At 42.0% G+C, this 288,358-nt stretch overlaps 5 protein-coding genes and 1 long non-coding RNA gene across 16 annotated transcripts; 3 read left to right on the forward strand and 3 right to left on the reverse strand.

Moving 5' to 3' along the window:
* Window positions 1-16,600: 16,600 nt before the first annotated feature.
* On the reverse strand, window positions 16,601-25,286 carry MEIG1 (meiosis/spermiogenesis associated 1). The gene is made up of 3 exons (NM_001435267.1): window positions 25,062-25,286; window positions 21,408-21,574; window positions 16,601-16,924 (listed from the first exon to the last, which is right to left on the reverse strand). The coding sequence occupies exons 2-3, from the start codon at window positions 21,543-21,545 to the stop codon at window positions 16,796-16,798; spliced, it is 267 nt and encodes an 88-aa protein (NP_001422196.1). The 5' UTR covers window positions 21,546-21,574; window positions 25,062-25,286; the 3' UTR covers window positions 16,601-16,795.
* A 19,727-nt stretch (window positions 25,287-45,013) lies between these two features.
* On the forward strand, window positions 45,014-91,336 carry DCLRE1C (DNA cross-link repair 1C). Of its 5 annotated transcripts, NM_001258445.1 has the most exon segments (15): window positions 45,053-45,207; window positions 46,744-46,893; window positions 56,894-56,945; window positions 59,998-60,082; window positions 64,993-65,052; window positions 68,578-68,633; window positions 69,176-69,277; window positions 70,178-70,250; window positions 70,396-70,536; window positions 74,389-74,490; window positions 76,245-76,381; window positions 76,910-76,964; window positions 78,544-78,632; window positions 79,548-79,642; window positions 87,502-88,537. In NM_001258445.1, coding segments are annotated over 15 exon segments (2,289 nt in total). In that variant the 5' UTR covers window positions 45,053-45,098; the 3' UTR covers window positions 88,485-88,537.
* An 8,272-nt stretch (window positions 91,337-99,608) lies between these two features.
* SUV39H2 (SUV39H2 histone lysine methyltransferase) lies at window positions 99,609-124,912 on the reverse strand. 5 transcript variants are annotated; one of them, XM_005668113.4, is made up of 6 exons: window positions 124,859-124,912; window positions 121,795-121,940; window positions 107,527-108,198; window positions 104,735-104,881; window positions 102,915-103,044; window positions 99,609-102,140 (listed from the first exon to the last, which is right to left on the reverse strand). In XM_005668113.4, the coding sequence occupies exons 1-6, from the start codon at window positions 124,887-124,889 to the stop codon at window positions 102,034-102,036; spliced, it is 1,233 nt and encodes a 410-aa protein (XP_005668170.1). In that variant the 5' UTR covers window positions 124,890-124,912; the 3' UTR covers window positions 99,609-102,033.
* An 8,253-nt stretch (window positions 124,913-133,165) lies between these two features.
* Window positions 133,166-160,311, reverse strand: HSPA14 (heat shock protein family A (Hsp70) member 14). 3 transcript variants are annotated; one of them, XM_084978723.1, is made up of 16 exons: window positions 160,160-160,293; window positions 158,920-159,000; window positions 158,762-158,844; window positions 155,933-156,660; window positions 154,407-154,905; window positions 149,922-149,970; window positions 149,685-149,790; window positions 147,897-147,987; window positions 146,651-146,755; window positions 144,943-145,104; window positions 142,210-142,365; window positions 139,902-140,004; window positions 137,847-138,059; window positions 136,908-137,081; window positions 134,203-134,273; window positions 133,208-133,384 (listed from the first exon to the last, which is right to left on the reverse strand). In XM_084978723.1, the coding sequence occupies exons 4-16, from the start codon at window positions 156,492-156,494 to the stop codon at window positions 133,306-133,308; spliced, it is 2,370 nt and encodes a 789-aa protein (XP_084834849.1). In that variant the 5' UTR covers window positions 156,495-156,660; window positions 158,762-158,844; window positions 158,920-159,000; window positions 160,160-160,293; the 3' UTR covers window positions 133,208-133,305. The 3 variants fall into 3 exon arrangements, with proteins under 3 accessions (NP_001230322.1, XP_084834849.1, XP_084834848.1); NM_001243393.1 differs by lacking the exons at window positions 154,407-154,905; window positions 155,933-156,660 and having other exon boundaries at window positions 133,166-133,384; window positions 160,160-160,307; XM_084978722.1 differs by lacking the exons at window positions 133,208-133,384; window positions 134,203-134,273; window positions 136,908-137,081; ... (6 more) ...; window positions 149,685-149,790; window positions 149,922-149,970 and having other exon boundaries at window positions 151,664-154,905; window positions 155,933-156,917; window positions 160,160-160,311.
* A 302-nt stretch (window positions 160,312-160,613) lies between these two features.
* On the forward strand, window positions 160,614-181,750 carry CDNF (cerebral dopamine neurotrophic factor). The gene is made up of 4 exons (XM_003130739.5): window positions 160,614-160,820; window positions 174,198-174,325; window positions 175,876-176,017; window positions 179,508-181,750. The coding sequence occupies exons 1-4, from the start codon at window positions 160,706-160,708 to the stop codon at window positions 179,684-179,686; spliced, it is 564 nt and encodes a 187-aa protein (XP_003130787.1). The 5' UTR covers window positions 160,614-160,705; the 3' UTR covers window positions 179,687-181,750.
* A 22,510-nt stretch (window positions 181,751-204,260) lies between these two features.
* On the forward strand, window positions 204,261-208,845 carry LOC146399516 (uncharacterized). Its single transcript, XR_014817987.1, has 4 exons — window positions 204,261-204,374; window positions 205,015-205,139; window positions 206,038-206,082; window positions 208,714-208,845. It is a non-coding gene; the product is annotated as an uncharacterized LOC146399516 (long non-coding RNA).
* The last annotated feature ends 79,513 nt before the right edge of the window (window positions 208,846-288,358 follow it).

Below are 288,358 nucleotides of genomic sequence, written 5' to 3' on the forward strand. Positions count from 1 at the left end.
GGAGAGGACCTCAGTTGCAAGAGGAAGATAAAACCCTGCAAAAATTAAATAAAGACACGAATAATTTACCATATGAAGAATTTGAAACACCAGTTTAAAAAAAAATTAACTGAATTAGAGACAAAAATTGACTCTATTGATTACCAGAAACCACACTATCAGTACAGCAGAAAGACAAATGGGGAAAAAAAGCAATATATAAGATCTCTGGGATAACATTAAATGTGACGACATTTGCATTGTAAGTTCCCCAGAAGAAGAAGGAAAAAGGAGATTGAAAATGTATTTGAAGAGATTATGTCTGAAAATTTTCCAAACTCGAAGAAGGAAACTGATATCCAGGTATAGGAAGTACAGAAGGTCCCAAACAAGATGAACCCAGGAGGACCAACACCAAAGATAAGATCATTAAAATGGCAAAGGTTAAAATGAGAATTCTAAAGGTATTAAAAAACAAAAGAGTATTTACATGGGACTCCCCATAAGCCATCAGCTGATTTATCTGTAGAAGCTTTGTAGGCCAGAAGGGAGTGGCATGATACATTCAAGTGCTGAAAAAGGGAAAAACCTTCAACCTAGGATGCTCTTGCAGTAAGATTATCATTTAGAATAGAAGGAAACATAAATAACTTCTTAGTTGAGCAAAAAATAAAAGAATTCATCAATACTACACCTACCCTAAAATAAATGTTGAAAGGTCTTCTCTAAATGGAAAAGAAATTAAGAATCTATATGAAAGGGAAAAATCCACTAGGAAAGGCAGATATAGAGCATGGATTGAAGATTACTTAAATAAGAGAGTATGAAGATTAAAAGACAGAAATTTTAAAAGCAGGAAGTTCCCATTGTGGCTCAGTGGTAACAGTCCTCACTTGTAGCCATGAGGATGCAGGTTTGATCCCTGGCCTCCCTCAGTGGGTTAAGGATCCAGCATTGCTCTGAGCTGTGGTGTAGGTTGCAGGCATGCCTTGGATCCCACATTGCTGTGGCTGTGGCATAGGCTGGCAGCTGCAGCTCTGATTTGAGCCCTAGCCTGGGAACTTCCACATGCTGCAGGCGTGCCACTAAAAAAAAAAAAAAAAAAAAAAAAAAAAAAGGCAGCTATAACTACAGTAAAGTTAAGGGATAAGCATGAAGATGTAAAATATGACATCAAAAACATAAAAGGGAAGGGAGAAAAAATGTAGATCTTTTACAATGTGTTAAAGCTTAAGTTTCTACGAGTTTAAAATGAGTAGATACAATTATGGGTCAACATGTATGAACCCTAAGATAACCACAAATCAAAAACCTAAAATATATACACAAAACAAACAAAAAGAACCCCAGCATACTACTAAAGAAAATCATCAAACCACATGGTAGAAACAAAAAGGAAAAGAAATGAACAGAGAGGAACTACAAAACAACAGAAAAATAAGTAATAAAATGGCAATAAGTATATCCCTATCAAGAATTACACACTCCAATCAAAACACATAGGGTAGCTGATTATATGGAAAAAACCCTTCAATATGCTGCCTATAAGAGGCTCATTTCAGGGCTAAAGACTTGCAGACTGAAAGTAAGAAGAAGATATTTCATGTAAATGGAAGTGACAAGAAGACGAGGTAACAATACTCATATCAGGTAAAACAGACTTTAAAACAAAATCTATAACAAAAGACAAAGGCATTACATAATGGTAAAGGAATCAATATGAGAAGAGAATATTACATTCATTTACATATACATGCCCAATGCAGGAGCACCTAAATATATAAAGCAAATACTAATAGACATAAAGGGAGAAATGAACAATAATACAATAATAGTAGGGGACCTTAATACCCTCTGACATCAATACCCAGATCTTCCACACAGAAAGTCAATGTGGCAACAGTAGTCTTAAATGACACAATAGACCAGTTGGACTTAATAGATGTCTACAGGAAATTATATCCCAAAGCAGCATAAAATATATTCTTTCCAAGTGCACATGGAAAGTTCTCCAGGATAAATCACATACTAGGCCACAAAATAAGCCTCAACAAATTTAAGAGGATAAAATTATATCAAGCATTTTTTTCCAACCACATAGTACAAAACTAGAAATCAACTACAAAAGAAAAATGAGAAAAGAACAAACACATGGAGACTAAACAACATGCTACTGAAGAACCAATGGTCAATGAGGAAATAAGAAAATGTCTTAAGGTAAATGAAAATGGAAACACAGTGTTCCAAAATTTATGGGATGCAGCAAAAGCAGTTCTAAGAGGGGAGTTTATAGTGATAGAGGCATTCCTCAAGAAGCAAGAAAAATTTCAAGTAAACAACAACCTACAACCTTAAAAGTATTAGGAAAAGAAGAACAAAGCCCAAAGTCAGCAGAGAGGAGGAAATAATAGAGATCAGAGAGAAAAATAAATAGAGATTTTAAAATAGAAAAGATCAATGAAACAAAGAACTGTTTTTTGGTTTTTTTTAAAGACAAAGTTGATAAAACTTTAGCCAGGCTCACCAAGAAGAAAAGAGAGAGGACCTAAATCAATAAAATAATGAACAAAAGAGGATAAATAACAATCAATACCACATGTACACAAAAAATTATAAGAGAATACTGTGAATACTATGAATATGCCAACAAATTGTATAACCTAGAAGAAATGGACAAATTTCTGGAAACATGCAACATGTCAAGACTGATAAAAAATAAACAATTTGAACAGACCAAGCATTAGAAGTGAAATTGAATTTGTAATTTAAAACACTTCTAGCAAACAAAAGTTCAGACCCGACAACTTCACAAGGGAATTCAACCAAACTTATAAAGAAGAACTCCTTCTAGAACTATTTCAAAAAACTGAAGAGGAGGTGATTCTCCCAAATTCATCTGATGAGTCCCTCATTACTCTGATACCAAAGCCAGATGAAGACACTACAAATAAGAAAATTATAATAGGCTAATATCATTGCTGGATGTAGATGCAGAAATCCTCAACAAAGTATTAGCCAACTGAATCCAACAATATATTAAAAAGATCACACACCATGATCAAGTTGAATTAATTCCAGCATAACAAGGATGGCTCAACATTCCCAAATAAATCAATATGATATACCATATTAACAAAAGGAAGGATAAAAAGCACATGAGCCTCACAATAGATGCAGAAAAAGCATTTGATAAAATTCAACATCCATTTATGATAAAAACTCTCATCAAAGTGGGTATAGAGGGAAGATATCTCAACATAATAAAGACAATTTACAAAAAACCCACAGTCAATACATACTCAATGGTAAAAAGCTGAAAACTTTCACACTAAATTCAGGAACAAGACAGATGCTCCTTCTTGCCACTTCTGTTTAATATAGTATTGAGAGTCTTAAGCCACAGCAATCAAACCAAAAAAAAAAAAAAAAGAAAGAAAAAAGAAAAAGTATTTAAATTGGAAGAGAAGAGGTAAAACTGTCATTATTTGTAGATGACATGATACTTTATGTAGAAAACCCTAAAGTGGAGTTCCATTGAGGCTGAGAGTGTTAAGGACCTGATGTTGTCTCTGTGAAGATGCAGGTTTGGCCCCTGGTCTCTCTCAGTGTGTTAAAGACATGAAGTTGCTATAAGCTGAGGTCACAAATGTGGCTTGGATCATGTGTGGCTGTGGCATAGGCCCCAGCTGTAGCTCTGATTCAGCCCTTGGGCAGGAACTTCCATATGCCACAAGCATGTCCATAAAAAGAAAAAAGAAAACCCTAAAGTCTTCACCCCAAAATTATTAGAATAAATGAATTCAGCAAGATTGCAGGGTATAAGATTAATACGCAGAACTCTGTTACACTAATAATGAAATATCAGAAAGATATTTAAAATAATCCCACTTAAAATCACATAAAAAAATACCTAGGAGTGAAATTAACCAAAGAGTGAAAGAACTATACTCTGAAAACTATAAAACATTGATGAAAGAAACTGAAAATGATACAAAGAAATAGAAAAATGTCCCATGCTCTTGGTCTAGAAGAATTAAAATGCTCAAACTACCCAAAGCAGTCTACAGATTTAATCCAATCCCTATCAAAATACCTATGACATTTTACACAGAACTAGAACAAATAATCCTAAAATTCATACGGGATCACAAAAGAGTTTGAATTGCCAAAGTAATCTTGAGAGAAAGGAACAAAGTTGGAGGCATCACCCCCCAACCCCAGACTTTAGACTGTACTGCAAAGCTGCAGTAATCAAAACAGCATGCTATTGACATAAAAATAGACACACAGATCAATGGAACAGAATAAAGAGCCCATAAATAAATTCATACAGCTATGTCAATCAATCTACAACAAAATAGGCAAGAATATACAATGGAGAAAAGACAGTTTCTTCAATAAGTGGGGTTGAGAAAACTGGATAGGTACAATCAATAAAAATCAGTAAGACAATGAGATCAGAACAGTCCCTCACACCACATCCAAAAATAAATTCAAAATGGTTTAAAGACCTAAGATCTGACCAAAAATCCTAAAAGGCAACTCAAGTGGAACACTCTGACATAAATCACAGCAATAATTTTTGGATCTGTTTCCTAAGGCCAAATAAATAAAAGCAAAAACAAACACATGAGATCTAATTAAAATCTTTTGCACAGCGGAAGAAACCACTGACAAAATGAAAAGACAGTCTATGGAATGGGAGAAAATATTTGCAGATGATGTGACTGATGAGGGGTTAATATCCAAAGTATATAAACAGCTTATACAACTCAGAGGTAAAACAAACAACCCAATTTAAAAAATGGACAGAAGATCTGAATAGATATTTCCAAAGAAGACATATAGTGGAGTTTCCTTTTAGTGCAGCAGGTTAAGGATCTGGCATTGTCACTGCAGCAGTCGTGTGAGCTACTGTGGTGCAGGTTTGATCCCTGGCCCACAAACTTCCATATGCTGTAGGTGTGGGAAAAAAAAAAAAAAAAAGACGAACAGATAGTTAACAGGCATATGGAAAGATGCTTAACATTACTAATTATTAGAAAAATGCAAATCAAAACAACAAGATATCACCTCATACTTGTCAGAATGGCCATCATCAAAAAATCTGCAAGGGAGTTCCTATTGTGGCTCAAAGGGTTGAAAACCCAGCTAGAGTCCATGAGCATGTGGATTTGATCCCTGGCCTCGCTCAGTGGGTTAAAGTATCTTGCATTGCTGCAGACTGCGGTGTAGGTCACAGACGTGGCTCGGATGTGGTGTGGCTGTGGCTATGGCTGTGGCATAGGCCAGCGGCTACAGCTCTGATTTGACCCTGGCCTGGGAACTTCCATGTGCTGCAGGTGTGGCTAAAAAAAAAAGCAAAAAAAAAAAAAAAAAAAAAAAGCAAAAGAAATGGGTGAGGACAGAGGCCTGGGATTCACTGGTTGGTATTTATTGGTATTTATTTATTAAATTATAGTTGATTTACAATGTCATGCCAATTTCTGCTACAAAGCAAAATGTACAGTCATATATATATACATTCCCTTTTTTATATTATCTTCAATTCATTGCTATTTATTTATTTATTTATTTATTTATTTATGTATTATGGCTGCACCTGCAGCATATGGAGGTTCCCAGGCTAGAGACTGAATTGGAGTTGCAGCTGCCGGCCTATGCTACAGCCACACCAGATCCAAGCCATAGCAGTGACCTATGCTGCAATTTGCAGCAACGCCAGATCCTTAACCCACTGAGTGAGGCCTGGCGTTGGACCCACATCTTCATGGATACTAGTCAGATTCTTAACCTGCTGAACCACAACAGGAACTCCTCACTTCATAATTATTATGGGGATCTGACACCCCAGGAAATAGCTGTAACCATAGCTAAGCACAAAGACAGGGATGTGACTTAAATGTACAGTTCATCAGCTTCTGGACCACGGCCTCTTGTGTTGTCTCTGGGTGGTGTGGGTTTGATGCCCAGCCTGGCACAGTGGGTTAAGGATCCAGCATTGCCGCAGCTGTCACATAGGTCACTGCCGTGGCTCAAATTTGGGCCCCGGCCTGGGAACTTCCGTATGCTGCAGGGGCTGCTGAAAAAGGGGGGAAAATAAAAGTGTGGTGTCTGCCATCTCCTCCTCAAAGATTCCTTGCTTGGCTCATGTAAAAATGTCTCCACCTCTTTCTCTATTAGCCAGGCTTCCTTGAGTTAGGAAAGTTCTGTAGACTCTTTGGGGCCATGGGTAACTATCCGTCTGCAATTGGCTTAACTAATGGGGGGGTCGAGGTTGGGCATCATAGTTGGGTTCATAACCCTCTGAGCCACAGTGGGAACTTTCCATTTACCAGTATTTAAAGGATATGATAAAGAATACAGGAGAACAGCCAGATGAAAAGATACATGAGTTGAGGTCTGGGGAAGACCCCCAGCTCAGGAGCTTCTGTTTCTTGGGAGTGGAGGTACATCAACCTCTCAGTAAGTATGTATTTGCCTCCCATCCCTGGAAGTTCTCCAAACCCTCTACTCTTGGGATTTTCTGGAAGCTTCCTCACATAGGCATGATGGATCACTAGCTCATTTCCAGCTCCTTTCCCATCTCTGGAGGAGTTGGAAGGAGGGCTGAAAATTCCAAGCAGTCTTTCAAGAGACTAGCCCCCATCCAAGAACCCCCCCAGGAACCCATGTCAATTGGACAAAAGGTGATTCCAGTCCTTTTATCACTTAGGAATTTACAAGGATTTTAGGAGCTCTGTGTCAGGGATGGGGTCAGAGGTAAATATTAGAACAAGACATGCTTTGGTGGGGGGTGGTCTCACACTTAGGAAGTTGCAAGGGTTTCAGGAACTCTGTGTAGCAATTGAGGACAGAGACACATATATATGAGATACACACACACACACACACATATATATATATATATTTTTTTTTCCTAGCATCTCACATCCAGAGATCTGGGTGGGGTGGGGCCCAGGGATCAGTATCATTTTAAAACTTCCTTGTGATAGTCCATTGTGCAACCAGGCTTGAGAACCCCCGAACGTGGAGGGATCCATGGGTAGTGAGTAATTTGCAGCTTTTGGCAAGCATCACCAAGTGCAGTTGAGTGGTAGAAACAAGATGAGTTTCTGATGCCCAGGAGAGAGGGGTCCTGGATCAGGGTTCATTCACCCTGCAGACACTGGACCAAATCTGGACAGCCTGGCCCTCTTGCAGCTTCATTTGGCAGTCTGAAACTGGCAACTCTGTGCTGCAGTGTTAGAACAGCTGTTCCTGAAGCTGAGCCCCGGTGCCTAGCGTGGAACAGCACTGGTGCTGTCTTGGCTGGGAGGCTCTTGCCATCATTGTAAGCAGCCCTTTTGCCCCTTTCCTGTCTATCCACTTCTGTTTTCCTCAAACCCGAATTATAGAAATGAGAAATAACATTTAACCTACCTCCTAACTTCTGCTCTACTGAATGTACGCAATGCCTTGTCTAACCTGTTGATTTCTTTCCTGGATTAGAAGGCATAAGAGTGAAGAATTAAGTGATTAAAGAATGATGTACTCTTTACCCCTAGGCTCCCCTTAGTTAATGTGCAGGCAGATGGTGCACATGCAGGAGGCCAGTGTAAAGTGGTACTTTATAGTAGTTTTGATTTGCACTTCTCTAACAATTAATGATGTTGAACATCTTTTCATGTGCTTTTTGCTATCTGTATGTCTTCTTTGGAGAATTGTCTGTTTAGATCTTCTGCCCATTTTTGATGGGTGGGGTTGTTTATTTTTTTGGTGTTGAGCTGCAGGAGGTGTTTATAAATTTTGGAGATTAATCCCTTGTCAGTTGCTTCATTTGCAAATATTTCCTCTCATTCTGTGGGTAGTCTTTTTGTTTTGTTTAGGATTTCCTTTGCTGTGCAGAAACTTTTAAGTTTAATTAGGTCCCACTTGTTTATTTTTGTTTTTCTTGTCATTACTCTAGGAGGTAGATCTGAGATGATATTGTTGGTTTATGTTGGACAGTGTTTGGCCTATGTTTTCCTCTAAGAGTTTTATAGTATCCAGTCTTACATCTTTAGGTCTTTAATCCATTTTGAATTTATTTTTGTGTATGGTGTTAGGAAGTGTTCTAATTTCATTCTTCTACATGTGGCTGTCCAGTTTTCCAAGCACCACTTATTAAAGGGGCTGTCTTTTCTCCATTGTATACTCTTGCCTCCCTTGTCATAGATTAGTTGACTGTAGGTGCGTGAGTTTAATTCTGGGCTCTCTATCCTGTTCCACTGATCTATATTTCTTGTTTTGTGCCAGTATCATGTGGTTTTTGATGACGGTAGCTTTGTAGTACAGTCAGAAGTCAGAAAGCCTGATTCCACCAGCTCCATTTTTCTTTCTAGGGATGGCTTCGGCTATTCTGGGCCTTTTGTGCTTTCGAACAAATTTTGAGGTGTTTTGTCCAGTTCTGTGAAAAGTGTCCTTGGTACTTTGATATGGATTGCATTGAAACTGTAGATTGCTTTGTGTCGTATAGTCATGTTGATAATATTGATTCTTCCAATCCAAGAGCATGGTATGTATTTCCATCTGTTTGTGTCAATTTTTATTTCTTTCATCAGCATCTTATAGTTTTCAGAATACAGGTCTTTTGTCTCTTTAGGTACATTTATTCTTAAGTATTTTATTCTCTTTGATGCAATGATAAATGGGACTGTTTCCCTAATTTCTCTTTCTGATCTTTCATTGTTGGTATATAGAAGTACAGTCGATTTCTGTGTATTAATTTTGTATCCTGCAACTTTGCCAAATTCATTGATGAGCTCTAACAGTTTTCTGGTAGCATCTTTAAGATTTTCTAGATAGAGTATCATGTCATCTGAAAACAGTGATAGTTTTACTTTTCCCTTCCAATTTGGATTCCTTTTACTTCTTTCTCTTCTCTAATTGCCATGGCTAGGAGTACCAAAACTATGTTGAGGAGTAGTGGTGAGAGCAGACATCCTTGTCTTGTTCCTGACCTCAGTGGGAATTCTTTCAGCTTTTCAGCATTGAGAATGATGTTTGCTGTGGGCTTGTCCTATGTGGCCTTTATCAAGTTGAGGTATATTCCTTCTACACCCACTTTTTAGAGCATCTGGATCAGAAATGGGTGTTGGATTTTGTCAAAAGTTTTTGCTGCATCTATTGAGAGGATCATGTGGTTTTTATACTTTGGTTTGTTAATGTGGTATATTACATTGATTGATTTGCAGATATTGAAAAATCCTTGCATCCCTGGGACAAATCCCACTTGACTATGGTGTACAATCCTTTTAGTTTATTGTTGGATTCAGTTTGCTAGTATTTTGTTGAGGATTTTTGCATCTATTTTCATCAGTGGTACTGGCCTGTAATTTTCTTTTTTGTGGTATCTTTGTCTGGTTTTGGTATCAGGGCAATAATGGCCTCATAGAATGCCTTTTGGAGTGTTCCTTAATCTGCAGTTTTGGAATAGTTTCAGAAGGGTAGATAATAGCTCTTCACCAAATGTTTGGTAGAATTGGCCTGTAAAGCCATTTTGTCCTAGACTTTTGTTTGTTGCATGGGTTTTTTTTGTTGTTGTTTTTTTGTTTGTTTGTTTGTTTTTAGGGTCACACCTGAGCCTTATGGAAGTTCCCAGGTTAGGGATTGAATCAAGAGCTAGAGCTGCTGGCCTACACCACAGCCACAGTAATGCAGGATCCAAGCCACATCTATGACCTACACTACAGCTCACTGCAAAGCTAGATCCTTAACCCACTGAGTGAGGCCAGGGATAGAACCTGCATCCTCATGGATCCTAGCCAGGTTCGTTAACTGCTGAGCCACAAAGAGAACTCCTATTGGAAGTTTTCTAATCACAGTTTCAAATTCAGTATTTGTTTTTGGTCCTTTCACGTTTTCTGTTCAGTCTTGGAAAATTGTACTAAGAATTTCTCCATTTTTTCTAGGTTTTCCATTTTATCAGCATATAGTTGCATTTGGTAGTCTCTTAGGATCCTTTTGCTTCTGTTGTGTCTTTTGTAACTTCTCCTTTTTCATTTCTAATTTTATTGATTTGAGTCCTCTCTCTTTTCTTGATAGGTCTGGCTAAGCGTTTATCAATCTTGTTGATCTTTTCAAAGAACCAGCTTTTCGTTTCATTGATCTTTTCTGTGGTTTTCTTTGTTTCTATTGCATTGATTTCTGCTCTGGTCTTTATGATTTCTTTCCTTCTGCTAACTTAGGTCTTGTCTGTTCTTCTCTCTCTAGCTGCTTTAGATGTAAAGTTAGGTTGTTTATTTCAGCTTTTTCTTGTTTCCTGAGGTGGGCTTGTATTGCTATGAACTTCCCTCTCAGAACTGCTTTTGCTGCATCCCTAGGTTTTGGATTGTTGTGTCTTTGTTGTTATTTGCCTCTAGGTATTTTCTAATTCCCTTTTTGATTTCTCCAGTGATCCAGTGGTTGTTTAGTAGCATGTTGTTTAGTCTCCATGTGTTTGTGTTTTTTGCAGTTTTTTCCTTGTGGTTGATTTCCAGTCGGAAAAGAGGCTTGATAGGATTTCAATTTTCTTAAAGTTACCAAGGCTTGATTTGTGGCCCATGATGTGATGAATCCTAGAGAATGTTCTGTGTGCACTTGAGAAAAACATGTGTTCTGCTGCTTTTGGATGGAATGTCCTATAAATATCTATTAGGTCCATCTGGTCTAATGCTTCATTTAGAGCCTGTGTTTCCTTGTTGATTTTCTGTCTGGATGATCTGTCTGTTACTGTAAGTGGGGTGTTAAAGTCCCCCACTATTACTGTGTTATGGTCAGTTTTTCCTTTTAAGGTTGTTAGCAGTTGCCTTATATATTCAGGTGATCCTATGTTGGGTGTGTATATATTTAGAATTGTTCTGTCTTCTTGGATTGATCCTTTGATCATTATGTAATGCCCTTCTTTGTCTCTTACAACATTCTTTATTTTAAGGTCTATTTTGTCTGATATGAGTATTGCTATACCAGCTTTCTTTTGATTCCCATTTTCATGGAATATTTTCTTCTGTCTGCTCCCTTTCAATTTGTATGTGTCCTTAGAAGTGAAGTGAGTCTCTCGAAGACAGCATATATATGGGTCTTGTTTTTGTATCCATGGAGCCAGTCTATGCCTTTTGGTTGGGGCATTTAGTCCATTTACATTTAAGATATGTGATGATAAGTATGTTCTCATTGCCATTTTATTAACTGTGTTGGATGTGTTTTTGTTGGTCTTTTATCTTCCCTTCTTTTGCTCTCTTCTCTTGTGGTTTGATGGCTATCTTTAGTGTTGTATTTGAGTTGATTTTTCTTATTTGTGTGTGTATCTATTACAGATTTTTGGTTTGCAGTTACCATGAGGTTTTGATATAGGAGTCTATATATATATATGAGATTGTTTTAAGTTGTTGGTCTCTTAATTGCAAGTGCATCTCCGGTGTCCTGCATTTGTATCCTCCTCCTCATGATTTCTGGTTTTTGTAGCATATTTTTGTGCAGATGATTTCCTACCTTCACTATCTGTATGCCTTTACTGGTGAGCCTTGTCATTTTTGTTTCAAGTCATGGCCTTTTCCACCTAGAGAAGTTCCTTTAGTATTTGTTATAAAGTTGGTTTAGTGGTGCTGAATTCTCTTAGCTTTTGCTTGTCTGTAAAGCTTTTGATTTCTCCTTTAAATCTGAATGAGAGCCTTGCTGGGTAGAGTAATACTTGTGTAGGTTTTTTCCTTTCATCGCTTCAAATATATCATGCCACTCCCTTCTGGCCTGCAGAGTTTCTGCTGAAAACCTGCCAATAACCTTATTGGGGTTCCCATGTATGTTATTTTTTTTTCTTTTCCCTAGTGCTTTCAATATTTTCTCTTTATCTTTAATTTTGGTCAGTTTGATGAATATGTGTCTTGGGGTGTTCCTCCTTGGGTTTATTTTATATGGTACTCACTGTGCTTCCTGGATTTGAGTGAATGATTCCTTTCCTATGTTAGGGAAATTTTTTGCTGTTATCTCTTCGAATATTTTTTATGTCCGTTTCTCTGTCTCTTCTCCTTCTGGCATCCCTATAATATGGATTATGGTGCATTTAACTTGTCCTAGAGTTCTCTTAGACTCTCTTCATTTCTTTTCAATCTTTATTCTCTTTTCTGTTCTGCATCAGTAATTTCAACTAGTCCATCCTTCACCCTGCTTATTCATTCTTCTGCCTCCTGTATTCTGCTGTTGGTTGCCTCTAGTGAATTTTTTATTTAGTTGTTGTATTTTACATCTCTTCTTGCTTAGTCCTTAAATCTTCTATTTCTTTGTTCATTGTTTCCTGTAATTTTTTTTTCCTTTTTTAGGGCCCCTCCCATGGCATATGGAGGTTCCCAGGCTAGGGATCCAATCAGAGCTGTAGCCACCGGCCTACAGCAGAGCCACAGCAATGCCAGATCCAAGCTGCGTCTGCCACCTACACCACAGCTCATGGCAATGCCAGATCCTTAACCCACTAAGCGAGGCCAGGGACCAAACCTGCAACCTCCTGGTTCCTAGTCGTATTCATTAACCACTGTGCCACAACAGGAATGCCATTGTTTCTTGTAATTTATGAATCTTTGCCTCCAGTTTATTTCCAAGATCTTGAATCACCTTTACTATTATCATTCTAAAGTCTTTTTCTTGGAGGTTGTTAATCTCCATATCACTTAGCTTTTTTCTTGTTCCCTTATCTGAGTCATAATTCTCTGTCTTTTCATTTTGTGTTGATTTTTGGTGGTCTCCTTTTTGCAGACATAGGGTCATTGCCTCTCTTGCTTCTGATGTCTGCTCCCCTTTTGGGTGAAGTTGGTACACGGGCTTCCTCCAGGCTTCCTGATGGTACTGGTACCTGCCCACTGGTAGGTAGAGCTGATTCTTATCCCTCTGCTGCGTGGGGCTTTGTCTCTAGGTGATATTAGAGGCAGCTCTGTGCCTGGAGGGTCTTTAGGCAGTCTGTTTGCTGATGGGTGGGACTGTGCCCCCAAGCAGATGTTGTTTGGCCTGGGGCTTTTCAGTGCTGATGAGTGGGGCCAGAGTTTTCCAAAATGGCCACCTCTAGAGGAGCACATGCTGATTATTCCTGAGATTTGCCTCCAATGTCCTTCCCCCACAATGAGCCACAGTCACCCCCTGTTTTCCCAGGAGATCCCCCAAGAACTGCAGTCAGGTCTGACCCAGATTCCTTTGGAGTCTCTGCTTTGCCCTGAGACTCAGCGCACATGGAAGCCTGTGTATGCCTTTCACGGAAGGAGTCCACTTCCCCCAGTCTCATGGAGCTTCTGAGCACAAGCCCTGTTGGCTCTCAATGCCAAATTCTCTGGAGGCTCCTCCTCCCAATGCCTGATTCCCAGGAATGGGAACCTGACATAGGGCTCAGAACTCTCACTCCCATGGGTGAGCCTCTGTGATGGTTACTTTCCAGTTTGTGGGCTGCCCACCCAGTGGGTATGGGATTGCTTATATCACATAATCACCCTTCCTACATCTTGATGTGGCCTCCTCTTTGTCTTCTGGAGTAAGATATCCTTTTTTGATAGTTTTCAGTCTATTTGGCTGAAGGTTGTTCAGCAGTTGGTTGTAATTTTGTTGCTTTTATGACAGAAGGTGAGTTCCAGTCCTTCTCTGCCATCTTAATCCCTGTCTCCCTCATATGGTAGTTCTATGTTTAGTTTTTTAAGGAACCTCCATACTACTCTCCATAGTGGTTGCACCAATTTACATTCCCACCAACAGTGGAGGAGGGTTCTATTTTCTCCACACTCTTTCCAGCATTTATTGTTTGTAGACTTTTTGATGATGGCCATTCTGACTGGTATGAGGTGATACCTCATTGTCGTTTAACTTTCACTTCTATAATAATTAGTCGTGTTAAGCATCTTTTCATGTGTTTTTTGGCCATCTGTCTGTCTGCCTCGGAGAAATGTCTTTTTAGATCTTCTGCCCATTTTTTGATTGGGTTTTTTATTTTTTGATATAAAGCTCTGTGAGATGTTTGTATATTTTGTAGATTAATCCCTTGTTGGTTGTTTTGTTTGCAAATATTTTCTCCTATTCTGTGGGTTGTCTTTTCTTTTCTTTTTTTAATGGTTTCCTTTGCTGAGCAAAACTTTTAAGTTTAACTAGGTCCCATTGGTTGATTATTGGCCTTTGAGTGGCAAGCAGCCAGAGTTTGGTAACACCATAGACCAAGGCCTGTGGGTCAAGTCCCACCACAGAACAGACACTCAACTGACTGTGGACACTGTTCTCAGCAGGAGCATGGTGGTCAGCAGGCACAGGCATTTATGAAAAGTGGTCAAAAAGAGCCAAGAAAGTTGTTGGCCCATTTTTAAAGAAAGGTTGGCACGAGTTATGCCCACCATAAGGCACATTGGGAAAAGACTAGACACATGGACTGAGTAAACCAAAATTGTGTCCCATGGTCCCAAAGGCCATGTTTCTGAAGTTAATCTTGTTGCAGACAGACACAGTGGCCTTTAGAACATTGGAGCTAATTACTGAGAGCGTTCCAGGCAAACCCTACCTGACCAACTTCTTTGGATTGAATCAACCTGTAACGAAATATTACAAAAAGTAGGCTGTGGCTGATGCTCATGTTGACTTCGAGACTAGATGTGATAGTGACGGAGTAGGCACATGTACTTGCAGAAGTCACAATAGGGGATCATAGATAGAGATGGAAAGCTAGGGGACTTTGGAAGATCACTGTAAGTTAATAACTGCTCAAGAGGGCCATCAGAACAAGGCAGGCTTGCTTGACTAGTGAAGGTGTGAGATATGGCTCAGATCATTGGGCAGGGGATGGGGTAAGGTCTGGATTCAGATTCAAACCAAGGGCAGGAATTTAAGGACCACACTTCTGCTGATTTGAATAAGCACCATTACAGTCCTAGTTTGACCTCATAGGGTCAAATACTCTTTTATGGGTTAAGAAGAGGTGCTACTACTTGAAGAAAGAGGAAGAGGTGGTCCTTTCCCACTACCCCAGGGTTATAAGACTGTACCCCAACTGATCCTTGAGGCAGAGCCTCCCTGCCTGCCTGCTTGCATCTCTCACAAGTGTCTTACCTTAATAATTCTATTTCTTGCCTATCACTTTGTCTCTCACTGAATTCCTTCTGTGCAGATGCATAAAGAACCCAAACCTCAGTAAGTCCATACACCGGATGAGTGATTCTAATTTATAAACTATGGGTTCGGGGTTCCCGTTGTGGCTTAGTGGTTAACGAATCCGACTAGGAATCATGAGGTTGCGGGTTCGATCCTTGGCCTTGCTCAGTGGGTTAAGTCGAGTGGCGTTGCCGTGAGCTGTGGTGTGGGTTGCAGACGCGGCTCAGATCTCGCGTTGCTGTGGCTTGGTGTTGGCCTGTGGCTACAGCTCCGATTATACCCCTAGCCTGGGAACCTTCATATGCCGAGGGAGCAGCCCTAGGAAAGGCAAAAAGACAAAAAATAAAATTAAAAAAAATAAAATAAAAACTATGGGTTCAAGTCCCAATCTGGGTTCTGGCTAGGTTCAGGCTATTAGTGCTGTCAGTTTCACATGGTTACTGACTTCATCTATTCTCTGCAGCTGTCTGTTTCCTACTGCCATTCTGACAAATCACCACAGACCAAGGAGTTTCAAACAGCATTGAGTTTATTCTCTTACAGTTCTGGAAGCCAGAAGTCTGAAATGGGTCTTATTTGGTAAAACCAAGTGTTGGCAGGGCTGTGTTTAATTCTGGAGACTCTGCCTCTCTCTCCTTTCCACAATGTGTCTGTTCTGAATAAGGCACAATTTTGAATTGGGAAAAACTAACAGAGCTTCATGGGGCAGATACCTCTGGAAAAGGGGAACTGAATTTGAATGAATGGATAGATATGAGCTTCTACCCCCAAATCTATGTGAAGGTCAGAACTTATCAATGGGAACAAATCAAAAGTCTTATCAGTGACAAAAATAAAAATAAAGAGAGAAGTTATAATAAAAATGATACCTTTCATGTATTTAATTTCAAAGCCCTCAAGACTCACTATTGGAGGGATTTCTGAAGTCTTACGGGTTAATTATTGCCTTACTTGCCCGTCGGCACTTAGGCTGTTTCTGCAGTGATTCCAGGAAGCACTGGAACAAGTTTTCTATTGGGGTGGGGGGTGGGGGACCAGAAGCCAAACCCTGGACAAGGCTTCAGGCCCAAGGAAGTGGTTCAGGAGGGAAAGGACCACTGGCAGGGGAGTGGGGTAAGGGGCAAGGAAGGGAGGTAACCAGTATCTCTCCTACTCAGGCTGGTGTTCAATGAGATCCTGCTGCACCCAACTAAAGATTAACCTCAGGCTGATTTCTCCAAGGGAGCCGCATGGCTGGGCCTTTGATAATCCTCTGCCTCAAGCACTGTCACTTCTTGGCATTTCCAGTCAACTAGGCAATGGGCAAAGGACTCTCTAGGCCAGAGAAGCCCTTGGGCTGCACAATGCACAATGCGGTTCAAAGTGATGGTCCAGAAACGTGATAAAAGTTGGGGTGGGGGTGGGGCACTAACATCTACATAACCTTACCTGGAAGGACTGCAGTGAGGGCTCTTGGATCCCCTGCATAGAAGTTACGCTGCCACAGTTAAAACAGGAAGAAGCAGACCAAGGCGGGTACCAGTGGAAAGCTACTGCAGTTATATTTTAGAACAGAACAGGATGATTAGTAGAGACCAAGCTTCATGGCTTTGGTGTTTCAAAACATGCCATCAGAGTCTGCATTTTGGGGAATTTTGTACAATGACAGTCACTTACATGATGCAGAATGAAACAATGGATTTTTAAAAGATAATGACAGGAAATATCAGGAAGGCTAGTAAGCATAAATTTTCACTTTGTGGACTTCCTTGTCATCACATTCCCTCTGTTTGTTGTAGTAATAGAAAGTATTGTCCCTTCTCTGAAGTTTCTTCACATATCCTGTCTCTGGCCAACGATCTACCTGTATAGCAAAAACCGGAATACAAATACTGAAATCCCACTGTTGTTTTTATATAATATTTTACCATCAAAAAGTTAAAAGAACAAGTCACATCAAACAATTGAAGCACAAAATTAAATTTAAAGGTATTTAGCTTTTAGTGATACTTACACACACACACACACACACACACACACACACACACTTTTCTTTTTTTTTGCTTTCTAGGGTTGCACCCTATTTAAAAGCCACAGGTGATACGGTAATGAAAATTCTCTTTTATTTGTTTGTTTAGGGCCACACTCGTGACATACACAAGTTCCCAGGCTAGGGGTCGAGTTGGAGTCATAGCTGCCAAGCTACGCCACAGCCACAGCCATGCAGGTTCCAAGCCACATCTGCAACCTACACCGAAGCTCATGGCAATGCCAGAGCCTTAACCCACTGAGCAAGGCCAGGGATGGCACCCCGCATCCTCATGGATACTAGTTGGGTTCATGACTGCTGTGCCACATCAGGAAATCCCATACAACACATCTTAAGTTGCAACCTTATCCTGTAGAACACTTAATTCAGGGCTTCTCCCTTGATCCCAATTTCTAGATCTAAATTTCTACTCTGCGGACAAGATAGAACATTCAAAATAATCTAAACTTCCTTCTTATGTATACCAAGGATTTCAGGCAGTATTGGTAACTTCTAAAAATAATAGCTGGAGTTCCCAGGTGGCCCAGCAAGTTAAGGATCTGGCGTTTTCACTGCTATGGTTCAGGTCTCTGCAGTGACATTTTGGATCGTTGGTTCTGGGAACTTCCACAAGCCATGGGAGTGGCCAACAAATAAATAAATACATTAAAAAAATACCAAGGAGGAAATTAGGGCTATGCTTGGGCCGCATTCAGACAGCACCCACTGCGGATGGCTGATGCCACAGGGGTGACTGAAGGAGCAGCTAGACCAGCGATAGATCAAAAGATGCATATGTATTTTCTCATGTCTATGTTTCAAGTTCACACCTTGACACTGAATTTTTCATAGAAATTGGAGGTTATGACCGCAGTCCTCAGCAATCTCTTCTGACCTCCTCCCCACCAATCTTTCTCGTTCTCCCTACTGACTGGCTCACTTGATGGCTTGGCTCGATCTAGTTTGGACATTTTTCTCCCCTTCCTCTTCAGATTCATGTTACACCTTCTCGCTTAGGTCAAGGCATGTCCGCTGTGGTTGGATGTGTTGCTTCCGGACTGTGTCAGACCTATTCGATCACTGTCAACACCCTTTCACTCGAATTTCGTATCGACGGTGTAAAAACCAAGTCCTCTTCGCCACCAGCTCGACAGGCAGCTCTTTTGTACTCCAATCCCACACTTAAAAATCCATCACTTCCCAACTGGGATGGCGAAACGGCTCGACTACAAAAGAGCACACATCCTTTATTTTCTCCTGACGTAGTTTCGCTTTCTTCTGTCTTCTCGTTTATTTAGGAGTTGGCAAAAACGGGTGGCAGCCTGTCTGGTAAACCCTGGCAGGCTCTCTGTCAGGTACAGCATAGAAAAAAGCAAGGCTTTCCATCATGTAGGTCAAGCCTGCCTTTCGTTGCTTCTGTTACCCTTGGCAGAGAAAAAGGGACAATGTTCTTAAGACATCATTTCTGCTCTCTTCTTCTTGGGGCCAAGAGCAGGCTCTTTCCTTTACTGGGGGGTCCCCCAACCAGCTCATTCCATGAAGAAACAGGACACTGCTGCTTCTTCAGAACACCCACCACCACTTTCTGCTATCTCTGTCTGATTCATTTCTAGACTGTTTTCTTTGTATACCTCTTTGCTGTTTGATAATGTTTTCTTCTCTGCTTTCCACTCCATCCCTCCCATTCAACCTTGGAAACCTTTATTCCTTAGAGAATGGTGGAGGCGGAGGTGAGGTTCTTACGCCAGCTCTTGGCGAAGAGGATATCAGCAAGCACGAATAGTGTCCATAAGCACACAGGCATCAGTTGAGGGCAAGGATGTTGAACCAACCCTTCAGACCACTGCCAGGCAAGGCAAGCTTTTAGCCTCCATCCTTGCACTTTGAGGCCCACTGCAAATGCCTTGTTTGCGGGAATGGGTGAAGCTTTTTTGGAAGATTATACCTGAATGATGTTTGTCTACCTCTATTTTTTTTTTTTTGGCATATATCTTCACTTGCATAAGGCTTTATTGTTCTGCTCGTTCTTAATCTTCCACTCCAAGTCAGAAGAATAATAAAAGCTATCATTCCCCAAACACCAGGCTTTCACTCAGCAAATTACTACAATGTCTGGCTCTTCCAACACACGATTTCATTTAATTCCGGAGAAAATTTTCTAGAGCTGGCACTGCCATCACCATTGTACAGTTGAGTTCAGTGAGGGTTACAAAGCTCGGTCAGGGTTACTCAGCCAAAGAGCAGAGCAAGGATGCAAAGCCTGAGCAGAAGGAATGCAACTCCTGTGGGCTTCCCACTGGCTCACTAAAGTTCTTGAGGTCTGGCACTTGCTATATATTTACCATTTTAAAGCACTTGGCACAGAAATTTGCACATGGTAGGTACCCAATAATTACACACTGAAGTGAAATGCAAAACCTCTCTGTAATGGTTCAGTCATACAGGGGATGAGGTCTTCCCTTCAACACACACAAACACACACAAACATACGCCTCAGGTAATTCTGGGACTTCCCCTTGAAGGATGTTCTTTGTGTTTCCTTAAATCTCACCTTATCTCAGTCACACTAATATACAGACAGGGGTGTAGGTGCAGCAGTGCCTATACAGTTACTCTGCCTACATGATTCTGGTTTTTTATACAACTTTTAGGGGCCTTCCAATCTTAAGGCAAGGTGCATGCCACTTATTTTTGAACAGCATCAAAATGCTAATGTTTGTGTTTTCCCTATTTAAAAGCCACAGATGATACAATAACAAAAGCTGGCTTTTTAAAAATGTATTTATTGTTGGTCTTTTTAGGGCCACACTTGTGGCATGTGGAAGTTCCCAGGCTTAGGGTGGAATCAGAGCTGTAGCTGCCAGCCACAGCAACGCGGGATCCATGCTGCAACTGTGAACAACACCACAGCTCATGGCAACCCGGGATCCTTAACCAATGAGTGAGGCCAGGGAATGAACCTGTGTCCTCATGGATGCCAGATGGGTTTGTTACCACTGAGCAACAATGGGGACTCCTGAAAACTCCCTTTTAGTAATTTAGTAATGAGGACCAAAAAGTAAAATGCGAGTAGATATGCGAAAAATGGCTATATGGAAGTCACAGTCGTCACACACTTTCTCATTTGGTCCATATTTTTCATTCCTCACCAACCCTACTAACCTCTATTAAATTGAAATCTGGTAAATGAAAGCATGTCTTACATTTTAGCTCTGTATTGCCTCCATCTTTTTTCCTATCTACTTTTTTTTTTTTTTAATGGCTGCACCTGCAGCATATGGAAGAAGTTTCTGGGCTAGGGGTCAAATGGGAGCTGCAGCTGTGACCTACGCCATGGCCACAGCGACACCAGATCAGAGCTGCATCTGCAGTCTACCCTGCAGCTACAGCAACACAGATCCTTAACCCACTGAGTGAGGCCAGGGATCGAACCCAAATCCTCACAGAGACAAAGTTGGGTTCTTAACCTGCTCAGACAAAACAGGAACTCCCTATATACTTTTTAAGGAAGTCTTAAATAAAGATTTAAGAGTAGAATGAAGGTGAGAAAGCATATTGGGATATGAAAAACCCACACATGAATTAGTCCCTGAAAAATAGTGAGTTAATGATAAAAAATAATTCAATACTAAGCACCTGGTTGTAACCTCAAGTCTAAATATTAAAACACGTGAATACTCTGTCATATTCTATAATGTTCTTTAAAATTCAGTCTCCTAGTATTCAGTAGAATAAATGAATTTTAAAAATCGCATTATAAACTGGGGCCATGTCTAGATTTTGGTCTAGTCTTTGAAAAGAAAACTGTGTCTCTAATTTCTCAAGAAAGCTGGGAATACATGACCAAAATCAGGAGTTTTTTGTCACCTAAAGCAGAATTTATAATTTGTGGTTAAGCCCCTTTATAATTGGTGGTTAAAATAAAGAATCAGGAAAGAAAGAATTCAGTTCTACAGCAAACCGAGTAGCTGATAAAAGAAGTACCTTAGTGAGGGAAAAAGACTCTGCTTTTATGGTCTACTCTATGAATAAAAGATTTATTCTACCATATGAATAAAAGATTCATTTAGCATAACACAGTTGCTCAGTAAAAGCTAGAAAATACTTAATGTTTCTGTGCTGCGAAACTACCTTTTGCCCCAGTCTGCCTGAAAATCATTCTTCTGGGCTTTAGTCTCCTATCAATAAAATGAGAGGGGTGGAGTGAATTCCAGTATTCTCTGGCTCTTTCTTGTGGGTGGTTTTTTGCTGGTTTGAATGCTTTTCACCATCTAACAAACTCATTTTGAATTCAGGTGTGTGGAGGCATAAATCTTACCACAGAAACTTGTTTCACTTGTTTATATTCAATTTCATCTCGATATCCTGCTTGTTGAAATCTGTACAGATTTTCTATCTCTTCTGACCATTTTTTGGCACGACTTATGGATTTTGGTTTCACGTCAGAACTAGCCATGGCTACGGAGGTCTTGTTACCAATTATTTCTGAAAGATGTCAAAACAACATTAATAGGTAACGTCATACTGACAGTTTTGAAAGTCCCTTTAAGAATGAACAAAACTAGCATTTAAAAAAATTAGAGCGTTAAGGATCCCATTAACTGTATTAGGTTTTATTTTTTTAATTATTTTTTATTATTTTTTTCCACTGTACAGCATGGGGACCAAGTTACACTTACATGTATACATTTTTTTCCTCCCTTTGTTCTGTTGTGCTTTAAGTATCTAGACATAGTTCTCAATGCTACAGAGCAGGATCTCATTGTAAATCCATTATATTAGGTTTTAAACACTCAATGTCAAGAGTAAGAAGGACTCATGCACTCTTTTGGAAATAAAATAATTCTCTGAAAGATCCATAAAGAACTGGGGTTTTTGTCTTCATCAAATAAAATTGCCTTTGGAGTTATGATGTCCTAAAGGCTGTGTATTGATTCTAGTATTTCAGGCAATAGTTTGCACATTTCTTAAATCACACTCTTGTTCTTCTTTACTCAGGAGCTTGTCAAAATATCCCATTGGCATTTCATTTAATCATACTGAAAACTTTATCTCTCCTGTTTCTCCCCACCCCCCAAAAAGGGGTGTAAGATCAGTCTTCTCACTCTCTTTTCTTCTTGCTGGGAAGGGATGTTTCCCCCCTTTTCCTTTTCTTAACTGCTGGGGAAACACCAGTCACTGCAGTCTATTAACTCAGGTCACCGTATCCCAATGTGAGAAGATGGGCTAAGGACACAGTCAACAAAAGCTGTCTGGCTGTCCTCATCAATGATACTAAGATCAATGGTTTTAAAACACTGTAGCCTTTGAAATTAAATTTTTAGCTCCCTTTCATGTACTGTCTAGTCACTAAACTCTTACAGCCAGTTTTGCAAAGATAATCTTGTACTTGTTTGTTTGGCTACCTCTTATTTCACTGCCAAAATAAATCATTCATTTAACACTTATTATTTATAATATTATATAGTACATATTGTAGATCATATATGATTATATTTTAATATATAATCATTACATACTAATATATGTTAGAGTCATTTATTAAAATAAAGTGCCCAGAATTTTCACCACGATTTCTTGAATTCATCCTTATATTTAAAGATGTTTCTATTGGCTGGACTACATTAAAACCAGACCTAATAAAGTATACCCTGTAAAAGAATTCATATTTTTGGACATTGTCCCCTTATAACAGCAAATGCTTTTATGTCAAAGAAGTCAAGCAAAACATTAAAGCACAAAACAAAAGGCAAAATAATCACCACTTAACAAGGGGTGAGTATCATTCCAACCAAATGATGAGTTGGACAGGTTTCAAAGGTTTGATGAAAAGGCATTTTATAATATATGCTTTTACAAGTACAATCAATTTAGCTTCACCTACTATTTACCAGAAAGGAAAACATGAAATGGAAATAAAATTGACAGGAATTGCTGAATTTCAGATAAAGGCTTCTTTGATACTAAAATTGTAGGGTTCAAGTTCTCTAAGTGGTTAATAAAAAAAGATAATGGAAACGGTTAGGAAGCTAAGAGTCATTTGTTTCCAGTCCATGTATAAATCACACACAAGTACTCATTACTTCATCGCTGTGGGAAGATAAGTTGGTCACATGCTTCCTCCTATATTCTCTAGATTTAGATTACGTTACTAAGGTACCATTCTAAAAGCCACTGCATTGATGTTCTATTTCAAAACCATAATTCTCTCAGTGGTATGTACATAGCTCCATATATATTTTGTTCTGTCTTTTTAGGGCTGCACCTGAGGCACATGGAGATTCCCAGGCTAGGGGTCAAGTCTGAACTGTAGCTGCCAGCCTACACCACAGCCACAGCCACACCGGATCCCCAACCCACTAAGCAAGGCCAAGCATCGAACCTGCATCCTCATGGATACTAGTTGCATTCTTTTCTGATGAGCCATGACAGGAACTCCCCATAATAAAATACTTTTCTTTACCCATATTGATTCAAAAAGTATTTTTCTGAATGTTATCTATGTAACCTTTTGTCACTTCTAAACAAAACAATCATGTCAACTATAAATATAAAAATGCTACATTTAATAGAGCAGAAAATACACTGCATACAGCTGAACCACTAGGAGAAATATGTATCCTCTAAACATTATCAGGCATTTCAAAACTCTGCTTTCCCAAAATATGTAAAGGGAATATAAATGCATTTTCACTGTAATAGGAACCCTAGTGGCTATAGGATATTATATGGTGGTTGGTTCTGGTGCAAATTCCCTTTTTTTTTTTTTTTTTTTTTTTTGGTTTCTCTTACAACTTACTATTTAGGAAAGAGCAACTAAATATTCCTTAAAACATTTCAGTGGGTCTCAGAAATTATGTGGCAGCACTAATTCTGCTAGTAACCTTCATCACTTTGAAATTTAGTGGTTTCTTTATTGACAGTTGTGGCAAAAAAAATGATTGTTACAAAGTACATTTGACCTCTGTAATACTAAACTGTATCTGTAGCAACAGGAAATGGCAATGCCTGACTTTCTAGTTCGCAAACATCAAATTTTATTCAACAGTACTAGGGTGTATATGGGTATTTTAAAAAAATCCCACCAGTGTTAAACCCTGACAGTCTGCGGTTCTAGAAGCCTTTGGTGTATCCAGCCATCTCAAACTCCCTTCGATGTAACAGTCCGTCACCTTCTTGCGCTGCAAAGTGCTTTTACATCAATGGTGATAATAAAACCCCAAGAGCACCGGTATCGCTAATCTTTCATTTCTTACCTCGTTTTATTTTTTTCTGTTCCTAGACATAGCAAGATACAGTAAAGGAACCCTTCCACTGGCACATAACCTTGGCCAAGTCAGTTCACACCCCCCCCCCAACCCCCTCAGGCCTCTGCTTCCTGAACTGTGAAAAGGTCTCCACTCATCTCTAAAGTTCTCACACTTCCACTCCTACAGTTTTTGGGTTTTCAGTTAAGAAACAAAACTGGTTCCCAAAATAGGCCTTCCTGGCCCACGATCCAGGTGTGCAGCACAAATCCACTCCTTTCGGGGACCCCCACGAGCTGACTAATGTGACTTCTCTGGCCCCTCCAACTTTTTTTTTTCCTGCCAGAAATCAACAATCGCGTCTGTAAGGTAAAATCTCCCTAGAGAAGACTGAGTTGGAGAAAGTGTCTTTAAAACTGGGGATCAAAAGATTGCCCGGAAAGAGGAACTCAGAAAGGAGCCCCGGAATTGCGACCCCTAAAGACAAAGGGGACGCGAGGCTGCCCGGAAACTATGCAGAATCGAAATGCAAAGTCCCTTCCTGAAAAAGAGGAAAGGAGAAAGAAAAAAAAGGAGCGAGGCAGAGGACAAAGCTCCAGCACCCCTAGGAGTCGCGGAGCAAAAGGGGCGGAGCAGAGTGGGCGGAGCCTGGGATTCGGGGCGGGGCCCAGCAGGCGCAGGGGCGGGGCGGCAGGGCCAGATCCCTTGGCGACGCGCCCACTCACCTGCGGGGCCAGCTGTCCCGGCGACGCTTGCTCGGCGGTCCTTGACAGGCCTGGGTGCCCTACCCTGGAGCTTGCAAGCGAGCCGAGCGGTGCTCGTGTTCTCCACCGCGGATCCGTGGGCTGGACTGGGCCAGGAGAGACCAACTGTCACGGCCTCTGCGACTGTTGTTTCACCTCGCAACGCCCACCGCAGCTCGAGCGCCCGGCTCCTTCCTTGAGTCTCTCCTTCCCTCGCTCGGGCCCCACCCCCTGCGAACCGGCATTTGTGCGCTAAAGCTCGTGGGCGGGGCCCCCTTTGGAGAGTCGAAGTTGATCCCAGAGGGGAGCCTGGCCACGTCTTTACCCCACTCGGAGGTGGAGAGAGAGCTGTGTTTCTTGTTGCTGCATCAGGCATGGATGGGATTCCCTACAAAACCTATCAGAGAACTCAGAGACCATTGGCGCTTCCGGTACCTGACAGTACATACCCCCCTCTTATTTTGTCCCACCCGTTCTTATTTTGTTGGAATTAAATGAACCAATCCATAAAGTCCAGCATTGTTCCTGACAATTAGTAAACATATGATAAATGACATCTGTAGCTTTCACTATTTTTTCCAATATTCCCTTCAGTGTTATATTTAAAATACTGCCTATTTATTTACAACTCCCAAATTTATTTCCTCAGCCCAGATGGCTCTCTGAACTCTAGACTTACGTAACCGACACATATTTGTGTTTTTAACCAACATCCATCTAGTTGTCCAAGCAGCCCCCCTCCAAAGGGCCACCCTCAAATCTGCTCCTTCCATAGTCTCCCCCTTTCAGTAGGTGGTCCCTAGGGTCCACTTTCTCTTGCCCTCCATATCCATCCATCAACAAAACCTGTTGGCTTGTCTGTTCCCATCAAGCCCAAGCCACCATCACCCCCTCACACCCCAACCCCCCAGCTCTGGTTATCGCAGTAGTTCCCAAAAGGCTTCTCTTGTCCCCTGTAGTCTCTTCTTAACAATAGTTTCGATCTGATTAAAGTCTAAGTCAGTTTATGTCATTTCTCTGCTCTCAATCCTGCAATGGCTCCACATTTTACAGAGTAAAACCCAGCAAAGCCCTACCGGCACGTAATCCCGCTTCCCTTGCTCTCTAGCCCTGAGGCTGCTGGCTGTTGCTCGCTAGCTCTCACGCTCTTTCGTTGTAGCTGCTCCTTCTGCCATGGAATGATCTTTCCTCCATTTACTCCCTTGGCTAACTTTCTTGCCTTCAAGTCTTTGATTTTATCTCAACTCTCCTGTCCGCATCTCTAGCTTCTCCTCTTGTCCTATTCGTCAGGTGATAAAAGTACGAAATGAAACACAAAACTGCAAGACAAGAATAGCTAGAGAAACTGAAATTTTAACAACATAACTTGTATCTTCCCTGTTTCTTATTCCACCAGCGAACCTGTGCTAAAAATAGATTGTGCTAAAAATGGAAACTACCCTTTCCCTAGAAAACTAGCAGCTCCCTAAGCTGAGGGGAGCCTGAGTTCTCTCTGCACAGTGCTCCCGCCACTCTGTTGGTGGATAAAGTGCTTGAGATCTCATTGCTCCCATCTCTGCCTCTTTCCTCGCCATTGCTAACACCATTCTCTATCCCTCTTTTTTCCCATAGGACTTAGAACGTTCTAAAATACTGTTTATAGTGCTTGTTTCTTAATTTTATTATTTATCTTTCACCAAAATGTATTTTCCATTGAGAGAGATCTTGTTAACTAAATTCCTAGGACAGTGCTTTGTACTCAGGTGCCAAAACCTACTTAAAAAAATATGTGTATATATATATATATATACACACATATAATATATATATACTTTTTTTTTTTCTGCATACGTGGTATCTGGAAATTCCCAGGCCAGGGATCAAATCTGAACCAAAGCTGCAATCTGTGCCACAGCTGTGGCAACACCAGATCCTTATCCCACTGCCCTAGGCTGGGGATTGAACCCACATTGCCACAGAGACAATGTCTGATCCTTAACCTGCGTCACCACAGCGGGAACTCCTAAAACAATGTATTTTGATCAAATATATTTCACCACCACTGCCACTATGATATGGTAGAAGCAGTGTAGTATGGTGGCTAGGACAATGGTGCCTAGGGCATGACCTTAGATTTGAATCTTGGTTCTACTACTTATTCATTCTACTGCTTAAACTTAGTTTCCCTACCTGTAAAATGAAGACAAAAACTGTACCTATCTGATGGGGTGGTTGTGAGGATGAAGAAATAAATATAAACCATTTAGGACAGCATCTGGAACCACATAAAGGACAGATATTATTTCCACTAGAATGTTCGCTCTCTTACCACAGGGGTTTTTCCTCTACTTTGCTCACTGCTGAATCTTCAGTGTTTAGAATGGAGTCTGGCACATAGTAGATGGTCAACAAGTACTTATTAAATGAGTCCTCACCGTCACATTTCCTGGAGTGTTGCAGTAGCTTCCTACCCAGATGCCCAGCCCTGGATTCTCTGAGTGGGCTTTCTAAACTCAAATCCAGGGATTCTCAAACTTGAGCATCTAGCAGCATCCTTTGGAGGGAGGGTGTGTTAGACAGCTGGGCCCACCCCCAGAGTTTCTGATGCAGTAGGTCTTGGCTAGGGTAGAGAATTCTATCTCTTACCAGTTTCCAAACACTGTTTGGTGAAGCTCTCCCAGGTTCCACATTTTGAGAAATATTGCTCTAACCATTGTCTTGTTTCAAACCACTCAGGCTTACCACTGTCACTCAAGTTAAAGTTTAAACTCCTTGGCTTGTTGTACAAGGCCCTTGGAGTCTGGTCCTTTTTTTTTTTTTTTTTTTTTTTTTTATGGTCACACCTGCGGTGTATGGACGTTCCTGGGCTGAGGAACCACACCACAGCCACAGCAACACTGGATCCAAGCTACGTCTGCAACCTACACTGAAGCTTGCAGCAATGCTGAATCCTTAACCCCCTGAGTGAGGCCAGGGATGGAACCTGTATCCTCGTGGACACTATGTGGGGTTCTTAACCCACTGAGCCACAATAGGAACTCCTGGGTCCTTCTTTTATAAAAAAATGTATGGAAGTATAGTTAATGTACAATATTATATAAATTGTAGGTCTCCAGCATAGTGATTCACAATACTCTAAGGTTATACATCATTTATGGTTATTATAAAATATTGGCTGTATTTCCTTTGTTGTGTAATATATCCTTGTGGCTTCTTTGTTTTTATACATAGTAGTTTGTAATTCTTAATCCCCTGACACTATCTTGCCACTCCCTGCTTCCCTCTCCCTGTGGATAACCACTAGTTTGTTCTCTGTATCTGCGAGTTTGTTTCTTTTTGTTATATTCACTAGTTTGTTTTATTTTTTTAGATTCTACATGTACGTATTTGTCTCTCTGTCTGACTTATTTTGCTTAGCATAATACCCTACAAGTCCATCCATGTTGTTGCAAATGGCAAAACTTCATTCTTTTTCATGGATGAGTAGTAGTTCACTGTATGTGTGTGATAGGTATGTGTATACACACATGCGTGCGCACGCGCACACACACACATATGTCTTTGGGACATCTGTATGTCTTCTTTGGAAAAATGTCTTTTCAGGTATTCTGCCCATTTTTTAATTGGGTTGTTTGGTTTTTTGCTGTTGAGTTGTATGAGCTATTTATATATTTTGGATATTAACTCCTTACTGTTCATATCATTTGCAAATATTTTCTCCCTTTCAGTAAGATGTCTCTTTGTTTTGTCAATGGTTTCCTTTGCTGTGCAAAAGCTTTTAAGTTTAATTAGGTCTCATTTGTTTATTTTTGCTTTTATTTCCTTTGCTTTAGGAGAGAGACCCCCCAAAATATTGTGACAGTTTATGTCTGAGTATTACAATTCTGTTTTATTCTAGGAGTGTCATTGTTTCTGATCTTACATTTAGGTGTTTAATCCATTTTGAGTTATTTTGTGTATGGTATTAGAGAATGTTCTGATTTTATGCTTTTACATGCAGCTGTCCTGTTTTCCCAACATCACCTATTGAAGAGACTGTCTTTTCTCCATTGTATATACTTGTCTTCTTTTTCATAGATTAATTGACCATAAGTGCAGGGTTTATTTCTGGACTCTCTATCTTGTTCCATTGATCTTTGTGTCTGTTTTTGTGCCAGTATCTTACTGTTTTGACTATGTAGTTTTGTAGTAGAGCCTGAAATCAGGGAGTGTGATTCCTCCAGATCTGTTCTTCTTTGTCAAGGTTGTTTTGGTAATTCAAGGTCTTTTGTGTTTCCATACAAATTTTAAAATTATTTGTTATAGTTCTGTGAAAAATGCCATGAGTATTTTGATAGGGACCGTATTGAATCTGTATATTTCCTTGGGTAGTATTTTGAGAATATTAATTCTTCCAATCCACAAACACAGTATATCTTTCCATCTGTTTGTGTGATCTTTGATTTCTTTTATCAGTGTCTTATAGTTTTCCAAATACAGGTCTTTTACCTCCTTTGATAGGTATTCCCAGGTATTTTATTCTTTTTGATGTAATTGTAAATGGGATTCTGTCCTTAATTTCTCTTTCTGATAGTGCATTGTTAGTGTACAGAAATGCAGCCGATTTCTGTATATTAATTTTATGTCCTATAACTGCTAGACGAACATTAGTAGTTTTCTGGTGGCATCTTTAGGATTTTTTAGGTATAATCATCTACAAACAGTGGCAGTTTAACTTCTTCCTTTCCAATTTTAATTCTCTTTTTTTTCCTTATCCGATAGCTAAGGTTAGAACCCCCAATGTGACGTCAAGTAAAAGTGGCAAGATGGAGCATCCTTGTCTTGTTTCTGATCTTAGAGGAAATGCTTTCAGCTTTTCACCATTGAGTATGATGTTAGCTGTGGGCTTGTCATATACGGCCTTCATTATGTTGAGGTTTGTTCTCTCTATGCCCACTTTCTGGAGAGGGTTTTTTTTTTTAATATCATAAATGGATGCTAAATTTTGTCAACATCTTTTTATTGAGATAATACAGTTTTTATTCTTCAGTTTGTTAATGTGGTATATCACACTGGTTGATTTGCAGGGATAGAAAACTCCTTGCATCCCTCGGAAAAATCCATTTGATCATGCTATATGATACTTTTAACATAATGTTGGGTTCTATTTGCTCCTATTTTGTTGGAAATTTTTGCATCTATGTTCCCCAGTGATACCTGTCTGTAATTTTCTTTTTTGTGACATTTTTGGCTTTAGCATCAGGGCAATGCCAGCCTTGTAGAATGAGTTTGAAAGCATTCCTTCCTTTGCAATTTTTGTCAAAATCTTCAGAGGGATAAGTATTAACTCTTCTCTAAATGTTTGGTAGAATTCACCTGTGAAGTCGTCTGGTCCTTGACTTTCCCTTGTTGGGAGTTTAAAAAATTACTGATTCAATTTCATTACTGGTAATTGGTCTGTTCATACTTTCTATTTCTTCCTGGTTCAGTCATGGGAGAATGTACACTTCTAGGAATTTGTTGATTTCTTCTAAATTTTTCATTTTATGGCATATGGTTATTCATAGTGGTCTCTCTCTTAAAAAAATTTTTTTTCCACACCCATGACATATGGAAGTTCCTGCTGCCACAGCTGCAGCAAAGCTGGATCCTTAACCCACCACGCAGGGCTAGGAACTGAACCCGTGATGTCTCAGAGACAGCACCAGATCCTTAACACACTGCACTACAGTAGAAATTCACATAGTAGTCTCTTACGATCCTTTGTATTTCTATAGTGTTGGTTGTAACTTCTCTTTTTTCTTTTCTGATTTTATTGATTTAATACCTCTTTTTTTTTCTAGATGAATCTGGCTAAAGATTTTTCAATTTTGCTTATATTTTCAAAGCATCTGATCTTAGCTTCATTGATATTTTCTGCTGTTTCTTTAGTCTCAATTTCACTTATTTCTACTCGGATCTTCATGATTTTTTTCCTCGTACTAACTGGGTTTTACCTGATATTTTTCTAGTTTTTAAAATGTAAGCTTAGGTTGTTTATTTGAGATTTTAATTATTTCCAGAGGTGAGCTTGTATTGCTACAAAGTTGCTTCTTAGAACTGCCTTCACTGCATTTCATAGATTTTGGATTATTGTGTTTTTGTTTTCATTGTCCCCAGGTATTTTTTTTAATTTCCTCTTTGACTTTTTCAGTGATTCATTGGTTGTTTACTAGCATATTATTTAGCCTCAAGTGTTGGTATTTTTATTTTCTCGTAGTCGATTTCTAGTCTTATAGCATGGTTGTCAAAAAAATTTGATACAATTTCACACCTGATATGATCTCAATTTTCTTAAATTTACAGAGGCTTTCATTTGTGGCCTAGCCTGTGATCTACCCTAGAGAATGTTCCATATGAACTTGAAAAGAATGTGTATTCTACTGCTTTTAGATGGAATGTTCTATATACATCCATTGAGTTCATCTGACATTTAAGTCCAGTATTTACTTATTGATTTTCTGTTTGAATGATCGGTTTATCGATATAACTTCGGTGTTAAAAAATCCCCTACTATTGTTGTGTTACTGTCTTTTCTCTCTTTATATCTCTTAAGATTTATATGTTTAGGTGCTCCTGTGTTGGGTGCATAAGAATTTATAATCATTATAACTTCTTCTGGATAGATCTCTTGATCATTATGTAATGTCCTTTGTCTCTTATAAGAGCATTTATTTTAAAGTCTATTTTGTCTGATATAACTACTGCTACTCTAGCTTTCTTTTGATTTCCATTGGATGACATACTTTTTTCCATTCCTTTACTTTTTTTTTTTTTTTTGTCTTTTTTTGCCATTTCTTGGGCTGCTCCTGCAGCATGTGGAGGTTCCCAGGCTAGGGGTCTAATCTGAGCTGTAGCTGCCAGCCTACGCCAGAGCCACAGCAACGCAGGATCCAAGCCGCAACCTACACCACAACTCACGGCAACACTGGATCGTTAACCCACTGAGCAAGGCTAGGGATCGAACCCGCAACCTCATGATTCCTAGTCGGATTCGTTAACCACTGCGCCACAACGGGAACTCCCATTCCTTTGCTTCTAATCAGTGTGTGCTTTTATATTTGAAATGAACCTCTTAGAGGCAGCATATATATAAATCTTGTTTTTGTATCCAATCAGCCAATCAAAATCAGTGTTTTGATTGGAACATTTCGTCTATTTGCATTTAAGGTAAAATTTTTTAAAAAATTAATGGCTGCACTTATGGCATATGGAAGTTCCTAGGCCAGGTATTGAATCTGAGCCACAGCTTCAAACTATGCTGCAGTTGTGACAACAGTGGGTCCTTTAACCCACTGCTCTGGGCAGGAGATCAAAGCCATGCCTCTGCAGTGACCCAAGCCTCTCCAGTTGGATTCTTAACCCACTGTGCTACAGGGGGAGTGCCCTTTTAAGGTAATTATTGATATATATTTTCTTATTGCCATTTTGTTCGTTATTTGGGAGTTGTTTTTGGAGATCTTTTTTGTTCCTTTCTTCTTCTTTTATTCTCTTGGGATTTGATGACTATCTTTAGTGTTATGTTTGGGTTCCTTTTTCCTTTCTTTCTTTTCTTTTCTTTTCTTTTCTTTTTTTCACAGCTACACCTGCCACATATGAAGGTTCCTGGACTAGGGGTTGAATTGGAGCTGCAGCTGCAAGCCTATGCCACAGCCATGGCAACACCAGATCCCAGCTGCATCTGTGACCTATGCCACAGCTTGTGGCAGTGCTGGATTCTTAACTTGCTAAGTGAGGCCAGGGCTCAAACAAACCTGTATCTTGGGTCCTTAACATGCTGAGCCATAATGAGAACTCTTTCTTTTTCTTTCTTTCTTTCTTTTTTTAATCTGTATCTATCATAGATTTTTTGGTTTCTGGTTACTATGAGATTTTTTAAAGAACAATCTCTATGTTTGTGTAATTGTTGTAAGTTGCTGCTCTCTTAATTTCAAATACAATTTAGCAACTCTGCATTTGTACTTTCCTCCCCTCATGATCATGATTTTTGATATCACATTTTACTTCTAATTGTCTTGTGTATTACTCTCTCTTTCTCTGTTTCTTTTTTTTTTTTTTTTTTCGTTTTTTGATTTTTTGGGGTTTTTTTTTTTTTTTGGTCTTTTTAGGGCTGCACCCATGGCATATGGAGGTTCCCAGGCTAGGGGCTGAATCCTAGCTATAGGCCCTGGCCTACACCACAGCCAAACCAGATCCAAGCTGTGTCTGCAGCCTACACCACAGCTCACAGCAATACTGGATCCTTAACCCACTGAGGACAGGGGTTGAACCTACATCCTCATGGATACTAGTCAGATTCGTTTCTGCTGAGTCACGGTGGGAACTCCTGTTTTGTGTATCTCTTAACTGCTTATTATGGATGTCCATAATTTTCCTTTTGTCTTTTAACCTTCCTACTATCTTTGTGAATGGACGATTTACTACCTTTACCTTATGTTTGCATTTACCAATGAGCTTTTTCCTTATGTAGTTTTCATATTTCTAGATGCAGTCTTTTCTTTTTCATTTAAAGAAGTTCCTTTAACATTTTTCATAAACCTGATTTGGGAGTGCTCAACTCTTAGCTTTTGCTTGTCTGTAAAGCTTTTAATATCTTCACCAAATCTGAATGAAAGCCTTGCCATAGAGCACTCTTGGTTATGGATTTTTCCCTTTTACCACTTTAAATATATTTTACCACTCTCTTCTGGCCTGCATAGTTTCTGCTGAAAAGTCCTCTGATAGCCATATGGAAATGGTACATTATTTGTTGTTTTCCCTCGCTGCTTTTTAATATTCCCTCTTTAGCTTTAATTCTTGCCATTTTAATTACTGTGTGTGGTTTTTTTTGTTTTTTTTTTTTTTTATTTTCCCACTTTACAGCAAGGGGGTCAGGTTATCCTTACATGTATACATTACAATTACATTTTTTCCCCCACCCTTTTTTCTGTTGCAACATGAGTATCTAGACAAAGTTCTCAATGCTATTCAGCAGGATCTCCTTGTATATCTATTCTAAGTTGTATCTGATAAGCCCAAGCTCCCAATCCCTCCCACTACCTCCCTCTCCCATCAGGCAACCACAAGTCTCTTCTCCAAGTCCATGATTGTCTTTTCTGAGGAGATGTTCATTTGTGCTGGATATTAGATTCCAGTTATAAGTGATATCATATGGTATTTGTCTTTGTCTTTCTGGCTCATTTCACTCAGGATGAGATTCTCTAGTTCCATCCATGTTGCTGCAAATGGCATTATGTCATTCTTTTTTATGGCTGAGTAGTATTCCCTTGTGTATATATACACCACATCTTCCTAATCCAATCATCTGTTGATGGATATTAGGGTTGTTTCCATGTCCTGGCTATTGTGAATAGTGCTGCAATGAACATGCGGGTGCACGTGTCTCTTTTAAGTAGAGTTTTGTCCAGAGATATGCCCAAGAGTGGGATTGTGGGGTCATGTGGAACTTCTCTGTATAGATTTCTAAGGTATCTCCAAACTGTTCTCCATAGTGGCTGTACCAGTTTACATTCCCACCAACAGTGCAGGAGGGTTCCCTTTTCTCCACAGCCCCTCCAGCACTTGTTATTTGTGGATTTATTAATGATGGCCATTCTGACTGGTGTGAGGTGGTATCTCATGGTAGTTTTGATTTGCATTTCTCTTATAATCAGCGATGTTGAGCATTTTCTCATGTGTTTGCTGGCCATCTGTATATCTTCCTTGGAGAAATGTCTATTCAGGTCTTTTGCCCATTTTTCCATTCATTGATTGGTTTTTTGGTTGTTGGGTTGTATGAGTTGCTTATATATTCTAGAGATTAAGCCCTTGTCGGTTGCATCATTTGAAACTATTTTCTCCCATTCTGTAAGTTGTCTTTTTGTTTTCTTTTGGGTTTCCTTTGCTGTGCAAAAGCTTTTCAGTTTGATGAGGTCCCATGGGTTTATTTTTGCTTTTATTTCTATCGCTTTGGGAGACTGACCTGAGAAAATATTCATGATGTTGATGTCAGAGAGTGTTTTGCCTATGTTTTCTTCTAGGAGTTTGATGGTGTCCTGTCGTATATTTAAGTCTTTTAGCCATTTGGAGTTTATTTGTGTGCATGGTGTGAGGGTGTGTTCTAGTTTCATTGCTTTGCATGCAGCTGTCCAGGTTTCCCAGCAATGCTTGCTGAATAGACTTTCTTTTTCCCATCTTATGTTCTTGCCTCCCTTGTCAAAGATTAATTGACCATAGGTGTCAGGGTTTATTTCCGGATTCTCTATTCTGTTCCATTGGTCTGTCTGTCTGTTTTGATACCAGTACCACACTGTTTTGATGACTGTGGCTTTGTGGTATTTCTTGAAGCCTGGGAGAGTTATGCCTCCTGCTTGGTTTTTGTTTCTCAGGATTGCTTTGGCGATTCTGGGTCTTTTGTGGTTCCATATAAATGTTTGGATTGTTTGTTCTAGTTCTGTGAAAAATGTCATGGGTATTTTGATAGGGATTGCATTGAATCTGTAGATTGCTTTGGGTAATATGGCCATTTTTACAATATTGATTTTTCCAATCCAGGAACATGGAATATCTTTCCATTTCTTTACATCTTCTTTGATTTCTTTGATTAAAGTTTTATAGTTCTCGGCATATAGGTCCTTTACCTCCTTGGTCAGGTGTATTCTGAGGTATTTGATTTTGTGAGGTACAATTTTAAAAGGTATCGTATTTTTGTATTCCTTTTCTAATATTTCATTGCTGGTATACAGAAATGCAACTGACTTCTGAATGTTGATCTTATATCCTGCTAATTTGCTGAATTGATTAATCAGTTCAAGTAGTTTTGGGGTTGAGTCCTTAGGGTTTTCTATGTATAGTATCGTGTCATCTGCATACAGTGACAGTTTGATCTCTTCTCTTCCTATAAGGATGCCTTTTATTTCTTTTGTTTGTCTAAGTGCTGTGGCTAGGACTTCCAAAACGATGTTGAAGAGCAGTGTTGAGAGTGGGCATCCCTGTCTTGTTCCAGATTTGAGTGAGAAGGCTTTCAGTTTTTCCCCATTGAGTATGATATTTGCTGTGGGTTTATCATAAATGGCTTTGATTATATTCAGGAATGTTCCCTCTATACCCACTTTGGCGAGGGTCTTGATCATGAATGGATGTTGGACTTTGTCAAATGCTTTTTCTGTGTCTATTGAGATGATCATATGATTTTTGACCTTTTTTTTTGTTAATGTGGTGTATGATGCTGATTGATTTGCGTATGTTGAACCATCCTTGTGAACCTGGGATGAACCCAACCTGGTCATGGTGTATAATTTTTTTGATATGTTGTTGGATTCTGTTGGCTAAGATTTTGTTGAGAATTTTCGCATCTATATTCATCAGTGATATTGGCCGATAGTTTTCTTTTTTGGTGGTATCTCTGTCTGGTTTTGGAATGAGGGTGATGGTGGCATCATAGAATGTCTTTGGGAGTATTCCTTCTTCTTCAACCTTTTGAAAGAGTTTAAGGAGGATGGGCACCAATTCCTCTTTATATGTTTGATAGAATTCACCTGTGAAGCCATCTGGTCCTGGACTTTTATTTGTAGGGAGTGATTTTATGACCTCTTCATTTTCATTTGTAGTGATCGGTCTGTTCAGTTGGTCTGTTTCTTCTTGATTCAGTTTTGGCAGGCTGTAAGATTCTAGAAAATTGTCCATTTCTTCCAGATTGTCAAACTTGTTGCCGTATAGTTGTTCATAGTATTCTCTTATGGTTTTTTGTATTTCTGCTGTATCCGTTGTGATTTCTCCTTTTTCATTTATAATTTTGGTGATTTGGGTTCTTTCTCTCCTCTTTTTAGTGAGTCTGGCCAGGGGTTTGTCAATTTGGTTCACCTTTTCAAAGAACCAGCTCTTGGTTTTATTAATTTTCTCTATTGTTTTTTGAGTCTCTATTTTATTGATTTCTTCTTTGATCTTTATAATTTCCTTCCTTCTGCTAACTTTAGGACTTTTTTGTTCTTCTTTTTCTAATTCATTTAGGTGGAGGGTTAAGTTGTCAATTTGGGATCTTTCTTCTTTTTTGAGAAAGGCCTGTATTGCTATAGATTTCCCTCTGAGCACTGCTTTCGCAGCATCCCATAGATTTTGAGAGGTTGTGTCTTCAGTATCATTTGTTTCAAGGTAGTTTTTAATTTCCTTCTTGATTTCCTCATTGACCCATTGGTTTTTTAGTAGCATGTTGTTTAGTCTCCAGTAGTAGGTTTTTTCTCTTTCCTTTTCCCATGGTTGATTTCTAATTTCATGGCATTGTGGTCAGAGAAGATACTTGATACTGTGTGTTTTAATGTGTTCTTCCTTGAGATAATCCTGTGCAGGACTCTCTGTGGTTCCTGGACTTGGATATTTGTTTCCCTTCCCAGGGAGGTTTTCAGCTATTACGTCTTCAAAGATGTTCAGGCCCCTGCTTTTTTCTTTCTTCTCCTTCTGGGACCCCAATAATACAAATATTAGTTTTCTTGGTGTTTTCTCAGAGATCTCTTAAACTGTCCTCATTTCTTTTTATTCTTTTTTCTTTCTTCTGTTCATCGTCAGTGATTTCCACTACTCTGTCTTCCAGCTTGCTGATCCATTCCTCTGTATCACTCGTTCTATTTTGATGCCTTTAAGTGTAATTTTCATTTAAGTTTCTGTATCCTTCATCTCTGGTTTTTCTTTATATTTCCTAACTCTCTATTAAAAACTTCTAACTTCTCATTCTGTGCATCCATTCTTTTTCTGTGTTTTTTTTTAAATCATCTTAACTACCACTACCCTGAAACCCTGAAACGTTTCTTGAGTAATTGCTTATCTCCAGTTCATTTAGTTCTTCTAGGGTTTTATCTTCTTCCTTCATTTGGGACATATTCCTCTGCCACCTCCTCTGAGTTGCTATTTGTATTTTTAGGTATATGGCAAATTATTTATTTTTCTCAAGCTTGGAGAAGTGGACCTCTCTAGATGTCTTATGCTTACTTGTTGTCCACTCCCTTCTTTTCATTCAAGTAATATGTTCTAGGTGTTTCCCCTATGGGGCTATGTGGGTCCTTCTGTTATGGCAGGCTGGCTGTGTTCGCAGTCTGATCCCTGGTCTAGTTGGTTGCCAGGCCCTGCCTAGGGTAGAGGTTGCCAGCCACTGGTTAATGGGACAAGGTCATGAGGTGGCTGACTGAAAAACCTGGGGGCTTCTTAGGGTTAGTGCTGCTCATTGGTGGGAGGAGTCAGAATCCAGAAAACTCTGGGGCTACTGCCACTCACTGGTGGGTGAAGCTAGGTCCTGAGGCTAGTGCCAGACTACTGGTTGGCAGAGCTGGTTCCTGGCATCTGGTTGTATGGCCCGGGGGTTTCAGAGCTGGTGTCAGATTGCTGGTGAATGGGCCTGGTTCCTGACACAGCTGGACCACATTTGGGATCTGGGACATCCTGAAGCTTTATCGGCCCATTAGAGGGTAAGGCCAGGGCTCAGCTGAGTCTGGCTTCCTACTGGGGAGGTCAGGTGCACAGGCTGTGGAGCTGTGGTTTTCTTGTGGCTGTTGTTTGCCTCCTGCTGGGTGAGGCTGATCTGGAGGCTACAGCAGTCTCCCTGGAGACTGGAGGCAGGGCCCAGTGGATTACGGGGCTAGTGCCTGCCCACTGGTGGGTGGGGCTGAGTCCTGAGCCCTCTGGTGTGCAGGGCTGTGTCCAGTAGTACCTTTAGGCTAAGGAGGAAACCTGTCTGCAAGTAGGTGGAACTGTGCCCCCAAGCATTTAGTCACTTGGCCTGAGACATCTCAGCACTGGCACCTATAGGGGTAATAAGCTAGAGGAAAGATTCCTTAATGGTGCTTGCCAGCACCAGTGTCCGTGTGGTAGAATGAGCGCCCCACAATGGCTTCTGCCAGTCTCTATGTCCCCAGGGTGACCTGCAGTTGCCTCCTGCCTTTCTGGGTGACTGTCTAAGATCAACAGGTTGGTCTGACCCAGGCTCCTATCAAATGACAGCTTCTGCCTGGGGTCCTGGTATGTGTGAGATTTTGTGTGCAGCCTTTAATATTGAAGTCTCTATTCCCCCCCATTCTCTGGGACTCCCAGAAGTAAGTGCAGCCAGATATCAGAGCCAAATGATCTGGGAGACTTTTCACTCCTTTCAGAAAACCTCTGCAATTGTGATTATTCTCTCATTTGTGGGTCACCCACCCTGGGGTATGGGACTTGGCTGTATCATGACCTGCCCCTGCTACTCGTCTTGTTGTGGTTCCCTCTTTATGTCTTTAGTTGTAAAAGATCTTTTTGGGTAGGCTCCAGTCTTTTTCATTGATGGTTGTTCTATAAATAGTTATGATTTTGGGGTGCCCATGAGAGGAGGTGAGCTCAGGGTCTTTCTATTCTGCCATCTCGGCCCAATCTTCTTGGTCTCATCCTTTCTTAGCTGGTTGAGCCTTGACTTACACTGTTAACCGCCTATTATTTCACTGCTTTTGATTCCACTCCTTTGGTTAAAAAGAACTATTTTCAGTGCCCAGACTGAATAAAAGTTCACTTCGGACATGTTCTTGGGCCTGGAAGCTGAGCTCAAGTTCACCTTCTCTGCTAAGTTTTCCTGATGGCTTTTTTTTTTTTTTTTTTTCCTGCAGAAATGAGCTCTCTCTTTGGCCTCCGTTACAACACCCCGAGAACACTTCTATCACAAACACACTGTGAAACCTCTTGTGTTTATTTCTTTCTATGATTTTCTCCTTTTCCAGACTGTAAGCTCTTGGTAGACCATGGCTGATTGCTTCATGTAAGTCCAGGTTCAAGCACAGTGCCTGGCACTTAGTAAACACCCTGTAAAAAGTAATAGCTAATATATATTGAGCACTTAGCATTTTCCAGAACCTTGGGTAGCCTTTTTTAAGTGTTCCCCTCCCCAGATGAACAATAACACTTTTAAATCAATCATTGGATTGGGGGTAGGAAGTGAGAAGAAGAAGTACAGGTGGTGGAGTGATACATGCTGCTAAAACAAACTAAACATATATAGTGACTTTTTAAAAAACCACCTTCTATTATGTGAATTAGCCAAGCAGTAATCAGTCAACTACAGAGAAGGGATATCCTCACCAATCTGGTTTACTTTGTTCACATTCTCCTAAATCCTCTCTGGTTATTTTAAACAAGTCTATTGAGCTATAATTGGAGTGCAATAAATAGCACATATTTAACAGCATAAAGTTTGATAAGCTTTGGCATTTTCATAGACCTGTGAAACCACGACCACAATCACATTAATGAACCTGTTTCCTTGGGTGCCCAGGCAATTATTGGCTTGCTTTCTGTCACTTTAAATCAGTTCACATTTTCTATAATTTTATATAATTGGAATAATACAGTATGTACCCCTCTTTTTCTGGCTTGTTTTGCTCCGTTTGATTATTTTTAGCCTCATCCATGTTGTTTTGTTGTATTAATAGTTCATTCCCTTTTCCTCCCAATGTTATGGTGATGCAATTGATATATAAAGAATTGTAGGAGTTCCCATCGTGGCACAGTGGTTAACGAATCTGACTAGGAACCATGAGGTTGCGGTTCAATCCCTGGCCTTGCTCCGTGGGTTGAGGATCCGGTGTTGCCGTGAGCTGTGGTGTAGGTTGCAGATGCAGCTCAGATCCCGCGTTGCTGTGGCTGTGGTGTAGGCTGGCATCTACAGGTCAGATTTGACCCCTAGCCTGGGTACCTCCATATGCTGCAGAGCGGCCCTAGAAAAGACAAAAAAAAAAAAAAAAAGAATTGTGAAGTTTAAGGCGTACACCATGTTTTGACACATGTATACATTGCACCAACATGAATACCACAATAAGTCTAGCTAACATCTATCACCTCATATAGTTACAACTTTTTTCCTGTGATGAGAACTTTTAATGTCCATTTCTCAGCCACTCTCAGGTATACGATAGAGTATTGTCCACTGCAGTCACCACGCTGTGTCTTACATCCCCGTGGCTTTTTCATTTTGTAACTGGAAGTCCGTATCTTTTGATCACCTTCGCTGGTCTCTGCATACCCCACCCCCACCTCTAGCGACCACTGATCTATTCTTTGTTTCTATGAGTTTGATTTCTTTACAGTTCACATATCAGTGAAAGCCTGTAATCGTAGATGCCCAATAAATAATAGCTAACGTGTATTGAAGGCTTACCATTTTCCAGAGCTTAGTGTGGACTTTCTTGTTACCTCCATCCTAAGAGGAAAAAACTGTGTTACAGAGAAGTTAACCTTAGCCAAGATCACATAAATACTAGTGACTCAGATAAAGCGCTAACGAGGGCCTTTATTTCTCCTAAAAGAATGGCCTAGAATACAGTCAATTTATAGTGCAAGTTATTTATATTGTCAACTGAAAAAAGGCATAAAAGTTGAGAATTGCGTTTTATTTAGCAGACTGACTGAGGACTTATGCCTGGGTTACAGCTTCTCAGATATCTCTGGGGATCTGTTCCAAAGAGGGAGGCGCTAGAATATAGAGGAACTTTTACAAACAAACAAACAAACAAAAAAAAAACAAATGAACAACAACAACAGCAATAACAATAACAAAACAACCCAACAAACCTATGTAGTCAAACATCAGGAGTTCCCGTCGTGGCGCAGTGGTTAACGAATCCGACTAGGAACCATGAGGTTGCGGGTTCGGTCCCTGCCCTTGCTCAGTGGGTTAACGATCCGGCGTTGCCGTGAGCTGTGGTGTAGGTTGCAGACGTGGCTCGGATCCCACGTTGCTGTGGCTCTGGTGTAGGCCAGTGGCTACAGCTCCGATTCAACCCCTAGCCTGGGAACCTCCATATGCCGCAGGAGCGGCCCAAGAAATAGCAACAACAACAGCAACAACAACAAAAAGACAAAAGACAAAAGAAAAAAAAAAAAACATCAAATGATGACTATTAATTAAAGAAAAACCAAACATCTCAAGTAAATGAATTGAGTGCTTTGCTATGTATGTGAAGATACAAGGGTCTGGCCTTAGTGAAGTTATTTCTTCGGGTTGGTATCCTGTTTTTCTCCATCCTGAACACCCTCAGGGTGCAGGTTGGGGTGGGGGTGGAGGCTGCAGTGGCTGCTGGCTTGATGGCTGCAATGCAACCTTCTTTGTTTATCTTTGTCCAAAATATGGCCAGCAATTTATAAGCAGACCAAATTAAGAACAGGATATCCTGGAGTGATTTCCTAACAAAAACTTAAATCCACTCCGATAAGTCATTTTTAGGTAGTTAACGTAAACTTATTAGCAGTTGTCTAACCTTCTGGGACAGAATAAATCGACAACTTGAAAGTCTAAATAGCTTTGTGACTGTGGGAGGATAGAAATTCCCAGCTGGGGAATGAGGACATAGCAATGACCAGATCACATTTCACTGTTTTCTTTATCAGGATCCACAAGAGGCATTCCTCCTGGGACTCAGTTACCAGGTAATTGAGCTTCTCCTGAAAACCCAATTCATTTGTATCTTGAGGATGCCAACGTCTAGTAAGTGATTTCATCTTCCTCTACAAGAGCCTGACCTCATCCCTCCTAAGAGTACACATTGCTTGTCTCTGGGATGTGCTGACCCATCTTCACTATTTTCTATCCTATCTTCTTTTTTTTTTTTTTTGCTTTTTAGGGCCACACTCTTGGCATATAGAGGTCCCCAGGCTAGGGGTCCAGTCAGAGCTGTAGCCGCTGGCCTACACCACAGCCACAGCCACACCAGATACGATCCGCATCTGTGACCTACACCACAGCTCATGACAATGCCGGATCCTTAACCTATTGAGCGAGGCCAGGGATCGAACCCACAACTTTATGGTTCCTAGTGGGATTTGTTTCCTCTGTGCCACGATGGGAACTCCTGTACCCTATCTTTTTAGCCTCTCTATTTACCTTTATGCTTTTGGACTGTGTCCACTGTGATAGGAGGAGAGGATAAACATATGGGCAAACAAATAATATTAGCCTTATCTTGACCTGTGAGGCTACGAGCTTCATTGTCAGAGGTAGACACACTGGATTCTGCTGACCCCAGGCTTAGTGCAAGGTTTGGTTTTAGGTATAGACAGCCTAGCCATAGCTACAGCCCTTCTTTATCCTATGACAGACTATTTTATACCAAATCAAAGATGATGGTAATACACACCAGCAGAGTATTTTATTCAGGTTCCCGATAGTGGTGTCTCTATCACCCCCTCCATCCATCTCCCCCCTTTTCCTCTTCCTCGTCTCCTCCTTCTTAACATTTCATCAGAATCTGTATTTGAATAGAACTGACTGCCAGGGTTGCAGCAACATACTGATCTTTTCTGAGGGTGCCATTCTGACTCCTGATTCCCTCGGCTAGTACTCATTGTTACTAGATTTATTCCTACCTTACCTTGTGTCTCTATGGAAGCATTTATTTACCATGGTCTCCAAAGCTCTTGTCTCCCAGTAAATGAAAATGACTTGCAGGCACATCTTAGTCATCTCTGTCCCCACCACAAGGCTTGTAATGCATGGTGCTGTGTACAAAGTAGGACCTCACAAGTGTTGAAGTTGTTTGTGATTAATGATATTGTGGTGTCTAAGGAGGCCTGCTACAAAAGTGTGCAGGTAGTGTCATTGTGACTATTTGGTGAATGTTAATACTTTAGCACACCTTTTCATAATGTTGCGTTGGCGGTTAAAAAATTCCAGAGCTTTCCCCCATCACCCTATCGTCCCCCTGTATATCTTTCTGTCTTCTTAAAAATAAAGGCTCAAGGAGTTCCCGTGGTAGCTCAGTGGTTAACGAATCTGACTAGGAACCATGAGGTTGCAGGTTCAATCCCTGGCCTTGCTCAGTGGGTTAAGGATCCGGCATTGCCGTGAGCTGTGGTGTAGGTCGCAGATGCCACTGGGATCCTGAGCTGCTGTGGCTCTGGTGTAGGCTGGTGGCTACAGCTCCAATTAGACCCCTAGCCTGGGAACCTCCATATGCTGCAGGAGCAGCCCTAGAAAAGGCAAACACACACACACACACCACACACAAAAGCTCAAAAGGGGCAGAGGTGGGGGAGGCTAGCAGCTAAGCTTTCCTTGAGATTTTTACTTATCTACCCTAATATTAAGTGTTTGAGCTGTGGTAATCAGGAGTTGTGTATTTACTCAGTTTGTTGATTATACATGAAAATGGGGACTAACAGTTTTTGAATTTATTGCAAGACAGATACAATTTTCTCACACAATTCTCAGGTTATCCTGTAAGGTAGACATTGGGAAGGGACGAAAAAGAAGAGAACTAGCAAACATAGAAAACAGACTGGTAGTTGCCAAGAGGGTGGGGGGAGGGAGTGGGATAGACTGGGAGTTTGGGGTTAGTACATGCAAACAGTTTAGGATAAGCAATGAGGTCCTGCTGTATAGCACAGGAAACTAGATCCAACCTCTTGGAATAGACCATAATGGAAGATAATATAAGAAAGGGAATGTATACATACGTATGACTGGGTCACTGTGCTGTACGGCAGAAATTGGCACAACATTGTTATCAACTATATTTAATAATTTTTTTTTAAAAGAAGGGAAGCAAAATAAGGCTTTCAGTATCTCAGTGGACAAGCATAAAGAAGGCAGTGTGATTTCAAATTCAAGCTCCGCTTCCCGCTTCTCCTTGGGTGGAGCCGCCTGCTCTGGGTGTTCAGTCTCCCTTCTCGTTTTAGTTCCTGCACAGCCACGGGCAACGCTTCACCACAGCGACACCGTGTTGTGCCAGGGTGTTTGGGAGGGGCCTCATTCCTCTCGCTACACCCCTGATTCCACCTGGCATCGCAGCTGTGGGCCCAGTAGCGACCTCAGCAGAGCGCAGCTGGGTTAGAGGGTTTCAACCCACAAGTGGCTGCGGCCGGAACTGACAGGAAGTTCATTGGCATCGCCCTCAGGGCCGTTGGGCTCCTCTGATTGGACGTGGCTGCGCCTGGCTGGCCAATGGGGAGATGGCGGCAGGTTCCCGGAAGTGGTGGCGCGGTCAGCTGCAGCTTGCATAACCGCGGAGGGCTGGCGCCCAGTCGGCTGTGTTCGCCAACGCTATGAGTTCCTTCGAGGGCCAGATGGCGGAGTACCCAACTATCTCCATAGACCGTTTCGACCGGGAGAATCTGAGGGCTCGCGCTTATTTCCTGTCCCACTGCCACAAGGGTGAGTGAGCGCGGCGCGCCGACCCCCTCCCGGGGACCAGGGCTGCGGCGGGTCTGGCCCCGCGGGGAGGTAGCCCAGGGGCTGGAGAGGAGGAAGTTGGGGTGGGGGTCCTGCAGGAGGAGTGCAGGCTTTGGGAGGTCTGGGGAGAGACTAGCGACTGCATCCTGTCGCAGGCGTGCTCTTCAGCCTGTTTGAGGCTTTATCGCCTCATAGGTCCCGCGGGGCGGGACAGAGCAGCGACTGCCAGTTACTCACTGACCCAGGCCAGTTTGATCAGGCACAGCTATTCGGTTTTTTTGGAAGCTCTCCCAGGGCCCAATAGTCAAGGTTGTCGAGGATTACTTATTTCTTCCCCCAAATCCTCGCGATTTTGTTACAAAGACAGGTTTAAATGAAATTCTGCCATACCTCCAACCATTTATTAGCAAGCACGCACGCATTCAAATTAAACGTCCTGCCTGTGAGCTTGACAACGTGCAAGCTCCCCCTCTTTTTAGATGTTCTGTTCACATTCAGTATGAAAGGTTCCTTTTGTCCTAGAGGTGGGATGAGGTTTACCTTACAGATGCCCAGGTCAGGCAACCAGAATGTTATTTCACAGCTGCACATGGTTAGGAATTAAGCCTGGAATGTCGCCCCCTAACGATATGGTCCCCAGGCCAGTTACTCCAGGCAAGTCTGGAGCATCTCTACATTTTAGCCAGTCTCCAGAGCTAGAGTACCACCAATTTCACTACCATTGTCCATTCTTTTTTTTTTTTTTTTTTCTTTTTGCCATTTCTTGGGCCGCTCCGGCGGCATATGGAGGTTCCCAGGCTAGGGGTCCAATCGGAGCTGTAGCTGCCGGCCTACACCATAGCCACAGCAACTCAGGATCCAAGCCGCGTCTGCAACCTACACCACAGCTCACGGCAACGCCAGATCGTTAACCCACTGAGCAAGGCCAGGGATCGAACCCGCAACCTCATGGTTCCTAGTCGGATTCATTAACCACTGAGCCATGACGGGAAATCCCCATTGTCCATTCTTAACATCTGGTATGCTGATGGATAGGTCAGTAACTTTTACCCATGAAAACAGGTTTAATATTCAGCATGCTAATTAGCACATCCTTGGGCCTTGACCAGAGATGAAGGTTAATTGAAGCATTCTAGAAGCTACCTCTTGGAGTGCTGATTTCCAGCGTAGCTTAAGTAGGAGACCCCCGACCGCTCTTTTGAGGAGTGACTCAGATATATTTGCACAAACATACCACACTGTGTGATTTTAAAGTAAATCAGTGATATGAAAACAGACCCTTGGGCAGGCAGTGGGTGTGAAGACTAGCTGCTGTGTGTGTGTGAAATCTTTGAAGTTACTGCTTTGGGGAAATGCGTCTGCTTTCTGGCTCTAAGCTCTTTTAATTTATCACTCTTTAATGAGGAAATGCTGGACCTCCTCTCTAGCTGTGCTAAAAACACGTGAGTCCCAGTGAAGGCCTTTCTGTTGCTTCGGGAGAATAATATTTTTGGTTTTGTCTTGTTTTTCATTGAGAAGTCATTCCTGGAAGATGGTGTTTGTACCTCAAAGGCCCTCTGGCGTCTCTGAACTCATCGAGGATGGTGGACGGGATTAAAGAATGGCTTCTTGGGAGTTCCCATTGTGGCGCAGTGGAAATGAACCCGACTAGGAACCATGAGGTGGCAGGTTCGATCCCTGGCTTCACTCAGTGGGTTAAGGATCTGGTGTTGCCGTGAGCTGTGGTGTAGGTCACAGACATTGTTGTGCCTGTGGCATAGGCCAGGAGCTACAGCTCTGATTAGACCCCATAGCTTGGGAACCTCTGTATGCTGCTGGTGCGGCCCTAAAAAGACAAAAAGACCAAAAAGAAAAAAGAAAAAAGGAAAAAAAACAAAGAATGGCTTCTTCGGGGCTCAGCCTTCATGCATCAGAGTAGTGGCTTTGGAGAAAGAGTTTGCCTAAAGGAGTTCGTATTTATATTTTTTATTGAATTTATTCTTTTATTATTTAGTAATTGTAGTTGTGAAATTGTCATTAGTTTGTATATTAAGGAATACTCTCTCCTGCTGAGCAGTTTATAACTTTTCCTGTCCTCTGTTCCCATGTGGGCCTGTCTTCCCAGTGAGGATGTACACTCAACAAGGTCAGGAACTCAGCTTCTGTTCTCCAGGGTTGCCACATTGTCTCTTCGTGGTTTTTAACTTTTTGGGGAAGCTGACGTCCTTGGATGTGCTGTGGGCTGGCTTGTGTCCTCTCCCTACCCCCATTCATCTTTTGAATCCCTAATCTCCGATGTGGCTGTATTTGGAGAAAGGGCTTTTAGGAGGTGATGGAGGTTAAATGAGGTCATAAGGGTGGAGTCCTAATTTTATAGGAGTGGTGGCCTTCTCTACACACACACACACACACACACACACACACACACACACACACACACACTGAGGAATGCCGTGTAGGCACGCGGCATGAAAGTGGCTGCTGGTAAGGAGAGGCCTCCCCAGAAACCAGCTTTGGTACCTTGATCTTGGACTTGAGCTTCCAGAACCGTTAGAAATACATTTCTGGGTGTTTGCACTGTGGCACAGTGGGTTAAAAACCTGACTGCAGTGGCTCAGATCTCCTGTAGCCGTGTGGGTTCCGTCCCTGGCCCAGTGCAGTGGGTTAAGGATCCAGCCTTGCCACAGCTGTGGTGTAGGTTGCAGCTGCAGCTTGGAGTCAATCCCTGCCCTGGGAACTTCCATATGCTGCAGGGACAGCGGTAGGAAAAAACAAATAAACAAATAAATAAATAAATAAGGAGTTCCCATTGTGGTACAACAGGGATGAATCCAACTAGGAACCATGAGGTTGCAGGTTCGATCCCTGGCCTCGCTCAGTGGGTTAAGGATCCGACATTGCCATGAGCTGTGGTGTGGGTCGAAGATGAGGCTCAGATCTGGTGTTGCTATGGCTGTGGTGTAGGCTGGCAGCTGTATCTCAGATTCTACTCCTAGCCTGGGAATCTCCATGTACTGCACAGGTGCAGCACTGAAAAGCAAAAAAAAAAAAAAAAAAAAAAAAAAAAAAAAAAAATTTAATTACTTAATTTCTCATTAAAGCCATCCAGGCTGATATTTTGTTATTGAAGCCTGAGCAGAATAATACAGTATATCTGATAAGATCTATAGTCTCCTGTGAAAAAAATGCACATAAACATGTTAACATCACATTTTGATAAAAGTTGAGGTAGGGAGTTCCCGTTGTGGCTCAGAGGGTTAAGAACCTGACTAGTATCCATGAAGATGTGGGTTTCATCGCTGGTCTTGCTCAATGGGTTAAGGATCCAGCATTGCTGTGAGCTGTGAGCTGTGGTATAGGTTGCAAATGTGGCTCGAATCTGACATGACTGTGTTATAGGCCTGCAGCTGCAGCTCTGATTTGACCACTACCCCACGAATGTCCATATGCTGCAGGTGTGGTCCTAAAAAAAAAAAAAAGGTGAGGTGGGCCATGGACCTGCTTGATGCCTGTTCATGGTCCATCTGGGATCCAGTGCTGTGTTCAGGGCAGGCTTTAAAGCATCTGTAAGGCCCAGAGGACAAGATGGGACCCATGGCCTGAGATTGCAGCCCAGGGAGGGGTAGGACCCCTTCAGGAGGCAGCTTAATTTGATGTATTTTGGTCAAAGGAAAAGCCAAAGGCCCTGGAAAGGAGGCTTGGGGTGCATCCTGGTGGCAAATAGGGAACTCACCCAGGTTCCCTCCACTGGTGGGATGGGGTGTCTTGATGGAACAGGATGCTGCCCAGAGGCTTAGTTTGGGAGCAAGGAGCAGAGTCCAGGATCAGCCTCCTTATTGCTCTGACTCAAACTCTCTGGAAGACTTGATTAAGGAGAGTCCTGCCTGGGGACATACTCATTCTTTGGCCCTAAAGCCTGCCTCAGGAGTGCCCTGAGGAGAGGCACCTTCTGAGGGCACATGGTCTGTCCGTGTGTGGTCTGGTGACTGCCTTGTTTTTGAGAAATGAGGACCGCCATGTATACATCGAGGGCATGCGTGTTGGTTGTAATTAGGATAATTCAATTTCTTTTTTTCTTTTTTATGAGAGTGGTAATGTTTATTTCAGGTTCTCTCTCTCTTTTTGTCTTTTTTAAAAAAAATTTTTTTTTCTTTTTTTGCCACACCCGCAGCATGTGGAAGTTCCAGGGCCAGGGATTGAACCTGCGCCACACAGCAGTGATCAGAACCACAGTGGGGAAAATGCAGAAGCCGAGTTCCCATTGTGACACATCGGAAATGAATCTGACTAGTAACCATGAGGTTCCGGGTTCGATCCCTGGCCTTGCTCCGTGGGTTAAGGATCCGGCATTGCCATGGGCTGTGGTGTAGGTCACAGACGCGGCTCGGATCTTTCGTTGCCGTGGCTGTGGTGTAGGCTGGCAGTTGCAGCTCTGATTAGATCCCTAGCCTGAGAACCTCCATATACTGTGGGTGTGGCTCTAAAAAGCAAAAAACCAAAAACAAAAACAAAAAGAAGATGCAGGAGCCTTAACCCACTAGGCTATCAGAGAACTCCCTCGATTTTTTTCTGATGGGTGATTGTTTAACATCATCTCCCTCACAGCCCAGCTTGACTGCCTTTGCCTTCTGCCTTCATCAAGGGCGGTCATGGGCAGTGTTTACATATATTCATCAAAAATGCACATGAAAGTCATTTTTGGTACATGATTTGACTTTTTTTTTTTGGTCTTTTTTAGGGCTGTACCCATGGCATGCGAAGGTTCCCAGGCTAGGGGCTAATTGGAGCTGCAGCTGCCAGCCTACACCACAGCTCACGGCAACGCCGGATCCTTAACCCACTGAGTAAGGCCAGGGATCGAACCCACAACCCCTGGTTCCTAGTCGGATTCATTTTCACCACGATGGGAACTCCCATTTTTGGTGTATGATTTGAAAAGACTTTCAAAATAACCTGCTTGTTTATGGGTTTGTTTTTGTTTTTTTAAGTAAAATGAACTTTCCAACAGCATTCATGTATTAACCGCAAAAGAGCTGGAAAAGCATTATGTAGAAGAATAATTTCGTTTTAATTAGCTTTAAGCTTATTAAACTTATGATCAGTGTTTAGAAATCTTATAATGAAGATGGTTATTCATGGTTAGACAGCAATGCATTTTTTTTTTTTTTTTTTTGTCTTTTTGCCTTTTTCTAGGGCTGCTCCCGTGGCATGTGGAGGCTCCCAGGCTAGGGGTCGAATCAGAGCTGTAGCTGTCGGCCTACACCATAGCCACAGCAATGCCAGATCCGAGCCATGTCTGCGACCTACACCACAGCTCATGGCAACGCCAGAACCTTAACCCACGGAGCAAGGCCAGGGATTGAACCCGCAACCTCATGGTTCCTAGTCGGATTCATTAACCACTGAGCCACGATGGGAACTCCAACAATGCATTTTTTTTTTAATTTAGTTTTTAAATTTTTTGGTTGCACCCAAGGCCTTGGAAGTTCCCAGGCCAGAGACTGAATCCGAGCTGTAGGTACGGCAACACCGGATCCTTTAACCCACTGTGTCAGGTCAGGGATGGAACCTGTGCCAATGCAGGGGTCCAAGACACTGCAGTTGGATTCTGAACCCACTGTGCCACAGCGAGAGTCCAAGCAATTCATTTTTTAAAAAATTCTTTTTTTTCCTTTTTCTTTTGGACCCCCTTCACCTGATTCTCCCACCTCCTACCCCCCGACCTTTGTTAATCAGCAATATGTTCTCAGTATCCGTGAGGTTGAATTTTTGCTTTTTCACATTTCATAGAAAAGTGAGATCATGCAGTATTTGTCTGTGTCTGACTATTTCACTTAGCTATGCCTTTGGGCTCCGTTCATGTCACAAATGGCAAGAGTTCATTCTTTTTTACAGCTGACTAATATTCCATTGTGCATATGTATACCACAATGTCTTTATCCATTTATCTCTTGATAGACACTGAGGTTGTTTCCATGTCTTGGCTCTTATAAATAATGCTGCAGCAAACACGAGGGCACAGATACCTTTTCCAGTGAGTGTTTTTGTTTTCTTCAGGTAAATAGCCAGAAGTGAAATTGTTGGATCTTGTAGTTCTGTTTTTAATGTTTTGAGGAACCTCAGCCTCCTGTACTGTCTTCCATAGTGGCTGCACCAATTTACATTCCCACCAACAGTGCACAAGCGTTCCCATTTCTCCACATTCTTTTCAACATTTGTTCTTTGCTTTCTTGTTGATCATAGCCGTAATGGGCATGATATCTCAATGTGGTTTTGACTTGCATGTCCCTGATGATTAGTGATGTGGAGCATTTTTTCGTGTACCTTTTGGCCATACAATATGTCTTGGGGAAAAAAGTCTATTCAGATCTGCCCATTAAAAAAAAAAAATCTCTTTTTTTTTTTTTTTTTTTTTGCTGTTAAATTTGTATGAGTTCTTCCCCACCCCTTTCATTTTATGCCCAGACTTGCAGCATGTGGAAGGTCTCATGCTTGGGTCAAATTGGGACTGCAGCTATGGCCTATGCAACACCAACACCAGATCAGAGCCACAACTGAGACCTATGCCAAAGCTTGCGGCAACTCTGGATCGGTAACCCACTGATGCAGGCCAGGGATTGAATGTACATCTTCTCAAACATTATGTTAGGTTCTTTATATATTTTAGATATTAGCCATGCATCAGATACATGATTTGCAAATATTTTCTCCTCTTAGTAGGTTTTTTCATTTTGTTAATGTTTCCTTTGCTATGAAGAGCTTTTTAGTTTGATGTAGTCCCACTGTTTATTTTTGCTTTTGCTTTTGGTGCCATATTCAAAATAGCATCACCAAGACCTGCATCAGAGAGATTACTGCCTATGTTTTCTTATAGAAATTTTATGGTTTCAGGTCTTACATTTAAGGCTTTAATCTGTTTTGAGTTATTTTTTGTATGCAGTGTGGTGTGGTAAGACAGTGCTCAGGTTTCATTGTTTTGCATGTGGTTGTCCAGTTTTCCCAACACAATTTATTGAAGAGACTTTCTTCATTGTATAGTCTTGACTTCTTTACCATAAATTGATTGATGCTATATGTGTGGGTTTATTTCTGGGCCTTGTATTTTTTTCTATTGATCTATCTATGTTTTTATGCCAGTGCCTTAATGTTTTTTTTGCTTTTTCTTTAGGGCCACACCATGACACATGGAAGGAAGTTCCCAGGCTAAGGGTTGAATTGGAGCTTCAGCTGCCGGCCTACACCACAGCCACAACACAGGATCTGAGCTGCATCTGCGACTTGCACCACAGCTCACAGTAATGCCAGATCCCCAACCCACTGAGTGAGGCCACAGATTGAACCCGAGTCCTCATGGATGCTAGTCAGATTCATTATTGCTGCACCACAATGGGAACTCCCATAATGTTTTAATTACTTTAGCTTTGTAATACATTTTGTAATCAGGGAGCATGATGTTTCCAATTCTTTTCTTTTTCAAGGTTGCTTAAAAAGAAATCTTTTGTGGTTCTATACTAATTTTAGGATTATTTGTTCTATTTTTATGAAAAATGTCATTGGAATTTTGATATGGTTTGCATTGAACCTGTTGATTGCTTTGGGTAATATGGACATTTAATAATATTGATTCTTTCAACTCATGAGCTTGGATTAGCTTTCCATAACTTTCCATTTATTCGTGTGATGGTAGTTTTTCTGTTAACGTCTTGTATTTTTCAATATGCAAGTCTTTCACGTCTTTGGTTAAACTTATTTATAGATATTCTTTTTGATGCAGTTGTGAATGGGATTGTTTCTAAATTTCTCTTTCTGATGGTTTGTTTTAAGAATGTAGAAATGGGAGTTCCCATCGTGGCACAGTGGTTAACGAATCCGACTAGGAACCATGAGGTTGTGGGTTCAATCCCTGGCCTTGCTCAGTGGGTTAAGGATCTGGCGTTGTCGTGAGCTGTGGTGTAGGTTGCAGATGCAGCTCGGATCCCATGTTGCTGTGGCTCTGGCGTAGGCCAGTGGCTACAGCTCCGATTGGACCCCTAGCCTGGGAATCTCCATATGCCGTGGAAGCAGCCCTAGAAGAGGCAAAAAGACAAAAAAAAAAAAAAAAAAAAAAAAAAGAATGTAGAAATGCAATGGACTTTTTGTGTTTATGTATCCTGCAACTTTACTGAATTCTTGTATTAGTTCTAACAGGTTTTGATGGAGTCTTTAGAGTTTTCTCTGTATGGTGTCATGTTGTGTTTGTAAATAGTGTCAGTTTTATTTCCTCCTTTCTACTTTGGATGCCTATTATTTCTTTTTCTTGCCTAATTGCTCTGGCTAGGACTTATAGTACTATGTTGAATAAAAGGGCAAGAGTGGGCAGTCTTGTCTTGTTCCTGATATTAGAGGAAGTCTTCATCTTTTGATCATTGATTATGATGTTTGCTGAGGGCTCACATATGCCCTTTATTATGTTGAGGTATGTTCCCTCTATACCTGATTTGTTGAGAGTTTTGTTTTTTTTTTTTTTTAATCATAAATGGATGTTGAGTTTTGTTCAATGCTTTTTATGCATTTCTTGAGATGATTATATCATTTTTTATTCTTCATTTTGTTTATGTGATATATCACATTGGCTGATTTGTGGATTTTGAACCATCTTTATGTCTCCAGAATAATAAATCCCACTTGATCATGATGTATGATCTTTTTAATGTATTGTTGAATTCTGTTTGCTGGTATTTAGTTGAAGAGTTTTGCATCTATGTTCATCAGGGATATTGACCTGTAGTTTTATTTATTCTTTTTTATGGTGTCCTTGTCTGGTTTTGGTACCAGGGTATTGCTAGCCTCATAAAATGAGTTTTTTGAATGTTTGTAGAATTCACTAGCAAAGCCATCTGGTCCAAGACTGTTTGTTGGGGTTTTTTAATTACTGATAGTAGAAAGGATATTCAATATCCTTACTAGTTATCAGTCTGTTCAGGTATTCTGTTTCATCATGGTTCAATCATGGTAGGTTGTATGTTTCTAAGAACTTACCCATTTCTTCTAGGTTGTCCAGTTTGTCGATTTATAAATGTTCACAGAAGTTTCTTACCTTTCTTTTCTGTTGTAATGGTTGTAATAAATCTTCTTCAATTTCTGATTTTATTTATTTGAGTCCTATCTCTCTCTCTATTTTTATTTTTTTGGTGAGTCTAGCAAAGGCTTGTCAATTTTGCTTACCTTTTCAAAGAATAAGTTCTTAGTTTCATTGATTTTCTCTGTTATCTTTTTAGGTTCTAGTTCACTTATTTCTTCCCTAATCTTAGTTATTTTCTTCCTTCTACTAATTTTGGGCTTTGTATGTTCTTCTTTTTCTAGTTTCTTTCTTTCTTTCTTTTTCTTTTTAGAGCTGCACCTGCGAAAGTTGCTGGGCTAGGGGTTGAATTGGAGCTGCAGCTGTTGGCCTGCGACACAGCCACAGCAACACCAGATTTGAGCTGCATCTGTGACCTACACCACTGGATCCCGCTGAGCAAGGCCAGGGGTCGAACCCACCTCCTCACGGACACTATTGTCGGGTTCTTAACCTGCTGTGCCACAACAGGAATTCCTTTATCTCAGTTACTGAAGTGTAAAGTTAGGTTGATTATTTGAGATTTTTCTTATTTCTTGAGGTAAGCACTGAACCCTTGAATTTCCCCTTTAGAACTGATCTTGCTGCATCCTGAAAATTTTGGTATGTTTTTCTTTTGTCTCAAGGTATTCTTAAATTTCTTTTTGATTTTTTCTTTGACCCATTGGTTGTTTAATAGCCTGTAACTTAATTTTCACATTTGTGAATTTTCTAGTTTTCTTCCTGTAATTAATTTTTAGCTTCATACCATTGCAATTGGAAAAGATGCTTTATATGATTTCAGTCTTCTTAAATGCGTTAAACCTTGCTTTGTGGCTTAATATGTGGTCTATCTTGGAAATTGTTCTATGTGCACTTGAGAAGAATATGTATTCTGTTGCCATTGCATGGAATGTTCTGCATATATTTGTGAAGTTCATCTGGTCTAATATGTCATTTAAGTCCAATATTTCCATACTGATATTCTATCTGAAATGTTCTATCCATGATGTAAGTAGAATATTAAAGTCCCCTGCTTTTGCTATCTGTTTCTCCTTTTAAGTCTGTTAATATTTGCTTTATATATTTAGATGTTTCTGTGTTGGGTGTATAAATATTTACAAATGTTGTATCTTCTTATTGGATAGATCCCTTCATCATTGTATAATATGGTAAGGTCTCTCTCTCTCTCTCTTTTTTTTTTTTTTCTTTTTAGGGCTGTACCTGCAGCATGTGGAGGTTCCTAGGCTAGGGGTCAGTGTGGAATTGTAGCTGCCAGCCTATACCACAGCCACAGCAATGCGGAATCCAAGCTGCATTTGTGACCTATACCATAGTTCACAGGAGTGCTGGATCCTTAACCCTCTGAACGAGGCCAGGGATCGAACCTGTGTCCTCATGGATGCTATTCAGATTTGTTTCCGCTGAGCCATGATGGGAACCCCATGGTAATGTCTCTTATTACTGTCTTTGTTGTTGTTTTTACTTTTTTATGGGCTGCACACGTGGCATATGAAAGTTCCTAGGCTAGCAATTGAAAGTGAGCTGAGGCTGAGGCCTATGCCACAGCCATGGCAACACTGGATCCAAGCTGCATCTGTGACCTACTCTGCAGCTTGTGGCAATGCCGGATCCTTAACCTACTGAGTGAGGCCAGGGATCAAACCTGCATCCTCACAGAGACTGTTGGGTCCTTAACCTGCTGAGCCACAGTGGGAACTCCCAGTCTTTGTTTTAAAGTCTATTTTGTCTAAGTATAGCTACTCTAGCTTTTTTTTTTGGTTTCCATTTAGAATTAGGGTAATTAGAAGTTCCCATTGTGGCTCAGCAGATTACAAACACAACTAGGATCCTTGAGGATGTGGGTTTGATCCTTGCCCTCCCTCAGTGGACCTGGCATTTTCGTGAGCTATGGTGTAGGTCACAGATGTGACTTGGATCCTGTGTTGCTGTGGCTGTGGCTGTCTGGTTTGCTTTAAATGTCACCTTTCTCTTTAAGTTGCCTTTCTGTGTTTGTTAATTTGGAAAGCTGTGGAGCAAGCCTCTGTGGGTGGTAATAACCCACCTTTCAACCCAGCAGTTATAGTAGGTTGAGAAGTAATGAAACTTTTTTTTTCCCCTGGCCTAAGCTTGAATGGTTTCCTCAAGGATTCCATGGAAGCAAACTTGAATATCTAGGTGGACTAACTTAAGTGATTGGAATTGAATGGGTCACTGAGAGCCTGGACCAAAGGGTAGTTGGATTGCAATGAAAGAAGAGAGTAAGGGAAAATGATGGAAGCATTTCCCAAGGAGACCCGGTCACCTACTCTTCTTTGGCTACTCTGAGTCATTTAGACTCTTCCCCCAGGGGTAGGACATCATTCTCCTTTTAAATGGCTTCTGATGGCTTGGAGATGGTCCATTTTTTAGTGGTTCTTATCCTGTTTTCAGTGGATGCCTCACTTGCAGAAGCAAAAGCCAGTAGCTCATGAATCAATTCTCTTCTAAAAGTGAAACTCTCATTTATTTTCTCTTAAAAGGAAGCCTAAAATGATCAGATAACTCAGCTTCCTTGGGGCAAGGAATACTCTGAAAAAATAATATATTTCTGATTTTTTTTTTTTTTGGCAGATCACATGAAAGGATTAAGAGCCTCTACCTTGAAAAGAAGGTTGGAGTGCAGGTAATACATGTTGCTACTTATTTGTGCGTGTGTTTTTGTCTTTTTAGGGCCACACCTACGGCGTATGGAAGTTCCCAGGCTAGGAGTCAAATCAGAATTGTAGCTGCTGGCCAATGCCACAGCCGTGCCTACCTGGGATCCGAGCCATGTCTGCGACCTACACCACAGCTCACCGCAATGCTGGGTCTTTAACCCACTGAGCGAGGCCAGGGATCAAACCCACATCCTCGTGGATACTAGTCGGGTTCGTTACTGCTGAGCCACCAGGAGAACTCCTATGTGTGCGTTTTTAAGTAAAATTTTACTTGAGCTGTAACTTCTACACAGAAATGTACAGACATCATAAGGGAACAGTCTGACAAACATTTGTAAGTGAACAGATCTGTGTAACTTCTGCCCAGCTCAAGACGTAGGACAGAACCAAAATCCTGGAACAGACCCCGTCCCTCCCCCAGTCAGTCTTCCCTGCCCACGGGCAACCTCTTTTCTGACGTCTGTTGTCATGTTTAACTTGGGCTGTTTTTGAACGCTATTTAAATTGTTTCATACTGAATAGACTCTCCTACTTTTTTTCTTTTACTTAGCAGTATATGTGAATGATTCATCTGTGCTATTGGGCACAGCAATGGTCTGTCCATTCTGTCCATTTTCTTTCTTTCTTTCTTTTTCCTTTTCTTTTCTTTTCAGGGCCACTTCCATGGCATATGGAAGTTCCCAGGCTAGGGGTCGAATCGGGGCCGCAGCTGCCAGCCTATGCCACAGCCACAGCACTGTGGGATCTCAGCCATGTCCAAGACCTACACCACAGCTCACAGCAATGCCGGATCCTCAACCCACTGAGGGAGGCCCGGGATTGAACCTCCATCCTCATGGATTCTAGTCAGGTTCATAAGCTGGTGAGCCACAGTGGGAACTCCCACGTTTGTTTCTGAAAGGGTGTGTATGTGTGTAAAGGGTTGTTTCCTTATAAAGAATTAAATAGCGTTGTTGGTTCTCTTCTTAAAGCTGAGCCTTCGCATTCTTTTCCTTCAGCCATTGCTTAGATTCAAAATTATCAAGATATATCCAGTTGCCTCTTGAACCATGTGAGGGTTCGGGGTGCTGACTTTCGTCGTGGTTGAAAATTGATGTGTAACATTACAGTCGGCCCTCCCTATCCCCGGGTCTGCATCCATGGATTCAACCAACCGTGGACTGTGTCGTGCCATAGCACTCATTTAGTGAAAACAATTTCTCACATAAGTGGATTGTTGCTGTCGAATCCTGTGTTGTTCAGGGATCAGCTGGGTGTGGAAAGGAGTGTCTTGGCGTTTTGACTCTTTCACCTTTGACTTAGCAGCAGGCTTCTTTGCTAAGTGATATCAGCAGTCTGTGTTTATGATAATGGTAACAAATACACACATGCACACACACACACACACACACACACACACACACACTAGATGTTGATGATATGGTAATGAGTAAAACAAAAATCCCTCTCTTCTTGGAGCTGACAGTCTCTTTAGAGCCTCTTTTGGAAAGACACTACTATTGCTTCTATTTTACAGATGAGGAAACTCAGGAACCAGAGAGGTTAAATTAGTTGCCCAAGGTCACACAGCTAGTGGCAGGACCAGGATTCCCACCAGGTCTGTCTGATTTTAGAGCCTATGTATTAGTTGTCCATTGCTGCGTAACAAATTATCCCCTGAAGTGACTTAAAAACAACACTCGTCATGTATTGTTATCTGTTGCTGTGCCTCAGGGATTCTGACAGGGCACAGTGGGAGCGGCTGGTTTCTGCCTGACTGGGTATCATTTGGGGGCGACCTTACCTAAAGGCTCGTTCATTCAATGTCTGATGCCTGGACTGGGGACACTTAAGTAGTTGGGACATTTTGGGTATCTCTGTCTCTAAACAAATCTTTGCAGCATGGTGGTTTCAGGATAGCTAGCGTCCAAAGTCCTGCAGTGCTATGTCCGTCCCAGTCTGTTGACCAAGGCAGTTACAAGGGTCTGTCCAGGTTCAAGGGAGGTGAATGGAGACGCCTCCCGTCAAGGGAAAATGTCCATTCCCATGTGGTTGGAGTGCACGTCAGCGTGGCCAGCTTTGGAAAGTATAATCTGCCGTAGATTGTACCCCTAACCTTTCAGCTCTAGGGGTGAATTTTTCAAGCTTGTCATGAAATTGATTTCTGCCCAAAAGACACAGACAGAAGCGACTTGCACGAAGTAAATCTCAAGCAGACTTTGGCTCCCCCTTCCTGTTTAGCAGAGGTAGTTTATCATTTGGTGGTGTCTTTCCAGGCATAGCTGATCCTGTAACAACCATGTCTTTAAGATGAAAATAAACAATGAGGTCCTGCTGTACAGCACAGGGAACTATATTCAGTCTCCTGGGATAGACCACGATGGAAAAGAATATTTTTAAAAAGTGTGTGTGTATGTATGACCGAGTCACTTTGCTGTCCAGCAGAATTGGCATAACAGTGTAAACCAACTATGCTTTAATACTAATAATAACAAAAGATGAGAATGGTGAAGACCAAGCTTTGAGGAGGTCAGAGAACATAATATTCATTCTCATCTGCTTCTTCCCCTTCACTTTATTTTATTTTTTTAATTTATTTTTTTAGGGCCACACCTGAGGCATTTAGAAATTCCCAGGCTAGGGGTCGAATCAGAGCCTCAGCTGCCGGCCCACAGCACAGCCACAGCAACGCCAGATCTGAGCCGCATCTGTGACCTGCACCACAGGTCACGGCAATGCCGAATCCCTAACCCACTGAGCGAGGCCAGGGTTTGAACCTGCATCCTCATGGATCCTAGTCGGGCGCGTTACTGCTGAGCCACGATGGGAACTCCCCTTCCCTTTACAGTGATGGGGCGGAGGTGGTCATTGGAGGTTAGGCCTATTGGGAACCATTCTAACACTTTTGGTGCCAGCTCCGTTTCTGAATTATTCAGGGTATCTGATACATGTTGAAACAGGAGATTTCCTAGTCACCCAGATGACTCATTTTGGATGGTACTAAAATGACTTTTTTTTTTTTTTAATCTCTCTTTTCAGCTTGAAGGTCTCCTTATACTGTTCACCTGTTACTAGAGAATTGTTATTAACCAACCCGAGGTACAGATTTTGGGAGAAACGAATTGTAAGTTTTATTTTTTTCGAATGCCACTAATTCTTTTTTTCAAGTGGGAACTACTTTTCGAGGGAGATGGAACAAATGTATAAATATATTTATCTGCAGTATTTATGGTGTCGCTATTCACTCTTTTGTCATTCCTTAATTGTGGAAGAGCTTGGCTTTTTATTGTTGTCACTTTGTCTTTCTTGTCCTTGAACACGTTGACCTAGATTCTTAGTTTTGTCTCGTCTCAAAGACCCTCTTGCCCAGCTGCATTTTAATAGTTTAAAGCATAAAATGTTCAGTGACATAATCGATAGATCCTTTTATTTAGACCATGGGTTAGGTGAGGAAAAATGAAGAGGACTTAGGAGTTATAATAAGAAAGGAATAATAAGCTGAATAAAAACAGGATGGATAATTTGAATCTGACAGAATAAAGTGGATCTCTGCAGTGGGAGGCGGATAGTAGAGGAGAGAAGACCATATGGCAGGTAGAAAATGTGAAGATGGCAGAAAAATTTCTGTTGCAACAGTAGTTGCTATCCACATGAATGGATTTCATTCAATTTGTGATCCAAAGACGAAGTCGTAGTTTAGGTTTAAAAAAAAAAAACAACCCAGCCTGGAGTTCCCGTCGTGGCTCAGTGGTTAACAAATCCGACTAGGAACCGTGAGGTTGCGGGTTCGACCCCTGGCCTTGCTCAGTGGGTTAAGGATCCGGCGTTGCCGTGAACTGTGGTGTAGGTTGCAGATGCGGCTTGGACCTGGCATGGATGTGGCTGTGGTGTAGGCTGGTGGCTACAGCTCCAATTTGACCCCTAGCCTGGGAACCTCCATATGCCGCGGGAGTGGCCCTAGAAAAAGGCAAAAAGACAAAAGCAAACAAACAAAAAACCTAGCCTTAGTCTATAAGAGACGTAGATGACATTAAAGGAAAAACACAGGTCGAAATTGGGGGAAAAAAAAAAGAGAAAAGATATACTGAACAATTAGAAGCTAAAAATGCCAAAGTGGCAACTTTTATATCATGTAAAGAGCTGAAGGAAAAAAAGAAAATCTAAATTTTCAAGAGGGTAAAAGAAGATCAAGAAGATGTGAACACACACACACGTACTCACAACTGACAAAATAACCTCAAACTGGACTCTGTCGTAGTTGGTCATCTAGTGCTTGATGGGAGAAAGAGAACCGTCATTCGTAGGTAGAATTCTGCTTCATTATGTGGCTTAAACTGCCAGTAATTGGGGCAGCTGGCAGAGAAGTCTGAACAAGCATCTCAAAGAGTCTTTTTGATGTCTGACTGCCAATAACTTACAGCTCCCACCTCCAGCTTCCCTTTCTGCCCCACATCTGGGCAAACTGATTAAAAAAAAAAAAAAAAAAAAAAAAAAGCCTGTCCTTTCCTGGGTGCCTACATGGAGTTCAAACATGAAAGCTCAGGGCCACCTGTAACCACAGTGAAAACCAGGGCCCCTTGTTCCTATTTTCTCAAGCTACCTGGGCCACTTCCTCCCAGCCTGGGTACCAGCCTCCGCTCCCCAGAACGTCCCAGGATATGGGTAGTGCAGTGTTTTCATACCCTCTTGGGTCATGTTTGGTGGAATTTTCAGTCTCAGCTTCTGATCTGTCCCTTAGGTGGGACCCGACAGAGGCCATCCCTATGGAGAGGGACCCAACAGCAAGGCTGCTAAGTAACCTTGGCCTTGGTGTTAGGCCTGCAGTTGCTGTGGGTCATTCCGGCCAGCAGTCAGGAAGGGAAGCTGAGGAAGAAGGGGAGAAGAGCAGGGATAGGCTGGAATCCACGGGGACAAGTGGGGACCCATGCCTGCCTCTCACTCCTCCCAACCTTGGTAATGCTAACGCTGCTGTTCCCTTGGCCACTGAGTCACACATACGAGCCCTAGGGCTCCGAGAAGCTGAGCGGGAATATCCCGCAGAAGATGGAGCTGCGCTGTCCTGCCCGTGTCAGTGAACTGAGCCTGCAGATCAGCAACACAGGAGTTGTTGTCATTCCTGGTGCCTTGCAGAGCATTGAAAAATGCTGCTGGCTGACGTCTGCCATCCGAGTCTTACCCAGGTGTTTCTTGGGGCTACTGCTGACCCAGACGTATACACAGCAGGAGCTTACAGGATAGTCCAGGCTCCGCTGAGTTGATGTAATTCAAGGCCACCTCGCAATCTAAGGGGGAAGGGGGCAGCTTGATAGAAGCAGGTGGAGAGCTTACCAGACACTCTCAGAAACTGAACACGAGGGACGTGGGAAGTAAGTAAATAGCCAGAAGGCTTAAATGACGTAATGAATGCATGTGAACTGATTGAAACACAGAGCTTTAAACCCAGCGAAGGAAGGAAGATCTTTGGGTGCACGTGGAACATTGACCAAAATCAGCAAGTGCTTTGTCACTGACGCCTTTCAAGAAATCCTAGTGATTTGTTCTTTGACCGTAATGCAGTGATATTGGAAATCAGAAATAAAAGGAGAGTTAAATTCATGAATGGGAACCTTTAGTTCCCATTCATGTGGGAACTAAAGGTTCACCACAAACAACTCTCAGGTTAAAGAGGAAGTTGTAAAGAAAAATATACAATACTTAGGACTGAGGAACAATAAAAAGAGGACATTCAAAATGTGTGGAGCACAGCTCAATTAATACTTAAAAGGATGGAGTTCCCATCGTGGCACAGTGGAAATGAATCCAACTAGGGACCATGAGGTTGCGTGTTCGATCCCCGGCCTAGCTCTGTGGGTTGGTGATCCGGCATTGCTGTGAGCTGTGGTGTAGGTTGCAGATGCAGCTCGGATCTGGCATTGCTGTGGCTGTGGCGTAGGCCGGCAACAACAACTCTGATTAGAACCCTAGCCTGGGAACCTCCATATGCTGCAGGTGCAGCCCTAAAAAGACAAAACACCAAAAAAAAAAAAAAAAATTAAAGGGAAATTGACAGCATTAAATGCATTTCTTAAAAAGCAAAGACGAATTAAATGGAAGAATTCTTTGACTTATTAACAAGGAAAAGAAGCAACAAAGCAAATCTAAGGACATGTAAAAGAAGGAAATAATAAAGAGAAAATGACAGATTAGTGATATAGAGACTAACTATCACAGAAAATTAACAAAAGTAAAAACTGGCCTTTAGAGAAATAGAGATAATTTTCTGCCAAGATTGGTGAAAAAAGATGTATATAAAAATACAGAATGATAGGTGTTCCCATTGTGGCACAGCGGAAACGAAGCCAACTAGGAACCATGGGGTTGTGGGTTTGATCCCTGGCCTTGCTCAGTGGGTTAAGGATCTGGCATTGCCATGAGCTGTGGTATAGGTCACAGATGCAGCTCGGATCCTGTGTTGCTGTGGTGTAGGCTGCCAGCTGTAGCTCCGATTTGACCCCTAGCCTGGGAACCTCCATATACTGCAGGTATGGCCCTCAAAAGCAAAACAAACAAACAAACCCAAAACAGAATGATAAAAAGGAAAATAACTATTAATAAGAGCAATGCACAATGCCTTATTTTCAAAATTAATGTGGTAGTGTATTTGATAATTTAGACACAGTGGATAAATACCTGGGAAAGTAGGAAAATACCAAATTAAGGCAAGAAAAGTAGGAAACTTGAATAAAGAAATAGCCATCAGGCATTCCCATTATGACTCAGTGGGTTTAAGAACCCAATATAGTCCCTGTGAGGCCTTGTTTAGTGGGTTAAGAATCTGGCATGGCTGTACACTAGCATAGGTTGTAGATGCAGCTCGGATCCAGCATTGCTGTGGCTGTGGCTGTGGCCTGCAGCTGCAGCTCTGATTTGACCCCTATCCTGGGAACTTCTATATGCCACAGGTGGAGCTGCAAAAATGAAAAAAAAATTTTTTTTAATTTAAAAATTTTAAAACAGTTTTGAAAGATCTCTTCTTCAAAAAAGCCCCAGGTCCAGATGGTTTTATGGGCACTTTGGCCACATGTTCAGAGAACAAGTAATTCTTGTTTTAGGAGAGAATAAAAAGATAAGCCAGTCAACCTCACTGGCAAACCGGATAATGGTAGCACATGGGGAAGAAAGTCCATTTCATTCATGAGCATGTGTGAACATCCAAATTAGGGTAATAGCTAACTGAACCTAACAGTGTTAAAAAAAAGTGCATCACAAATAGAGTGTTTATTCTAGAAATGCATGAACATTTTTATACCTGAACCACAGTCACTGTGAGTTTTATGGTATCAGTGGACTAAAGAGATGAACAATTATGTTCATTCATCAGCTACTTACTGAATGCCTCTTTGTGCTGGTGACTGTTCCAGTAAATTGTCCAAGGACCCTTGGACCGTTCTGCAGCAGCTTGAATCTGTAAATTTGGCCAGTGTGTCAGGACTGATGGCAGACTGTTCTGCTGCAGAAAACCTAAACACATAGAACACCTGACTACCTGTCGTACAAAGACTAAGGTCAAAAGGAAAATGGGATGGGAGCAGGAGGGATGGGGAGGTGAAGGGAGGGAGATTGAATTCATAGAACTGCTGTGTCAAAGGATGTATAAGTATATATAATGTATTGCCACCTCCAGAAAGGTATTTTATTTATTTATTTATTTATTTATTTTGTTTGTTTGTTTGTTTGTTTGGAGCAGAGAAAGGTTTATTGCAGGGCCCAGCAATGAAAACGGGTGGCTTATGCTCAAAAACTTTGAACACCCTGACGGTACCTGGGAAAAGTTTTTATAGGTAGAATTTGGAGTGAGGGCTGCAGAGGGTGTGCCCAGAAAGGTATTTTTTTAGCTTTATTATTTTTTCAAGCTGTTAAGCCATTACTGTCGTGAAGTCAGAAATGGTTCCACGGAGTCTATAACTTCTCTTGGTCCCCTTTCTGTGTTTGAGATGGCAAAGGCACATAAAGTCATGGAAAAACTGAAAATGTATACTTCTCTTCTTTTAATAGGTGTCAATTGAAGTTGAAACTCCTACCCAGATATCTTTAATTGATGAAGCATCAGGCGAGGTAACTAAGTACTAAATACTGTGTTTTTAAAAAAATCATTACTTAGCATTAAATGATTGTGTACCTTTCTCCTTGCTTGTGAATGCTCATTTAACCATAAATAAAATTTATAGTAAATGAGTGGGTTTGTAGGGAAAAAAAAAACCATCTGTGATATATTTTCTATGTCCGAAGGATTAGTCTATGTCAGAGCTGCTTCTTTTTAGTATTACGTGCTAATTATAGGCGCTCCGTAATCATGATATTACTAAAGAATTCTAATTCTAATTCTAATTCTAATTATAATTCTACTAAAGAATGTGATTGTCACATTTATTAAGTTTATTATAATGTTCAAGATGTAAAATGGTGCTCAGTGTTTTTGCAGCGTATTTAGGTATATTTTGATTTATTTCCCCCCCCCGAATCATTTTTTTATTCAAGAAGACATTATCCAGGTGGATCCATTTTATTTTTTGTCCTTAAATTTAGAAGCAGGTCCTTTTGTGTGGCAGTTATCTTTTTTAATAGTAAATAGGACTAAGGACCTACCTTTTATGTATTTATATATTTATAGCTCAAATCATAGGTAGGGCTAGAAAGTGTTTTCCTCTTTTATGGCAAATCTAGTTAAAATTTATTCTGTAGTCTGATTAGAACCTGCTTAATTGACACGTTTAATCTGGAGGGTGTCCTTGGTGATGTGACTATAATGGGACAGGGGTCACTTTTTTTTTTTTTTTGTCTTTTTGCTATTTCTTGGGCTGCTCCTGCGGCATATGGAGGTTCCCAAGCTAGGGATCTAATCGGAGCTGTAGCTGCTGGCTTACGCCAGAGCCACAGCAACCCAGGATCCGAGCCACGTCTGCAACCTACACCACAGCTCATGGCAACGCCGGATCCTTAACCCACTGAGCAAGGCCAGGGATCGAACCCGCACCTTCATGGTTCCTAGTCGGATTCGTTAACCACTGCGCCACGACGGGAACTCCAGGGGGGTCACTTTTTACATTTCCTCCCTGGAGATTAGGCATTGAAGTCCTTTTTTTTTTTTTTTTTTTTTTTTTTTTCTGTTTTTCTTTTGCTTTTTTTTCTTTTCTTTCTTGTCTTTTTTCTTTATCTTTCCTTTCTTTTTTTTCAGTTTTTTATTTTGACTGCCTCACAGCACAGGGAGTTTCTGGGCCAGGGATTAGATCTGAGCTGCAGTTTCAACCTTTGCACCATGGCAGGGTCTCCTGAAGTCCTTCTAGAGCTACTGTCCCGAGGGAGGGGAGGCGGGATGCCCTGAACCTTGCTAAGTGCCATCCTGAGCTCGGGTTGTGCACACGTTCGGGAGATGCTCTTGGTGACTGGCAGCCTGTGACATGTGCTGGTGAAAGGCTTTCTCAGAATTGGGCTCCAGACAGCAGGTGGCTCTTAAAGAGCAGGGTCCTGGTGCCCCACTCTCGTCCTTTCCTTTTCTTGTCCTGCACTGAGGCTTGCATGTGTGTGTCTCCAGCTCCAACCTGGGGGAGAGCCCATTTTATATTTATTTTTATTTTATTTTAATTTTTTTTTATGGCTAAGCGTGCAACATATGGAGATTGCCAGGCTAGTAATCAAATCTGAGCCATGACTGAGACCTATGCCAAAGTTGCCCCAATGCTGGATCCTTTAACCCAATGTACCAGCCTGGGGGTCAAACCCAGGCCTCCTTAGCGACCTGAGCCACTGCAGTTAGATTCTTAACCCGTTGCACCACAGCAGGAACTTTTTATTTTTATTTTATTTTTTTAATAAATTTTATTGGAGTATAGTTGACTTAGTTGTATTTCAGGTATTCAGCAAAGTACATCGGTTATACAAATACATACCTTTTTGGATTCTTTTCCCATATAGGTTATAGCAGAGTTTTGAGCATAGTTCCCTCTGCCACACTGTGGGTCCTTGTTACGCAACTCTTTTATACGTAGTAATGTGTATTTGTCAGTCCCAGCCCCCTAATTTATCCCTCCCACCCCACATGGTAACCCTAAATTTGGTTTCAAAAGGGAGAGTCTAGAGTTCCCATCGTGGCTCAGTGGTTAACGAATCCGACTGGGAACCATGAGGATGTGGGTTCGATCCCTGGCCTTGCTCAGTGGGTTAAGGATCTGGTGTTGTGGTGAGCTGTGGTGTAGGTTGCAGACATGGCTCAGATCCCGCATTGCTGTGGCTGTGGTGTAGGCCGGCAGCTCCAGCTCCGATTAGACCCCTAGCCTGGGAACCTCCATATGCTGCGGGAGCAGCCTTAGAAATGGAAAAAAAAAAAAAAAAAAAAAGGAGAGTCTGTCTAAAGGGGCCTTTGGAATAAACGATGTCAGACACACCTTATGACTAGAGAGCTGGAGTGTCCAGAGCTCTGCCCCACCATGTATCAGACCTTCAGAGGCTATGCGTGGTGCCCATGAGGATGTGCCTAGTGGGGCAGTACAGCATGCTGTGTGGTGACTTGGGACCAGGCTACATCAGAGTTTTAAAAAATGTTTTAAAATAACTTTATTGAGACATCATCCACGTACCATCCCACTCACCCCATTCAAGTTCACAGTTCAGGAGTTTCCATTGTGGTGCAGCGGAAACATACCCAACTAGTATCCATTAGGATGCTAGTTTGATCCCTGGCCTCACTCCGTGGGTCAGGGATCCGGCATTGCTCTGAGCTGTGGTGTAGTTCCCAGATGCACCTGGGGCCTGGTGTGCCTGTGGCTGTGGTGTAGGCCAGCAGGTGCAGCTCCGATTTGATCCCTAGCCTGGGAACTTCCATGTGCCGTGGGTGTGGCCCTAAAAAGTGAAAATAAAAATAAAAGAAATAGGCAGTTCAGTGGCTTTTTGTATATTCACAGAGTTGTATATCCACCATCACAAGCAATTTCAGAATATTTTCATCACCCAGAAGACCACTTGGTACCCATTAGCAGTCACCCTCTATTTCTCCCTCCCTCTGGCTTCTAGTAACTACTAGTCTAGTTTAAGGCTCTATGGTTTGCCCATTCTGGACATTTCATAAAAATGGACTCATATAACACGTGGTCTTTTGTGAGTGCTTTCAGTTTGCATAACTTATCCATGCTGTGGTGGTTGTCAGTACTTCATGTCTTTTTATGGCCGAATAACATCCCACTGTATGGCTAGACCACCTGTTGCGTATTCAGTCATCAGTTGATGGACATTCGGGCTGTTTCTACTCTTTGGCTGGCATGAAGGATGCTGCTCTGAATATTCATATATAGGTTTTTGTGTGTGGACCTGTTTTAGTTTCTCAAGTGCAAGAGTGAAATTGCACTCTTGCACTTGAGTTTCTCACAGCAAGAGTGAAATTGCTGTGTCATGTTGCAACTCTGCATGTAACCATTTGTTTTGTGGGTGAGGATTCCACTTGTTTCCAGAATCTGGAGAGTGGGGAAATGAGGAGAAAAGGCATACGTCCTTGGGACGTACTTGCATCTGTTCTGTTAAGGAGGGCTTTGTTTAACTGGGTCCTAATGATAAATTTCTATTATTTTTTTTTCTTTATTTTCTTTTTAGAAGGAAGAAATTGTTGTGACTCTCTTACCAGCTGGTCATTGCCCAGGATCAGTTATGTAAGGGGGTTCATCTCTTTCGCCCATTTATTCTGCGTAGAAACGTATTGTATTTGTAGAAATAAACATTGAGGGTCTAGAAAACAATATGTGTAGGGAGATTTGATTCTCTTGATGGCAGTTCGTTTAATCTTTGTTTCCAAATTGAATTTGGGGGACTGTGGTGCAGATCAAGTTTGAAACGTGGCTTTCTGACAATGCAAGACTTCAGTAGCCATTTCTCCACTGGCTTTGCATTTTCCTGTCGTGTGGATTTTTCTCTCCACAAACAGGAATGATTTCATTGTACAGTTGAGGGAGCTCACGTATTTTGGGGCCATCGCTTGCAAACTCAGTGGCATCTCCATCATGTTATTTTTTCCAACCTCCCGGGAAGAGGTGGCAGCTGAGTGTCTGGTGTGGTTAAGCAGTACGGAAATTCTGTTCATGCCATGTCAGGGTGGCTGTGTTTGGCAGGCAGCGTGGGCTGTGGCTTTAATATATATTTGCTTTACTGGGATTTTGTATGAGACCTAAGTCACTGAGATATATTTCGTTTTCAGGTTCTTATTTCAGGGCAACAATGGAACTGTCTTGTATACAGGAGACTTCCGATTGGCAAAAGGAGAAGCTGCCAGAATGGAGCTTCTGCACTCGGGGGGCAGGTACCGGGCTTTATATAATACTCGAATGTTAAGACTATGTTGTTGTAAAGATTTTACTGCTCTTCCCCCCTACACATGTATGAGGCTTTGTTGCTTTTATTTTTTATTTTTTTTGCTTTTTAGGGCCACACCCGCAGCATATTGAGGTTCTCAGGCTAGGGGTCGAATCAGAGCTGCAGCTGCCAACGAACACCACAGCCACAGCAACGCGGGATCCGAGCCCCACATGTGACCTACACCGCAGCTCACAGCAATGCCGGATCCTTAACCCATTGAGCGAGGCCAGGAATCGAACTCGTGTCCTCATGGTTCCTAGTCAGATTTGTTTCCAGCTGTACCACAACGGAAACTCCTGCCTTTGTTTCTATTAGAAGTCTAACTCAATTATAATATTTGCAACAGCAAAGCAAATTTTTCCTCTTGAAATGAGGGGATGATGACATTCTGTGTGTGAATTGGGGTAGTAGTTACATGAACTGATCGAAATTCACTGAACCAGGAGTTCCCTGGTGACTCAGTGGGTTAGGGACCTGGCATTGTCGCTGCTGCAGTTTGGGTCGCTGCTGTGGTGGGGGTTCAGTCCTTAGCCCAAGAATTTCCATATGCCCTGGGTGCAGCCAAAAAAGGTAAAAAAAAAAAAAAAAATCCCTCACCCATCTGTCTTATATATTATCCTATGGAAATCACTTCCTAACCATGTCGATACAGTAAAAAATTCCAGGGAGCTCTCTTGTGGCCCAGTGGATTAAGGATCTGGCTGTTGTCACTGCAGCGGCATGGGAGTGGCCAAAAAAGAAAACCCAAGTGGACTGAAACCTCCTGTAAAATAACTGAGAGTTTCGACTTCACGCGTGTTGTATTTCACGTGATTAACAGCTCTTGTGTTCTGTTTATCTTCAGTGTGAAAGACATCCAGAGTGTGTACTTAGACACCACTTTCTGCCATCCAAAGTATTACCAAATTCCCAGTCGGGTACGTCTCTCTGGACGGGTGGCTGTATTTCTCAGGGGGCGGGCCGCAGGCTAACAGGTCGGGTGGTAACGGGCCCCCTGGCCTTAATGTCTGGGGACGCTGGGAACGGACAAGGCCTCAACTGCCTCTTCAAACCCCTGCCCAGGAGGAGTGTCTGAGAGGGATCTTGGAGCTGGTCCGCAGCTGGATCACACGGAGCCCCTACCACGTGGTGTGGCTGAACTGCAAAGCGGCCTATGGGTACGAGTACCTGTTCACCAACCTCAGCGAGGAGTTCGGAGTCCAGGTACCTGAGGGCTCTTTCTCCCACCCCCACCCCCAAAGTCCCCTCTCACTGGAAACCCTATCAGATGGCCCAGCCTTCCTCACCTTGGTTTACTCACTTCCGCTTGGGAGGACTTGACAGGTGGAAAGAGCCCTTCGGTGAAAAGTCCCACAAAGGAAGTGTGTTTTGTTCAAAATACTGGGTCATGAAATAAACGTAGTGTTTGTCACGAGCATTGAAAATAAATGTGAACTAGGAAGTATCCGAGAGTATGGCTTGCAGTCAGAGTGGTTATTGTGTGAATATTTACATGGGGAGTCAGATATATCAACAGATCTTTCTCGACTTAACCAAAGGGCTGTGTCCCAATAAAGCCATAAATCTGTCTGGCTCGAGTTCCCTGTAGAGGCTCAGTGGTTAACGAACCACACTAGCATCCATGAGGGCGCAGGTTCGATCCCTGGCCTCGCTCAGTGGGTTAAGGCTCCGCAGCATTGCCATGAACTGTGATGTAGGTGGCAGACGCGGCTCGTATCTGGTGTTGCTGTGGCTGTGGTGTAGGCGAGGGGATGCAGCTCTGATTGGACCCCTAGCCTGGGAACCAACATATGCCACAGGTGTGGCCCTAAAAAGACATTAAAAACAAACAAAAAATCTGTCAGGCTCCTCCCCTGGCAGAGGAAGAGCCTCCTCCACTCTCCCTCTCCCTCGGGTTCTCACTTGCACACAACAAGGATCTGGAGATGCAGGCTGGCAGGTCCTGTAGCCGAGCCGGGATAGAGCCTGCGGGCTTGTCGTACAAGGATGGAGTCCGGTGGTCTGGCAGGAGGTTGTTCCTGCCGGGAGGTGCTGCAGCAGCGCCAGGGTAGAGTCAGGGGTCTGGCGGCACAGGGATGGAGACAGGCCCTCTCTCCAGGCAAGAGCGATCGGCTCAGGACGGGAGCGGTTCTGAGTGGAAGGGAATTTCCCTTCAAAGGGACACCACCTTCTGACCTGGGCTCTTTTAACGACCCTTTCAGATCCATGGCCTCAGAGATCACAGTCTTGATCACAGTTGAAATCAGGTCACCATGAACCAGTTTTATGGACGCCTTCAGAGGGTGGGCCACCCTGGGCTGGGGAATGGTCCTGGCTGCCACTGGGTGTGGGTGTTTCCTTAGGTCCCTACATCATGGACCTGTTTGGGGACCCACATTCTCTTGCCCCAGGCCCACTAATTTCCTGTCCCAGCCCCCGCCCCCGCCCCCGTGCTGTGTGTAAGGGCTGAGTGTTGTTTTGCTCTCTGCATGGGGGTGGGTTTGGATCCTCTGGTCGGTCCCACCTTAGTCACGTGGGGAAAGGTTATGGGGAGGCGCTCCAAGCGCACGCCCCTGGTGCCTGCGTGTGTGTTCATTGTTTACGCAGGCCTCCTGTTTTTGGCAACAGCAAATGGCCTGTTTTGAATCACCCAGGTCCCCGTCCCTGTCCTCTCCTAACAGAGCCATTGCAAATAGCACGTATAAGTTAAACATGCATTTAAATAAGTTCCTTTGTATCATTTTTAAAAATTAAATCCCACACGCAAAGGGACTTATTTAAAAAACATTCTGAGATTGTTGTTGCTGTGTTTTTTGGTGTTAAAATGTCTTTTCAATTAAACCACAGCGATAATAGACTGTGTGTGTGCGCATGTATACACACGCACACGTACACACATCTTTATATATGCTCTGCTGGGTGCTGGGTTTTTTTGTTTTTATTTCATGGCTTCTTGACAAAATATAGAGGTACCAGCCACTTACCCGTCCCAAATTTGCTGTGTAAATTTTCTCGATGTGCGAAATGGAAAAGACCCGGAAGCTCCCGCTCTGAGACCTTGGGGGAGAAACCCCGGGCTGAGGAGGGGGTGGGGAGGGAGGCAGGATTTCAGTGTGTGGCTCCCTCAAGTCTCTTAATCCCGCTGTAGGGATACAATGCTTGTAGACAACAGTGAGGTTTTTTTGGACAAAGAGACCTGAGAGGTGATTTATGACAGCCTTTTCAAGCATCTTCATTTTCACGAGGATGAGCGTTTGTGTCTCTCTGGTGCATCTCCGAGTTTACCTCTTTTTCTCTCCTTCCTAGGCCGGAAAAGTCAATTCATTGTTCCTGTTAGTCGTTAGTAAACAGGTAGTGAGAGGACTAGGCTACTGGATAAGTAAGCAGTCATGCCTGGCTGCTGTGTGACAACAGTCCTGGTAGTAATTACCCCAGCAGTTAACATCCTCCTGGAGTTCCCGTTGTGGCTCAGTGGTTAACGATTCCGACTAGGAACCTTGAGGTTGCGGGTTTGATCCCTGGCCTCGTTCAGTGGGTTGAGGATCCAGCGTTGCCGTGAGCTGTGGTGTAGGTCGAAGACGTGGCTCGGATCCCGCGTTGCTGTGGCTCTGGCGTAGGCCGGCGGCTACAGCTCCGATTCGACCCCTAGCCTGGGAACCTCCATATGCTGAGGGTGCCACCGTAGAAAAGACAAAAAGATAAAACAAAACAAAAAACTTCCTAATCTGTTTTGTTGCTCAGACTTCAAAATGACAATACTGTTTCTTTTTTTTTTCTTTTTCTTTTTCTTTTTTTTGGTGCCATTTCATTATCTCTGTGTTCATTTAGGTACTTGTTGTTTATTCTGAAATACCCAGAAAAGATTTAAGCAAAACTGACATGTTGGTTTTAAGTTTTAAGCAGTATTAGCTTTAGGAGTTCCCTGGTGGCCCAGTAGGTTAAGGAACCAGCATTGTCACTGGAATGGCTTTGGTTGCTGCTGTGGCACAGGTTCGATCCCTGGCTGGGGAACTTCTGCATGCCACAGGTGTGGCCAAAAAAAACTCCAAACAAACAAAAACAAAAATTAAAAATGAAATCATTAGCTTTAAGATTCTAATGGTGGCTGAGATCTTTTTTTTTGGTCTTTTTTCGTCTTTTTAGGGCTACCACACCTGCGGCATGCGGAGGTTCCCAGGCTAGGGGTTTAATCAGAGCTGTAGCCGCAGGCCTACACCGCAGCCACAGCAATGCCAGATCCGAGCCGCATCTGCGACTGACACCACAGCTCACAGTAATACTGGATCCTTAACCCGCTGAGCGAGGCCAGGGATCAAACCTGCAACCTCATGGTTACTAGTCTGATTCGTTTCCGCTGCACCAAGACAGGAACTCCTGAGATTTTTTTGTTGTGTTTTTCTGCATCTGCCCCCTCCCCCTCTGGCCAATCCACTGTGGCATAGGAGGATCCAGATCTCGGCTTCCTTGTTACGCTGGCTGCCCACCACCAGCTGCCCTTAAGTAGCATGTTGTATGTGTCTTCGAGAGCAACCTTCTTGATTATTTTTGTCTGCTGTATTTACTGCAATACTCCCAATATTTAGAATAAAGCTTTTTTTATTGATGATTTTTATTTTTATTTTTCTAGCACAGCTGGTTTACAGTGTTCTGTCCATTTTCTACTGCACAGCAAGGTGACCCAGTCGTACATACATATATACCTTCTTTTTTCTCACATCATCACGCTCCATGATAAGTGACTAGATAGAGTTCCCAGTGCTACACAGCAGGATAGAATAAAGCTTGATGTAGAGCAGGTGCACAGTAAATTTTGGTCGAGTGCCTCTTGCTAGACTGAGGGACGGATTTACCTGATCCAGTGAAAGCCACCTACAGGAGGCGCTAAATGCCGGGACCATGATCTCAGCGTCCTGGTGCAGTACTAATGTGCGTGGAAAGAGAGGAAAACTAGGTCTCAAGGCAGAAGAGAGAGTTCATTCTAACTGGATGATTTGCCCCGGCCTAGTTACCCTTGAAACACTTTGTTTACAGGAAATACAATTCCAGTCATGTGCTTATTTGTGTTGTTTTCCTCAGGTTCACGTGAATAAACTGGACATGTTTCGAAACATGCCTGACATCCTTCATCATCTCACAACAGACCGTGGCACTCAGATCCATGCCTGTCGGCATCCAAAGGTACACAGTAAACTGCTCTGTTTGCGAGATCCATGCAAGAATTTCAGGTCCAGGAGGAACCGGCGAAATTCCATTTTCTAGGCCCTTCAGGTCGCAAATGTGAAAACTGAGGCTTAAGGTGTTAACCCAAGGTCATTACTGTATTGCAGTACCCTGAACTTCATAATGAGTTAACAGACACAGACACGCCATAGTTTTGTTTTGTTTTGTTTTGCTTTTTAGGGCTGCACTAGTGGCATGTGGAAGTTCCCAGGCTCTTGAATCGGAGCTGCAGCTGCTGGGCCCACACCACAGCCACAGCAACGCCAGATCTGAGCCTCATCTGAGACCTACACCGTAGGTCACAGCAACGCCGGATCCTTTACCCACTGAGCGAGGCCAGGGATCAAACCCACATCCTCAAGTGGCGGATACTAGTTGGTTTAGTTCCCGCTGAGCCACAATGGGAACTCTGGTTTTCAACCTTTTAAAAATACTTGTCACTTTTTCTCCAACTTTATTTTGAAAAATTTTAAAGCAGTATAGTAGTTAGACTAGTACCAAGACCTCTGTGTACTCTATTTTTTCTAACTGGCGTATAGTTGCTATGTACTGTTACGTAATTTACAGGTGTACAGTGTAGTGATTCACAATTTTTAAAGGTTGTAATCCATTTATAGTTACTATAAAATATTAGCTATATTCCCCCTATTGTATGATATACTCTTGTAGCTTCTTTATTTTTTAGGTAGTAGTTTGTACCCCTCAACCCCCCACCCTGTCTTGCCCCTCCCCACTTCCCTCTCCCCACTGGTAACCACTGATTTGTTCTCTATAGCTGTGAGTCTGCTTCTTTTTTTTTGTTATATTCACTAATTTGCTATATTTTTTAGATTCCACATGTAAGTGATATCACACAGTATTTGTCTTTCTCTGACTTATTTCATTGAGTGTAATGTTCTCCAAGTCCATCCGTGTTGCTGCAAATGGCATTATTTCATTCTTTTTATGGCTGACATTCCATTGTGTGTGTGTGTGTTCCACATCTTCTTTGTCCATTTATCTACTGATTGACACTTAGGTTGCTTCCATGTCTTGGCTCTTGTAAACAGTGCTGCTGTGGACATGGGGATGCAGTATCTCTTTTAATTAGTGTTTTTGGTTTTTGTGGGTATATACCCAGGAGTGGAATTGCTGGCTCCTATGAACACCGTGTCCTCTTCTTCTGGATTCCGCAGCTGCCCAGGTGTTAACAGTTTGCTTTCTGGCACCCTCTGTGTCTGTCTGTCTGTCTCTCTGTGTAAGCAGCACCCCACCGTGCAGCCCACTTGAGAGTCAGATGCAAACGTCATGACACGTCACCCTAAACAAAGTCGTATAACCACAGTACACTTCCCACACTCAGGGAATTTAACATGAATGTGATACGACTGGGTATGATATGGTCCATATTCAGATTTCCTCAGTTGTCTCAATCCCTTATGGCTTGGTGGAGTGGGGAGCAGGGCCATCCAGAATTTAATTTAAAAACATGTGTTGCATTCACTCAGGCTGCTTTAGTCTTTTGATGTAGATCAAGTCTCCAGCTAAAGTCCAGGCCAGTTGTTTTCTAGAATATTCCTCAATTCGAACTTACCTATTTCTTCATGTCTATATATGTATATATATATTTTTTTTTTCATGCTAAAAAGTCATCTGCATTTTTTTGAGACCCTGGTACAAATATATTTGTTGAAAATGTTAAACCATTTTTCTTATTTTAAAATCTTTTTTAGGCAGAGGAATATTTTCATTGGAATAAATTACCCTGTGGAATAACATCCAAAAATAGAATTCCACTCCACATAATCAGTATTAAGCCCTCCACTATGTGGTTTGGAGAAAGAACTAGAAAAACCAATGTTATTGTGAGGTAAGCAAGCAGCGTCTTTTGAGAGGAACCTTGCTTTGAGGTAAATCGATAGTTTAAAGGCAGTCTAGCCTAACCTCAAGAGGGGGGCATATCATGATTGTGGAAAATAACTTTTGAAAGTTAAACTCTGTTTAAATTAAAGAGAAGCGGCTTCCAAAAGCTATCAATTGCTTACTACCATGAGCCAGTATTTCCTGGGGTCTACTGAGTTTGACTGAGAAGATGGTTAGAGGCAGGCTGTCTTGCTTGGCCGGAAGTTGGGAATTGACCTTGAAGGGGTTGGAAGCCCTTAGTGGAGCAGAGGAGGCCCATACTGATCCTCATGTTTTAGCTCATGTCCTGAAACATTGGCCGTTTGGAATGTTCACAGATATTTACATTTATGGAAAGAGTTCCCTCCTGGCCCAGGAAAAAAATCCTTGATGGCAGGGTGATTTCATCCTGCAGTAGCCTAAAATGAGAAGACTCGGAGTTTGGAACTTAGTTTTGATGAGTGACCCTTAATTTTGGGTTTTCCTTTCCCTTTAGAACTGGAGAGAGTTCGTACAGAGCCTGCTTTTCTTTTCACTCCTCCTACAGTGAGGTAAGAGGATCCCATACTCAGAACCTCGGCTGCTGAGGCATCTCTCTTCCTCCTGCTTAAGACTGGTGGGGACTCTTGCTCAGGAAACACAGGCGAAGACATCTCGGTGGATGAGCTACGTTGCTTAAGTAGAAAGGAAATGATCACCCCTTGTATCTAGCCTAAACTTTGAAGAAAATGTATGAATAAGGTTTTATTCCCAACCTGCTTTCTAAATGTATTTTAAACCCCTCACTTCAGTTCTGTTCACCCGTCGTAAAAAAATTGTCAGTATTACTATACAGCAGATGGAAATGTGGTCAGTAGCTTGTGATTACCCATACTGGAAAAGAATCTGAAGCTCTATGCCCGAAACTCACACAGTATTGTAAATCAACTATAGTTTAATTAAAAACCCCAAACAAAACCCCAAAAACTTCTTCAAGAAAGTAATAGTTAAGAATATAAATGAAAAGACTCCCAGAGTTGGTGCAATGGATTAAGGATCCAGCATTGTCTCTGCAGTGGCTTGGGACGCTGCTGAGGTGCCAGTTCGATCCCCGGCCCAGGAATTTCCACATGCCACAGGTCCAGCCAAAAATTAAAAAAGCATTTAAGACTTAGAGACTTGAAATAATTTGACACAAGCCCACCAAGATCTAAAAATGACAAAGCTGAAGCTCGTCTGGGTTATAGAGATGTTTTGAGGAAGAGTGACAGAGTTCCTTTGTTTAACATGCTGAGCTTTGCAGAAAATCAAGGTATTCGTGAAATTTTTGCATGTAGTTGTCCTTGTTTGGATTAGAATAAACCATGAAGATGAATCGAGCAGTCTCAAAGATGTACTTCCCCTTGGTATTGCTAACAATTATATGTGGGAAGAAAGAAATGCAATTCTAAGTTCTTTCCCTGTGCATATTAAATACTTGGCTAAATTCTAACTTCCTTAAAGGGAATTTGTTAAATATAGGGTGAGTGACTTTAGATAAGGAAACTAGGAGTTCCCGTCGTGGTTCAGTGGTTAACGAATCCGACTAGGAACCATGAGGTTGTGGGTTCAGTCCCTGCCCTTGCTCAGTGGGTTATCGATCCGGCGTTGCCATGAGCTGTGGTGTAGGTTGCAGTCACGGCTCGGATCTGGCATAGCTGTGGCTCTGGCTCTCAGCTTTGGCTCCCCTAGACTGGGAACCTCCATATGCCTTGGATGTGGACCTAGAAAAAGACAAAATAAAAATAAAAAATTAAAAAAATAAAAATAGATAAGGAAACTACTGTCCTATAAAGAAATAGAGAATCTTTGAATCCCATTAACAAGTGAGACTCATTCCTTACTGGGGAACAGAATCACCTGAAGAACATTTAAATATATTGATTCCAGGTCCCGCTGTAGCTCAGTGTTAGAGGCTCTTTGGGGCTGGGGCATGTGTGTTGGGTATTTCTTTTTGAGAGCCCCGCTGGGTGCTCCCGTGCACCTGGCATTAGGAACCACAGCCTTGAGCGACCTCTGCTCTCTTTCCCCTGGTATCCCTTTATCTGTTGCTCTTACACCCAGTTTTTTCACCATAGAGATAACTGATGCATTTTATTTTCCTTCTTCCAGATTAAAGATTTCTTGAGCTACATTAGTCCTGTGAATGTATATCCAAATGTCATTCCACTGGGCACAACTCTGGAGAAAGTTAAAGAAATGTGAGTCATTAGTACTTGCGGAACTTCTGTGGTCCAATGGGATGGATCCAGAGGATAATTTCAGGCCTGAAAATGGGGACAAGGCTGTAAAATGGACGTGGCTGTCAGTAGGGTTCTGGTTGGGAGCATCTGGGCTTTTTCAAGTGAGTGCGTTTTATATAATCTTAAAAGCTTCTGGGCATCTAGCATAATGGACTGGTTGGCAATGAAGACCTTGAAAAGGGCGGGACACCTTCAAATCTTATTTCTGTGCCCTTTTGTATTTTATTTTCACTATATCTTAGCTTTCAACCTCTAGAATGAAGAGATCAAATTTGTGAGATTCTTGCAAGAGATAACCCCATTAAATAGCGAACAGGAGGCAGTTTGCTGTACTGAATTCCCTGAATGCCAGAAGGTGTTACCCTATTATTTAACAGTTCATCAGAATAGGGACATGCTTTTCTGCAGTGCAAGAGCAAAGATAAAAGTTTTGCTTTCCGTCAGTCCTACAATTAGATGGGTTGTTTTAAATGCTTATATTTACTACTTTATTATATTGAAGTAATTTTAAATTATTAAACATTGCTGAAAAGTTTGTTTTTTTTTTTTTTTTTTTTTCTTTTTTGGCCTCTCTGTGGCAGATGAAGCTCCTGGGTCAGGGATCAGATCTAGCTGTTGTTGTGACTTAAGCCACAGTTGCGGCAATGCTGGATCCTTAACCCTCTGTGCCAGGGTGGGGATTGAACCCACGTCCCAGTGCTCCCAAGACGCCACTGATCCCATTGCGCCACAGAGGGAACTCCAAACATTGCTGAAAAGTTTTTAAAAGCAGTGGTATGATTTCCTCCATAGTCAAATTTTTATAATCTCTATAAATGATGCTTCTATTCCCAGCTTTCCCAACAGGAAAAATAATATCTGTATTCATTTCAGCTTAAAGCCTTTATGCCGATCTTCGCAAAATATCGAGCCAAAGTATAAACCACTTGGAAAATTGAAGAGAGCTAGAATAATCCATCTAGACTCAGGTAAGATGAATGACCCTGGGGTCAGAGGTGTGGGTTTCTCTGCAGGAGCACTTTGCAGAGTTCTCTGGCCTGGTGAAAGCTGCCCTGGGCAGAGTTGGACCCAGGATCCACTGTCGCTCAGACTTGTCATGTGGTCTTGTAACGTGCTCTGCCCCCCTACCTTCAACCTATAAATGTAGGAGTCAGATTCCCTTCACAGGTTTAGAAAAAGTGATAAAGAGAACTTAGTCTGTATTGAATGTTGTCTTCAGCTTTCTGGGAATGTGCCCTGCAGCTTGTATTGGCCATAAGGAGAGGCTCTGCTGTTACCCTTGAACATTTCCTTCAAGATACTAGTCAGTGCAGATAATGAGAACTTTGTCTCCCATCATTTCCCATCACATTGATGTGTAGTGTTTATACGAATGGATTCTCTATACCTTCCTGCCTTCTTTCATTTTCTGATTGATTTTTTAAAATGAAGTATATTTGATTTACAATGTTGTGTTAATTTCTGCTGTACAGCAGAGTGGTGTAGATATATATATATTCTTTTTAAAAGTATTCTTTTCTGTTATGGCTTGTCCTAGGATATTGAATATAGTTCCCTGTGCTGTGGAGTAAGATCTTGTAGTTGATCCATCCTCTCTCTATATATATAATAGCTAACATCTGATAACCCCAGCCTCCCACTCCATCCCTCTCTCAATGCCCTCCCCACTGGTAACCATAAATCTTCTCTATATCCGTGAATCTGTTCACCTATTTGGCTTGTTTGCATTTTTGGTTATTACATATAAAGCTGCTTTCATCTGCTTACTTTGGGTTTATTTTCCTCTTCATTTAAAATTTCTTAATGTGGGAGATGAGGTCATTGATTTGAGCCCTTTCGCCCTTAATACAAGCATCTAGTGCTATAAATTTCCCTCTTTGACTTGTGTTGTCATTTTCCTCCAGTTCAAAATAGTTTCTAATTTTTCTTTTCCTCCCTCCCTCTCTCCCTTCTTTCTTTTCTTCATTTTTGGCTGCCCTGAGGCATATGGAATTCCCAGGCCAGGGGTCAGATCCAAGCTGCAGTTGTGACTTATGCTGCAGGTGCAGCAATGCCAGTGTGCTGGGCCAGGGATCGAACCTGCGTCCCAGAGCTCCAGAGATGCCACTATTCCCTTTGCGCCACAGCAGGAACTCCTCTAATTTTTCTTCCTTGAGGCGCGGGTTTATTTACAGGTACATTATTTCGTTTCTGAATTCTGGAGGAATTTACAAAGATAATTGTGTCATATAATTTTATTGTGGTCAGAAAAAATACAGTGCATGGATTTTACTGAGATTCATGGTCCAGAATAATGGTCCATCTTGGTAAATGTTTCATGTGTACATGAAGAAAATATGTATACTGCTGTTGGGTGGAGTGTTATATAAATGTCTAGTTAATAATGTTCAAGTCTTCTGCATCTTTGCTGATTAACTTGTTCTACTTGCTCTATCAATTATTGAACGTTTTTGAAATGGTGAATTTGTCAAAATTTGTTCTTCCACTTTTTGTGTCATCGATTTGAATAATCTTTAAAACTCCTATGTCCTCTAGAGGAACTGACCCTTTCACCTTTGGGAAATAACTCCCTTTATCCTTCTTTTTATTAGCTTTGAAATCTACCTCACTGGATAATAATACATCCATTCCATTTTCTTCTGATGTGTGTTGGCATAGTATATCTTTTTCCATCTCTTTATTTCTCACCTAATTGTCTTTATATTTAAAGTGGGTTTCCTGTAGGCAGTGTATTGATGGATCTTGTTTCTTTTTACATCCATCTGATAAATTCTGCTTTTCAGTTGGAGTGTTTTCAGGCTACTTAGGTTAATGTGATTACTGACCTTGTTAGGTTTACCATCTTGCTATTTGTTCCATCTGTTCTTTCTTCTTTCTCTTCTACCTTCTTTTGGATTGAGAACGGATAGAGATTCCATTTAATGTCTTATTTGTTTTATTAGCTGTAACTCTTTTATTCTTTTAGTGGTTTACAGTTTTCATCTGTAACCTATCAGAGTGAAAATTTCAAGATATATATTCTACTTGAAGTATGGTATAGGAAGGTGACAACAGTATATTCCATTTCTCCCCTCCCAGTCTTTGTGCTATTATTGTCATACACTTTATTTCTCTGTTATAAACTCCACAATACATTACTGTTTTTTTTTTTTTTTTAACAAAGCTTTAAAAATTGATCGCTTATAGGATAATTTGGGAGTTCCTTTTGTGGCTCAGCAGTAACGAATCCATGAGGATTCAGGTTCGATTCCTCGCCTTGCCAGTGCGTTAGGAGTTGGCATTGCTGTGAGCTGCAGTGTATGTCGCAGTTGTGGCTCGGATCCTACACTGCTGTGACTGTGGTGTAGTCTGGCACCTGCAGCTCCAATTCGACCCCTAGCTTGGGAACTTCCATATGCCCTGTGGGCCTGAAAAGCAAACAAACAAACAAAAAACCAACTATAATTTATATGCCATAAATTTCATCCTTTTAAGGTGAACAATTCCATGATTGTTACTGTAACGAAGTAGGTTACGTGCTAAGGCCTCTTCTCTTGGCTTGTGGATGGGTGCCATGCTGATGTGTGCTCACATGGCCTTTCCTGGGTGCTTGTGCCTGGTTGGGAGGGGTGAGTAAAGGAGGGGCTGGGGGATATTTGCTCTCTAATGTCAGTTCCTTCTTTGGAGGCCCCATTTCCACTTTGGGGATTAGGACTTCGACAGGAATTTGTGTGGGAAGGAACACACACTCAGTCTAAAACATACAATAAAATTTACGCTGTAACATGGTAAGAAACTGACAACTGTTCTTCAGACAGAACACATTTTCATTCTCACCAGCAATATATACGGATTCCAATCTCTCCACATCCTAGCTCACACTTTTTAGTGTCTTTGATTTGTAGTTATTTAATGATGTCAAATAATATATCTCATTGTAGTTTCACTTCCTTTCTCTATTGATGTTGATCTTTTTCCATGTTCTTATTGGGCATTTATTTATCTTTTCTGGTGAAATGTCTATTCAGACCTTTTTGCCTGTTTTTAAATTGGCAAACTCATTCCTGAGTTGTTAAGAGTTCTCTCTATAGGCTGGGTATGTCTAGTATTATTTGCAAATATCTTTTTCCAGTCTATAGCTTGTCTTTTCACTCTCTTCATGGTGTCTTTTGAAGTGTAAAATTTTAAATTCATCTAATTTCTTTTATAGCTTGTGCTTTTGGTGTCATATCGAAGAAGCTATTGCTTAATCCAAGATCATAAAGATTTATTTTCATACTTTATCATTTCTGGGTCAGTTTTGACTTTTCCCCTTATTTATAGGCCATTTTCCCACCTTTCTACACATTTGGTAATTTTTTATTGGATGCCACGCTTCTTGAACTTTATGTTGTTAGGCATAGCATACCTTTGGATTTCTGAAAACATTCCTAAACTTTATTCTGGCACGTGGTTAAGTGACTTGGAAAGAGTTTGGTTGTGTCTGGCTTCTGTGCAAGCCTCTTAGGCAAAAGCAGGGCAGCATTTAGTTTAGAATCCACTTTCCCCACTGCTGAGGCTAGGCGCTTCTTCACACTCGTAGGAATAGCCCGAGTTATGAGGCGTTACTGGCTCTTGGGGGCAGGTACTGTTTCCGTCACCGTGTGCATCCTCAGCACGCTTTCCTTTTATTCCTCGGAGTGATTCTCTCCCTGGCCTCACAGCCAGGCGCTGACTATTCGAGGGGCCCCTTGTGCAGCTCATCAGAGCTCCTCAGTACTGCTCTCTCCTCTCTGGCCTCAGCTCTGTAAACTCCAGCCAACCTGGCTTCCTTGGACTCCCAGTTATATCTCAACTCAGGGATGCCAGTGGGCTCTCCTTGCCAGGAAACTGTCACAAACCCATACGCTGAGGCAATCTTAGGTATCACTTGTCTTTGTCTGATGTTTAATTCCTTGAGAGACTTTGTTTCTCATATTTTATCTGGTTTTTAGTTGACATGGGAGGTTAAATTTAGTCCCTGTTAACTCTTTCTTGGCTGGAAGCATAAGTTCTTTTTTTTTTTTTTTAATACTTAAAATTTTGTACCTTTTATCTATCCAAATGATCCTCGTTTTTAATGACGGTTTTATTTTTTTGGTTGGGCCACTAGTTTAAGAGTTCTTGAGGTTATGTTCATTTCCACTTCTTCCTGCTTTTTCTTTATTAGCTTCAATTTTGATCCTTCTAGATTCCTTTGGTTCCTTATTCCTTATCATAGCAACTTTCATACCTTTTATTTGTACAGGTGTAGATCTTTCAACGACTCTTCAGTGTCCTTCTGTATTTTGTAAGTCACAGATATTATCAGGTTTACTTTAGTTGCATGTATGGTACTGACTTTAAAATTCCTACCCTGTCCCATGCATGTACTTTAAGGTCTCCATGATGATCTCTGCCACTACGTTGACCAGTCTTTCACCTGTTCTAGTTCTTCTTTTTTAATGACCACATCGGTGGCATATGGAAGTTTCCCGGCCAGAGACTGAATCTGAGCTACAAGCTATGCTGTTGCTTGAGGCAGTGTTGCATCTTTTAACCCACTGTGCCGTGCTGGGGATCGAACCTGAGTCTCCACAGTGACCTGACCACTGCATTTGGAACCTTTTCTAGTTCTTAACATGCTCTGTTGATGCAAATTAGTGGTTACTATTACACATGCAGTGTTAAATCAGTTGCTCTGTGTTATTCTTTTCTCAGAATCTGAAGGGTACATGTAGAAGTCGCTTGTCTCTTAGCATCTTTAAAAATATTTTAATTAGGAGTTCCCGTCGTGGCGCAGTAGTTAACGAATCCGACTAGGAACCATGAGGTTGCAGGTTTGATCCCTGGCCTTGCTCAGTGGGTTAAGGATCCAGGTTGCCGTGAGCTGTGGTGTAGGTTGCAGACGCGGCTCAGATCCTGTGTTGCTGGGGCTCTGGCGTAGGCCGGTGGCTACAGCTCCAATTAGACCCCTAGCCTGGGAACCTCCATATGCCATGGGAGCGGCCCTAGAAAAGGCAAAAAGACCAAAAATATATATATATATATTTTAATAAAACTGTGCTCTTTATATAAGTTTAATCTTTATCTAATTTATATAATTTAATAGTTAACCATTATTATAATTATCTCAAGACCAATTTTATAAAATTACTGTTCCTTTACTGTAGATAATTTAGAAAATAGTTATGTAGAACCTTACAACTATATCTTTATTAGCATTTTCATGTATTTCCTTTCCATCCTGAATCATTTATATAAATACCTACACAAATCACGGGGGTGATATTGAAAATATTCAACCTTGGTCTCATTGGTACCTACAATGAGACCAGCAGTAGCCGTAGTGCAAGACCATAGTGCAAGACCAATTTCTTCATTTGTGCAGCTCTTAGTTCCTGGACTGTGAAGAGGTGGGCAAGGGTCCTTAGGTGTAGGGTCCAGGGCAGTGGGGGACAGGAAGGACATCTGGAGCTGAAGGGAAGAGCCGTTACTAATTAGCCTGGAAGTGTTTACATAACAACTGTAAGACTGAATAGGTGTATACAGACTGAAAGGCAGCTTGGATCACTTTGTGTGTATGTGTGTGTATATATACACATATACATATACTTAACCTCTTTACTGGAAAATTTTTATTCTTCAAAAGCACCCGTTCAAGGGCTGCATATTTTAAATTGCATTATAACTATATAATTTTTGTCATGTACTTTGTCATATAGATTATGAACTTCAGTTTTATAAACATTGTGGTAAACATTGTACAGAAGTCTGTGTCATAGCTCTCATTACTGGGTTCGATTATAGAAATTATGGTGCTTGATATATACATATTGCCAAACTGTTTCCCAAAATGGTTATACCAGTTTATATAGACATCAGCAGTATATGATGGTTGAAAGTATCTATGAAGTATGACATTTGTCCTTTTTAATTGAGTTTGGGTATGTTATCAGTTTGTGTAAATGTTAAGGATTTCAACACTTCTGTAAGTACTGTGATTTTTCTGTGTCTATTTTCATAGAGAAATTTAGTTTTTATATTCTAAAAAGAATACATGTCAGAATAAACTTCTAATAGTATAAAAACTTTGTTTTTCAGATACATAGAGGTGAGGTAATGTGAAAATGTTTTATTTTTACAGTTGAAACATACTGTAATGTTGGTATAGTCACTGATGCGAAACAGGAAGCTGTCCACCTTAGCGATGATACAAAAACATTCCATTAAAAGATAATTTTGGCACATCAGTGGAGGAGCTATAACAAATGTATTAATCCATGGCTTAAAATGAAGCCATAACTTGGAAACTAGGATGATTCCAAATATAGTGGCTAGACATCTTAGTCACCTTAAGTCCTTTAGAAAAGACGTAAGATGAAATAATTGCTTGTTGAAACAATTATAAATTGTAAGAGAACACTAAGAACTGGCTCTCATCCTTAGCTCCCCCTGTCTGGTTGCAGACCTTCTCTGGGCCTGTCTCCTTGGTAAAATGGGAGCTAGATGGTGGTTTCTACGGACTCCTTTCTTTAAGAGTCCTGAAAAATGAAGTTTTTAGCTGTGTCTTTGATTGCTGGGAAAAGTTAACTTATAATTTACTTGCTTTTAGCACTAGAACAGTAAGTTGCCCTACACAGTAATCCTGTAAGCATTTAACTTCCTTCTCTGGGGGTAAGTGGTATTAGAGGGCAGGAAAATGTTTGTTTTCCCCCAATGCCACGACATGTCATTTTAGCTTATGTAAATTTCATGTATTGAATGATAAGAATTTCATTCTTGAAGATTTCCTCATTTTAAGGACACAGGTGGATATAAACATGCTCATGCAGCATGCTTAACACAGTAATATGACACTAAAATGTGGCTTGTCTAACATTTTGGTTCAAGTTGATATAATCTTTCTGTGTTTCCCCCAGTCTCATGGCCTTGTGCACTTAGCATAGCCTGCGTAACAATTACCAGAGACTGGGCAACAACTTCTCTCAGTTCTGGATACCACTGGGATGTCCAGAATCAAAGTGCTGGCAGATGTGGTTCCCAGTAGGGGCCATTTCAGCCACCTTCTCACCTTCAGTGCACTCGCATGGCCTTTCCTTTGTGCATGGGCATGGAAAAGTGAGAAATCTGCTTCCTTTTCTCATAAGAACACTAACCCCGTCGCATAGGTGCCCCCCCATGAGTTAATTATCTTCTAAAGGTCTTACCTCCAAATACCATCACGTTGCACTTAGGGCTTCAAATTATGAATTTTGGCAAGACGTGGACATTCAGCCTATAACATGCACTAAGTGGGTATCAAAAAATGTTCATGAGGGCAAACTTTAAAAAACAATTCTTTTTATTGTATCAGCCAACTTGCTGAGCATCTACTATCTGCAAAGCATACACAGTCTGCAAACCTTGCTTCTAGTCTAGGTGGTTTGAAAACCTGGCTGACGAACAGAATCAGCTGTAGAACTTATAAAATAAGGCAAAATCAAATTATTGGATCCTACTTTGAGAGACTGAGTAGGTCTGAAACAAAGCATAGAAAGCTGTTTTAGTTTAAAAAAAAAAAACAAAACTTATCAGATGAGGACCCATGATTAAGAATTTGTAGCCTTATGGGGAACACAGATCTCTAGTCTCAATTCACAACCTAGTGTTGTGACAAGTTGAAGGCTGGTAGTTAAATTGTTGAGAATATCTCAGAGGGGCCTTTTAGTTTCTCTTGGAAGAAGAGTGAACTCCCAATTCCACAAATTAAAAAATGCAGCTAAATGCTACAAATTGGATTTTTACTAAAAGCACCAATAGGTTCCGTTTGCATTCTGTTACCTACACACCTGTTCTGTTTGTCCCACAGAGGAGGAGGAGGAGGACGATGACGATCTCTTTGATGATCCTCTGCCAGTACCTTTAAGGCACAAGGTTCCAAATCAGCAGACTCTTCACTCTGAGGTACTTCCCATGACTGCTCTACCACAAGACCAGCCTGAAAAACAGACAGAAAGCACAGAATGCTTCAAAGCAGAGAGTATGCCAACATGTCTCTGGGCAAACTTCGTAGATTGTGAAGAATCCAATAGTGAAAGTGAAGAATTAGAAATCACGGCTCCAGCTCAAGGAGACACGAGTCCTGTCCCCCATCACCAGCAGAAGGCTGAAGGGGAAGTACCACAGTGGGAAGTGTTCTTTAAAAGAAATGATGAAATCACAGATGACTGTTTGGAAAACCTTCCGTCCTCCACAGAGGCAGGGGGCTCTCAGTCCCCAAAGCTTTTCAGTGACTCTGATGGGGAATCAACTCACATTTCTTCCCAGACTTCTTCTCAGTCAACACACATATCAGAACAAGGAAGTCAAGGCTGGGACAGCCAATCAGACACTGTTTTGTTATCTTCCCAAGAGAGAAAAAGTGGGGATATTACCTCCTTGAACAAAGGTGGCTCTAGACCAGAAATCAAAGAGAATATTCCCATCCTTCAGATGGAACAAAATGTATTTTGCCCGAAGGATACTTACTCTGATTTGAAAGGCAGAGATCAAGATATAAACACACTTCCCAGTGCTAGAGAAACAACTACTCTGAGCAGTGGGAAACACATGCCTCAGGAGAAAAGGCCGCTAAACTGTAACAGTAACACAGATTCACAAGGCTCCTCTGACTTTGAAATTCCCTCCACTCCAGAAGCTGAGCTACCTCAACAAGAGCATCTGCAATATTTATACAAGAAGTTGGCAGGAGGAGAGGGTATAGTAATTGAAAAAAGGAAAAGCGCACGTCATTCTAGAGCAACCACTAAAAAACCTACACAAACAGGTAATAGTCAGACTCCTAATAGATGAGTTCAAATGGAGTACTTAAAAATGTTCATATAACCTAAAAGGCAGCTCTAAAAGGGGAAACAATAGGACCAAAAAATACAAAGAAAACAAGAATGGGAGAACTCAGTACAAACATATCAGTAATTACATCAAATGAAAATAGGGGAAAAACCATAAGCCAACTATATATTGTCTATAGGAAACTGGCTTCAAGACTTGGGCAGGTTTACTGGTGAAAGGATGGAAACCTTCACCACATAATAAACATGAAAGATGGAGGGGCTATATTACTAGTGATAAAAGGTCCAGTTCACTGAGACATAAACCCAAATGAGTATGTACTGGACAACAGCCACACATACAGAGCAAAAACAACTGAAAGGAGAAAGATAAACTAAAGCACAATTACAGCTGCAACAGAATTAGTCTACAGGAAATCAGCAAGGAGACGGAAGAACTGAACAGCACTATCAACCAACCAGATCTTCACAGAAGACACCATCTAGCACAGAATACACACTTTTCAAGTTCACAGAATACAACATTCACCAAGATAGACCATATCCTGGTTCATAAAAACTTGGATCTATGGCTGTAAACCAATGCTACAGAAGAAGGTCAGCTTCCACTCATTTATCTCAGGTGTTCCATTCACTTAGGAACGTTGTGTGTCTCACTCAGACGGCCCAGACCCAGGCCCTGGAAGCTGGCTGGGTCCTGTGCATGTGTGGCTCCCTCTCCCAGGAGCACCTGTGGGAGATCATGCCTGGTCTCTCAGCAAAGACCTGAAGAGCCCAGAAAGGGAGAGCACCTGCAGCTGAAAAGCCTGTAATAGAGGAGGAGGGATTCACAGAAAAAGGAATTCTGCCGCTCCTGACTTTACTGCTTTTCAACCTGAGGTGGGAGACCGGTCTGAAGGCATTAGATGCCCTCTGTGCTAATCCATGGTTCCCTTCGGAAGATCAGAGCCCTCAGCCACCACTGAAGACAGGTCCACGTCCTCCACTGCTCAAGCCACCATAGCCAATAAGAATACTTTGTCCATCCCACTTCTGGGCATCTGTCCAAAGAAATCCATGACTCGAATAGACACATGTACTCCAATGTTCATTGCAGCACTATTTGCAATAGCCAAGATATGGAAAAAACCTAAATGTCCATCGACAGGAGTGGATAAAGAAGATGCAGTACATATACACAATGGAACATTACTCAGCCATTAAAAGGAAAGAAATAACGGCATTTGTAACAACACGGATGGACCTAGAAATTATCATGCTAAGTGAAGTCAGTCAATGAGACACCAGCATCAAATGCTATCACTGATATGTGGAATCTGAAAAAAGGACACAATGAACTTCTTTGCAGAACAGATACTGAGACTTTGCAAAACTTATGGTTTAAAAATGAGACAGGGTGGGGGGTAGGGAGATGCACTGAAGGTTTGTGATGACTGTTGTACACCTATAAATGTAATAAAATTCATTAAGTATAAAAAAGCATACTATGTCCATCAGAATAAACTGGGTTTACATCCTGTCACACAGAGGAATATTAGCTTGACAGCATTGTTGAGATGGGATGAAGATGGTGGAATAGAAGGACTGAAGCTCACCTTCTCTGATAAAAACAATAAAATTACAACCAGCTGCTGAACAACCTTCAATCAAATGGGCTGGAAACTTTTAAAAAGATATCCTAACTCCAGAAGACAAAGAGGCGGCCACAGAAAGATGGTAGGAGGGGCAATTATGTGATATAAGCAAACTCATACCCACTGCATGGGCAACCCACAAACTGGAAAGTAACTGTCACAGAGACTCACCTGTGTGTAAGAGATCTGAGTTGCATATCAGGTTCCCACACCTGGGGATTTGACATTTGGAGAAAGCCCCCGGAGCATCTGGCATTGAAGGCCAGTGGGGCTTGTGCACAGGAGCTTCATGGGACTGGGGAAAATGGAGACCCCCTTTCTTGAAAGGTGCACATAGGCTTCCATGTACACTGGGTCCATGGCAAAGCAGAGACTCCATAGGAATCTGGTTCAGACCTAACTAGTGCTTGGAGGATCTCCTGGGAAAACGGGGTGACTTTGGCTCATTGCAGGGGAAGGACATTGGGGGTACAGCTCTTGGGAATATTCATCAGCGTGTGTTCCTCTAGAGGTGGCCATTTTGGGAAAATCTGGCCCCACCCATCAGCACTGAGAATCCCCAGGCCAAACAGTAAGCCAGGTGGGATCACAGCCCCAACCATCAGTAAAAAGGCTGTCTAAAGACCCACCAGGCACAGAGTCATCTCTAATCTCATCCAGGGACAAAGCCCCACCCATCAGATAAGAATCAGCCTCACCTACCAGTGGGCAGGCACCAGTCCCTCCCATCAAGAAGCATACAGTAAGCCCCTGTACCAACCTCAGCCACAAGGGGGGCAGACATCAGGAGTAAGAGAGACTATAACTCTATTGTCTGGAAAAAGGAGACCACACCAAAAACTTATATAAATGAAAAGGCAGAGAACTAGAACTCAGATAAGGGAGCAGGTAAAAAGCCCAGAAAAATAGCTAATTGACCTGGAGATCATCAGACTCCAGGAAAAAGACTTTAGACAGATGATGCAAGACACTGGAAATAAATTGGAGGAAGAGGCTGATACAGCAAGACATTGGAAATAAACTGGAGGAAAAGGCTGATACAGCAAACACTGAGCAAAGAAATACAAGATTTAAAACTTAAGCAAGCAGAGATGCAAAATACAATAACTGAAATAAAAAACTCATTAGAAGCAACCAACAGCAGAATACAGGAGTCAGAACAAATAAGGTGGAGGACAGACTAGTGGAAATCACTGATGCGGAACAGAAAAGAGAAAAAGAGATTGAAAAGCAATGCAGTCTCAGAGAACTCTGGGACAAAATTACACGCACCAACATCCATATTATGGGGGAGCCAGAAGGAGAAGAGAGACAAAGGGAAAGAAAAAATATTCCAAGGAATAACAGCCAAAAACTTCTCTAACATGGGAAAGGAACCACTCACTCATATTCAGGAAGCACAAGTACCATATAATATAAATCCAAGGAGGAACCCCCCAAGACACATATTAATCAAACTGACCAAAATTAAAGTCAAAGAGAAAATACTGAAAGCAGTTAGGGAAAAGAAACAACATAAAAGGGAATCCCAATAAGGTTACCAGCAGATTTTTCAGCAGAAACTCTGAAGGCCAGAAGGTAGTGGCATAATACACTTAAAATGATGAAAGGGAAAAACCTCCAACCAAGATTACTCTACACAGCAAGGTTTTCATTCAGATTTGAAGGAGAAATCAAAAGCTTTACAAACAAGCAAAAACTAAGGGAATTCAGCAACATTAAACCAGCTTTACAACAAATACTAAAGGAACTTCGTTAGGCAGAAAAGGTCACAAATAGAAACAAAAATACCACAAATGACAAAGCTCACCAGTAAAGGCATACAGATTTAGTGAAGGTAGGAAATCATCCATGCACAAATATGCTACCAAAATCAGAAATCATAAAAAGAGGGTACAAATGCAGGACACTGGAGATGCACTTGCAATTAAGAGACCAACAACTTAAAACAATACTCCTGCATCAAAACCTCATGGTAACTGCAAACCAAAAACCTAAAACTGATACACACAAAAATAAGAAAAATAAACTCAACCACAACACTAAAGATAGTCATCAAACCACAAGAGGACAGAACAAAAGAAGGGAAGATAAAAGACCCAACAAAAACACATCCAAAACAGTTAATAAAATGGCAATGAGAACGTACTTATCAACACATACCTTAAATGTAAATGGACTAAATGCCCCAACCAAAGACATAGACGGGCTAAATAAATACAAAAACAAGACCCATATATATGCTGTCTTCGAGAGACCCACTTCATTTCTAGGGACACACGCAAGTTGAAAGTTAGCAGATGGAAGAAAATATTCCAGGCAAACAGTAATCAAAAGAAAGCTGGTATAGCAATACTATTATTAGACAAAATAGACCTTAAAATAAAGAATAACACTGTAAGAGACAAAGAAGGACATTACATAATAATCAAAGGATCAATCCAAGAAGAAGACAGAACAATTATAAATATATATGCACCCCAAATAGTATCACCTGAATATATAAGGCAACTGCTAACAACCTTAAAAAGAGAAACTGACAATAACACAATAATAGTGGGCAACTTGAACACCCCACTTACAGTAACAGACAGATCATCCAGACAGAAAATCAACAAGGAAACACAGGCCCTAAATGAAGCATTAGACCAGATGGACCTAATAGATATTTATAGGACATTCCATCCAAAAGCAGCAGAACACATGTTTTTCTCAAGTGCATACAGAACATTCTCTAGGATTCATCACATTATGGGCCACAAATCAAGCCTTGGTAACTTTAAGAAAACTGAAATCCTATCAAGCATCTTTTCCGACCACAACGCTATACAGCTAGAAATCAACCACAAGAAAAAATTGCAAAAAATACAAACACGTGGAGACTAAACATGCTACTAAACAACCACTGGATCACTGGAGAAATCAAAAAGGAAATTAAAAAATACCTAGAAGCAAATAACAACAAAGACACAACAATCCAAAACCTAGGGATGCAGCAAAAGCAGTTCTGAGAGGGAGGTTTATAGCAATACAAGCCCACCTCAGGAAACAAGGAAAAACTCACATAAACAACCTAACTTGGAGTTCCTATCATGGCACAGTGGTTAACGAATCTGACTAGGAACCATGAGGTTGCAGGTTCAATCTTTGGCCTTCCTCAGTGGGTTAAGGATCTGGTGTTGCCATGAACTGTGTGGTGTAGGTTGCAGACGCGGCTCGGATCCCTCATTGCTGTGGATCTGGCATAGGCTGGTGGCTGCAGCTCTGACTCGACCCCTAGCCTGGGAACCTCCATATGCCATGGGAAGTGGCCCTAGAAAAGGCAAAAAGACAAAAACAAAACAAAACAAAAAACCCCAAAAACCTAAATTTACATCTAAAGCAGCTAGAGAAAGAACAGACAAGATCTAAAATTAGTGGAAGGAAAGAAATCATAAAGATCAGAGCAGAAATCAATGCGATAGAAACGAAGAAAACCATAGCAAGGATCAATGAAACTAAAAGGTGTTTCTTTGAAAAGATCTACAAAATTGATAAACCCTTAGCCAGACTTATCAAGAAGAAAAGAGAGAAGACTCAAATCAATAAAATTAGAAATGAAAAAGGAGAAATGACAAAGGACACCACAGAAACACAAAAGGATCCTACAAGACTACTGCATACAACTATATGCCAATAAAATGGAAAACTTAGAAGAAATGGAGAAATTCTTAGTACAATCTTCCAAGACTAAACCAAGATAAAATAGAAAAGATGAAGGGACCAAACACAAGTACAGAAATTGAAACTGTGATTTAAAAACTTCCAACAAACAAAAGTCCAAGACCAGATGGCCTCATAGGTGAATTCTATCAAATATTTAGAGAAGAGAGAACACCTATTCTTCTGAAACTATTTCAAAAAAATTTCAGAGGAAAGGACACTCCCAAACTCATTCTGTGAGGCCACCATCACCCTGATACCAAAACCAGACAAAGATACCACAAAAAAGAAAATTACAGGGCAATTTCACTGATGAACATAGATGCAAAAATCCTCAAAATACTAGTAAACCGAATCCAACAATACATTAAAAGGATTGTATACCATAATCAAATGGGATTTACCTCAGGGATGCAAGGATTCTTCAATATCCACAATTCCATCAGATTAAGAAACTGAAGATTAAGAACCGTATGAGCCTCTCAATAGATGCAGAAAAAGCCTCTGACAAAATCCAACACCCATTTCTGATTAAAAAACAAACAAACAAAAAACAAACAAAAACCCTTCAGAAAGTGGGCACAGAGGGAACCTGCCTCAACATGATAACGGCCACAAAGGACAAACCCAGAGCTACCATCATTCTCAATGGTGAAAAGCTGAAAGAATTCCCACTGAGATCAGGAACAAGACAAGGATGTCTGCTCTCGCCACTACTATTCAACATAGTTTTGGAAGTCCTAGCCATGGCAATCAGGGAAGAAAAATAAATAAAAGGAATCCAAACTGGATAGGAAGAAGTAAAACTATCACTATTTGCAGATGACATGATACTCTATCTAGAAAATCCTAAAGACTCTACCAGAAAACTGTTAGAGGTCATCAATGAGTTTGGCTAAGTTGCAGGATACAACATTAATACACATAAATCGACTTCACTTCTGTATACTAACAACAAAAGATCAGAAAGCGAAATTAGGGAAACAGTCCCATTTACCACTGCATCAAAAAGAATAAAATACTTTGGAATAAACCTACATAAAGAGACAAAAGACCTGTACTCTGAAAACTATAAAACACTGGTGAAAGAAATCAAAGATGACACAAACAGATGGAAAGACATACCATGCTCTCGGAGTAGAAGAATCAATGTTATCAAAATGACTGTGCTACACAAAACACCTATAGATTCAATGCAATCTCTATCAAAGTACCAAGGACATTTTTCACAGAACTAGAACGAAATATCTTAAAATTTGTTTGGAAGCACAAAAGACCCAGAATAGCTAAAGCCATTCTGAGAAAGAAAAATGGAGCTGAAGGAATCAGGCTCCCTGACTTCAGACTATATTACAAAGCTACACTCATCAAAAACAGAAATACAGATCAGTGGAACAGGATAGAAAGCCTGGAATTAAACCCACACACCCACCGTCTACTAATCTATGACAAAGGAGGCAAGAATAAACAGTGGAGAAAAGACAGTCCCTTCAATAAGTGGTGCTGGGACAACTGGACAGCCACATGTAAAAGAGTGAAACTAGAACACTTCTAACACCATACACAACCACAGCAATATCGTCTGAGATCCTAGAGTAGTGACAATAAAAACAAAAATAAACAAATGGGACTTAATTAAACTTAAAAGTTTCTGCACAGCAAAGAAAACCCTAAAAACAAAAAGCTCATGAAATGGGAGAAAATATTTGCAAATGAAGTGAATGACAAGGGATTACTCTTCAAAATTTATAAATACCTCCTACTGCTCAATACCAAAAAAACAAACAACCCCATCAAAAATGAGCAGAAGATCTAAACAGACAGTTCTCCAAAGAAGACATACAGATGGCCAAAAAGCACATGAAAAGATGTTCAACATCACTAATTATTAGAGAAATGCAAATTAAAACCACTATGAGGTACCATCTTACACCAGCTAGAATGGCCATCATCAAAAAGTCTACAAACAATAAATGCTAGAGAAAAGGGAACTGTATTACACTGTTGGTGGGAATGTAAATTGGTGCTACCACTGTGGAAAAAAGTATGGAGATTCTTCAGAAATGTAAAAATAGAATAACCTTTTGATCCAGCAGTCCCACTCCTGGGCATCTATCCAGAGAAAACCATGACTTGAAAAGACACATGTACTCCAATGTTCATTGCAGCACTATATACAATAGCCAAGACATGTAAATGACCTAAATGTCCATCCACAGAGGAGTGCATCAAGAGGATGTGGTATATATACAGAATGGAATATTAAAAGGAAAGAAATAAGGGGATTTGCATTAATGTGGATGGACCTAGAAATTTTCATGCTAAATGAATTTAGACAGTGAGACACCAACATTAAAAGGAAAGAAATAAGGGCATTTGCATTAATGTGGATGGACCTAGAAGTTTTTATGCTAAATGAAGTTAGTGAGACACCAACATCAAATGCTATCATTACATGTGGAATCTAAAAAAAGGACACAATGAACTTCTTTGCAGAACAGATACTGATTCACAGACGTTGAAAAACTTAGGGTTTCCAAATGAGACGGGTTGAGGGGTGGGGAGATGCACTGGAGATTTGGGATGGAAATGCTATAACATTGGGTTTTGATGATTGCTGAACAACTACAAATGTAATAAAGTTCATTAAAAAAAAAAGAATGTTGTGTGAACATATTGGCAAAGTTAGAACTAGAAAATTAGGACCTAAAAGAACATAACTAAAACACATTCAACTTCTTTAAAGTCCATTGATAGGTTATGCTTTTGCATAGTTATTTATATATGTGGATTTAATAAACTTATTAATATTCATAATGCTTTGGTTTGCTGATATTTCATAGATTAAGAAAGTAAAATCAGACATTTCACTGAGAACAAATTGAAGCAGTCTCAAACAATTTGTAGATCAATTAAACTAACAATGAAATGCATTATTGCCATGCTGCACTGTAATTAACCCAAAAGTCAGTACTGCATCCACAAAACTAATTAAGGTTACACGACTTAAGACAAAAGTGTTCAGAAGAACCAACGCCCAGGAAGCCAGCCCTCTCAGTTGTCCATAAGGGAAATTTCCATTCCCAAATGTTGGGAGAAGGCTAAATTAGCCCTTCTCCCTTTATTTGGAAGAAACTGGATGATGACACCTATATCTAGTTCTGCATTAGAACTGGGTAGGAGAGGAGTGATGAAAAGTAACCAACAGAGTTATTAAGGGACAGGTGAGAGTAAGAGGCCTGGTTCAACTTCCGTTTTTTGAGGAATATGAGTCACAATTTACAGGAAGTGTCTTTGCCCTTAATTACAAATTTATTAATATATACACCAACAGACTGGTCTGAGCATAGTAAGGTAGCTTAGGGCAAAGGAGTGTAAGGAAGAATACAAAAAGTTTAAAGGGAACACTGACCCCTTTGATAGCTCAGATGCTACCCTGAGCTTCTGATGAGATACACTCTACAGACTCAGCATGAGTGGGGCAGGGTTATAGTTCTATTTACTCCATTTTTGCCAGCTCCACTATGAGAACTGTTATCCAAGTTCTGGGTGAATATAAAGTCACTGGAGAGAACCAGTGGGGATTACAAAACACTGAATACTGAGGAAACAGGCCTATTATAGGAACCCAGAAACTTCTTTTTAAATTTTTCGCTCTAAAAGTTATACTTCATTATCTTACATAATCAGATGTAACTTACCATATACACTTATATATATTCACTGATATTTAAGACTTAATAGTATAGCTTATGACCTAAAGTGGGTATTCAAAACATGCCTGTCAATATTCTTCTGAATATATTCTTAGCATTTTATAATCATACCATCAATTTACTATTCCATACTGCCCCATTGTTTTACATGTGAGCCTAGCATAATAAATGCTGGCTGGCTGAATTTCAGGGCTAAGACCACTAGAGACAGACTGGAATCAAAAAAACTGTAGTGATCACCAAAGATTTTAAAGTACAGGTTCAGGAGTTCCTGTCGTGGCTCAGGGGAAACGAATCTGATTAGCATCCATGAGGACGCAGGTTCGACACCTGGTCTCATTCAGTGGGTTAGGGATTCAGAATTGCTGTGAGCTGTGGTGTAGGTCACAGATATGTAGGTCACAGATATGGTGTGGCTGTGGCATAGGCCAGTGGCTATAGCTCAGACTCAACCTCTGGCTTGGGAACCTCCATATGCTGTGGGTGCAGCCCTAAATAGGCAAAAAAAAAAAAAAAAAAAAAAAAAAAAAAAAAAATTACAGGTGTAGAGTACAGAATAATTATAGCTAATACTTTTTTTTTTTTTTTTTGTCTTTTTGCCATTTCTTTGCTCCCTTGGCATATGGAGGTTCCCAGGCTAGGGGTCGAATCAGAGCTGTAGCTGCCAGCCTATGCCAGAGCCACAGCAATGCGGGATCCGAGCCACATGTGCAACCTACACCACAGCTCACGGCAACGCTGGATCATTAACCCACTGAGCAAGGGCAGGGATCGAACCTGCAACCTCATGGTTCCTAGTCGGATTCGTTAACCACTGCGCCATGACGGGAACTCCGCAGCTGATACTTATATATAGTGTTTACTCTATAACAATGCCAGATTCTTTTACACACTGTAATATTAACTCCTCTATCCTTAGAGGTAGGCACATTTACTATCCCCCTTCACAGATGGGGTGAGGAGGCTAAGGCACGGAGAGCTTAACTCAAGTAGATAGTAAGGAGTGAAGCCAGCACTGAGACAAGGCACTTTACGCCCCCAAGGCCATGCTCTTAACCACTATGCACCAATGCCTCTCAAAAAGAGTCTAAGAGTGGGCAGGATGAATTATAGTGGCTACTCGATTTTTACTTCAAAAACTGTGACATATCAAAGAAATGGGAAAAAAAAAAGTTTCAAAATGCCAAGATATATCCAAAAGAAACCCAGGGGCTAGCGACATTTACCTTAGAGATGAATCCAAGACTTAGAGGTTTGTTTAAACAGGAGAAACTGATTTTTCAAAAGTCTACCTTAGTTAACCAAATATGTTAAAAACAGGTATAGTTTATGATCTTGGCAGTCTTAATGTTACCTAGCCAGTCTAAGCCTATTTCTTCAGTGTGCTATAGGGAAGACAGCTCCAACCTCACAGACTTATGAGAAGCACATGAGTACATATAAATGGCCTAAGCCTTGCTCAAAGATTAGCTCTAATTCTAAAATTCCCTTGTACTTTCAGGCAGTACTTAGCACAATATGTTGAAGTATATGGTGACCAATAATGCTAATATTATCATTATTATTATTATCATTATTTGTCTTTCTTCTAGGGCCGCTTCCCACAGCATATGGAGGTTCCCAGGCTAGGGGTCTAATTGGAGCAGTAGCTGCTGGCCTACGCCAGAGCCACAGCAACGTAGGATCCGAGCCATGTCTGCGACCTACACCACAGCTCATGGCAACACTGGATCCTTAACCCACTGAGCAAGGCCAGGGATCAAACCCGCAACCTCACAGTTCCTAGTTGGATTCATTAACCACTGTGCCACAATAGGAACTCCCTACTATTTTTAAAAGTAGCCATCTACATTATGCTAAGTGCAAGATTCTACTTTATATATTCAAATGCATGAACCATGACAATGGTAAACTTTCTTAAAAGTAACATTTAAAGAAAGGGTATTTAAACTTTTGGTTAATCTCAATAACAGGTAGTCTGAAATACATCCATATTTTTTTCTGTAGCCTTTTGTAGCCTTACTGGAAATGACAGTAAAATATTTAGAATAAAGCTAAGCCAGGATAAATAAATCAAATGCCAAACTAAATTTATTTTGCTAAAGAGAAATTGTTCAACTGTAAGAAAAATAAGTGCAGTCTAGATTTTGTGCATATGTGGGGGAAAAAACCCTGAGATTACCAATTGTATATTACAATCCTCTCCTGCAGGTAATGAAAACAATGGGGTACCAATACAACTTGTACAGTGAATTACTTTACAGTTTAAACTTGATCTATTACCCTTGAATAGTTGCATTATACTGAGAACAAATTCTGACAACTTAGAAAACTAATTTAGAGAAGCTAAACGTTGACTTAAAACAGTTAAAGTTCCTAAACACTTCATTTAAATAGTTTCTATCATTTTACTTCTTAAGTTCAACTTTTTAACAACTTAAGGTAATGCAGATATTTAAAACTGCAAAGGCTCATTACATTTCTATTAATAAGAACAAGACAAAACGAATTTACCCAAAATAGTCATTTTCCCCTTGCCCTCCAGTTTTACTTTTTTTTTTTTTTTTTTTTTTTTTTTTGGCTGCATCTGCAGCATTTGGAAGTTCCCAGGCCAGGGATCAAAAACCCTTGCCATAGCAGAGACCTGAGCTGCTGCAAGGACAATGCCAGATCCTTAACCCACTGAACCAACAGAGAACTCCCAGTATTACATTTTTTAACACCATGTGTAGACTACATCAAATAACTAGACATTAAAACACTGACTTTTTAACAACAATGTTACATCTTTGAACCCATCAAAATGATAATTCAAAGTAAGTTTGGCCACTGGGAGAAGCCTGTAATATCTGACGCTTTTTTAAACTACTGACATCTCATGACTATTTTTTCATAAAGAAAAACAAATGGCACTAAAAAATATTTTTTTTCCCTTGACATCTGCAAATTTTGGTAAGCAGATATACTCTGAAGTTCCAAACATGTGAACAGTGTACCCTATATTATGAAACAGCAAAGTCCTCTCTGATAGCAATATAACAAAGTGGAGCTTCTCCCAAAATAAGAGTTAGGGATTATGAAGATGTGAAGTGCTGCATTCTTGAGGTCAGTTCAGTTTTACCCAAGCTTACTGTAGGTCATTAAAGCCCTGGTCAGTGAGCTTAGGCACATCTTTTATTAGGAATAACATAAGCTAGACTTATCTGCTACATTCACCTTCATTTTGGACACCATGATTAGAAATCCCAGGATCAGAAAGAGATGAAAATGCAGTTTTATCCGGCTGAGGTTTCACTACGTAGGGAAAAAAAAAAAAAAAAGAACAAAACAACAGGAAACTCACAAAAATGAAAATATTTCATTTCAGTCTTAAAAGTTCAAGTAATAAATGGTCTTATAATTCAGACACACACTTTGGCCAAGCCAAGTTTAGCTTTATCACACTGAAAAAATTCATATATAAAGGAAGTATCAGTTCAAAATATAGATTACTTCTTAAGAAGGGCTTGTAGGAAATATAAAAATAATTACATCTGGTGGAAGGGAAATGTTAAAACTGCCTGAAATTCAGATGTTAATTATCATGAAAAACATTACCACTAGATGCAGCTGCTCTCAGGGACAATCCTATTTTACTGTGGAGACCAGAGGTACTCAGCATGGACCTCCTAATTCATCTTATCAAGAGGGCCCTTCAAGTGCTCCATTTCCCCTGCCTGGCACTCCAAAAAAACCCTCCTGGTCCCACCGCCTCATCCTTTCAAAGAAGCGTAATAGCCAGGTGTCCCAGAATTTTAGGGAGGACATTTTGGATATTTTTCTTATACAGGATTAAAAAATCTTTAAGAATTACTGGTTCAGACAACCATCCCTCCTAGTGGTCTTGAGTCTTTCAAAATATGAAATCAAGCTGTAATTAAAATTTTTTTACATTTAATTATAGAACTTAAATTTCTGTATATTAAGATCCCAATGTTTTAATGAAAGTAGAAAATAGAGTATAATTCAGTATAACTTATTTGTCTCAAATACAAGAACAATGAGTAGTAAGTAGATAAACAGGAATGACAACATAATAACAAAAATAGAGCTTGTATATTTGCCCAAAATGAATTAACTCTATTTCTCTAAATTCAAGATGTATGGCAAGTTCGATGTTTCATCTTAGTGACTCTTACATTATCAGTTTAACACTTAAACATTGAAGGAGGCATTTGCTATTCACACAGACCTTTTAAGTGTATATATGCTAATCTATAATCCTTTCATATTTGGCATCTAACCACTGAATATGTATATTTCAAATTAGTCTATGTGACCTTGTGTTCCTCTCTTCAGAAACATCAGTAATGCATTTGGCCAATCGTGTGAAACATGAATTGTAAATTAACATAGTGTATAATCTTGATAATGTGAAAAAAGTCCCAAATACTTATTTTTTAAAATGTTAACATTAGAAAAAAAACTACAATCATCTTCAGCTCTATTTCCTGAAAATTCAGTTGAGGTAACCTCTGCAAGTCACAGCTCCACATTTGCACACAGTTCTGGCCCTCTTTTTGGCTGGGCTGTGGTCAATAGAATCTGAAGATATATCTCCAGAACCTGAATACATAGAAAAAGAAATAGAGAAGAAAGAGTTAAGATAATTCAGAATGAGTTTCAAATTTTTTATCAGTTGTTAAGTAAGTGTGAATATTCAGAGACAAATCACTGTGAACTGGACAGGATGGCGTGGGCTAGTAAGAGGTACAGTGTATGTTATTAGCCCATATTTGTGAGAGTAGGTTTGCAAAACTATAAAACTTACACGTTAAATCCAAAATACAAGCGTTCATTTCATAAATTACTTAGGAGCCATAAAGCAAGGTCAGGTAGTAACAATATCTAAAGGGCATCACACTTAGAAAAACAAAGGAAAGAAAACATGTATTGCCACAGTAAAGCAGAGAGAATTAAATGTTCTTATAAAAGCCAAATTCAAGTAGGAATGGAGTAAGTTCATACATGATTTAAATCACATTTTCAATCTTTTGAATATATATCGGTAAACATTCAGAAATGTAGATTTAAAAATTTTTAAATACAAGTAATATTGAGAAAAGATGCTGTAATAAAGAAGCTTCTGTACAGAAGTTCTGAAAAAAGCAGGCAGCAATGCGATGCAGAAGAGCAGCACTCAGCCCAGCATCAGGCAGTCCTGGATTCTAGCGTTAGCCCCGTCAGATTAGCTTTGTGCCCTTGAGCGAAGGCAAACTCTCATAGCCTCATTTTTTTCATTCTTAGTATTAGTTTGGTTCAGATACTTTCAGGTCTTCTATTCTGATTAGACTCTTCACACTGAAACACCACCTAAGAAACTGTACTTGAAAACCATACCTTTCATTTGATAATCAAAAGTGAGCTCTTCTCCAGCATTTATGGTTCTTGTGGAAAATAATGCTATTCGGGGAAGACGGGTATCGAGGTTATCAATGAAAACATTGAACACCTGAAGATTTGGGTCACACTAAAAAGCAACATGAGAACCCATGTAAGTAAAAATAACATAAACGAGCTCTTCTACATGCCATATAAAACCTTTTAATTTCCCAGAGCATTAGTTTAAATTCTACTCAAAAGTAAGTTACTTGTTGTTTAGAGGTCTCTTGGGTATGCACATTTAAAAATACTGTGATCCTTTATAGAAAATTTCAAACATATATAAGACTAGAGAAAATAATATAATAAGTCCACATATATCTCACTATGAAGCTTCAACTGTTACTAACATTTTTGTCAATCTTGATTCACCAGTCCCAACTTTTTTTTTTGAAGCATTTAAATGCAAATATCAGGTAACATTATCACTTCACCTGTAAATATTTTAGTAAGGCATATCTAAGGAACCTAAGTAACTTTTTTTTTTTTTTTAAATCAAATCAGCACTATAGACCTCAAATTGCATACTGCACGGGGGAGTTTCATTTCTTTCTTTCTTTTTTTGGTCTTTCTGTCTTTTTAGGGCTGCACCCACAGCATATGGAGGGTCCCAGGCTAGGGGTCCAATCGCGGTCAGATCTGAGTCGTGCCTGTGACCCACGCCAGAGCTCACAGCAACGCCGGATTCCCAACCCACCAAGCAAGGCCAGGGATGGAACCCGCAACCCCATGGTTCCTAGTTGGATTCCTTTCCACTGCGCCATGACAAGAACTCCTTATTTCTTAAACTTTTGTTTGGAATTACTCTCTATGCTAAGCTCTGGCATATGCAAGAAAGATCCAGTGAATCATGCTAAGAAACCAAAATAATTGTTTAACTGTCCTTGAATAGAATAAATCTATTTTGAGAGAATCTCAATTTTATCATTAAGGAAAAATTAAATGTTTAAGTAAACCAAAAAACAAAGGAGTCAGAAGGTCTCTGACATTTTACTGCTAATCATCAACTAGTTTCTTGTTAAAAAATCCACCAAAAGATTAACATGGTCTACTTCCTTATATGGTCAGCTCTAGAACTTACTAAGACACGTTTTCCCTGTAATCTATGAAATGGAGATAATGTTCTTCTCACAAGCCTAATATATTATCCATCTAGCAAGTAGTAGGTGTCTGGTAACTCCTAACCTCCCTTATTTTTGGAAATAACTTTTATAGAGTATAAGATTCTGGAGTTAAGGATCCAACTGTACTCTAAGTTCTTTTCAAACAGGAATTAAGAAAACTAATTAATAATTTAGAAAAAGAGCCCTAAATACTTCAAAACTCTACAAATGCTTTAATAAAAATGTTAACATTTTTAAAAAAATGTTAACATTTACATTTTAAGAGAATACAAGCAATCTTTAGTTATATATCCTAAAATTTAGCTGTGTTTTCTCCTGTAAGAAACAGAGTTGTGTGTTAATACTTGAACTTTTTGCCTAACTCTTCTGCTTATTAATTTCCTCCTCTATTTGAGGATAATACCTATTTTATTAAGTTGTTAGAAAGTTTAAATGAAGTAACACATGTACAGATTCTTGCAGCAGGCACAGTATTTGGTAGTTACCTTGAATTTTCCTAACACAGCAATAATACTAGGAATTAAAAGAGTCCCTTATATTAAAATACTTTGGAAATAATGAAAGAATATACAATTAAAATTATTCCTCAAGTATGGAAAGCCTTTTAGGACAGTACAAATCAGTCCAATCTATACTTTAAGAAGCATCTCTTACACTGTGATTGACAAAATGAGACACATTTCCATATCGAGCTGCATCCACTGTGAATTCATCAGACTCATAATCCAGATCAAAGAGGTATGTGATTCCTTTGTTGTCATATAACTGCCCCCGTCTTTCAGCTTCTTCACTTGTGATTACCTATGAAGAAAAAACTATAGTATATTATATAGCTATTGCTGAACTAAAGAAACACTCATCCATAAATCTATTAATTTACTATCAAACGCATAAAAGGAAATAAAGGTATCATCAAAATAAAGTCACATGAACTACTCTATAAGAGCTAGATGAGATGGGGTGGGAAAGCAAAGAAGAGAAATGAAATAAAGAGGTGAAATGATGGTGCAAAAATATGTGTTTAAAGGAGAATTAGGACAACCCAACAATTAACAAGTTGAAACACTGTACTACTTTATTCTAATTCTCATTTACTCATATGTTCACAATGCCACACAACTAGAGCTCTCTGTAAGACATAATGGAATGTAATGGACTAAATTTACAAGTATATACGCTCTAAAGGCGTATTTTTCCTATAGTTAATCAGTTTGCACTCACGAGAGGAGAGAATTTATAGTCAACAGAATGGAAAGTTTAGGTTTGTAGGATAGGTGGTTTCCACGGAATTGTGTAGCTTACAACCATCTCTATGCAGTTCTGCTCTGAAGAACACAGCTTTACTACATACTCAGCTGAAGAAACCAAAAATGTCTCAAGTGATTCATGATGTCAACTATATTTAGCTGCCACATTCATTAAGCCAAAAAAGAGAACATTTTGATTATACAAATCTACTATCTTGAGTAATTATTTATAATAATCTGCCATTGTCTAAAAATGTAAGGATCAGAGTTCCCTTGTGGTGTAGCAGGTTAAGGATCCAGTGTTGTCACTGCAGCAGCTTGGGTCACTGCTGTGGTGTGTGTTCAATCCCAGGAACTTTCATAAGCTGTGGGTACAGCCAAAATTTTTTTTGAAATAAATAAAAATTAAAAAAATTAAAATACAAGGATTAAAACAGGGTTCCAATTTAAACTCAGAATTCTGGATGGGAGTTCTCATTGTGGTGCAATGGAAACAAATCTGACCAGTAACCATGAGGGTTCAGTCCCTTGTCTTGCTCAGTGGGTTAAGGATCTGGTGTTGCTGTGAGCAGTGGTGTAGGTCACAGATGCGGCTTGGATCCTGTGCTGCTGTGGTATAGGCTGAGAGCTCTAGCTCCTATGTGACCCCTAGCCTGGGAACCTCCATATGCCAAAGGTGAGGCCCTTGAAAGCAAAAAAAAAAAAAAAAAAAAAAGAATTCTTGATGAATTCCAAACAACTTTGAGAATATCCAATTTAACAACCCCAGACATGCAGTCACATTCCTACTTTCTTTCTTTCTTTTTATGGCTGCACCTACAGCATATGGAAGTTCCTGGACCAGGGACTGAATTCAAACCACAGATGCAGCAATGCTGGATACTTTAACCCACTGTACTGGGCAGGGGATCAAACCTGCAACTTGCAGCATCCTGAGCCACTGCAGTCAGTCTTAACCCACTGTGCCATAGCTTAACCCACGATCCAGTTTGAGGAAGCGTGGTGCAGGGGGTGAAGAGCTCTGGTTTTGGAGCCTTGGTTTTGAATCCTGGTTCCTCTTTACTATTAAGTGACCTTGGGCAAGTTGCTCAATTTCTCTGTGCCTCAGTTTCCTCCTGTATGATAATGCATAGAATACTACTACCTTGCAGAGCTGTTGAGAGAATTCATGAATTAAAACATAAGGTGCTAGGTGCCTTGTTAATGCAGCAGGTAGCATGTCAGTCTCATAAAACTAAGGTATAGAATAGTATGTGGCACATGGTAAATACTATTTTTTGTATATAGAAATTATATGCATAAAAAGAAATTTGCTTCGCATTTGGAACTCTAGAGAATAGTCTTTGTAGCTGAGCTTCAGATATAGAGTTTGGATTTTTCCTACTGGTGGATGCAGTAAATGTTTTTATGTATATAATACTTGCTCATAAAGCACTGATCTACTCTACAGTAGCTTTCATGTTGATTACAAATCTGAGTTCTGCCAACTAGACTTAACATATTTGATCAATTGGATGAAGTAAATTACAACTGAAAAGATTCCATCAGGATATATGTAGATTTGGCTTTCTTCTTAGGACTTTTGTGTAAAAATAACTGTCATATTTTAAAATTTACAAACCGGGAGTTCCCATTGTGGTTCAGTGGTTAACGAATCCGACTAGGAACCATGAGGTTGTGGGTTTGATCCCTGGCCTTTCTCAGTGGGTTAAGGATCCGGCGTTGCCGTGAGCTGTGGTATATAGGTTGCAAACGCGGCTCGGATCCCGTGTTGCTGGGGCTCTGTTGTAGGCTGGCGGCTACAGCTCCGATTTGACCCCTAGCCTGGGAACCTCCATATGCCGCAGGAGCGGCCCAAGAAATGGCAAAAAGACAAAAAATAAAATAAAATAACATAAAATACTCTCTTTAAAAAAAAATTTAAAAAAATAAAAAAAATAAAATTTACAAACCAGTGACTATGAATGGGTGTTTACTGAAGGATGAATAATTCATTTGTCATTATATGTAATTTTTCTGTTCATATTCAAGTTTACATTTCTAATGATGCCAGTAAACCCTTCTCTCAAACCTGAAATTTGCACCTATCTGCAAATGAAAATATCAAAATGTACCACATATTTGTGAGGTAAAAAGGCAACTTTTCAAAAGCATAAACCTCCCATGCATGTTATGTGCTATGAGATAAAGTGAACATACCTCTCCAACATATTCCATAACGAAACTCATTCTTTTAATCTTCACGAGGGTTTTCACACCCCAGCCACAGCCATTGCTAGTTCGAAAGATGCACAGTGAATACTGTGTGCCTTTTTGTACAATCCTATTGGGACAATCAGGTCCACACTGACACCTCGAGTTGCATTCATATATGGGGGTACCTGGTGGAATTTTAATTTGTTGGTTTTTATTATATGCCAAAAGAACTCCAGCTTCAGCAGGACAACATTTCTCATGGAAGCAATCTGTGCATGAACAACCAAAGGTGGCTTCATTGACTAAGCTGATTCCCGGAGCTGGTTTGTACTCATTAATGTAGTAGAAGTCTGAAGGTGGGCCCTCTAAGTCCACAGTATTTTCAACAAAAATCATTCCTTTGTGATTCTTCCTTCTGTTGAGTTCGTCCTGCCACCTCTGCAGAGCTATCCTTTGTTTAGCCTTCTTTACAATGTACTCAGCAATGGCAGGTTTCAAAGCTCTGTGATTTTCCTTTAGAGTTATTGCTTTGCCTTTCTTTACCTGAGATAAATAATTATGCTTGTCATTACAGAATTGTTGAAGTAGTAATGGGCACTTGAGATTTTGCAAAGGTTCCCAAGTATTTGTAGAATCTGGCCATCCTTTCCATTTTACAAGATAATATTCCATATCCTTAAAATATAAAAGAAAATGCAAATCAGATTATGACAGCCCCGATTACTGAAAATAATTCAATATTTTAGAGTAAGGTATTCATTATCATTTTTCTTAATAAAGTTCAGAATACACAGTGGCAGACTACTAGCAGATGAAGTACAAATCATAAAATATTTCTCTTTACATAAAATATGTATAGAATTTAGATGAAGTGTAACGTTTGACCACAGGCAAAAGAGACACACCTGGAGAAAGACAAAAGTACTGAAATTCATGAAGATTTTAACCAAACAGTGATCGAGTTAAACACAAAAGTATTTATCCTGATCAGCCACTGATCACCTAGGTCAGTGGCTAACTTGGTCAGCCCAGATGTAGGCATTCGCTAAGGCCTGTAATTTAATATTTTACACTGGATACGAGAGACATTCTTTTTCTCAATGCCCTGGGCACACATCCCCTAGATTTTCTAGAGATACGCTGTCCCATACGGTCATTCTACTTGCATGCAGCTATTGAGCACCTGAAACGTGGCTAGTCCGAATTGAGATGGGCTTTAGGTCTAATACACACTGAATTTCAAAGACTCAGCACAAAAAATAATGTAAAATATTTCTTAATTTTTAAAAATATTGATTACACGTTGAAATAATATTTTGGATTTATTGGGTTAGATTAAATAGATTACTGAAAGCAATTTCACCTGTTTCTTTCCATTTTGTTTAATGTGCTTACGAGAAAACTCAAAATTACAGTCGTCCTTCGGGATCCACCAGAGGAGTGGTTCCAGGATCCCTCTTGGATACCAAAGCCCATGGATGTTCAAGTCCCATATGTGAGTGGTACAGCATTTGCACATAACCCATTTGTATGCTTTAAACCATCTCTAGATTACTTACGATACCTAATATAATATGAATACTGTATACATAATTGCCAGCACACGGCAAATTCAAGTTTTGTTTTTGAACTCCCTGGAATTATTTTCTTTTTCAACTATTTTCTATCTGGGATTGGCTGAACCCTGGGGTGCAGAACTTGTGGATATAGAGGGCTGACTGCATACATACGTAGCTTGTATTGTATTTCTATTGAAGAACACAATTCCAGAGAGTTCTTACCTTAGACTCGCCTGTGGTTTTGATTAAATGGTAGCAGGTCTTCAAGGCACTAAAGATCAGATATATTGATTTATCCCTCAGACTGCTGTTAGCCACATGGGACATGAAATCTTGCCCCCCCCCCCTCGCCCCAGTAATTGGCTGCTCTCTTCTTTCAATGCCAGGCAATGCTAAATTTCTCTTTTAAAAGGTAGTCTAGGATATGTAATAAAAATTCTTTTCAAATAAAGTGTTTCAATTTGGTCTTTTTTCTCTGAAATAATGAAGACACGACCACAAGCACTAGGGTAAAATGCCTTCTGAATTATGAAAGCGATTAAACTGCAATCTGTAGTTTTTAGCTATCCTTTTAATTCATAGATATTAATGAAATCTTAATTGGGATACATTTGCTTTTCCCTGAAATTTTTAATAAAAGTTTTATTATAAAGTAAATGTGTTTCACTAGGCATAATTGACTAATGCCAAGTAACCTGGAGGTCTAGGAAGTATGGCATTAGACACACTGCTGAGGCACAAACTGAGGAGCACTGAGGCGGCTCCACAGGTCACCCAGCTAGTGAGCGAGCTTATCTTCTCCCCAGTGTCTTCAATAAGCAGCGATGCTTGTTCATTAAAAGAACTCTGCCTCTTTGTGAACATGGTCAAAATATCTTTTTTTGTTATGGTGTGAGCATATGCACAAAAACTGTACTTCTATGAAAATATATACTATGATTCGGGGTGGCGGGGGGGAAGCCTAGACGTGTATTCAAGTGTTAGACTGGCTCACTAAAACATAACATGGATTTTTCCCTCCTGTCAGGTGACTACTACAGCTTGGGGTTCTTGTTAGCAGATATATGCTTGCTAATAATGAGATCCACTTGGCAGTATCTAACATTATCTATTCCCCATAATTATAAAAGTTAAAAAACTTTGACTCCAAAATAAAGCAACGCAACCCTGGTCTTCTCTTTTTTTCTCTGCTATAGTTTTTCCTACCACAGCCCTGGGTTATACCAAAAATTACCAGCAAAACTGAAAAAATAGAAATACTGACTTCAAGTCAGATGACTAAGCTAAATTACCATTCAGCAAAACTAAAAACACTCTGCCACTGAAGTCTGCTTCCAAAATAGTATGTTATATATTGTTTAATAATGAGTCACTTGCATTTTTAGTAAGTTTTGTATGTCAATAACACTGTACCTACTTAATTTATGGATAGTAAAGATGCTTCTAAAACATGAGAGCTATATAAATACTAGTAACATTTCTACTTTGTAGACTCTTGTCTTTTATTTCATAAGCATTATTTTACTTTTAAAATCCAAAAAATTTTCATTTTGAAAAATAAGATAATCTATAAAGAAAAATCCATTTGACTCAACAAATTCAATTACTTCAATACCCTAAAATTTCAAATAAAAGCCAAAACCTAAGTCTCATTTTCCATCAGTATCTTAGATATGCAATCAACTCTTGATTACCTATAGAAATGGTGTGCAGTTGTAAAAAGGATCCATTAATCACTCCTGTATAATTTGGAATGCATTGTATGAAAATTTTCTTCAAGACATTTTCCTCCACTGTGTTTGGCTTAGGTTAAATTCATTAAAATATTTCAGTATCTATAATGTGCATATCAGAGTTCAGCCACTAGGGGGTGTGATGAAATGTAAGGTAATACTAGACTTTAATAAGAGTAAAATCTCATTGGGAAAAGAAGGCAATAGTATGTAAAATAATTAGTAATGCAAGGCAGTACAATTTTAAATGTCCAAACAAATAAGATAATAAATATCACTAAAATATAAAGAGGGAAATCAATATAGGTCAATGAGGAAAAGGCACAGAGGAGGTAGAACAAATTATACTGTGAAAGACAGGATTTGTTGGGTAGGGAACAGGGCAGGCAGAATGAAAAACACAAGCAAAAGCTTGGAACTAAGATTTGCATGAAGTATCCAGAAAACAGTGAAGAGACAGATTTAGCTAGTTTTAAAGTTCAGAATATTGAAGCAAAAGATAAAACTGTAACTGCAAGGCAAGAGCAAATTCTGGACAGCCTTGAACATACTGACTGAAGCATTGGGGCTTTATTGTAGGCCCAATGGTTTTTCACAATTTTTGGAAACCCATGGTACTTCTCTGGGAAACTGCATTCAATATAAATGCATTTAATTCCATCTTGCCTACTAGGAACACTTCACCAATCTTCTAATTATCAAGCCAACCCAGTCCTCATCTGACCACTGCTCAGGCCCTGATATCATGATTCTCTCTTCACTTTTCTTCCTTATCTGCCTTCTCTGCTGAGACCCTTGCCCATCACTTAAACAATGCAGACACTCGGGTCTCTGTCCTTGGCCCTCTTTCACACTAAACAAGTGTTTCTCTCTTTGGAGCATCTGGAGAGAGCTACAGACCCTTCCCTAACAAAAGTCAGATATATAATACAACCAGTAATTTCAGGGTATTTGGATTCCACGTTAAGAATTCTTGCTCTAAATGTTCTCTCTGGGCAACCTCATCACCTCAATGATTTTTAACTGTATCCTGATACTCCCAAAATTTTAGCTGCAACCCCATATAGTCAATAGTCTACTGGATGTCCAACAGGTTCTTAAATCAATCTGTCTACACGGAACTCACCACTGTTGTTCCTAAATGGACTCTGTATCCCCATCAATAGCCATCTTACCTTCATCTACCTCGTCACACAAGTCACTAACCAGGAGGTCAATCTCAAATCTTACTTCTCACCCAACTCATCACCAGGTTTCTTTAGATACTCCTTCTGATCCATCTCTTTTATCATAACTCTAGTTACTTTAAACCTTCAGTCTTGCCTGGATTACTACACTCATTTCCTACTGGTTTCCCTGCCTCTAGACAGACAACACTCTAACCTGTCCTTTGCCACTAAAGTAGTTTTCTTATAAAAACAAAAAAATCCACAGTACCAGTCATTCTTTTAGTTTCCTGCTTAAAAATTTTAATGCTCCCCACACTGCCTAAAGAATTAAACTCAAACTTCCTATCTCAAATTTCCTATCCTAACGAAGATCATTCTGGACTGGGTCCCTGAGGGCTCTGTGTTTCAACAGGGCCCCATTCACACACCACCCACTAGCCACACTGAACTGCTTAGTACTTCACATGCCAGGCCTTTTCACACTTGCTATTGCTTTGTTCACAGAGTTATTTCTAATAAACATGGACTCTTCCACTTGTCTACTGTACACTTATTTCAGTCTCATCTTCTATGTGTAGAAAAACCTCCTCATCTTTAAAACTCAGCTCAAATGGCATCTCTTCTGTGAAGTCCTTCCTTGCCCAAGGAGGACTGATCATTGCCAACACATGTTCCCATTTCTAATCTGAACGGTAAGCCATTTGCGGGGAGGGAATCTTATTTTTTGTATTCCAGAAGCAAGCACAACCCCCTACTCTTAGACTTTGACTAAATGTTTCTGAATGTATAACAAAAAATGATTACGAGTATATCTGAAAATCACAATAGTAATTCTACGAATCCTTAAAAGAAATACAAGCTGTTTAACTTAAACAGGAGATAGCAATTCATGGTTTTTCAAGATCTGTTCTGTCATCTGTCTGTACTAATAAATGGTAGTAAGCATACTTTAATATATTTATGTATTGTATACATATAATATATATACAGGACAAAAAAGAACAACAAAAAACTATCTTCCAACTAGCTAATTTTCCCCTGTAAGTTTTGAAATAATCATCATATTCAATAGTGGTGGCAGAATAGCCTGAATCTGATTATGAAAATCCCACTGTTCCATGGGAACACAGTTTGAGAACTACTGTGGTCAATGGAAAGTCACTGGATTGTCATACCAGTAACTGAGAGAGTAAGAACTGTGGTTAGAGGCCTAAGACTGACACAAGTAACAGCAAGAGCTTGGAAAAGTCCTTGGAGCTTGGATTTCCTGATCTCTAAAATTCAGGTTTTAGTCTAATGATGTGTGTGATTTCCAGTTCTTAACAAACCACTCTAACTGCAATAAGTCTTCAGGAATATTGCTCTATCATTAAATGTGGACATTTTGACAGTATTTGCCATGCAGTACAGTGGTAGTTTTAGAGACACAGTTATCTGGATCCTTTAAGAAGTCAAAGCTTCGGGGATATTCAATATTTGCTTCCTATGGGAGAAGCCCCACCAACGTGCGGCGGGGGGTAGGCAGGGGGGGTTGTTCAGGGATGAGCTGAGTATGTTAATAAAGACCACCCACAGTTTTGTCAGACATTTTTCTGTGTGAAAGGGTGATGTGGCAAGAACATGGCACAGAAGAATCACACAGCACCAAGACTACCACAGTTCACATCCTTCAAGTTCCAATGGACCGCGACATGAGCCCTAATGGTAACTGCCCTGTTGTTCCCCCAGTTAGCATTCTTCCCACTTCACAAGACAGCTATTTCAGACCTCCTCCACTCTCCTAGGGTCCCTATACCACCACTTCCCCTGTTGTTTTCAGTAGCACATGACCTTTGATCCTGATGCAGAACAGAAACCACCAGGCATAAATGCTGCCCTGCACATCCACCCTTCCGTGGACAGGGAACTAGAGAACGTGACCGCAGGTACAACACAAGAGATGCGCTTCCTCCCTCAACCGCTCCCTCCTGTCTCCTCAGTTTCTCCCTCTCTACTCATTCTCACTATCACTTCCATCTCTCTTACTTTTTAAAAGCAAAATTAAACTAAACTTCCTTTGAGACACAAATGTTTGTATAAATAAGGAATCTCCAAAAGATATGGTAAATCACCAGAATTTGAGAAATTGGAGACTAAGGTCTCAGATGGAAGATTTCTTTTCAGTACAAGACATAACATTTAATTTTTAAAATCACGTGCTCATGTTATCTACTTGGGTTTTTTTTTCTGGTGCATGGGGGCAGGGGTTGGGGGCGTTGTGCCCACAGTATGAGAAAGTTCCTGGGCCAGGGACTGAACCTAGGCCCCAGCAGTGACAATGCCAGATCCTTAACCACTAGGCCATCAGGGAACTCCATTTGGATTTTTTTTAAATGAAATATTTAAAACTGTAAATACTTTTACATTCTACATAGCCCTTCCTTTCTTATGACTGCACCCACGGAATATGGAAATTCCCAGGCTAGGGACAGATGCCAGCTACAGCCATGCCGGATCTGAGCCATGTCTGTGACCTACACCACAGCTCATGGCAATGCCGGATCCTTAACCCACTGAGCGAGGCCAAGGATAGAACCTGCATCCTTATGGACACTAGCTGGGTTCATTTCTGCTGAGCCACAATGGGAATTCCTACACAGCCTTCTCTTCAAAGCTGGAATGCTTGAAAGAGTTGTCCATACTACTTGACTTGACTTTACCATCTCCAACTTATTCTTTAATTCATTCCATTTTGGCGTTTCTATCCAAACTGTGGAAATGCTTCAAGGGCATCAAGGACCTGTCCACTGCCCTACCCAGAGGGTGCATTACACTTCCTTGACTCACCAGTCACAACTGTTTTGCTGACATTATCTCCTTAGGCTTCCATAATTTACTCTCCTGATTTTCTTCCTACCTTTCTCACCAGTTGGGTCTCAGTCACTTCAACAGTTCTTCCTGTGAGCACCCCTTTACCATGCCTCAGTCCTGGTTCTCCGCTCGTTTGCTTCGCTTGAATTACTGCAATAGTCTCATACCACTTCAATCCACTCACGGCACAGCAGCCAGAGTAATGGTTTCAACACATCCCTCTCATCTTGTCACACCCCTGGGTCAGAACTACAAAATATTTCCCTATTGCCTTAACGGCAAAGTCCAAAATTCCTTTCTTGGCCTACAAGGAGTTGCACTTTCTGGGCCCTGCCCCATCTGTACGGCCTCATTTCAGTCCCTCTTGCTGCCTATGATCCACTCAACTTCAAATTCCTTGAGGGAGTCAGGCTCTCTTCTGACTCTAGACCCTTCCCCACTTATCTTTTCATCCTCTAGTACTAAGTTTAAACATCAGTTCCTCATGGACACCAGCCCACTCTCTACAGGATGAGTCAGAGCCCGCTGTTACATTGGCCTTACCTCAGCTCTGAGTCTTTGTACAATTATATGTAAGGTTTTCCTACTCTCACTGAAAGATAAACCCCATGGTATCGGGGACCACATTGCTGCGTCATTCACTGCTGGGACTGCCAGTGCCCAGCACGTGACACGTAGATGGTAGAGGACTGGAGAAATACCTGAGATTAGGAATGGGGAACTGTATCCAGTCCTGGACCTTCTATCCTATCTTTTGGCCAATCACCTTCGAGAGCTATGTTTCCAGTTGGTTCTCCCTCTTGATTTAGAGCCACATTTCCAACTCTCTACTGGTTACCTCACACTTAAGTGTTCTCAACCTTCTTGTCCAAACCCAGGCTAATTCTCCTCACCCAGTCCTCCTCACACCTCACGTGCCAATACTCCTGGGCCCTGGTGAACAGTATTATACCTACCCCAGTGCAAGGCAGAGCCCAGGCTTTCCCACATGTGGATCCCTCACTGCTAGGTCCCCAGGCAAGCCCGACCACCAAACCTCAGACCTAAATTTCACATCCCCGATAACTAAAGTCACCTACTTCTCTACCTCTCTATTAGTTACTACTTTAGTCCAAGCACCATCGTTTCTTGCCAAGATTACTGCAACAGTCTTTCAGAATGTCTAAGCTGTACACATGTCACTCCCCTCCTTGCCAACCTGTGTTCCTCACTGCAGAGAGAAAATGCTCTGAATTGCACATCTGACAGTGTCAGTCGTTTTAGAACTGTTCAGATGACCCTGCATTGCTGCATAATGGCTGCAAGTTCCTTCCTTGTCTCTGTCTCCCACTCCCAGATCCTACCACTCCATTCTCCATACTGAAGCCATAAGGAATTACTATACTTGTCTTTTTAGGCCCTGGCTGGATAGCATCTCTTCTGGGAAGCGTTCTGGTACCCAGTTTAGGGGCACCTCCCACAGCAATCGCTATACTATACTGCATCGGGTAACGTACTTGTCAATCTTTTTCACTGGGCTGTGAAGTTCCTTAAGGTGAGGGACAGTTTCTCATTAATCCTTCTCTTCCCCCTGCCTGATGCAGTACCTGACACACAGAAGAAACTCAAATGTTTACTCCAGCTATGGAAAGATGAAACAAGAGATATTAGCTAATAAACTGCTGCTATAATTCACATAAAGCCATGAAAGTCTAGTCTAACAGTGACTGTGAGGACCACAGAAATCACTGACATAAAAGCCAATTTGATTCTTTAGCCATGAACTAAATACCCATTATGTACTAGGGACGATATTAAGACATAGTCCTGACCCTCTAATGGTTGACGATTCAGCAGGGAAAGTATGAAGCAAAGCTACAAAATACGAAAAATTCTAAAATAATGACAAGTACAATGCTTTATAAGTCAATGCTGGAGGTGGAGGAGGGAAGAAGACTCTGGAGAAGGCTCTGTTATCGGTAGTTATTTTTCAGCTGAACGTTGAGGCCATGCAGGTTTTGCTAAGGAGAGAAAGGCAACAATATTTCAAAGAGGGAACTGGAGGAGAAAGGCAAAAGGGCACAAAGGTGAATGACGTGTTGAGGAATTAGAATATAAACTATGTCTGTTTTTAGGCTGAGTTCTCAATGCTTAGAAGAGTGCCCAGCTCATAGTACATACTCAGCAAACCTCAAGCACATGCAAGAATGTACAGATGTATCAATGTGGATGGGAAGTAGCACATGTCAGAAGAGATGAAGCTGGAAAGAGGGCTTGTGGCCAGATGATAAAGAACCTCAGCAGCTTAGACTGGCAGACACCAGGGAGCCACTGAAAAGGCTAAAGCAAGGCCCTTATGCAATCTGAGTGGTGTTTCTGAAACAGCTGTGATGGCTTTGAAGAATATGGTACCGAGACAGTGTCTTTTATGTGCTAAATGGAGATGGAAGGGAACACATAAGAAAAGGACAAGGTCATATAACATCTTTCACCTGCCTTGAATATGAAGGAAGGAGGGAGAAAAGGTAAAGATAAGTTGAAGTAACACTGGCTTACAATTCAACAACCAGTGTAAGGGAGAAGAAGTGGGAAAATAAGTGGGTAGTTAAGGACGTAAGTGAACAAAGGTTGCTTATTCCAAAGCAAGAAACCACAAGAAGGATGAAGGAGAAACTAACAGTAAAAGTTAACCCACACTGAACTATAACAGTCAGAATTCTATATAAAAAAGAAAACTGGCAGTTTCTTCAATGTAACACCGACTCCTTGGTAACTAACTCTGTCAAAGTACAACAAGAATGAACAAGAAAAAGAGTTAGAGATCATATAATCTGATGACCCATTAGATTTAGAGGGTAGGGAGGAAGGAAGAGTAAAACATGTACGAAATTGTAAGGTTAGGTGAACTGGGAGTACTATGATTCTGTCAACCTAGAGAGGGAACACCAGATCAGGACACAGATTTGAGGGAGGAAGAAAGTTACACTCTTGAATATGTTGAGTGTGGGGACCTGTAGAGTGTCCAGTTTGAAATGAAGCTCAAAGAAGTCAATGCCTCACAAAGATTACAAAGATTTGAAAGTCATAAGCCAAACAGATATAAGTAAAAACCACTGGGAAAGAGGTACCTACAGAGCAGCTTCAAGGTGAGAAGGCCAAGGATAGAGCCTTGGAGATTATGTATGAACATAATTGGCGATTCAGAAAGAATAATAAGAAAAATTGGTGGCAGGAGTTCCCATCGTGGCTCAGTGGTTAATGAATCTGACTAGGAACCAACCATGAAGTTGCGGGTTCGATCCCCTGGCCTTGCTCAGTGCGTTAAGGATCTGGTGTTGCCGTGAGCTGTGGTGTAGTTTGCAGACGTGGCTTGGATCCCGTGTTGCTGTGGCTCTGGCGTGGGCCGGTGGCTACAGCTTCGATTAGACCCCTAGCCTGGGAACCTCCATATACCAGAGCAGCCCCAGAAATGGCAAAAAGACAAAAAAAAAAACAAAACAAAACAACAACAACAACAAAAATTAAAGAAAGAAAAATTGGTGGCAAAAAGGAGTGCAGATAGAGGTAGCAATGACACGACACAGATCCACCAGTGTGACAACCACAGGTCAGTCTCTGCTAATAGTAACCCCATGAGATGGTTTCTAACTGTCCTCAGCTCAGAGGAGAAGAGAATGAAGGAAAAGAGAACCTACACGATGTGCCAAAGGTCACTCAGCAGATAAATGGTACAGCCAGAATCTGAACTTGGGCAGTCTCTTCACAAAGAAGAGTTTCAAAGAAGAAAGAGTAGCCGACAGTGTTAGATGCTGCAAAGAAGTATGGTTAGAAAGAAAAAAAAGAAGACAAAGTACGGGTTAGATTCAAGGTCCCAAATTTGGCAATCAGGAGGTCACTGATAGGGGCATAAATCCGAGTGGGTTAAAAAGTAAGAAATGAAAAGGCAACCCACAGGAGAAATCTATTGCAAACTGTGTATCTGAAAAGGGCCCATCTAGAAGATGTAAAAAACAATTACAAACCAATAATAAAAAAAAACCAACCTAATTTTGAAAAATAAGTGAAGGATCAGAATAGAGAGTTCTCCAGAGAAAATACACAAATATCTATAAGCACTTGAGAAGATGTTCGGCATCATTTGCCATCAGAGAACTGCAAATCAAAACCATGAGATATTCCACACGCACTAGGACAGCTATAATCAAAAAGTCAGATAATAACAAGTGTTGGGGAAGATGCAGAGAAACTGAAACACTCATACATTGCTGGTGGGAATGTAAAACGGTGCGGTTGTTTGGAAAACAGTTTGGCACTTTCTCAAACATTTAAACATAGAGGTACCATATGACCCAGCAATTCAACTCCTAGGAATATACCTTCCCAAAATGAAAACATGCCCACACAAAGATTTGCGCATGAATGTTCTTGACATCATTATTTATAACAGTCCCCATACAGAATCAACTCCAAATGTCCACCAAATGATGAATGGATAAATTAAATGTGACATACCCATACAATGGAATCTATGGCATAAAAAGGAATGAAGTATTGACACATGCTATAGCATGAATGAACTGTGAGAATGATATGCTCAGTGAAAGAAGCCAATCATAATGGATCACATACTTCTTGTTTTTTTTCTCCTAGTTGCAACTGCCGCATATGGAAGTTCCCAGGCCAGGAATCGAACCTGCTCCATAGTTGCAGCCTGTGCCACAGCTGCAGCAACACTGGATCCTTAACCTGCTGTGCCACACGGGAACTTCCAGGACCACATACATATTGAATGATTCCATTTAAGTGAAATGTCCAAACAAGCAACTCTATCAAGACAGGAAGTAGATTAGTGGTTGCCTAGAGTTGGGGGCGGGAGAGAGATTGGGGAGGTTTGGGGAGGGATGGCTAAGCAGCATGGAGTTTTTTTTAGGGTAATGAAAATGTGCAACCATCCCCGCAATCAACTTTAGAATAATTCTGAGTGTACAAAAAACTTTGAATGATACACTTTAAATTGGTGAATTGCAGGATGTATGACTTGTATGTCAATAAAGCTGTTTTATTTTTATTTACTTATTTATTTTTCTGGCCACATCTGCAGCATGTGGAAGTTGCCCTGCCAGGGACTGAATCTGTGCCACAGCTGCAATCTGTACCACAGGTGCAGCAATGCCACATCCTTAACTATTGCACCACAAGGGAACTTATGCTGTTCTTCAAAAAAGTTAACGGGAAATGGTGTAGAAGGAAAATATAGGAAATGGCTGAGTGGGGGAGGCAAGATCAAACATTTCTGAAGGCTGAGGAAGAACTGAAAGGCTTATTGATTAAGATAACTCAGTGGAAAAGAGTACTGGAAAACAAAAAGACACTATAGGAGTTCCAGTGTGGCTCAATAGGTTAAGACCTTACACAGCATCTGTGAGGATGCAGGTACAATCCCTGGCCTCGCTCAATGGGTTAAGGATCCAGCATAACCATGAGCTGTGGTGTAGGTCATGGATGCGGCTTAGAACTGGAGTTGCTGTGACTATGGTGTAGGCCAGCAGCTGCAGCTCCGATTTGACCCCTAGCCTGGCATGGGAACTTCTATATGCCACAGGTGCAGCCCTAAAAAGAAAAAGACAGAAAGAAAAGAAAGACAAAAACAAACAAACAAAAAACAACCAACCAACCAAAAAGACAGATTAAGTCAAGTCCACAGACTAAGCAAAGTCCTAAAGGGGATGGGTAGGAAGAGAAATGAAAAATGGTGACACTTCTGAAAGGATGAACAAAGATACAGATAACTGGTGTGAGGGTAAGTTGAGAGTTCACACTTGAAGGATCCTATTTTTCACTGAGGTAAAAGTCTGCAGCTGAATATGAGAGGGTGAGGGACAAGCAAGTCCAGAAAGGTAATAAAAACTGGGAAAACTGCTGACAAGGATGGAAAAAAGAGAGCAAAAGATAAAAAGCTTGCTAAATAGAACGGAGCAGTGTGAGCACAGAAATAATATGTAATGGAGCCAAGAAGTGTGATATGACACCCGCAGCTAGAATGCTCAGGCCAGAGTTTTATTATAAACTGAAGTGGCAGATGACTAGGCTGTTTGGGGCCTGAAGTCCGCTGAGAGTGTAGGTGAAATGCTTCCTCAGGAAATCCCACCACGTGGGGCAGGCAGTGATAAAGTAGATGAGCCTTTCAAAGGAAGAACTGGATTTAATGACTGAATCCATATGGAAGATAAAAGAGAAGGAAAACAAAAGAATGTAACAGGATTCCTGATTCATTCATCTGAAAGAACTGACAGATTAATGACCAAAACAGAGTTCTTGTAGAGGAACAGGCTGTAGAGAGATGAATTACACAAAAATATATTGCAAGGTTTGGACTGACAAAGTTTCCTGAAGAACAACCCTGTCATTTTTAAGAGGAACAGAAATAAACTGAGGCCCAAAGAAGTTAAATGATTTTGCTGAGGTCACAAGGTACTGAACAAAGGCTAGAAATGAATGAATTCCAGGCCATTCTACCGCACAACAGAATCTCACTGCTACCTGGAGTTTGACAGGATGGTGGAAATACAAATGGTGATGTTACCTGAGGAGATTCAGAAACACTAAAATTGGCTTGAATTTCCAGGTTCGTTTCAGGTGATAGTGGGGAAATATGATTCAGGGACAAAATGAATGACACGAGAAGCCAATCTGAGATAAAACATTTGCTCTTGTAATCCGCATAGAGATAATCAAGACTTCGATGTGGAAAGATATAAGCACCTTGAAATATTCTAATGTAAGAACATTATATGCTTCGAAATCCTCTCAATGTTATTTGGCAAAACAGATGATAGGACATAAAAATTTATAATGGCTAAGAATTTTAACCGTTAAGAAGAGCTTTGCTTACTTTTAAGGTTCTTTTTATGTTACAGAAATATGAAATACTGAATTGAAGTCTGATTAGGTCTTTTTTAAGGGTCTAGATATTTGCCTTACCTTTACTACCTTGTAGTCACACAAGTATTCCACCTCATAATTGTTTAGATTCCTTTTGGTGATTCCAATCGATTTACATGTGAGCTTTTCTTTTCTACATAATTCCTGAAGAGTATCAAGTGAAACTAGGCAAGGCACACACCAAGCTACAATAAGAAAATAGAATTCTTTACTAATGAAATAGCTACTCAGTTAAAACAAAACAAAACAAAAAAACTTAAAAAAAAGAAAAACTTAAGACCTCTATATCCCCACCCTTCAACTGGCAATTTTATAAGACTAAAAATTCATATGACAAGAAATCATTTACATGTCTTTAAGAAAAAGTTAACCATTAAAGAACTATTTTGGTAAATCGGTCTTCTTGGATTTTCTCATGGGTCTCTACCCTAACATGTTTAGTTGATGTCAATTAGTTTCTACTAGGCCACCTGAACAAAATGTTTCATGTCTGTAAGCTTTCATAAAATTACATGCATTATATGTGGAATCTAATTAAAAAATGACACAAAAGAACTTAATTTATAAAACAGAAACAAACTCACAGATTTCAAAACCAATCTTAAGGTTACTATAGGTGAAACCATTGGGGGGAAGGGAAGAATTGGGAGGGTGGGAGTAACATACACACACTACTGTAGAAAACAGATGATTAATGAGAATCTACTGTATAGCACAGGAAAATCTACTCAATGGTTTGTAATAACCTTAATGGGAAAAAAGAATGGCTCTATTTATGACTGATTCACTTGCTGTACACCTGAAACTAACACAACATTGTAAGTCAACTAAGCACCAATAAATTTTTTTTAAATTACATATAAATGCAAAGGTAGAGATATTTTTTACTTTTCCATTGTATTCTACAGAGAAGTGCTGTTTTAATAAAAATGTAGATCTCAAGGACATACTAATCATCACTATAAATACATCTTAAATATATTTTAAAATTATCGTCTATTGTTAAAAGTAACGTTCCCCCTTTCTCCTAGCTGAACAATAAGAAATAAAACCTAATTGAAATATAATTCTTTAGTTACTCATACATCATATGGCCTACTTTCCCCACTTTGGAAGGCTGCATGAAGTTTTAACTCCAGTTTTGCCCAGGCTGCAATATATTATTATCAAGGTAAATAAGCCCAAGAATTATAATAAAATAATGGACAGTATATTGAGTTTTCTAATATTCAATTCCTGTATTGTTTTTAAAGCCGAGAATGACAATACAGAGTATCAATTTAAATAATCCATACACCAAGCTTGAAGAAAAGCAGACATACTCATAATCAAGAGTATGCTAGAAACGAATGGAAGCTAGAAACTAACTGTGCTGAGGAAGATTTTACCCTCAAATTCCTGTAAATAGCATGCTACCCACTGCACCTAAAATGTTAACACAAATTGATGTCATAAACTTGGTTTTATGGCTATGAGACTATGAGAAGCACTAGGGAGGATCAGGGGGTTTTGCCCCAGATTCCCTGAGGCTGGCTTTAGAGAAGTTTCTCTGTTTCTAGGTTTCAGATTCACTGCGGGGGGGGGGGGGGAAGAAAGGAGTGAGGGTTGGAGTAAACTGGGATTACCAAACAAAATCCATCAGTAAACGCAAGCTTTACTTGGTAGCTCTCCAAGGTAGTTGTGATAACCTTTTGTTTTGAAGTAATTTCCAGGGAAGAGAGAACACAGCTGTTCTTACTACGTCCTCACCCTCCCCAACTCACACAGGCACCTCACCGTCAGGAACCGTGAAGTAGGGTTCGTAATTCCAGACCAAGAAAGTGAAAGGAATTGTTCTCTTCAAAATTTAGGGCTAAGAGTGTGCTTGTTTTGGAGTGTTGGCTTGGACGTAGGGGAATTTGGCAGAACAGAAACGACCCTTTAAATCCTTTCACTGAAAAAGCTTCAGGAAGTTTTGCGTCAAGATAACCTCCTTATGCTGATGGCATGCAAAGGACCTTCCTCTGGATTATCTACCCAAGGTATGTTTGTCTGCTGTTCCTACCATTGTTATCTAGTCGGAGTACTATGCAGATTCAAGACACAAGCCTCGACAGAAATGCTATGTTTGAGAACGACTGGAACCTAAAAAACCTGCAAACTCCTGGTAACAATTCGGATCGCCTCTAATAAGATAGGGAAAGAACTCCTTTATAAGATTAAACGTTTCGCGACCACCCCCAAAACTTGAGTTCACACTAACCCCTAGTGGCAGACACGCTGGGGGGCAGTGAGTCCACGATCTATGCCGAGAAGCGCAGTGCTGGAAACACCTTTCAGGTTCCAGAAGGCATTGAAAGTTCCAGTCTTTCAGCGCGCGCACAAATACACGTTCAGCACCGAGCTCCTTGGCGTCCACCTCATTAATTCCCACGCAAGCTCCCGCCGGGGAGAACTCTTCCCCATGAGCCGGAGGCCACAACCTCCGAGACCCACTTCCTGGGATGTTCCCAACTGGGAGCGGAAGCCCCCCAGTAAGTCCAAAATGGGGTGTACCCTCACTTCTTTCCTTTCTCAGCCTCCACACCTCCGCCCCGACTACTCCTCTCCTCGGATACTGAGGTCACACCTACACCACCGGAGGCCTCCCGCTCCCCAGTTCAAAAACCGGCCCGGACCGCGAACCGTCCCGCTCAAAGCAGCACAAAGGAGTCGAGCCCCCCGTGTGCCCACGGACCTCGAGCCGCGCAGGGATCCGCCGGAGCCGTTCGAACGCCTCCGCACCGCGGCCGGGCCGGGGCCCATCTCGGGCCCGAACGGCAGCGGGACCCAGACCGCCGAGTCCGCGAGCCGGCAGCGGGGCGTGCGGGCCTGGCCTCGCGGGGGCCGGGCGCGGGAGGAGACTGCGGGCCGCGGGCGGGCCGAGCCGCGAGGAGGGTCAGGGGCCCGGGGCAGGGAGGGGCCCGCGGCGCGCGTGTAGGGGCCGCCGCGTCAGCCGCGCGGCAGGAGGCTTCCTGTCCCGTCGCGCTCCGGCCCGCCCGCGCGTCCCGGCCCCGCTTCCCCGGCCTCGGGAGTTTGCCTGGAGGACGGGGGACAGTGCGGGGCGCCGCTCTCCAGCCCTCACCTCCTCGCGCCTCGGCCCCGGCCGCCGCCATCTTGAGGAGCTTTCATTCAAACTGGCGCGGTCGGACGGGATAGCTCAGCTGGCCGACGCCCCGCCCCCGCCCGGCCCGCGCGGGACTCGGGGGCCGGGGCGGGGGGCTAGAACCCGCGAGGCGTCCTGACGTCAGCCGAGGCCGACTTGTCTGGGACAGCCAGCGCGCCTGCGCCCCACGTTGTCTCCCCGTGTGCGGAGGGGCGGGGCAAACTGGCCGGAGAGCAGCCCGTGGCCGGAATACCGGAGTGTAGGGCTGGGTCAGCGGCCACCTGCCCTGATCTGCCTAGTTTAGCGCCTAATTCAAGGCACTTACCACAGGCTTTCCTACAGTTGTTAGTTCTTTTCCATGGTGCTACTGATACACACCGTGCAAAATTTCAAACGCAGAGCGGAGCTACAAAGTGCAGAGTACGTTTCCTTCCCGTACCTGTTCCTTAGCCACCTGAGCCCTACTAGCCACTGTTACGTTTCCTTCCAGGCTACTCCTCCAGATCACAGTTTCTCAAAATTGGCTGCACGTTGGGATTCCTTGGAGGTTTGGGGTTTTTTTGGTTCCATTCGCAGAAATTTAATAGGCAAAAGGTGTACCCGGAACATTGGAGTTTTTAGAGGTCCCCAGGTGATTCTAAATGTGGAATTTGAAACCTCTGGTCTAGAACAGTGCTTCTCACACTCGAATGGGTACAGGAATCATCTGAACATCCTGGTGTTTTTGTTTGTTTTGCCTTTTTTTAGGGCCACACCTGGGGCATATGGAAGTTCCCAGGCTAGGGCTCAAGTCGGAGCTCCAGCTACAGCACATTTCGCAGCAACAGGGATCCTTTACTCACTGAGCAGGCCAGGGATTGAACCACATCCTCATGAATACTGGTTGGGTTAGTAACCCGCTGAGCCGTAATGGGAATTCCCTGGGCATCTCGTTAAAATGCAGATTCGAATCAGGTATGTCTGGGTTGGAACCTGAGGTTCCGCGTTTATGACGAGCCCCCAGGCTACGCCCCATGCCTGTGGGTAGGCTGTAAGATGCCAAGTCCTACAGGTCCTTTGCTAGGACCTAACTGGTCTCCACTCCCACCCCGCCCCCGTCCATTCTACACACTGCGTCCATGGTAATTGTACTGCACGATCTGATGCGGAAATCTGAGACTAGTAAATTGCGAAAGTTCCGCAGAAAGCTGTTTAATGTCTACCAACGATTTTTAAAAGAAATTTAAGTAAAACACAAAATTAGTTCAAAGCAGCCTTTATGTTTGAAATGTTGGAAATAAACGCAGAACATTAAAGGAATTAATTTGTTTGATTATGTTATTAAATACTATCTAGTCAATAAAACATGTTTATGAGGACTTTGCTATCATGGTGAAGTGTTTAATATATCAAGCAAAAGAAAGAGCTATAAAATACAGTTTCAACTGCGTAAGAAAATGTGTAGGAAGATACATATAAAATCTCTGGGAAGTGGTTTCCTCTTTGAGTTCTTGTTTTTACATACTTTCTATAAGCACCTTGACAATAAGGAATAAAAGGTCCTACTCAATCCTATTAGATGGAAGGCCCTTTGTGATATGGTGGTTCCTGCCCTCTTCTCAAGCCTCATTGCTCATTTCCTCCTGTTCTAATCCGTAACTTCCTCGAATATTCATTCCTCTGCTCCTGTCTGCAGGATTTTGGTCAATCCTGCTCTCTGCCTAGAAAACTCCTACTTTCCCTATATCTGCTAGGATTACTCCTACACACCCTTTAAGACTTGGATAGAGCCTGACCTTTCCCATCCTGAGCAGAGCACTTTGCTCCTAGCATACTTACAGGACCTCTACGGGCAGCCATCCTCACTTAACTTCTCTCTTGTTTTGCCTTCCATCTAACTGGCCACTCTTCATTCCACTTCTTGGCTCCTTTTTCCATCTAACCTAAATGCTGGAGTTCCTCAAGACTTGGCCTTGAGACATCTCTTATGCTCTCTTCCTAAATGACTGCCTCAATTGTCATGGATTTAAATATCTTTATGATTCCCAACTTCTGGTCTCCAACCCTAACCTCTGTGCCAAATTCCAGACTTGAATATCCAGTGCTGAGCAGACATATCCACTTAGGTGTTAAACATCTCAAACTGGACATATTCCTTATTTGCCTGGGATATGTTCCAAGACTCCCGGTGGCTGCTTGAAACCACAGATAGTAACTAAACCCAATATCTACTATGGTTTTTCCTATATATACACACCTATGATAAAAACAATTTCCACACTGGGCCCAGTAAGAGAATAAAATAACAATAAAGTAGAACAATTATACTGTAATGAAAGTTATGTGAATATGGGCTCTCTCAAATATCTTACACAAATTGGATGTCTTTTCCTTTTTTTTTTTTTTTTTTTTGCCACACCTGCAGCATATGGAAGTTCCCCGGCTAGGGAAACAATCTGAGCGGGAGTTGTGACCTATGCCACAGTGGCAGCAATGCCGGATCCTTAACCCACTGCACCGGGCCAGGGATCAAACTGGTGCCTCCACAAAGATAAGCTGGATCATTAACCCACTGCGCGGTTGCGCCACAGCAGGAATTCCACTCCATTTTAATTAAACACTTATCATGCACTGTGGCTATAATTTTTGCAGTGTGAGGTACAAGAGCAAAACTAGCATGAATTTCTTTTTCCTTCTTCATAATTTCACATATAGAACATTTGTTCTTACTGAAGATCTTGCCAACCTCGGCGTATGACTTTTTCCCTTTTTTTTTTTTTTTTTTTTTCTTTTTAGGGCCACACCTGCGGCATATGGAAGTTCCCAGCCTAGGGGTCGAATAGAGCTGTAGCTGCCAGCCTACGCCACAGCCACTGCAACACAGGATCTGAGCCGTGTCTGTGAACTACACCACAGCTCTCAGCAACATAGGATCCTTAACCCACCCTGCAAGGCCAGAGATCAAACCTGCGTCCTATAGGATACTAGTTGGGTTTGTTATGGCTGAGCCACAATGGGAACTCCCCCTTTGCTTCTTGAGGAAAGAACTCATCCTTTCAATTAAAAGAAAGTACTTTACAGCTTCTCCCTGGCAATTCTGAATTGTCAGCATCACTCCTCTTGTGGTTTGGAATCACTTAAATAAGATAAGGGTGACTTGAACACAAGCGCCGTAATAACAAGACAGTCAATCTCATACCCTGATACCTACTAAAGTGACTAAGGGGAGAGATGTGTTGGACAACGGGACGATGAGTCAGGTCTTAGGCTGGCTGAAATTTCATCAAGCTACTCAGAACAGTGTATAATTTAAAACATATTGTTTATTTCATTTTCCACTTAACATTTACAGACTGAGGCTGACCAAGGGTCACCGAAACCTTGAAAATCAAAACCTTGGTAAGGAGGAGCTTACTGTACTCACAGAGGTACCCTTGATTTTTGCCTCCTGACCATGTCTTCTCCACTGCAGGCCCCATGAACTTTCTCATTTCCATACACTGACACCACCATCTGCTCAAGTGTCCAAGAAGTAAATCTAGTTGTCATCTTGATTCACTTTATCCTCATTCTGCAACTTAATTCCATTAGCAAGTTGTATCAATAACTAACGAATACCTTCATGTGTCTCTTCTCCATCGCTGTTGTTACCTCTATTAGCATAGGCCACCATTGCTCAACTGGAGTCCTGCAAAAGCCTACCTGGTGTCACTCCACCGTCGTTCCCGTCCAAGCCGTCTTCCCTACAACTGAAAAAGTGGCTTTAAATATAAGTGTCCTGTTTTAAGTACTTCCCTGATATGCCTGGAATAAAATCCTAATCTTCTGACGGCCTACCTAGGCTTGTGTGACTGGAACCCTGCCCCCCTGCCGCAACCTTAATTTGTGCCACTCTTCCTTTTTCACTGTTCCCTAGAACTCGTTTCACTCATTCAGAAATCTGTTACTGTGCACCTATGCCAGGCACTGTGTGAGATACTGGGCATATAACAATGGACAATCATGAGTATACAGTGAGGTTTTCCTGAAGTTACACATAAGAAGCAGATACCAGATTAGACCTCCCCACCCCACCCCCGCTTTTTAGGGCCTTACCGGTGGCATATCGAGGTTCCCAGGCTAGGGGTTGAACTGGAGCTATAGCTGTTGGCCTGTGCCACAGCCAACATCAGATCCTAGCTGCGTCTGTGACCTACAACCACAGCTCACAGCAACACCGGATCCTTAACCCACTGAGCGAGGCCAGGGATCGAACCCGAAACCTCATGGTTCCTAGTGAGATTCGTTTGCACCGTGCCGCGACAGGAACTCCAAACTATCTTCTTAAACCAGACATTCAAGAGATTTGAAAAATATAAAATGATGCCACTCCTGCTACTAAATTTTTTGGAAGAAGTTATTTTTCATAAAAATGTTACTTATATTAACATGTAACTTTTTTTTTTTTTTTTTGGTCTTTTTGTCTTTTTAGGGCTACACTGGTGGCATATGGAAGTTCCCAGGCTAGGGGTCCAATCAGAGCTGTAGCCACTGGCCTACACCACAGCCACAATGCAGTATCTGAGTTGTGTCTGCGACCTACACCAGAGCTCATAGCAATGTCAGATCCTTAACCCACTGAGAGAGGCCAGGGATCAAACCCTTGACCTCATGGATGCTAGTCGGGTTCACTAACTGCTAAGCCACAACAGGAACTCCAACATGTAAATTTTTTATTTAAAAATGAATGATTAAAAAAATCTCTTAGTATTAATTTCTATATGCTAAATATATATATATATATATATATACATATAAAACAAACACTCTTTAAGAGTCTCAATAATTTCTAAAAGTGAAAAGGAGTCTTAAGACTATAAAGTTTGAGGATTTGGGTAAATACTGGCAATAAATGAAGAGGGAAATAAAAGAGCACTGAGAGACATGCATCCATGTCCTCATGAAAGAAAATATAGAATTATGTTTCCATCTCCCAATTTTTTTTTTCCATAAAGACCACTGAAAACATATTTCTGGAGGTCCATGGAATATCTCCTTTTCCACTTAAATAAATTTTCTTCTTCGAGAGGCAGAAAAGAATAGCAGAAAGGACAGCAGAAAATGTGAATTTAAATGAAAAAAATGCACATAATATGCTTAGGATAGTAAGCAATCAAGAAAAATTAAGTTTACCAAAAAAGCACCTATTAGTTCAAAGTCCACCATTATCTGCTGAGAGATCTTGAGAAATTATTTAACTTCTCTGAATTTATTCCCACATCTACCACACATGCCATTATCACTCTCTACATATTGCAACTACTCATGTGGCAAGATCACAATTTAGAAAAGAAATAATGAGTTAAAGCAAATAAATAGCAGTATTACTAGAAATGTTACATGGCCATCTGTTATTCTAAAATCCTGGCATCTTCCTATAGGAATTTTCTGCTCCGATACTTTTTTCCGATCTTTTTATTTTGGCTACACCCACGGCATATGAAAATTCCTGAAACAGGGATGGAATCCACACTGCAACTTGGGCAATGGGGGATCATTAACCCACTTAACTGGGCTGTGGAGCCACTGCAGAGAGAGCAATGCCAGATCCTTAACCCACTGTGCCACAGTGGGAACTCCTTTTTTTCCAATCTTTAAAAACTCTCAAACATATAAAAGCTTTCAGTTTGTGATGAAATATTTTGTGGCCTCCCAAGACTTACAGTATTATAAATACTGTGACTATATAATATATATTATTAAATATATTGTATACAGGTTATTTCTTTCTATATTTATACTTGGCTCTGTCCTTTAGACAATATCAGATACGAAATAGGCAAAATTACTATTTGACAAAACCTTCTGGTCATAAAAGTGCTCAAATTTTTAACCATACATGAGGCACTGCAAAGACAATTGACAAGTAAATGAAAAGATCAGCAAGACATTCACCAAAAATATCTTAACAGTTGTTCCTCTAGGTAGTAGATATAGGATGTTTTATATTTTCCTCCTCTTTAATTTTAATTTTATAATGCATATGTATCACTTTATATCAGAAAAATATTAAAGGTATTTTTACCTTGAAAAAAAAACACAGTAGAAAATTTAATTGGCAAATTTACTACAAAATATACTTGCTATTTGCAGATGCAAGAAAATATGGGAGTATAGCTGACCATTGCATAACACAGGTGGCAATGTGCAGGTCCACTAACAGGTAGATTTTTTTTTAATAAATAGGTACTAGAAGATCCTATTTGGCTGACTCTAGGGATGTGGAAACACAAATGGAGGGCCAACTAAAGTTAGGTGTGGATTTTCAAGTGTGTGGAGGGTTGGTGCCTTTAACCCTCAGGTTGTTCAAGGATCGACTATATTTCATGGAGCAACCGAGAATTTTTTTGGGGGGAGGGGGGCATGCCTGTGGCATGAGGAAGTTCCAGGTTCAGGGATCAAACCACACCACAGCTGTGACCCAAGCCACAGCATTGACAATGCTGGATCTTTAACCCGCTGTGCCACCAGGGAACTCTGCAAAGGAGCACTTTTGGTGACAATTTCAAATCTGGTATGCTGGGGGAAAATCATGCAAAGCTGACCAATAAAGAAGCAGTGGTATTCCTTTCCTTCTTTATTATGTTTCTAAACAAACCATAAAATATGCAGAAGATGTACTTATTGGCCATTGTCCTGTAGGATACAAAGATGACACTGCTACTTTTTCTTCCATGTAATTCGCTTGTTCAACAGACATACACTGAACACCTATGTTCAGGGACTATTCTAGGGGCTGGGACATAATGGTGCCTGAGACCAAGAATCTTTGTGCTCACAATGTGTAATAATCCATTGGAGAAAGCAGCCAAATAAGCAAATTATTACACAGATATGGAAGGAAAGGAAAAACTCTTGAATAAATCATCTATTTCAGGGGTTGACAAACTTTTTCTGTAAAGGGCTGGACAGAAAATATTGAAAACTTTGTAGCCACAGAGTCTCTGTCACAACTATTCAGCTTTGCCATTTTAGTGAGCAAACAACCACACACAATACATACATGAATGAGTGTGGCTATGTTCTAATAAAATTTTATTTACAAAAATAGGTGTGGGGTAGAACTGACACATTGCCTATTGTTTGCCAACCCCTGGTCTAGTTTAAAGAGCTAACAGTAACTACAAAATAAAATCCTAAAGCACCTTTCCAAAGCACAACTGAAAGCATTTAGACTTAACAGTTCACCTAGTTCACCTGGCATTTTCCTATTTTCTGAAAACATTTAATGGCTTATATATAATTATTCTATTTCAAAGTTTTCATAGCTTGGGAAAAGAGCACAAGCAATAACTAAAATACTCAGCCTTAATCAAAACGATATACCTTTGAGGCTGCCTCTTTGTGGATTTAGACTCATGTTTGGATTATCCTTGTGCTCTAGCCAATAATTTGATGCAGAATAATAAAAAATTGATGTTTGGTTTCTGCATCTTCAGAAACAGAAGATTACTGCCACCTATCTCCATAAAAAGTAACTATAATAACAACAGCACAGTTTTAAAATTTTACCACTGAGTATAATAGATATTTCCTCTTCTTAAGGCTGCTGGGAACCAAGGGGATAAATGAGTGGAAAATCTTCTCTTGGTAATAAAATCTAGAGCTGCTATGCATGGCTCACCTTCAAGCTCTCCCCTCACTACAGGCAGATTAGCTGTCTTGTTTTGCTAAGAGAATAAGCTTTTTCCTTGGTGACTCACTGAGTATTCTCAATGTACTAGTGAATGTTCTTTGGTAAACAGAAGGTGGCTAGCCCTCTCTTCAAAATAAAAAATCTTTCACTTTCAAAAGAAATATGTTTGTTAGAGGGAAAAATCAAAACTTAGCAACACTGTAAAAAGAAAAAGGGCTTCCCCCTATTTTACTCAACAAAAGAAGCCACTGCTAAGAGTCTGGTGTTTAGTTTTCTACACTCTTCCCCACTTATGTCACATGCATAAATATGCACAAATTTTAAGCTGATGAGTTTTCCTTTAAGCAAAAATAATATCTTACTTTTGCACATGGCTCTGCAAACTTTTTTATTTACTATCAAAGACTTTTAAATTGTTCTTAGTTGATTGTCTAGTAAGAATTAATAAATGACTTCTTAAAATTAGAAGTTATAAAGATAGGAAAAAAATTAAAACGTAACAGTAAATTTCCAGTAAAGTTTCCTTCGATTCAAACAGTTTAATTCTAAATAGCTTTATCAGAGAAAACATTCCTTATGTTTCCCACTAATGATGGAAATCTTAAGTGGAAAACAAAAAAAGTTTGCATCACTTACCGATGTATAGTAGTTTAATAGAAACACAGATCATACAGTTCATTCAAAAAGTATTTTAATATAAACATCATTTATAAAACAAAACCAAATAATGTTGATATTCTAGTTCTAAAAAATTCATGCTTTCTCTAAAACACTAAGATGCCACCTCGATAGTGATTGCCTCACATTTTCCGGTCTCTTGATCTGTGCATGTCACATGTAAAGATCCATCCCTAAGCAAAGAGAAAAGAAATAATTCTTCATAAGCTTAATCTATAAAAACTAAAAGTCCTGAAGAAAGTACTTGAGGACTCTGAGGAAACAAGAGATCATTTTACTTTTTGAAAGAAGAGTGTTAAGAGATAAGAAACACAACTTCAGCGCCATTACGTTTAGGAACCTATGTCATAATTAGGTAGTTGTTATGCATTTCCTCCTAGATCAATGTATTAGTTGAAAACCCATGATGACAGAGATTTTAAGTCAAAGACTACATGCAAATTCAAGGAGTATCAAGCTGTTTTCAAGGCAGACCTACCCTAATGAACTCTACGTTCTTGCTAAATATAGTTTATGGAATGAATTGTCCCTAACATTAATTTGGAAATGACTTACTTATAAGACATAGTATAATGGATGGACTGTTGTTAAGGAAATGATAAAGCTGGATTTAATTAGTAATTTATTTCCTGCAGATTTTGTGTTGCAATATTGTAATAAATTTACCCTTTCATAGGATAAAAAAATTCAATTATATAAAATTTAGAAAATTATATTTAAGGTTGAATAAAATTATATCTCAAACTTGCAAGGAATGGTTTTCTTAGGATGACTACACCCCAAATAATCAAAGAGTTCATAAAAATTCAGAATGCAAATGAGGTGAGACACCATTTTCTTTGTAAATACAGTAATTTTACAAGGCAAAAATTAAGTCACTGATAAGATCTTTTTAAGTTTTTAAAAAATTATTTTCCCAGAATGATAAGACTCTAATAAAAAAAGTCATCTCAAAGTGAATTTTTTTAACATCAGAAATTCAATTTTGTACCTTTTCATAGTAAGAACAGCTAATATATCACGTAATCCATTTTCTTTTTTATCTAAATCCTGGAGCACAACCTGTTTACACAAAAATAATACAAAGATGATTTAGTACTTTGACATATTAATAAACTGATGCATCATTTATTCCAATGAACCAAATCTTACTTATTACTGAAACAAACCTTCTAAGATAGAACCACTTTCAATTCTCTTACCATTTATCATAATTCAGACAACAGGATTAAGCTTTCTTAACTGAAATGTCTCCTCTAAAAGGAGGGCACATAAGATACCTAATATATTTGTCCCTCTTAAATGTCATGTCCTAGATTGAAATGATTATTTCAATGAAGTACTGTTTGTCTCAGAAAATAAAGACTGCTTTTCTTTTTGGTAATTATGCCATCACAATAACAGGTAAATTACATTTTGGTAAGCCTTGATGTATATTTGAAAAAATTTAAGTATTTTAAATGCACTTAAAAAGTCTATATAAAAGAAATACAGGTCAAATTATTTTTTACAACTAAGATAACATTTGTAAGTATAGAGATACTAATGAATTTACTATAAAATTCCTCAGTTTCCTAAAGAAAGGTACTCCAATAGACAAAATTCGGAAGTGACTTTTCAGACTTTGCGGATATCAAGTTTTATGACCTTAAGTTCCTTGAGGTTTTTTTTTTTTTTTTTTTTTTTTTGCTGCAGCATGTGGAAGTTCCCAGGCCAGGGACTGACCTGTGCCATAGCAGAGACCCAAGCCATTGCAGTGACAATGCCAGATCCTTAGTCCACTGAGCCACAGGAGAACTCCAAGCACTTTTACTTATTTATAAAATGAGCAGGTAGAACAGATGGAATTTAAAAGGTTCTCTTCCAAATTCAGTATTATGTGACTAATTTTTTCTCTTTCTGGCACCTGTAAGTTGGGATACAGTGAGAGTAGCTGTGGAGTCTCTAGTATGTGGAAAGAAAAGGTATGAACCACACAGGAGAGGGGAAATGAGGGAATATGAAGACTTCACCTGAGTTTAGAAATCTGGTGCCCAGGAAAGTGCTTTTATAGTAATATACCACAGAAACATCTGGAGGAGCTTTGAAAACTTTACTAGCTGAAGGAGCCCTTCTTTAGTAGATTCTGTTAAGTCTAGGGTGGAGCCCAGATATGTGACCTGTATGTGTTTTCATTATTATTTTGTTAAAATTAGAAAACAGATAGGAAGCAAATGATAGTACACATTCTCTTCTGTTACCTTCATTTGTTTCATTTTTGCTATAAGAGTAATTAATGCTCATGTCCTGTGCTGTTTGTAACAAATTCAGTAAAAAGTGTTAAAAAGTAAAAAATACCTTCTTGGCACCTTCAAATCTACCCATTTTTTTTTTTCTTTTCTTTTCTTTTTTTTTTTTACAGCCACACCTGCGGCACATGGAAGTTCCCAGGCTAGCATTCTAACTGGAGCTGCAGCTGCAGGCCTACACCACAGCTGAAGCAACACGGGGACTGAGCCGCATTTGCGACCTATGCTGCAGGTGGTGACAACACTGGATCCTTAACCCATTGCGTGAGGCCAGGGATCAAATCCATATCCTCATGGAGACTATGTCAGGTTCTTAACCCACTGAGCCATAATGGGAACTCCTCCCCTGTTAAGTTTTCTGAATACGGTGCAAATACCTCGTTATTTTTTGTATCCACGCACCATATGTCTAAGTAACACAGCTACCCAAATATTACCTCTTTCCACACACCCATGCTCTCCATTTTTTTATTTAAGCACATGGTGTCATGCTGTAAATATACTTCTGCAGTCCTTGTGTGTGTTTTAATGTAACTCTATTTCTTTGGCATGTTTCTAAGCAAATAATAGGGTTCCAACTCACTCTTTTTAAAGGACATAGAGGACCCTACTGTATGAAATATGCATGCAATATCTAAAAAAGCAAACTCATCCTCTTATCAGAGGCAGCATGGTATAATCGACCCAGGAGTAAAACCAATCTGAGGATAAACCCCAGCTAGATCAATAAAATAACCAGGTGGAGTTCCCGTTGTAGTGCAGCAGAAATGAATCCAACTAGTAACCATGAGGTTGCTGGTTCAATCCCTGGCCTTGCTCAGTGGGTTAAGGATCCGCCATTGTCATGAGCTCTGGTTTAGGTTGCAGACATGGCTCAGATCTGGCATTGTTGTGGCTGTGGGTACACTGGCAGCTATAGCTCCAATTGGACCCCTAGCCTAGGAACCTCCATATGCCACAGGTGCAGCCCTAAAAAGGCCAAAAAAAAAAAAAAAAAAAAAAAATCTATTTACTGCTATGAGCCTGTTTCTTTTTCATCTATAAAATACACATAATAATTTCTATCCCACAGCACTTTGAGATTATGTCTATAAATTGCCTAGCATGACACACACTGGCATTTGACAAACAAACGAATGTCATTTCCCTGCCACTCACCTTATTACCAAGGAGGGTCAAGAGCACAAAGTAGAAATACAATTGTGCTCTGTTTTTACGTTCCTCTAACTCTTTCAAATTCAAATCGCCTATTTCTTCCTTTTGAAAATGAGTAAGTACAAGTAATCCATTCATAAAAATGTGTTAAATGCACTACACATATTATATTGATATTAAACTGAGTCTAATCCAGAAAGAAAAGCTAACCAGTTTCAGGCAAGTAATTTGTAGTCCAATATGATGTATTCACCTGTGCAAACTTGTTTTCCTCTTTTGCAGAGTTTTTCCCGTCAGACTCATAGAGTTCCAGACACACTGAGGATATACTTCCAGGCGCCTGTAGCATGTGCTGTCTTCGAGCTGGCAGAGGAGTCCCCGATGGAAACAGGACTCTGAAACTGTTGGCTCCTGATTCATCGACTCCCTAATAGCAGGAGAATAATATGCATATCCTTTGACACTGTTACAATTATAAAAAATCACTCCTATTATAAATTAATGCATGTTTCTTGTTGATAACCTGGAAACTACAGAGAGGCAAAGAGAAAAAAATAGAAATGATCCTTAATCCCAATCCACTTTATTTAAAAATAAATTGAAACATACATTTCTTTTCCTGTATTAGAAGCATATGATTAAAATTAGTTCATTTAGAAATTAACATGTTAGATTAATACTAACTAAAATAGTATCAGAAACTCATTACAAGTATATTATAAATCTAAATTTAAAATTTTTACCAGTACACAAAGTTTTTTTTGGCCACACCCATGGCATTTGGAAGTTGCCAGGCCAGGCATTAGATCTGGCACCACAGAAATGACCCAAGCCATAGCAATGACAATGCCAGATCCTTAACCCGTAGGCTACCAGGGAACTCTACAAAGTTTTGTTTTAAAAACAGTATGTACATAAACTTGTAGCAATAAATTTATATTATTTATGGGAAAATAAAGAAAAGCTAAATAGGAGTTCCCACTGTGGCGCCATGGGATTGGTGGTGTCTTAGTAGCCCTGGGATGCAGGTTTGATCCCCGGCCTGGCACAGCGGGTTAAAGATCTGGTGTTGCTAAAACTGCTGCTTAGGTCACAAATGCAGCTCAGATTTGATCCCTGGCTTGAGAACTCCATATGCCATGGGGTGGCCAAAAATGAAAAAAAGAAAAAAAGAAAGAAAAGCTAAACCTACTTTAACTAAAATATCTTTGGCTGAACACTCAATCTTAAGAGAGTCTTCCACTAAAAGGTTTTCTTTCCCAATAAGGATTCCTGCTTCTATAGCTGCACCAATAGGGATGACCTCATCAGGAGGGATAGAGTTTAGAAGCTCAACAGCTGGGAAAAGCTCTTTAATCATCTGCTGTAGCCTGGGGATTCGAGAAGACCCTCCACAAAGGACAACCTAGAAAATAAAAATAATTTTCAGTTTTTCACTTTTAGAACGATTTCTAATTACTACATTTTATTTATCAAAATTAAATGTAACAGGCTGAGCCACCTTCATCACATGAAATGGTAAAATATAAGAAGCCCTACTTTAACATATTATTTTATATTTACCATAATATATACATATAAATATGTAGTTACTACATTGTTAATATTTATTATATTCTTTAGTCATAATAACAAAGTTTAAAATGAGATTTCACCAAATATTAGAAAGTACAATATAATAACATGTATGTGGTGTATGATTAATACTGAACATACGAGGCTCAAGATTTCTCTTGCAAGATCCACTTAGAATCTTCAGGGGGTTTCCCTGGGTATAACAAGTTGCTTTTCTCTTGCTACTTTTAAGACTCTCTGTCTTTAACTTTTGGCAATTTAATTATAATGTATCTCAATGTGGGTCACTTTAGAGTCATCCTGTTTGGTACATTTTGGGCTCACTGGATCTGGCTGTTTCTTTTCCCACATTAGGGAAGTTTTCAGCCATTATTTTTTTGAATATTTTTTCTTCCCCTTTCTCTCTCTCTTCTCCTTCTGACACCTTATATTGTGTATCTTGGTCACTCACTGGTGTCTCATAAGTCCCTGAATCTGTCTTCATTCTTTTTTATTTCTGCTCCTCTGATTAAATTCCTCTGCCCCATCTTCAAGGTGTTCACAGGAGAACAATGAAATAATCTATGTTGCCTTTCCTTGTCTAGGATATTAAGAATCTACTTAAAATTGTGTTGATGAAGACTATACAGTAATACGGGTAAAGGAATAAAGGATTTGGTTATAATATTATATAAAGAAAATTGGAGTTCCCATCGTGGCTCAGTGGTTAGCAAACCCGACTAGCATCCATGAGGATGCGGGTTCGATCCCTGGCCTCTCAGTGGGTTAAGCATCCGGGGTTGCTGTGAGCTGTGGTGTAGGTCGCAGACACAGCTCAGATCCTGCATTGCTGTGGCTCTGGTGTAGGCCGGCAGCTACAGCTCTGATTAGACCCCTAGCTTGGGAACCTCCATATGCCGCAGATGCGGCCCTAGAAAAGACAAAAAGACAAGCAAAAAAAAAAGAGAAAAAAAAAAAAAAAAGAAAACTCAAAATTGTACCTGTAAATTAAACGAGTTAGAAATACTATTTTAAAATAAAACAGTGGTTAACTTTTGTTATTTTGTGAGTTTTCTTGTATAAGTACTCCTTTATTCATAAAAATGAAAAAAATTATTTTTTAAATGAGTAGATTTAATCTTGGGGGAAAAAAGAAAACATTACACAGTTGGAGTGTTTTTGAAAGTCTCAAAATATTTTCTTATGCAAGCAAGTATGCTATTTTTCTATGCAAGTGGAGAGAAGCAGGCTGGTGTACTAGGTAAGCAGACTTGAGAACCACACTGAGTTAAATCCTGGCTCTATCACTCCCCGCATGACCACCAAGTTTCTTACACCTCTGTACCTGTGAGCCTCTAATCTATAAAATAGGGATAAGTAACAAGAGCCTCTTCACAGGATTCAGCAAGTTAACACATGTAACACTTAATACGTGACACACAGCAAATGTTCAAGTATCTGTCAGTTTTTACTTACATATTAAAGAAATACTGAAAATGAATTAATCTTTTTTTGCTACGAAAATAAATACACAGAACTATGAGTTCATTAAAATTTAATCAATTTTCCTTACTAAAATAAGCACAGAAAACATTTAAATGAGTAAAAATATTCCTTTAGCACCAAAGGGCTGCTTCCTAAACTCCAAACTGAAAATGATTCAAAGTACATAAGACAAATATAAAAGTATTACCTTGTTGATATCATCTGCTGTAAATCCACTTTGTTCTAAGAGTCCTCTGATTGCTTCTATGCATTTATTAAAAAGTGGAGAACAGAGAAGTTCAAATCTTGCTCTGTACGCACACACATACACAAATACACACAGAGAAGACAAAGAAAAAAGGCTTAGTACAGTCCAATAGTCATTTTTTTCTTGTGAAGGGTAAGGCCAAAACCTGTTCTGATGGATCTCTTAAGAGTATGTTTACGATCAGAACACGGTATTAAATACCCAGCAGTGCAATATCATGGGGTGGGGGGGGGGAGTTTAGGTTATCCATTTACAAATATATGAAGATATAAAATATTAAATTCAGGTGGAAGATTGTCTTACCCATTGCCTACTTACAAGCTAAAAATAAATACTCAGTGCATGGCATTTCCAATAAACCTACCAACCCAAATCCAACCATCATTTGGAAGTTTTTGCTATCTGTATGTGCTAAAGTTTTAAAAATTGTTTCTCACTACTTTTTTTATAGTCTGAGCCTATGCCACACATAAGTTTAGTTCTTTTGTTCTATATGAGAAGCTCGAGTGCTAGCAAGTACTATTAAGAATGAATTACGTTCATGACAATGTACTCCCTGATGTCATACTAAACTTATTTTATTTATTTATTTGCTTTTTTTTTTTTTTTAGGGCTGCACCTGCAGCATATGGAAGTTCCCAGGCTAGGGGGAGAATTGGAGTTACAGCTGCCAGTCTGCACCACAGCCAATAGCAACAGGATCCGAACTGCATCTGTGACCTACACCATTGTTCACGGCAACACTAGATCCCCCAACCCACTGAATGAGGCTGGGGATTGAACCCGAGTCCACATGGATACTAGTCAGATTTGTTTCCACTGAGCCACACCAGGAGCTCCCATACTAAACTTCTTAAATGCAAATGACGATTCTCAAATATATCTGTGCTATTTCCAGATGTTGAAACATACCTTATGGTTGACATCTTTGTAAGAAAGGCAAAATTTCCTTAGTGAAAAATTACAAATCCTATTTCCTCCTTAATAACTGATATTAATAAGCAAACACATACTGAGTTACCTGAGTACCTGGACAAACCTGGCACAAAGTTAGAAATTCTGAAAACAGGAAAAATATAAAGACTCTCTTGCTCACAAAAGAGATTTAAACTCAATTTTACAACTTTCTATCTTTTAGGTTGTAGCTTGAAATTTCTCTTAAAAGATCTAGAGAACTTTCTAGAGCCACTGGCCACATGGGACTACTGAGCACCTGAGCTGTGCCTAATGCTACTGAGGAACCAAATTTTTAATGTTATTTATCTTTAGTTAATTTAAATTTAAGTAGCCGCAGGTAGCTGGTGGCTATGGTATGGGGCGGCGCTGATTTAGAGTCTTCGGGAAAGCCCAGAGAGAGTGAGGAAGTTAAACTACAAGGGCCTGATGAAGAGGGAATTTAACCAAACATGTTAAGTTCTCTGGGTAAGGCACATTACTTGTAATCCATGTTTTAGATTATGTAAAATACATGAGCATTAAAAACAATTTTATACACATTAAACCTATGTTTACTAAATGTCATAAAAGCTAATAAAATTTTAAATGTTGCCAATAGATGACAGAGCAAACAAAACCAAGACAGAGCTCAATCCTCAGGACAGCATGACAGGTTAAGAGCATGAACTCTGGAGTCACACCAGCTGGGTTTGAATCCCAGGTCCGTCACTTCCTAGCTGGGTGACATGGGACAAGAAACAAAACCTCTCTGTGCTTCAGCTTCTTTGTGTGTAAAGTAAGGAAAAGAATATTATTTACCTCATCAGTAAATAATGATGTTAGGAGAACCTGAGAGCTAATACATAGAAAATATTTAGAATATGTATAGCTTGCCACTCAGGGTAATCATCGAGTTACAGTAAACAACCACTAATACACATGTAAGCCCCCATGTGAAAGTTTGGCAACAAAGAGCTAGAGGCAACATACGTGGGAGTGCAATTCAGTAAGAGAACACTGCAAATCTCAAACAAGTCCCCTCTCATCTTTCTTTCAAAGATCCAGGATGCATTTTTCACACATGGCTCTTTGCAGCTATAACATAACAGGGCAATCACATCTGACATGATTAATTTGGGAACAGTTATTTAGTCTGACAAAAACTGGATCCCAGAAGTAAAGACAGAAAAGCTCTCCTTTTACAGAGGGCTATAAGTCTCACGCGAACAAACAGAAAATACGAAGTGAGAAAATTATATCTAAATATGAACGCGTTTGTAATTTTTAAAAGTTTTTTGAACTTTAGTTTTACCTGGACACATTGCAGTCGAAATCCTGACCTTCATACAGCGAGTCAAGGAAACAGTTGGCACTTCCCAGTGTTGACAAAGAATGTTTTGCAGTGTCAGCACTGTTCATCAATTTCATCATGGCTCGGGCATTTCCTCTCACGTCATGTTTGAACGATCTAAATGAAAAACATAGTCTTCGAAGTTTAAAAATTACTAGGTCATTTAGAATTTATTAAAATCTAGATAATCCCTATTATGATAATAATAAGCTCATGAATCAATATTAATACTAGATTTTAGTATCTGGCTTCCAACTCTCCAAAAGAAAAATCCTCTGAAATTTAAAGAAGGGTCTTGGAGTTACCGCCGTGGCATAGTATGGTTAAGAATCTGACTGCAGCAGCTCTGCTTGTTGCAGTAGTGCAGGTTCAATCCTGGTTCAGCACAGTGGGCTAAAAGACCCAGCACTGCTGCAGCTGCAGCTTGGATTGGATTCAATCCCTGACCTGGGAATTTCCACATGCTGTGGGTGCAGCGAATAAAAAAATAAATAAAAATAAAAATAAAGAAGGGTTTCAAGAAATGTAAATAACCACCATACTTGAGATTTGCAATTGCTAGATTCTGTAACCACTATAATGTTACAGTAGCTTTCATCTTTTTGCAGATGAGACAAATGGAGGCTAAAGAAGATTCATGCAACCTGGTCATGTTTCATACTCCACCCTCTACAATCGCAGCATGATTATTGTTTGATGGTATAAAATTAACTGTCTAGCATTAAAAAAAAAAGAAGAACTGGCATTCCCGTCGTGGCTCAGTGGTTAATGAACCCAACTAGTATTCATGAGGATGCAAGTTCAATCCCTGCCCTCACTCAGTGGGTTAAGGATCTGGCGTTGCCATAAGCTGTTGTGTAGGCTGCAGACACAGCGTGGATCCTTCATTGCTGTTGCTGTGGTGTAGGCCAGAAGCTACAGCTCCCATTCAACCCCTAGCCGCGGGTGTGGCCCTAAAAAGACGAAACGACCAAAAAAAAAAAAAAAAAAAAGAAGAACTAGAACAAAAAGTGCTTCTTCAAAGAAATTTGAAACATAAAATATGTAAAATTACCATTCCTCTACCTGCAAGGTAAGTTAACTGTTAAAACTGCTTGCTAAGTAGTGATTGATGGCCCTATTTCTAAACATGTTTTATAACTGAAATTTGCAGTAAAATCAACAATTTCCTCCCTTGAGCTAGTATACCTTTATGACAAAAAGCAGTATAGATCTTTACTTTTTTTTCTTTTTCTTTTTTTTCCTTTATTTATTTATTTATTTTATTTATTTATTTATTTACTTTTTTGTCTTTTTGCTATTTCTTTGGGCCGCTCCCGCGGCATATGGAGGTTCCCAGGCTAGGGGTCGAATCGGAGCTGTAGCCACCGGCCTACGCCAGAGCCACAGCAACTCGGGATCTGAGCCGTGTCTGCAACCTAACGCCAGATCGTTAACCCACTGAGCAAGGGCAGGGACCGAACCCACAACCTCATGGTTCCTAGTTGGGTTCGTTAACCACTGCGCCAGGACGGGAACTCCCCTAGATCTTTACTTTAAAACATTTTTTTTAATTACAAAAATTTTGTTTTACCGCCATATCTGCGGCACATGGAAGTTCACGTGCTAGGGGTTGAATCGGATCTACAGGTAAGGCCTATGCCACAGCCATGGCAACACCAGACCCAAGACACATCTACGACCTATACAGCAGCTGCAACAATGCCAGGTCCTTAACCCACTGAGTGAGGCCTGCGACTGAAAACCGCATCCTCATGGACACAATGTCGGTTCGTAATCCACTGAGCCACAACAGGAACTCTAGAACTTCATTAAACAAGTGAGAAATTATTACCTTTTCAAGACCTTTTTTCACCCAGTTTAGTCAAACTGATGAAAATGTTTCAGCTACTTTTTTTTTTTTTTGTCTTCTTAGGGTCACATGGGCGGCATATGGAGGTTCCCAGGCTAGGGGTCAAATCAGAGCTGTAGCTGCTGACCTATGCCACAGCTACAACGCCAGATCTGAGCCATGTCTGTGACCTGCACCACAGCTCATGGCACCGTGGGATCCTTAACCCACTGAGCGAGGCCAGGGATCAAACCTGCATCCTCATGGATGCTAGTCAGATTTGTTTCTACTAAACTACCAAGGGAATTCCTCAGCTACTTTTTAGAGCAATAATGTCCCATATATAACCTTTATCTATTGAGTCATGATGGGCCAAACAAGATTAGGATTTTGAATGGCATAATTACCTACAGTAACAAAACTAAAATATTCCTTATGGTAGCAGATTGTTAATTAAACACTCTGTAAGACATTAATTCACTGGAATATGACTATAACATAGTCTTCTACACTTCTAAGAACTCTTGAGACGGTAATGAGGCCTCAGTGCCTATACCTTCCTTCATCCAGACATAAGGCAGCCACCGAAGAATCTGGAACTTGAGATCCAAGTTCACGTAATTCAGTATCTGGTGGTCCCTTACACTAAGTAAAAAATTCAAGTACACTGCCCTGTGAAGCTTGGCTTCTCTGCTTCTCCTCTGCCAGAACAGACTTTATAACCTTAGACACGAAAATATCCAGTACACCAGAAAAAAACACGTCCTCCTGTGAAAAAGGGTGATTTCAAATAAACTAAGAAAAATATTAAACCTGAAGATAAACTTCAAATGAAATAGGTCATCAAGTCCATTAATACTCACCTCTGAAACTCAGAAGCTAGGTACTGTGCTAAGGTTTCTGTGAAATGTGTGCCTCCGATGTTATTATCAGTGTTTGTTGAAAGAACACGATATATTCCACTGTTAACTTGCATGACACTGATAGATAAGGATGTGCCTCCAAGTTTGAATACCAGAATATTGCTTAAGAAAAAGATAACATGACTAAGTTAAGAGAGGATCACAATACTGCAAAGCCAGGCTGGACTTCTTCAACTAAGACGTCACTTAGATTAATCCCCTTAAATCACAGATGAGGAAAGTGAAAAATCTCACATGAGTAATTAAGTCACCCATGGTCATCACTTAGTGACAAATCAAGCCTAGAAACCAGATCTTCTGATTCTGAGTCAAAGCTCTTTTTCATTTAGTTGTGCTGCTAAAACTGTATTCTTCTGAGTAACTGGAGTTCAAAACACTAACTTCTCAAAGTAAATAAAAATGAGAGTTGTAATTAAAGTGAATTGTAAGAGAATCAATATAGAAATTTTGTTAAAATTGTCCTAGCTACTAACACAATAGCATGTTCTATAAATATAAAACATACGCAAAACTAGGGACAAATTTCCTATATATCAAAATTCAAAATTTTTGCTATTCTATATTTATATTCCACCTAAAAATAACTTCCTAGTGATTTATACATATTAGTGGTTTTTTTGGCTTTTTGGGGCTGCACCTGCAGCATATGGAGGTTTCCAGGCTAGGAGATGAATTAGAGCTACAGCTGCTGGTCTATACCACAGCCATGACAACACTGGATCCTTAACCCACTGAGCGAGGCCAGGGATTGAACCTGCATCCTCATGGATACAAGTCGGGTTCGTTTCTACTGAGCCACGGTGGGAACTCCATTAGTTCCTTTAACTGAGATATGAATGAAATGACTCCATTAGGGAAAATTAATACATATGAATTGATTTCCCTAAAGTTGTATAATGTGTCCGGTCAATTAAGACACATTTTGACAATTAAATTAGGAGTATGTCTTACTCTTTCATTATCAAACGAAGTCTTGATGCTGGATTTTCCCCTTCTCCTGCCAAGACAAATGTACATAAAAGTCCTCACTGTTTCTAAGCAAGCTTTTTTTTTTTTTTGGCTTTTTAGGGCTGCACTTGAGGCATTTGGAAGTTCCCAGGCTAGGGGTTGAATCGGAGCTGCAGCAGCTGCCAGCCTACGCTTCAGCCACAGCAATGCCAGATCTGAGCCACATTTGCTACTGACACAACAGCTTGCAGCAATGCTGGATCCTTAACCCACTGAGTGAGGCCAGGGATCAAACCACATCCTCATGGATACTAGTTGGGTTTGTAAACTACTGAGTCACAACAGGAACTCCTCCTAAGCATGTTTAATAATGAAAATTGATAGTAAAATCAACAGTGCTCTAGAGCTTCAGTTGGAACTTGGAGGGACTTATAATTTCAAATCTTCCTCCCCTAAAGGGACAAAGTGTAGGTGATGAGAGAAGGGGGGGGGAAGGCTCAACCTTCCCTCCTGTTACATCCTCTCTCTGCTTTCCTAGGACATCTTTCTCACCTATTTGAAAAACTCTAGGTGAAAGTTTTGACGTCTTTCTATCCACAGAGGCTTAGAACCACTGCGTAATATACCAATCTCTACTGATATAATTGCTATAATCTATTTTCTGCACTGAAGAACTTAAAGCTGCAACTATGGTTTTTACCTTTTTCCAGTGGGAGAGTCTTGTCCAATTCCATAAGCCAAAAGAGCTGCAGATGGTTCGTGGATTAGTCGCAAAACATTAAAGCCAGCAGCTCTGGCTGCCTCCCTGTGGACAATTCGTTTTTAATGAACTTAGTGTCACCACATGTTCAGGTCTACATTTTCAGAAATGCTCTGCTAAAGATTTTATGCAATAGCAAATAAGATTTCACAAGTAGAACGTGAAGGGTAATGATCTTTAGACGATAACCCAACATAAGAAATGGGCCTAAGGCCTTAAAAGCAGATCACTTTCTGTTTAAAATAATGTTAAGAAGTCAAAGAAAGTACCATGTGCTTACAGTGAATAAGGAAAAGAAAGCTCCCCAAATGCTCAAGCTTGCAAACTTCAGAAAGAGAGATTAGGAAATATTTAAAATACGTTCTATAATATTCTAATTTATTTAATTCAGAGGCACGGTTTTATTTTATTTTTATTTTTTAAAATTTTCATTTATTTATGTTTGGCTTTTTAGGGCCACACCTGCGGCATATGGAGGTTCCCGGCCCACACCACAGCCACTCAGGATCCTTAACCAACTGAGCAAAGCAGGGATCGAACCCACATTCTCATGGATCCTAGTCAGGTTCGTTAACTGCTGAGCCACGAAGGGAACTCCTAGAGGCACAGTTTTAACATCCCACAAGTACAAGTACATAAAGCAATTCTCTGCCCCAGAAGCCACTTGGGTGTTTCAGCGAAGCCCCACAGGGAACTCTATCCACAGAGCAAAAGTGTGGGAGCTTGCCAGTCACGTTTGAGGAATGACCTGTAAAAACTAAATACAACTTTTTGTTTAGATGTTAAGCTAAGGTTAAAAAACAGTGGCGAATATTTTCTACAACTGCATATTTTTAATATAATTCCCACATAAGCCTCTATCACTTGAAAGCAAGGTAACGTGGCTTGTAAACATCTTAACCTAGTAAGTGAAAATGTTTCCAATCAAAACAGCTAAGAAAGTATATCTAATTTTATGGTTTTTTTTGAAATTCATAAAATATAGGAAATACTAACGATTATTATCATACTTTTTACCACAGGATTTACAAATGTAAATATATATATGTATATTTACACATGTATTTACACATACAATTTCATTGTGTAAGGAGTTTTCCAACACAATTTTACCTTTTACTATATAGCAATATTGCAAAATTTCTATTTCCTTTAACTAAACAAGAGAAACCCATACCATACTTACCCAAGAGCATTTTTTTGCTTTTCTCCAAAATCAAATGGAACAGTAATAACAACATCATTTGCATCTGGGCCCAAGACAGAATGTGCTGTTTCTGTGTGTGGAAAAAAGTATTTTAAACGTTCATGAAACTTACTTTGCTAATCATGTCATGATATACATAAGTCAAATCATTACACTATATACTTTAAACTTACACAGTGCTGTATGTCAATTATACTGCTATAAAACTAGAAGAAAAAGATAAAAATGAATTCTGGGGGTTCCTGTTGTGGCTCAGCAGAAACGAATCTGACTAGCATCCATGAAGACGCAGGTTCAATTCCTGGCCTCACTCAGTGCGTTAAGGGTCTGGCGTTGCCGTGAGCTGCAGTGTAGCTCCCAAATGCAGCTCAGAGCCCACGTTGCTGTGGCTGTGGCATAGGCCAGTGGATATAGCTCCGATTCGACCCCTAGCCTGGGAACTTCCACATGCTGTGGGTGCAGCCCTAAAAAATAAATGAATTCTGACAACATACAAAAATGTCAAGTGACACTTTTGAGGTTTATTAATGCACGCCAAAGATCTTCTCACACAAAGATTTTCCACATCACCTAACTGGTCCACCCCACTGATCTTCTCTTGCACTATTAAATTGTGCACTCCTTTTTGTGGTTTTGGTATAGTTTGTGGATGGAATGAAATACATGCCAAAGCGCCCAGCTCTTAGGCTTCCAAGTTTCAACCATCTCCCAAAGGGGACTGGTTCCAGGGAGAATGAGCTTCTAATTCATCAACATGAAGACAGACTAACATGATGAAAGGCTGCCTTCCACCCCACAAGTTTATCAAATTCTAGAGCTGAAGTGAGCCTTGGAAATAATCTGCTCCAGAATCCCTCAAGTGGTTTCACAGAGGACTGCTCGGCTCTGAGCCTTTGCCAGAAGCAGTGATAAAACCAGACCCGCTTCATCTGCCTATATTACCATGGAGAGTGCACTGTCAGTCTTGAAGGAGATAAAACATTTACCATTCCCTAAACTTATTTGGCCACTTCAGTTGAGAAGTTTTGAGAATAATGAGTTTGCCCAAATCATTTACATTACCTGTAGAGAAGTCAAATCAGGGAAATAAGTCACTTAACCAAGGTCACAGGGCCAGTGAAGAGCCCAGTCAGATCTAGCATAATTGGGTCTCCTCACTGCTCATCCGAGACTCCTAACTTTATTTTTTTTGGCTTTTTAGGAACATACCCTCGGTATGTAGAAGTTCCCATGCTAGGGGTCGAATTGGAGCTGCAGCTCCTGGCCTACACCTCAGCCACAGCAATGTAGGATCTGAGCTGAGTCTGCAACCTACATCACAGCTCATGGCAACGCCAGATCCTTAACCCACTGAGCGAGGCCAGGAACTGAACCCACGTCCTCATGGATTCAAGTCGGATTCCTTACTGATGAGCCACGGTGGGAACTCTGACACCTCTAACTTTTTTAAAAGATTAACTTTTAAAAAGATCTTTTCTGGAGTTCTCATTGTGGCATAGCAGAAACGAATCCGACTAGTATTCATGAGGATGTGGTTCGATCCCTGGCCTCGCTCAGTGGGTTAAGGATCTACCATTACCATGAGCTGTGGTGTAGGCTGCAGATGCTGCTCAGATCCTGTGTTCCTGTGGCTGTGGTGTAGGCCAGCAGCTGCAGCTCCAATTTGACCCCTAGCCTGGGAACTTCCACACGCTGTGGGTGCAGCCCTAAAAAGCAAAATAAAAACAAAAATAAAAAAATAAAAAGATCTTTTCTTTTGCTCAGTACCTTTCATTTTACTAAATATCAGTCTGGCAACATCTTCTGGGTTGACAAATTTCATTTCTTCTCCAGTATCTATTTCATATCGTAACTTCCCATTCTTTTCAATGACCTATAAAGGAAATTAAGTGTAGTGAATAAGGAATAAGTTAATAAAGATACAAAGTTTCAAATCAGTATAATTGGTCTTGACCTTGGCAATTACTTTATGTAACAGCGAAGTAATAATAGAAGCATACTCACTAAACATTTACTTTCCGAGATGTATTTCTGAGCCTGTGGATCATCAGAGCTGTCCATAAAGATAAAAATAATTAGGTATTTATATCAATATTGTTGATATAAAAGTTTTAAAGAGTATATTCTTCATTACCACTCAACAAATATAAAAATATAAATACAATTAGGTTCCTTAGTATTAAAAAATCTTGAAACAATATAGTAGATTTAGATAGTAGATGAAATGGATGCAGTACCTACAATGGTTATAGTAATTCTATTAAAGTGTTAAATCTTCACATTTTAAAGTAAATAGTTCTTGTTCTGATCTTACTACCAACAGAGAGTTATACATTTGGGGATGATTTTCATAGTATCAGTGATTGTATGTTATATATTTTCATATCTTTGGTCCTGAAGAGTCAACCATGGGGATTAAACAAACAAAAGTGCTAAGACCACAAACTAAGGGCAAACCAGAATGACTAACACCATCTTTGTGGCTTGGTTTTTGAATCAATTCCTGAAACCTATAAAGACGGAGCAAAAGTATGAATGTTATATATGTGAAAGTGCAGGGTACTACAGGTAGACAGATATATAATGTCCTACACAAAGCAGGAACTAAACAAAGTGTGTACGGCAATGAAAAATTAAAACAATAGGTGTTAATGTTGCTCAAAAGAGTAAATGTGAAATAACACAGACTACAAAACGTTTCACATGTATTACCTCCCTTGATCTTCACAACACATAAGTGGGGTTATTTTGGCAGGTGCTATTCTAGAGGTAACACATTTACAGAGGGCCAAATTATAAGCTGATCAGGGGCTGAGCGTTTGATCCCAGGTCTTCTCTACCAGGCTAGGGATGTCCAGACTTTGCCAGACTGCCTCTCAGTGAGATGGTAAACGACTAAGGTACTTTTGCCCCTTGAGCAGGGACCGGAGTCTGATCTGTGGCTTAATTTCATCTAGAAATGAAGGTGATGCAGATGCTCCCGCTAAACCCTTCTTGCAAGGGGCTACAGCTATTGTCCAGAGAGCAGTCTAGATTGTTTCACAAGAGAAGGAGGAAGTTAATAGTGGCTAATTGCTGAAGGGTTACTAAACATCTGAGGACCCTAATCTGTGCAAACAAGGGCAAGACAAAAAAGGGGTTTAAAACAGACTAATTCGGCTATTGGGAAAAGTTGCAGATTCCTCATATTTCCTTCTCCATCACCTAAAAATCGACAGAGAGGAAACAAGAAGTTTGCCTGCAGTCACATTAACAGCACAACTGGCTGCAATCCAGGTCTTTAACCCAAAATAGTATTCTTTCCATTAAATCCTCCCTCGCTTTTTCGAAAGCCAGTATTTATACTACATCCTGGACAAATATTTTAGGGGTAAGAAATTAAGTGTGCCCATAGTAATTTTTTCCCCGACCAATACTGTTAATTTTGTCATGACACTTCATGGGTTATAGTCGCTTTAGAATATAATTTTAGTCAACTAGGGTAATTCCTCCTATTATGTTATCACTCAGACAAGATAATTTGCCAGAAAGGGGTATTTTTATGGAATTCACTGAACGCTTAGAAATGGAGAATTCTTTCTCAACTGCCATGCTAACACACGGCCTTGCTCAAAAAGCAAACGAAGCTCTGAGGGCCACAGAGAGGCCAGACTTGGGAGATTAGCCATCAGAGAAGCAGACAGCAGAGAATGAAATGGTGACCAATGATCACGATATCGCCAGAAAGTAGCGGACTGACCCACAACTATGTACAAATAAAAACTTTATTTGTCCACACCAGGATTAAGTGACTTCACAGAGACAGAGGGTGGTGGGAGGTTGGCATACACAGCACCATCCATGTCATGGGCTTCAGGAGGCAGAGTGTTTATCACAAGCTTCCCAGCAAGGCCACTCCCCTCCTCCTTCCTGCAATGTGACCGCAGCTACAGGGCTGCCTTCCCCCAGTCACAGTGCAGCGCCCACCATGTCTGAGAGTGTTTTCACAGTCATCTCGTCCCTGGATCTTCACACCACCCATGTGAGGTAGGCAGGCCAGCCTCCCACTTCATAGGTGAGGGGCCTGAGGTTCAGAATGGTGAGGTGACCTGCCTTCGAAGGACAGGGAGTCCCGGTTGAGCCTGGAGCTCAGGCAAGATTTCTGGGCCTGTTTTCCTACAGCCTCCCCTGATTACAACTCCCCTCCTTTGAATGAGATTTCACCTGTTTTTCTACTTCTTTAGGATCTTCCCCTCTAGTTTTATTCCCACCTTAAAGGTACTCCACCCATTAGGTTCCCACACCGCGACCTCCAAAGTTCACCTCGACTTCTGTCTTATCTCAAATAAATTCTTGCCTGTGGACTTTGCTACCATTAATAGATTAATACGGTGCAGGCCAAACTCTTTCAAGTACTTTCCTGTTTTTCCGGAAAGTCTAGCTATCTACAGTAGTGTTATCCAGTTATAACAGACTTGTATCCCTCCATGTAAGGGCCTGAAACGGGGTGGGGGAACCCCTATAGATCTCTATTTCAAAGCCTTACATATATGCTCCTTTATGGCAAGGAGCCTATGTCTGGTGTGGTGCTTTAGAAGTTCTTAAGTACATTCATAAATATTAATACCAGAAAATGCGTCCTTAAAATACAATTGTCATCAGTATTTCAAACATATATTAATAGGCTGCTGTGACTGAAAATATTGCAACCAAATTTCACTTGGCCTTTTGTCATGCTATTCATTTAATGTTTTTGAACTGGGAGGTATGAGAAATTCATCAAGTACAAACCTCTCATTCTAGAAAAAAAGAAACTGAGGCACAAAAAGGGCAAGCGATTTGCTCGGTGTAACAACCTGTGAGAGCATCAGAACCCAGGAGTTCTAACTGGATTCTGGCGTATTCTACCTCACCCAGCTGCTACCTCCATCATCACCCATTCACCAGAGCGGCATGCCCGCCATCTATTCCTGGTTTTGGCTTATGTGCCCACTGCGCTTGGGACTGTCTCCACCCAGATACATTTCTAACATTTAGGGAAGCAACCAACTCTGAAAAATGTAAAACAAAACTTCTTTCAACATGCTGCACCTTTTTTTCAGCCCCTAGATCAGAGCAAAACTTTTCAAACTCCAAGACTCCTTTTTGTATTTCCTGAAAGTACTCAATAACCACTGAGAGCCTTAAGTTAGGTTAATGATGGCCAGTGACGGCTCCCCTTCCACGTCAGTGGGAAGCATGGCTCCACATCCTCTTAGCTCCTCTAGGAAGTGTGTGTGTCTTGGAGGGAAAAGGGGATGTATTGGTTGAGGGTCTGTGCTTAAAAGGAGTTATCTATTGCAGGCAGTTCTTATCCACACCACCCGCAATTGTTCCCAAGGCTGTTTCCTTCCACCATACGCCATTAACAAGGTGAACGTCTGTCTACCTCTTGAGAAAAAAAGTGACTTTGGAAAGTCCCCTAGAAGAAAAGTTTTCTAGGGCTTCCCATCCTGTAACATACTAGACAGAAAAAGGCTAACAGAAGAACAAAATTAGCTAAAAGCATTTGGGAAAGTGATGTCATCCGAATTGTTTTCCATGATGTCCAAATGGCAAACCAAACTTAAAAGATATATAATTATGTGTATAAAGAAAGCCAAATAATATGGGATGCATTTACTTACATGCAGTATTTTATAAGACAATTACTTTCTCATTATACCAAAGATTATCAATGTGAACCGTAATGCCTGACTGTGGCTCCCTGTCAGTTCTAAATTATATCCTTATGGTGATAAGAAACTAAGAGGAGGGAACTAGTAAACTGGAGGGAAAGACGGTTTGACTACCAAGTGCTTACTGGTGGGCAGGTCACCGACACAGCCATGAAAATATAGGAGATAAAGGTTCCAGTGCAGGTTGTATCTATATTAGCCTAATAACTATAGAGGAATTTAAAGAAACTCTCTAAACTCCAGGAAGCAGTCAAGTTAAACTAGTAAAGATTCAAGCAATGAGGTCATGGTCTACACCCTAAATCTACATCTTGTCAACTATTGTGCCTTACCTGGGCCAAGGTCATATGCGTTAATAACTTACAAGTGTTTAGTGCTTTTAAACTTTTAACCTTTCACATCTATTAACCACTTGGTCCTCACAACAACCCTGTGAGGTAGGAAGGTTGTCTCCTATGAACAGCTGAGGAAACTGGTGTAGGAGGTAAACTAAACTATCTCACGATATGAGAAGCCAGGGCTAACGAGCTCTCTGGACTTGGCTCCATCCGGTTTCTCCTAGGCCTCCTCTCACATTTCTGAAAGGTCTTTCAACCAGTGGAAATATGTGGGAGAAGCAACTGGTACGTGTATTCCCACCACTCGGCACAGTAATAGTCCATCCACTCTTTTTTTCTGAGGACATGGACAAGGAGTCCGGGTACCAGAAGGCTGGTGCTGGCCCTGGGCTCTGCCAGTGTAGGAAACACACCCTTGTGTGAAGTCTTCCTAACTTTTGGTATTTGAAATTAACCTCTGAAGCAACTTTTCAAGCCCTAGCTGGAAAGCACCGGTGGCCTCTTCCACGGCGGTGGCCAGGCGTCTGACCGCGAGCACGGCGTCCCTGCGGAGTTCGTTGGCCGTGTCCTGCTGAGCGCTGGCCTCCTCGCCAATGGCAATCAGCCTGTCCAGTTTCTCTTCCTCCCGCTTTGAAAGTTCTCGGGCCAATCTCCTGTTTTCTGCCAACTCGGCTGCAATAGTCCTGGCCACTGACCGCCGTCTTCGCCTTGCCCACCTGGGAGGGGGCTCACTGGTCAAGGGCCTGTCCCCCCCGGAAACAAAAGGAACTCTGGAGGAGGAGCCTGGAGGCTGCTGTGCAGAGGCCACCCCGGGAGTGTTTCGGCCGGTGCTGGTGCAGGGGCTGGGCTCCCCAGACACACCCTGTCTGGTCATGGGGCTGCTCTGACAGGGAGCAACTGCACCTCTGAAAAGGTGGTGGGAGCTGCTGTAGCTGGGGGTCCCTTGAGAGCACCCTGAAAAACAAAGCAACAGCGTTGCAGAAAGGACATTTCTGCTACGGGAATGCTGGGAGCCAGCAGCGGAGTTCAGAGACAAGGACAAAACTATGGTATTCCAGGCAAGGCCTTTTTCCACAAGGGATGGAGAAGGCTTCATTTCCTCATCCAGACATTTTGGTCTGTTGTAATCATATGTCCAAAAAACCTCCCCCCCGCCGCCTTCCTGAGTCCCTTTCCACATAGCTATCCAACCCACTCTACAGCCTCTCGTTCCTATGTACCCATGATAAATAATACCCATGCTGATCTGGTTGTGAAGAGTACTTTTAGGTTTAAACAGTTCCTTTTTTTAAAAAAATCTTTTTTCTTTTTAGGACCACACCCGAGGTATATGGAAGTTCCCAGTCTAGGGGTTGAATGAGAGCTGCAAGGAGGAATTCGAGCAGCATCTGCAACCTACACCACTGCTCACAGCAACACCATATCCTTTAACCCAGGGATCAAACCTGCATCCTCATGGATACTAGTTGGATTCTTAACCCACTGAGCCACAATAAGAATTCTATTAAAGAGTTCTAATACCTTACCTACCTAGGGTCATAGCGTTTAAAAATCTGGAGTCCTTTATCTTACCATTAAGTTTTTTTATAAAAAGAGGGCAGGGGGGAGTTTCCCTTGTGGCTCAGTGGTTAACGAATCCAACTAGGAACCATGAGGTTGTGGGTTCAGTCCCTGGCCTTGCTCAGTGGGTTAAGGATCCGGTGCTGCCGTGAGCTGTGGTGTAGATCGCAGACACAGCTCAGATCCCGCGTTGCTGTGGCTCTGGTGTAGGCCGGTGGCTACAGCTCTGATTAGACCACCAGCCTGGGAACCTCCATATGCCGCGGGAGCAGTCCTAGAAAAAGGCAAAAAGACAAAAAGACAAAAAAAAAGAGGGCGGGAGCAGAAATAGGGTCTATGCTGAAGAGGTCACCATTCAAACATATACAGATTAGAACCTAGTAACTCTGGGACCCCAATCCTCCACACGCCTGGGAGTTACCTGCACCCGAGGATTCATCCCAGGAGTCCTCAAGGTCACTGCTTTCTTGCACCTGGTCGCTGATTCTCAGTTGACAATTCCCATCTGATTCCTTAACTGTTTTCAAGAGAGGCTGATGATCTGCCGCCTGAGTTCTTTTTGGTCCCAGGATGCTGGTTCTCTCTTCCCCTGGGGTGTCGGAGGCTGTTAAGTTCTGATCACAGTGCTTGGCCCAAGCAGCATCCTCCATTAAGTTGTCTGGGTCAGTCACCACCTGATTTCGGAGAAGCTGATCCAGTGTGTCATAAAATGGACAGTGTGGTGGATCACCCATACTTGTGGCCTGGGCCACATAGGCCTTTAAATATAATGCCTTCAGGACTTTAAACTTGGAGCGGCACTGACGCTCGGTTCGGCGGAAGCCTTCCTGCTGCATGCGCTTAGACACGGCCTGATAGACATCGGCATTGTGATGCACGGTCTGGAGGCGCTGAATGTACTCAGCCTCGCCTAGTATGGAGAGAAGGGTCCGAGTCTCCTGTCTGGACCACCGGATGCCCGCACTGCTATTGGAAGTGGCCATAGCGGACTGGGAAGGAAGGCTGGCTGGAAGAGGCTCCTGGGCAGCAAGGTACTGATCGGAAGGTGTGGGCAAGCTCTGTGTGCTCCGGTCTATCTCCAGGAGCCAGCCGATTCTTCCCTCTCAGGGCTAATTGCTGAGAAGCCAGGTCTGAGGACCGCATTTCTGGCTGGAAGGCCACAGGGGAATGAAAGTTACAGGCAGGGTGTAAGGATAACTGTGGCGGCAAGTTAAGCGGTTCTACCTGTGAGGAGGCTGCAAAGAGGCAGGATGCCAGTGCTCAGAAAGCCCAACTTACGGAATGTGCCCATGACGGGTACTGCACCCAAGATTAGGAAGGGTCTTACTGGCTTATCAACAAGGGGACTGGCTCCTCCACAAAGGGCAGAATGCTTCCAAGGCTGAGACCAGGTACAAGTGTGTTATCTGTAAAAATCACCATTGTCTTGTAAGCAGTCAGACCATGGGAGGGCGAAATGCCTAGACCGAGGGGTGGCTCACGGAGGAGAAGTGCAAGCAGGACTATGCTGCAGCAATACAGGTCTGAAGGGGTTCACGCCTCACTAAGCTTGGCCTAAGGGATGCTGTGGCTGTGTGTTACTCATCTGTCACCATTGCACTCCTTTGTTAAAAGGTAACTTCCAGGGCCAGAAAAGCGAGCTGAAGTTGCTTTTGCTAATACAAAGCTTTTTGCATAATATGGCAGAAGACATCCACCTCACTGCTATGACCATCCACCCCCAAATAGCGCATAAAACAAACAGGGCTGCCAAGGGGATGGACCTATGCAACTGTTCTGTGTCTTGTGTCTATCAGTGTAGGTACCTTGGTGGTGACACTGCAGTGTAGTTTTGCGAGATGTTACCACTGGGAGAAAATGGTAATTCCAGTAATACATCCCACTTCTCTGTATTATTTCTTGCAACAGTATGTAAATCAACTGTTATCTCAAAACAAAAAGATTAAAAAAAAAATTGTGTGTATATATATATATATATACACACATTGTTGGCTGCTTACAATGAATTTAGCATCAAGACCCAACTACAACTCCCGTTGTTTTTTTTTTTCATTCAGTTTATAATTTGAAAAACTTTGATACCAACTCAGTTTATTTTCAGTATGCTCAGTACTACATTTTACCAACAGATAAATGGACACAGGAGTATACGTATCATCACAAAAATCCGAGTTCTCTCCAAAAAACTACAGTTTTTGGCTTAAGGCGTAGATATCTTAAGGAAAGAAATGAATAGCAAGTTCAATTTAACTAAACACAGGTTAAGGGATAATTAAAAAATATCTCCACATATAAAATAAATAAATATTAAATTTAATCCATAATTCTAAAATCGACACAAGGAAATTTTTAAATTCTCAACTGAAAAAAGAAGAAAGAAAAGAACCTGGAGCTAAAGATTAGACATCTTGAACTACAGTCCTATCAAGTTCATCCCTAAACTAATTTGGGAATGCCTTAATTTCCATGTGCCTTGTTTTCTCACCTAGAAATAGGGAGGGACAAAATCTGCCCTACCAATTTTACAGGGATTTGAAAGGATTAAATAAAATAATAGATGTGAAAACACTCTGAAAATTTAAAAACACTGTATCAAGAATTACAACTCCAGTGAAAAGGAAAACCCCTAATTATCACAGTAATCTATAATTTGAGGAGACAGAAGTCTCAGGAAGCAAGCCTGTTTTAATCTTTTAATTAAAGTTACAACAGATGATTAACCTGATTCTTAAGACATTAATTAACCTGTTTCCCTAATGATTAAATCTGGAAGCCAATTAGAAAAGTTAGTTCCCATAAAGTGTCACAAAAAAGATCTGAGGAAGGATATCAATAGTAAACATGCACCAATTTTAACAGATTTCACAAAATTCAACTACAGCGCAAAGAAATCTTCAATTTCCCACATAACCTTTCAACTTCCCTCAGTTTCAAAAAATACTATAAAAATGTGAAGTCCAAATTACCATCTCTGCATGACACAAATTATCAAAATTAAATTTATGTTGGCAACCTATCAATACTAACAGACCTGTAAGCAAGAAACAAATGTCTGAGTGAATCCCATTTTTGAGAAGACTCAGCACTAATATCAAAAGAAACAGCCTCCTGGGGTATTCTGTGAAATGACTGAGTCATTAAAAAAACAACAAAAAAACAAAATGGTGTTTTGAGTTTCATTTCACATTACACTTAGAATGTATGAACACGTTCTTATTACCATATACAAAAGTATTATTTTATTCCATACCTTCTGCCAAGGATCTGCTTTACTTTCATTACTGTGTTTGAAATATTCCTTATTCTACTTTGTTTTGCTGCCAATCCAACAACCTGAAAAAGAGTAATGTATTACAACGCATGTAATCTTTTACTTATTTCAAAGTACAAAAATGAGGGGAACAGTACCTCTTCATTTTCTGTGTAAGCAACAACAGCTGGAGTAACTCTGTCACCGGCGTCGTTTGCAACCACATCAGCCCGTCCATCCTGGAGAAAAATACCCAACTACTACATTAGTTCTTTTGAAATGAAATATACAGTGTCTTTAGATAGAAACATATGTGGGCCAGTGTTACTTTGACATATACGTGGAGAGAGAAATTGCTTTATCAAAAAAATTTTTTTCCTGGCTGCACCCTAGGCATGTGGAAGTTCCTGGGCCAGGGATCCCTGCGGCTGCAGCGACAATGCTAGATCCTTAACCTTGCTGGGCCACAGGGGAACTCCTTTTATCAATTTTAAAACATGTAGGTTTTATTTGTCATTATTTAATTTCCAGATTTTAATAAGGCCAGCATTCCACAAAAAGCTGCTTCATTTTTTTCAGTCTTCTCTGCGTAGTTGATAACAGACCATACGTAACAATCTATCTATATATACAATAAAAAGTCTCATTACACTACCCTTTCTACTGCTCTTCCTTCCCCTTTAAAGGCATCTTCCTCTCCTTTTTCTACACAGGATGAAGGAGCACTAATCCCTTTGGCTTTTCCTTACAAATCATTTGACATTGAAACGTGAGACTAATATCAGGTGTGTATCATATTAGTTCCTTCCGCCTCCCCATTGATGAGAGAAAGGCCAAAACTCCTCGTTCGGCTCTCATTTCCAGACAGGACAAGTGAGTAAAGCACACACCATCAACCTTGCTTCACACGCTTCGCGAGATCAACAGCTCATTCTTGGCTAATGTCCAGAAATCTCCGGGTACCAGACGTTCAGGTCCCCCTCGAAGCCTCTGGCAGCCCTGATGTTCCTGAGACCCTCCGGGCCTGCTACGCCCACGCTGTCCCCGGGACGCCTCCCTTAGGGCCTCCTGCACCCACAACGTTCCGAGACCCTCAAGGCCCCCTGAATCCATAACGTCCGCGGGCCCGCCCCCCTCCTGAGGCCCTGACCTCTCCGAACCCCGCGCGCCCCTGCCGCCCGCCCCTCCACCAGCGCGCAAACCTCTCCAGAGAAGCCACAGGGGACGAGGCCAGGTCCGCCCAACACTCAGCCCTGAAACCTTCCCGCAGTATCGCTTCTTCGCCCGACATCCGTAGGCCGGCGACACGCGTTCCACCCAGCCCCGCAGGTGACCAAAGGACTTGGCTTCGCACCCAGAGAACGGGGTACCCGCAGCCCAGCTCCCCAAGCCCCTCACCTTATAGACGGCCACACAGGCTGATGTGCAGCCCAGGTGAACCCCGATGGCCGCCATGAGGCGGCAAGAACGGCGGCAGCAGTGAAAAGCGGCTCCCCTGTGGCAAGAGCGCCCGGCAGCAGAACAGCCCCATCAGGCACCGCGGAGACTTCACGTTCCCGCCCGCCCCCTGCGTCCGGTTCCTCGGCCGCGGCCTCCCGCGTCGCCACCAATCAGCGTGAAGGTCCCGCCTTCCCTCTAGAACAATGGGCAAATAGCTTTAGGGCTCTCTCTCCGCTCAGGGGGGCGGCCCAGCGTGAGTGCTAATGCGCACGCGCCCGGTCGGGGAGGGAAGGGAAGAGACTCCTTCGCTCCGCCCCTTTCCATGCCCTTTTCTTGAGAGCCAATGGAAACTCACGGATGAGTCGCGTCATTTGTCCTAGCAACTCCGGGCAGGTTCTTTACAAGCCCTTGCATTGAGCTCCTGCGTCTGGGTGCAGCCTCGGAATCTAACAGCCCAGCTGTTCCTTACGCCCGTGGTTGGTCGTTTGGAGCTGCTGGTTGAGCATGTGGTGTGGGAGCCCAGCTGCCATGGTGGCCTTTTGCGCCGGACTTTGGTTCTCTAGCCCGGGGCGGGCGCAGGGCCAGGAGGCCGGGGGTCGGCCGGGCGCCGACTGTGAAGGTGAGCGGTGTGAGACCTGCTTGCATGGCGGTGGCACCGCTTCGCAGCGCAGCTGTTGGGTTTGGCTTTTCCCGGCCCTGGCTATAAATAGCATTTCACTGAGGAGATGCTGGCCCTGGCCCAGGGTTCCGATCGCCTACGCCCAAACTTAGGCAAAAGTTCGAGCCGGGCTCAGGGACGTCTACAGTCCGCGTTCTACAGTTCGCGTTCTTGGTCCTGTTCTATAAAACTGCCGCAGTCAAAGCCGGTGGGTTTTGATTTGGATTCGGTTTTGCGCAGACGCCATGTAGATGCAGACGACCCTGGCGCCAAATGGATTCGGCTGCTGTAACCACCTTTCCACGCACTGGAGAAGCCTTTCAATTTCAAATTAGTTTGTAACTCCCCAAAGGACAAAGCATTACACATTGTCTAAATTGAGATAAAATGGCTTAAATCTCAGGACATAACTAACTTTTGTTAGGACTTCACAGGGAAAAGTTGCTTTACAAAGGAGTGTCTTAACGCTTTAGAAAGAGGAGGAATAGAAAAGAAAGATTGCTTTTTTGTTGACAGGGTCTCCGCTGGGGACTTAGAGTCGGAACACGTGGGTCTACGTCCCACCCAGCCTTCTGGCTCTGAGGCCATTGTGCCTGGTTTCTTGCAAAATCGACGTGAAAATACCTATCTCAGAGGGCTGTTAGCAAGAAGATAATTAGCCACGCTAGCCCTTTCTCCCAGACTACAGTAGCACTTTTTGTATTTCACTCATTGAAATGATTACTTTAAATGTATATCCGCTCACCCTTCTGTGATCTTGCGAATCTATTCTTCCTTAGCAGGAAATTGTAGGTGCACATCTAGGTTGAATGAATGGGTGAGTATAGACTGTACTATAACTGAATCAAGTCTTCACAATTGGAGTCCAGATTTCTAACAGCCTTGCAATAATTAAACTTTTCTCAGAAATTCAAAGTATCTACAGGCTGTTAAACTTTAGATACAGATATTTGCCCAGCTAAGTTATAATTTTGTTGAAAGATCCCTTATAACTGGGTCCTACACGTTTAAAGTAGAATTTGTGAGGCATAAACAATTAGTTGGATTTGTCATCAGTAATTTAATTTCTGGAGCTTCTACTTACAAACATTTCAGAAGAGCCGAAGCATCTGGATTAATTAAATGTGACGCTTCTAACGTCTTTCCTGAATGTATTAAAGCATATTGTAATTATTAACTTGTATGTCTGACTAACCTGGGTGTATATTTCCTTTTGTTAAAGAAGTTGTGGAATCACAGTGAAGGAAATTCTGGTTTTAGAACAAGAAGAATCTGGCTCTATTTCTGCTTATTAGTCTTTATCACTAGCCAATTAATTTCCCCTCAGTGTGTAAGATTAAAATGCTCTACTCTATATACTGTAGGGCAGTATTTCCATTCGTTTTTTTTTTTTTTTTTGTCTTTTGTTCTTTTAGGGCCGCACCCGCAGCACATGGAGGTTCCCAGGCTAGGGGTCTGATCAGAGCTATAGCCTTCACTGGAGCCACAGCAACACGGGATCCAAGTCGCGTCTGCGACCTACACCACAGCTCATGGCAACACCGGATCCTTAACCCACTGAGCCAGGCCAGGGATCGAACCCGAAACCTCATGGTTCCTAGTCGGATTTGTTTCCGCTGTGCCACGACAGGAACTCAAATTTCTACTCTTACCTTGACTACTCCGTGGCATAGGATGCCACTGACTTCTTTGATCAGTAAAAAATTGATAGTCCATGAACCACTTGGGACCTATTGATGTAGTTTGTGAAGTTCACAAAGTATTTGGAAAAAAAAACCCATTTAAATTAATTGGCTACATATTAAAATTGGGAGACATCATATTCAAAAATTCAGATTTCTGGCTTACCTTGAAAACCAGGTTAGCAGTCAAGACTAGCCCCTATGTCCATACAGTTGGAAATAGCTGTGGCTAAACTTTCTAGAAAGGACATGTGTTCTTAAGGTTTTTGTTTTTCCTAGACTTGGATCGCTTTATCAAGTCGTTTTACTTGCCTGGGCCCTGTTTAAGTTTCTGAGCCCTACTTTAGGTCATGCGAAGCTTACTGGTGGGAAAAAAAAGTGTAAATGTTTTGGGTTTTTGGGGGGTTTTTTGTTTTTGGCCGCACGCATGGCATGTGGAAGTTCCTAGGCCAGGGATTGAACCTGCGCCACAGCAGAAATCTGAGCCTCTACAAATGACAAAACTGGGTCCTCAGCCTACTATGCCACAAGGGGATTCCATCCGTATCTCTTTAAAAGAATTGTGTTATGGGATTATTTAAACTTTTTTTTTTTAACTTTGAAATAATCATAGATTCACTTATGGGACTGATTTTAATAAAACCCTTCAACATAAGGTAAAAGGAATATGGTTATCTGGTTATAGTGATAGATATGTGCCAGGATCATTAAATTATTAATTCGTTAGGTGATCTCTAATGAGATTATTCTCTTCATGTAAGCTCAAGGAATAAATTTCCATTCTTATGGAAATAGAGTGATTTCTCTGTGGCATGGGACACCTTTGACTTCTTTCTTTTTTTGCCTTTGCTCCTCGTCTCTGTGCCCACTTGTTCGTAGTATCTTTGTGGGTTGCTAATTCGTTAGTCATGGCTTCAATATTAGAATTTTCCCCCGTTCTGCCCTCTGCCCTCCTCACTCTCTGTGCAATTAGAATTGACCTATCTATAGTCTGATTGATCCCAAGTGTTTATACCCACCCCAATAGTCAGTCTTGCATCCAATTGACTATTGGACATTTCTACTTAGAGATCTTATACCTCAAACTCAACAGAGTCACCAACCAAAATCATCGTCTCCTTCCCTTGTTAGTTCCCCAAACCACTGATGCTTATGGCATACATATATATAAAACTGGTCATCTCGACTAGACTTCTCCCTCTCCCTAGTCTCCAACACCCATCAAACACTGTGTCCACTGAGTCTACTTTCCAGTTGACTCTGCTCCCTTCTCCTTCCCCAGCTCCAGTGCCTTGTTACACACCTTCACCGTTTTTACCTGCCTTACGGCCACAGCAGCTCCCTCCCCCCGGCTGGGTAATCACCTTACTGCTTATTTAACATCTTTCAGTGATCTCCCAGTTTCCTCCAGGGAGGTGCCTCCCGCTTTCTTCTCCCACAGTATCTAGTACACATCTCATAGTGTTTAGAAATTGCCTTGGTCTCCTCCATGTGTGTACTCTTCGACAGTCAAGACTTTTTCCTCACCACATCCTCTCCATCGGCTACCAGGTAGGCAGTCAATTCTGTTGAACAAATGTATGCATATATGTCACAGTAAAATTCATATAGCTTTCAGTGAGTCAAAAGTATATCTTTTGGAGTTCCCATTGTGGCTCAGTGGGCTAAGGACCTGACAGAGTGTCCCTGAGGATGTAGGTCCCATCCCTGGCCTCGCTCAGTAGTTAAGCATCTGGCATTGCCACAAGCTGTGGCGTAGGTTGCAGATGCACCTCAGATCTGTGGCTGTGGTGTAGATGGGCAGCTGCAGCTGTGATTCGACCCCTAGCCTGGGAACTTCATGGGCTGCAGGGGCAGCCATAAAAAAGAAGAAAAAGTATATCTTTCAAAGTACAAGTTAGAATTCCCAACTCCCATCATCTAGGTAATGCATTGATAGAGAAACAGCTAAGGTGTAGAAATCATCTGAAGGTCAATTATTGGGAACAGAGAAAGAGCTATGAGGGCATCAGAACATGGGGTTTCTTTTGCAATAAGGGGAGAATAAGAAGTCACTGGGAGGCTTTAAAGATGATTTCTGCATAAATCATTACAGCAGGTGTCTCCTTCGCATACTTGGTCTATTTGCTAAGTAAACTTAGCAATATACATGTTGGCAAATGCCTCTTTCTGCATGCTCTCAGAAGCATTTAACATAGCTGATCGGTTGGTCCCTCCCTTTTAACACTTTGCTAACCTTCTGGGGCACACTGACTCTTTGTTCTCATCCTACCTTTCTGGCTGCTCCTTTCAGCCTTCTTCTGGTTCTTTTCATGTTCCCAATTTCTAAACAGTGGCGTTTTGCAAGAGTGAGACTTGGGACTACTCCTTATTCTGTGTTCTCTTCCCATAAAGATCATGTTAATGTTGATGACTTGCACACTTAGTATTTGTCAGAGAATTCACTACTGAACTCCAGATTTGGATACCCAGCAACCTCTTACTATATGCAGTGATGCACATTGTATCAGGGTTTTTCAGAGAAACTGACCAACACGGATAGCTAGATAGATAGGTGCGTACATACGTACGTAGGGATAGATTTATTATAAAGAATTAATTCTCGGGATTCCCATCATGGCTCAGCGGTGAACAAATCCGACTAGGAACCATGAGGTTGCAGGTTCCATCCCTGGCCTCGCTCAGTGGGTTAAGGATCCAGTGTTGCTGTGAGCTGTGGTGTAGGTCGCAGATGCGGCTCAGATCCTGTGCTGCTGTGGCTGGAGCGCAGGCTGGAGGCTACAGCTTGGATTAGACCCCTAGCCTGGGAACCTCCATATGCTGCAGAAGCGGCCCTAGAAAAGACAAACACACACACACACACACACACACACACACACACAAATTGGTTCTCCTGATTATGGAAGCTGTCTAAAATTTGCAGTGTGGGACGAGAGGCTGGGGACCCAGGAGAGCTGATGGTGCAGAACGCAGTCTACTGGAGAATTCCCTCTTGCTTGGGAAGGAAGCAATCTTTTTTGTTCTGTTCAGGCTTTCAGCTGATGGGGTGAGGATTACCTTCATTACTGAGGGCAATCTGCTTTACCTGAAATTCACTGATTATTTTTGTTTTCTTTTGTCTTTTTAGGGCCACACCCACGGCATATGGAGGTTCCCAGGCTAGGGGTCGAATCAGAATTGGAGCTGTAGCTGCTGGCCTATACCACAGCCACAGCAATGCCAGATATGAGCTGTGACCTACACCACAGCTCACAGCAACGCTGGATCCTTAACCCACTGAGTGAGGCCAGGGATGGAACCTGCATCCTCATGGATGCTAGTCAGATTCATTTTGGCTGAGCCATGAGGGGAATTCTCAAAGTTCACTGATTTAAATGTTAATCTCATTCAAAAACACCCTCCAGGTGTGATTAACATATACACACTCCTATATATAAAACCGATAACTAACAAAGACCTGCTATATAGAGCACTGGGAAATCTCCTCAATAGTCTGTAATAACCTATATGGGAAAAAAGAATGGAGATATATGTATAACTGATTCACTTTGCTGTACATCTGAAACTAACACAACATTGTAAGTCAACTATACTCCAATAAAATAAAATAAAATAAAAAACCAGGATACCACTACCCTCCAAACGGACACATAAAATTAATCATCACAGTTGTCTAGAAGTATCTCAAAGTTCATATGTCAAGACTGAATCCCTGCTTGTCTCCACAAAGCTGCTTCTCCTGCTGCTTCTCAGGTCAGCAAATGGCAACTCCACTCCTGCAGTTTCTCAGGCCAATGTCCTCTGATTCTTCACCTCTGTCTCCGCCCACCACCTGCCCCACAAGCCACATCCAATCCATTAGCAAACTCTTGTGGCTCTGCCTTCAAAATACATCCAAAGTTGAGTTCCCGTTGTGACGCAGTGGAAACAATCCGACTAGGAACCGTGAGGTTGCAGGTTCGATCAATGCCCTCGCTCAGTAGGTTAAGGATCTGGCATTGCCGAGAGCTGTGGTGTAGGTTACAGACTCGGCTTGGATCCCGAGATGCCGTGGCTGCGGTGTAGGCCAGCAGGTGCAGCTCCAATTCAACCCCTAGTCAGGGAGCTTCCATATGCCTCTGGTGTGGCCCTAAAATGACAAACAAAAAAACCAACAAAAAACCATGTACTTAAATCTCTGCTCCTCCTTCCTGACACCTTTTCGCCCCTTACCAAATTCATGTTTCTTCACCATCACCGGATACTTTTATTTATTCACTGGAATGTAATCCTTGAGAATAAGGACTTGGTTTTCCCAACAACCTAGAAAAATGCCTGGCATTTATTGACTGCTCAATAAATATTTGTTAAAACCACACAATGGCTATTATACGGAGTGTTCTATTAAATAGCTTTAGGGATGAAGAGGAGTTCACAGTCTAAAAAAATAAAAATAAAAAAAAATAAAGACATTTCTGGCTCTCCAGCTGAAAAACAACTAAAAATAATGGGTAAAATAAAAATGTGAAAATGCTGGAGTTCTCGTCGTGGCTCAGTGGTTAACGAATCTGACTAGCATCCATGAGGATACAGGTTCAATTCCTGGCCTTGCTCAGTAGGTTAAGGATCCGGCATTGCCATGACCAGTGGTATAGGTCGCAACTCAGCTCAGATCCTGCATTGCTGTGGGCTGTGGCGTAGCCCACCTGTTTCAGCTCCAGTTCAGCTCTAGCCTGGGAACCTCCATATGCCACAAGTGTGGCCCTAATAAGCCAAAAAAAAAAAAAAGTGAAAATGTTAAGTATACATTAGTAAGGCATAGGCAGAGGTCAAAAACAATGTGCAACAGGGGCCCAAAAGAAGTCAAGGGACTGCTTCAGCTGGGATTTGTCTTGAGGGTATTTGCCACCCAGGCGATCTCAACATAGGTTTTCATGGCTGTAAAAGAAAGGAAATGAATAAAAAGAATAAAAGACATAGCCCAGAAACTTCCCAAGTTAGGAATGTAATGCTAGGTCCTCCCCCAATTAATCTGGAACTCCAGAGAGCTAGACCTTCACTATAAAAGATGATCTGGAAATAACCACAGGTCTACCATCCTCTTTAGAGACTAAATGGAATTGTAGTACTTGAACTTTTTGCTGTGTAAAAGGGAAAACAAACATGTCTCCTGGTTACTCACACTTGCAAGCCAGCACACACATGCATTGAAGCCCAAACTTACACAGCAAATCTGGGTGGTCTAAAACATCTCAAACTGAGAATTTAGTTTAAAAAGATTTCAAGAAGGCCTCAGCAAATATCTATCCCTTTCCATCATTTTTTTGTATTGGAGTATAGTTACAATGTTGTGTGCAGGTGTACAGCAGAGTAAATCAGTTATACAAATGCATTCCTTTTCAGATTCTTTTCCCATATAGGTTATTACATAGTACAGAGTAGAGTTCCCTGTGCTATACAGTAAGTCCTTGTTACCGATCTGTTTTACACACAGTAGTGTCTGTTTGTCAATCCCAACCTCCCAATTTATCTCCCCCCCCTCCCCCGCCAGCCATTCCCCTTTGGTAACTATATGTTTGGTTTCAAAATCTTTGAGTCTCTTTTTTGTAAGTTCTTTAGTACCATTTTTATATTAGATTCCACATATTAGTGATCTCATATGATATTTGTCTTTCTCTGACATAGTATGATAATTCTAGGTCCATCCACATTGCTACAAATGGCATTATTTCATTATTTTTATGGCTGTAATTCCATTGTATGTAGGTACCACATCTTCTTTATCTCCTGTCCATGGACATTTAGGTTTGCTTCCATGTCTTGGCTGTTGTATACAGTGCTGCAATGAACATTGGGGTGCATATATCTTTTCAAATTATGGCCTTCTTCGGATAGATACCCAGGAGTGGGATTGCTGAGTCATATGGTAGTTCTATGTTTAGTTTTTTAAGGAACCGCCATACTGTTATCCATAGTGGTTGTACCAAGAACACTCCCACCAACAGTGGAGGAGGGTTCTGTTTTCTCCACACTCTTTCCAGCGTTTATTGTTTGTAGACTTTTTGATGATGGCCATTCTGACTGGTATGAGGTGATACCTCATTGTGGTTTTGATTTGCATTTCTCTAATAATAAGTGATGTTGAGCGTTTTTTCATGTGCTTTTTGGCCATCTGTCTTCTTTGGAAAAATGTCTGTTTAGATATCTTCTGACCATTTTTTAATTGGGTTGTTTGTTTTTTTGATAGAAAGCTGTATGAGCTGTTGGTATATTTTGGAGAGTAATCCCTTGTCAGTTGCTTCATTTGCAAATATTTTCTCCCATTCTGTGGGGTGTCATTTTTGTTTTGTTTATGGTTTCCTTTGCTGTGAAAAAGTTTTACAGTTAAATTAGGTCCCATTTATTTTTGTTTTTATTTTCATTACTCTAGGAGGTGGATCAAAAAAGATATTCCTGTGATTTATGTCAAGGAGTGTTCTGCTTATGTTTTCCTCCAAGAGTTATAGTATCCAGTCTTATATTTAGCAAATGTTAATCTTACCCATAGGAACCCACCTTCAACCCAGTCCCACAAAATTCTAATAATTCCCACAAAATTCTAAGACATAAAGCTCATATTGAGAACCATAAACCCATAAACCCATGGGACACTGTTAAGTGACAGATTATTGAGACAAGAAACAGAAGAAGCATACTTGGAAAAGTTTCAGGGATTAGAATTATCAGGCACAGAATACAAAATATGTTCATAATTTTTAAAGAGATAAAGGAAGGGATTGACAATATGAGTAAAGGGCAGGAGGCTATTAAAAATGTGCAACAATATTTGGGAAAAAACAAAATAAACATCTAGAAAAGTAGAAATGAATGGGATTAACAGAAGATTAGACACAGCTGAGAAAGGAATTAGTGAATTAGAAGATTGACGAAATTATCAAGAAGGAATCATTGAGAGATTGACAATAAAAATATGAAGTGGAGATAAAGGTACAATAAGGATAAAGAGAAAAATTCCAACCCATGCTAACTGGACTTTCAGAAGGAGAAGAGAGAGGGTATGGGTGGAGCAAAAGAGATGAGAGCTCATTTTTCCAAACTGATGACAGTCATCAATCCATAGATTTGGAAGTCCAGTATATTTCAAATAGTAAAAATAAAAATAATTCCATATCCAGTCCCATTAGAAGGAAATGGGAAAACACAAATGGAAAAAAAAGAGAAAATCTTAAACGCAGAGAAAAAAGACTGATGACCTTCAAAGGCATGGCAATTAGAATGTCAGATGATCCAACACTGAAAGGCCTGAAGTCACAGCTAGTAAATACTAAATAGTAAAGCCAGGAGTTGCACCCAGAGAGTCTGGCTTTAGAGGCCAGGCACTGAATCACTACCTATACTGCCTTCTAAGCGTGGCATTGGGAACCAATTTATTTAAGGCAATATTAAAACTAAAATTGGAACAATGAAGTAGTATATAAATTATGTAAGAATTTCTGGTTATATAAGTTTTAACTCATTAGAACATGTGTTGTATTCCTAGGCAGCATTTTTTCTTTTTTCTTTTTGCCTTTTCTAGGGCCACTCCCGCGGCAATATGGAGGTTCCCAGGCTAGGGGTTGAATGAGAGCTGTAGTCACTGGCCTACTCCAGAGCCACAGCAACTCAGGATCCGAGCCGCGTCTGCAACCTACACCACAGCTCACAGCAACGCTGGATCCCTAACCCACTGAGCAAGGGCAGGGACCGAATCCGCAACCTCATGGTTCCTAGTCAGATTCGTTAACCACTGATCCACGACAGGAACTCCCTTCCTCCCTAGTCTTTGTGCCAGCAAGATTAATCTGGTGTCCTTTTTTCCCCTCCAAGATCAAGCTGCAGTGGAAAATGTGGAACTGACATCAGTTCTAGAAGATGTGGATGAGACTGCTGAAAATAATGTTTCTAGTCCACCTTTTTTTTTTTTTTTTTTTTTTTTTTTTGCTTTTTTCTTAGGGCTGCAACCTCGGCATATGGAAGTTCCCAGGCTAGGGGTCGAATCGGAGTGCAGATGCCGGCCTACGCCACAGCCACAGCCACAGCTACATGGGATCTGAGCTTTGTTTGTGACCTACACCACAGCTCTCGGCAACGACGGATCCTTAACCCCCTGAGTGGGTCCAGGGATCGAATCGTCATGGATACTAGTTGGGTTTATTAACTGCTGAGCCATGAAGGGAACTCCCGGGATTTTAAACTTTTATCTTTTTTAAAAAGTTGAAGCTCTTTTCCTGCAGGTGGCATTATTATATATATTTTTTTTCATGTACTAACTTAAAGAGTAACTGCTCAAGTTAAAAGACAAAGATTATAAGGCTACATAAAAACATCCAACTGTATGCTTTTTCGAAGAGATGGGTTTTGGGAAAAGAGTTAGATCTTTCTCTTCCACAGGGGGGAAAAAAAAAGACGATAATAAATATCTAAGATTGAACATACAACTCAGGAATTAGCCACACAAGCGTATTATTGAAAATCTGTAAACTCTAAAGGAATCAGCTAAAAGAGTAGAAAAAGTTAAAGCTCTGGGTTTGGGTGAAATGGGGAAGGGGAGGCGAAGGACCCTGTTTTTCAAATAGAATCTTTTGGAACTCATTGACATTAAACTTGGTGTAGGGGGGAGGGGTGGAGAGGGAGAGAGAAGAGACTTGGAGATCACAAGTATAAAATTTATCTTAGATTTTTTTTTTTTTTAAAGAGGAGTGGAGAAATGGGAAGGTATTTGCTTTGGTGGGGGATGTGATGTTGAGAGAGGTTTTGTTGAGTTTATGGGAAAGAGACAGTCTACACGGCAGGTGCAGGGTTGTCTTGGTTCTTACACTTGCCGGCACAAGTGTAGTGGGTGCGCTGGAAGAAGCAGGTGAGACGTCTTTCCTGTTGCTTCCTTCCCCTCTCAGAGAAACAGGAAGCACCATCATCAGTGAGGATGGGGTGGAGGTGTTCGACAAGCTGAGAGAGAGAGCAGCTGTGCAATTGTCATTTGGGGAGTGCAACAGAGTGAGAGTAAGATCAGTGTCATGGGAGTGTTAGGCAGCATGGCTGGCTCACTTGAAATCAGTGGTCCCGAGTTTAAAGGGAGACCAGTGAGCATAGCTGTGCTGTTTCCTTCACCCATGTTCAGTGAGTACAGGTGCTAAGCAGGTGAGGCGTTGTGAACTGGGGTTAGGGTGCCTCTGGGTGAGAGAAGGGAGAGAGATGCAAGAGTGTTGAGTTTGTGTGCAAAGGAGTGCATATGATGTTGAACCATGGAATCTAGGCTGGGTAAGGAAGCATGGTAAAGAGGTGGCCGAATCAATGGACAGTATGACCTGGCAGGGTCAGAGAATTGTTGGCGTTTCAGAGTTCCCGTTGTGGCGCAGTGGTTAACGAATCCAACTAGGAACCATAAGGTTTCGGGTTCGATCCCTGGCCTTGCTCAGTGGGTTAAGGATCCGGTGTTGCCGTGAGCTGTGGTGTAGATCACAGACACGGCTTGGATCCTGCGTTGCTGTGGCTGTGGTGTAGGCCAGTGGCTACAGCTCTGATTAGACCCCTGGCCTGGGAACCTCCATATGCCGTGAGAAGCGGCCCTAGAAAAAAAGGCAAAAAGACAAAAAAGAAAAAAATTATTGGTGTTTGCGTGTTAGAGGATGTGAAAGAAGGGAGGTGGTACTCAGACAATGAGATGTTTCCATTGGGATGGGCTATAGTCACTGGTAATGACTGGACCCTAAGGGTATAACCACAGAGGTTCTCCATGTATTCTGGATATTAATCCTTTCTTATATAACTTGTAAATATCTTCCTCTAGTTTGTGGCTTGCCTTATCATTTGCTTATGATTTCTGTTGCATTACAAAAGTTTAATTTTGGCATTATCAGGTGTATGTAGAAATCATTTTCTACCCTGATTCCATGAAAAAGATGCTTTCCTATGGTTTCTTGTAAAACTTTTGTAGTATTGCTCTTCCCTTATGTCTTTATTCACCTGGACTTCATGTTTGTGTGTAGTTTTGGATAGGTAGCTATGTTTATCTTTTCCCATGGTAAGTTGTCCTAGTACCATTCATTGACTAATCCATTTATTTCCCCCCCACTGATTTTCAGCATCATTTCTGTTTCTTACCAAGCTCCTCTAGATTTCTGGGTTTGTTTCTAGACTCATCATTTTGTTCCATCGGTCTATTTCTGTGCCAGTCCTATACCGTGCTTTAAATGCTACAGTTTTTGAATTAGAGCATCTGATTAGGTCTACTCCTCAAACTCTTTCTTCACATATTTCTTGGCTTTCATTTGCTCTTGTCTTTTCAAATGTATTTTTGGATCAGCTTGTCAAATCTATTTAAAAAATCCTATTGATATTTTCATTAGCATAAACTTTAGTAGATCTTAGAGATAATTATCATCCATAATATTGAATCTTCTGATTCATGTACATGGCTTATCTGCCCATTTCTTAGGTCTACTTTTAGGTCTTTGGATAAAGTTTTATAATTAATACTATTAATTGAGTCCTGGTTAGCCTAGGATTTGCTGCTCTTCCTTAACGATATTTCCTTAGAATTCTTATTTTTTTTAAATTTTACTATTTTAAAAAAATTTTTGGCCCTGCCCACATCATGTGAAAGTTCTGAGCCAGGGACTGAACCCTCACGACAGTTGCGGCAACGTCAGATCTGTCACCTGCTGCGCCACCTGGGAACGTCCTAGAATTCTCTTTCTAATATCAGGGCTGCTGTTTTCCAGCATAAACTCTGGCCTCCGTTTCCTTCTCAACTTTCCTGGGCCAGCCACTTGTCCCTTTGGGAAGTAGCTTCCTCCTACTGAAGAGTAACCTAGTGGATAGGCGTGTAGGCCCAGAGTCAGACCCTCCGGGGCTCGAATTCCCTCTCTACCACTTACTGGGCACGTTCACTGGCTCCCCTCTGGCTCGGTTTCTTCACCTGTAAGATGAGGATAGTAATGAATCTACAACAGGGCTTTGTTCTGAGACTTAATATATGTAAGTGCTCAGAACAGGGCCAACAATCAGTAACAATAGTTGTCCTCACTGCCTGCACCTCTTCTAAGCTCCATTTCTTCACTGGCTCTGGATCCTGGGATTGAACATGATTGTTCAGGTTGAGGTTTTACTTCAGGCTCATGATGATGGAACACAGACGCAGATGCAGGCGACAAAGGGGCTGTTCTCAAGGCACGGAGTCAGGGGTTTTGCTCTGTGCTTCAAACTAAGTGATCCTCAGCATCGCATCCCAGAGAAGGCTATGTTTTCTTTAAGGGTTAGTTAGATTTGGTGGGAAGTTCTCATATTAAGTGGAACTCGGATTCGAAGTTTGATGATTCAATAAGCTCATATTACTCAAGGCCCAGTCCTAACCTAACAGCTGCAAGTTTGAAACCACTTTTACATAAAATTTGACTTTGTTGTCACAACGTGTTGAAACGTACTTACTGGTTTTTGGCCACACCTGAAGAAGGCAGACGTTCCCAGGCCAGGGACCAAACCTATACCATAGCAGTGACTGAGCCAGAGTAATGACAATGCTGGCTCCTTAACCCACTGGGGCACCAGGGAACTCTCATGCTTACTGGAGCAGGACATAGACATAAGTATGGTTGTGGTGATATCACATATAAATATTTCATTTCTTTGTTTCTTCTAGTATGTAAAGAATTCTTGAGCCGATTCTACAATTCCTTGATAGCCAGAGGGGTCAACTTTTCTGTGGACACCATAGAAAAAGAATTGATCAGCCTTTGCTTGGATGTCAAAGGAAAAGAAAACCGCCTGGTATGGTAAATCTGCACCTTTCGTTTCTCCTGCGCTTGGAGAAAACTGCTAACCATTTCATTTCTCATCTGGAATGTGATGCCTTCCTGCTTCGATGCTTCCCTCAAGCATGATCGCTGTAGAAAGCAAGCAGAATCGATCCTTTGTGGAAATGGAGTCGATGTGTTTTCATCTAGAATATGTCTGGTTTCATTTGGCTTTCGGAATAAGCCACAGGCAACCAAGTCCGTGACTTCTTAAATGAAATTACACAATTGAATTCCTAGTGAGAATTTACTGTCCTGTGTTAAGAGTGGGTAGACTTTCCATTTCTTACGTAGATGATTAGTGAAACCCATCAAAATATTTTATATCATGATTTATGCATAATTAACGAAGTATTTATATTTTCTTGTAATGGTATTTCCTGGGTATACAAAGGACTTGTTTCACTATACTGGTTTTTTCTTTTTTTCTTTTTTTAATGGCTGCACCTGTGGCATGTGGAATTCCCAGGCCAGGAATTGAATCTGAGCTGTAGCTGCGGCGATGCCAGATCCTTCAACCCACTGTGCCAGGCTGGGGATTAAACCCACACCTCTGCAGTGACCTGGGCCTCAGCAGTGGGATTCTTACTCCACTGTGCCCCAGCAGGAACTCCCTCAGTGCTGTCTTTTTATAGTACTAAAGACAACCTTGGGTCAATTCATTTTGCCTAAAATTGTCAGGTTGAAACTGTCAGTTAAATTTGCCCTACTGACTGCTCACCACTGACACACTGTAAAAAATCTAAGCATTGGATTTCCCATCATGACTCAGTGGAAATGAATCTGACTAGCATCCATGGGGACGCAGGTTTGAGCCCTGGCCCCGCTCAGTAGGTTAAGGATCCGGCATTGCCGCGAGATGTGGTGTAGGTTGCTGATGCGGCTCGGATCTCCTCTTGCTGTGGCTGTGGTGTAGGCCTGCAGCTAAAGCTCTGATTCGACCCCTAGCCTGGGAACTTCCATATGCCGCGGGTGCAGCCCTAAAAACAAAAGACAAAAAAAGAAAAAAAAAAAAAAAAAAAAAACAAAACCCTCAGCATTTATTTGTGCCATTAAGTTATATTTTTAAATGTAAAATACTTGTTGTGTAGCTTTACAGGCAGTAGGACATGAGGGAACAGGGCATGGACTCCAGAGCCAAGAGGCTAGATTTTTAAATGAATTCAGTCTTCCTACTTGCTAGCTGGGTGAACTCCAGCTGGCCTGAGTGTTCAAGTGGGGATAATACCAGTGCTGACGTCACAGGATTGCCGTGAGAATCAAATACATCAATACCTCCACAGTCCTGAGAGCAGCCTCTGGTATAGACAAGATGTTTAGCCACTGTTAGTGCTTGTCATCAGTCTTCTAGTTAGGCTGATCATGGGAACCGAGTCACTGGTTTTCTGGTGTCTTAGTGAGCAGGGGTTAAATTTAAAAACTGGACCAGTGAAAACTAGGTTAACCTCTTTCTCCCTTCTGAAAAATTATGTGCCTCGCTTTTTTCAGTGTCCGAGCCACTAAATTCTCTTTATTCCCCTTCAGTGCTATTATCTAGGAGCCACGAAAGATGCAGCCACCAAAATCCTAAGTGAGGTCACTCGCCCAATGAGCGTGCACATGCCCGTGATGAAGATTTGTGAGAAGCTGAAGAAGATGGACAGTCAGATCTGTGAGCTGAAATACGGTACAGTGGAATCAGATTTGGTTTTTGCTCCAAATGTCCAGCATATTATCAATTCTCTAAACATAAGGCCATGTTTCTAAAAAGTCAGTGTTAAGAGGAAAGGACTTCTACACTTGCTGTTAGGGTGCTGGGCTGCTGGGTGGTGCGTAGGGCCGTCTGAGCTTCTTTCGGCCCAGAGAAATGAATGCTGGCACAATCAGCATTAGGGAAAACTGCCCACCCAAATGGCACGATCTAAACTCTTAAGCTACCAACATATTGCCAACTACATATGTCAAGGAAAAGGTCAAAATATCAAGAGAGCAGCTACTCATGGTGAATTAGCTCTTGGTAACCTATTAAAACAAAAGTTGCATCTATTCAAAGATGATATAAGGACTCTGTCAAGTTTTATATTTTTAGAATTTTTGGCCACGTCCACAGCATGTGGAAGTTCCCAGGCCAGGGACCGAACCTGCACCACAGCAGTGACCTGAGCCACAGCAGTGATGACACTGCATCCTCAACGAACTGAGCCACCAGGGAACTCTGTGGACTCTGAAGTTTTTTTCTTTTTTCTTTTTATGGCTGCATCTGCGGCATATGGAAGTTCCCAGGCTAGGGGTTGAATCGGAGTTGCAGCTGCCAGACTATGTATGCCACAGCAACAGCAGTGTGGGATCCAAGCTGTGTCTGGGACCCACACCACAGCTCACAGCAACACCGGATCCTTTACCCCAATGAGCGAGGCCAGAGTTCCAATCCTCACCATCACGGAAATAGATCGGGTCCTTAACCTGCTGAACCACAACTGGAACTCCAACTCTGAAGTTTTAAATAGGACTCTAACTTTCTTCCTAGATCTATCATTCTGCCAGCTTAAACTTTTAGGAAATAGGTTATTCACCTCGAATCAGGTTTTGCCTGATGAAACAGCCCTGACCACAGTGCCTAAAATAAATAGCCAGGAGAAGAAGATGTTCTATTTAAAACAGTATCCTTGGCCTTATAAATTTTACATACATAGATCTATTCTTATAAGGAGGATTTATATCTGGGCCAGCCTTTGGAGTAGATTGAGGAATATGCTAAAAGGCTGGAGATCCCCCCCTTCGTCTACCCTTAACACCTGCCATTCCCCCAGGAGAGACCCATTTCTTTTGCATAAGCCATTGATTTATGTGACATACCCAGAGAAGTACTGAACCACTTAAGTAATTAGCACCCAACTCTGAATGATCTTAGTGTTATTTTTCCACCACAGCTGTGTATAAGGCCTAGGCACCTAGCTACACAGCTGACTCTAAATAGGTTTACGTTTGGAAGATACCAGAGACAACCTGTTTCTCAACTTGCCAAGGGCAGGCCCTACCTTCCGGGGAGGTGATGATGGAGCAGGCATCTCTTTTTATGGGCTTCCAAGCATGAAGTAGAAGCAGGAATTGCTCAGTCTGTATAAACAATAATCTGCAAAGGGACAAAACTGTCCTGATTCTTTCAGTTAACAAATTTATTTGGAATAATTTCTACTGTGTGCTGGGGATCTTGCTGGGCTCCTTGGTGAATAGAAAAATTAGTCAGATATTACTGAGAAGAAATACGTATGTCTTGGCAATACTGGCCACTAGAGGCCCTTAGGGAGCCATGGGCTAGATTTACTTTGGGTAGCTATCTTTTCCCTGTAGTTTAGGGTGTCACAGGGGATTTCCCCTTTTGGAAATTAATGCCAAATGCCAAGCTGTCTGGAATAACCGGAGGAAACTACCAATACTTGGGAGAAAGTATTTTTCTCCTTCAACTATTTATCTTGAATAGACCACGTGTTCTAAATCCTTCCCAGGTTATTTTTGGCTGTAAATTTGAGATTGCACAGGGGCCTTTAAGTTGTGGAATAGTAGTAATTTGGAGTATAAAAGTTTCTACGTCTAAAGCCATGAAATTAACAAACAAGGTAAAGATAGACTTGGATTATGTTTTCAATTAGGAAGGTGTTATCTGGTTTTTGACATGAAAGGTTTTTTTTTTTTTTGTCCTTAGGGCCACACCCTGGCATATGGAAGCTCCCAGGGTAGGGTTGAAATGGAGCTACAGCTGCCAGCCTACACCACAGCCAGAGCAACGAGGGATCCAAGCTGCATCTGCAACCAACACTGCAGCTCATGGCCAGGGATCGAACCCGAGTCCTCATGGATACTAGTCAGATTCGTTTCTGCTGCACCACAACGGGAACTCCCATGAAAGAATATTTTTGCTTGGTTTATTTTTTAAAAGATAGGGAATCACTATTTTAAAAAGTCAGGATTTCTTGGATCATAGAGTGTAGCTGACTCTCCAAATGAAAAAGGCTCTAAAATTCAACTCTCATTTATTTCCAGCTTTACTGAGATAAAACTGGCATATAATGTGGTGTAAGTTTAAAGTATACAATGTGTTGACTTGATATACCTATATATTGCAAAATGTCTACCACATTCTTTTTTTTTTCCGTAATATCTTCCATGATGTTCTAAGTCTAGAGATTGGACATAGTTCCCTGGGCTAAAAAGTAGGACCTTGTTGTTTACCCATCTAAATGCAATAGTTTGCACCTACCAACCCCAAACTCCCCGTCTGTCCCACTCCCTCCCCCATGCCCACTGGCAAACACAAGTCTGCTCTCCATGTCCATGATCTGTTTCTGTTTTGTAGAGAGAATCATTTGTGCCATATTTTAGATTCCACATATAAGTGGTATCATATGGTATTTGTCTTTCTCTTTCTGACCTACTTCACTTAGTATGAGAATCTCTAGTTGTGTACAGATCTTTTACCTCCTTGATTAAATGTATTATTCCTAAGTATAAAATCCAACTTTCAAATTAGGGTATACTTACTGGAAATTTTTGATAAATCACTTGAGAAGTTCCCGTTGTGGCTCAGCAGGTTAAGAACCCCACATAGTCTCCCCGAGGATGCCGGATTCAATCCCTGGTCTTGCTCAGTGGCTTAAGGATCTGGCGTTGCTGCAAGCTGCGGTGTAGGTCGCATTCTTAGTCATTTGTAATACACACACTCATCTGTTTTGCCAAAGACATATCTTTGCATAAAAGGGGAACCATAACTTTCTAGTTAATTACAATCTATGACTTTCAGTTGGCTATCCCAGGGGACGGTCTTTTACCAATTCCTTTCTTTTTACCTTGTGAGCAGCCATTCAGGATGCGATACTATTCATTTTGCCAATAAAGATCTTGAGAAGCCATGGAGTGGTAGCAAATACTGCAAAGCTACACGGGTCCCCATTGTGAAGCAAATATAATTCCATGGAAAGAAAGCCTGATAGATCATGAATTATCCCTTTGGCTGTGTACATAATACATTTTTCCTATGTATGTCTTGGTTTCCACAAGCACTGGAACTATCCCCCACTTTGGATCTAAGGGTAGTCAACACCAAAATAAGTAACATCATTTACCTAAATGTTCAGTAGTTTTTTTTTTTTTAATTATGCTTTTCTTTTTATTCCATGAAGAAAAGAAATTAGACTTGGCATCAGTGGACCTGTCCAAGATGAGAGTGGCAGAGCTGAAACAGATACTGTACAGCTGGGGAGAAGAATGTAGGGCCTGTGCAGAAAAAACTGACTACGTGAATCTCATTAAAGAACTGGCACCCAAGTACACAGAGACGCCTCCCCAGACAGAACTCTGACTCTTGGAAGCTGGCACACCATTGATTTCAGTTAGAGACAAAATGACTTTCTAGAGTATGGGTGTGTTGGTTGAGAGTCACCAGGAATTGCAATGTGTGTGGACTCTGGACTTTCTTTTTTGATATTACACCTTGGAATGGGTTACCTAGCTTTCTACATAGAACTGCCAATATTACTGGTTTCTTAAATCTGCAGTGTAACAAAACCTACAAGTGCCTTTCTCATCATTTTCTTGTATGTGGGTTATCATTGCCTAGGTCCTAAAGTTGGGGAAAGTGAACCACTGAAAAATCGATGGAGTAAATTGACTCTAAGAAGGCAGAAAGTGCTCAGAGGCCCCTATCTGTGCACTGACTTTTTAAATTTATTTTTCTTAGGGTATAGTTAATTTACAGTGTTGAGTCAATTTCTTCTGTACAGCATAGTGACCCAGTCATACATACACACACACATACACATACTCTTTTTCTTATATTATCTTCCATTACAGTCTATCCCAAGAGACTGGATATAGTTCCCTGTGTTATATAGTACGACCTCATTGCTTATCCATTCTGAATGTAATAGTTTGCATCCACCAACCCCAAACTCCCCATCCATCCCACTTCTTCCATATCCGTGCTCTGATTTGTTTTGTTTGGGCTGCCTTGGAGTTCTTGGGCCAGGGATCAGATCTGAGCTGCAGTTTCAACCTAAGCCACAGCTGTGGTAACACAGGATCCCCAACCCACTGTGCTGGGCTGGGGATTGAACCTGTGTCCCAGCTGTTTCAAAATGCCACTGATCCTGTTGTGCCACAGCAGGAACTCCTGTGCACTGATTTTTAATTAAATATATTGGATTAGGACAAAAGAAATCATGTTTGGCTTATCTAACTCCCAACTTCCACCCAAATAACAATCAAAAGTTTTTTTTTTAAAAGGAAATTTCATATTTTTAACTGTAAATCACTCTACATTCTAGCTGTCTTTGCTATCAGAAATGGGAGGGCAGGAAGTACTACAGGAAATGAGTGTTTCCCAGATGAAGAACTATTTAAACCTACCTTAAATAGATCAAGAATCCACACAAGTGGAAGTCCCGCCGTGGCTCAGTGGTTAATGAATCCGACTAGGAACCATGAGGTTTTGGGTTCAATCAATCCCTGGCTTTGCTCAGTGGGTTAAGGGTCTGGCATTTCCGTGAGCTGTTGTGTAGGTTGCAGACATGGCTCGGATCCCGCGTTGCTGTGGCTCTGGCGTAGGCTGGCGGCTATAGCTCCGATTGGACCCCTAGCCTGGGAACCTCCATATGCCACAGGAGCAGCTCTAGAAATGGCAAAAAGACAAAAAAAAAAAAAAAATCCACACAAGCACAGTCAGTGTTTTAGTGAATTATATCAACACTCACACTGTTAAGTGCACCAAGCTCAAGGTCTTTGGCCCTTCTTCCTATCACACATTAGATAACTTTTGATACAGGATTAAAGCATTATTAAGAACTTCTACAGGTGACATGGAATTTTATGGTTTTTAATGCTATTTTATCAGTTTTAGATTGTAAAATCATTTTTGGTTCCATTTCCTGGCCATACAGGAATAATAAACCCATTATTGAAGTGGCTTCTTCTGTGTGACAGGTGGAGGTGGGAGTGACTGCAAGGCAGCTGGAGGGATTGTTCTGGGATGATGGGAATATTCTGCACCTTGATTGGGGTGATGGTTACAGGGCTGAACATGACTGCCGAATTCATCCAGTAGTGCAATTAAGATCTGGCCATTTTATTGTATTTAAATTATATCTAAAACACCGCTGCAGAAAAACTATGTGAAAATTGACTAAAACCAATTGATTCAATTTATCTTGTTTGTTTAAGAATTGCATTTACTTTACTAGGAATTCTTTTGGGGAGTGAGGGAGGACACTTCCAGACTGAAAGCATATATTGAAAGTACAATTTTAGCTTTTAAATGCTGCACAAATAAACACATTTTCAGCTGGGCAAGTGGAATACAACTGAACTTGTCAGGGAATTGGTGGTTAGTAAACTAAAAATGAGAATAAAAAAGCTTTGGTGTAATAAATAGCCAAAGGGTAATTATTTTTGGATTTTGACAGCTTTGTCATTGTGTGTAAAGCACCCTACTTTATTATGAATTTTATCCTTTTAAATTAATTTATTTTTGTGGTACCTATGACATTTAGAAGTTCCCAGGCCAGGGATTGAACTCGTGCCACAGCAGTGACAATGCTGGATCCTTAACTACTAGTCCACCAGGAAACTTCCATTAATTATATTCTTGAAAAGCCCACATTTAGGCTTTTTACAACCTTTGTGTTTGTTTTTCTTTCATACATTTTGAACCTGAGAAACTTTTCATTTGAAAATGTTTGATGTCTGATCTCAAAATCAGGTCATACTTCTGTCATTTCTTTAGGATATACATCTAGGTAATAAGAACACTGCCCAGCAAGAATTCCTGCTGTGGCTCAGAAGTAACAAACCTGACTAGTATGCACGAGGATGCAGGTTCGATCCCTGGCCTTGCTCAGTGGGTTAAGGATCCGGCGTTGTCGTGAGCTATGGTGTAGGGTGAAGGTGTGGCTCGGATCCTGCATTGCTGTGGTTGTGGTGTAGGCTGGCAGCTGCAGCTTCGATTCGATCCTGGGAACTTCCACATGCTGCAGGTGCAGCATTAAAGAAAGGAAAAAAAAAAAAAAAAAAAAAAGAGAACACTACCCAGCAGGTCATTCAAATCTATGATGTTTAGTCTGATTTTTCAAAGGGCATTTACAGTAAGGCAGTCCTGCTCAAACTTCTTAAAATGTGCAAACAAACCATCTGGGAATCTTGTTAAAATGTGGATTCTGACCCAGTAGGCCTGGGTGGGGCCTGAGACTCTGCATTAACAAGCCTCCAGATGATTCCCTGGGCTGCTCTTCCAGGGACCACGCTTTGAGTAGTAAGGGCTCCAATTGTGGATCCTGTGGTTAATTGGTTTCCTTCTGCCAGACTCAATCAGTTAGGTTTTTGGTACCTAGAGCTAAATAAAACAATAACAAGACAAACAACAAGAAATGCACAAGAGAGTCCATTCTCGCACATAAATGTAGTCCAGAAGTAGCCAGTCCAGAGGAAATGCGTCAATTCCACAAAATTATTAGGGACTCAGCTCTTAACTCTTTGCTTAATTTCCTAGGGGTGGGTTCCATTCTTAACTCATGGTCCAAGTTGGCTGCTGGGACTCCTTGTTCCAGAAGGGAGAAGGTGTAAAGACCCAGGCTCTTGAGGGCATCCTTTCCCTGCTTCCCCCTCCTCCTACCCCCGCCACCCCCCTCCACCCACAAGTTCCATGTCCCACTATGTTATTGACCAGATCATAATCACAGGCCAAATCTAGCTGCAAGGGAGTTTGGGAAATAACATCTTTTGGTTGAATTTATTGCTGTCCAAATAAAATTGAGATTTTTTTTTTTTTTCCTGAGGAGGAAGGGAAAGACAGTTTGTGGCCACTCACAAGCCATCTCTGCCACACAACATACATTTTTCCTTCCCATGAATCTTAGTTATAATTCCTGGTTATCAGACCCTAAACAGCTCTTCCCCCTCCTTTCTCTATTTGCTTCTGTCGTAAATGGAGGCAGTTATGTTGTTCATTCTTTCTTTATTGGACAAGAAGTAGCTATTTTCTATTTTATTTTCATTGTAAATGGTTTCCTCTCTCATTGTGTATGTACGTGTGTGTGTGCGTGCGCGCGTGTGCACGCATATGCATTTTTGGGGTGTGCTTTTTGCCCCAAATCCATAAGCACACAAGTTAGAAGTCAAACATTCTGATTTCAAAAAGGGACAAAATTCTGGGCTAAAAACTCTCATCTAAACCGTCTAGTGTGGGGCAGACATTATTCCTAACCTACTCTAGATTTCAAAAATTCCAAGCAGAAGACCCTTTATTTTGGCTCCTAAATACACATGGGAGGCTAGATAGAGCACAACTTAAAAGCTGTAGTTCTTCATTTGAGTATGGATATTTATAATCCACATTCCCACTAAAAAGTGTTAAATTTATTATTAAAAAAATTTTTTTGGGGGTCTTTTTTAGGGCCAAGCCCGCAGCATATGGAGGTTCCCACACTAGGAGTCAAATTGGAGCTGTAGCTGCCAGCCTATACCACAGCCACAGCAATGTGGAATCCTTAACCCACTGAGCAAGGCCAGGGATTGAACCTGCGTCCTCATGGATAATAGTCAGCTTCGTTTCTGCTGAGCCACCATGGGAACTCCAAGAGTATTAAATTTGGAATGTGCTATCTTGTGATACAGAACAAGAAAATATTTGGTTATCAGATCCCGAAAAAACAGCAGAGCATTTGTGATCCAGAGGTCCTATCTATGGTGTTTGAGCAGTGTTGGCTAAGAGTCTTTTCTAGGCAGATATCTGAGTTTTTATCCTCTGAGTCTCATCCAGAAGAAAGGACTGCCAGGTGCCCATTCTTTCACAGCGTGTTTGAAAGAAAAAGAATTCTACCAAAAGAGAAGTAGAAAAGGGAATATGTAGGATGCAGTATTAAGTTTGTTAGTTTGGGGTATACTTTTCACTGGTAAAGGATTTTGAGAATTTGGGATTGTGCGGGCACATCTGGTGCTGAATTTTTTTTTTTTTAATTTTTGAAAAAAAGTATAGTTGATTTACATTGTTGTGCCAATTTCTGCTGTACGGCAAAGTGATCCCGTCATAATATACATACATTCTTTTTCTCATATCATCCCCCATTATATTCCATGTCAAGACATTGGACAGAGTTCCCTGTGCTATACACTAGGACCTCATTGCTTATCCACTCTAAATGTAACAGTTTGCCTCTACTAACCCCAAACTCCCGGTCCAGCTCACTGGGTTTTAACTTAAATAGCATGTGAGACCAATCATTAAATAATTAAAAATGTAAATATGATTGTTGAGAGAGGGGAGGTTGTAGGCTGCCAGTGAAGTGGGTCAGTTTGGGGGCAGTGTTTTTTTAAAGCTTCTCGGGTGATTTCCCCATAAGGCTGTCAGTCCCAGGTTCTCTGCCCAGAATCCTGACAGCTGCCTCCCAGCCCTGGTGATTCCTTGGTGCGGAAAGCTCACCCTGTAGTTGGGCTCTTCCAAAGTTTGGTGGTTGACCTTGGGAACCAACATACACAGTCTGGCAAATTGTGCATCTGTGAACATATCTCTGCTTATGCTGACACCTAGTTGATTACACTGTGTAAGAGATGGATTCACCCACATTTAGAACAAAAGAAGAAAGTAACAAGAACACACAAAGACATAGAATATAGTCCTACAAGCCGTTACCAAAATATATGCAGCTGTGTATTCTTGGAATTCATAATTTTTCAGATTTTGCAAAAACAGTATGATGCATATACTAAATATTTCATAACCTTCTTCTGGCCTCTGGTCACACCCTCCTCCCATAAATTCAGGTCAGGTTTTGTCACCAGAAGACAAGAAGAAATCAGGTCAAGGTTTTGCTTGTTGAATGAGTGACAGAAAGAACTTTGTGTTTTTCGGAGCTTTTTGGATGTCTGAATCTTTTTCCTTTCTTTTTTTTCTTTCTTTCTTTTTTTTGTTGTTGTTGTTGTTGTTGTCTTTTTAGGGCTGTACCCATGGCATATGGAAGCTCCCAGGCCAGGGGTTGAATCGTAGCTGTAGCTGCCAGCCCAAGCCACAGCCACAGCAATGTGGGATCTGAGACTACACCAAAGCTCATGGCAATGTCGGATCCTTAACCCACTGAGCGAGGCCAGGGATCAAACCTGCATCCATCCTCATGGGTACTCGTCAGACTGAAAGTCTGTTCAGACTTTGTATCCAAATGCTCTGTTTTATGATCAGCAGTGGAAGACAATGTTTACAGGGCTCTTGCCTTTTTCCTTTTGAATTTTTTAAAACCTATTTTGGAAAGAACAGATCAAATGTTGGTGCCTTAGTGGCGGAGTAGCTAGAAATACATTCGGAGGGATCTCGGGCTGTGCAGTTTCCAGCGGGCAGTAAACTTGCTCATCTGCTTGGTATTTTCTAAGAATGTGTGCAATTGTCCCAGGAATTCATTTCTCCTCATTTCTGAGCCTTCCACTGACAGCCAGATAGTTACTTCTCATATATCTCTAGTCTTTCGGAATCCTCAATTAGTAAGTTTCTTGTTTCTTTCAAAAAAGAAATTCAGAGTTTTCACCTTCCCAGGATATATTTATATGGTTTTGCCACCCCAGAAAGCTCAGTGTCTCAGCACCTTGACCTTGAACTGTAAGCACTCAAAAGCTTGGTTCAGATCCAGCCTTTGCAAATGACCTTTGCAGTTTCCTTTGCTTTCTTTAATACAGTTTGGTTCCCCCAAACTTCATTCTTTTGGAAAATCTTATTACCATAAGGGCATCTTGACTATACAAAGATACAATTAGAAATAACAAGATGGAAAGAGTCCTGAATTGGAACTGGAATTCTAGGGTTGCCTATGGCTGGTTGTGCTCTCTGGGAAGAGTCATTCAACTTTTCTGGTCCTCTGTTTTTTTTCATCTTAGAATGCAGCTAATGTTTATTTAGTTGGGTTATTATGAGGATTAAATGGAAAAATATAGGTAAAACATTAACAGAGTGCCTAGCTCAGGATGGATACCTCAGCAGATATTAGTTGACTCTGAATTGCACTTTTAACGATTTCATTTGTTGTCACAGCATTGGACTTAAAGACATTTTATTTCTGCTTTTTAGGGCTGCACCTGTGGCATAAGGCAGTTCCCAGGCTAGGGGTCTAATAGGAGCTATACGTGCTGGCCTGCAGCACAGCCACAGCAATGCAGGATCCGAGCCTCATCTGTGACCTACACCATGGCTCATGGCAATGCCGGATCCTCAACCCACTGAGCGAAGCCAGGGATAAAACCCACAATCTCATGGTTCCCAGTCGTATTCATTTCTGCTGCACTACAACGGGAACTCCTTGAAGACATTTTAGTGATGGGAAGTGAGGCAGAGGAAATGTTTAGCAAGACTAGGAAATGCATTCAGGTCACCTGACTTTTGGACTGGATGTAATTTTTAGGCTGAGAAATTCAGGAGTGAGAGAGTTTGATGATTTGGAAACGTGATCTTTATTTTTTATTTTTATTTTTTAATTTAATTTTTATTAGAGTATAGTTGATTTGCAGTGTTGTGTCAAATTTCTGCTGTACAGCATAATGACCCAGTCATACATAAATATACATTCTTTTTCTCATACTATCTTCCATCATGTTCTATCCCAAGAGAGTGGATATGGCTCCCTAGGCTGTGCAACAGGACCTTATTGCCCATCCATTCTAAATGTAATAGTTTGCAGGTAATTTGGGAAGTAGGGATGTTGACGCCTCGTGCCTCTGCGTCCTTAAAAGGATGGCAAAAAGTTGTCAAATAAAAGTGACTTAAAGTGGTTGGAATTTGATACACATTGATAATAATGTATACTAGAATGGCACCTGCGATCAGGAATGGGCTGTATCTTTTATTTGGGGTGACTCGATACTTCTGGAACATCCTTTCATTCTCCACTCATCCATGATGCTATTGCATCATGTAGGATGCAGAAGAATAGAGGTCACCTGTCTTGTCCAACAACAAGAAGCATAATGAGTACATTTATGGATTTTTTATTGCAGCCACATCTACCAGTTCTCTGGAGACACCTCAAAAATTTAGTCATCAGTGTGTCTCTAGAAAACCTAATAAAACTCTTGAAACTGCGCAAACTCAAATGAAGCACTCTGTGAGTTGTGCTTGATTTGAACAAGTTTGTCAATTAGTAATTTTCCCATCTGCCTTCCCTTTTCTATTAGACAAAACGATAATCTACTATAATGTGATCACCTATTGCTCTACTTTGAAGAGGTACTTTTCACTTGTTTACATTGTTAGAAAATGTAAGGATCGATATTCTTTTCCTGGTTTCACAGTAGTATCAACTATTTACATCTAACCTATACCTATTGAATCACACTCTAAATTATATCTCTCTCTTCTGGAGGGAGGGGAAAATTGGTAATACAGTGCTTGAGAAAATAAACAATTGTCTATGGATATGCTTTAGTTAAAAGTCTACTGAGACCTTAATTTTAAACCTAGGCCTTCTGAGTATATTATATTTGTAAAAAAGCCACTTAAAGGCTTTCACTAATCATTGCAATGAACTCAGACAGAATTTTTCCCCAGCTATAAGAATGACAATGAATTGATGCTTTCATCTCTTTTGAGTGACTTAGTATCATATACTTTTGGAGGCAAGTTTCACTTAGAAATAAATTTAAACTTACAGAAAAATTTCTGTTTCAAGAAGAGTACACGGAAGTCCTATTACCCTTCTCTAGATTCACCAAGTGTTAGCCTTTTGCCCTATTTTCCATTTCTCTCTAAAAATACACAGTTTTTCCCTAAGCTCTTTGAAATTAAGTTGCAAAAGGTGTGATGTTTCATTACCTCTAAATACTTCAATGTGTATTTCCTCAAGACAGGAATATTCCCTACACAGCCACAGGACACCCATCAAAATCAGGAAATCACCTCTGGATATCATACTTTCTTCTGATCTTCAGGTCCTCACTCAAATTTCACGGATTCCTCAATGATAACCTTTGTATGTACAGAATTACGTGTTAGGTGGAGTTGGCATGTCTCTTTAGTCGTCTTCAGTCTGGAAGAAGTTATTTAGTCTTATCTTCTGCGGTCCTGACGGTTTGAAGTGTTCAAGCCAATTATTTTGAAGGATGTCTCTCAGTTTGGGGTTGTCTGATGTTTTGTCCTGATAAGATTCAGGTATGTCACAGGAATATCACAGGAGTGACTTTGTGTTCTTCTTAGTATCTATTATCAGCAGGTGTGATGCTGATGTAACCTATTACTGAGAATGCTCTTTGTTTTGTTTTATTCTGGGTTTTTTTTGGCCTTGCCTACAACATGTGGAAGTTCCCCAGACCCAGGGATCGAACCTGTGCCACAGCGGCAAACAGAGCAGTGACAATGCTGGATCTTGAACCCACTGAGTCACCAGGGAACTCTGGATGCTGGATGCTGACTTTCGTCATTTAGTTAAGACGGCGTCTGTTGGGTTTCTCCACACGAAAGTAATAAGCAATTTGGGGTGGGCTATTCATAAGTATTGATAAGCATTCATTACAATGCTAATAAATATTGTGTGGGGAGATAGTTTCAAACTGTGTAAATATCTCATCTCTCATTAAAACTTAATCCATTAATTTTGTGACTACAGATGCTTCTTACCTGACCCAATTATTATTAAGATGGCTGATGAGTATTTATGTTACCATTCCTTCTACATATATTAGTTGGCATCCTACTAGAAGGCACACCTTTCCCTTCTTATTTATTTATGTAACTAAGAATAGATGTATTATGTAATCAGTAGTTGGGATTCATGGATCCCGTTTTATTGAATAAGTTGTAATCCATTACTAGCATTGTTTACTATGATGCTTAAGCTGGCCCAGATTTGGCCAGTGAGAGCTTTTTCAAGCTCCTGTGACTTTTTTTTTTTTCTTTTGTTTTTGTTTGTTTGTTTGGTCTTTTTGCCGTTTCTTGGGCCGTCCCACGGCATATGGAGGTTCCCAGGCTAGGGGTCGAATCGGAGCTGTAGCCACCGATCTACGCCAGAGCCATAGCAACACGGGATCCGAGCCGCGTCTGCAACCTACACCACAGCTCACGGCAACGCCGGATCCTTGACCCACTGAGCAAGGGCAGTGACCGAACCCGCAACCTCATGGTTCCTAGTCGGATTCGTTAACCACTGTGCCACAACGGGAACTCCTCCTGTGACTTTTGACAGTGCCCATTATTCTTGGAGAACTTCCTTATTCCTGCCACGAGAAATCCAACATTGTCTGATACTTATGCTGCACCAGTGCTGGAGCAAGCCATTTCTGCAAGGAGCCCTCACTACTTTCAGCTGCAAATGGTACTTAGAAATCAAGATTTAGGCACTGAAAGTGCTCAGTGATACCAGAGAGTCAATTCCAGGTCCCCTCCGTGGATAGGGCCACATACACACACACATATATAATTGATGTATTTTGGAAACCCTGTGTCCATGCTGATGCTTCCAATTACAGTCCAACATCACATGAGTTATTCTAGTCTTCCCTTTTCCAGATTTGCATCCCCCCTCCCCAACAGCGAGAAGCCTGGTTCCCAGGATCCTCAGTGTACTTGATTAGTACTTTCAGATGTAACCAACCTCCCATTCATCCTGGCTGTCCTCTAGTCTCTGGTGCTTCTGACTCACACTGGCCAGAGCAGGTTGAGAAGCCAAGAGGTGCCCCCAGCCCTGGCGGTATGCCAGCTGAGAGTTCCACACCCGTATTGTTTTGAATGAATTTTGACTATTTTACTGAGGGGCTATGATGGTTCAGTGCGAGATCTCTACAGTCAGAATGTCAGGTTTACATAACAGCTATGTCACTTGCTGGCTATGTGAGGCTGGGCAAAATAGTTGACCTCTTCTAGTCTCTAAGATTCCTCTCTTCAAAGAGACGCCATAGCAGAGTGAGCAGGCCTCTCATGCTGCCTTGGGTACAGACCCTGAGTCTCAGGATAAAGGCTTCTGCCTTCTCTGGTCAAGTAGCCATTGACTGAACAATGAGCAGCAGCCCTCAGCAGGCCACTGCAGGCAGAGGGTGTGAGAGGGCTTCAGGGGAGTGGGTAGCTGTACCAGCTGGGTGGGAGGGAAATGTCATAAAGGGGCTTTGCCTACAATATTAACCTACCTGGGGTAACTATAACCCAGTGCAGAATTATTCTGTAAAGTTGGCAGTCTCCCTCCCTCCTTCCCTTCCTTCCTTCCTTCCCTTCTTTCCCTCCCTTACCCTCTCTCTCTCTCTCTTGTCTTTTTAGGGCCGCACCCACGGCATGTGGAGGTTCCCAAGCTAGGGGCTGAATCGGAGCTGCAGCTGCCAGCCTACACCATAGCCACAGCAATGCGGGATCCAAGCCACGTCTGCAACCTACACTGCAGCTTGGGGCAACACTGTATCCTTAATCCACTGAGCAAGGCCAGGGATTGAACCCACATCGTCATGAATACTAGTTGCATTTTTAACATGCTGAGCTGCAATGAGAATTCCTTTTTTCTTTCTTTCTTTTTTCTTCTCTAGGGATGCACCTGCAGCATATTTTCTTTTCTCCCCCCCCCCCCTTTTTTTTTTGCAGTTTCAGTTTCCTTATCTGCAAATTGAGGATGGTGATGTGGGCTTCCCTATCTTAGAACATTGTTGTGTGAGGATTAAACAAGCTACTGCTCCCAAGTGCATGAAGTGTGAGACATTTAAAGAACATTTCCCACCCCCAACCCCTTTTAAAAGCAATATATATTCACTGTAGAAAGTTTAGCAAGTAAATACAAGCAAAAATAAGGTATTAGCTATCACTGGTAGCATCACCAGTAATCCCATGAAACAAAGATAACCATTTACATTTGGGAGGCGGTCCTCAGTCTTATTTCTGGCCACACTGGTGTAAGGGACTAAGACTATGGCATCCCCTCTCCCTTTTCTTCTCCCTGTACAAGGTGAAAACCCAATTCCTTCCAGGGGGTACCACTCCCTGATTCTCCCCAGCTTCTCACTGGCCGAAGCCAGTGGCACAACAACCCCACAAAGCTGTCAGCAGACAGGCCAGGCAGGGTCCACACGTGCAGCCGTGGACATCACACCATGCACCCCGCCTGGGGGGGATGTCTTCCTTTCCAGGTGCAGGAGGCCAGGAAACCGGTTTCCTCACTCTTTGATCATGATGAGTTGTCTGCGGTGGTGGAAGCTGGCTGCAGCCCAAATCCCGGGGGGTTGGGTGTGTGTGTGTGTGTGTGTGAAACAGCAGTGCAAGCCTTTTCTGTTCAAGGGCTACCCCACCGCAGCTTCTCTGGGCTGAGGTGTCTGGGAGAGCAAACGTGGCTCTGGAATAGATTTGGAGGATATGGGGGTCATGGCTCTGGCAGATGTGCACACATTGACTCATGGGCTTCTCATCCCTTCTGCCCTTCCTTGGATGTTGGTGTTGGCTTCTCTGGTTGGTCCACTGATTAAATGCTTGGTCATTCTGTCAATATTTTCTCAAAGATTATCTAACGCTATATTGGTGTTTGGGGAGAAGATATAAAGGTAAGCTTTGGTGCCTCAGAATTTTGATCACACAACCAATGAAAAGATACTAGTCCAAGTTCAAGGTAGCTTTGCAGAAGCTTTAAGTAGCTCCTCTAAAGAACCACTGATCTTCCTAGAGCTTATATTAAAATCCACCAATCTGGTCTTGTTCTGGCCCTGACATCTTTATATTTTGATTCATTTAGGAAACACGTTAATTTGTGCTAGGTATTTTGCGCCTAATTTGTTCCTCACTAATAGTGGTTAGAAGTTTCACCTTCAGCGATTTGAGACCTTTGTGTCTGGAAGATTTTACTGGCCAAAAAGGAAGTATCTGATTAAACCATTAACAGCCCTTGAGGGTTTCCAGCGAATACACTGCTGTGTGTTAGTTGACACAAGCTCAGTGTAGCGCCTGGATGGAGGGAAGGAGGAGAGGAAGACACCAAGGGAGCTGGTGATGGGGACCCAGAAGGGACTAAAGCCCTTGGTGTCATCACTTAGCAAGCATGTGGCTGTAGCTCAGGGCTTAAATCCATCACCTCTACCACGTGTCTTTACTTCCGTTCTCTCCAAGCTTAGCAATGTTATAATCTATGCTTTGCCCAGCGCTCCTCTGGCAAACCCTGATGAAATCTCTCACAAGGGTTCTGCCCCTGCACCGGAGCAGCTGAATGTGGCTGTAGCAAAGTTCCCATCCAAATGGAATGTCTGGCATTAACTGCACCACAGTCCACCTTAGGGTGCCCTGGGCACCCAGGCAGCCCAATCTCATTCCCGTAATAATGAACTCTTTTCTTCTTAGAGAAGATTGCTTCACATACCCTGTTCTTTCTTGAAATCCTATCACTTCCTCACTGGTCCTCTTGGCTGGACTCCAGTTAAGAAAATAAGTGTGATCCCAGGAGAACAGACTGATTTTCTCCACCAAATCTACCAACTTTCTTTCTTTTTCAGGGTCGCCCCTACGGCATATGGAAGTTCCCAGGCTAGGGGTTGAATTGGAGCTACAGCTGCTGGCCTACACCACAGCCACAGCCACGTGGGATTTGAGCCGTGTCTGTGACATGTACCACAGCTCACAGCAATGCCAGATCCTTAACCCACGGAGCGATGCCAGGGATCAAACCTGCATCCCCATGGATACTAGGCAGGCTCACTACTGCTAAGGGAACTCCTTATTATCACCATTATTAGTGAAAAGCAGAGAGCTATATAATATGTAATTGGCAGCCACTGAAAAATGCTATAGCAGTATGAAATACATGCTATAATAAGTGAAGACAATGGGATTATTAAATTGTATGTATATATGCTATGATATGGGAGAAATTATTCAAATAAAATGATTAGGAATTACATTAGTTATAGGATGGTGGAACTATAGATGTTTTAAATATCTGTTTTCCTAGATTGTGTAACATTAAATATGTAATAATTTAAACATTTACTAAAAATATCTGATACTTTAAGAAAGCAGGCAGCTCTAAAAGCAAAAGTGCTGTTATAAGTCATATAGAGGAGTTCCCATTGTGGCTTAGCAGAAACGAATCTGACTAGCATCCACAAGGACGCACGTTTGATCCCTGGCCTCGCCCAGTGGTTTAAGGTGGGCTGTGGTGTAGGTCGCAGACGTGTCTCGGATCCTGCATTGCTGTGGCTGTGGCATAGGCTGGCAGCTGTAGCTCCGATTCGACCCCTGTCCTGGGAACCTCCATATGCCGCAGGTGCAGCCCTAAAAAGACAAACACGCACACATACAAAACTAGTTATGTAGAAACATGAGAGGTGTTCATAGCATTATTTCCAGTGATCCTGTTAACATCTTAAGCACATAACATCACAGAAGAATGAAAACAATTTAAGGGAACAACTATTCTAAATCTGACACATTTTGGTTCCACATATTCCAGAATTTCTCTATATCTGCAGGTAAAATGTGAATGTATATGCATACATATATTTAAAACTTAAAAATACATACACAGGAGTTCCCGTCGTGGCATAGAGTTTAACGAATCCGACTAGGAACCATGAGGTTGCGGGTTCGGTCCCTGCCCTTGCTCAGTGGGTTAACGATCCGGCGTTGCCATGAGCTGTGGTGTAGGTTGCAGACGCAGCTCGGATCCCGTGTTGCCGTGGCTCTGGCGTAGGCCAGTGGCTACAGCTCCAATTCGACCCCTAGCCTGGGAACCTCCATATGCCGCGGGAGTGGCCCAAGAAATAGCAAAAAGACAAAAAAAAAAAAATACATACACATATTTTCTTTTTTGACTGCACCTGCTGCATGCTGAAGTTCCTAGGGCAGGAATCGAACCCGCCCCACAGTAGCAACCTGAGCCACTGCAGTGACAACGCTGGATCCTTAACCCACTGTGCCAGAAGGGAACTCCAAAAAAAATACATATTTAAAATTAGGTTAGTATTTTAGGGTCAGCGAACAAAATGAATAGTTTTGGCCTCTTATTCACATTCTCTGCTAAAGAGTTTACTGAGTTTTTTTGGTATCCTGAGTATAATTTCTTAGCATGGATGAACATAAAGCCAGGAGTTGCTAGCCTTTGTTTGATTCTATTTTTCTTTCCCCTCTTAATAATATTAGTTTTCAGGACACAGACTTTTTTATAACCTTGGTCCCAATGGGAAACATCTGAACTCCGTCTGTTAACGTGTGAGCAAAGACAAATGGCTCTAACAGGACTGGGGTGCTGACCAAGATCTAAAAAGCTAAACCAGTGAAGTGCTCAGGGAGTAACTTTCAGACACAGTATATTTAGATCCTGGATACCCAAGACAGGTTCAGAAAAAGGTGCACTGCTACTAAGTACCTAGAAGGGTAAGATTTTGAATTTGTTCTTTTTTTTTTTTTTGTCTTTTGTCTTTTTTGTTGTTGTTGTTGTTGTTATTGTTGCTATTTCTTGGGCCGCTCCCGCGGCATATGGAGGTTCCCAGGCTAGGGGTTGAATCGGAGCTGTAGCCACTGGCCTATGCCAGAGCCACAGCAACACGGGATCCGAGCCGCGTCTGCAACCTACACCACGGCTCATGCCGGATCGTTAACCCACTGAGCAAGGGCAGGGACCGAACCCGCAACCTCATGGTTCCTAGTCGGATTCATTAACCACTGCGCCACGATGGGAACTCCGAGTTTGTTCTTTTATGGGAAGGACTTGCGAGCTTTCAAGTGTTGGCTGGAAATTGCCAGAGAAGGGAGGTGTGTGTCTGTATGTTCCCTAGGTATAGCCTTGCCCACAGCCAGTTCTACTCTCTCCCATATGAGCCAACAAATTCCTTATTTTGCTGCAACCATTATCATTTTAAAATTTTTAATTAAATACAGTTGATTTCCAATGTTGTGCCAATTTCTGTCATACAGAAAAGTGACCCAATCATACATCTATATACATTCTTTTTTTAAAAAAAATACTGTTTTCCATTATGGTCTATCCCTAGAGACTGGATACAATTCCCTCGGCTGTCCAGTAGGACATCACTGCTTAACCAGTCTAAATGTAATAGTTGGCATCTACTAACCCCAGACTCCCAGTCCATCCCACTCCCTTCCCTCTCCCCCCTTGGAAACCACAAGTCTGTTGTTCTCCTTGTCTGCGAGTCTATTTCTGTTTTGTAAGGTTCATTTTCACCATAGTTTATATTCCACATATAAGTGATATCAAATGGTATTTGTCTTTCTCTTTCTGAGTTACTTCACTCAGTATGAGACTCTCTAGTTGCCTCAAATGGTATTACTTTGTTCTTTTTAATGGCTGAGTAGTATTCCATTGTATATAAGTACCATAGCAATCATCCTATCTTCAGTTATCTTTCTCTTGCTACCCAAACCGTTATAACTGACAGTTATACAAACTGATACAATGACCTTCCAATGTGCAGGGGAGACACTTTTGCAAAGGTAGTGGAGAAAGGAGCTTTGAAGTACAATGATGTGAGAGGAAAGCGAATAGATGCTGGTTCACCCACTTACAGTCTGTTAGTGAGCTTCAGGCTGCTTGAGAGGCCTGAGGCTCCCGCAATGTGCTTGTGGTTACAGAATTAATGCTGGTGCTCTTAATTCAGTTAGAAGAAGAGAAAGCCAAGGGTATAGAGACTCAAAGCAAAAGGCTTCTTTTATTGTGTTCTGAGCTCAACACTTAAAGGTGATATGAAAGTGGTCTGAGAAAAGACGCCTAGCCAGTTGACAGTCTGTTTCTAAAGGCAGGGGAAACTGGGAGCCTCCAAGGTAAAGGACAGGGGAGCTCCTGGACAGACTCACAGCTGTCCCGATAGGGCGTCTTCAGTGACCATAAACTCAAAGAGTGGTTTGTTGTTGGTCTGTCCGAACCATTTCTTAAGCATCCCATTATCCACACACAACATAGCTCCCCAATTTTCTCATGTATCACAACAATTCAGGGATACTGTGTTTACAGGTCACAGATTCAGATATAATCTTATTAATTAAAATTATTTAATGGTGGATTTTTTTTTTTTGTCTTTTTAGGGCCACACTCGCAGCATATGGAGGATCCCAGGCGAGGGGTCGAAGTGGAGCTGTACAGCCACAGCAACGCAGGATCCGAGCCATAAATCTGCCACCTACAGTACAACTCATGGTAACACTGGATCCTTAACCCACATGAGTGAGGCCAGGGATTGAACCTGTGTCCTGATGGATACTAGGCAGGTTCATTTCTGCTGAGCCACGACGGGAACTCCTAACAGTGGATCTTAATTCATTAACCTCTGACAGAGAAACCCTCTCAGAATGGTCCCTGAGCAGAAGTAGCCCTAGACCTTTATTTTCCACCTAGAGAAAAAAAGCCGAGAAAGACTTCATGATGTGTTCAAGGTCATGCAATTCTACAGCGATGGAGCTGGGACCCTGTTACAGCCCACTAGTATTTCAATTGCATCATTGTGGCCCCAGCCATGCTTGTTTTACTGTTTACCCATCCAAGTAGTAAGAGAAACAAGTTCATACGTGGATGTGATCTTCTGACCAGCAGATGGCATTCTACTGAGAAATCTCAAAAGCTTACCTGGTCCCACTTGAGATGTATGGTTTGTTACTCCCTGATTATTCCTATTCCCCGTGGGGTAGGGGATGCAGCCTGGGGTGGCCCCAGTCATCTCTCCAGCTGTGCTATCAGCTATCATAAGATGCCTGGGATAGTAAAAGTACTATCTCATCAAACAGAGAGTGAGGATGACTGTGAAATAAGCACCATTACTAACTTCCTGGGAGGTTGGTTTAAAATTTAATAATTTCTTGTTAATGGTGAGTAAACATAAAAAGCTACTCTACCCTGACCTTAGTTGTTGTTTGAGAGGTGTTTCCAGTTCACTTCCTAAATGTAAATGAAGTTGACAAAGTATCATTTGCTCTTGGAAGCCAAGGGTTCTGTCAATTTCGGTTCTTATGGCACAAGACCCATGCTGTGCGTGCAAAACCTAGATGATAACCTGCTTTCAAAATCCTTCCTTGAAATCTCTGAAATTGTTTATTTTTTTCAAATGCTGTTGTCCCAAAAAGACATATAAAGGCTGTCAGTCCGTATGAAGGGGAAAAAAAAAAAAAAAAGACTATCAAGACAGTTGTGGGTTTCACTACATCAGAACTTTTCTGTGACAGAAATTAAAAACTTGGAGTTTCTTCCCTGATTCATGTAAACATCCTCTCTGTTTCCTGGGGCTGCCGTCACTAAGCACTACCAACTGGCTGGCTTCAATACAACAGAATTGTCTTGTCTCACGGTTCTTGAGGCTAGACGTCCAAAATCAAGGTGTTGGCAGGGACAGGCTCCCTCTGAAACCTGCTGGGGAGAATCCTTCCTTGGCTGTTCCAGCTCCTGTTTACCAGCAACCTTTGTCGTCCCAACTCTGCCTCTGTGTTCATGTGACTTCCTCCATGTGACTCTGTCTCTCTCTGTGTCTCTTTTCCTTTTTCTTTTAAAAACACCAGTCATATTGGCTTAAGGGACCACCCTACTTCACTATGATCACGTCTTAACTAATTACATCTTCAATGACCCTATTTCCCAACAAAGCCACAGGTACTGGGGGTGGGGTGAGACGGAAACATATCTTTCATGGGGGCAAAATTCAACCCATACACACACATCTTTTACTTTCTTTCTTTTTCAATGGCCGCACCCATGGCATATGGAAGTTCCTGGGCCAGGGATTGAATCTGAGCCTCAGCTGCCACCTATGCTGCAGCTACAGCAATGCCAGATCTTTTAACCCACTGTGCCAGGCTGGGGATTCAACTTGCACCTCTGCAGCAACCTGAGCCGCTACAGTCAGATTCTTTACCCACTGTGCCACAGCGGGAACTCCTACACATATTTTTAATGAAATTAAAATTCATGATTTTTTTCCCCTGATCTATGTAAACATTCTCCCTTAGTCTTCCCAGAATCATGCTCAATGCTTCCTGCCTTGTGGTGTTTCCTAGGAGGCTAGTCCTTGGGGTTTGCCTGCCTTTGGGCTTCTTGTTAGCCTTGGGTTTGGTCTATGGGAGGACCCATCAGGAGACTGGGGGCAGGAGAGTGAGAGATTGGTTCCTTGTTCCCTGCCTGTGTCTCTGCAGTTTTGTTCATGGGTGCCTTTCCTTGCAACCACAGCTGCTGTCAGGCAACCCTGCTTCCAGGGCTCCAGCAACCTCTGGCCCAGGTACCCGTCCCTTGACCTTTCAGAGCCATGGGTGGGGATGCTTTGCCTTCCCTTGTGGGTTCCCTTAAACCTGGCCCTATCTCTGGACACAGTCCTTCCTTAAGCCCCTTCAGTGTCACATCTTGAGTGTATCATCTGTTGTCTGCTTAGACCCTGACAGAGTAACCAAAATACACCGCCTTGAGAAAGTGTGAATGTCGTAGGGGACCATTCTGTCCTTTGGGAACTTGTGATCCTTTATTCCCTAGTAATTCTCCTCAGTCCATGTGGTACTTCAGTGGCAATTTTCTATTTCCCTCATTTCCATATATTTTTTTCTTTTTATAGTCACACCTGTGGCAAATGGAAGTTCTCAGACTAGGGGTCAAATCACAGCTACAGCTGCCAGTCTAGACCTCAGCCACAGCCACGCCATATCCGAGCTGTGTCTGCAACCTACACCACAGCTCACGGCAATGCCAGATCCTTAACCCAGTGAGCAAGGCCAGGGATCGAACCCCACAGAATTTCACTTGAATCCATAGAGGTCATGGACACTATGCTGGGTTCATAGCCCACTGAGCCACAATGGGAATTCCAATAATCTTATTTTTAATTCACTTTGATTTTAAAATAAATATGAGGAGGGGGAGAGGATGTGAAATCCAGCCATGACACTGTTATCAGCCTGGTCTAGAAGCACAGCTGGGTCTCTGGGTCTGACCCTGAGGGACCTGTTTCCTTCCCCTTCCGGGCCCTTCCCCTCCTGCTGGGTGACCTTCCTTCCTCTGCACTTAGGAGGAAGCTGACCCCTCTTGCCACTTTCAGGGACGGGTGTTGGACCCCAGGATTCTGATATGACTGTTTGTCTTACCGGGACTTGGGCTGAGGCCTGGAGGCGAGGAGAGTCCTCTCTCAGGATGGGGGGTGTGTGGGGGGTTCCCAATCCTCCTCGGACAGGAAATACTGAGTAAGGGGTCTCAGGAGGGAGAGGGAGCTCCTTGCTAACTCTCCCCGGGGCTTTCTCTCTTGAGCTTAGTCTCTGATGATCTGGAGCTGGTAAGACGGTCACTGCTGCTTGGAGCCTGGACAGGAGGGAGGCAGGGAGGGAGCCCAGGGGACTCTGCAGGGAATGTGGGGCTCTGGGTACTGATTAGCACATCACATCTCCTAGCAGCTAGTGGGGGAAAGAGAAAACTGGGCTTGGAGAGGTGCAATGCCCTGCGGGAATCAGGAAAGTCAGCTTCCACGCCGCTGTGTATGTTCGTCAGGATGCTTCAGAGAAACAGAACCAGTAGGAAGGATAGACAGGGATTTAGACAGGATAAGAAGAGTTTTTTAGGACTGCACCCGAGACAAATGGATGTTCCCACGCCAGGGGTCGAATAGGAGCTGCAGCTGCCAGCCTACATCACAGCCACAGCAATACAGGATCTGAGCTGCGTCTGTGACCTATACCACAGCTCACAGCAATGCTGGATCCTTAACCCACTGAGCAAAGCCAGGGATGGAACCCGCAACCTCATGGATACTAGTCGGATTTCTTTTTTGCTGAGCCATGAAGGGAACGCCAAGAGACTTTTTAAAATACGTTTTGGCTGGCATGGTTATGGAGGCCGAGAGGTCTCAGGAACTGTCGTCTGTAAACTGGAGAGTGAGGAAAGCTGGTGGGATTCAGTCCCAGTCTGAAGGCTGAGAAGCGGGGCGCTGGTGGCATAACTCCCTGAATCTCCGGTAGGACCCACCAGGAGCACCTGTGCCCGAGGGCGGGAGAGGATGGATGTCTCTCCTCAGGCAGAGAGAGGGTGACTTTACTCTTTCTCCACTTTTATGCCTACGAGGCCCTCAGTGGACCGGGCAACACTCACCCGCACTGGGAAGGGGGCTCTGCTTTCCTCAGCCTACCGATTCACGTGCTCTCCTGGGGACGCTCTCACAGACACACCCAGAAATCAGGTTCTCCCAGCCATCTGGGCATCCCTTAGCCCAGTCAAGCTGACACCTAAAATCAACCATCACAACCACAGACCATTATCGGCTGAACTGTGCAGGGAGAAGGGAGAGGAGTAGTTTTCTTGGATTTGCAAAGGGGAGGGCCAGACCCCGCTCCTGCCCTCCACCTGCTGGGCAGTGATGAGTGGGATCTCCAAGGAGAAAGTGAAGGTCCTGGGCGGTGAGGTCAGCCATCCTTCCCTCCGAAGAGTCATTCATTGCTGGGAGCCAGTGGGTTTCCCTTGCTGCACTTGGCAAACTCCCCCCTCCTCCCCCACCCTTGCTCCGTGACCCCTGGCCTTTGAGCTCCAGGAAAGCGAGGATCCTGTCTCGTTTGACTCATATGCCCATAGCAACACCAAACTCAGAATCTGACAGCCAGGGGGTTCTCAATAAATATTGTTTAAATCAATGAGTCCCAGTGATAATGTTTCACCTTTGACTTCTAACTGGAAAATGACTCCTGTTCTTAAGGCATTCCGATGATGGCCCAGAATGATTTCACCCACTCTTAGGTGACTGAGATATAGTCCTGTTAGACTTCTCTTTGGAGAGAGCATTGACTTTTATCTGAGACTTTGCCTAGAAAGGATTATATTGGTGCCATGCTACCTTGGAATAGTTCTTTTCAATTAAAAAAAAAAACCCAACCCCATTGAAAAATGGGCAGAAGACCTAAATAGACATTTCTCCAAAGAAGACATACGGATAGTCAATAGGTACATGAGAAGATCATCACTAATTATTAGAGACATGCAAATCAAAACCACAATGAGGTATCACCTCCAATTGGTCAGAATGGCCACCATTAACAAGTCTACAAATAACAAATGTTGGGGAGGGTGTGGAGAAAAGAGAACCCTCCTTCACTGCTGGTGGGAATGTAAAGTGATACAACCACTAGGAAGAAAAATATGGAGATTCCCCAGGAAATTGAATATAGAACTACCATATGATCCAGCAATCCCACTCCTGGACAAATACCCAGACAAAACTACAATTCTAAAAGATTCATGTACTTCTGTGTTCATTAGCCAAGACGTGGAAACAACCTAAATGTCCATCAACAGATGAATGGATTAAGAAGATGTGGTATATACATACAAGGGAATACTACTCAGCCATAAAAAGAACAAAATAATGCCATTTGCAGCAACATGGATGCAACTAGAGATTCTCATACTAAGTGAAGTAAATCAGAAAGAGAAAGACAAATAACATTTGATGTCACATATATGTGGAATCTAAAATATGGCACAAATGAACCAATCTACAGAACAGAAACAGACTCACAGACCTAGAGAACAGACTTGTGGTTGCCAAGGGTAAGAGTGAAGGAAGGGGGATGGATGGGGAGTTTGGGTTGGTAGATGCAAATTATTACATTTAGAATGGATAAGCAATGAGGTCCTAGTGTATAGCACAGGGAGCTATAGCCAGTCTCTTGGGATAGAACATGATGAAAGATAATATGAGAAAAAGAGTGTATATTTATGTATGGCTGGGTCACTATGCTGTACAGAAGAAACTGACACAACACTGTAACTCAATTATACTTTAATAAAAATAAAATAAATGAAAAATGAATATTAAAAAAGAAAGTTAATATCTGTACATGGTTTTAAAAAGTCAAAACAGCAGGATATACCATGAAAAGTGCCTTCTTCCGAGGCTAGACATTTACTGCCCTCTTTCCAGAGGCAGATACTAACTTCATGGGCACATGTCTGTAAATTTTCTCTATAAGTGTAAACACACATATGTCCCTATTTATATAGTCTTATTTTCAGACAGGCACATGTGCGTAATACAATTGGGAGCATATTATATAACTTGTTTCCAATTTGCTTTTGTCACTCAAAACACGCAAAGATTTTCCATATCACCACATGTCAATTAATTTCACTCCTTTAGAAATGTATTAATGTAATACTTGAACACAATTTAAGTATGAACCATACATAAGGGTTTATAACACAAGCAAACCATCCGCCTCAACGCCTGACCTCCAGCCCTGCTCCCTTAGAGGCAACTTCTTATAGCTGCTTCTGTTTTTAGTTGTTCTGGTAGACAGCAGCAGATTATAAACAACAGGTTTGTACTCCTTAATTTGGTGACTTAAAATATTATCTAACAACATTCTTCTATGATAGATGGTGATTGATTCCACTAACTAATATGCTTATGTCTCTGTTTATAAATTTCAGACATTATTTTCTACTAAGATAGGAAGCATTTAGCACTGACTCCACCCTATCTCTTCCTAATAGTCTAACATCGTTCCATCTCCATGTGTAACTCTCCTCACCCGCCTCCATTACCTTTGCAACTTCAAACACCACACTCAGCTCTATTTCTTAACTCAAACACCAGCCTTAACTCTATTTCTCTTTGCATCAACCATAGGAAGCTTCTTCTGACTTTGAAATAGAAGAATACGAGCAAACCTATCCTTCTCTCCACTGACGCCACCTCCTCCACGACCAGCTTCCCCTTTCTTCAAAGTCTCTCAGCTCCCCCTTTATTTTGTCACTGTCAAGGTGGATAACGTTTCCACTCTATTCTGTACCCATAATGAAGTCTTCTTTTGTGATTTGCTGGCACATGCAGGTCATACCTTGATTAGAACTCTTTCAGTAGCAAGTGACAGAAAACTCAACCCAAAGCAAAGCAGGAAAGGAAATTTGCTCACATTACAGCAAAGCACAGTAGAGAATGCAGCCTTATGCAAAGCTTCATTTTTCTTGGGTTAGAACATGATGGAAGACAGTATGAAAAAAAAGCAACATATATATATATATATATATATATATATATATATATATATATATATACACATACATGTGTGTGTGTGTGTGTGTATGACTGGGTCACTTTGCTGTGCAGCAGAAATTGACAGAACATTGTATATCAACTTAAATAAACCTTTTTTATTTCAAGAAAAAAGAAAAAAGAATGTATATATATACATATGGTCACTTTGCTGTATAGTACTAAACTGAACGGACATTGTAAATCAACTATACTTTAATAAAAAAAATTTTTTTAAGTGTTATCAGGACCCAGTCTCTCTCCACTCTTAAATCCTCTCCTATCAAGGAAGCAAGATGTTGGCAGCTGCTTCAGATTCTCAAGTTCAAGTCCAGTAAATTCATTTGAAGGAAAGGAAGTTTTTTCCTGGTTAAATTTCAGGATTCACTGTGTTTGGAACACTGTGTTCTCACGCGCATCCCTGACCCCATCGCTGTGACCGGGGGCTGGGGGTGTGCTGATTATTTAACCCCCACTCTGGAACCAGGTCTGGAGCTCCACCCCAGGCACATAAGGGGTACCTTAAAAGCAAATCAGGGTGCTGTCACCAATAGAAAGGGGGAAAGGATGCTTGGCACCAACAATAACAAATACCCACCCTAGACCACAAACTCTAATATTAGTCTGCAGGATTCTGTTTACATAAACTTGCAGACTGAGTGAAGGATAAAGAGAGTGGTGATTTCTATGATCTAACAGTGGTGCAATAAAAACTTTTGATATGTCATCAGCCAAACAAAACACATCTTGAGGCCTAATTTTGCCTGAGAGCCGCCAGTATGCAACCCTTGGTTTGTATATTAATTCTGAGAGTTGAAAAAAATGTGAATAGTATTTATATTAATATAGCTATGTAAACAGTTTCTTATGGCAGAGGGAATTAAGGCTTTCAAATTCTCTAGGACTCCTGTCATGACTCCTGCTGCATTCAAACAGAATGTTCCTGGTATCAAGTTGCAAAGATTCTCCCCATCACTCAGCATCCAGCAGCCTTGCAGTTGACTGTATACTTGCACTAGACAACGAATGGCAGATACGGTGGCCTACTCCCTGACGTTCCCTCATTCTTCCCTGCTTGGAAGGTTCGTTTTCCTTGGTTGTTGTCACTGATGTTGCAGGTGTCTCTTTTTTTTTCTTTCTTTTTAGGGCCGCACCTTTGGCATATCGAAGTTCCCGGGCTAGGGGTTGAATTGGAGGTGTAGTTGCCAGCCTACATCACAGCCCTGGTGGTGCTAGATCCTTAACCCACCGAGCGAGGTCAGGGATAGAATCCACATGCTCATGGATACTAGTCGGGTTCGTTAGTGCTGAGCCACAACAGGAATTCCTGTTGTAGTTCTTAAGTCTTGCAACGTCTTATGATCTATTTGTATTTTTTACATGAGAGGGGAGTCTGGTATTAACAGGGAGCTCTGTGAATGCTGATGGGGTTGGTCAACCGACCCGTTCACTTTAAGCGAAGAGGCAGGGAGCTTTCTGCTATGATGTTGGGTCCCAAGTAAAGAAAAAGAGGGTCTTTATTCTTGGATACTGACTCCACACTAGGCATCCTTACTAGGTGACTAAACAGTTCACTAAATAATTTAGAAAAGAACTGATTACACAGCTCATTAAATAGTTTAGATAAGTTTAAAAATGACCTTGACCCCTTACCTTAATTTTTACTGTATTCACTGGCTTATTTATTCATTTTATTTATGCATTCACTTATTCATTTTATAGCCTGTGTGCAGGTCGGGGACAGTGTAGGAGCCTTTGGACGTCCATATTCAGACCTTCAATTCATCCCAGGTTTTCAGACCTACTCTTCAGTTCCACTGTACCTGCCACCCAAGAACTTCCATGAGGTTCTGCTCAGCATGCTGACTTTCTGTTGTTGTCGTTGTTTTCATTAATTAGTAACATTTCATCTGTGGTTTTTTTGTTTGTTTGTTTGGTTAGTTGGTTTTTTGCTGTGCTCATGCCATGCAGAAGTTCCTAGGCCAGGGATTAAACCCTTGCCACAGTAGGGACCTGAACCACAGCAGTGACAATGCTAAATCCTTAACCATTAGGCCACCATCTGCTTTTTGTTCTACAGGAATTTTTTTGAATTTTCCTGAATATTAATGGCCTCCTTCCTATTCTCTTTAGTGTTGGGAATTAAAGCCTTTGAAAGGATTCCATTATGATTATCTGAATGTTTTCTTAGAAAGGTGATGATATAAATACCTGTGCTCAATTAGTGCACTATAGTAAATCAGAAAGCTCTACATCCTTCGTTTTAATAGCTGCATAGTATTCAACTGTATGGCTGTTTACATAACTCATCTTCTAACAGGTAACAGCAGACTGTGATTACAAACACTGCTGCATGGCTGTTCTTGGACACACCTCTGTGCACATGCAAATCTGTAGACTAATGCCCTAGAGGTATACTGCTGGAGTGAAGGTAGTTGGGAAGCTCCTCCGTGGAGCGTGTGTGTGAGTGTGCGGGTTTGGAAAGCGACACTGTATAGTGATCAAGAGCATGACCTCTCGGGCCAGGCTGCCTGGGCTCACGATCCTAGTTCTCCTCCTTAGCCAGGCTGTGACCTTGGGCACGTTACTTAAATTTCTGTGTCTTATTTTTCTAATGGGTAGAAGCGAGAGTTAATCGTATCACCTTTCTCCTAGGGTCTTGAGGATTAAATGAGTTACTCTGCTGAGATTCATGTCTGATAATAAAGCCGCAACAACCATTATGTGTTAATGCTGTTATTCTAGGTTGGACCGAGTGACCACACTGATCAAAATAAGCCACTGTGCTTGGTGAGTTGGAGCTGCGCTCTGGCCAGTGATCCTTGGAGGGAGGTACCGTGGTCCCCACAGCTGGGCTGCAAGTTCAGAGGCAAGAAGAGAGATCCAGCAGACCTTAGGGAGGGATCTGGAGCTTTCTTACACAGTTGCCCACCTAATGCAGCCACCCGAAAGCTGCCTTGTTAGTCGCTGTCCCTCTGGTTCTCGATGGTGTTTAGCACACAGTTGAATGAATAAACGAGAGAGAAGGAAACCAAGTTTAAGAATTATTTTTTCCTCTCTTTTAACTGCTTCTTGTCCACATCTTTTATCAAGTCTTGTTAACCATCACAGCCTTGCTGTGCTGTAAGTTGCTCGGGAGGGAGAGTACAAGGAAGAGGCGCTCGTGAGGGAGGCATCACAGAGTCATCCTGACTGAGGGCACGGTGGCAGCCAGTGCGGAAGAGAGCCCCCACCCCCACCCCGAGCAATGCAGCCCCAATGGCACCCCAGGAATACTTGGTGGGGGAGCCTGCTAAAAGCCTGGGCTTCCTGCTTCCATGGAGAGGGCTCTACACTGCTTATACTTGGGTATTAAAAGGAAAAGAATCGGGAGTTCCCATCATGGCTCAGCTGTCAACGAACCCAACTAGTGTCCATAAGGATGTGGGTTCGATCCCCAGCCTCGCTCAGTTGGTTAAGGATCAAACATTGCCATGAGCTGTGCTGTAGCTCTGATTGGGCCCCTAGTCTGGGAACTTCCACACGCTGTAGGTGTGGCCCTAAAAAAGACCAAAAAAAAAAAAAAAAAAACCCACAAAAAACAATAACGGGGAGAAGGATATCTCCAGACTGGGAGCGCTGATATATCTGGGTTGGTACAGGGACCAACCTTTAAGTCAATGACTGCTTTTTATATATACATATTTTTTGGTCTTTTTCAGGCCACACCTGCGGCATACGGAAGCTCCCAGGCTAGGGGTCGAATCGGAGCTGCAGCTGCCAGTCTACACCACAGCCACAGCACTGACAAATCGGAGCCACATCTGTGACCCACACCACAGTTCAAGGCAATATCGGATGCTTAACCCACTGAGCGAGGCCGGGGATTGAACCTGCATCCTCATGGATACCAGTTAGGTTCATTACCTCTGAGCCACAATGAGAACTTCAGCCTTCTATATTTCATTTCTAAATTTTGATAAAGACTAAAAACAGAGCCTTCATTCGATACTGTATCCACTCTTCTCTGTGCCGTACTGACTTCCTATATTATGGGTATGGCTGCTCAACCAGGACAGTATTCCTGGGACAGCTGTTATGTCAGTAAGATGACTGGCAGCTCAAGTGGGACTCGGAGACCAGATAAGATAGCAGAGGTCCTGGGTTTTCAACCAGCCCTTCTCAGCAGCATAACCTTGCGTGAACATCTTGAAATTTCAAAGAATCAGTTTCCATCTTCATAAAATGGGGATTAATGCTATAATATCTACCACCTGTCTGAGCTTGAGAGCACATATTGACATTATATTAAGAGACCAAGCAAACAAATAAATTAGAATGGGCGATGGACCCTGAATTCTTGACTCGAAGGTCACTATTCATGGGAAAACCATTACAGTGCTATATTTCTCTGACATTCCTAGCAGACGCTCCACTAAGGAGAAAAATCTCAATCTTGGTTATGATTTACTATTATTATTATATTTCACCATTCACATATTAATGTGTTGAAAAATAGAATATCCATGTTCGAAGGGGAGGTATTTTCCAAAATTAAGTCATATACACAGTAGATGGACAGAACATATATTTACACATACATGATACTTGTGTTAATTGCTCAAGTTGGCTCTTGTTTTGTTTTGTTCAGTGTTGTTGAAAATGAATCAAGGACTTAGCACGGACTGTAAAAAAAAAAAAAAAAATCAACAGAGACTTATTTGTCGCTGCCAGAGGGACAATATGGAACTTGCTGAAGCCAGGAAGTTTGTTTGGTGGGAAGATGCAGGAAAGACAGAGAAGAGTCCTTGTGACATCAGACCCAAACGTGGCTCTCTCCAGACAAAAGATTCAAGCCCACCTCCTATTTTAATAATGAAACAGCTGCCAGGGTCGAGGACCCCCTCTTGGGGGGTCTTCACTGGTGATGGATAACCGGGTGGTTTTTGTTTTGTTTGGGGGAATAAATATTTGAAGGGGGGAAACCAAAGAAGCTTATGCTGTGGTTATGATGTTATTGATACACGGGCTGACGCTATTATGGAGGATGCTATCAGGCTACGTTATCTTTATGCCTCCCAGGTAATCTGAAGCAGCTGTCTATTGACTTGCCACTACCTTCCACTGAAGCGTCAGCCCTGCCTGGGGACTGTAACCCAAGCCAACCACATGCCTCACAGACAGCTTTCTTTAGCCACCGACAGCATCAAGGAAGGAAGAGCGTGAAATCCCTGGGGATGGACGCTTCTGAAGTGGGGTTGCCTGCCCAGCGGCTCTCAGGGAAGAGTGGCCTCACTATGTCCTAATCTCCTATTTAGGGGCAGCTGCTAGAAAGTCCTCCTCTTCAGGCAAAGAGACAGTTACTCTGAGGAAACGGGAGGTGATCTGAAACCCTGGAGAATTTTCTTTCCCCCCTTTGAACTTTGCAATGTTTCGCTGCAGGCCATGTCCACGTGGAAGACGAGGCTGGCTGAGGGACTGAAATCTCCCTCTAGCAGCATGCATCCGTTCCCATGCTCGGCTCTGCTCGCCTGTTTTGGGAACGCAAGAGAGACTGCACCCTTCGATCCGCCCAGCACCGCGGACACGCATGCCACCATCTATGCTCAGCCCGCTGCCAAAGCCAGCCAACACCCGAGTCAGCCGTCGGGGGACGAGGGATCTCCAGAGAAAAGGCCAGATTCCGGCTCCCACTCAGAGAGAAACGGCAGTGCCAATCAGACTTCAAGTACCCACAGCGCTGACCAGCCTACTGACACCCCCAAGGATGTGCCTGGGTCTCCAGGTAGGGGATCGGACGGTGAAGCAGTTACATTTCAGACCTCCATCCCCAGACCATCAATTATTGAAACGCCAGCGGTGAGTGTTCCCAGGGCCAATACAGAAGGAATGGTGGTGGAGAGCAGCTCTGCTTGGGGAAAGCTTTCAGGAAAGGAGCTTGTTAAACATTATTAGTGAAGAAGCCTTACTAGTGAGAGGGGGAACACTTACAAGTGAGAGGAAGTGTGTAAAGCCTTTTACATTCTCTTAAGTCTCTCCAAGGATGTGGAGGCAGGCAGAGTCGGTGAGCACTGGGGCCTCAGCGATGGCCACAATCTACCTTTCCCTGCACACGGTGCTCTGGGGCCAACGGTGTCTCGATAAAAGATGAGGAGGAAGGGGGGGTCTGGTAAAACTTTTAAAGCTTTACTGGTTTGCGAATTTGTTTCTATGAAGAGTCACAATAGGAAAGGTTCAATGGGAGAATTTAAGAAACTGCCTCTACCTAAAATGAGTCACATGACAACAAAGCCGTCTGGGAAAATTTGGAAATGATGAGCACGGTACGCATAACAGTAAAGACAGGAACTGGTCTATGAACCTGTTCATAATAGGGATGCTTCTGTGATCATTTCCTGAGACTTAGAGGCAGGAGAATGGAGTCATTTGGAGAAAAAAAAAATAGTGCTGCTGCCCTTAAAAGGCAGCATCTTGAGTGATTTATGGATCTGCATTCTTGTTTGGGGGCATTACTGGATTTTAATTGTTGAATATTTTGATTGACCTACACAAACATTTCAACATTCCTGATAATTCCAATCTGGTGAGAGAGCAGGGAGGCAGGATGTCTTGAATGATGTTACCTTTGAGTATTTGGGGTTACATGGCACTTAGTTTAGCACCAGGTTGAAAAAACTGAGACGTCTTTGGGGATCCATTACGAAGATATCCTGATTTCCAAAAAGCATTTTTCCCCCATTTGGTGTAACAAATCATTTTGGGGGTCTAACTTACTGATGTGAACCCGGAAAGTCTCATTGAGCAACCCATATGGTCAAACAGCAAAGAGAGGGTCAAAACATGATCTTAAAAATGGTTACACTTGATATTCTACAGGCTTATATCAAGTGACTGACGCTCAGCTCTACTGTCTACATCCTTCTGTTCTGAGATTGGACAGAGATCTCACAAAGCCCTCTGTTAGAGCAAGAACTGTATTTTCCTCCTGGCAACACTAAATCAAAATCCCAAACAGAATCTCAAATATTTTGGTTCAATTTTCAGTTTATACTTACAACCAGAATAAGATATTTTTAGTACTACTGTAGTTAGCTTAGCGGATGTCATGGCCAAGATTATACTTGTTGCCCATTGAAGGAACGAATGATGTAACATTCTAATGAGCTGGAAGACTTTCTTTTGGGTAGAGATTCCAGCCGTATAGGACCCACCTTGTGTTGCTACACACAGTAGCAAGTGCAAGGGTTGATTTGATTTTATCTTTCTGTTTTGGTGGCATAAGTGACACAGGGGTTCAAGGTAAATAAGCATAATTAAGTGTAATCACTCAAACACAGCAGGGTAACATCCATATTTATGGTCTACTTGGTATGAACAAAGCCAAGGACAGACCACAGAGGCGAGGCAGGTCTTAGGGGCGCACCAGCCCTAATGCAAGGATGAATGTAAGTGTCCCAAAGAGAGACACACAAAAGATGGTTCAGAGGAGTTCGGAGGGTCTGGAAAGGTGCACCGCAGGGGACATGGAATTTGAGATCGGATTAGAAGGATGAGGATTTTTAAAGGTAGAGATGAAGGGGAAGACATTATGTGAACAGAGCCTCTAATGTAGGGGAATGTGGCACAGGGACCGGTCCTTCAGACTGGCTAAGCTGAGAGATACCCGGAAAGGGGACTCCAGGCCAAAAGTGGACGTCATGAATGCTGTGGGGAGAACTTAATTTAGTCGGCAGTGGGGAAATGTGGAGAATTTTGAGCAGAGGAATGTCATGCTTGGGATTTCATTCTGGGACGATAAATCGGTGGGGTTATGTAGGGTGGACTCGAATCAGGAAGACCGGAGCTGAGAGGTCATTGTCATCATCCCGGACTGAGGACAGTTACAGAAGGGGGAGCAGGTGGGGTGGGAGGGGCAAAGAAGAAAGGATCCCCACCACCACCAGGTCGCAAACTCAGCTGTGGACACTTGGGTTCCAAACTGAGTAGGGAGGAAAGCAAGGCCGAATTGGCAGTGATGAAATGGAAAAGCTGTGAAAATAAGTCGCCAGAATGTGTCAGAAGAAGAGGGTCCTGTGGGCATGGTAAAGGGGCATCTATTCCAGCTCCAATTTGAGGAGCTAATATTTACAGAGCACTTACATTCGTCTAAATGCTTTGCAAAGAGTATCCCATCACTACACAGTTACAGTGAAGTGTATATTCCTACGTTCCCATTTTCCAGATGAGAACACTGACATTCAGAGACGGTAAGACACTTGCCCAAGGTCACAGAGGGAGGATGTAGTAGGCCCAGGATTGGAGTCCAGTCCATTTGACTCCAAAATCCATCCTCTGATTTATAACATGTTTCTACTGCTAATTATTGTTATGTGTGTGGTGTTTAAGGATTTACCATCAAATATTCATGCATAATCTCACTTGATTAGCAATGAGTTAAAATTGCATGTGTATGTACGTGTACATATTTACATGTAAATGTGTCTGTATGTATAATAATAATTTTCTTCTTAATTTGCTTGGCATTGTTTTATCTTAGTTTCATGGTGTATAACACTGCTCTGCATCTTTTGTGGATGGGAGTGTGGGAATGCTTTGAGATCTTCTGATTAAAAGTGCCATAGGACCGCGTGGGTTTTTCATTACCTAGTAATTTTGTAGTGACACTTCCCCTCAGCAGATGATGAATGAGCTTCTTTTATTACAGTCTTGCCTGGAGGCAAAAATATTTCCCTTGTGGATGCACTGATCCTCACCATTTAAACTATCTTGGTAGAGGCAACGATAATATTTTTTTTTTTTTTTAAGAGCTCAGCCTCAGAAACTTATCATAGCTAAGAAACGCATCCTTCTATGTCTTTAGTTTCCTGGGGTTCAGAGAGGAGAGTGAGTCATTTAAATCTGAAACAACATCTGGTCTGAGCAGGAAAGCTCAACACTAGGAGGCCAAGTGAACTCATTAAAAAAGAAAGGTTTTCATTTGTGTAAATAGATATGCACACATCTGTATTTATGAAGTGATATCAATTCTTCCCTGATGCAGGACTGAAATCAAGGTGATAACCGCCCTAAAATTGAGATGTGTCTTATAATTGCTGCTATCTCCTGGTTATAATTTTTTTTTCTTTTTTAGTGGTCTGACAGTGGAAGTCTTACAGTTGGTGGGATCATAGAGTCAATGAAATACAGAAGTAGGCTGTTTACTTTTTTAGCCAAGAATTGCTACGTGCTTACTCTGTGTCAGGACAGCCCTAGCGCTGGAGAAACAAAGACGGTTTAAGACCCAGTCTGTAAAACTGCTTACATTTTAATGGGGGGACACAGTTGGTAGGTGGGCAGTGTCAGTGCAGGGCAAGAAGGCTGAAGGGTCAACACTGGACAACAAAGGAGCACACAGAAGAGGTTCCCTCTTAGTCTTGAGAAGACAAAGGAGGCTGGAAGACGTGGAGGAGAAAGGTTCCTACTTTATTCTTTTATAATGGCTCATCAAATCCAACACTGCACTCTTCCTAGTTGAATGTTCTCTCTCCCTCTCCTTTAACGACGCTGACAATGTAAGAAAGGCACTGCTCCCACATGAAGCAGCGAAGGACTTCAGAGTAGTCTGGTAGTTTCACAAACTCTTTCTGTAGCAGTGCTAAGTTTTCAGCTAGTTCTTACTCCAACAAAGTAGACAACCTTACACAGGAAGAGAAAGTAATTGTGGTTCAAGACGTCATTCCTGGGTATTTCAGCTAAAAGTCAACTTTACAAAAGGAAACAGAGTCCATAGTGGAGTTGCTAACAGCACTGATGTTGCAAAAAGCTGCCTTTGCTGCTAGAAAGAGAAGTGGTAACAAGACATCCTCAGAACTCAGATGGTGATCGGGACAAAGCCTCGCAGGCTCAGGTGGTCACTACTTTCCCATTATCATGCAACCATCCCTACCATCCGTCTCCAGAGCTTTTTTCGTTTTTTATCTTTTCCAGCTCAGACCCTATATCCATAAAACACTAAATCCCCATTGGCCCCCTCTTCCCATTCTGTGGCAACCACTATTCGACTTCCTGTCTATTACTTTACTCTAAGTACCTCAGGTAAGTGGAATCACATAGTATTGCCCTTTTGTGTCAAGCTTATTTCACTTGGCATAGTGTTCTCAAGGTTCATCCGTGTTGAAGCATGTCAGAATGTCCTTCCTTTTTAAGGCAGAATAATATTCCAGAGTATTTATATCCCACATTTTATTGACATATTCATTCGCCAATGAACATTTGGGTCATTTCCACCTTTTGGCAGTGGGGAATAATGATTTTATGAACATGGGTATACAAATGCCTCCTCAAGACCCTGTTTTCAAAGCTTTTGCATATATACTCAGAAGTGGAGTTGCTGAGTCATGTGGTAACTCTATCTTTGCTTTGTCGAGGAACTGACATATTGTTTTCTACAGTGGTTGTATCACCTTATATTCCCACCAACAATGTGCAAGGGCTCCAATTTCTCCACATTCAAGGACTACTTGCTTTTCGAAGTTTTTTGTTTGTTTTGATAATCGCTGTCCTGCTGGGTATGAAGTGTTATCTCACTGTGGTTTGGATTTGCATTTCCCTAGATGATGAGTGATGTTGAGAAAATTTTCATGTGCATATGATCATTTGTGATCTTCTTTGGAGAAATGCCTATTCAAGCCCTTTAAAAAACTGAGTTGTTTATTTTTATTGTTGAATTATAGGAGTTCTTTATGTATTCTGGATGTTAATACCTTGTCAGATATATGTTTTGCAAACATTTTCTCCCATTCTTTGGGTTGCCTTGTCACTCTGTTAATAGTGTCCTTTGACATACAAACATTTTTAATTTTGAAGTTAAATTTATCTACTTATTCTATTGTTGCCTTGCTTCTGGGGTCATATTTAAGAAATCATTGCCAAATATGAAGTTTTTCTCTATGTGCTCTAAGAGTTTTATAGTCTTAGCTCTTACATTTAGATCTTTGATTCATTTTAGTTAATTTTTGTATAAAGTATAAGTTAAGGATTCAGATGCACTCTTTTGCATGTGCATATCCAATTTTCCCAACATCATATCTTGAAAAGACTCTCCTTTCACACTGAGTAGTCTTGGCATTCTTGTGAAAAATCATTTGACCACACAATGTGAGGGTTTATTTCTGGGCTCCTTATTCTATTCCAGTAATCTATATGTCTGCTTTTATATTAGTACCACATTATTTTGATTACTATAGCATTGTAGTACATTTTGAAATGTGAGATGTCCAACTTTGTTCTTTTTCAAGATTATTTGGCTATTTATGAGTCTGAGGATGGATTTTTCTATTTCTTCAAAAATCATTGGAATTTTGGTAGGGATTGCACTGCAAATGTAGTTTGCTTTATACAGTACTGAAATCTTAAAAATACGAGGGTCTTCTAATCCATGAATACAGTTTGTTTTTCCATTTATTTGTGTCATCTTTAATTTCTTTCAGCAGTGTTTTGTAATACACAGCCTTTCGCCTCATAGGCCATGTATAATCCTAGATATTTTATTCTTTTTGCTGCTATTGTAAGTGAAATTGTTTTCTTAATTTCCTTTTCAGAATGTTCTCATTGGTTTACAGAAATGTAATTTATTTTTGTGGATGGGCTTTGTATCCTTAAATTTTACTGAATTCACTTATTAGTTCTAATAGTTGTGTGTGTGTGTCTGTGAAATATTTATTATTTCCTACATATGAGAACATATCTTCTGTGAACAGAAGATAATTTTACTTCATCCTTTCCAATTTGGATGCCTTTTATTTCTTTTTCTCATCTAATTTCTCTGACTGGAACTTTCAGTACTATTCAACAATACTATGTTGAACAGAAGTGGCAAAAGTGAGTATCTTGTCTTGTTCCTGATCTTACAGGAACAAGTATGATGCTACCACTGAGTAGCAATTTCTTTTTATACCTAGTTTGAATATGATAATGAAAGTGTTAAATTTTGTCATTATTTTTCTACATCGACTGCATATGATCATTGCCCCCCTTGCATTCTGTCAATGTTGTGTATTATGTTAACTGATTTTTTTTTTTTTTGTATATTGAACCATCCTTGCATTCCCTGAATAAATCTCACCTAATCATGGTATGATCCTTTTAATATGTTGCGGAATTCTGTTTGCTAGTATTTTGTTAAGGAATTTTTCATCAATAAGTCATCAGGGATATTGGTCTCTTATTTTCTTTTCTTGTAGTGTCTTTGTCTGACTTGGATGTCAGGGTAATGCTGGCCTCAGAGAATGAGTTAAGAAGTGTTCCTCCTTCTTCAATTTTTTGGGGAAAGTTTTGAGAAATATTATTGTTAATTCTTTATATGTTTGGTGGAATTTACCGGTGAAGCCATGAGGCCCAAGGCTTTTATTTGTTGGAAGGTTTTGTGTTTCTGATTCAATCTCTCTCTCTCTCTCTTTTTTTAATGCCTTTTAGATCCACACCTGCGGCACATGGAGGTTCCCAGACTACGGGTCCAATCAGAGTTACAGTTGCTGGCCTACACCACAGCCACACGGAATCTGAGCCACGTTGCTGGCCTACACCACATCCACAGCCACACAGAATCTGAGCCACGTCTGTGACCTACACCACAGCTCACGGCAATGCTGGATCCTCAACTCACTGAGTGAGGTCAGGGATCAAACCCACAACCTCATGGTTCCTAGTCGGATCTGTTTCTGCTGCACCGTGACAGGAACTCCTTGATCTCCTTATTAGCTATCAGTCTATTCAGATTTTTTATTTCTTAATGATTCGGTCTTGGTGTAGAAGAGCCACTTTGATAGTCTCATTTAAGTATGGTAATTACAATCATAATTACCACTTACTGAGCACTATCAATAGTTTAGGCATGGTGCTAAATGCTTTATATGAATTGGCTCATTTGTTTCTCCTAATGCTTTCACAATGTTAGTTCCTAGTAATTCCAGTCAATCCTCTGCTCAAAACCCTCCAATGGCTCCCTAATTCCTTCAGAGTGAAAATCAAGTCTTCACAGTGGCCCACAGGTCCCATGCAAAGAATCCTCCATTACCCCTCTGATCTTACCTCCTACTGTTCTTACTGATGTGGAAACTAGGACACAGTGGAGTTAAGCAACTGATCCATATTCATTCTAAGGGTAACCTTTACAGCAGAATGGGAAACTCAAATCAACTTGTCAACGCATGACTTTCTTGGTCCATGCAGAACTCATGCTGCCAATAGCTGAATAGCTATTTATTTTGCTCTCCTTGTGCAGGCTTCATGCCCATTCTTCTTCTTCTCTTGCTACAGTCTTTGTTAAGACCTAGGATAGTTTAATTAATTGGGCTGCAGTTTCCTTTAATAGAATCAGATTCCAGCCACACTCTCTTAAGCTACATCAAGGCCATGTTAGCTGGAATTTGGTGTTGGAGTGACACCTATATACAGAAAAAATTTTGGAGGTATTCACCTCTGTGGACAACTGATCTCTTCAACAAGTTGATTTTTCTTTTCAATGTCTTAAAATTGCCTTGAAATCAAGCCTTGGGAACACCATTTGTAGAGGGCAGTACTGCTTAGAAGAATATTGTAAGCTTGAGTATAAATATCTATCACCCCCCCCCCACCGGGCCACCCTAACTCTGCATCCCCTTTATTTAAGCATTATTTGGAGCAACGCTGTTAGGCTGCATTTCCACTTCCTAGTGCTAACCAGTGCTCTTGCATTTCTTTTGAGTGATATCTTCCCTCCTTTTTCTGATAGGCCCTAAGAGAAGAGAACAGAATTCTAGGCTACCTATAAAAACAAATACCTTATTAAGAAAGCTCTCTGCTAGACAGATGATTTGACATAAAAACAATTCTAATAGAAAACAACTTCTAGATCCATGCAATCAAATGTTAGTTTTTTTCGTTCCCTTTCACACTCCTAAGCAAAATAACAAACGGCCCTCTAACCATACCAATGCCAACAAGTAGGATATCTTAATGAGTTCAGGGGAATACCATCCCATTCATTTTAAGCCCTGATAAGTTCTTATGCTAGGTTTCTACTTTCCAAAGATGTTAAACATAGTGCCATGATAGTGCATGATATACCCTGTGTACTCAGACAGGAATTTTCCAATCCAGCTATTCAGTTGCATTCCAACTGGAAAAGAGAGAGACAGCTTCTTGGATTCTCTTAGAATGAAATAAAAGAAATAGTCCTCATAAAGCCATGAAAATTTACACTGTACAGCTTTCGGACTATTGGAGGCCATCCATCAAAAATTCCAAGAGATGGCAAAAATGCAAAATTGGCAGACAGTTTAGAGCTGAGGGGGATATACATTCCAAACTCAGAAATAAAAGTCAAATGCATAATTTTATCAAATGTTAAAGAACCATTTTCAAGTGAGGTTACCCCTGTGTTTATGATTCAGATAAGAATGATAACTATTTTCTAAGTAGGTGTTGGTATGTTGGAGTGAGAGGTACAAAAGGAAGAGGTCAGCCCATTTTTAAACAGCCTATTTCTAGAATGCCAGAGAGAATCTGGCAATCTTCCCATGACCTAGTTGATCCTTTGCCCTCATTTTCACAGGAGGTTAATAAAAGGGCAGGGCTTACGCTGTTTACAGGCAATGGCCTGGGAGCTTCTAAACAAAGAGCCACCAAGGAGATTCCCATTCTCTGGAAAGACCCATTTCCCCCAAATAACTGCATCTGTAGAGTGGGGATCTCCATCCTCTTGCTTATATAACATGCAGTTGTACTTGAGTCAAAAAAAATCTGCTATTTCACTTGCTGGGTAAGCTGGAAACCTAAAAATTTCTTATGCTCCAGGAACCACAGGGGCTAGCTGAATGAATGTGCTATATCCATTATGGGAAGGTAGAAGGTTTTTCCAGCCAAGGACACGTGTTAACCGGATCTGAACTGCCTCTTTAGTTTGGCACTCACAGTTCCTCCTTCCCAGAAAAAAAAGATCTCATCACTTTAATGCTGTTTTCCAACGTGAGGCTGACACACTTGCTTTTGTAATTCCGCTCCAGAAGGAGGTGAGAGTTTGGAAATTTGAGGCAATTAGAGGAAGCGGGAGTCTCCACAGAGGGCATAGGACCAGCTATGGGAAGTGTTTATGATCTTGTTGTGGGAAGATGGTTTGTGGGTGTCCTGTGTTCAGTTAAATGGAAAACAACAACCCAGGCAACTGTTAGAACCTAAACACAGAGGCATGATTTAGAGAAAAAGAGAAATATCCCCTTGAATGGACCACCTGCATGAGAAAAATCAGTTTCTGGAACTTAAAACACCACATTTTAAAAAGAAGTATCTCACATTACTTATTAATAATAGTTATTATTGGGCTGCAATTTGCAAATGCTAAACTGATTTTTAAAACTTAAATACTTTATTTTCATATAAAACAAGTCTTATAAAAAGTTAAAATGTGATATATGTATATGTCTAACTTGAACTAATTTAAAGTTATCTCTTTTTTAAAATAATCACTCATATATGGTCAAGCAACCTTTGCCAAAGGCACCAAGAATATACAATGGGGAAAGTTAGTCCCTTTAATAAATGGCTCTGGGAAAACTGGACAGCTTCATGCCAAAGAATGAAATTGGACTCTTATCTTACATCAAACACAAAAATCAACCTCAAATGGATTAACAACTTAAATGTAAGACCTGAAACCTTAAATCTACTAGAAGAAAACAGTGGGGGGGGAACCCCTGACATGGACCTTGGCAATTATTTTTTGGATTTGACATCAAAAGCACAGGCAATAATGGAGTTCCCGTTGTGGCTCAGTGGTTAACAAATCCGACTAGGAACCATGAGGTTGCAGGTTCGATCCCTGCCCTGGCTCAGTGGGTTAAGGATCCAGCATTGCCGTGAGCTGTGCTGTAGGTTGCAGATGCGGCTCGGATCCCACGTTGCTGTGGCTCTGGCGTAGGCTGGTGGCTATGGCTCTGATTCTACCCCTAGCTTGGGAACCTCCATATGCTGCAGGAGCAGCCCAAGAAATGGCAAAAAGACAAAAATAAATAAATAAATAATAAATAAAAAAAATAAAAGCACAGGCAATAAAAGCAAAAATAAACAAGTGGGACTACATAAAGCCAAAAAGCTTATGTACAACCAAGGAAACAATCAACATAATTAAAAGCCAGCCCACAGATTAGGAGAAAATATTTGTAAATCATATAGCTGATAAGAAGTTAATACCCCAGATATACAAGGAACTCATACAGTTAGACAGCAAAAAACCAAATAACTTGTATAAAGCCCTGGATAAAGGCCCTGTACAGACATTTCAGCAAAGACACACAGATGGCCAATGGGTAAATGAAAAGATGTTTAATATCAGTAATCATCAAGGAAATACAAGCTAAAACCACAATGAAATATCACTCCACATCTGTTAGGATGAATATTATCAAGAAGCAAAAAGAGAGAGATTGGCAATGATGTGGAGAAAAGACAACCATTTTATACACTCTTGATGAGAATGGAAATTGGAAAGCCATTATGGAAAAGAGTATGGTAGTTCCTCAAAAAACTAAAAATGTAACTACTATACAATTCAGCAATTCCATTTTTGGGTATGTATCCAAAGGAAATAAAACCACTATCTTGAAGAGATATTTGCACCCCCATGATCACAACGGTGTTATTCACAGTAGCCAAGTCGTGGAAACAACCTAAGTATCTGTCAACAAATGAATGAATGATGACAATGTGACACACACACACACACACACACACACTCACACAGAGGAATATTATTCAGCCTTAAAAACGATGGAGATCTTATCCTTTGTGATAACATGGATAAACCTAAAGGACATTAAGCTAAGTGAAAAAAGACACAGAAAGCAAATATTGTGTGATCTCACTTATAGGTGGAATCTTAAAAAGTTGACTTTAAAGTAACAGAGGGATAGCTGCCAGGGGTTGTGGTTAGTGGGGGAAAAGGGGATATGTTGATCAAAGGGTGCAAACTTTCAGTTCTAAAATGACTATGTTTTAGAGACCTAACAGAGTGTGGCGACCATAGTTAATAATAACACACTATAGGAGTTCCTGTCATGGTGCAGTGGAAACAATCCAACTAGGAGCCATGAGGGTGCAGGTTCAATCCCTGGCTTTGCTCAGGGGGTTAAGGATCCAGTGTTGCCTTGAGCTGTGGTGTAAGTTGAAGACGTGGCCTGGATCCTGAGTTGCTGTGGCTCTGGCGTAGGCCAGCAGCTGTAGCTCCGATTTGACCCCTAGCCTGAGAAGCTCCATATGCTGTGAGTGTAGCCCTAAAAAGCCTAATAATAATAATAATAACAACAACAACAACAACACACTATAGACTTGACATTTGCTAGGAGAATAGATATCAGGTATTCTTACTACACACACACAAAGAGAGGTAACTGTGTGAGAAAATGGATACATTAATTAGCTAATTGTGGAAATCATTTCCCAAGGCATACACTGACTCAAGGTGGGAAGAAAGGAGGCATTAGAGATGGGGAGTTGCTGGCCATCAGAAGTGCAACTCCTGATTGTGAATGGTGGGTATGAGAGACATCACAGATAAAGAGGCAGAATAAAGGGTGTGATCTACAATGAGGTGCCACCTCACACCCATCAGAATGGCCATCATCAAAAAGTCTACAAATAATAAATGCTGGAGAGGGTGTGGAGGAAAGGGATCCCTCTTACACTGTTGGTAGGAATGTACATTGGTGCAACAACTATGGAAAATAGCATGGAGGCTCCTCAAAAAACTAAAAATAGTACTACTATACAATCCAGCAATCCCACTTCTGGGCATCTATCCAGAGAAAACCATAATTTGAAAATATACATACACCCCAGTGTTCACTGCAGCACTATTTACAATAGCAAGACATGGAAACAACCTAAATGTCCATCAACAGAAAAATGGATAAAGAAGATGTGGTACATATATACAATGGAATATTACTCAGCCATAAAAAAGAATGAAATAATGCCATTTGCAACAACATGGACGGACCTAGAAACAATCATACTAAGTGAAGTTAATCAGACAGTGAAAGACAAACATCATGATATCACCTATTTGTGGACTCTAAAAAAAAAAAAAAAAAAAAGATACAGGAGTTCCTGTTGTGGCTCAGTGGAAATGAATCTGACTAGTACCCATGAAGATATAGGTTTGATCCCTGGCCTTGCTCAGTGGGTTGAGGATCTGGCATTGCTGTGGCTGTGGCGTAGGCCAGCAGCTACAGCTCCTATTCAACCCCTAGCCTGGAAATTTCTATCTGCCATGGGTGTGGCCCTAAAAAGACGATAAACAAACAAACAAACAAACTTATTTGCAGAACAGAAACAGACTCACAGACTTGTAAAAACTTACGGTTACCACAGGGAACTGGTGAGGGGGTGGGAAGAATGCCCTGGGGGGTTGGGATTGGCATATGCACACTGAGGTATATGGAATGATGGAATGACTGGCCAACGGGGACCTGCTATATAGTACAAAGAACTCTACCCAATATTCTGTGATAATCTATGTGGGAAAGGAATCTGAGAGGGAATGCATATGTGTATATGTAGGACTGTTGTACAGCAGAAATCATCATAGCCTTGTAAATTAATTATCCTTCAATAAAAACGGTCTCATAAGGAAAAAAAAAGAGTGTCTCACATGAATTCTGCTATAGGTACAAGCATTTGCTGCAAGCCAGGACAAAAAGAGACTTTTTCTCTTCTGGAAGAAGTTCTGTAACCCTTGTCCTTTTATATGGTAACTGTTGGCATGAATAAAATGATATATAGGAATGCAGCAATATTCAAATGGCAAAGGAGCAAAACTTCTAGTCAAATAGGGTGAAGAGCCCTTTGTTAGATGTGGATCCAGAACCAAATGGAGTGTAAAATCCAAGATGCAATAAATGGTTTGGACTTCTGAACCTGCCACACTCTCATACTTCATTGTACAAAGGCAAAAAGGCTGGTCAGTCAAGAACATTGAACATCGTTTGTTTCACAAGTGAGAAATGACTTCCAAAATCTCTTGGGTTAATGAACAAATCTTCTAGTTGAGACTTAGCTAGCCTCGTCTGGAACATTTGCTGTGGTCATCTCTGGGCACGGACCTCTGCTTAGGGTTTCTCAAATACTAACTAAACACGTCTGAGTATAGACCCAGAACTCTCTTTGTTCTCAAGAAGGAACACAAGGAAAAATGTGCTGGAATTTGGCCTTGGACATTGTTGGGTGAGAAGGGGATGCCTGGTGCTGCTGTAGTAAGTAGGAGAGGACACACCTGTAGATAAAAGCAAACAACCTAGAGATGGCGGAGCAGGAAGAAAGAACGTGGGTCCTTGAAAATGCCATGGAACCACTTATAGCACAATTCACTCTCCATAGAGTATAGATACTCAAAGTATTTAAGCTAAAGTACTGAAAAATAATTACATATGTTTTAACGAGGGTGATCCACAATGGAACAGTATAGAGGGCTCAGAAATAAACCCACACACCTACGGTCAATTAATCTTTTAGCACAGGGAACTATATCTAATCACTTGTGATGGAACATGATTGAGGATAATGTGAGAATAAGAATGTACATAAATGTATAACTGGGTCACTCTGTTATACAGCAAAAATTGACAGAACATTGTAAATCAACTACAATAAAAAATTTTAAGGATCTTTGACAAAGGAGGCAAGAATACACAATGAGAAAAAAACAGTCTTATTAGCAAATGGTGTAGGGAAAACTGGCAACTACATGTAAATTAATGATGTTAGAACCCACATACTCACCATACACAAAAATAAACTCAAAATAGCATAAAAACTTAACCATAAGACTCCAGAAGGGAAAACAGGCAAAACTTTCTCTGACACAAATTGAACCTATATTTGCTTAGGCCAGTCTCCCAAGGCAATAGAAATAAAAACAAAAATAACAAATGGGATATTATCAAACACACAAGCTTTTGTATAGCAAAGGAAACCGTAAACAAAATGAAAAGACAACCTAGAGAAGGGGAGAAAATATATGCAAATGAAGTGACCGATAAGTGTTTAATTCCCAAAATATACAAACAGCTTATACAACTCAACAATAGGAAAAAATGACCCAAAGGAAAAATGGGCAGAAGACTTAAACAGATATTTCTCCAAAGAAGACATACAAATGGCCAATAGGCACATGAAAAGATGTTCCACATCACTAATTATTACAGCAATACAAATTAAAACTACAATGAGGTACTGTCTCACTCCAGTCAGAATGGCCATCATCAAAAAGTCTATAAATAGCAAATGCTGGAGGGGGTATGGAGAAAAAGGAACTTTCCTATCCGGTTGGTGGGCATGTAAGTTGGTACAACCACTGTGGTAAATAGTATGGAGGTTCCTCAAAAAAGTACCAATAGAGTTGCCCTATGATCCAGCAATATTACTCCTGTGCATATATCTCAACAGAACTATAATTCAAAAAGATACATGCACCCCTACGTTCATAGCAGCACTATTCACAATGGCTAAGACATGGAAACATCTTACATGTTCACTGACAGATGAAGTGATAAAGAAGGTATAGTACATATATATAATGGAATACTACTCTGCGATAAAAAATCAAATAATGCCATTCGCATCAACATGGATGCAACTAGAGATTATCATACTAAGTGAAGTCAAAACGAGAAAGACAAATACCATATGATATCACTTATATGTAGAATCTAAAATATGACCTAAAATAACTTATTTACAAAACAGAAACAGACACATGGACAAGGAACAGACTTGTGGTTGACAAGGGGGAGGGAAGTTAGGAGAGGGATGGAATGGGAGATTGGGATTAGCCAATGGAAGCTTTTATAAGTGGAGGGGATTAAAAACAAGGTCCTACTGTCTAGCACAGAGAACTGTATTCAATGTCCTATGATAAACCATAATGGAAAAGAATATTAAAAACAACGGCAACAATGTGGAGTTCCCATTGTGGCTCAGTGTGGTTAAGAATCCAACTAGTATCCATGGGGACACAAGTTCGATCTCTGGCCTCACTCAGTGGGTTAAGAATCTGGCATTGCCACAAGCTGCAATGTGGGTCACAGATAGAGCTCAGAACTGGCATTGCTGTGGCTGTGGTGTAGACCAGCTGCTGCAGCTCTGATTTGACCCCTAATCTGGGAACTTCCATATGCCACAGGTGCAGCCTTAAAAAGACAAAAATAAATAAATGACTAAAAGAAATGGATGGAAACAAATTAAGGCCACACTGGAAAGGAGGGGCCAACATACTTTTTTCCTTGAAGAATGAAATGTTCACTACTTGAGTCTGAGACAAAAAAGCCAGAAAAACTTATTTTGAAGAGACCTCAGCCAGAAGAAACATTTTTTTTTTCCAACAGACCATTTTCTGGACCCCTCAGTGAATTTTTAGCAAAAAAACTAAACCCTTTATGCTTCTGTTTCTCTATTTGCAAAATGAGGATAATGAGAGCTCTTATGATTCTAATGCTGTACTGGAAAGAATGACTATTTCTACAGAACTTTACGAAATACAGGAGAAAATAGAGACGATTAATAACTCAAATAATGATACTATTAAAATGGTAGCTGAAGAAAACAAAGAGATGTGTTCACCTCATTACTCTTGAGACTTTACTAGCATGTGGAGTAATAGATAATTTTGTTCACATTATTAAGACACCAAGTTGCAAGAATGGATTTTTTTTTGCTGATTTGCAAGGAACTCAACATCTAAAAGACACTTTTAGTTAATCTGATTTAAGTATAAAGCATATAATTTTGCCCTTAATGGGTTACTTTCTAAATCTGAGATGAAAGCCACTGGTGTACAAATTATTGCCCCGTTAGAGTGTGTTCTTGCACAAAAAGGGCATTCGATTTAACAAAGAAAAATCCTTTCCAAAGGAAGGTTCAGCAGGTTATTTCTTCTGGGCTTGCAGCAGTTAGCATGAAGTCTAACTTGGGAGCTCTCAAGTTCTCATTCATCTCTCAGGTCAACAAACCTTAATGGCAGCTGGATGCATGCGGTGTTAGCTGCTGGGTTTGCCGCAAATAACCCAACCCTCATGGTGCCTTGGAGCTGCTTGCCGTTAGTTAGGGACAAGAATCAGGAAAAAAAAAAAAAAAATCCCAGCTGCAAAATGAGGTCATCCATGCTATAATGGCATCAACATTGATCTCATTTCTATGGCTTATTGTTCAAAGTGCTCATACAATTACACTCTTTTCTGTCCTGTCCCAACTGCCATAAACTCAGACGATCTATGTGTCAGTTTCTCAACATCACAATCTCCAACGTTTCCCATTTTGCTGTCCGCTACCTTCCCATTTCCACACTGTCCTTTATGGTTCTCGTCTCCTTTTCTCCTGATTCTATTTAAGCTTTAGCGTTTCTGCTGTCGCAGGGGGTCTCCATCTCTAAGGCTGCCCATGCATTCATTCTTTGGGTCATGTATTCACTCCTTCATTCACCTTTCAATTGTGCCAGGGATTCTGTCACTTTTGGGAAAACAGAATGAATAAGACTTACTTCCTGCTCTTACGGAGCTTGCTGCCTGGCCAACAGGGGCAGAAATATCCTTAGGAGCTCAGGTGTGGGGTGTACGTACGGAGTACCAGGTACCAAGCAGTTGGGCAGTGAATCAATCCCTCACAGGAGCAGGGTCTCAACGCTAGAAGGAGTTCACCAGGTAAGCAAGGCAGACAGAGGCATTTCTGGTAGCAGGTGGCCAAGAACATGATTCTCACTGGCTTAAACAGGAAGACAACCCTTTTTTTTTTAGGGATGGACATGGAAGTTCCCAGGCTAGGTGTTGAATCAGAGCTAAAGCTGGCCTACACCACAGCCACAGTAACACGAGATCTGAGCGTCTGTGACCTACACTGCAGCTCACCGCAATGCCGGATCCTTAACCCACTGAGTGAGGCCACGGATCGAACCCACGTCCTCATGGATACTAGCTGGGTTCGTTTCTGCTGAGCCACAATGGGAACTCCATGGAAGACATTTCTTATCTCACATAACTAGAAATCCGGAAGTTGGCTGCCTTCGGAGTTGTCAAGAGAAGCAAATGGGAGTTCCCATCGTGGCGCAGTGGTTAACGAATCCGACTAGGAACCATAAGGTTGAGGGTTCGGTCCCTGCCCTTGCTCAGTGGGTTAAGGATCCGGTGTTGCCGTGAGCTGTGGTGTAGGTTGCAGACGCGGCTCGGATCCCGCGTTGCTGTGGCTCTGGCGTAGGCCGGTGGCTACAGCTCCGATTCAACCCCTAGCCTGGGAACCTCCATATGCCGCGGGAGCGGCCCAAGAAACAGCAACAACAACAACAACAACAACAACAACAACAAAAAAGACAAAAGACAAAAAAAAAAAAAGAGAGAAGCAAATGGTCAGAACAGCGTCCTCTGGTGGCACTTGCAGGCTCTTGGGCAGACCCTCTCTCTGTCACAAGCCCACTTACTCCCACCCCCTGCCTGTTCAGGGCTGTTTGCATATTCATCTTTCTCAAAGTAGATGACTAGGTTATTTTTTCAATGAAACCATTAAGGTAAATGAAGCAAATAGAGAGATGGCTGACATGAATGTTTACAGAGTGCAGATTCTTTTTTTAAATCCATTTTATGGTTGTTTGTGTTCTGCTTTTCTTTCAACTAACCTGAGAATGCATGTCAGCAGCCCCAGTGGCCCAGCCCAGACTCTGAATTTCAAAGTTGCGCATTCCTCTGTTTCTGAGGGACCAGCCTGCTAGCAACTCCTGCAGATGGGGACACCAGGCTGGGCACTGAGAGCAGCTCATGCCCTCCCCCTGCAGACATGCTCTGCTCTCTGGTCCTCTTAGAAGACACATTCCCAGAAGGTCCGTAAAATATTTTCCTGGGCAAGGAAACACGAGCACAAGCCTGTCTTCTAAATGCCTCTTGGACTTCAGGCCTTTGAAACAGGATACTCCTATCCCAGGCTACATGGTTTTTTGTTTTTTGTTTTTTTGGGGGGGCGGGGGGTGGGACATGCCTACAGCATGCAGAAGCTCCTGGGCCAGGGATCAAACCCACACCACAACAGTGACCTGAGCTGCTGCAGTGACAGTGTTGGATCCTTAACCCATTAGGCCACTGGAGAACTCCCCAGGCTAGTTTTAAATCCATGTCTGCTTGAGATATTCACTAGCCAGTTGTGAGGCCAATTCTTCGCTTTAGAGTTTCTGTACTTTTCATGCTTTTGTGTGGCACCATCTTTCCTGCGTGACCATCTGGATTATATTCACTGCCCCAGAGTCCAGAAGCAAGATCCCTCCTCTGAGTTCCAGCGGCTCCCCACTGAATGACCTATTGGGTTGTTTATTCCTGTCTGAGGGAGCTTCCAGTGTGTGGCTCAGCTGTGGTACACAAATGATGGACAAGTCCCCAGCCAAGGTTGACCAGCTCTCCCCACCGTCTTTTGGGATCGGGGAGGAACTCTCTGCTTAATGTCTGATCCTTCAGAAATTAATTGCTATGGTTTACAGCAGAATTGTTTTCCATAGACAGTAATAAACCAGATACCATTCCAATGGATTTACTCCCTTTATCCAACAAGTATTTTTTAAGAACATGAAAAGTGACCAGACACTGTTCTAGGACCTGGACAGCCATCCAGTTGTGAAGAAAACAGCCCTCCTGGAGCCTCCAGCCTACCAAGGGAGTAGGCAATTAATAAGATAAATTAGGAAGAGCTTTTATGTTGTAGACAGTAATAACTGCAGGAGATAAAAACTAAAGCAAGGGAAAGGATATAAAATGTTGAAGATGCGTGGGTACAGAAATTCTGGAGAGGGTGGCCAGATCTCACTCTTATTTTGGGTTGATGCCTGTCTTAGTCCATTGGAGCTTCTATACAAAAGAATATGGACTTTTACACAACAGAAACTTATTTCTCACAATTCCAGAGACTAGGAGTTCAAGCTGAGGGTGTCAGTATGATCAGGGGAAGGCCCCTTCCCATTCAAGCCTTCTTGCTATGTCCCCATTCGATGAAAGGAGCTCCACCCTCATGACATAACCACCTCCCAAAGGTACCACCCCCTAATACCATCCCCTTAGGCATTAGGTTTTCCAATATGAATCTGGGGGTGAGGACACAAACATAAATCTACAGCAATACGATTTTGTGGTGGTCGCTATTCTCCTAGTTCATGGTGTTTGTTTAACTGATGAACCGTTCCAGTCCATTCTCCATCTAAGGTGCTCTCAACCCTGGCTGCATCTAGAATTACTTGGGGGGGGGAGGTTTTATTGTTTTATTTATTTATTTATTTATTTAATTTTTTAAGTTTCAAAATGAATACTGACATGAGTACTCATTTTGTATTTAACTGATCAGAGCAATGACAATTATGTCAGTATTTTAAAAGTTCTCCCCAGAGAGCTGCAATAAGCAATAGCTTCTTTATTGTTCTTTTCCTCTCATGTTTTCTGAGATCCTTAAGGAAAATAATGCCCAGTACCAGAGGTGAAGGCTTCCTATAATTCCCTTGTAAAGTAATGGTGGAGCACAAGAAGGGAAAAAGAAGCTTCTGTGATACAGTATGTGTGTTTTAATTGACTATTTCAAACTCTGTAAGTCACGTCTTTTCAAATCTCCTTTGAAACTTAACACAAAAATCACCCTGCCTGTCAGCACTTTATGTAAACGTCTTTTCCCTCCTAGCATGCAAATAGAATCAATGGCATCCTTCAAGCCTTGGGCTCAAAAGCATCATTATATTCTTGGCGATGAACCAGAAACCTCTCAAAATGCACCTTCAAGTTCCATGACTTGCCTCTCTAAGAAAGAAGGACCCAGATGGCTTTATGAAGAAAATAAGGAAGAGAATGGTGGAGTGGCCTTTATTCTTCCTTCCTTGGAACTAGTTCCAACCAAGTATTTCCACCTTAATTGAGAGCGTGTTGTTTTTCCTTTACTATGATATCTTTGGGAGAAGATTCTCCCTGCTTTAAGAAATCTGTAATGGTACTGTCCTTTTTTGGGGTGCTGGAGAATTTCACCCCCACCCCGGGTTTTCATTTCAGCACTTAACGGTCTTGAGGTCTGGGGGCACATCACATCTCACGGCAGACGTCTTTAGGCAGTGGTTTCTCCCATCCTAAGGTTTTCCCTCTCTATCTCTTGATCTTCATCAGGGGAACGCTGGGTTTGCCTCGCCTGGCTCAGGGACTAGTGTATTAGTCAGAGTTCTCCAGAGAAACAGAATCAACAGGCTATGTATCTATATCTATCATTTATCTATCTATCTATCTATCTATCTATCTATCTATCTATCTATCTATCTATCTATCTATCTATAGATTTTAAGGAATTGGCTTATGAAATTACGGAGACTTGCAAATCCTAGATCCACACCATAGGACAGCAGAGGAAACTCAGGCTAGACTTGATGCTGCAGTCTTGAGTCCTTTATCTTCAGGAATCCTTAGTTTCTGCTCTTAAGGCCTGCCCATATTATCAAGGATCATCTCCTTTAAAGTTATGCAATTATAGATGTTAACTGCATCTTCAAAATACCTTCCAGCAACACCTTAGTGTTGATTAAATGTCTGGCTACCATAGCCTTGCCAAGTTGACACGGAAGACTCTCACAAAGAATGTGATAAAGAGGAAAGCATGACAGAATTTGGAGTGAGAACATCTGGGCTCTAGTCCCAAGCCTCCCACTAACTTGACAAATGGATCTTGAGCTTGATTTCACTCTTCTGGAAATATGGGGATGGAGTACAGACAAGAAGTTTCCAAGGCAGTGATGTCCCATTTGGCTCTAAAATTCTCAGAGCCTTTCAAGATCATTCAGTATCTGGAGTGCTTTCCTCTCTTACCCTTTTTTTTTTTTTTTGGGTCACACTTGCAGCATATGGAAGTTCCCAGTCTACGGGTCCAACTGGAGCTGCCGCTGACGGCCTACACCACAGATGCCAGATGTGAGCTGCATCTGTGACCTATACCACAGCTCATGGCAAACTGGATCCTTAACCCACTGAGCGAGGCCAGGGTTTGAACCTGCATCCTCATGGACACCACTCGGGGTCATTACCACTGAGCCACGACAGGAACTCCAGTCCCCCCTTGTCTTAAAAGTAGGTCGGCTCCTGGGTTATGGATTTTGTGCTCATTACCACACGGGATTTGCAATGTGTGAAAAGGTGTTCTCTGGGGGGAAGAAAGAGTAAAAAAGAAATTGATGGGGTAATTTCTGGAAAGAGCAATTATAATGGAATTGATTGGAAGGACTTAAACTCCAGCCAATGCTGCAGCACTGTGATTACAGAGCCTTTGCTTTGGGGACCCCTGAGTTTCTTTTGATTCCACTGGAGGCAGCATTACTCTCCTGGCCTCTCTGGCTAGATACCTAGTGGGACTTGTTCTTGTGCAAAAGAGATTTCTCTAGGACCACTGAGTCATTTTAAGCTTAATTGAGACCACGGTTGGTATTAAATACTCCATGCAAGTTTCAAGTTACAAAATCTATACAGTCTTTCCCCTTATCTGTGGGGGATACATTCCAAGCCCCACCCAGCCGTGGATGCTTAAGACCAGAGCTGGTACCGAACTCTATTTAGATGGTGTGCTTTCCTCCTAGCGGGCGGGTAGCAGGTACTGTGTGGATACACTGGACAGAGAGATGATCATACATCCCGGGAAGAATGGAGCAGGACGGCCGCAGAGTTCATCGTGCCACTCATAATGGCACACCATTTAATGCTTATGAAGTGTTTATTTCTGGAATTTTCCACAGCAGACCTCAGCTGACTGTCAATAATTGAAAGCGAGGAAAGTGAAACAGTGGATAAAGGGGACTCCTGTACATTTGTTGACTGGGTTCAAATGGTCAGTTCCCAAGTTTCTATTCCTCTAAAATATGCTTTCCCTTGACAGTGAAAATGCTGGCAGATAAATTTACTGAACAGGCACTAAGAGAGCTCTTGACTCCGGCGCTGACCCTGGACAGCAGAGGTGGTCTTGGCCCTGTTTATTCCCTACCTCCTGTCTATAGGAATCAAGCCCAAGCTTTGGTGCTAAGAAGCATTTTCCTTTTTTTCCCAGATCTGCCTTTCACCTGTGACTGAATAACTTTAAAAGAGAAAAGTCCATCATTTTCAGTTATGTAGTGATTTTTCTCTAAGAAAAATCAAATGATCCCTATGACTGCCAGACACACGGACATGCTGTGCTGGCGAGGTGCCCCGCGTCTTAGTAGAGGAAACCCCAATTCAAATGACGGTGGAAAGTACAGCTTTTATTACCGAAAAGTCCAGAGTCAGGGTGGGCTTGGCAGTGCCTGGTACAAGGGCTCAGAGATGGCACCAGAGACCAGCCCTGTCCATGCTGCCTCACTGCCCTTCTGCAGTGTCACTGTCATTTCTTACGGCTGCCTCCCCTCGTGGTCAGCACAGGCTGCCCAGTAGCCGTAAGGGCTTCAAATATTCACATCCTTGTTCAGCAGGAGGAGAGGAATCAGCAGGGAGAGAGCATTTCTCTTCCAACCACAAAACAAGCCTTGGACTTTCTCTTATTGTCCTGATGTCCAAGGAGATGGAACTTGTCTGCCAGACAAGTCAGATCCTACCTCTGGAGCTGGGCTCCGAGGCCAGCCTACCCACAGCGCTACTCTTCATCTGGGAGGGGACGGTGGATTCAAGGGAGGCTGGAGGACATGTACAAATATATTTCAGAAAAGACCTGGCGTCATTTGTCCTTTAAAATTTTTCCTGTGAAAAAATTTTAGTTGAATACCAGGTAATTTTTTTTCTAGCCATTACACATATTATAGTTTATATACAGGGAAAAGGATGTTGAAACTGCGGAAAACAACTCACAGACTACTTTCTTTGGTTATCAAAATGGTACTTCTTCCTTTGAAAAGCAGTAACAGTTCCCTCTGCTACTGAAGAGCAATTGCGAAGGGAACAATCAGAGCGACAAAAGAGCCAGTCGTTTAAATATTCGCCGTCTCATTCCACCCCATTCTGCTCCTTCTCCTTTCACCAGCCACACACTGTACAGATAACCGGGACTGGAGGAAAACCGACAAAGGAGAACGCTAGTGCACCACTGAGTTGAGGAAGAATTCAATAGTCACTGTTCCCCTCTCTAGTGAATCTAGAAGTTGCTTCTAGCTTCTGGGGCTCTTGCCCAAGCATCCACAAGGCTGAGGACGACCTGCCCGTGATTTAGGGGTGGAGATGGGGGAAGAATTTATTTTGTGATCTAATCTGTGTCTTCGTTATAATGGGACTTTACACTGGATTCCTAACTTCTACATCCTGTTGCCATCCTGACTCGGAGCAAACAGTAGAGCTCAGTTTGTCAGGAAGAATGTAGCCATAAAAGCTTTGTACATGTGTGTCACTGTGGGGTGTGTGTGTGTGTGTGTGTGTGTGTGTGTGTGCACACACAGACAGTTTTTACCATCCTTTTATTACTACTCTTTTGTTAATAATAAATAGCTTTGGAACTAGAAACGTGGCACTCTGGGAGTACGTATACCTTATAAACATTATATGTGGGCTCATAAAAATTGCCCTTTTTATATTTTCTCTTATCCAATATGCTGTTTGAATGGCGAAGTTTTGTACTAGCCTTAAGATCGTTGACAGAGACTGTCACACACACAGGGACCCCCAGATCCCTGACAGGTTTCTATACCATGAGGCCGCTCAGATCCTATAGCAAACGGTTCTTCTTACTAACAATCCAGCGCTATTAGAAGCTATATGTCTTTGCGCCTGGACGGAGCCCTTGGGGAGGAAGGAAAACTCTTGTTTGAACATTTTGCAAGGGGAATGGAACAGGGAAAGCTCTGAATGTGAAGTTGGGTCCCTTCCAGAGTATGCTCTTTGAACAGATGAGTGAGGAGTGAAAGGGAAGAGACTTTGACGTCACGGCGATCTGACAGGCAGGGGGTTGAGTGTCTTTTTTCCAGGCATTACTTTCCAGGCTGCAGCAAAAACAGGAAGGAAGGATGCCCTTGAGGACCAGGGCCAATGGGTCAGAGTCTCTGCAGAAGCAGCTGCATCAGCAGACAGGGTATCAGGAAACCAGTGGGCTGGGAATGACATCAGCCTAAATGGAAAAATCTGCCCTAGTTCAGTAAATATTAAAATAGGGAGATTGGTGGGTATTAAAAAAAAAAAAAAGACATTTGGAACCCAGAGTAAGAGAGGCTGTGAATTAAACCTCTTTTCTGATTCCTTTCCTTCTTTCTGCAACCTCCTCGTCTTCACGGCCAGTGGGAAGCCTCCCTGGTCTGATCATACCCTTGACCTACATTGGGGGTGTAGGTGGGAGCTCAGGCAGGTAGAGTTCAGCCGAGGTATGTCACAACCTCTTCTCAAGGACCTGGCACTTGCCAGCCCCCTTGCCTCTGCTGCTCTCAGAGCCACAGACCAGGGCAGAGGGATGCCCAGGGACAAGTCTGAGGGCAGTCTGGGGAACTATGGACATGCCAGAACTTTCCACACTTTTCCAAAGAATTAGCATATCAGGTCACTCCATTCAACCTGCCTGTTCCAGGGACTCTGCCAGATGCTTGGCATCCCAGACATGTTCAGAGCCCCCTCTTCGGTGGCAGTCCCCTGGCCTTAACTGGTAAGCTCAAAAAGAGATGCAGAAGACCAGCCTTCAAAGGCCACACAGCCCCTTGCAGGACGAGGGCCATGTAGCGGAAATTACACCCAAACCAAATGTTTCCCCAAACATCTTCAAGTTGTAATGGTGAAGAGAGTTTCTTTAAAAGGCCCCATGTGTGGATTTACTTTGGAACATTCTCTTGTTTTGCAAACATGAGGGTGGAGTTTCTGAGTTTGGATCCAATCTTTCTCCGGGGACCACAGTAAGGAAGGAAGGGAGCAGGTGTGCGCCCCTACCAGCCCAGCTGGGCCCATCGCCCTCCTCCTCCTCACCGAGCGGATGTCCAGAGGCACATGGGGCAAGTCCCTTAACAGATGTGCAGACATCGAAATAATGGGTTAGGCAGACCTGTTCCTAACATTTGCAGAACTGGGAACAAGATTGAAAAAGTTTGAGGCTGAGCTCTGCTTTTTGTGCCACCCTGGGTCCCGTCTTGCATCTTGTGGTGCCCCTGGCACATCGCCTGCACCCCTCGGCCTGCAGATCCTATGTTATCCCGTCCCTCCATCAACAAGCTGACCTTTGAACCCTCTTCCTCAGAAGAGGTGCACACACCTGCTGTGTGACCCTCGGGAGTTCTGATGAGAGGAAGAAGGCTCCACCTGGGTGATCTGCTCAGGGAATTTCTGGGTCCAGATTCCCAGGGGTCTAGAAAGGTGAATGGGTTCTGGGTGGGCACATTCCCTGGACCAGGACTCCTGGAGTGGAACTCTCTAGAGCTTAGTGCCGTAGGCAGAGGCGCTGCCTTGTTTGGGTCCAAGGGCTTGGTTCCATCTCCTGTAGTTTCATGACGTCCCTGGGTCAATGAAAGTTATGTACTTTTCATAGTTTGGAATGTTCTCATCTTTGACAGCTTTGAAAATGCTTTTCCAAGAGTTCCCACTGTGGCTATATGGGTTAAGGACCTGATGTAGTCTCCATGAGGATTCGGGTTCAATCCCTGGCCTCGCTCGGTTGGTTAAGGATCTGGCATTACTGAAAGCTGCAGTGTAGGTCACAGATGCAGCTTGGATCTGGCATTGCTATGGCTGTGGTGTAGGCTCCGATTTGACCCCTAGCCTGGGAACTTCCATATACTGCAGGTGTGGCCATTAAAAAAAAATGCTTTTTCTAGGGAATTCCATGTTTGTCTTTCCATTAGCATACAGTTCCCTTGGTTTCCACCAACATCCTAGGTCACATGACATAAGCCACAGACTACAGTCAGTAGTTACCATGTAGATGCATGTAGAAGACACCTCTGAATGAGTGCAATCTGCTTTCCTGAGAATTGGCTTGGAGATGCTACCAATGGGATTTCACATTAGCCCCGCCTTTGCATTGTTCTCCTGGCCCAGACAGTCTATTCCTAGGTGTTCACTCCCATCCTTCCAAGTCCCCAAGTCCCCTGGGTCTTCAGGAAGACCACTGAGGGGCCTCATCCATGATGGAGTTGGACCTTTCTTTTCTTCCCTCTTTTATCTGAGGTTTTAGTCCCTCAAGGTCTATTGTCTGTGGACATGTTAGTGGCTGTTAATAACTCTCCCTATAACACATTTGCACTGTTACGAATGTGTAAGGGGTTCTGGAGCTATGCCTCATCTCAAAGACATTGCTACCAGTGATCCCAGAACTCCAGCAGAATGGTAGGGAGGATGTTACTGGGAGGTGGTGGCTTCCTGGTGACTCTGCCCCTGGGGTAGAAGAGGCCAATGCTAAGAAATTATCCAGATAGAGTGATCCTGGCACAGTGACTGCTGTCCTCCTGATTCTTTTCACATCTTTGTGAAGATGTCCCTGTGACTTGGACATGACCTGTGGTCATGCCTCAGTTCTGAGAAGGCCCATACATTATTTCTTTGGGCAGAAAGAAAGGGTACTGGCATCAGTGGGCATTTTTTTTTAATGTAACAGATGAACTCACAGTCTTGCTTTGATCTACAGGGTAGATTTTAACCAGGAAGAAGGGCTGAGTGACTAGTCTCTTGGAAGCCAAAGTGATGGAGGGGGAAGAGGGTGTCAATGCCAAAACGCCAGACCTCATCGAGGGCTGCTGAGCAAATGGCATGCGGGATCACGTGAGAAGGGAAAGACGACCAGCCGCCCCTCTGAGACTCACACCGGGTCCAAGTCCTCAGACAAGCTGGCTCCTAAGAGTCTGGCAGGTCCCAAGGTCTGGGCTTTTGTTTCTTCTTAATGGCAATGTACCCTGGCTTACAAACACATCCATTCCACCTCGGTGACTCCTCCTTCCCAGAAAGCCTGGCTGGAACCAAACTCCAGCTCACTCACAGCCCTTTAATAGGTCTCATCTGGTACAAAACTCTGAGCACACTGCACAACACAAAGGATTTGACTCCAGTACAAGTGTTAGGATTTTTTTTGGGGGGGGGCATGTGGAAGTTCTTGGGCTAGGGATCAAACCTGTGCCACAGCACTGACAATGCTGGATCCTTAACCACTAGGCCACCATGAAACTCCCTGAACTTTTTTAAAGGAAAGTCACTCTAAATCCCAACGATATAATCAGATCTACTCTTACACCCTGCTTTGAAGAAGGACAGGGGTAAAATCCAGGCCAGCTGGCACTTGAGCAAGTAGGTCACAGGCACTGCTGAGGCTGTGATGCCTGTGCAGTTTCACCTGTTTTTCTGTGTGCTGCATCTTGGCTAAATGCTGTATCTTTAAAACCTCTGGGTGCCATTCAGAGTTTGTAGTTGCAAGCAACAGAGATTAGCTCTGGTTGATTGAAATGTAATTAATCACAGGATAGTTGGGGATAGCCTAGAGAATCACCAGAAGCTGGAGAATTAGTGTCTAGGCTACACAGCCTGGAAGAGTACTCCAAGTTGTGCTGCAGAACCGGTTCTGTGAAGGCAGTTCTATGGCCGCTGCTGGTGTAGATGCTGCAGCCTGCTCCTCTGATTCCACTGGCTCTGGACACCAGATGCTGCTACTAGCACCACTGCTGTTGCTGGCCAGGCATGCCAATTGCCTGATGGCCACTCTCTCCAGTGCCATCTATCTTTGGGGTTGGGGGTAGGGCAGCATGCCCATGGCATGCAGAAGTTCTCAGGCGAGGGATCAAACCCACACCAGCAGAGACCTGAGCTGCAGCAGTGACAATGCCGGATCCTTAACTCACTGCATCACAAGATAACTCCTCTAGTTCCATCTATTTTAAGCTGCTAGCTTCCCATTCAAAGTCCTTGGGGAGGGGGCAAGCGTCTAACTGCAGGAAGTCAGGGGCCTTTGCCATGGTTACAGGTAAGACTGGGACAGTGAGCTCGTGAAATCTTCAGAATCACCTGGGGGAGGGACGCCCTGCCTTCCACAGAGACTCAAAGTGAGGAAGTCCCTAGATGTGGGAGGAAGGTTGAGATACTGGGGGCCAGAAAGAATGACCAATGTCCACGACCCTCTGTTAGAGCGAAACTTGACCTTCATGCACTCACTCTCGGCCTGAAGACTTTCACTCACTCGACATATATTTATTGAGTACCTGTTAAGAGCCAGACACCATGATAACTTGGAAGGGGTGGATAGAGAGAGAAAAGAAAATGACTTTCTTTTCAGTAGCCACGGAGGCAGCTGGGAAGGTAGACAAAACCATAAGAAAGGGATCGTCGGTGCTGCGACAGGAGTAAAGCACTGGGGTACTAATCAGAAGTGGTGACAAAAACATTAAATCCTGAGGAATTGAGTGGGAATTTCTAGAGCAAAGAGCAGGTGAGGGTGTTTGAAGAGGAGGAACTTCATTGATAGGCCAGGTAGAGGCTGAGGGTGAAATGACAGAGACAGATCATAAAACCTGCACATGCCTTACTAAGGAAGTTGGATTTTATACTGAAGATTGTGGGGACTCAGTGTGAGATTTGAAGGAAAATCATTTTAGGAATCCCACCTTAGCATGGCAGCTGCAGGGAACAAGACCAAAGATAAGAGGACCACTGAGGAAGTTAGAGGAATCTGGGGAAGGAACGACAACAGAGAGAGAAAAGAATAAAATCCTGAAGATGCTTTGGAGACAGAACTGACAGGACTTGGAAACTGATTAAACGTGGGATTTCTAAGAGGAAGAGAAGCTCCCAATGACTTCCGGCTTACTGGGATGGGCAATTATGGGGAAACTGATGACATAACTTTGGGGGAGAGAGGATGAGTCTGATTTAGGAAGTGCTGAATTCCAGGTGCCCAGAAGGCATTGGAATAGAGAGAGCTGGGAGGCAGAGGGACACACAGATCTGATTTTTAGAAACGTAGACTAAGCTGGAGACAGAGGTTGGACCGTCACCATCTTGGTCGTTGTCATGGTCACAGCGATGCTGGGAGGACCTTCTTAGGGAGAATCTAAATTCGGCAGAGGGAGGAAGCAGGTCCAAGGGCAACCTGAGGGTGTGGACATCAGCACGTCAAGAAGAGAGGTAAAGAAAATGCTCAAACTAACAGAGGCGGGAAGAAAACTTGAAGCGTGTGAAAGCCAAAGGAAGAAATATTTTTAAGAAGGAGGAAATACACTAGTTGGATTCCTAACCTGCAAGGCCACAACGGGAACTCCAAGAAGGAGGAAGTAGAAAAGGCCAAGAGACGCAAGGACTGAAATGTGCATCTGGTTTGGGCAGGAAGACATTGTTAGTGACCTTTAGGAGAACTGTTACAATGGGCTGGTGACTCTAAGTATTACAGTGAGTCTAGGAGAGAAAGAAGGGGAGACAGTGAAGGTGAGTTCAGAATATCTTCCAAGAAGTTTGATTTTGAAAGAGAAGGAATGAGATCAGGCAGGAGCCAAGGGGTAAATATAGGATCTGGAGAGGAATTGCTAAAATCTGGCCATTGCTCCCTTGCCAGCGTTTTCTTACCAGGACAGATATTGATCTCCGAATGCAGGTAAAGAGGAAAGGTCGAAGATACTGTCCCTCTTCCCTTTCCCTCCCTTCATCTCAGCCAAGAATGAACAGAGAACTCATCTGGTATTTAACAAATATTCAGAGGACACCTATCACATTCCAGGTACTGCCTGAGGTTCACTGGAGAACCAAACAGGCGGTGACTGCTGCTTTCATCAAGCCCAGATTTTCCCAGGGGGAGTATAATAAAGAAATTATAGAGCACATTAGTGATGAAATGCAAAGAAATAAGAGAAAAAGTAGGCAAGGTAAGGTGGACTGGGAGTGCCTCCTGGGCGACAAGCAACAGACAGGTTCAGTGGTCTGGTCAGAGTAGGCATCACTGCCCTTGACACTTGGCTTTTTCTGCCTTGCTCCCTGGATCTGACTGTCTTGACAATCTGTTCGGTACTCAGCTCCCACCTGCCCCTATCCAGCTGCTATCCTCTAGTCTCGTGTTCTGCCCCTGAGCCCTTACCTGGCACTCGATTCTGGCTGGCATACTGCCTGTCACTGCCATGATCCCCAAGCCCCAGGTGCTCCACCCCAGGGCCACCTGCCTGTTGGAAACTGCTAAAGTCCCCTGCCAATGATGGCTGTGGGCCCCAGTTGGGTCCTGTCATCATCTCTGCATGTCATTTCCTGACCACCAAGCTGGCTTTCCTCCCCAAACCTCTTGGGACTTCTTTTTTTACTACAAGGGACAGAAAATGAGCCCAAGCTTGCTTAAGCTACAAAGAGAATGTACTGACATGTAGGTGCACAGGCTGAGCACTGGGCTAATTTTAGACATAGCTATATGACAAATGATGTCATCAAGACTCTGTCTAGCTTTAAAAATAGACTATTTTTGGCCGCACCACAGCATATGGAGGTCCCAGGCCATGGATCAGATCCGAGCCGTAGTTGCCACCTAAGCCACAGCTACGGCAATGCCAAATCTTTAATTCACTGTGCCAGGCTGGGGATCGAACCTGTGTCCCAGAGATCCCGAGACACCATTGATCCTGTTGTGCCACAGCAAAAATAGACTATTTTTAGAACAATTTTAGGTTTGTATAGAAATTGAGCAGAAAGTAGAGTTTCCACAGACCCCCTCTTCCCACCCTCTCCCCTCCCCCACATTTCCCCTGTTATTAGCATCTTGTGTTAGGATGGGCCATTTGAAACAACTGGACCAATAATAACCAATACTGATATATCATTACTAACTAAGTTCTTGGTTTCATGAAGGTTCCCTCTCTGTGTTGTATATTCCATGGCTTTTGACACATATAAAATGGCAAGAATCCTTCCATATAGTATCAGGCAGAAGAGTTTCACTGCCCCAAAATGCTCCATACTCCACCCACCCAGCCCTCCGCCCTCCCTCCACCTGAACCCCAGAATGTCATACACTTGGGATCCCACCATTCGTGGTAGCTTTTATTAGCCTTTTCATACAGAAATATCCATTTATTTCCTCCATATCTTTTGTACCTTGAGAGCTCATTCCTTTTTGTATCTGAAGTGTAGTCCATTGTATGCATATACCTCAGTTTCTTCTTTCATTCACCTGTTCAAGGAAATCTTGGTTGTCTCTCAATTAGGGCAACTATGACTAAAGTGCCCTACATAGATGTTCATGTGCAGGTTTTTGTCTAAACATATGTATTTAAGTCATTTGGGTGTGGATACCTAGGAGTACAGCGGCTAAACCACATGGTAAGAGTACACTGAGCTCTGTAGGAAACCCCCAAACTGTCTTCCCAAGTGGCTGAAATTCTTTTTTTTTTTTTATTACTCAAATGAATTTATCACATCTGTAGTTGTATAATGATCATAACAATCTGATTTCACAGGATTTCCATCCCACAGCCCAGGCACATCCCCCCACCCCCCAAACTGTCTCCTCAAGAGACCATAAGTTTTTCAATGTCTGTGAGTCAGCATCTATTCTGCAAAGAAGTTCAGTCTGTCCTTTTTTCAGATTCCACATGTCAGTGAAAGCATTTGATGTTGGTGTCTCATTGTATGGCTGACTTCACTTAGCATGATAATTTCTAGGTCCATCCATGTTGCTAAAAATGCTGGTATTTCATTCTTTTTAATGGCTGAGTAATATTCCATTGTGTATACCAAGTGGCTGAAATTCTGCATCCCCACCAGCAATGAACGAGTCCCTGTTCCTCCACATCTTCACCAGCACTAGGTGGTGACAGTGTTTGGGGTTTTAGGCCTTTAGGGAACAGACCAGGGGTGGACTAACTTTAGGCACAGCTGGAGGTCGAGTGATGACATGAGGCCTCCCACGTGCTCTTTCTTCTCTGCTTTCCTTCCCCCCAGGTCAGCTCCATTCTCTCACAAAGGCCTACATGTGGTATCTTTCAGTGGCCCTAGGATTAATGCCCATCGCTCAAGTATAGTATAAGAAACACACCTCTTTTCTAGTCATTCTAGAAAAAGCCCTCAAACTGGAATCATGTATCCACCCCTGAAATAATCCTGGGGGTCAAACGACTGATCTCTTTCACTCATTCATACTGAGCACCTCCCATGTGCCGGGCACTATTCTGGGCAAGATGACCACTGGCCAGGGCCAAGTCCCAGGTGCCATCTGCCCTCTACCCAAACTACGTGAGCTGAGAGATGATCAGGTAAGGTGCCCCAAGGTACTGCAGCCAGAAGAGAGATGGTTGGATTGTGGATGCTGGGCAGGTCACGCTACTGCCAAGCGTGCCCACCAAGTTTGGCCGACGCAGCAGGTGGCTAGAGTTCTATATCCCTCAATCATTCCAATGTTCCCAAATCCAGGGGTTGCTTGGGCCCTGATGGGGCAGATCCTGGCGTCGGACACTGTGACAGATTGTCACTCTTGCCACTGAGAGGGGGAGGCTGTTTCTCCTCCCCTTGACACTGGGCATCTCTGTGACTCCTCTGACTAATAGGGCAGGATGGAAAGGATGCTGTCTCTCTTCTGGGCATCAATTCTGAGAGAACTTGCAGCTTCTGTCTTGGTCTTCAGCAGTCACTCACTGGGTTAAGAGGATAAGACCACCATGCTGGGAGAATTCAAAGCCACAAGAAGGGGCCTAGGTGAACAAGAAGCCACACAGAGAGGGGTGGGTGAGGAAGCCACTCCAGCCCCAGCTACCCCAGAGATACACGTGGATCAGAATTCGATAGCCCAGCTCAGTCCTTTCCTGATCCATCAAAATGCGAGCAAAAGAAAATAGTTGCTTTAAACCACTCCTCTTGGGGTTGTTTGTTATGCAGCAATAATATCCAGAATAGACAGCCACTAACATAACAATATAATCAACTGAAACTTGGCATACCACCCCATTCCACCCCATTCATATGCTGTGTTAATGTCTGGACCCCTTGCTTTCCCTAGTCCTACAGGCAGTCCTGCAGGTGCTACTGACCTAATTTTGTATCTACTCATCTAACCTCCTTTATCAGAAGGTATGGGACATGCTTCAGGCTACCCAGAAATAGGCTACCACTGGGAATCCTAAATAAGGGAATGTTTTGGAGTGAAAATGGCCCTGGGAGATCATCTAATTTTACAGATGAGATTCAAAGAGACCTAAGGAAGTTAAGGGGTACGGCTGTGGTCACCAGGAAGAGCCTGGCCTGGAACCCAAGATGGCAGTCACCAACTGCCCCTTTCCAGTCAACAACTGATTATCTAAACAAATGTGGGGGCTCAATGGTGTTCTGGATAATTCCAGCTTTGCTCTGAAATATACTTTATCTTTTCCTTAACTCCCACCCTCAAATTCATTGTTCTTTTATCTCTTCTAATATAAGATTATTTTAAGACAACCCTGGCTCCGAAATTTGACTGTGGATTCAGGTCCCAATTCAGCCATTTGTTACTTTTGGAGCAAGCTACTAACATTTCCCATGTTTCAACTTCCTTAGCTGTAGAGTGGGGAGACTTTCCTTGCTGGTTTTAGGTACCTCTGTAGGCACAGATATTGGTAAGTTCCCATGAGGGCTTGTACACAGACTGTTTCTTGCAAGGCTGGTGCATGGCGAATGCACCACACAGGGGACACTAGCTGCCGCCCAGTGTCCTAGGAACTCAATGCCTAGAAGTAGAACTCTTGCCATGAACAGGTTCTGTTCCAAGGTGCTCGGCGTGTTTTACAACATCACCATCAGTCAGTGGGGTAAACGGCATTTTCAGATGAAGGAAAAAAAATAAACTGAGGCTGGGGACTAGTGCCTGGTCCCAGTACGGCCAACTGGCGGGCTGGGAAGAGAGCAGGGCCCCACAGGGATGGGCCAGCCTGTCTGCCTGGGGAGCATTTCCGGAGGGGCCTCTTGGTTGGGAAAGAGGAATTTATCTTATACCGATTCCCTGTGGAGATCAAATGCTTCTCCTGATGAAAGGAAGTGCTTCATCCTTCCTCTCTCTCTCTTCTCCTCCTTTTTTTTTCCCCAATGCATCCCGACCCCAGCTCTGTGATAAATGAATAAAAGAGAAACCATATGGGCAAACAAAAGGGCTACTGTAAAGCAGAGATGAACGGCATCTTCCTGGAGCCTTGACAGGATTTCTGGCTCCCTTGCGCTCTGGGATTCCTCTGGAAGGAGCTTTTTGGCTCCTTCATGACTCCTTCCCTTATTCTTGGTCCTTCCGTGGACTCCCACTCCTCACTCTTTCTCAGGCAGGGAGGTCTTTTCCCAGGCGGTCAACAGGGCATCCTCAGGCTGCTTCCTGTTTGAGTGCTAGGGGATGACATCACCACAGCTCCAGAAGACCCTCTGCAGCTTTAAGCCACTGCATCCACCCTCTATTCGACTGGCCATGCCTCGTGTGGCATTTAAAATAGATTCATTTAAAATCTATTTTCAGAATTATGGCATTGCTGCCCTGAAATAATATTGCATGCTTGGGAGGGGTGATCAATCCCAGGAATGGTTATCCCTGGCCAGACTTTGTGGAGATGAACAGTTAATGATTCATGATGTTTGTACTTAGCAAAGGATTTTAGTGTATGCTGGCCTTGGAAAATAGTATTGATTGATAGAGCCAGTGAGGAGAACTGAGTGATAATGGGGTTTGGGGTTTTTTTTGGTCACAAAAACCACTGTGCTTATATAAAATACTGTTCAATTTAGCACATTGAAGAATGTGCTAAAGAGGATATTGAAGAATATACACATGGGTAGATTTGATTGTGAGTCTATAAGAAAGCTGTCCCAAACAATCTGGGTTGCCCCTTAGACAGGGGGTGGGGGCAGAGTAAGGGAGAGGCAGACAACTCATGTCATCAGAGACCTGGTGAAAGTCAGCTGACAAATTTACATCGACATATTATTTCTTTTAGAACTATAAAACATTGATAAAGGAAATGGAAGATGATTCAAAGAAACAAAGATCACCCATGCTCTTGGATTGGAATTAATATTGTTAAAAGGGCCATATTACTCGAAGCAATCTATAGATTTAATGCAAGCCCTATCAAATTACCCATGATATTTTTCACAGAACTAGAAAATATAATCCTGAAATTTATATCGAACCATACAAGACCCAGAATTGCCAAAGCAATCCTGAGGAAAAAGAACAAAGCAGGAAGCATAATCCTCTCAGACTTCAGAAAATACTACAAAGCTGCAGTAATCAAACATCGTGGCACTGGCACAAAAACAGATACACAGATCAATGAAACATTATAGGGAGACCAGAAATAAACCCACTCACCTACAGTCAGTTAATCTTCAACAAAGGAGGCAAGGATATACAATGGAGAAAAGACAGTGTCTTCAGCAAGCGGTGTTGGGAAAGCTGGACAGCTACATGTTAAGTCAATGAGGTTAAAACACACACTCACACCATGCACAAAAAATAAACTTGAAATGGCTTAAAGACTTAAATATAGGCGTTCCCTGGTGGTTCAGCAGATTAAGGATCCAGGGTTGTTATTGGTGTGTGGCTTGGGTCACTGTTATGGTGAGGATTCAATCCCTGGCTTGGGAACTTCTATATATCACAGGCAAGGCCAAAAAAAAGGGAAAAAAAAAAAAGAGAAAGAGAGAGAGAGAGGCTTAAATATAAGACAAGACAACATAAATCTCCTAGAAGAGAACATAGGTAAAACATTCCCTGACATAAAGCATACCAATGTTTTCTTAGGTCAGTTTCCCAAGGCAATAGAAATAAAAGAAAAAATAAACAGATGAGACTAATCAAACTTACGAGCTTTCCATAGCAAAGAAACCATTACCAAAATGAAAGACAAGCCACAGAATGGGAGAAAATATCTGCAAACAATGTGATCATCAAAGGGTTAATTTCCAAAATATACAAACAGCTCCTACAACTCAACAACAAGAAACAGCCCAATAGAAAAATGGGAAGAAGACCTAAATAGACATGTCTCCAAAGAAGACATACAGATGGCCAATATGTACATGAAAAGATGCTCCACATCACTAATTATCAGAGAAATGCAAACCAAAACTACAATGATGTACCACCTTACTCTGATCAGAATGGCCATCATCAAAAAGTCTACAAAGAGCAAATGGTGGAGAGGGTGTGGAGAAAAAGGATCCCTCCTATACTGTTGGTAGGAATGTAAGGTGGTGTAGTCACTATAGAAAACAGTATGAAGAGTCCTCAAAAAAACAGAATAGAGTTGGCATATGATTGAGCAATCCCTTTCCTGGGCATACACCCAGACAAAACTATAATTCAAAAAGACACAGGCACCCCTATGTTCATAGCAGCACTATTTACAATATCTAGGACATGAAAACTATCCAAATGTCCACCAATAGATGAAGTGATAAAGAGGATGTAATACATACATACAATGGAATACTACTTAGCCATAAAAAGAACAAAGTAATGCCATTTGCAGCAAAATGGATGCAATCAGCGATTCTCATGTTAAGTCAGAAAGAGCAAGACAAATATATGATATCATTTATATATGGAATCTGAAATATGACACAAGAGAATTTATCTTTGCAACAGAAACAGACAGACATAGAGATCAGACTGTGGTTGCCAAAGGTGGGGTGGGGGAGGGAAGGATTGGGAGTTTGGGGTTGGCAGATGCAAACTCATATACAAGATGGATAAACAACAAGGTCCTACTGTGGAGCACAGGGAACTATATTCAATATCCTGTGATAAACCACAAAGAATATAAAAAAGAATGTGTGCATGTGGGTGTGTATATATATATCTGAATCACTTTGCTGTATGGCAGAAATGAACCCAATACTGTAAATCAACTATACTTCAATTAAAAAAAAAAAAGACTATTTTAATTTCCAGAAGCAACATAGTATAGCAAGAGTCTTGGATTCATCATTTGTTTATTTAATTATTATCTCTTTATTGTTTTATTTATTCTTCCACTAATTTATCCAGTCATTCATTCAACGAATATTTACTGACTAGCGCCAAGCACTGAGCTATATAAAATACAGGCAGCAGAGTTCCTGTTGTGGCTCAGTAGTAATGAACCCAACTAGTATCCATGAAAATGCGAGTTTGATCCTTGACCTCGCTCAGTGGGTTAAGGATCTGGCATTGCCATGAGCTGTGGTGTAGGTCACAGATGTGGCTCAGATCTGGCATTGCTGTGGCTGTGGCGTAAGCCAGCAGCTGCAGCTCTGATTCAACCCCTATCCTGGGAACCTTCATATGCTGCAGATGCGGGTCTTAAAAACAAAAACAAAAACAAAGACAGGCAGATCTCATTTTACTGTACTTGGCTTTATTGTGCTTCACAGATAATGTAGTTTTTTGGGTTTTTTAATTTTTTTGTTTTTACCAACTGAAGGTTTCTGATAACTCCAAACAGGTCTATCAGAGCCTTTTTTGCAACACCATTTTCTCACTTCATGTATCAGTGTTAGATTTTGGTAATTCTTGCAATATTTAAGTTTTTCACTATTCTATTTGTGATGATGACATATGGTCAGTGATCTTTGATGTTCGTATTGTAATTGTATGGGCACCATGAACCATGTCCACATAAAACAAAAAAATTGGGAGTTCCCGTTGTGACTCAGAGAGTTAAGAACCCAACTAGTGTTCATGAGGACTCAGGTTTGATCCCTGGCCTCACTCAGTGGGTTAAAGATCTGGTGTTGCCCAGAGCTGCAGCATAGGATGCAGGGGCAGTTCAGATCCAGCGATGCTGTGGCTATGGCGGTACGACAGCAGTTGCAGCTCCAATTTGACTCCTAGCCTGGGAACTTCCATATGCCACAGGTGTGTCCCTAAAAAGAAGGAAAAAAAAAAAAAAAGACAACAAACTTAACTGATAAATGCTCTGTGTATTCTAACTGCTCCATCAACTGACCATTTTCCCTTACCTCTCTTCCTTTCCTTGGGCCTTCCTGAGACACGACAATATTGAAATTAGTCTAATTAATCATCCTACAATGGCTTCTAAGTGTTCAAGTGAAAAAAAGAGTCACATGTCTCTCATCTTTTTTTTTTTTTTTTTTGTCTTTTTTTTTGTTGTTGTTGTTGTTATTGTTGTTGTTGCTATTTCTTGGGCCGCTCCCGCGGCATATGGAGGTTCCCAGGCTAGGGGTCGAATCGGAGCTGCAGCCACCGGCCTACGCCAGAGCCACAGAACGCGGGATCCGAGCCGCGTCTGCAACCTACACCACAGATCACGGCAACGCCGGATCGTTAACCCACTGAGCAAGGGCAGGGACCGAACCCGCAACCTCATGGTTCCTAGTTGGATTCGTTAACCACTGCGCCACGACGGGAACTCCTCTCTCATCTTAAATAAAAAGCTAGAATTGATTAAGCTCAGTGAAGAAGGCTTGTCAAAAGCCGAGACAGGCAGGAAGCGAGGCCTCCTGCCCCAGGTCTCAGCTATGGCTCAGATTTGATCCCTGGCCCAGCAACTTCCATAGGCTATGGATGTGGCCAAATAAACTGTGAATCACTATATTGTACACCTATAACTTATACAGTATTGTACAGCAACTGTACTACAATAATTCTGTTGACCTCCCCCACGTCCCGCCCCCGCCACCAGAACTTTGTAAGCTAGAAAGGAGTTTAGACTTTATTGGAAACTTGAAGGAAGTTTTAAGCAAGCAGGAGTTCCCGTTGTGGTGCAGTGGAAACAATCTGACTTATAACCATGAAGTTGCAGGTTTGATCCCTAGCCTCGCTCAGTGGCTTAAGGATCCAGCGTTGCCGTGAGCTGTGGTGTATGTTGAGGATGTAGCTCAGATCCTGTGTTGCTATGGCTGTGGAGTAGGCTGGCAGCTGTAACTCTGATTCGACCCCTAGCCTGGGAACCTCCATATGCTGAGGGTGGGGCCCTAAAAAGCAAAGAAAAAAAAAGTTTTAAACAAGCAAATCTATCTTGGCTATCTGCTCAATCTCCCCATTGCTCCCCCTCTGAGCACCAGAACTAGGATCTGTTGTAGTATTTTGTTGCGTCTTACCTAGCATCAGGCCCTGCCATCCTTGTAAGTGTCCTGTTACAGTAAAACATAATATATATAACTTGGGGAAATTATAGAGTGATATGCAAATACTAAATGTTGACATTATTGCATTTCTTAGGAGGGGACTCCGAAATCCTAGAACAGCTAGACAATCACAGACCCCTGGCAGGTGACCACAAATGGCATTCCAGTTCTTGCCTGGATTCAGAGATGCTTGGCAGAACATCAGCCACCCTTTTGCTTTAAACTCTTTGGAAAGGACTCTTCCAGTGTCTCTGCATAAGGCACTCCAATGTCTTACTCCTTGGCAACTGGAGCATTCTTCCTAGAATCATTCTGTAGCCTGCTGTCATGGGCCCCCCATTTTCTTGCTTCACTTTTAATGACACATTTCCTCCAAATGGATCTGGAATTCAAGCTCTTTTACTGAGGAAACCAGCTGTCACCCTGCTTTTCATCAAGGCTACTCCTCCATAGCACCAATAGATGTGTATCTGGCCCATCACAAAAGGCCTTCAGATTGGGGGGATGGGTTCCCCTGACTTTTTTCCCCTGCTGGCACGCACAGGACTACAGAATGACCAAACCCTGAAATACAACCCAATTTTCCAACACAAGCCTCGAGACGGCAGGTGGGGGATGTCTTGCAGGACACCAGGCTGTGTGGCAGCCAACACTGGCTGGCTCAGGCCTGCCAAGACTTGGCAGGTTGGGCTGGGACAGTTGGGCTGCAATGTGCCACGGGGGGAGGGCGTCTATTAACTTGTGTTCTTTGAGGGATATGTAAAACCACACCTCCTGTGTTTCACTGCGGTGGGAGCAGATAAATGAACTATTGACGAGCGCAGAGCTATAAGAAAACGCTGAGAGCTCAATCTGTAGACCCACGTTGTCACTCCATTTGAGCAATGAAGACGTGCCTTAACCTTTGGGGCACAGGTCCCACCAATTCCTGACAAGCACCATGATACTCATTTAGCAGATGCTTCTAATTCCCTATCTGTCCAGACAGGCCAAGAAAAGAAAAGAGAAATGTATTCGCTTCATTATCTTAACATTTTCATCTCATTACCAATTGACTGGTGGTGTTTTCAGTGAAGAAACTCTACTGAACTAAGTTTACGAGTATGTTTTTGTTCAGTAAATTTAATGGAGTCCCAGATTTATGTGGGTGGGGCCAGCAGTCCATTTATAAGATTCATAAATGTGTGTCCAGAGGTGACAACATTGGATGGGCACCAATTATCCTTGCCAAAGTCCTCTATACCACTAGCATGGTTTTTTGGGGTGTGCAAATTTTTTTTTCTTTTTAGGGCCATACCTGAGGCATATGGAGGTTCCCAGGCTAGGGGTCTAATCAGAGCTACAGCTGCTGGCCTACACCACAGCTCACAGCAATGCCAGATCCTTAACCCACTGAGCAAGGCCAGGGATCGAACCCGCACCCTCATGGTTCCTAGTCAGATTCGTTTCCACTGTGCCATGATGGGAACTCCTGTGTGTGCATTTTTTTAAACTTTATTTTTATTAGAGTGCAGTTGATTTATAGTGTTGTATCAATTCCTGCTGTACAGCATAGTGACCCAGTCATACATATATACACATTCTTTACGCGTACTATCTTCCATGATGTTCTATCCTAAGAGACTGGATATAGTTCCCTGTGATATACAGCTGGACCTCACTGCTTATCTATTCTGAGATATTTGCATCTGCCAACCCCAAACTCCCAATCCATCCCATTCCCTCCCTTCCCCCTTGGAAACCACAAGTCTGTTCTCTGTGTCTGTGAGTCAGTTTCTGTTCTATAGATAAGTTCATTTGTGTCCTATTTTAGATTCCACATAGAAGTGATATCACATGGTATTTGCCTTTCTCTTTCATACTTACTTCACTTACTATGAGAATCTCTAGTTGCATCCATGTTGCTGCGAATGCATTATTTTGTTCTTTTTTACGGCTGAGTAGTATTCCATTGTGTACATGTACCACATCTTCTGAATCCATTCATCTGTCGATGGACATTTAGGTTTCCATGTCTTGGCTATTGTGCATAGCACTGCAATGAGCCTAGGGGTACATGTATCCCTAGGTAAATAAATAGGTGTGTTTTTAAAAAAATTCCCTATATACACCAGGTGACCAGAACCTCTTTTTGGGGACTGGGATGGTTAATTTTATGTGCCGACTTGACTGGATCAGAGGATGCCTAGATAACTAGCTCTACATTATTTCTGAGTGTCTGTGAGGATGTTTCCGGATGAGACGAGACGTCACCTGTAGGCTGAGTGAACAGACTGCCCTCTACAGTGTGGTTGGCATCACCTAATCTGCTGAGGGCTTGCAGAGAACAAAAAGGTGGAGGAAGGAGGAATTTGCCCCCTTTTCCTGCCTCATTGCTTAAGCTAAGATATCTCCTCTCATCGTTTCCTGCCCTCAGGCTGGGATTTAAATCATCGGCTCCCTTGATTCTTAGGCCTTTGGACTCAGACTCAGGGACACCACTGGCTTTTGTGGCTCTGGCTAGCAGAGTGGACGGCGGGGCTCAGCCTCCGTAACTGTGTGAACCCACCCCTCTCAGCCAATCTCTTTCCATAGCCTACTGAGTCTTCTTCTCTGGAGAGCCCTAATACAGGGACACTCACTGAAATTAATTCCTCATTAATGTGTATGCAGCTACTAGAACCAAATCAGAAGTCTCTTGAAGTTGACAAGCAGTGTGGTTTTCCGGAAAGAACACAAACTGTGGAGTCAGACAGACTTGAAGCTGAATCTTGCTCTTTGATCTTGGCCAAGTAGCATAGCCTCTCAGTTTTCTAATTAGTAAATGAGAATTATAAAATCCACTTCTCAGGACTAACATAAATAGGTCAGACCATGGGAGCTGAACTGACCCCACTTTAGCTTAGCACTGTTAGGGACAACCTGCCTCGACTGCTAAGCGGATCTACTGAAATATTTCATGCACCCCATGGTCTGTCTGTCATCAGGGTCATGTCCAGGTTGCAACAGACACACAGCCCCCTGCATCTAGGACCTCCTTTGTCATCACGACTAAAACAAATCACTTTGGTGGCTATCATTTTTTTTGTCTTTTTTTTTTGGTCTTTTTTAGGGCTGCACCCTCGGCATAAGAAAGTTCCCAGGCTACGGGTTGAATCGGAGATATAGCCACTGGCCTATACCACAGCCGCAACAACACAGGATCCAAGCTGCATCTGTGACCTGTACCACAGCTCACAGCAACATCGGATCTTTAACTCACTGATTGAGACCAGGAATTGAACCCACATCCTCATGGATCCTAGTCAGGTCCATTAACCACTGAGCCACGAAGAGAACTCCTATTTTTTTTCATCTTTTTATGGCCACACCAGCGGCACACAGAAGTTCTGGGCCTAGGGCTGAACAGAGGCAACAGCTGAGGGTTACAGCGTATCCACAGAAACGCCAGATCTGAGCTGCATTTGCGACTTATACCACAGCTTGCGGCAACGCCGGATCCCCAACACATTGAGTGAGGCCAGGGATCGAACCTGCATCCTCACAGACACTATGTCGGGCTCTTAACCAGCTGAGCCACAATGGGAACTCCTATCATTTTTGCGTAGCATGTTACTTTATGCAGATGAGTATGAAACTTGATGGCATTTTTTCAAAAGAAACAAAATACCCTAGGGAATCTGCGTGCGGCTGACAAAGTGGAAAGAAGACACCGCTGTGTCTGTGGAAAAAAACTGAGTCAGCTATTTCGACCACCTCTGAGGCTAGGTGATTCTGGCAAGTTGGGCGAGGCTGCCTGCATGTACTACAGCAGTTCACATTCTTCTCTGTGACAGAATTGGCATGATGGCTGTGAGTAGGTATAATGTTGTATGCGACTTGGATAATTTATTCTGTTGCTGAATAGTTAATATTTTATTATATATAACAAATATTATATATTTATGTAATTATATTTAATATTATCAAATACTTTAAGAATAATATTATATAAGCCTTCAGAATATTTCTACTTTACATATAGACATTACATGATTCATCAGCAAGAATCCTATCTTTGAATTAACCACGTCGATTATAGTATAAAATGTCAAGTGCAGTCTACTTTCATCTGGAGAACACCTTGCATTGACCTAGCACTTCACAGTTTAGAAATACTTTTTGTGGAGTTCTCGTCGTGGCACAGTGGTTAACGAATCCAGCTAGGAACCATGAGGTTGCGGGTTTGGTCCCTGGCCTCACTCAGTGGGCTGGGGTTCCGGCATTGCCATGGGCTCTGATTGGACCCCTAGCCTGGGAACCTCCACGAGCTGCAGGAGCAGCCCAAGAAATGACAAAAAAAAAAAAAGAAAAGAAAAAAAGAAAAGAAAGAAATACTTTTTTTGCTTCTCAAAACAAAATAGTCCAGGCAGGTATTATTATCCCCCCACATTGAAGATTAAGGCCACTGACTAGGCCTCCAGCAGGTGACATGATGTCTAGGAGGTGGCAAAGCCATCCCTGAAAACACCTCTTCAGGCTCCTGGTGCAATCAGTACTTTCCCACGACACGGCCCTGCCTTCCTGACAAGGGGACTGATTGTCCATCTCGGGGAGAGATGGGTTTAGAGAGCGGGAGAAATAGATTCGCTTCATTTCCTTGCCCTTGCTCGTGGAGTATTTGGAACAAACTCAATATCCGATGAACGATGGTGCCTGTGCGGCACGCCAGCGGTTATAAGAAAATGGACCCAGAAAATCAACAGTGCGAACTGTGGTGGTGTCAGGCATCGCACATTTACCATGGAAACTGGGGCCCTTCCGAGAGGGAAAGGTGCCATTGTTAACAATCGCAGTGGGACAGCAGGGGTAGGTAGCAGCCCAGGGTAACTAGATACTTGGTCTCCTTGGACAGAATGGTATTCCAGGGGGGCAATACGGTGGAAACAGAGGAGTACAGACGGAGAAATAAATTGGGGGGGGTGGAATAATGGATTTAGTCCCTCTCTCTCATTGGACTGAGTGCTCCAGAGAGGCAAGCAGACTCTGTCTTGCTTTTTCAGTGTCCAGCCCCTAGTAGGTGCTCAATAAATCCATCAATGACTTGGGTACTTGAAGGTGAGCATGTTCAGAGCGAAGCTGGGGGTGAATATAAGCAGTAGTGTTACAGGATGACGGGATCCTTAAGAAGCATCGTGTCCTCCATGGCTGACTGCTTTGCACAGCTGCCTGGGATTCAGAGTGTTGCAAATAAATCAGCATGCAGCAGGAGGGAAACAGGAGCTCCCAACCCAATACCCTAGTCTCTGAGATATATTGGGGTGGGGAAGCTGCTGACAAAGAGATGAAGGAATGTGTTCTGTGAGGCTCTCAGTGATGGATAGCCCATAGAAATGACCCTGCCAGCCCAGCTGGCTTCTGCACCACACGGCATCAATACCCGGTGGAGCGGGGTGGGGGTGGGGGTCTCCTCTGCTTTCCCCTTCATTTCTATTTAGTGTGTCTGCCTTTACATCTCTCACTGGTTTTCATTTATTTTTTAAAAAATTTTTTTTGTCTTTTTGCCTTTTAGGACCGCACCCACGGCACATGGAGGTTCCCAGTTTAGGGGTCAAATTGGAACCGCAGCTGCCGTCCTATGCCACAGCCACAGCGACGCAGGATCCAAGCCACGTCTGCAACCTACACTACAGCTCACGGCAATGCCATATCCTCAACCCACTGAGCAAGGCCAGGGATCGAACTGGTGTCCCCATGGATGCCAGTCGGGTTTGCTAACCCCTGAGCCATGATGGGAACTCCTGGTTGTAATTTCAAGTTTGACTTCTCTCATTGGCAATTATAAAGAAAACACACAGGCACATGCTAAAAATCATACCACCAAAGAAAAAAAGAACCAAAAAAGAGAAAGATAATTGTCAACTGCCTGTCAAGGATGTTCATAAATTGAAGGTTCGTTTTGTTTGTTTGCTTTCCTGTGGCATATGGAAGTTCCCAGGCCAGGGATTGAACCCGTGCCACAGCAATGACAATGACAGATCCTTAACCCACTAGGCCACCAGGGAACTCCTGAAGTAAGTTTTGATCAATGGAAAACAGCGCAAATGCAATTGATCTTAAAGTTTCAAATAACAAATGACCCAAACCAAAGCTTTGAGCCCAGATCTCAGACCACTCACTGGCCCATAAATGTTGTGTTGCCTGGATGATCCCTTTTATTTCTTGGGGCATTCAACAGGCTTCCCTGCCCTGTAACTATCTAAGGGGGTGTGACAGTGAGTGAGAGAAAGAGAGGGAGGATAGAGGTTTCTATGACTGGCAGGTGTAGCCCGGGCTTCTTTCCTTTGCAATTGAAAAGTTTGCTAGAGGTTATTTCATCTTCTTGCACCTGCTAGAGCTTTTATATGTACCCTAAAGATCCTGAAATTATTTTCTAAGCTTCTTACTTAAAATTAGGAAGTGAGGTGGACTGCCAAAGTGTAGGGATTTAGCTAAGCGTTTTAGTGTCTTACTGTGGGTTTCCCTAGAAGTCCCAGGAAGAACATGATTCAAGGAAAGGAAGCCTGTTATTAAGTCAAACACCACAGTGGACAACAAGAGCTTAATACTACAAGGAAGCTCTGGGACATGAGCCTTCTCACCGAGGGCTGAGGGAGCTGGGATGTCCTACAACAATGCCCAGGAGTCATCAGCTGAGGGCTGCTACTGCCAAGTGTTAACTGCCTGGTACCTCCGGCCTGCTAAGTCCCAGGCTTCAGTCTTCCTTGGTTCTAGAAAGAGTCCTATGGCACAGGGCTCCTGAGAGCTGGAAGTACAGGCTGGAACACACTTTCACAGGCGAGATCCGAGAGACGGGGCTTGGGTGCTGTGACCGAAGCCCAAAGCATGATGGTGTTACTTCTAGAATGTACACATCTGTTTTTGAAAATCAGAGAATGGCCATAAAGGACCCCTTTGCAGGGGAAGGCACCAGAGAATGGCTGCTAATCTGGGAAGGATGGAGGGTTCATTTCATCTGCCTTGGTCCTTCAGGGTCACAACTCCCGTGTAGGGTTGAGCCATTTGCAGAAAGTTGGCTGGGCAGATTTTCAGCTGCCGTGTGGGTAGACGTGATTTCTTAGGGGCAAGTGTGATATCATTGCCCTTAATAGTGGAATATTTCCCAAAATGTTGACTCCAGAGATCTGCACACATGGCTGTCTGTCTTTCCAGCGTGGTTCCATGCTGTCCTACACTAAAGCTTCAGTCCTTTCATCCTTCGAGCTTTGTGCAGACATCCGGTCCTGCTGTACCTTCCTGCCCAGCTCCAAGGCAGGTACACAAACCAAACCACTGAACCTGGTGTGGACCAGGTGATGCCCCCTCTGAGCATTTTCCTGGGTTCACGTCCGCCCCCCAGATTTGGCTGGGACTGTTATGGACTGAATGGTGTGTGTCCAGCGAAAACGCATGTGTGGAAATCTTAACTCCCAATGGGATGTGGTTAGGAGGAGAGGCCTTTGGAAGGTAATTAGGTCATGAGAGTGGCGTGCCCGTGATGGGCTCAGCGCCCTTCCAGGAGTGCTCTCTTTTCCTCTCTCCCCGCCTCCTTCTTCCTGGCCACATGAGGACACACTGGGAAGTGGCTTCTGCAAACCAGGAGGCAGGTCCTCACCAGACACTGGATCTGTGGGCGCCCTGAACTTGGACTTTCCAGCCTCCAGAAGTGTGAAAAGTAAATGTTGGTTGTTTAAGCCCCTAGAATATTTGTTACAGAAGCCCAAACTGACCTAAGCAGGAGCGCTGATTGAACATAAAACCCAGAGTGAAAGGTATTCTGTGGTTCATAAACCTGGCCTTTTGAGGAGTAAATCTCATTTCTTTCTCCTTCATGCTCTCTCTCTTACTGCTTCTTTGGGAGACCCCTGCCTTCAAGTCGATGCTGGCCTCTAGAAAACCCAGCCAAGCTTCATGTCCCAGCCCTATGAGGCCAGTGAGCCTGCCTCTGCAGGGAGCTAGGGTGTCACCGAGGGTCTGGGAGTGTAGGCTCTCCCGCAAGGCTTGTGGGTTTACAGACCCAAAGGTCCACCCAAAGGCATAAAGCCCTCAGGTGCCGTCTCTCTCCCCCCTGAAGAGTGGAGTTTCTTTTCACAGAAATCGAAATCATATGTTTCTGTTTCACTGACACCAAAGTCATGAGCAATGTCGTTTCCTTGCAGCCTTTTGAAGTTACAGAGAGCCTTCTGGATGGATTGCACCAATGTTTATTTCTGTGCTTTCATTCTGAAACTGGCTTTCAAAATGTTTGTGCTTCCTTTTCTCCAGGCCAGTGACCCTGGGGCAGAAGAGGCTGGGGGCTGTGTGGCCGAGGCCCTGAGGCCCTTTCCACTCTCCAGATGTGGATGAGCTTCTGTTGTCTCATCTCTGCCTTCAGCCTTCTCTGCTCCCTGTTCTCACTGTAATCAGGCTGCTGGGATGAAAGGCTGTGTGAAGGCTGATTCTTCTTCCTGGGGGAGGGTTCTGGTCTAAGCATCTCATCCTAGAGAACACTCTCCTCCTGAAGGTGAAATGTGAGCATGCACTCTAGAGGTGCTCCAAACAGTTCACACGGGGGCTGGGGTTCTGGGTCACACTAGTAGGTAAATCACCTGAATTTACAGGGTATCTGCAAAATGAGGCTAGCAGCTCCCTGTGAGCCCCTGGAAGCCAGACACCATATCTTATTGACCTTTATGCTCTACTAGGTCCAAACAGTACCTGGTATACTACAAGCACTTGACGTTTAAAGAAAACGTAGGTGTTCCCATTGTGGCTCAGCTGGTTGAGAAGCCAACTAGTGTCCATGAGGATGCAGGTTCCATCCCTGGCCTCCATCAGTGGGTTAAGGATCTGGCGTTGCCACAAGCTGCAGCCTAGGTTGAAGATGTGGCTCAGAGCTGGTGTTGCTGTGGCTGTGATGTAGGCCTGCAGCTACAGCTCTGATTTGACCCCTAGCCTGGGAACTTCTATATGGCACAGGTGCAACCATAAAAAGAAAAAGAAAAAAAAACGCATTAAAAAAAGGAAAATGCATTAAAGAAAACACAGATGATGACTCAGTAGTTGAGCGAGATCCGTATAAAGATATATGCCTATAAATATATACCCATGAATGTGTTCATACATGTTAGCCTCTCAAAGTAACATGGTCTGATAAGCCCACATTCTAAAATGACTCAAGCCCACATTCTAAAATGACTCAAGGTAGATCTTCCCCCCACTCCACTATTTAGGAAAATAAAAGGACTTTCTTCTCCTGGAATGCAGCCAAGTTCTGAATGTTTGTTTTCCTCCAAATTCACAGGTTGAAAACTTGATGCCCATGGTGATGGTAGCAGGAGGTGGGATCTGTGGGAGGTGATGAGGTCAGGAGGGTGGAGCCCTCAGGAATGGGATTGGTGCCTTTATACAAGGGACCCCAGAGAATTAGCTTGCTCCGTCCTCCATGTGAGGACACAACAGGAAGTGTGTGTCTGGAAGATGGCCCTCACCTGACCACATTGGTACCCTGAGCTCAGACTTCAAGCCCCCAGACTATGACAAATAACTTTCTGTTGTTTAGAAGCCACCCCACCTGCAGTCTTTTGTTACAGCAGCCCACAGAGACTAAGACAAATGCTTAACATGAAAACAACCCTAATTATATAAATACACAATCTGACAAAGTGAGAAAAGCTGAACCCCTTAGAGTAATGCTAGCCACTGAGACAAACAACACTGAACTTTCATAAGTTGAACACAGCTGCCTTTTGTTGCTACTCACATACCAGTGCTGGTAGGTGAAGAGGTCAGCGGGGCAGCTTCCTGCCTACAGCTGCTCCATCAGTGAGCTCAGTCCCATGGTGACAGCCGATGTACAGACATGGTCCCTGGCCCAGTAGTCACGTGCCAGGGACAGCTCTACCCAGGAAAAGGGAGTGTGAATTTGGGGGAACAGCATTTGCCACAAAAGCCAAGAAAAGTTCAGCCCAAATTCCCAAAAGGGCTGGCAGGGCAGGTCCCTACTTCCAGCATCAAGAAGTCATAAGAGGCAAGGGCTTGGGGAGGGACTATCCCCAAAGACAACCCCCCCCCAAGACACCCAGCTTCACAGAAGCTACATGGAGCACTAGAATCCATCTTTGGTGGCGGGGGGAGGCGTGGGTGGGGAAAAAACTGTTCGCTCTGGGATATAAAGTGTCTCATGCTCAATGCTTTTATTTAATAACATTGAGAAGTACTGTCTATAGTGATTACTTTCTTTTTATTTCTAGGAATTTTTTTCCTTTTTTTTTAATGGCTACACCTGCAGCATATGGAAGTTTCCGGGCCAGGGACTGAATCCAAGCCACACCTGCAGCTCCTTTAACCTGGATCCTTTAACCCAGGGCACTGGGCTGGAGATTGAACCCATGCCTCTGCAGCAACATAAGCTGCGGCAGTTGGATTCTCAACCCACGGTGTCACGGCGGGAATTCCTAGGAATTTTTTTTAAGCTAGTGAAAAATGCAGAGGGTCAAGTTAAAGCTGCTATACATCTGACTTTTCTTTTTTTTTTTTTTTTTTTTTTGTCTTTTGTTGTTGTTGCTATTTCTTGGGCCGCTCCCGCGGCATATGGAGGTTCCCAGGCTAGGGGTCTAATCGGAGCTGTAGCCACCGGCCTACGCCAGAGCCACAGCAACGCGGGATCCGAGCCGCGTCTGCAACCTACACCACAGCTCACGGCAACGCCGGATCGTGAACCCACTGAGCAAGGGCAGGGACTGAACCCGCAACCTCATGGTTCCTAGTCGGATTCGTTAACCACTGTGCCACGACGGGAACTCCACATCTGACTTTTCAAAATGACTTTCAATGATTCTCAATGTCTAAATTGATCTTTAAAGCCACAGACTCAGACCTGGTTGAATATTTGATACAAAGTGGTAACTGGCAGCGGTGGCTGTCATGGTGGTTATTAGATTACATTTCCTTTTTGCTTCTCAAGTGGATTATTCTCCTCCATACACAAATGCCAAATAACCTGTGGAATATGCAGAAGAGATACAGAGTTCATATGTGGCTAACTCTGTTAATTATAATGATGATTCAGAGTTCCCACTGTGGCTCAGTGGATTAAGGACCCAATGTTATCTCTCCAAGGATGTAGGTTTGATCCCTAACCTTGCTCAGTCGGTTAAGGATCCAGTGTGGCCACGAGCTGCAGCATAGGATGCAGGCGCAGCTTGGATCTGGTGTTGCTGTGGCTGTGTTGTAGGCCTCAGCTGCAGCTCCAGTTCAAACCCTGGCCTGGGAACTTGCACATGCCACAGGTGCAGCCATAACAGGAAAAAGAAAATGTTTTTATTTAATAACAAAAGATTATTAAATTCAAATAATAATAGGAACTAACTTTTACTATGTACCTGCCAAGTGTCAGGCACTAACTTAAGTACTTTACAGAGATGGGCTATTTGTGCTTTCATACTTCAGATCACTTTAGAGATGGGGACATTAAGGTACAGAGAGGTGAAGTAATTTGCTCCAGGCTCCACAGCTAAGAAAGCATGACCCCGCTCCTCATCCCAGCAATGACTGAGAAAGGCACACTAAGACGTCTGGCAGTAATAAAATATAGATTTCGTTTCACCATATGACATTTTTCTTTGCTTGCTTTTAAAATTTTGGTACCCTGTATGCTTTATACATTATAGAACATACTAAATGCCTTTAGAAGCAACTTTACTGTTATTTTTTATCTTTTTTAATCTGAGGGAATGAGCTAGCTGGCATGAAGAGATAAAGTGGTGGCTGTTTGCTGTCATTTTCATGGAAATCAAAGAAATTCATTCAGAGCAGTAGAGATTAAAAGGTTAGGGCAGAGCACAAACATGCATTCCTTTAATGATGAAAACACTCAGTGAACTAGGAGAAGAAGGGATCTTCATCAACCTGATAAAGAGCATCTACGAAAAACTCAGCTAACGTTGTACTTAAAGGTGAATGACTGAAAGCTTTTGACCTAAGATCAGGAGAAAGACAAGGATGTCTCCTCTCACCACGTCTATTAAACACTGTACTGGTGGTTCCACTCAAAGAAACTAGGCCAGAAAAAGAAATAAAAGGCATCTAGATGGGAAAGGAAGAAGTAAAACTATCTCTATGTGCAGATGACCTGACACTGTATATAGAAAAACCTAAGGAATCCACTAAAAAACCTGTTGAAACTTATGAAAAAGTTCGGCAAGGTTTTGGGATACAAGATAAATACATAAACATAACTGTATTTGTATAAACTAGCAATCAATACTCACAAAATGAAAGAAAACAATTTCATTTATAATAGCATCAAAAAGAATAAAACACTTGGGAATAAACTTAACAAAAGAGGTGCAGATTTGTACACTGAAAACGATCGAAAGAAATTAAAGTAGACTTAAATAAATGGAAAGACATTTCAGGTTCATGGACTGGAAGATTTAACATTGTTAAGATGGCAATACTTCCCACTCTGGTCCCCGGATTCGATGCAATACTCATCAAAACCCCAGACACCTTTTTTTGCAGTTTAAGACAAACTGATCTTTTAATTTATATGGAAATGAAAGGGACCCAGAACAACCAAAAACAATCTTTAAGAAAAATAAGGTTGAATGACGCACACTTCTTGATTTCAAAACCTACTATAAATCTACAGTAATCAAGACAGGGTAGTAACTGGTATAAGACAGATATATACAACTATGGAACAGAATTGAGAGTTTAGACATAAACCCCTACATTTATGAGCAACTGACTTTTGACAAAGATTCCATAAAAGTTCAGTGGAGAATATTGTTTCAAAAAATGGAGCTGGGACAACTAGATAGTCACATGCAAAAGGATGAAAAACAAAAAACAAACAAACAAAAAAACCCAAAAGGATAAAGTTGGAACCCTACCTCACACCATATACAAAAGTTAATCCAAATGCCTCAAAGACCTAAATGTAAGAGCTAAGAGTATAAACTCTCAGGAAAAAGCAAAAGAGTAAATTTCTATGGCTGTCTTAGATATGACACACAAAAAATACAATTAAAAGAAAAAATACATAAATTGGACATTACCCAAATTAAAAACTTTTATTGTTCAAAAGATTCCATGAAGAAGTTGAAAAGACAACCCCAAAATGGGAGAAAATATTTGCAACTTATATATCTGATAAGAAACTTTTATCCAAAACATATAAAGAACTCTTACAACTTGCAACAATACAAAGACAAATAAACCCATTTTAAAGTGGGCCAAGGATCTGACTGAATATTTTCCAAAGAAGACATACAAATGGCCAGGAAGCATATTAAAAGATGCTTGCTATACTATCCTTAGGGAAATGCAAATTAAAACCACAATAGGATACCACTTCAGAGCAATTAGGATGGCTATACTTAAAAAGACAGACAATAACAAATATTAATGCAGATGTAGAGAAACTGGGACCCTCATAATTGTTGGTGGGAATGTTAAATGAGGCAGCTCCTTTGGAGAACACATTGTCAATTTCTCAAAATATTAACTATAGATTTACCATATGACTTTGTATTGTGCTCCTAGTTATGTCTGTACAAAAGGGGTACATGAATATCTGTAGCAGCATTAACCACAACAGCCAAAAGAGAGAAACAACCCAAATGTCCGAGTGACGAATGGATAAACAATATGTGGTATATCCATACAATGGCATTTTATTTGGCAATAAAAAGAAGAGAAGTACTGATATATGCTGCAACATGGATGGGTTTTGAATACCTTATGCCAAGTAAAAGAAGCTGGTCACAAAGACCACATTACAATATGTATAATACCATAAAGTCTATAAAGACAGAATGCAAATCAGTGCTTGGAGGGAAGCAGGCATGGGGAGTGACTGCTGATGGGTATGGGGTTTCTTTTTGGGGTGATGAAAATATTCTGGAATTAGCAGTGACATTTGCACAATTCTGTGAATACATTGAAGACCAGTGATCGTGCACTTATATGTGGAATCTAATTTTTGAAAATGATACAAATGAACTTATTTACAAAACAGAAACAGACTTGCAAATTTTGAAATCAAGCTTATGGTTACCAGAGGGGAAATGTGGTGGGGGGGATGGACACGGAGGTTGGGATTAACACATACACACTACTGTATACAAAACAGACAACCAATGAGGACCTACTGTACAGCACAGGGAACTCTACTCAGTGTTCTGTAATAGCCTATATGGGAAAAGAGTCTGAAAAAGAATGGATAGATGTATAACTGATTCGCTTTGCCATATAACTGAAACTAATGCAACATTGGAAATCAACTCTACTCCAGTAAAATTTAAAAAAAAATCAAATATTTGAGAAAAATAAAGGCAACAAAAACTTTTAAAGTATTTTCTTTGAACCTATTACATATTCCACACAGGATGAAAAAAGGTGGTGCAAACAGAATTTGCAAATGAATTATAAGTCCTCTGGATTATTCTGTTCCTTAAAATACCTGCCTGAGGACTTTTCAGATCTGTTTAAGACAGTGGTGGAGAATTTTGAGGGAATCATTCCATTTGTGAGTATTTTTCTCATATGTCCCAAGTGGCCCTTCAGTTGATTGATGAATTGGATCTGATAGGGCCCAACAACTTTTAAATGTTCCTTGTAAAAATGCCATCCTTTTTACTGGGAACAGGAGTCCCAGGTGGAAGGTGTTCTGGCAGTGTCAGGGGACACCGACTTACTAGATGAATTAGTTACCAAACTGATGGCAACTGAATCACCTAGTCTAGTCTTTTCATTTTGCAGAGAAAGAAAGCAAAGTCCAAAGAGACAGTGACTTGCCTGCGATTAACTGGCCATCTGGAGGAAGCGCCCCACGACCTGGGCCCAAACCTTCTCCCAGGAGAAGGCATTCCCCTCTCTATGGACACCCAAGCAGTCGGGGCTCAGCGAGGAAAACAGAGCCCACCCCATGCCTTTGACAGATGGAACTTAACACAGAGAACCCACAATTAGGTATAAGAGCTGAAAACCCATAGGCTGTGGTGAGGCGACCTAGAGATCAGCTCTCACTCTTAGGGCCCAGGGACAGAGGACACAGGTGGGAGCCAGGGCCACCAGCAGGCAGGGGACCCAGGGAGAAGGAGCTTGTACACTGGGCACTGGAACCACATGGCCACTGTTGGGAATGCAGCTGGAAGCAGAGACGAAGCAGGGAGCAGACCCTCTGGCTTCTCCCTGCTCTCCACCTCTGATCCCCTCGGGTGACTCCCATTGGTCGTGTCCAGCAGGAAGCCAGTGAGCAAGGGGGCCTGGGAAATAGGGTGTGGGGGGCCAGAGCATAGAATGCATCTGAGCAAACCGGCCAATGACCACTGTGGGGTTCTCAGAGGAAATCACTAGCATTTTCAAGTTCCCCATTCTCTAGAAAATATTTACATTAGCTGAAAAAAGAGGAATGAATGTCTTTTAGATTTGCAAGACAGGGTGGAGAAAAAAAGCATCACCGATGGCAAAGTACTATGATGCCGTATTAGGACAGTTACACACACATTTCTAATTTTAAAATGTTGATTTCTTCCCAGAGGACAGGCTGACAAAATAGGTCAGGAGTCTTATAATAGAGGCAAGAAAATAGGGCCAAGGGAGGATGTGTCCTTTGAGGCCTGAGGCCTGAGTGGGTCACTGGGCCAGGCTTTGTCCAGAGAGTCCTAAATCGGGGGGCCTGGGACCAGCTCTGACAGCATTATTTGGCCGCGAAGGCTCATTGCCTCCCGCCACTCATCTAAGGTGACGGGAGCAGCACTGGACCCCCAGGAAGACCTGAACTCTGATCATCTGGGTACCGCAAAGACAAGTACACTATCGGGAACGTCGCTTCATCTTTTTCAGTCTCTGTTTCCTTGTTTGTAGAACTGGGAGCAAATGTTTTGACTTTTCCCACCTTTCCGGTGGTTGAGGCTCAAGATGACACTGGCTGTGAAAAGTGGGGAGGTATCTGCAAACCAAGTCAGCATCCTCAACAATGCGCTCTCCTCTCTCGCGATACTGGAACCAACGTGGCCACCAAAAGCTGTCCTGCTTTTGTGTGTCCAGCGTTGGCTATCTCACCACAGCCAGGCAGGGTACAAATTGAGCTATACGTGGTATGTGAGGGGCAGGTGGAGAACCAGTCAGGTCTGTATTTACCGGCAGCTGGTCTTACTGAGAGAGTTTTGCCTTAAGGGCTGTGGATGCTTTCTTCCTGCCACACACTACATCACGCCATTCCGGAATCTGTGAGGTTGGAGCTCCAAACGTACTTCTTCTAGATTTGGGCCAAGACCACCTTCCAAACTAAAACCCAAAAAATGACTTTTCAGCAGCTGAAAAGTTTCCTCCAAATCTGCAAAACCCATGTGCTAAAAGATGGCTCTGGGGTTTAAGCAGAATCCCCACCATTACTCACAAATAACAGAGCAGCGTGCTCCAGTTGGCCAGCCGTCCATGACTGAGGGCGTTCGGCTGGGATTTTACTGTTTTTCTTAGTTCTGAGTTGGAACTAAGCCAGGACCACATCCTTTCTGTCTCACCCAAAGACATCTCGATACCACAAATGACACCTGTGATTCATGTAGCATGTACCATGTACAAGTCACTTTTAAAAGTTCACTCTCAACTTAAAGTCCTGCACAGGGGCAAGAGCACACCCATTTTACAGAACAGGAAATGGAGGAACTAGCAAATGATTTTCTGGAGGAGGAGCCAAGATTCAAGCTCAGGACCACCGGACATCAGAATCTGGGTTCTTTCCACCCCCTGGCAACTTCTGCCTGGCACCACTGGCAGGGGGTCATCTCCCTGTCTTTAACTCCTTCTAGCTCCTTCTTCCTGAGCCAGATTTAGTGACTTACTTCTAGCCAACAGAATGGGATGGAAGGGTCAGTGTTACGTCTGAAAAAAAGTGACTTCTTGCGCGCTCTCTTGGATCATTTGCTCTAGGGGAAGCCAGCTGCCACTCGTAATGACAGAGGGCCACATGACAAGGAACAGGCAGCAAAGAACTGCCCGGGGAGGGAGCCATTGTGGAAGCCCCGATAGACCCCAGGTGACTGTAGTCTCAGCCAGCATTGTGACCACAACCTGGGACCACTCAGCTAAGTGCTGGGTGACCTGCAAACACTGTGTGAGATAATAAATGTGTAGTATTGTTTTAAGGCATTAAACCCTAACATAATCTGGTACCTAGTGATCTGGATGGCAAATTAATCCATCCTCTGAAATAGTTCTTCCAATTTTCTTAGATTTTTCTATCCTACTGAACTCTTCCCAGCTTTTTATCTCCTGAGAGATTTCCTTGATTGTATCTTTCAGCCTCTTTTCACTGCAGCTGCCACATTTGTAATATCGAGAGGCTCTTTCTTGACCTCTGATTGTTTCTTTTTTTGCACATCATCTGTTGTTGCTTTAAGGATCTTCTCTTTCCTCTCTGAAGATGTTAATGATTTTTTTCATATTTCCTCCCTCCTCTCTGTACTGCCTCTGATTCTTCAGAGATCCGTTGTTTTTTTTTTTTTTTTTTCCTACTTCTCACACATGTTGGAAGTTGGCTCCTACCATCGGCTGAGCTTTGCTCCTCTGTCCATATTTAGGAGGGAGGAGGTAGAAAGGGTCCTGGAAACTCCAGAAAACTCTCTTCGTGAGGTCTGGAGCTTGCCAATGAATGATTCCTTTGCAGGGTAGTAGGTGGACCACAGCTTCTTACTGTAAACACCCTGACGTCAATAATGAATTCTATTTTCTGATTTTTCTTTTCTTTGAAGATGGGTCCCCCAGCCTCCTGCCTTGAGGGTAACCTGACTATATGATAAACACAGTGGTTTGAACATTTAACACAGCACTACTCAGAGAGCCAAGAAGTATTTCCCATCAGGTCCAATCCTGCATCTCTAGCCTCCAAAACTATTGAAGGAAATAAACGAAAAATTTGATCTTTCCAGGTTAAGCAGTCCCATTGGGACCAGTTACTTTGCATAAATGTTCCCCCAGGCAAGGCAACCATGAACCCTCAATGTTCAATTCAATCCATTTAACATGCTCTGTTCCAGAATTTCCATGTGGAATGGCGAAAACAGACCACAAGCCTGTTTCTCCCACTCTCTTTCCCTCTTCTCTATCATTTCTGCATGATTTCTTCCAGCTCAAAACCTTCTTGAGTCCCAGATTCCTCCAGTCCCTGTGGCACTCTGTCCCCTCTCCCCGGGACTGCCGTGGTGAAGGGTGACAGGGAGTTTTTTATGCAGAGTAGTCCCCTTTAAACATTTTCAAAATGTTTTCTATGGAACACTGCCTGGGCTGTAAAGTGAACATCCTTGGAGATAAAAGTTTTGTTGACCTGGATGGAATGGCTGGGCCAAGAGACATGAACCATAACGGAGGCTTTGGGTGCATATTGTCAACTGCGAGCGGGAGTCACATAAGAAGCCACTATCTTCCACGATTACAAAGTAGTTCACTCAACCTGATTAATCAGAAGAGAGCATACATTTGAGTGAGATTCTAAACCTGTCCATAGTGGAGTAAGTGCAGGGAGTTCTGTCTTGGGGGAGGGGAGAGAGGAGGCGGAGAGAAGAGGGGGAGGGGAGAGAAAAGGGGAAAGAGCTCAGCCCCCTTGAAACTCAGCAGCCAAGACCTGAGACACAAGCAGCAGAAACCTGGAGATCAGGAAAAGGACCCAAGAAGCCCCAAAGTGAAGGGTGGGCGTGCTCCTAGTCTCAGTCACCACTGAGGAAACTGCCAGAAGCTACAGCCCAAAGTGGACAGGAATTTTGGACTCATGTCTTGAGACCAGGTTCTTGGTTACTTCAGAGAAAAAGAAATTTAAGAGAAAAAAGAACAAAACCAAAAAACATCTCTTGTCTGAAGCTCTGCTCATTTTGTTCCTTAAACCTTTCCCAGCAGTGGTTTTGGAAATCACCAAGGCTTCGAGTCACTGGAACAGGGGTCTTGGCTTCCATTTGGTCCCCCCAGATCCTGCAACTTCCTAAAGTATCAAAGGATCTGTGTACTTTTCTGAAGTGGTACTGACAGGCTAGGGTAGGAAATCCTGTCTTCTGGACTCGGTAAATAGGAGATTATCTTGCTCTGTGGCTTTAAGCCTCAGACAACTTCCAGGACACCCACGTCCACCACTGCAAACAAATCAAATTAGGATCCCTGGAGTGGGGCCTGGGTGTCAGTAATTTTTAAACACTCCCATGTGTGTGTGTGCGTGTGTGTGTGCACGTGTATTTTTTGTCTGTTCTGTTTGTAGCAGTTTTTGGTTTATAGAAAAATTGAGTGAAAAGGACAGTGAATTCCCATACACCCTGTTCTTGCTCCACCCAGTTTAATTAACCTATTTAATTAATCACCCTATTGATTAACATCTTGCATTACTGTGGTATATTTGTAACAACTGATGAGCCAATATCGGACACATTAATTAAAGTCCATAGTTTACATTAGGGGGTAACTCTTTGTGTTATACATTCTATGGGTTCTGACAAAATATAAAATGATGGGGATCCCCCCAAAATAGTATCATATGAAATAGTTTTACAGCCCTAAAAATGCTCTGTTCTCCACCTCTTCATCTCTCACCCTCCATCCCTTTGCCTTTTCCAGAAGGTCATAGAGTTGGGACCACTCAATACTTGGGCTGGCCTCTTCCACTTAGTAATACGTATTTAAGTTTCCTGCATCCCTTTTCATGGCCCATAGCTCATTGCTTTTTATACCTGAATAATAATCCATCTTATGAATCCAAATAACATCTGGCATAGGCTGTACCACAATTTATCCATTTGGCCACCGAAGCACACTTGCTTGCAAGTGTTACTAATCATGAATAAAGCTGCCCAAAACATTCACATGTCGCTTTCTGTGTCAATGTAAAGCTTCAACTCATTTGGGTCAAGGCCAAGGGGTGAAATTGCTGGGTCACACGTTAAGGTATGTTTAGTTTCATAAGAAGCAGCCAAACTGTCTTCCAAAGAGGTTGTACCATTTTGCATCCCCACTGACAATGAGTGAGAGTTCCTGTTGCTCCTCATCCTTGTCAGCATTTGGTGGTGTCAGTGTTTTGGATTTTGGCCATTCTGATAGGGGTACATCTCATTGCAATTCCCTGATGACACATGGTGCTAGGTCTCTTTTCTCTGTATCTCTTTTATACAGATGCTATTTTGGCATCTGTATATTTTCTTTGGTGAGGTTTCTTCTCAGATCTTTTGCCCATTTAAAATTATTTTATTTTGGCTATGCCTGTGGCATGTGGAAGTTCCCAGGCCAGGGATCAAACCCAAACCACAACAGTGATGATGCCAAATCCTCAACCTCTAGGCCACCGGGAACTCCCCCATTTTTAAACTGGGTTGTTTGTTTCCTTATTGTTGCACTTTAGAAGTTCTCTGTGTGTTCGGGATACTAGTCCTTTACCGGATACGTGTTTTTGCAAACATGTTTTCCCAGGTGATTGCTTGTCTTTTCATTCTCTTAACAGTGTCTTCTGCACATCAGATGTTTTTTATTTTAATAATAAAATAATTTTTCCCCCTTCAAACATACTACCAGGGTTGAGATCCAATACCCAAAGAAAAGAGTAAATATGGCCTGGCTGCATATTTTACCACTGGTCTCAAAGGCTGTTTCCCTGGGAAATTCAGCTGCAGGGGTGATGAAATAAGTGGGAAACAACAGACTGTATCCTCGCTGCTGATGTCCATCTGAAATGCACCCTGAGTCATGAGAAAGGGAAATATTCAGGTTGATCTGGGTGCAGATCTCCTAAGGTGGAGAGGCTAGGCAATCACACCAAGTGACAGCATGAAGGGAGGCAGAAGGGAGAGTGTGGGAACAGAGTGCCTGGGCTGGAATGTTCGTCAGCAATGCCGGGGGCGGAGACCTCTGCCACTCATAGCCATCAACACGTGCTGTGTCTTCCACAGCCTGGTGGGAACTTGTATCTTTTTTTCGCCTAAGCTTGCTGTCTCTTCCACAAGCTGGGATTCATCAAGAGCCTCATGACTTCTTTTAAAAGTACTTTAAAAATCCAGTATGGATGAATATTTCACTATTATGATAGAGTTGGGGTAGGGAGCCATGTTTATGAAAGTCAAAAATAAAGTGATTTTATCAGAAAGAAGAATGAAAAAAGAAGGGAGAATGAATGCTCAGGCCCTCTTACTCTTCCTGATCCGCCCCAGCTGCCACGGCTCACAGAGGGGAGGCGAGCACCTGAGGCCAGGGCACCCGAGGCCAGGGCACCCTGAGTGGCCACAGGCAGAACATGGTCCTGGGAGCAGAGCTTTGCCGCCTGAAGGCACAGGTTCACCTCTCTTCAATCTTGGTGACACCCTATGGGTGACCCTCATTCCTTCGATCCTGGTGACTTGGTGCTGAGATCTCTGGGAGGCACCTGGAAGCACAAGCTCTTCCAGCTGCCTCCTATGAGAAGCACCTGACCCAGAGAACCAGTCTCTCTCTGTTCTTGAAGAGAATCTCATGGTGGGAGATACTGGGAAAGCAGATGAAAGGTGGTTGCGATAGTTTATGAGCTGTCTTAAGAGATGACTGTGACAGAGTCAGAACTAGACCATTTAAAATCATCATTAACTAGAGACTCGTCAGAAAGAGAAAGACAAATACCATATGATAACACATATCAGGAATCTAATATAAGGCACAAATGAACCTTCCCACAGAAAAGAAAATCATGGACATGGAGAACAGACTTGTGGTTGCCAAGGGGGAGGGAGTGAGATGGACTGGAAATTGGAGTTAATAGATGCAAACTATTGCCTTTGGAATGGAGAAGCAATGATATCCTGCTATATAGCACTGGGAACTATATCCAGTCACTTATGATGGAGCATGATAATGTGAGAAAAAAATGCATATGTGTATGTGTGACTGAACAATGTAAACTAGCAAAAATGGAAAAAATAAAAATCATTAAAAAAGTAAAAATTAAAAAAATTTTTTAAAATCATCTTTACTCTTTTCTACTGTGATTAAATAAACATAGCATAAAATTTACCATTTAAACCATTCTTATGTGTATACTTCAGTGACAGTAAGTATATTGACATGGTCCTGCAACCTTAACTGTCATCCATCTCAGGAACTCCTTTTTTTTTTTCTTTTCTTTTTTTTTTGGTCTTTGCGTCATTTCTGGGCCGCTCCCACAGCACATGGAGGTTCCCAGGTTAGGGGTCGAATCGGAGCTGTAGCTGCCAGCCTACGCCAGAGCCACAGCAATGCGAGATCCAAGCTGCGTCTGCGACCTACACCACAGCTCACGGCAACGCCGGATCCTTAACCTACTGAGCAAGGGCAGGGATCGAACCCGCAACCTCATGGTTCCTAGTAGGATTCGTTAACCACTGAGCCACAATGGGAACTCCTCAGAAACTCTTCCTTCATCCTAAACTGAACTCTTCACTCATTCAACACTAACTACCTTTCCCCCACCTGGTAGCCAGCATTCTACCTTCTGTCTCTATGACTGCGACTACTCTAGGTGCATCATATAAATACAGTCCTACAATATTTGCCCTTTTGTGTCCAGCTCATTGCACTTAGCATAACGTCTTCAAGGTTCATCCACACTGTACCATAAATCAGAATTTCATTCCCTTTAGTGACTGAGCAGTACTCTATTGTACGGATTTATCACATTTTGTTCATTCATCCATCTGCTAATGGATATTAAGCTGATGTGAAAAACACTGCTATGAACCTGGGTGTACAAGTATCTACTCAAGTCCCTGCTTTCAGCTCTTCCAGGTGTGTACCTAGGAGCAGAATTGTTGGGTCATATAGTAATTCTACATTTAGCCAGAGATCGGACCCAAGCCACGGCAGTGACAACACCAGATCCTTAGCCCACTGTACCACTAGAGAACTACATTCAGCTTTTTGAGGAACCACCATAATGTTTTCCAGAGCAGTTGCACCATTTTACATGAGCACCACTGATGCACAAGGACTTCAGTTTCTTCACATCCATATCAACACCTGTTTTCTTAGTTTGTCTTTTGATAATATCCATCCAAAGGGGTATGAAGTGGTATCTCACTGTCATTTGATTTATAATTCTCTAATGATAAACAACACTGAGCATCTTTGCTTGTGCTTCTTGCCATTTATATATCTATTTGGAGAAATGTATATTCAAGTTCTTTGTGCACTTTTGAACTGGGTGAGCTTTTGTTTTTGTTGTTGTTGAGTTTCAGGAGTTCTTTATATATTGTGGATATTAATCGATCAGATATATATGATTTGTGAATATTTTCTCCCATTCTGTGGGTTGTACTCTCTTCTAATTCCACCTCAGGTATGTCCAGTTTAATTTTTAACCACCCAACTGGACCGGGTGTCTCCTCCATTGTTTCTTGGTTTTGTCAAGGACCTGACTCTAAGTAGACATCTTTCTGAGGCTGGACTAGAACTTCTCAACATAAAGTAAATAGCAGAAAATCATTTGCTAGTGAATTCTCCTACGACCTCAAGCGTTTGTTCACTATCAGTTCCAACCTCTTCCTTTTTATTTGGACGATTCACTTATATTTATTGTGCAATTTACTCAAACCTTTATTGTTAGCCTCTTAAGACAGAAATTTAGGACAAAATAAAGTGATTGGATTTCTCCTCCTAAGCCTTACAACCCTAAGACCCAAAGCAGGGAGATGACATCATTCAATGACTTAACATTCTTTGAGGATGCATATATAAGCCACATGGATGTATGCTCTCTGAGCTGAGAAGGGTGTTTTATGGTCTTTAAATGAGAATCATGATTGCTGCTTCTCTCAATCATGATCGCTGTGTAAAAGGCAGTTTACACAAAATGCACAGCCTTTACTTAGCAGAGAACCCAGATTTCTGTCCAAGCATTTTAGCCATTTTCTGTTTTCCTCTCCCCCTTAAAAAAAAAAACCTTTGTAGGAGTTCCCGTTGTGGCTCAGTGGTTAATGAATCCTACTAGGAACCATGAGGTTGCGGGTTCGATCCCTGCCCTTGCTCATTGGGTTAACGATCCGGCATTGCCGTGAGCTGTGGTGTAGGTTGCAGACGCGGCTCAGATCCCGCGTTGCTGTGGCTCTGGTGTAGGCTGGGGGCTACAGCTCCCTTTCAACCCCTAACCTGAGAACCTCCATATGCCGCGGGAGCAGCCCAAAGAAATAGCAAAAAGACCAAAAAAAAAACAAAAACTTTGTTTGAAAACCATCAAGACTGGACCTCTGCTCAACCATTTCTGTTGCTACTGCACCCAGAAACAAACCAGAAATTGTAGTCTATGGTGCTCCCCTGACCATAAATGGTAACCTTAAAAAAAAAAAAGAAAAAAAAAAGAAAAAAAAAAAAAGAAGAGAAACACTGTTTCTGTAAAAACAGAACTTTAAGACCAAACTTCACATCAAGTCTTGCTGTGGGTGTGAAAACTGAAAGCATTTCCTTACTGATTGCTGAAGCAGGGTTGGTTACTTCATTTCATTATAACTCAAGGAAGACTCAGAAATGAGGCAAATTTAAAAGGTGAATTTTTGTTTTATGGTTTGTTCAAACTTAGAAAGATTCACACCTGATTCTCCTAAGGGAGAACGGGTCTTCCAGCTATGAAGCACCAAACGCATGGCTTTCTGCTGCTTTTGTTTAAAAGATAGTAAATTTGATTATTAAATCAAAGTCTTTATGAAACAGCAACACCATTACAGCAGAAGGATAATTCAATCACATCTAGCCTGGGAAAAAAGCTGAGCATAAGACAAATCTTTAAATACACACACACACACACGATATTGTGTATACCCATACATTTTGTATATGCATAAATAAACCATGTATTTCTTTTTGCTCCTTAAGAATATTTCATTAAATGCACTTGTTTGGAGGACAAACTGTCAGAATGCCTGCATTTCCTTCTCAGTGTATTCCCTATTCTTCAGCTCAAAAGACGACACAGAATTTTAATTTCTGCAATTTTTTTTCTGGTGGGCCACTATTGCTAGCAGCAGGAATCCAGACGTCTAAAAATTTGTTTTAAAACATTGCTAATGTTGTGACAATTGTTTTACTTATATTCTGTCTACTATGCAGTACACACGAGTGGGCCTAAATACTCTTTGACCCTCCCTCAGAAAGGAGCTGCTGCACTGCGGGACTCAAAAGGCCCCAAGGGGACAAGTTTGCAATGGGCTAGTTGCCCGAAGGCCACCACTATGACACCACACAAATCCCTCTTCCCTTGCCCTTTTGGTTGGGGATAAAAAAATGCTTGCCTGGGGCCAGAGGTGCTGTCTGTCTGGTCTGCCTTTCCTGAGGTGTAACCTGAGCCGATGGCCTGGATGCCTTCTTTGCTGCTCCCACACTGGGGGATTCTTTCTGTAAGAGACAGGAAACTATGATCGTAGTTGTTGTGACCACTGAAACTGGAGGGTTTGGCCTGGCATTGATCTTTTAAAGAGTAAGTTTGTGAGAGAGCCTTAAATGAGATCAGTCTGATGTCAGGGAACAGGAGGTTAAATTAGGACATCAAGGAACATTTTAGTAAAAGTGGCTGAAAATCAGATGAACTCAATGCTTACTTCCAGAAGAAATCAGCAAAAGAGGGAGTTTTCCAAGGCAAACTTGACTGTGGCTCACTGCTGACTCTTGCCTGGCACTGATGTGAAGCTCCGGCGAGGGAGGATGGGGGTACGTGCGTGCGAGGGTGTACGTGCATGCGGATACGTGTGCGCCCCACGTGTCCATCATGATTGGTGCTTCTCTGTAACCAGATGGAGGTTATCAGTGATCACAGCTAACTGTTGTGCTCACCCCCAGGGCCGTTTTCCCCCTCATGCTGCAGCATCCAAAGGACTGGCTGGGCCACTAGTTCCTCCAGGGCTGGTGCAATTTCAAATAACTTTGGTTGTCAAAGCTGCCAGTGGAGAGTGGAGGTTATTTAGAGTGTTTCAACATCTGGGAAGGAGAGCGTCATTGTTGTTTATGTCAGAATCTGGATGCCTGGAGCACTGCAGCCGATTATACATCATGGATCCAGCTCAAGATAGAGAGATACACCCGGGCTGGTTTTCTCAGCTTCTACCCCCATCCTCATTTTCAGAATCAGGACATTCATCTTTTCATTGGATCTCGTCTGATGTTGGCACTAATTACTCTTCTTACATTAAATTCTCTGCAAACACTGAAATGCCCCCAAGGCTTCCATATGGATGTAAGCCATCCGCTCCATTTTTCTTGAGTTCAGAAAGTTATCAGTCCTAGAGCCAGGTGCTCTCCCTCATCTCCCACGCTGCCCTAGAGGATGTCAGGCTTAATGGCCATTCACTGTGACAGTACTTCCCTCCAGCTTCAGAAATTGCCCAAAGAAACAGCTCACCTTCAAAGAACAGTCTTGCCAGCTGGAGATTATGTCTCCACTCTTCCGTTGATTTTCTCCTGGATTTTGCCTGACCTCATTTACTCAGCAACTCTCTTTGCATCACCATTGCTATTCTGCTTGTTTTCCCCCTAAGGACTCTTCTCTATGCTCCCCATTCACGGGCTCTCCCCGTGCCACTCCAGTCTGCACACTGTTTCCAGACCAGTCTTCCAAAAAGATGAGCAATCTTCTTGCTCCAATGCAGGCGTCCCACAGCCTTGCAAAGTAAGTAAAAAGCCTCACTGCCGCCTTCAAACACCACACCATGTGGTTCAGCGTACTTCCCCCTCCCTTACAAATGCCCTATCTACAACCAAAACCTGTGTCTTTTTACACTCATCACACACCATACTTTCCCTGCCTTTCCTCACATTGTCTCTTTAGTCAGGAACTAGGAACGCCTTCCTCCCATCTCTTCCTGCTCAAAGTATGCCCAGTTTTCCTGCTCCAACTCAAACCCATTTCTGTCACTGACATTCCCCTAGTTCCCCGGAAATGTGGTTGGACCCTTCTCAGAACCCCCACAGCATGTGTTCCTGCCACTTTCATAATGGTCAGATCTGCCGGGACCACTGGATCTTTTGTTAGGGCCAACAGACACACACTGATGGGTAGTTTAAATTCCAGTTGATAAAAGGTTTAAGGCATAAGCCATCAGCTCCCTGTGATGTAACTTGTCACAGCTGGGTTGAGTTGCTAGCTTTTTCCTCCAAAACAACACGACTGCCTCCTCTTGATTTTGGGGGGTTTTTTTTTTGGCCATGCCGGCTACATGCGGAAGTTCCTGATCCGGGGATCAAACCTCCTCTACAGCAATGAACCAAGCCTTTGCAATGTTGACCCCGGATCCTTAACCTGCTTACACTACAAGGGAACTCCTCTCATTGGAACTTTTGTATGGTTCTTCATAGTTCCCATGGGTTGAATGATCTCTCCAGGTGGTTTGTAGGGCTAAGACCTATAACTCTGTAAATGACTTCCATTTGTTACTGCTCATAAAAGTCTCGGCCAATATTTTATTCCCACCTGGCACGTAAAGGATCAGAGAGGTTTATGGAATAACCTAGGCTCATGCAGCAAGGAAACACTCATTCTGAAACCAGACTTGAGGTGTTTGAAGATCCGAGACCTGCTGCCTCACCTTCTGTTGATAAATTACATGCAGCAGCAAAGGTGAGATGATAATTTATCATCTAAATCTACACTTCTGAGAGTGAAAGGGGACAGCATGAATAATCATTCTGGAATGACAAGCATAAACCACGATGTATGGGTAGTTTAGGCACAGGGGAAACGTAAAGCAGTTTGGTAGGTTTTTTTTTTGTTTGTTTGTTTGTTTAATGAGATCATCAACAGATCTTAAATTCTTCCAAATTTATGGGGTATTCTACATTTACAAGCATACATATTGCTTGCCACCCATAAAAACCCTACTGCATGATTAGGTTGGCTGAACTTGTACCCAAAAAGGCATATGGCGAAGCTGCCCACCCCAGTCCCAGTGTGGTTAATCAGAAGTGCAACACCCTTAAAGGTCAGATGTGTCCCTTATCACTGCCCCCCCCGACCCCACATCAACACCCGAATCTCTACTACTTCCTCAAATCAATAATGATTAGTTAATTCAAAGGAAGCCAGCGTCTCTACAGAATCAGATCTTTGGAGTGCTCCAGGCGTGTCATTTTGCTTGCCCCTCCTCCTTCTTCCTAATCCCTGAACAAATTATTGGCTCCAGTGTGAGTCGACCATGTAGAATCAAAATAGGTCTGTGAATCTGGTTCCCTAGTCGATTTCTCACTGGGTGGACCTGATAACAGAGTACACTCAAACTGCGGGATAGCCCTTTGCCTTCAAACCTGTAATTGTCTCTTATTCACCAAACACCCTCTGGTCTTGGCCATGAACTGTCTGTTCCTAGAAGAGATGGAATAAAGAGAAATGGGAGCTGGATATAGGCTTGGGTTTGGATCCAGACACTAACTACTGCTATTAGCTGCAAAAGGAGGTAAACACACACCTGTTTCATAGGGGTTTCCATAAAGAATAAATTCAATATCAAAGCTTTCAGCTCATGACCTGGGCTCCTATGGAGCCTTGGATATCACTGTAGAAGCCCATTACCCCCACAGTAGCAAATTCACCCCTCAGCGGATGAAGGAACTTTATTCACAGCATAAACTTTGGGATGGAGACCTGGTACTTGATCCTCCCTTAAGCTTTCTCCACTTGCTTTTTTTTTTTTTTTCTTTAGAGACACAGACTTTGGCGAATGAAGCTGGACTAGAGTATAAACTCAGCGCACTGTCTTCCCCTTGCGCATAGCTATTGAGATCATATTTTACTAACCCCTCCCCCAAAATAAAATATATAGTGGACCATAACAAAGAAGGCTGGAACTGACACTGCCTCATAAAATCCAGATGGGGTGGGGTCGGGGGTTGGTTCTTACTCATTGTGCTTTTCACATAACAGGTGAGGAATAAATGTCTATGGAATGAATGAGACCACCACTGGTGTGAATATATTAACCCATTTCGATGTATTTATACATTTATATGTATATATTTGTATATACCCACTGGTGTGGGAATATTTATACATTTATATATAAATATCCATATCTGTATGTATTAAATTTATATAAAATACAAACTTGCACAGGTTTTGTATATATTTACATAATTTTTGCATCTTGCTCCCCCTGCTATATCTGCTCTCTGCTCTAGCAGTCAAGGGCCCCACAGGAAACAGATGGCCCTCAAATTAGGATAAATCAAGAAGAGCTTAATAAAGTGACGGTTCACAAGTGTGGGTGGGATGGAGCAGAACCACGAGGGAGACTAGTTACCGTGGAGGAGCTGTTACTGGTCCCGGGCCTGAAGGGATGAGGGCGGGGAGGAAGCCGGCACATGAATCTGGAAAAAAGAGAAAGCTGCCTCAACAGGAGACCCGCGAAGCGAGCTCCTTGATTTCTGGGTCCTCCCTCGGTCTGGTCTCCTGCTCCTGTTTCGAGGACTGTGCCCAAGGGAAAGCAGAGGCCAAGGGAACCCGGATGTATTTATCCACCGGGTGGGGGAAGGGGGAGAGGGCTCTGCATGTGCAAGATATTGGGTTCATGCTATCTCGAGACCCAAGATACTGGGTTCACGCTATCTCGAGATCTTTTAAGAGGAACCTGAAAGTGAAAAACGTTATGAGAGTCTTGGTTTCTTGAAGGGGCCCTCTGCCTGGAATACCACCTCCCCCTCTGGCGCGTGACGTCCTGTCCCCTGAGAAGTCTTCCTTCCACGTGCCTGGCACACGCCGGCGCAGGCGTGCCTCCCTCTTCCCTCCAAACTGGCTTCCTGCTCCAAGGGACTGTGGTCTGGTGCCCCTCCTCTCTCTCACATCCAGCCCATGACAGGCACACAGTAGGTGCTCAGTCACTATTAGCTGAATGAATGACTCCGTTTCCCACGAAAAGAAAGCGAGCTTGCCATGCAACTACTATCCCTGGTTCCCTCGACTCTCTCAGGACTTTTGAGATGAAAGTCCAGGACCGCACGCTTGCGCACAAGCGCATCTCCCCTTCCTGGGAGGGGCAGCGGGCACAGGCGAGAGCAAGAGGGGAGGGCGCTGGTGAGGCCGAGCACCTGGAGGTCGGCATCGCGGGGAGCCGGGGACCTGCGGAAGGTGGGCGCAGCCAGGTCTGGAAAGGGAAGCTCTGTTTATTGATTCCAGGTGAAGAAACTTTGGGCGTCGCTTCAGTTAACACTCAAATTCCCGGTAACTCCCCTTCTCTTTCTGGAAGCTCTGAGAAAAGAGACCCTGAAACAAACAGGCGTGCATGCTGACCCAAGTCAGAGGCCCCCACAGCTCTTCCCTGGCCTTCTCTCTGCTGCTGCTGAGTTTGCTTTTGGTCGGTGGTGTGTGAGTGTGTTTGTGTGTGTACAAGCATGTATGGGTGCGCATATGTGAATAGGTGCACATGTGTGTGCATTTGTATGTTTATGTGTGTTCATGCATTTGTGCATGTGTGTGAATATGTGCAACTTTGTGTATGCTCGTGTCCTTATGTGTCTGTGCACGTGTATGTGTTTATGCATGTTCATGTGCATGTGTGTGCATGTGTGTTTGCATATGTATGCATGTGTGCATATGTTTGTGTATATGTGCCTGTCTTTATGTATATGTTTTTGTATATGTGGTTATATATGTGTGCATATTTGTGTTTGTATGTGTGTTTGTGTATGTATGTTTGTGTACGTGTTTATGTCTGTTCATTTGCATTTGTGTGTACGTTTGTGCCTGTGTGTGTATTTGTGTGTGTCTGTTTATGTATAGCTGTGTTTGTGTGCATATGTGTGTTTGTGTGTATATGTGTGTGTGTATGTATGCATTTGTATGGTTGTGTATGTATGTATGTGTGCAAGTTTCTGGACCTTATGGTCTAGGATTGGTCCTATCAGGCTCTATTAAGAGGCAGAATTGGGCAGAAAGAGAATGAAAATGAAAGATAAGTCTTGGCAGCGTTTTTCATTTTAACCTGCCCCACTTCCCGTCCCTACACCTGTTCCTTTGCTTGCTGCCTTTTCCCCTGCACTCCAGGAGGACTTGAAATTGTGTGATCAGGTTAGCTTGCAAACGATAAATATTTGCTGAATGAATACTGTGTCCAAGGTGACAGAATTCTACTCGTGTTGGTTTTGTATTTGCACAGAACTGCCTGGGTTCTCTCAAAGCAAAAAGATAAACACTGACCTTTAGAATTATCTCTTTCCAAATAACAAGTATGTTGACCCTTCTGTTATTCCAAAGAGTTCAGGACGCTTTCGCTGCTCCCTCCCATATTTGATCAGGAATCATCTGGGCCTGTGAGCTTGTGAAGGGCTGTTGTTCTCTCCACCTTGTTAAGGAGAAAACAAAGCCGGGAGACGTGTGGACCTGGTCAGGTTCACATAATTACAAGCGATTGGAAGGTGTCTTTTTGGTCTCTCTCTTGCCATCAGATATCATTGCCTTTTTAAAATGGTGATAACAAGGATTCATGGCAGGACATTTTAAAAAATTCTTTTATAGGTAACACAACCTGAATGAGGAGAGCTGTATACTGCCCCAGAGAAATCCTTAATCCTCATTAATCGGCTTTGCCAGGTTTTTTGAGCATAAAGGTCTGTGAGGGAAATTCCTGAAAAGCAGTGAGTTCCGTGGTGCTACTGTCATTAGAAGACCTGGTCCAATTATATGTAACAATGATGTTGCCTTTTTTTTTTTTTTTTTTGCTTTTGCTTTTTAGAGCCACACCCACAGCATGTGCAAGTTCCCAGGCTACAGGTTGAATTGGAGCTGCAGCTCCCAGTCTATGCCAGAGCCACAGCAATGCCAGATCCAAGCCATGTCTTCTAGCTACACAACAGCTCATGGTAATGCCAGATCCTTAACCCTCTGAGTGAGGCCAGGGATCGAACCTGTGTCCTCATGGATACCAATTGAATTCATTATAGCTGAGCCATGATGGGAACTCCTGATGTTGCTTTAGAAGATGCTGTAAGTGTGCTTAGTCAGGACCCTGTGTTTTGTGGAGTCCAGGAGAGGCCTGGTGACTGGCTTCCTCCAATGCCCCCCTTGCATTCTTTAGTTGGCATTAAGCAACCTCGGGTTAGCATTTCCCCCCACCCCAAGGATGAATCAAGACAATGTTTTAAGTTCATTTGGGCAATTTATAAATAGTACTCAATGTCAAGTCAAGCTTCGGGAAAAGAGGTTGAGTTTCTGACCTTGAGTTTAAACTTCCTTACTTATAGCTTCAGCTAGGACTAGAGACATTTAGCTTTACCCCCAAATCCACCTTCCAATTTCCATTTATTCTGGAAGGTTCTACAGGAAACCACAAGCGTTGTTGGGTGTCACCGCCAAGGGGTGTAACTTCAGCTCACAGACATAATTGGAGCTTCCACAAATGTCGTGGCTTAGAATAAGTTCTGGGAGATTGGTCAGGATATGGAACCCAACACTCAGGAGTCATCTCCGGAATTCTTATAAAAGTTCCAAGACAGTGTTCATGCTGGTGCAACTTGGGTCTCTGGCAAAACCTCTTCTCCTTCCTTGCTTTTTGTTCCCTAACAAAAGGTCGCCTATTTTCTGATCCCTCTGCCTGACCTCTGAGCGATGAATGAGCAAATTGGGAAATGTCCCTTTAATGGCTGTAGTGAGCAGAGGGTCTGGCCTTGCTTTTCTCTACAGTTGTGTGTTTCAGTTCTTCATGTGGAAAATGAGGGTCTGAAATAAGGAAAAAAATCTATATGTATATCAGCTCTGCCCCTGGTTCCTGACACAGAGCTCCTAAATTCCTTGTAAATAGGGATTCTGGGAGAATCTTAGTTCTAACAGTTGATCTTTGACCTGGATCCTTGACACAGAGCTCTTAAACCCTTGTAATTCCCTCAGTGATAAGAGCATCTGACCAGAGTTCAGAATTCCCTTGGAATTTCCTAGATGATAGGAGGGTCTTTTGTTCTAATGAGGTGACTCTTTGTGGGCTCCTGGATGGCAGCTGGTCACCAGAAAGCCCAAGGCATGATCAGAAGCTTGAAACTTTCAGGCTCAAGCCCCCACCCCCCATTCTTCAGAGAAGAGAGACTAGAAATGGAGTTAATAATTGATCTTGCCTGTGTGAGGACGCCTCCACAAACACGTCCCAAGTGTGGGTTTCAGAAAGCTTCTGGATTAGCGAACACATCTATGCAACTTAACCATAGGAACAGAAGCTCCTGCACTCAGACCCTTCCAGACCTCACCCTATGTACATCTTCATCTGGTCGGTTGTATTCTTTAATATGTCCTTTGTCATAAATTAGCAATAGTAAGTAGACTGTTTTCTTGGGCTTTGGGAGACAGTCTAGCAAATCAGAGACCCCCAAGGAGGGGGTTGTGGGAACCTCTGATTTGTGGCCAAGTTGAACAGAAGTCATGGGGAACCCGGGGACCTCTTGCTTGCAGTTGGTGTCAGTAGTGGGAGGCAGTCCTGTGGGGCTGAGCCTTTAATCTGTGGGGTCGGTGTTAACTCTGATGAATATCAGGATTGAATTGCAGTGTGATATCTAGCTGGTGCTGGCGAATTGTTCAGTGGGTGTGTGTGTCGGGGGGAATCTAGTGTTGGAAATGTTGTAAGGTGAGTAGAGGAAAGCATTGCGTTTTTCTGAGACGGGGGATGTGTGCTCTGCCCACCATACCAGTTATTGAGAGAATCAGGTGAAATTATATAAGACGGCACTTTATAAATTGAGAGGTACTAGAGGTACTAGATAGAGATGAGGAGTTCCTAATTTTGAGAACCAATATGGAGACCAAATAAAAAAACTGGTGCCCCAATTTACAACAACTCTCATTCTCCTGTTCACCAGGTATGGATGAAATCCTTTTGTGTCAAACTTTTGGCACCGTCTTAAACTTGCATTATCTCCCAGAGATGGTCGGTGGTGTGCCCTGTGGTACTTGAAGCCACATCACGTGTGTGCATGACTTCCTGGAACATCAGTTTTACATGAATAGATGGGAGAGGAAACATTCTTTTTTTGTTTTTTGAGATCCCAAGTGCATTTAATTTGACTCCCAGGAAGAAATGAGAGAGTTGGAAATCATATATAAAGTGGTATTTGCTATGCCTTTTTAAAAAATCGAAGTATAGTTGATTTACAATGTTGTGTTAGTTTTAGATTTATAGCACAGTGACTCAGTTATATATAATGTATATTATATAACATAATGATAATATATAATGTATATTATATAATGTAATAATATATAATGTATATTATATAATGTAATGATAATATATAATATATAACTATGATGTATTTGTTATATATAACCATAAATATATTTATAACATATAAATATATTTATATAATAATTATATTTATATGTAATAAACATTTATATATAATACTTAATATATGTGTATAAATAGTATAAATATAATTTTATAATATATTATTTTTATATAATATGTAATATATTATCATTTATATTATAAATTTATGATATTACAATATTATAAATATATATTATATAATACACAATATATAACTATGTTACATAATATAAATGTATTTTATATTATGTATAATAATATATTCTTTTCCCTTAGAGGTCATTATAAAATATTTAGTATATTTCCATGTGCTATCCGGTAGGTTCTTATTGGTTATCTATTTTATATATATTAGTGTGTATATGTTAACCCCAAACTCCAGGGGTTGAACCTACGCCACAGCAGTGACAACACCAGATCCTTAACCCACTGAGCCACCAGGGAACTCAGTAAATTTGTTTTCTAAGTCTATGAATCTATTTCTGCTTGGAAATATTCTCTTTAAACAAATATTATTCATTCATTTGACTCATGTTTATGGAGTATCTTTGAAGTAGAATTAGATGTAAAAGTAGCTGAAGAGTCATGATCCTTTCTCATCACTTGTTCAAGATCTGTAACACAAATCTATACGCGGGATATGTGATAATCCTCAATTGATCAGATCTTTGTTCAGGCTGCTGTAACAAACTAACATAGACTGATTAACTGAAACAACAACCATTTATTTTTCACAGTTCTGGGAGGTCCATGGTCAAGGTGCTGACCAATTCAGTATCCGGTGAAAGCCCACGTTCTGGTTCATCAGTGGCCATCTTCCAGCTGTCATGGAGGAAGGGGCTAGGGAGCTTTCTGGGGTCTCTTTTATCAAAGCACTAATCCCATTCATGAGGGTTCCACCCTCATGACCTAATCACCCCCAAAGGCCTTCCCTCTTCTACCATCACAGTGAGAATTAGGATTTCAACATACGAATTCACAGTTAGGGGGGTGGGGGACACAAATATTCAGTCCATAGCCATCAGCATAGGCAACTGATCTTACCCTTCCATTCCCCAGTAGTTTGACAGCTTATTTTAATTCAAATATTTTTGTAATCATTATGTAACTTGAAAGTCTGGACCAGCATGTTGAATTACAGCTATAAAGATTGTGTCAAACTTTCCTCTGTGCTGAGTCTGAAATTTCCACCATGTGATAAATGTTTTGCTCTGTGGTTTTCTTGGCCTGGGGCTGTCTAAACCTTGAAACACACAATGGTGTGTCTTTGAAATGGCCTTCCCTGGCTCAGAGGAACCATTGCTCATTCCTTTGCAAAACTCTATTATCTATGTTCTTTTTTACCCAAGGTTCTCTTCCACGGACCCTCTCACAAAGTGTAGCTATTTCACTAACTGTTCTTTCCACCTACAATTAGATTTTCAAAAAATAACACCAGCGAGGAGGAGCAAACATTAAAGAAGGCAGCATGATATTGCTCTGACCCCGGCAGATGGTGTGCCTCTTCACCCACCTGAAAGCACACAATCATCTTTACACAAAGTCATCAGCCCTCTAGGGCCCTTTCTGCACGATGGGGACACAGACATCAACACTGTGGTTTCCCTGACTGTGCTTCTCTGGAGTCTTGTCTGGAGAGGAGCTCTGATGTCAGGGACCTTGCATCCAAGCTTCCTTGATGTTCCTTGTTCCTCCTCGACCTTTAGGTCTGTCCTATATACCCTTCCGTGACATAATCAGATTTGAATGTACAGTGACATCTTCCCTCCCAAACTCTGAATGCAGTTGATGCTCCAGAGAGCGGCTTTGCCTGCCTCTAGTATATAACAGCATACCTCTGGGATGTACTTTAGAAGTGTGGTGGTTAAGGGAGTTCTTGTTGTGGCACAATGGAATCGAATCCAACTAGTATCCATGAGAGGTGGGTTTGATCCCTGCCCTCGCCTAGCGGGTCAGGGATCTGACGTTGTGGTATAGGGCGCAGACTCTTCTCGGATCTGGCGTGGCTGTGGCTGTGGCATAGGCCAGCAGTTGTAGCTCCGGTTTGACCCTTGGCCTGGGAACTTCCATATGCTGTGGGTGTGGCTCTAAAAACAACAACAAAAATACAGAAGTGTGGTGGTTAAGATGATATGCAGGATTGATAATATTCAGCAGGTATGCATCAATCAGAACATATGGGCTGTTATAGTATGAAGACACCTTTGTTATTACCTGTAAATAACTGTTCCCCAAGCCTTTGAGTGGCGTCCATTTCCCGAATTACTTCTCTTCTGCGTCTCCTGAATTCTGCGTGGTCCAGGAACTGAAGGGTTAACGGACCCTCCCCCCCTCTGATTAGTTAGTGGCTTGAACCATACAGGCTGTTAGATATTCTGAATATCATCCCATGTTACATGTACCATATACGAAGCTCCTGGAGCATTCTAGGCACTAAATAAGCCGTAGGTATTTTTAGTCCTGTGGCTTTGGAGAACTGTGTCCTTGGAGTATATATTTTGCACAGCACTTCTGCCAACATCCCTTCCTCCCCCGCTTCTGGACACAGCCTTCCTTCCCTTGGGGGACTGCGCCTTCCTTCCCCAGTCTCTGAGGTTCTGGCGAAGCTTCCAACCACAGCACCCCCTGCCTCCAGCAGCTCACGGATGAGCAGTGACAGAGGTCTGGAAAATCATTGTCCCTGTTCCCTGACAGGCATGCGCATGTGATGGATCACTCAGTGGCTTCCCTAGAACTCTGCGCAGTCAGGCCTCAGTATCCACGGGGAGATGGGTTCCTGGACTCCCCCATCCCTTGGAGATGCTCAAGTCCTTCATATAAAAAAGGTTTCTGAAATTGGATCCGCAGCTGGTTGGATCCACTGATTCAGAGGACTGACTGAGTTACGGTGCAGGGACTAATAATATTCCTTGTCCCCCTTTGCAACACGAGCTGAAAGGATGTGGCCCCAGAGCTCCTGGTGGCCTTGACTGTGGTGAAGGAGGAGCCTGGTGATAACTGAGTACCAGACCAAGCTTCCATTCTTTGGAACAGCGATTCTCAAGCTTGAGTGTGTATCAGGATCACTGGGAGAGCTAATAAAGAATCTAGGTGTTCCCGCTGTGGTTCAGCTGATAAAGAACCCAACTAGTATCCATGGGGATGCAGGTTCAATCCCTGGCCTTGCTCAGTGGGTTAAGGATCTGGCGTTGTCACTGCTGTGGCAATGGTTACTGCTGCAGCGCATGTTTAATTCCTGGCCTGGGAACTTCTGCATGACTTGGGTGGAGCCAAAAAAACACAAAAACATAAAGTATTATAACCTGTACTAGTTTTCATGAAGAAACGGAGGCTCACAGCGTTCCTACATGGCAGAGCAGGATTTGAACCCTGGCCTCCCTAATTCCAAGGCCTACATCCTTTCCTTGGGATGCCAGTGGGCTCTGCCTCCGTCTTTTCCCACTTGGTCTGTAGTTCTTGGCATGTTTCAGAATGGTTGCACCTGCTTCATTAATTCTTCAAAAAGACAACCACTCTGCCTCTTTTAGAATTGACTGGATGCCGTTCCTGTCTAGGGGAATGGGGTCCAGAGACACTGCTACTCTGAAGGCTCAAAGACTTGTTCCAAGCTTCGGAACTGCGTGTTCACGGGCTACCCACCCGGAAAGGAGAAGCTGAGGGCACGGATGACCCTGTTTTATTTACATTGCCCTTGCCTCTCTCCTAATTTCAAAATCAAGCTCTTTCTCTCTTTCTTCAATTGAAATTCTTTGTACTATTTATCCTGCACGATCTAAACATTCGAGAGTGGGTGTGGGGAGAGAGGAGAGAAGGAGCGAGAAGGGAAAGGAAAGGGAGCTCTTAGAGTTAGACTCTGTCTTTCCGTAAGAAGATTAAGATCAATGTCATCTGTCTCTCCTGTTGGTTTATGGTTCCCATGGGTCCTAGGGGATGTCCTATTCTCTGTGGGATCCCCCACTGTTTCTAGCATGATTGCCAGGAACACACAAAAGTTCCTCCGTGGCCTCGCTCAGTGGGTTAAGGATCTGGCGTTGTCACTGCTGTGGCAATGGTTACTGCTGCAGCGCATGTTTAATTCCTCGCTTCCTCATGTATAAAACGAGGATAGTAATATTTACTAAACAGATTGTAAAACTCTTAGAGGCAGTGCTGAACCCAGAGTGAGAGTTCAAAGGAATTCCTACTGTGGCTCAGTGAATTAAGACCCCACTTAGTATCTATGAGGATGTGGGTTTGATTCCCTGGTCCTGCTCAGTGGGTTAAGGATCTGGCATTGTAGCGAGCTACAGTGTAGGTCGCAGATGTGGCTCAGATCTGGTGTTGCTATGGCTGTGGTGTAGGCCTCAGCTGCAGCTCTGGTTCAACCCCTAGCCTGGAAAATTCCATATGCCACAGGGGCAGCCGTAAAAAGAAAAATAAGAAAAAAAAAAAAGAAAGAAAAAGAAAAAAAGATTTTTAAAAAGAAAAAAAAATGGACTTCTTCGAGGGACTGCTCTCTGAGCTGTTTTAGCAGAAAGGGTAATGCTTGAATTTTTATTGTAGGATGTGTTACCAGGTTGGACATTAAACAAAGATATAAAGCAGGTGCACAATTAAGTCCATTCAGTTGTTTAACAAGCATCTGTTAAGAAAGAGGCTCAACCCTGACGGAATCTTGAAAGAGGAAGCATGGTCTTTGTTCTGGAAGGGTCTATAATTTAGTGGGCTAGACAAGGCTTAAATAAGGGATTCCATGGAAGATTAAACATACGCTTATTAGTATCAAAGCAATGTAGTAAGAGAGACTCTTGGCATTGGAATATGGTGGGTGTTGGATGGTGGTTTCTAAAATTAACTCCAGTGAGACTCTTCATATCCTTTAAAATGCGGGCTTGGATGTTACCAGAGAAGTTGTAATGAGATCATCGCATGTGAACACATTAATTTGCTGAAACATTTTGGCGAGGGGGAGGGATTTTACGCTCTGCTTCAAAAGCCTCAAAACCATTTATGATCTTTGATCCATATCCCTTCCCTTGGAACTTTAACCCAAAATAATTTGAAATAAGAGAAAATAAAAAGCTTTCCACCGAAAGATGTTCTTCATGGTATAGCCCATAATAAGGGAAACTTTGAAAGTTCTCAAGTGTTTGGTGACAGGTAGACAGTTATTTAAAACCTTCTTGGGGTGGTAGATGCAAAGTATTCCATTTAGAATGGATAAGCAATGAAGTCCTACTGTACAGCACAGGGAACTATATCCAGTCTCTTGGGATAGACCCTGACGGAAGATAGTATGAGAAAAAAATCTATGTGTATGACTGGCCATTACACTGTATAGCAGAAATTGACACAACATTATAAATCAACTATAGTTCAATAAAAAAAATAAAATAAAACCTTCTTGGGAAGGAATGGGTCATCGTTGGGGACCCATTTTCCAAGTGGAGGAAGTTGAGCCAACCATATATTTGTTGCAATGGACCACGACAAATGGAACCAGGCTCCTCTTTTTTTTCTCTCCAGCAAATGACCTTCTGGTTCTAAACATGCTTTCCTAGAGTGAAATGTCCACTGTTAGTTTGGCAAAAGTATGGGCTTAAATTAAAATGACTTGAAGTATGTTAATGAAGCTATATTAATGTTTATAAAAGTTTCTTTCTCCCCCTCCCCTAACTGTTGTTCAGCCAGGTAAATCTTAGGCATGGCTGGGTTTGGGGCTCAAATGATACCTTGCACTCCCTCATTCAAACATTGTAAACACTCAGGTTGTGGTTTAGGGTGGTGTATGGTAACTATTTAAAAAAATTTCTGTATAGTGTGATGTTTTGACGTCTTAGGAAAAAAACTTTCTGACTAGCCAATTCT

The sequence above is a fragment of the Sus scrofa genome, chromosome 10 (assembly GCF_054392235.1).
Source record: "Sus scrofa isolate SSC_HxYL_T2T_F1_AM1 chromosome 10, Sscrofa_HxYL_maternal_Yorkshire_Landrace_v2.0, whole genome shotgun sequence".
NCBI classification, from domain to species: Eukaryota; Metazoa; Chordata; class Mammalia; order Artiodactyla; family Suidae; genus Sus; species Sus scrofa.

Excerpts from the sequence above, each read along its gene's own strand:
- MEIG1 (NM_001435267.1), bottom strand. The coding sequence starts at position 21,545 with ATGGCTAGTTCTGACGTGAAACCAAAATCCATAAGTCGTGCCAAAAAA. Across the intron at positions 16,925-21,407 it reads AAGTGAAACAAGTTTCTGTG|GTAGATCGTTGGCCAGAGAC; the intron begins GTAAGATTTATG and ends TTTGCTATACAG.
- DCLRE1C (XM_021063989.2), top strand. The coding sequence starts at position 45,099 with ATGAGTTCCTTCGAGGGCCAGATGGCGGAGTACCCAACTATCTCCATA. Across the intron at positions 70,537-74,388 it reads GCGAGGAGTTCGGAGTCCAG|GTTCACGTGAATAAACTGGA; the intron begins GTACCTGAGGGC and ends TGTTTTCCTCAG. Across the intron at positions 76,382-76,909 it reads AAAACCAATGTTATTGTGAG|AACTGGAGAGAGTTCGTACA; the intron begins GTAAGCAAGCAG and ends CTTTCCCTTTAG.
- SUV39H2 (XM_005668119.4), bottom strand. The coding sequence starts at position 124,889 with ATGGCGGCGGCCGGGGCCGAGGCGCGAGGAGGTGAGGGCTGGAGAGCG. Across the intron at positions 103,045-104,734 it reads CTCATTTTGTCAATCACAGT|TGTGACCCAAATCTTCAGGT; the intron begins GTAAGAGATGCT and ends GTTGCTTTTTAG. Across the intron at positions 102,141-102,914 it reads TTTTGATTATCAAATGAAAG|GTTCTGGAGATATATCTTCA; the intron begins GTATGGTTTTCA and ends CTATGTATTCAG.
- HSPA14 (XM_084978723.1), bottom strand. The coding sequence starts at position 156,494 with ATGGCCACTTCCAATAGCAGTGCGGGCATCCGGTGGTCCAGACAGGAG. Across the intron at positions 149,791-149,921 it reads TCTCGGAAAGTAAATGTTTA|GTCATTGAAAAGAATGGGAA; the intron begins GTGAGTATGCTT and ends TTTCCTTTATAG. Across the intron at positions 146,756-147,896 it reads AAGCAAAAAAATGCTCTTGG|GGAGGCAGCCAGAGCTGCTG; the intron begins GTAAGTATGGTA and ends AATTGTCCACAG.
- CDNF (XM_003130739.5), top strand. The coding sequence starts at position 160,706 with ATGTGGTGTGGGAGCCCAGCTGCCATGGTGGCCTTTTGCGCCGGACTT. Across the intron at positions 174,326-175,875 it reads AAGGAAAAGAAAACCGCCTG|TGCTATTATCTAGGAGCCAC; the intron begins GTATGGTAAATC and ends ATTCCCCTTCAG. Across the intron at positions 176,018-179,507 it reads GATCTGTGAGCTGAAATACG|AAAAGAAATTAGACTTGGCA; the intron begins GTACAGTGGAAT and ends TATTCCATGAAG.